This window comes from Peromyscus leucopus, chromosome 2, assembly GCF_004664715.2.
Source record: "Peromyscus leucopus breed LL Stock chromosome 2, UCI_PerLeu_2.1, whole genome shotgun sequence".
Taxonomy (NCBI): domain Eukaryota; kingdom Metazoa; phylum Chordata; class Mammalia; order Rodentia; family Cricetidae; genus Peromyscus; species Peromyscus leucopus.
In genome coordinates this window covers 6,127,171-6,415,528 of record NC_051064.1, presented here as the reverse complement: position 1 = coordinate 6,415,528, position 288,358 = coordinate 6,127,171, and the positions used below count along the sequence as shown (strand labels likewise).

The following is a 288,358-nucleotide window of genomic DNA, read 5'->3' as shown; positions in this document are numbered from 1 at the left end:
ATGTACTAAATCCTCACCAGTGTTAGAGCTACTGTCCGGGGACTATCCTCCAGGTAGCAAGGTTGTAAAAGATGCCTGGATCCATACACAGGACCTTACTACAAAGGGGCAGCTGCCACTTCAGTCTGTTAAATATTTTTATTATACTCCTTTAAAACGGTTTCTGAGCCGGGCGGTGGTGGCGCACGCCTTTAATCCCAGCACTCGAGAGGCAGAGCCAGGCGGATCTCTGTGAGTTAGAGGCCAGCGTGGACTACCAAGTGAGTTCCAGGAAAGGCGCAAAGCTACACAGAGAAACCCTGTCTCGAAAAACAACAACAACAACAACAAAAAAGGTTTCTGATTATAACCTTATGTGAAAATGTGATCAGCTTTCTCCATCTGTGCATTCCACATACATACATTTGACTGATTGTAGACAAAAATTATTTGAAGAAAATGAGTGTCTATCCAACTTATAGAGTTTTTGTTCTTGTCATTATTCCATAAACAATACAATATTATTCTTATTTTTATATTTAAATATCACACTTTATCTTAGGTATAACAACATGGTTTACATGTTAAATAATACTATAATAGAACAATTTGGTGTATTTTAAATAGAATTTTAAAATTTTTTAAATTTTAAAAATCACCTTTTCTAAGCAGGTCAATAGGACACATGTATTCATGACTAGTTAGTTACAACTCATTCCTACTGTACTCATGATCGATGGAACTGAAAAGTCCAACCCCAACAACAAATGTTGGGTTCTTTTGGAATGTAACAATGGTTCTTGCTACTTCCATACCCAGGAACTTGAATTTAAGTATCCACCACAATTAAAGAAAAAAACTATGGTGGGATTGAAACCAGAAAAATAAATTAGCTTTATATTTTCTTGGTGACTCATGTGTCCCTGTGCCTGGGTTCTGCCCTTCTTCATCAGCTAATACGAGTTTCTCTTTATCTCCTTTCTAGTTTTTATACTATTACTCACACTTACGTTCCCACACATTCATGTATACATTATAGGCAAGGATCTGCATATGAGAAAGAAATGTGGAGTTTTTTATTTCTGAGTTTGGATCATCTTCATTAATGTTATACTTTCCCGATGCATCCATTTTCCAGCAAATTTCATGATAATACTGTGCATAACTCTTCATATTGCATTGACATTGTATCATCACTTAACAAGAGACAGAGGATATGAGAGGTCACACATGGGACATAGTCAAATACTACCTCATGTGTGAGGACTGAATATCAGCTGACTTGGGGTGTGTGTGTGTGTGTGTGTGTGTGTGTGTGTGAGAGAGAGAGAGAGAGAGAGAGAGAGAGAGAGAGAGAGAGAGAGAGAGAGAGAGAGAGCACATGTGTGTAACTCATCCTCTGAAAACTCCAGGAGACAAATGAGAAATGGATCAAACTCACTAAAAACATTATCTCACTCAATCTTTGGACTTTTTGTGATCAGCCCGCGGCAGCTGTTCTTGTGTCTGCTTTCCAGAAAGCAGGATCAAAGGCTTCAAGTGGAGTGTGAGGTGAGAAGGCGGGAGCCTGTGTCTGTGTAAGCTGAATGCCTCCCTTGAGTTTTCTAGCAAGCCTGTGAACGGTCCTGAGTCTGACCTGACCTCCTGTAGACATGTTTTGTTTACCCAGCTTCTAGCCAGAGGGTCCCTAAGAAAGAAACCACTGGAGCTGCTTCTGAAGGAAAATCCTGGAAGCAGATACATGAGAGATCTGGATCTTGTCAGTTGTCTTTAGCAGCAAAAGTCCCCAGCTGAGACCAGGGTTAGGAACTCAGACAGCCTCAGACACACCCGGAACATAAAACTCCACATATTTCAATGCATCAGGTCCAAGAATTCTGGCTAGCCACCATTCACCAAGAGAAAGCACTTGCTTTGATTGTTTTAAGGTTGTTCCTATTTAAGGAACTGTTAAAAATGGTCTTAAGAACTTCTCACTTTTTACTTAAAGCAGCTCTGTTCCTATACCATGTGACTATCATAGCTTGCCATTAAAACTTAGCAGTTGCTTAAATAATAGATCACAAACAAATGGTTGCTAAATGAACTGGACTAGGGGATGGATAGAAGGGAAGGGAGGCGTTGCAAAAGTCACAATAATAAAGGGTGAGTGGCTTCAAAATAACGTCGAGGCCACCAAGATTAGAACAGAAGCTCCCAGCATAGGATGACTGATTTCCCTGACTCGCGTACAGGCCCGTGCTATCCAGATATATGTACGACTGGATATTACATTTGTAACTAGCTCATGGCCACAGATTGCAAAAATACAGTCTGGGCTAATCCTTCCATGTCGCTTTGAGGCAGTATTCAAAGGTTTAAAGACACAGTGCTACCAGGCGAGGTAACTTCATCTCAAATGCTCCTACACCTCCCTTAGTCCCACTTGCAAGTAAATCAATACTCCAAAACCTTGGTATAGACAAAATTCGAGTCAGGCCCCATGGAGGACACCTTTGGCCTTTAAAAACTGCAAAACACGCCAGGCAGTGGTGGCACACGCCTTTAATCCCAGCACTCAGGAGGCAGAGGCAGGCGGATCTCTGTGAGTTCGAGGCCAGCCTAGACTACCAAGTGAGTCCCAGGAAAGGCGCAAAGCTACACAGAGAAACCCTGTCTTGAAAAACCAAAAAAAAAAAAAAAAAAAATTGCAAAACACACACACACACACACACACACACACACACACACACACACACACACGCACAGAGAGAGAGAGAGAGAGAGAGAGAACTCCTCAGTATTTCTTTATCGGATAAGGCCAAGCCTTTGCTTGCTAAACCCTTCCTCATATTTAAATCCCACTGCCTGATATCCTATGAGCTGCTTTTCCTCAGCTACACCATTTGACCATTTCTTTGATACCACTCTATACTTGTTAATGATTTCTCAAATCAGATCCACTGCACCCAGGGATCTCTTGCTCAGGGGTATTAATCCTGATGGATCAGGCTCACTGCCCCCTTTTCGTTTGATTAACTAAGGAGAACCATGAATACTTCATAACTTACCTGAATCCTATCTCTAATCCTTTTAAATTGGCAGTGGGACGCCTACCCCATAAGCTTTTAGAGGCACACACAGAGCTACCTAACCAATGCGCAGATGATTCTGCGTGCTCCTCTGAACCAGCCAGGAGGTTGGAAAATAGCTTTTTCTTTATTCTTCATGGACATCACAGGACACTTCTCACTCTCCTGTTCACTTGTGCCAAACTTACAGGCACAAATTCACCAGCACATGGGAGAGGGCATGCTTGGCTCTCCTATGCATTGCCTGCACCAGCTCACCTCTTCCATTCCTGCACATACTTGTAATTTTATCACTCTTGAGACTGAGACAGGAAGCTTGCTTAAAGTTCAGTATCATCCTGGGCTATGTCGTCAGTACCAAGTGCAGCCAGGGAAGGACAGGAAGATCGTGTCTCAATATTACGACAGATGCGTGACAATGCTTGCATTTTGAAACACAGATATTTGTATTCTACCTTCTAAAACGGACTTAAATTAAGACCATGACTCCTCAATGGTAGCAACCACTCTGCCTGAGACATGAAATTATAGTAATCCGTCTACTTAGAAAATGGAACATGATTCATTGGAAACTCTAGTTTCTTGGGATTCACAGGGAGTCACTTATTTGAGAAACCATTATTGCACAAAGCAGGCAATGTGTGCGGCCAGACCTGGCTCAATGGATTCAATTTTTGTTTGTCTAGTTCTTGGGATCAAACCTAGGGCCTTGAGCATGTTAGCAAGAGTTCTGTACTCTTAACTGTGGTGGTATTGTGTTCCCCAAAATATTGTGCACACTAATAAACTTATCTGGGGTCAGAGAAGAGAACAGCCACAATATTAAACATAGAGGACAGGCAGTGGTAGCACACGCCTTTAATCCTAGCATTCTATAGGCAGAAATCCCTCTGGCTCTCTGTGAGTTCAAGGCCACATTGGAAACAGCCAGGCATGATGACACTGTGCCTTTAATCTCAGAAAGTGAGCCTTTAATCCCAGTGTGTGATGGCAGAAAGCAGAAAGATATATAAGGCGTGAGGACCAGAAACTAGAAGCATTTGGCTGGTTAAGCTTTCAGGCTTTCGAGCAGCACAGTTCAGCTGAGATTCATTCTGGATGAGGACTCAGAGGCCTCCAGCCTGAGGAGTCAGGCCCGCCATCAAGGGAGAGGTGGTGTCATTATTCCGATCGTTCTTGTGATCCAGAGAGCCCAAGAGAATGGCAGCTAGGGGCTCGCCTTTAGAAAAGGTGACGAGGCCTGGGCAAACGATCTAATCACACGAATATCTCGACAATTGCCATGCGGTCTTCACCCTCAACTGTTTCCCTGTCCAGAATCTCACACGCTGCGTCACAGTGACAATGCTAACTCTAAGACACCCGAGGCAAAGACACCCGAGGCAAAGGCACCCGAGGCAAAGACACCTGAGGCAAAGGCAGGATTCCCAAGGGCCCCCGTGCCCTGAGTGGTTCCCAAACTAAGCATATTACTATTTTCAGTTTTGGCATAGTGAAGGATGTAACAAGTATCCTCTGCCTTGTCTGAGGCAGACCTCAGTTATTTTTATAATTGTGAACAGTGGAAGTATGAGCAGTGCCCATTTCCAGTCCATGAAAAATGATTGACAATAGGTAAATAATTGTTCAGTTTAATTCTTATCTATCAGACAGTTCCAAAGCCCAAATTCCTTTTTTAAATTTATTTATTTATTTATTTTACATCCCAGCTGCAGTTTCCTCTCCCTCCTTTCCTCCCAGTCCCTCCCTCCATCCCCCCTCTGTTCCCATCCCCCATTCTACTCCTCCGTTTCTGTTTAGGAAAGGCCAGTTCGCCCCTCAGTATCAACAAAACATGGCATATCAGTTGCAGTAAGAGTAAGCACCTCAGGTGGACAAGGTGACCCAGTATGAGGAGTCGGGTCCCCAAAAGCCAGTAAAAGAGTCACGGACAGCCCCTGTTCCCACTGCTGGGGCCCCACAAGAGGACCAAGCTACACAGCTGTAACATACATGTAGAGGGCCCAGGTCAGTCCCATGCAGGCTCCCTGGCTGTTGATTCAGACTCTGTGAGCCCCTGTGAACCCAGGTTAGTCGATTCTGTGGGTTTTCTTGTGGTGTCCTTGACCCCTCTGGCTCCTACAATCCTTTCTCCGTCTCTTCTGCAGGATTCCCCTAACGCCGCCTAATGTTTGGCTGTGGGTCTGCATCTGTTTCCATCAGGGGCTAGATGATAAACCTCTCTGATGACAATTGGGCTGGGCTCCAATCTGGACACAGGAGATGGCCAATTTAGAGCCTAAATTTCTAATGAGATATTAAACTGTTGTCCGTGGTTGGGGTTTGGGCCGGGAATTTCTGAAGTCTTGTACACTTATTCCGAAGGACTGAAATTACAGATGGCACAGATGTGCAAAAGCAGCAAGGAAACTTGATCCAAAGCAAAGACATAACACAGATGAGAAACCCACTGTGAAGACTGAGAGCAGGCACACGGTGAGGATGCTCAAGGCCCCCGGGCATCACCTAGGGCTTTCTTTTACGGGGCTCAGGAAAAGCAGGAGTTTGACAGCTTAGCCAGGGAATATGGTTCGGGTGATTCTCTAATTTGATTGACAGATTAAACTATATAACTATTTCTTTACTGAGTGTGTTTCTTCCACAATGTATCTAAATTTAATCATGTCCATGCCCAATTTTGGAAAGGCATGGCACGGAAAATAAGAGCTTCTCTCTGAAAATTCACTTGAGCACAGTTTTGCCTTATTGAACATGTATCCCAAACCGGTCCAGACTGGATCAGCCTTCGTTCCCTCTTACTCAAATATGTTTGAATAGAAACAGTCCAGGTTTGGTGGTCACTAGGGAAGGAAAAGCTTAGTCCATTGTTCTGAGTGTCGTATGTGTAAAGCTGGAGGCATGTGGGAGTCCTAGGTTGCAAACCAGTGCGAGGCATATTTTTCAGAGAGGGGTATATGTGTATTCCAAATTAAGTGGATTAATTAATTGCTAAACTATTCTCAATGCTATATGCCTCCACACTATACACCAATATCATGCCATAAAGATTACAAATGTTGCATTATAGGAAAAAGAACGGTCTTGTTCACTCATGTTTTCTTTGTTATACAGCATGTATAGACTTCTCTGTGCATCCATATATAAAGGACCAGCAGAGATGTTCCTTAAGTTGAAGCCAGTCTATGTTTTTAGGTCATCAAATAATCACATGGATTAGAATTTGTCCTTGTTCTCAAAGAGTTTGGTATCAAGGTTATAGGAGGTATAAAAAAAAAACCCTGAATTTTAAAAATCTATAATTTTTAAATTTTTTTATTTGAAATTCAAGTCTTTAATAACAGCAGCTGAACTGGGTAGGGGTGATGCTCACATTTAATACAAGCACTCGGGAGGCAGAGGTGGGCAGATCTCTGTGAGTGCAAGACCAGCCTGGTAGGTTTACCGCCATTTTTCCCCCTTAACACAGTTCATCATTTTGTAGCTGAGAAGATGGCTCAGTCTGTAAAGTGCTGGCCTCACAAGCATGAGAACCTGAGTTCGATCCCCCAGAACCCACTTTTTAAAAGCGGGGTGCAGCGATACACTTGTAAATCCAGTGCTAGGATGCAGAGGCGGGAGGGTGCTTGAGGTGAATGGACTAGCCCATCTAGTTGAACCAGCAAACTTGAGGTTCAATGCAAAACCCTGTCTCAAAACACAAGAGAATGAGGAAGCCTAGAATTGACATCTGTCCTCCACACACACCCACACGCAGGCACATCATTTTTATTTGGGAGATTTTTAAATCACCATTTGTTATTTTAAAATCCTCATTTCTTGTGTTTTTTTTTTATTTTTACAATATTTGCTTTTTAATTTATTATTTGCATTTTACAATTTCACAAGTCAATTACTTTTGCACAGCACCTAAAGTGAGATAATAGCAAGAACAAATCTCAAAGGGATTACACTTGACTGGTGAGGTCCACTAACCACTTTGTATTAGAATGAGTTCTAATTTAGATTAGAATGTCATTATTACAGTCCAGTTACTCAACATTAGAGCCCAGTTACTCAACATAGAAGCAACCTTGTGTAGATATGAACTCCAATGTAATTTTGAGGCATGCATTTCTACAAGACTCTCAGAAAAAATAGTTTGACTAATCAGAAAGGAATTCAAAGAGATACAAGATCAGTAACAGCTAGGAAGGGTTGTTTCTACAGGCAAGAACATCTCAAAGGCTCATAAAACATAAAACCAAAACCTATACAACATTTGTGAAGGAAATGGAACATGATATCAACAAATGGAAAGAGAGCCTATATTCATAGACTGGAAGCATTGATGTAGTTAAAATATCGATGATAGCCAAAGAAGTCCATAGTTTCAATGAAATTCTTAGAAAAATTCCAGTATTGTTTATAGCAGAAAAAGAAAAGCCACCCTAGCTTTAATAGGGAATTGGAAAAGACCTTGAAAATTTAAAGCAATCTTGAGCAAAAAGAATCAACCTAGAAACACTGAATGTCTTTATTTCAAAGTAAACTACAAAACCTTAGTAATCAAATGGCACAGTATAAATACAAACCACAAAAGATGTAGCTCAGCTGATAAAATACTTGCCTACTATACATGGAGCCAGGGCCTTAATCCCCAGTATTGCATAACCTGGGCAGAGTGACACATGCACCGAACTCCAGCGCTCGAGAGGTAAAGGTAGGTGGATCAGAAGTTCAAGATCATCCTGTATTCCTCCCAGACACACTGAGTTGGGGGCCAGCTTGGGTTAAATGAGACAATATGTCAAACACACACACACACACACACACACACACACACACACACACACACACACACCTGGAAAGGTGTATGAACATTAGTAACATTTTTCTTTAAAAAAATTATTATAAAAAATCAAAACAAATCACACACTGAAATTAACCAGACTCAAACACTATACAACTCAATGAACTTTCCATACAGCAGCCATTCAGAATGGAAGTTCTGGAGCTTCACACTGGATTTGTATTTTCACTATTGAATATATTTTATGCACTTATCCACCATCAAAACCAAAAAGCTCCATGACACAGTTAGAATTGAAGAACAGTTAGTTTTGTATCTTCTTTCATAACTTGTATCCATTACCTGAATTCTGTCCTTCCTCATCTCTTAATATTGAGCCTTTCTTGTCCTCTTTTCTACATGTTATGTATGCTGTGTCCACATATACTTTTATTTAGGTACATGAACTGTTGAATAGATTTAGCATATGATAGAGAACATATGGTTTAAAAACATTTTGAGTAGCAGTGAACAGAATCTAGAAACTACAGGGAGAGGGCTTGATAGCACTAGTCTGGGAAAGCAATTTAACCTCGTGGTATTATTTGAGGTCTCCAGCTCCTTAGAGATATCACAGAAGCATTAAAAAACATACATGGTCATGTTGTTTCTGTTTAAGGTTCAAGGAGGTATGCAGATGTTCATGAATGCAGATGTTCATGAAAACCCTAATGGGCAAGACCATCATCCTGGTGTCTTCTGAATCCAGTGACACCACAGAGAATGTAGAGATGGAAGACAAGGAAGGCTTCCTGCCCAACCAGCAGTGACTGATACTCGTAGGCAAACAGATGGAGTGTGGTGGCACTCCATCCAACAACGACATCCAGAAACAGTCCCCTTTGCGCCTGGTGCCATGCTTGTGAACTAGCATTGTGGAGCGGCCCTGTGTCAGTCTGAACACAAACCTAAGAGAGACAAGATGATCTACTGTCAACGATAACAGACCTGCACCCTGCACTGCCAGCCACACCCACACCAATAACCTCTACTCCAATGAGGTCAAAGACAGCCTAGGGCTGCTTATCTGGGCACAGCTCTGGGGCCCCAATACAGCTCCCCTTAGTTGACTCCAGCAGAAAATTCAAAAGGTCATTCATGAAATGAAGTGAAATGGGTTTGCTAAATGGACATGTGAAGTCGTTTTTACTCAGATGAGAAAGATCTTGTCTGAGAAGTACTGGGTCATGGAGAAACCAGGTCACCACCTACATCTCCTGTGTTTCGGCTCCAGTGTATCAACATGACCCTGGGAATGAACCAACTCTCCCTAAGGCTCACATGTACAACCTGGGTGGTAAAATATGTCTGCTTACAAGTCGAAACTGGATTTCTCTACCACCCCACAAGCTTACTGAGCAAGGACCAGAAAACACTGCTATGCTTCCTTTCTGATGCCATTGGAGCCCTCTTTCAAGGGAAAAATATCGCAAATAAAACAGTTATTTCTACCAAACATTCTTCCATTTCTCTGTCTCTCTGTCTCTCTGTCTCTCTGTCTCTGTCTCTCTCTCTCTGTCTCTCTCTCTGTCTGTCTCTCTCTCTTCTTTCTTTATTCTTTCTTTTCCCGTGGGCACCTGTTCTTACTACTTAAGTCTACCCTGAGTACATATCACAGTCCTGGTAATTAGTAGGGACTTCCTAAGCCTTTGTGGAATGAATGTGTGACATGCCATGCAAAAATAAATGGATACATGTGTGGATCTTATCCATTCTTATTTTCTCTATGAGTCTCTCTCCTCTCTCATTTCTTTTCTATCACCCCACCTTCAGCCTATGATCCACATGACCCACAGTGGCAGTATAGCCTAGTGGTGACCAACATAAGTTCTCTCTGGGATGTGCCAATTTATGTTCTGTGGGCTTGCAGGAGTAAATGGTTAAATAGTCAGGGTTTTTTTTCCTCTCAGGATGTTTTTAAACTTTTGGTAACTTGAAATGGGTGACAGTAAGAGTATTTACACCAGAGAAATTAGCGTTACACTTCCAGGGTGTGTGGATTGGTTCAGTCACCTATGAGTTGGGAGTTCTTTGGCAATCTGATTGATATCTTTAAAATTAGGCTTCATTATTTATATAATGGAGATGACAATTGTGACTGTGCAGGGTTACTATCAGAACAAATCTCCTCATCTATGTTTTTGAAAGTGATTAGCATATCTTTGCATAAACTATTCATCAAGCTAATTATTATTTCTAGCAGTGATAGTATCATTTCTTGAATTTCAACTAATAAATTCTTTGATCTACTTACATTTTTTCCCAAAGAACTTTTGACAACTGAGAATAACAAATAAAAAAGTCTACGAAAACAAGTACATAAATTAAAAACCAACAAAAAAAGGAAAATTAAAATTATGAAACAAAAATCAAAATCACAATGCTCTTCAGATTGGTTGGGACCTAGAAAATCAAGTGTGACAGAGGTGCTAGTTAGATATTTCTTTTGTTGTTTTAGGAGTGTTTGTTTGTTTGTTTGTTTGTTTACATTTTTAATTAAAGTATAATCACATCACTTCTCTCATTCCCTGTCCTCTCTCCAAATGCTCCCAAGTCTCTGCCTCTCAAACTGATAATCCCCTTTCCCCCTTTTCTTGGATTATTGTTGGTTTTTTTTTTTTTTTTTGTGTGTGTGTGTGTGTGTAAATATATAAATACAAACATCTGAGTCCATTTTTGTTGTTTGTGTGTATATTGTATATGATTTCAGGGCTGGATAACCGACTGGGGACTCATCCCTGGGACAGGCTACTTTTCCCTCTCTCGGCTCTCACTGGTTGCCTGTAGTTCTTTATCTAGCAGTTGGATCCCCATGAGAGTTTCCCCTTATTTTTCAACCAAAGTTCTGGGGCGAGAAGTTTTGTGTTAGGTTTCACAATATAAAATGATGTCATTTCTGCATCTATGTTATCAGTACATCATACAAAGGAGTAAAAACTCCAGTCAGTTAAGACAGATGGGCAGAAACATCACAACGAACCCTCAGAGATGTCAAAGACCTAAGCCAGTTTTGCAACAAACTCTGAAACTAAATTCTAGTTTCTTTTCTACTACTTACATTATTCTAGAATGAGACAGCTTCTAGAACCATAAAATAATGTCATTTACCAATATCACCTTGAACATTTTTACCAATATCGAAGTTATTTCATGTTACTTACAGTATTTTTCAAAAGCTCTGTTTTTCCCAAATTGAATATCTTTCCACTGTGTTGTAGTGGAAAGTTTATCATTTTGCTTGACATGATCATTTCTGAGATGTTTCACAGAAGTAAGATATACTCCACGATAGAATGGGAAAATCACACCTACCTAATAGATCACTTACACACAGGGAACGACACAAATCATAATCAGAGATAATGAACATGATGTTAAAATTCAGCAAACATGGACCTGGGGAGATGGTTCAGTGAAGAAAGTTCCTGCCTCACAGGCATGAGGACCCAAGTCCAGATGCCCAGCACCTATATAAAAAGCAGGGCATGGCAGGAACCCAAGTTAAGGGCACAGAGATGAGAGTGTCCTTGAGGCTCCTTGACCAGTCATGTAGCTGAATTGGTAAGCACAAGATTCAGAGACGGTTTCAAAAATAGAAAGTATAGACAGACCTTTGAAGATGTCTATCATTGACCTCTAGGCCCAACATGCATGTGCACATATGTAAAACAGCATACATATGTTTACACACATAAACACAAAGCAAATTCAGCAAATACATCATTTATTATTTTCCAACTAAGATGAGTGGTGGTACTAAGCCCTGACAACAGTGTGCCAGGTTCCCTGGTGCTCCATGTTTTTCTGAACTGGTGTGGCAGCCTCTGGCTTTGTAGGGCAAGCCTCTGCTCTGTCACACACCCATCTTTCGAAACTCAAAGCCTCAGGGACTCATGAGTCTCAGAGAAGCTACGAAGTTCAGGCCTCTTGTCCAACAGAGGAGTAGAGCTTGCTCTGTGATGCCCACTCCCACACTCAAGAGAAGCCGTTCTTCCTTATACATCTTGGCAGTCATTCTTGGTTAGACCTGATCCCACTATGATTATCTGTCATTGATCAGATGTATTATTTCTAAGCCCTTTAGAGTTTCACTTCTGAGGAGGGATTAGTGACTTGGATTTAGAAGAAGAGGAGAACCTTCTGGAAATCCTTGAATTTGGAGAAATGGAAAAAAAAAAAAAACATAAATTCAGCTGAATCCTACTAACAATTTCCACAGTAAAGTTTTTCCTGAAAAGCAAAAAGTATGACATCAAATTAAAGGGGTACCAAGAATTTTTTATACATCCTATTATTATTTAAGAACCCAAATACTCTTTTGGGAAGTACTACTGACAACCTTCACCCTTTTCTGTACAAGAATCTATCACCAACACTTTACCTTGCTGGAGTGGGGAATCACAAGTCACCAAATTCAAGAAATGGGCACACGTTCATGGAAGACTTTACACAGGAAATTGCATTCCCTGATAAAGGTGTTTGTATCATTAATTGTTATTGGATGTGAGGGTAATCTGACTGCAACATCTGTTACCTCATTGGTCACCAGGGTTAATTTGGCTGGTGTGGCTGGCTAGGCGGGTGGGTGGCTCCTTCCTCTCTCATCTCTTCTTGTGAATCTCTCCGGAAGCTGCTCCCTCTGTCAAAGACGATGACACCTGATTTACAGTAGGATACTTGACTCACCACACACAAAGATCAAACAATTGGTGAAAATCCTTAGGCCAAGTGGTCAGGATGTATGGTGCTGAGTGAAATATCATACTTAGGATGAAACAGGAAGAACAGCTCATGTATCTCCTCTTTGTCCCTTCCTTTCAGTACCAACCCCCCCTAAGTACCCTGGTGTCCACAGAAACCAACAAGACTAACCCACTCCTTCTAAGGATTAAGTGACTCTAACTATACTTGACCTTCTGGGACATGCATGCATTTTATTTTTTATTACTTCTGTATGTTCGGTGGTTGTGTGTGTGTGTGTGTGTGTGTGTGTGTGTGTGTGTGTGTGTGTGACTTTACCTGGGGAGAAGTAAACAAACATCCATTCCCCTCAGATAGGAAACCAAAGACAGACCACGGCGACGGTGTGACCTAAATCCAGTTTGTTGAACCAGTGAGTTTTCCGGGGTGACTTGGTAAGGGTGGGTGAGGGGTGACTGGCAGCAGGAGGGACGACACAGAAACAGCTGCCTTGTGCAAAAGCCCACCCCAGCACAAGTGACAGTGCATGAGAGCTGCATCCCCGGAGCTCTCTGCAAAGTTGGCAGGCAGCTTGACAGGTCCAAGGACCTCCTCTTGGCAGCTCTGCTCTGCCTGGGATGCTCAGACCCCTCCCCCCTCCCACCCCCCACCCTCCACCCCCGAGCAGTTGTTTGCTGTTTCTATAACACTGGAAAGAGACTCTCTGGAATCTTGTGAGATGCAGCTTTCCCAGGCATGTGACTGTTTACTCCTGAGTCTCATGAGGCGTCCGCTCCCTCCTGCAGGGGATGTTTCAATTCAGAGGAAATGGCTATACCGCAGTGTGTGTGTGTGTGTGTGTGTGTGTGTGTGTGTGTGTGTGTGTGTGTGTGAAAGTCAAGGATACCATTCTCTTTCGTTCACAGCCTTTCCACACTCTCACTGTTTGCAGGGTTGTCACTCATTTTATAAACACTTCCAGAACAGGTCCTGATACCCAGAATTCCCCAACACATAGCATCATCGCTCAGTTCCTCTTCACTGAGTACAATGCAGGTATAGTTTCTACAAAGTTCAGAAATGGGAATGTCTGCTGGCAGAGTGAATGCTAGAGGCACACACGTTTAATCCCAACCCTCAGGAGACAGAGGCAGGGGCATCTCTGTAAATTGGAGGACAGCTTTGTCTACGCATCAAGTTCCAGGCCAGCCAGGGTTGCATAGTGAAATGCTGCTTCAAAAACAAAAACCAAACAAATAAAATAAAACAAAGAAAGAAAAGGACCTTTTGACCTACTTAAAGGAAATGAGTCAGGCGTTCGTCGTTAGTACCTTCTAGAACCACACCATAGAAGTTCTGGTACCTCTGGACCTTCCATACAGATGCTATGACAGGATGTCAAAGGGAAGATCCCAGTGGTCACGTTCACGGAGGTCACAGCGCAGCACCCAACATTCGAAATGGCTTGTGGTGACACTGCTCCTCGAATGTGGCCGTCCATTCTAAACTGATTTCTGAGGTGGTCGTCCCAGCATGTGCCCTGACTTACTTCATTAAACTTCTGCCAGTCACAGCATGACCCAAAGAACACGTCTAGTGAGGGTGTAACACTTACTGCTCCACGTAGCTCCTGATGACAAGCACGCCAGGAGACAGCTGAGTCACCCCGATTAAAACGTCTGACATCTCCATGCTGAGCTGGTTAGACATGCGGCTTCCTTCCAGCTTGTAGCATAGCCTAACAAAACCAGGACAAAGAAGTAGAAAGGAATCCTCATTTGCGGCTGGTTCATCTTATAAACTGAAAAGCTGTTTGGTATTATCCACTAAGGTAAAACATTTATACCAAGAGATGTGCATAGATATGCACATGACAGTCTATCACAAGTGTAAGTAGAGCTTTGAAATTTTTCCTTGAAAAAAAAAATTTTTAAAGGAAATTTGTGCTGGGTGTGGAGGCTCATCCTTGTAAAGTCTTCACACAAGAGTTGAGGCAGGAGGTTGCTATGGGTATCAGGCCATCATGGGCTACACAGTAAGTTCTAGGTATAGTAAGGCCACATAAACAGACTTTATCCTGCAAAAATAAAAAATAAAAATAAAAGAGAAAGAATAAAAGAAGAATGGAGGAAGGGAAGATGGAAGGATATTGCCATTAAAAAAACTCTTTGGAAAAATTGCTTCACTTCGAAGCTATTTATGAAGAGTAAAGAGCTATGGACTCACACAGACCCTTTTCCCTCCTAAAGGGCACTCAAGATTATGCCACATGTCCTTGGATTCTAGGTAGATCAGGTCTTATTTCAGCAACATATTTTCCAGGTGAGAGAGACATTAAAAGCCACATGCAGTCTGGTACCAGGAAAGTCAGGAATGATCACCCATCTTACCCATCCCCAAAACTTCCTCCATTTTTTTTTTTTAGCTGAAAGTATTGGCGCTGACATAATTTAATTAAGCATGTGTGAAATTGTTGTGTTCCAAAATCTGAAACTGATGTAATTAAAGTGAAATGCAGAGCATGCACTTCTGATTCCATTTTTTAATGTCACACTCTACCACTCTTGCTTAATACCGAGTCACAAGAGACATTTCTCATCTTTTAATTGCATTTTACATGCCCTTCATCCCTGGCCCCAAGGCAATTAGATTTCAGGAAAAAAAATTACTGAAGCAAGAATTAAGATCCAAAATAATAAAGTTACTTTGGCTCAGTGATGTCTCTAGCAGATAAAAATCACCATTCATAATTGTCTCCTCCTGGAGCTGCTTCATGCTCTAAAAACACTTAGATTAAAAACTGAAGGACCTGAAGACATATTTTCATGGTTTTTGTGAGAAATTAAACAGCTGTTCAGTTGTGATACTTTATTATAGAAGACATTATGCTTTTGATACAGGACACCTTCTGAGGAAATATTGAAAGTTGAGTTAATACTTTATCGGTTTTTCCTATCGTCCCTCCATGTGACTCTGGAGGCATACAGCTTCCTGATGGTGCTAAGCACCAAGTTTTCACTAGGGCCTTAGAGCTGATGGTTCACAGAGGGTCTGAGAATTGGCAAGAAGTTTGATCCATGAAATTTTTAAACATTCTTGAAAGTCTAATTTATTCTTGGGGGAGTTGGTATTCCAGGGATCCATTTCAGGCTGTCAGCCTGCACTGTAGGGTGGCAAGTGTCTGTACCTAATAAGACATCACAGCAGCCCCCTCCATGGTGTTTTAAAATATCAAATTGAATCATATAGAGTGAATATTTTTGTAGATTAAAAAGCACTTTCTTGTGGTTCAACCAAATATCTAATGAGTATGTCTGTGGGATCCCACAGAGGTTTCCTAGTGAAATCTGAGCTTGCTTTACCCAGCAGGGCTGCCTAAGGGGATGGACTGACCACATATGTGATTACCAGGTGTTTGGAAGGGTCTGCACTTGGCTGTGCTAGGGGGGAGGTCTTTTGCCCCACCCCTTGGCATTTCTATAAAAGGCCCTTTAGAAAAGACAGAAGGGGCTTGTGGATTAGGATCCAGGCCCTCCCGAGGCTATCCTGTTTCTATTTGTCTCTCTCTCCCCTCTATATTTCTATCTAAATCTCTTATCCCTCACTCCTCAAGAGTGCCCAGGGGGAAAAGGTGGGGGCGAGTCCCCCACACGTGTCTGGAAATGACATGGGGTCCCCCCCGTTAAATTGATGTAAATATATATCTTGAAGTGCCTTGTGCCCCCAGGCTTATCTGTTAGATGTTCTATTTTCCTTATTCACTTACTTCTTTATCCTAGTGAATAGCTCTAGTTCTCTGACACAATTGAAACTCCTATTCCCAAATACGGATCAAAATCCAAATATTAGACTTGATCACGCTGTCCTGAAAATTGTCCCTTCTTGGTGGCCATGCTGCTGCACTGCTTACGTCTTGGCTTTATTGCCCTGAACCCTGCTCCTCCTCTGTTCATCACCTGAGATGAAGGCTCCTTCCTTCAAGGTTCGTCAGCCTCCTTGCTCAGGAGACTTGGTGCTTGGCCTCTGCATGCCTGCCTGGTCCCTGACCACCCACGGGCATGAACAAACGCACTCTTCAGTGATTCTGCATTTTCTCTCTCCTGACTCAGAGAAGGGCAGTCCCTCTTCCTCTATAACGAACCCCTAACCCTTCCTTGATTTGTTGCTTGTCTTCTACCTGTCCAAGGACATTGTTCCATCAGCTCATCACCTGCTCTTTACCCTCAACTCCTTCCTGTGGCTATTTCCCTTTTATAAACTTTTTTGACTTTCTCTTACAATACACACACACACACACACACACACACACACACACACACACACACACGATATATACATATATATAACTCTATACCATCTTCCAACTACCAAAAAAATCAAGCTATCACCTTATCACTCATAAGCAAGTTTAAATATCCTGTTTTCCATCTACATCTCTGTCACATTGTGTCACTTAATGTGTAAGACTGAGCATCCCCAGACAGACTCTGAGAAGAAGCAGATATGACTAGTCTTTCTGCAAGGTCACCCCTCCTAAGAGAAAGTGGTGAGTCAGCTGCAGGAAGGGCTGGGAGAGAGCCTGGGAAGTGAGTCTCCTCAGCACCTTGGGGAAGCTGTCTACGACAAGTCTTACAGTTCTTCTCAAGGTTGGGAGAAGAGGAGACTTAACAATCAGCAGTCCTCCTAAATCATGGACCGCTGATCCTGGGGCCTCTAATTCCCTTCGTGTCTAGCCCACCCCTCCTGATGACAAAGCCCTCAGGAAAAGGAGCAGGTGCTTATGTTGGGAAGGCAGTAGCAGGTCCCAGACAGTCATTGCCAGAGGGAGGGACATCATGGCCATGGGCTCATGGTAATTATCAACTTGCTTTGACCACTCGACTCAATTTGTCATGAGACAGCGTGTTCACCGCCAGACCTAATAAATTACCTCCTGTTCTCATCCCCTGTAACTTTTGTACTGTCAGGACTGGGATCTTTATAGTTAATGCTCATTCTCTTAGCTTTATTTTTTAACCCCCTCTCTGTTCTGAGGGTTGAACCTATGAATGCTAGGTAAGTGCCGAGCCATGGAAAACACCCCAGTCCTTCTCCTTTACCCATTTTTGTGGCTTCTTCTACTTCTGTATCTTTTTCGTCTCCTTCTCAGCCTCCTTGTCTCCAAGTGCTGAGATTTCCAGGGCTCCTATCTGGGTTTCCTGTCAATATTCCAGTCACTAACCTTTCTAGTCATAAGACTTTTACAATATCTACCATCATAAGGACTTCTGAATCTCCGTGTCCAGCCTAAGTCTCAGGTCCTCTTCTGAGATCACAACCATACATATGCCCCCCACCACCACCACTACAATGCCCTTAGGCAGAATCCTATGGGAGCACCCAAACCCACCACTCCTCAAACTAAGAATGATTTTCCTGGCCGCTGCTCAGTCTCTCCATCACCACCAGCAATACCACCACCCTTCTAACTGGTCAGGGCAAAAGCTTCTAATTTCTTCTTTCTATCATGACCACAATCCACCCATAAGTCTATTCTATTTCTCCAAATATACCCATAAGAGCACCCAGGACCCAGCTTCTGCCTTCACCCCCAGAGCACAGCCACAATCCCACGACATAGCACCCTCCACACAGCCACTGCTATTAACCTGGTCTCAGACACCGTTTCTTCCCCACACATGACTCATGGCTTCATCTGCTCTTGCTCTTTTATTTTTGTGCAGTGAAAGCCAGCATGGGCAAAAACCTTAGGCTACATGAGATCGTAGCACCCTTCTGGAATCTCTACGCAGTTCCTCATCTCACCCTTAGTAAAAGCCCAAATAATTTCAGCCTCCTAAGAGTTCTACAGAGGAGGCAAGTCCTGGCTAGTTCTACAGCTAGCCTTGGTTGCCTCCCTAACCTCGGCTCATCCCACTCCACCCCTCCCTTGGAAGCCCTGGCCTCACCAACCCTCTAATGCTCAGGCACACCCTACCTACCACAAGGCTTTTGAATTTAGTGTTCCTGTTGTTGCCTGTTGCTCTGCCTCGAAAATATGGTGGCTGGACCACTCTTCCCCTTTACCTAAAGCAGTCTTCATTCAAATCGTTACTTTCACAGCGCTTTACCTACAATGAAGGTATAATGCCACACATGCATGAAACATACATTAACGGAGCTCGCTCCCCTGCAGGCTAACTAGTAAAAACAGTTTCAAAATGGAAGTCCCTGAGGCCGTGGCTCTGTCCCTCTCTAAGCTACTCAGCAGCTTGGTTTCTTCTTACATCATCCTCGTTAGAAAACCTTCATCACTGCGACCAAAACACGCGTGTCCAGCTCATGGTTTCAGAACCGCCAGTGCACCTGCCAGAGCATCGTACATCACGGCAGCCAGGAAGCAGAGAGAAGAGGCAGAGGAGAGTAGCGCCAGGGACCACCTCCTTCCTTTCTCTGCACCCCAATATACCACCACAACATGAATTCATAAGAAGATTAAGCTGCTCACGCTTCCAGAGCCCTGAGAAGCCCCCTCAGAGTTTCCCCCCTAGAGAAGGCCTCACAGACACTCCCGGAGGTGTGCTCTACCAGTCTCCTAGGCGTTTCTTCAGTTTATCGTTGGTAAGATTTTTACTTTGAAAAAAAAAAAGAGCTAGATCAATGGCTTCGTGTTAAACTGCATGTACTGCTCCTGCCGAGGACCTGAGCTCGGTTCTCAGCACCCATATCAGGCAGCTCGAAACTGTGCATGACTCCAGCTCCAGGGCATCTGTCACCTTCCTCTGGTCTCTGCAGGCACTGCACATAGGCCAAACCTGCATGAACACACACACACACACACACACACACACACACACACACACACACACACACACGCACACACGCACGCACGTGTGCACGCGTGAAAATGTATTAGATTAACATACAAAGTAGTGAGCTACATCATGGCATTTTCAGACATATTTTGTTTTCGTCAATCTGCCTTTCTCCTGGCTTCCTGTGTCTCCCTGACACCTCCTGCTAATGCCCTCACTGACCCAGAAGCCTTCATTCTGCTTCAATGTCACATGTGTTCTACTACCCTCTGCCACAGCCCTCCACAAACCTTCTTCCCCCCTTTCTGGTTTCAAGACCTAGGCCCACAAAATGCCACACACATATAAACACACTTACATAAAATTAAAAATTTTAGGTGGTTTTAAAAGTCCAGTCACACTGACTGTCAAGAGTAACCATCATGCCATTTAACTTGATACATTTGTATGTATTAACTTTATCTTCGGTCTCCTGCCACTAGAATCTGTTTTATCTATTTTTTCTGATCCATTCTCAGTATCAAAGTCTTCAAGAGTCTCACTATTATCATCATCCACCCGGAGCGAGTGCCTGGTCCAAGGAGGTCCTTAGTTAACACTGATGGAGCAGATTAATCTGTAACCAAGCAAGTTTTCTTTAATCTTTTATGGAACCTATCCTGAGATCTCTGTAAAGATAACGTCAATATCTATTTCTATTCCAAGCTCTAACGTGCAAGTGTATCTCCACCTACATGCTGGTCTAACACCAGCTCAGTTTAAGTTCAGCTCCTGTCTTGGCGCTCATCCCTCCCAAGCTCAAGAAGTTTTCTAATTCTTTTACTATTTCCCAAGAAAACATCATCTCTTTGCCACTATTAATTTTTGCCTCCACTGATTTCTATATCCCTGTATGCCAGTAATTATCCCACCTAGATAGGTCACTGATTAATATTTCTCTACTTTCATTTCCATAGACACTACCCTACTTGGGCCTCAGCTACATCTTTATTCTTCCAGTTCTAGCCTCTGTATCTTCCCTTATCAGTAAGCTGAGCCCTTGGTACAGCACATAATTTACCCTGTGTCGCACAGAAAGTTTCATAAAATGTTTTCTTTTATCCAAAGAGGTGTCCTTTGGAGAGCCAAGCTGACACAGTGTGCTTTGTTTCTCAGTATCTTAACTGGGCTAGCAGCATTAGCTTGTAATATAAGCAAAGGCAAACCTTGAGTCCACACAAATCAAAACCGTTTCCATCTTCCTAGGGCTAAAGGCAGGGGGGCGCTGGTTCTTCACCCTGGGAATGTTGCGCCTTGAATTTCATCAACACTGTACCACCTGCTGACAAATCGGACCATTATGTCACTTCTTCTGATGTCCCTGGTAGGGGACCTCATCTGCACAGCATCGCGGGGCTCAGTTCCTTCCATAATATCACATCCCAGGAACCCAAATGTCACTTCCAGGAAACTCCCTTAAGACCTTGCCTGATGGGCTCAGTAGCTCTCTGGTCCTGGTAAGGGATTTCCATATTATACAATCGAGTTACATGAGCTGTTCAAATGTCCAATAAAAACCGATTTTGTGTTTCACTGATTGCTGGCATCTTTGTCATTGTTTGAAGATATAGGGGCCTGAATGGATACTGACAGCAATTATGCCAAGGTTATATTCACTTTGAGCATACAGTACAGCTGGATAAGCAAAGGCGAGTATTTAATCCACGCAAATCAAATTATTTGAATATCCCAAGGGCTAAAGATGGAAGTCTTTTTATATAAACCGGACAGGAGGAATTAGAAGTCCAAAACTACAATTTTATGAGTCCATTTCTTCCTTGATTCTGCTAGTAAAAATCCCCAAAGCGATCTTTAAGGTTGTTGGAATAATAGCAGCTCCCCCTGTTGGCCATTTCAGAAATTACATGGCCTTCAAGGCTGTTCTGAGCCGCTACAAAATAAGATTCTCCTTCCAAAAGAGAATGAATATTAGTTATACCAAATTACAGCATCGAAGGAACATTTGAAATCGCACATCTTTGAGGCCAGCTTACTATATAGGAGTAAGGAGTATGGGTTTTCAGCCAACTCCAGGATAGTCCCTTGCTGTCCCCGCTTACTATGATGATCAAGGGACACACACCTTGCTGAGGAGAATCCGCAATGGACTCTTCCGTGAACATGTAATTCTTGCCTCTCTGAAGACAGCAGCTCTCAAGATTTGGCTTGCATTAGAACTACTGGACGTCACCACAAAAGGCACAGGTTGTCTCTGATCCATTAAGTGTATGTTGGGTCTGAAAATGTCTATTCCTCATCCACTGAGAAGCACCATGCTAGACAATCAACACAAACATGACCCCTAAGACGAAGGCGGCAGCTTCTTCTCCTGGGAGGCCGTGAATGCTCCGGCCCATGGCAGAGCCGATGGATATGAAATCATGACTCCTAGGGATCTGCGTGAACGTGCAAGGCTGGGAGCAGTGGCTTGGACCAGAGGTAGCAGGTGTTTTGGGAATATGACCAAATGACCAATACTTTAAGCTTCACAGGCGATCCAACTCAGTCATAACTGCTGAATTCTGGTTTGGTGGCCCAACAGGACCAGAGAAAAGATGTGGCTTTGCCCAAATAAAATTCCATTTACAAAACCAGGTCACGGACTGGAGTTGGCCCACGGTCACGAAGTAAACCTTGGCCCACAAAAATGTACTGACCTTTGGCGTAGGATGTGTGTGTGTGTGTCTGTGTGTATCTTTTAGTCTTGCTTCACCTCCCACCACGGCTCTTTCAATAAGTCCAGGATTGAACCTGTGTATTTATAGCTTCAGCAAACATTCGGGAACATCCAGAGCCTGTCTGGGAAACACTCCCAGGCACGCCCGACCTCCTTAACATTGCAACACGACATTGTCATCTAAAAGTTCACACTGGATAATGGGGCAATCTGGGCTTTGTTTTTCATCATAATGTTTTAAATACCTTTACAAGTTTGTGTTGCGCTGCATTCACACATGCTGCAGGCTGCACGCAGGTGCCAGCTGTGCAGCTGAGGTTGGACACGTTTGAAGCATTGTCCTCTTTGGCAACAGCTAATTGTTTTACTAGCTACTAATATTTTTCCTGTTAGATAGTCAATAGAAAAAAAAGCTTCAAATCTCTAGACTACTGTTTGTTTGTTTTCTCAGTAATGCTTCTCCTCACCTTCCAGACACCATCCTTTCACGGCTAGGGCACTCCAAAGGACACGCGGTCTTCATCGACGGACAAAACTGAACACCCCCGGAAATGTGGCTAAGAGTGGCTGCCACTGGCTGCATTATCCGTACAGGACCAGGACAGGCTGCGCACATATAAGACAGAAACATCACTGAAGAAAATGAGAAACACAAGGAAGTATGGTCTTTGTCTTTTATTGCCTTGCTATTCCCCGTCGCCCAGCCCCCAGAACTGAATTCTACTCCAGCTACCCTCTAGAGGGACGGGAAAGGGTACTGTGCATTTGCTACTTACTCTCAAGTCTGTATTATACAGAGAAAGGGATGGAGAAGGCAGCTGGGCAGAGGATTTTCTTCTGTAGCGGTGACTTGTTTCTCCTCTCAGCAGTTCCAGGTCTCTTTCACCAGCCAGCCTCTCCCTCCCAGGCCGTGGCTCCAATGAGTCCATGAATCTTGCCCTCAGCACCCTTTAGATTTTGCTTCAGAGTCCTGGAAAACAGCACAAAGTGAGATGTGTAATGGTGATCGGAGACAAATTTTTATTCACAAGCATTATCTGTTTGGGATTCAGCCCTTTCAACGTATTAAAAGGATATCTAGGTTTCTTTTTTCTTTTCTCCTCCTTTTTTTCTTTTCCTCCTTCCTTGTCTCCTCTTCTTTCTTTTTCCCCACCCCCTAGTAACAGGATGGTCCCAGGGCCTTAGAGACCCTCCACACGCAGCCTCTGCCCCCAGCAGACCCCTGGCCTTGATCTTTTTCTTAAGCATTTTTTTTCCAGTGTCCCTAAAATCTAGTTTAAAGTGTGAGCCTCTTGTGAGGTTGTTTATAATTCTTTCCTCATAATTAGGGTGGCAGTGCTCATTAGAACTTAGGAAAAGCAGGTCAACAACAGAAGAAACCACACACAACTCCATCACACACAAAACTCCACTAACTTTCTTCCTTTTTTTTTTTTTTTTGGTTTTTGTTTTTGTTTTTTCGAGACAGGGTTTCTCTGTGTAGTTTTTTGCCTTCCCTGGAACTCACTTTGTAGACCAGGCTGGCCTCCCAAGTGCTGGGATTAAAGGCATGTGCCACCACCGCCGGGCTCCACTAACTTTCAAAAGATCATTTTTTTGAAACATAAAGTTACCCGGCGAACAACCCAGTGGGGTTTGCATAACCAGAGTGCTCACGACCTCTGTCTAATATTAAAACACTTCCATAATTCAGAGGAAAATCTCCTACCCATTAAACAGTCTCTCATCATTTTCTTTGCCCACGGCTCCTAACAACTACCAATCATATAAACTAAAGAATCAAGTTTTTAATTTTGATAAAAAAAAATCACCATTGATATTTTGTTTAAAATGGTATTGAATGTACAGATTTCTCAACTATTATGGAAATTAGTATTAGATTTTTTTAATCAATGGATACAGAACTTATTTATTTTTATTTAGGTTTTCTTTTCATTTGGAGGAATGTTTTGTTATATTCACTGTCACTATTTGCATAAAATTAATTTCTAGAGATAAAATATATTGGACCAAAAGGTACAAAACTTCACTATATAACTGAAAGTTTCCTTCAGTTTGCCAAGGGTCTGGGGAGATGGTTAAGTGAGTAAAGACACTCGTTTCCAAGTCTGACAACTCGAGTCTGGTCCCTTGGATCTACATGGTGGAAAAAGAGAGAAAGTTTCCGTAAGTCATCTGTGATGGCTGCACACTCTGTGACATGCATGTGCATACCCATGTGCACACCCATATGTGCGCACGCGCGCACACACACATGCAGTAAATAAATGAATTGTTTAAAGATGCCACGTTACACTTCCACTCAATTTTTATGAGCTAAAAATTATTTTTCTTCCCTTTAATTTTCACCTCCTTTATTCTTGATGACATGACTACTTTTTCATAGCTTATTGGTGATTTATAGTTCTAAGTCGGGAACATTTATTTGTAAACAACACTCAGCAAGAGTGGAGTTTCTAAATCAGATTTACAGAGTTCATCATATCTGGTGACTGTATACCAGTATCAACACAAGTGCTGATATTCTTGGGGTCACTTTAGTGACAGGACAGTAAGAAGCTCTTATATAATATTCTTACATATGATAAAGCATATGGTTTCAAAGATCTTTCCTTTGTGCATAATTAGTAATTGGGAAGGTGGAATTGCTTGAGTTCCTTTTTACTGTTCATTCTTCCTAGAGCAATGACTTCCCGGTTAGTACTTCAGCATCCAAAGGTGAGGCAATGCCTTGGGTTCTAAGCAGACCTCATGTTGCAACTTAAGCTGGCACCACAGCTGAACTGAGGTCAGAGAACCTCAGAGACCACTGAACGTAGCCGTGACGTTACACATGAGAAACACACCACTCGGGGTCATGCAGTTCACCAGAGCTTACACAGTTGCTCAGTCAGGGACTCAATCCAAGTCACCAGAGTATTTTTAATCTAAACGTGTAGCCAGCAGAACATTGTGAGTGCTTAAAGCCTATGTCTCCCTCTGCTGGTCTCTGGCAGAATCCACTGGAGCGGCAAGTTTGGCAGGGGTGGGTCCCTTCTGCTCTGCTGTAGGCATTTTTCTTGCTACACATACCCACAGGTGAAGGCCATGCCAATATTTCAAGTACTCCAAGCCAAGTATTTCTGCCTTTCAAATCCTCTCTCAATACAGCATGTAATGAGAGCGGTCTTTTGTGGAAATTAAGACCCCAACCATTCGGTTCAGAGTCACTGGGCCTCAACCGGTTCTAGCGATATGCACAGTTAACACTCTTTTTCTCCCCTGTAAAATAAAAGGAGCGAGAGTCTTTCCTTCCACAACTTCTGTGTGTAAGAGCTATGCACATCGCCCGGTGTAGAGCTGACGAGGGGCACTGCCAGCCGCAAGCACTCTTTGAAGCACTGATAACTGAGTGAGTGTGCGCCGAGCGCAGCCGCTGGGAAAGGAAGCGGCTCCCCTAGGTGATCCCCAAAACCGCTGACTATTTTAAATATCATGGAACTTTGAGTCTACTTGTCCTTTTAGTAGATAAGCATTTTCAAGATACGTGAGTAGGATTTTCTCTTCCAGGGTTTCTTTAATGACTCAGCATGTGGGACAATGTGTTCTTCATGAAGCTGACTGAGGTGAGAGACGTGGAGCAACAGCCATCACAGATAAAAGGTATATTTCGAACGAATTAAAAGAAAAACTCCAAGAAACAGCAACAAAGCTTAGAATGCCACTTCAGCCGACGTGTGGGCTGATGTTTCATAAAGTAGGAAATGCACAGATGCCACTGAAATTAGATGAATATGAAGAATAGTTTCCTTTATTAGATTAGCATTGGATGATTAAGAAATGTAGAGAAATGTCATATAACAATTAATGGGATATAAAACAGGGCAGTAAGAATGAGATATTATTCTGATATCTAGAAGCCAACATTTTTAAAAGTTGAAATAACTCCAAGAGCCATAATTATTTAAAAGAAAGTGGTATATTTTGAAAAGAAATAACAAATGCGTTTCAAGTTGTTTGATAAGTTAGTGTAAAGGAATAAACTATGTAAGCACGTAAAGATTAAAAAAAAATTCCTCCTGGCTGGATAGACAGTGCCAGTACCAATTCAGATAACATGAAATTCACAGTATGATCCTGTGAAAGGGGTCTTGATAGCAGTGTGAGCAATGAGTACCATTAAAATTGGGCAATGTTTACAATACTAGTCTAACTCCTTATCCAAAAATTGTAGGACAGTGTCACAGCATTGAGCCAAACAAGTGATTCATTTATTTAATTGATTTATATCATTTTTGCATTTGTGATCTTTGAAATATATGTCTTAGACAATTTACAATTCATTGGTTTTTAATAGTCTAAACAAATACTTATTTTTGTAGATGACACTGTAAAAATTTTTTATAATTTTTATTGTTTTTCATAGGGAAGAACTTTTGAATTGTGTATCAAGTTCTTAAGATCTGGATCTGGCCCTGGGTAGGGTGAACAGGTCAAAAGAAGAGAATCACGCAGAAAGGGTGTTCCCAGGGAAGAGCACACCAGTTGGTTATCCAACACCAAATGGTCAGCCCTGGGAACATGCATGCGGTAACATCGTAAGAACTGAGCAGGTTGTATATGTATATACACATATGCATGTAACGGCAACTAACGAAAAAGAGGCCGTGGATTTTAAAGAGAGCAAGGGGGGATCTGTAGGAGGGTTTGGAGGGAGGAAAAAGAAGGGGGAAATGGTGTAATCATAATCCAGAAAAAAACAGACGAAGCAGTGAAAAGGAAGAAGAAAATCAACAATCTGCAGCGCTGAGGAGACTCAAGTGCCAGCTGACCCAGTCCCACCTGCCCCCTGAGTCTGCATGTGTGGGAGAGTGTGCAGCTCTGACTCTTTCTTAGTTCTCCGTTTTTCCTTTTGTGTCTGCTCTTCCTGTGGTGGCGACTGGTTCCCCCCCCCCCAGCACTGAACCATACATGGGAGGGAGTACTGTTGGCTGTGAGTTCAGGGCTAGCACACGGCTAAAGGCCCAAGAGATAGTCTCATTTGAACAGGACGGAATGGCACAGTGCTCGGGCTTGGGAAATATGTGACAGTGTCTCTGAAACGAAAATGACCACTGGGTTTCTGTGTGAATTCGGCTCGCATAGACAGACTAGCTTTTGTTCACACGACACGTTATTTGAGGTGGTTTGCCACAACAGAAATGATAGCAGAGACCGTGAGGTAAAGAAGGAGGCGTTCCAACCCATTGAGGCTTTTCTGTAAAGAATTATGTGCATGTTGGATACACTGCTGAATACTTTCTCTCTCTCTTTTTTCCGTTAATTGTTCAAAGGGGGCCACCGGATATTTAAGAACCTTAAACTGTACATAAACACAAAAGATTTTGGCCCACAAAACTAAAAGGGAATCATTTGATATCAAATATAGGCTCCAAATCTGTTTTCGGTGCTATCACTGGAGGTGGCTTTGATTTATGAAAAGTTCCGGTTTCTTCTGTAGTAAATCATGTACCTTACATCACTGAACCCAGACTGGCTCATCCTACAGGCTGTGTGAGCACCATGCCTGCAGCTGGGCACACAAAGAATGGGGCATCCATGACTAAGCTTTTTACCTGCTCTTGCTAGGCACGACCCAAATGCTCACGTGTAATAGAGCAGTCTATGAAAAATGTTTTGGGAGCGACCAGGCTAACAGGAAGGGGACACGTTACTTCTAGTCTGAAAAGGCAGAAAGGGACAGGAGCTCACTTTAAAAACTGGTGATAGGATCCATCAGTACCCAAGAAAGGGACGAGAAGATGGCACCACATCATGGCAAGAATGAAAATTAATTGCTTATTTCTTCCTCTGGGATGCATTGTAATGCATGTTAATATTTTATCTTCAGGGGCCTGACATTTTTTAATTAGTTTATAGTAAGATGCTAGTGAGTTGGTGTGGGTTTTTTTTCATGGGGGGAGGGGACTGAAACAATCTGAACTGCCTTAGACCCATAGTGGGAACGAAAGCGGGCGGGCAGAAGAACTGCTATTAGCCCAGCTACAGACACTCATCTCAGTTCATGGTTTTGCTAAAAATCAGCTGAGACATATTCTTTCCCTCCTGGCCCTTAAAAACAAATCTATGAATCATGAATATCTTTAAACAAGCAGTCTGTACTTGCCTTTCTTTAGTCAAAAGCTTCAAAAAAAATTACTTTCCAAAACTGATTGAGACGTCACTTAAGCCCCCGCTCTGGAGAAGTGCTCTGCTCTGGGTGTCAAGGAAAGCTTGGAAATCGTCTTGACATTTGTAAATCCCCCTGAGACGGTCACAGTGGGAGCCCAGCTCCACCTTGGAACTTTGCAAGTCATTTTCTAGGCTACTAATAAGCTTTCACAGTTAAGAACTAACCACCTCCGAGGGTCTGTGCCTGCTGTTATAGGCCCGACAGAGGTAAAGGCAGCTTAGAGTTCCAGAGGAAAGAAAATGTGATCTTATAGATCCCTTTGTAGAGACTAGATCCATTGTGTGAAAGGACCACAGAAGTAATTTCTTAATTCTCCTGTGCCACAGATATCAGAGGGTAACGTGGTGATGGAGTCATTGTTTCCGTCTAAAGGCTCTCTTCATAAAATCCAAGTCAATGGCTCTCCACGTAAACAGATAAGGAAGCTCTAATTGCATCCAGGCTTGATCCATAGAGCTGGAAATACAGCAAAGAAGAGAACACACAGAAGAAAATAGTTTGGCTTTTCCAGAGTGTGGGCCCCTTTCCATATGGCCCGCGTGGAGCAGCAGATGGCCTGAGCAGCATGCCGTGTGAGCTGACGGCCAACAGGCAGTCCGGGCGTGTGCCCATTGAAGCCCGCCATGAGGCAAGGCTTCCAATCAATTAGACCAAAGGGAAGTGATGCCTTCTGTGTTGATAATTCTTTGGTTTGCGTGCTTCAAAGAGCGAAAATTAAAAAGAGGGAGACAGATGCGGGGAAAGGTAGAGTAAGCTCTTGAGAAGTCTCCTGGTGCCAGAAGCCTAAGCCAAAAGCTCCGCTGGCTGAGCCCAGGAAGGCAGCTCACGTTTGTGCAGAGCTTTCTATATGCATGGGTTTCAAATGTCACAGCTTATGGGGCAGACTCTCATTTCATTCCAGCGTGTGTGTGTGTGTGTGTGTGTGTGTGTGTGTGTGTGTGTGTGTGTACACATGTGGAGGTAAGTACTCGTGTATGTGGGTGTACATACACATGTGTGCAGCATGTCTTTTATCAGTAGGTGTCTATCTTCATTTTTTGAGACAAAGGCCTTCATTGGCCTGGGGCCTGCCAGTTACGTAGAAGGGCTGGTCAATGAGCCCCAAGAAACCCAAGACTCTCCGTCCCTGAGTCCACAAATGTGAAGCCTTCTGAGGAGTATTGCTCACCGGGCCCTCTTGCTCACACGGGAAGCACTTTACCAACTGAACCACCTCCTCAGCCTGAGCACTCTGCTTTATAAAGAAACAGGGTCCAAAGAGAGAAGCCTGGTAATGCCTCCTATGTACACCCATGGAGCGTTTCTGACTCCAGCGTTTACACAGCCATTTCTATATCTCCCTGATGGGCGCAAGCTTGCTTACAAGTCTGCCTCCTCTTCATCAAACATACAGAGCCAGACAAGCTAGTCATTCTTCATGCAGTGTTTCCTGAATATCAGCTGCAGGCAAGCACTCGCCGTCAAGGCTGCGCGGATATTTAAGATGCGAGGCTCCAGAAGGGCCTAGGAAACTTCACTTGTGCGGCAGGGTCGCCCCGTGTCACCCTGGCTACCCTGGCCTTGCTGTGTTATTAACCCAGGCTGATCTCGGGCTTTTGGCAGTCCCGTCTCCCACACACGGAGATTTCCAAGCATGAGCCACTGCATCCCAGAAACCCAGTGATTTTCAGCAGAGCTTAACTTTCTAAGTAAATAAACGAGCTTTGCAAGCTGAAGAGTTACCTTTCAAGCTCCTTGTGGGTGGTCAGCAGAGGCATCCGCCCTGCTCCATGGCTGGGAGGCTCCTCAGTGGTGCACTCAACCCCGCCACTTCCTCATGGAAGCAGCAGCCCCCTCCCTCGCCCGATCCCTCTTGTCCAGACGGAAGGCAGGCTTCCACCGTGCACACATCTCCCTCCTTTACCCACGTGCCGTGAAAAGCCCTCCTTCCTACTCTAGACTGCCAGGAAGTTCGTCTTTATTTCTCAAGACACTCCGTGTGTCTTGTCAGGGTTATAATCACTTCGTTCTGATCTTACTGACTTCTCCTGATTCAAAGGATTTCATGAGGACGTGTTTAGTCTTTCTGCTTCCCAAAAGAAGGCAACGTGTTGGGTTCTGGCTGGACCTCTGCACTGGCAACAAACTCTTCACATTAAAGGAAATCTTGCTGCCGAAGGCTAAACTGTGTCAAATTTTAAGAAAGAAGGTCATTACCCAGGACCAAGCAGAGACTGGACACTTCCCTGTGGAGCATTATGGCAGATAGCCCTTAATAGGGAGAGTATCCGTCTACTTAGTGAAATTTACCCATTTTGTTTAGAATTTCAGTGATTTTTTTTTCTGTCTGTCCACACGCTGTGACTAGAGCCGATATTCTTCTTCCTCTCACCTTCTGCTCCCTCCCCCTACCTCTGCTTGTCCCTGTCTTGGGCGTGAGCCTCTCAAGCTGGCTCTCGGGCTTGTGCCGTGTGCTCTACTGTGGACGATAGCCCTGATTCTAATCATTCTAAAATACTACTCCAAAGGAGCAACTGCATTGAGGGGCTGGCTTTCTCCCTATTCCTTTCTATCCAGGCCCCCAGCTTATGGGATGATACCGGCCACATGCAAGCCTTCTTTCCTCAGTTAAAAATCTCTGGAAATGTCCTCACAAACACCCAGGATGTGTGTCTCCTAGGTGACTCTAAAGCACACAAAATTGTCAGGTAAGCTCAACTGTGTCAGAAGCCTAATTACATTCCTTCTGTGTGGCAACTGACTAACCTTGGACAAGCTACCAAACCAGAAGCCTCATTTTCCTCTTTGTCTGTAAGGAAGCAAGTCTACTGTCTCATTGTGATGTTGAAATTTCCTAGGTAAATGCTCAAGTAACATGTCTGGATGCTCACATGTCTCAGTTACTGAATGCTATTGGCTCAGTGTCATTCTTTAGGAAGTAAAGAAAAAGATAAATCTAATACCCTAAACAGCTCTTAATGGGTTTCTATATGAAATACGAGTGTCTCGGCTGGGCCTATGAAACTATTAGGGCCCTCGAAGTCTCACCTGTTTCTGTCTCTCTTCCTTTCATGAAGGACCTTCCTCAGCCACAGAGGTTTTCAGTTTCCCCATGTCCCACTGAATCCCTTCACACCCGTGGATGTGTGGGCCATCTTCTGATGTTCATCTGCTAAGATTCCATTATAAGCTGCTCTGGGAAGCCTGCCTGGCTATCTTACAGAATGAACTTTCTCTTTTCCCCAAACAGTGCACATCTTACATCTGAGAAAGAACATTTCCTACAGCATTGTTAGTGTTCACATACCCTGTTCTCATTAAGTTATAAAATCATTTTAAGAATGGGTTCTACAGTCAGTTGTGATACACATCTGTAATCCTGGCACTCAGAGGCTGAGGTGGGTGGGTCATTGTGATTCCCAGGCCACCCTAGGCTATAAGTGGAACCTTCTCTCAAAAAGTGGGGAAAAAGGTGTTTTATTATTCTCAGAGTAAATGACCATCAACATATGTAAGATTAAAAAAAATTAATGTGTAAGTGAATAAATTCAAGGACCATAGAATTATTGTTTGTGAAGAAAGATATAAAGTGAGATAGAATGTACTGAATGTGAGTATTCAATTTTAAAATGAAATAATCACACATATACAGGTGTATACAAGTAAAGATGGAGGAAAGAAACAATCTCAAAACCTGATTCAGTGCAGGTGGCACAGACGTCATCCTCATCTTCCAGGCCTTTCTTCATATCTATTGTACCTTCTGGGCCACATCCGAAAAGGTCACCTAGAGCTTGTGACCTTTCAGATGGCATTTATTCTAACATTCCTGTTCTAGTCGTTCTAGTAAGAAAGGCCAGAGAGGTTGTACTCTGAGTTTCAAAATCAGACGTTTCCAGCTGGAAGAAAAGATTCGTGACCAAAGACGTACTCTGCAGAGGAACCGTCATGGCACCCGCACTCAGTGAGACGCTGGGTCTTTAGAACCACACTCTATGTGCTCTACAAGGGGGAAAGTGTAGCAATACTTTAAATTTAGAAGGTCTGGGTCTAAAACTCAGTTAGGGAACACCTGAGATCCAAAACAACAAACAACAACTATCAGAGGACATAATTGCACAAAAGCAATTATTATAACTCCGCAATATCAGCAAAGCATTAAAAACGTATCAAATGTTATTAACACTTGAATAGGAAAAACACAGCTTTTTCTTTAATGTACTGAATGTGAGTATTTTTTTAGTGGAATCTATTACTATTATTTAAAAAATGTTACTTGGATGGATCAAATCTGCCGATTCAGTCTACTGGGCCAATTTTGTCCAGTGCTCTGTGAGAAGCCATGCAGCCTTCCTAAAATGACACCCTGTGCGAAGAGAGTTGCAAACTCAAGGCCAGGTTGAGCTACACAATGAGTCCCTATCTCAAAAATCAATTTTTCTCTCTCAGCTTTGACGGGGCGTCCGTGGTGTGAGGTCTTTGTGTCAGGCATTGCGGTGGAGGAGAGAACACACGAGGGTAGCGCTCAGTGTCTCGTGACAGGCATTTCACACTGGAGTCCTGTGGCCGCCTCCACTGCACCCATTCCTCACTTACAGCCTGTTTGTGTCAAATGCTCTATCTAATACACATCAGAGCAACGGACTAAGCAGGATTAACCTCTGCTTGACAGCATTGGAGAAATGTATATAGGAAGCAGACACCAAGTTGGGCGTAAAGACTGTGAGATCCTTTTAATGGGAGAGAGAAGCCATGGAAAGAAGACAAGCATTAACATGCACATAATGAGTTGTCTGCTGGGATGAAGGCACTCTCTGTGAGGTGGGGAAAGGCTTGGAACGAGGCAAGTGTAATCGAGATAATGCACTGGTTGGCAGTGTGCACAGAGAGCCTAAATAGACTTGATCTTCGTCCAAGCTTTCAATATTACAGACTTAATTTATTCAGAAATACTCATCTTTTCATAACTCGATTTCTCATGCTCTAGCCTATTTTATAAGCTCTGGGCTTGCATATTGAGAATAAAAATTATAAATAGAAACACATCACTGTCAGGAACTCTATTAAGTGTTTTCCACGTCACAGGAGCCTTGTGACGAGCGTAGAGGCAGCTTCTTCTCCCCATTCTACAGGTCAGTTAACTGAGATGAAGAAAGAGCCGATCACTTCTCCGAAGTCACACAGGTGCTAGGTGAAACAAAAGGATGTGAAGGCAGAAACTAATCCCATGACATTAAATACAGAATTAATTCTCACCGGTTGGACAGACCATGCCAGGTAGCACCCCACCTAGTGTAGTTCCCCAACCATGCCACTAGATGGCACACCCAGTCCAGTTTGGAGGGAGCTTTGCCTGGGTGTGGCCTTATCGCCGAAGCCATGGCTCTTAGCAATGACTACAAATAGTTTAGTAGACTGAGTCTGAAATAATACCCTTTCTTAAGTAATTAAGCTTTGAATAGAAATATTTTTATTCTTTGAAGTTGAGGATCACACACACATTCAAAACAATCGTCCATGACAGAAAATTGAAGGGATGCCTATCAGGACCCCATTTGGCCTTCACAGAGACGGCTGTAATTCTAGCTTAGTCAACAAAAGATATCTCTGGTCTCTAGTGGCCACACCTCTCTCTCTTCCATCTGTTATAGTAAACCCAGGATGGTCCGTGTTGTTGAGAGAATAGACAGCCACCATGGCTGAGAGAGAAACTGACCTCAGCTAAGGTCTGTCTTATCTCCACCGCCCCCACCATGCCCTTATCATCTGGGTTTTCAGATACTATACTTAAATTAGGTTGAATTGGTACAAATATTTTACAGGAAGAAACACTCCTATGTAGAGACTGATTTTTCTCTGTCACCTGAGTTTCAGCTTTTCAGGTGAGTCAGAGGCAACCACCCACCCCCTGATACCTAAGGCTTATCTATTCTCAGCACCGATTCTAACAATTTCTCCGGTGGAATGATCTTCTGCCTCTCTAGCTGGCTTTATATCAACTTGACACAAGCTAGTGTCCTTTTGGTAAAGGAACCTCGGTTGAGAAAATGTCCCCCACCAGACTGGCCTGTGGGCAAGCCTGTGGTACATTTTCTTGATTGAGGGTTGATGTGAGAGGGCCCAGCTGACTTTGGGTAGTGCCACCCCTGGGCTGCCAGTCGGCCATGTTCACCATGCCCTGTGTACCAGCTCTGGCCTCCAAGTGCCTGCCCTGACTTCCCTCAGCAATGGACTGTGACGTGAGAGTTATCCAATGAAATAAGTCCTTTCCTTCCCAATTTATTTACAGCCATGATGTTTTATCACAGCAATAGAAACCCTAAAACACCCACCCTACCGAACGTCACAGAAAGTCTGGAGGGCTACTCCTAGAACCCTTGGCTAAGACCTAGGCTCTAACCAGATCACCACACAGTGCGGCCTTTGTGAAAGGGGGAGTTCATGAGAGGGGCATAGTGGCTATGTACAACGTGCATCAGGCTGAGTCACAAGTTCGGGTCACAACATACCCACACCAACCATGCGAATCCTTGGCTCCGCACTTCGGTCCCTCAGAAAGAGCGTCACCCTGTGCCCTCACTCCTGCCCCAGGCCACTCCCCCCAGCCCTGGTTAGCAGAACAATAACAACAAAAATCCCAAGAAGAAAATATGCTGTCAATGAATACAAAGAAGAATTTGTAATTGCAAAGAAAAAAAAATGTGAAATGAGAAGAAGCATTCAGAGTCATGTTGAATGAAAAGGAGAATGTGTCACTCATTGCCACCATTAGAGCATGCCCATAGGCTGTCTATTAAACAGGCAGAAAAATTCACTTTCCTCCTCCTCGTTATGCTTCAAGAGGAAGAAATGCTACTATTCTTGCCTCAGATTCCAATGTTTATGGGTCTGAAATAATATCCTTCCCTAAATAATTAAGTAGAATGTAGCTGTGCATCTGTAAACACATATACATGGACACACATAAACAGGCTGCCTTGCTGAGACATTATTAACAGAAAATAAAATCCTGCCGGGCGGTGGTGGTGCACACCTTTAATCCCAGCACTCAGGAGGCAGAGGCAGGTGGATCTTTGTGAGTTCCAGGCTTGGACTACAGAGCAAGTTTCAGGACAGCCAGTGCTACACAAAGAAACCCTGTCTCAAAAAACAAAACAAAAAATCCATCCGGATTTGTGGTATACATGTCCTCAGGTGTGTCTAGAGGTGCATGGGCACTTCTCTGTACCTGTGTGTGGAGGTCAGAGGTCAGCTTTGAGTGTCTTTCTCCATCACGGTTCACCTTATTCACTAGGCAACGTCTCTCCTCACCCCAGAGGGCAGAGCTTCAGCTAATCTAACTGGCCACCTCACCCCGGCCCCGCTGCCCAACTGCTGGGGTTACAGGCAGGTCACTGCACCCTCGTGACTTCAACAGCGATCAGAACTCCGCTCCCAGGCTTGCACTACAAACATTTCAGCCACTAAGCCATCTCCTCAGCCCCTGTGTCACCAGGCTCAAAGGGGACATATTGATGCATGTTGACAAATGTGTACCATGCTATGTCCACCTTACATACATGTGATACTTTGCATGGCCCCCAACCTTGCACTGTACCTCATGCAAGCAATCTCCTTACTCCTTCTATCCCTCCCAGAACACACGTATTATGCTTTCTCTCCCTATACATCTCCATTTTCTAGAATGTCATAGAAGTGAAATCACACAGCCTATAGTAGTCTTTGTGCTTAGATTTAAAAAAACTGAGTGTGATGCGTATAAAACTCACCTATGATATTTTGTATGTTAGAGTTGTTTAATTGCTGAGCAATATGCCTGTTTATGGATGCATGGCAATTCATTCATCATCGCCAATACTGCTTTCTTGTTTTCAGTTTTTAGGTATTGTGACCAAAGTTGCAATAAGCATTCAGGTAGAAAGCTTTGTGAAAGCCTGTAATTTGGGTTTTCTCTGTTAAATTCTTTGTTCTGCTAATCAGCACGTGTGCATTTCCTGTTCTAGGACTCTATCCTGCAGTTCACCTAGGGACATTTCCACTCCTGTGAAACTTCTCTCCAAATCCACGTACCATGGGTAGCAACCGACCAAAGGGTTTCTCCCGTGGAGAAACTGAGGCCTGGGTCGCCTCTTTTCACTTCCCGGGCATTCACGGCACTTGTTTCCCACTATTGGCTGAAGGACAAAGGACAGTAGGATTTAAACACCTGAGCCCGAAAGAATTGGATCTGTCACCTGGTGCCACAGTCCCGGGCCAGGAGTCTCTTGCTCCAGTGCGTCTCAGCAGCAACTCTGGGAATCCAAGGGTCATCCCTCCAGGTTATAACGATGGCCTGGGCTTCTCTGTCAGCCCTCTTCTCTGGGCGCTTCTCCCTTGGGAATGCTGACGTGGAAGGAATATAGCAGCATGACAGCATGTGCATTCCTGAGTCCCTGTGGCACAGGCTGCACCATCACATTGCTCAGCAGCTTTGCAGGCCAGCACCTGTGTGTAGCAGTATCCCAGAGCGCACTTCATGTGCTAATGCTGGGGTGCCATTCTATGGTTCCAGGAGTGAGAATTTAGACTATCGAGGACTGAGGAGAGAAATTTTCAATTAAGTAAGTGCATGGGAGCATCTGCCTTAACTATATTTAATATATATTTATGGAACATCTGCTGGGTATTAAGGTGTCAGCTGGGGTGTCATTTTTGAAGAACTTAGCTTTTAGTTAGCCATGAAAATGTCTGGGTCATGACTGATTGGACAAACACATAGACTGCATTGTTTAGCTTTTGTTATCTTTACAAAAGCTAAAAGTTACCAGGGAAGAGAAACTAAAGAGTGCCTCCATCAGATGTAGGCAAGTCTGCAGGGGGCATCTTCTTGATTGATTGGCATGGGAGGACCCAATCCACTAGGAGCAGTGCCAACCCTGGGCAGGTGGTCCTGGGGTGTATAAGAAAGCGATTTGAGCAAGCCAGAAAGCAGAGCTCCTCCATGGCTTCTGCTTCGGTTCCTGTCCCCAGGTTCCTGCCGTGGGTTCCTGACCTGACTTCTTTCAATGATGGGCTGTGATGTGCAAGTGTAAGCAAATAAACCATTTCCTCCCACGTTGATTTTGGTCAGATCACAGCAACACAAACGTAACCAAGACAGACACATACACAACATTAATACTGGACAATGAATCCAACCAGGCTGAGTTATGAGCAGGGATTTAAGGAGGCCGCTCTGAAGAAGCCAGCCACATAACTGGGAACATGTTTTGCCAGGCCTGGGAATCAGCTACAAAGGTTCTGGGTTGAACTAAATAACCCTAAGGAACAGGACACAAGCTGCTGGGCAGCTAACACTCAAGATTTCCTGAGCCAAGGCAAAGGCTTCAGATGTCTGTCCCAGTGCAATCTATTTTCTTTCCAAACCCAGGGATTACATTAACTTACCATTGACAAATGGGGGAGCTAAAAAGAAAATTAACATTAAAGAAGGGATTTCTGAAATTCTGAGAAATATTTTTATTGTTGCACAAAATGATAAAACTGACCAAGAACACCCATCTCATCTTCCAGCATTGAGTTTGTATCTCACTCCTTGGCCAACACTACACAGGGTTACTATCCAACCCCTTCCCGATACCCTCAGAGATCTTCCCTCAGGTTTATTTATTTATCTGCAGCGGTGATGTAGAGACTTGAGACTTTTTTGTCTGTACTCTGATGTTATGCTAATGTATGTAAATGAATAATTATGTTTTTGAAATGTTGCATCCTTGAGTGGCATGCAGTATCAATATGTGATATTTAAGCACTAAGTCACAACATAAACAGCAGGGAGATGATTTATTTTCATGAAATAGCAGAATCGTGACATACTGCAGTGAACATAGCAAGTCTTGAGGGCAGAGAAGTAGGAAATGGTGCCCACCCTCGCCCTTAAGCATGACGTCTGGGCTTCTCAGAGTGAACTCCCATTGTCTGCCCGGCCGTTTGCTCATATCCAACAAACTATTGCTCTGCATTACGTGTGTCATGCAGAAGTATTTCTGCAAATGTCACAGCGCAGTCAGGTATTTTGTGGTTAGCAAAGGCTTACTCGATTGAAATTCTCAGCAAAGAAATGTTATGATAGATGAATGCTATTTTAGATTGAAAGATAATTGTGTCTTTAAGATGTCTCCTATTAATCCTAAGTGATTATCATTATTATTTGAGTAACTCATCAGCTTATATAGCCAAGCACTGAACGGTGGGTGAATATTTACCCAGATCATCTCCACCTCAGAATGGGTGGATTTAATTGTTTTCCTTCACAAGGGTGTTAATTATGATTGTATAGAAACTATACTTCAGCTTTTTTCCCTGGGCTTATGACATGTATGGTGGTGTTCTGACGAAGCCAGGAACAGTGAACTACAGTTCCTGTCAGCCACGTGATCAAAAGGGGAACAAGAACCCCCTGGGGGGACATGATTCAGTTGATAAAGTGCTTGCCTTACATGCCTGATGATCTGAATTTGATAACCAGAACCCCGACATTTTTTTCAAAAGCCGGGTGTGGAGGCACATGCTTGTAATCCCAGAGTCCTAGGCTCGCTCGTCCACCAGCCTCGTGGAATTAGCAATTCCCTAATCAAGTGAGACCCTTGTCAGCAAACAAAGATGGATGGTATCCAGAGGTTGTCCTTTGGTCTCCACATGCTTGCGCGTGCATGCACACGCATGCATGCACACTCGCGCGCGCGCGCACACACGTACACACACACCAAGGCTCCACTGCATTGTGTTGCTAGGCTGGAACATCTAGCAGGTGAGAGGGCATAAACATAATTTTGACGTAAAGTACTTAGAGCCTAGCAGTTTATCAGGACATATTCCCATCATACCCTGGGCAGTGTGGTGGCCCACAGAGGCAATCTAGTGAGAAATTACTCAGGGTCTGAGAATCTGAGCTCGCTTTACCCAGCAGGGCTGCATAAGGAGGTAATTTCACCACAGGCATGGTTACCAGGTGTTTGGAAGGTCTACACTTGACCGTGTGGTGTGCTTTGATCTAGCAAGGGGGAGGTCTTTTGCCCCGCTCTTGGCATTGTTATAAAAAGCCCTTTTGAGTAAATGAAGAGGCCGTTGGGTAGTGACCCAGGCCCTCCCGAACCTATCCTGTGTTTCTGTCTTTCTTCTCGTCGGCTACTTCTCTCTTTCTATCTGATATTCTCTTATCCCTCTCTCATAAGAACCCTTCAAAAGGTGTGAGCAGGCCTCCCACAGGGATATATATATATATATATATATATATATATATATATATATAATCTCACACACTTCTTCCCCAAGCTTATGCAGACATGGTTTGTTTTACAAATATCGAAGCTGAGGCATAAGTGGTATATATTGATTATCACATTTGTCAATGACTCCACCGAGAAAGTTTTATCGCAGAGTTCAGCTCTCATGAACTGATACCCTGTCTCAGAATGAGGACGGACCAGAAGACACTGTCTTTTGGGACAGATCATTTTACAATGTCTATCAAAGCTGCTCCCAAAGGCAAATGTGTCTTCCGAGGAAGCCGAAGGTGTGTCTGTCTGTTTCTCCTCGTCCATTTAACCAGTATTGGACAGGCAGTGTTCTCGGCATTGCAAATACAATAACAGAACAAAGCTTCTACACTCCCTCCCCAGCTCCCTCCCCCATCCCCGCTCCCCCACCCCCCCACCTGAAGAGCTTAGATAACAGGAAGCAAGGTCATCCAAGGACAGATGGGGAGTAGGTAAGGATGGTGGGGAAGATGTGTGCTTCACCTTGGGCTGATGTTGTAAATCGTCACAAACCAAGTGGCTTAGAACAGAAGTATAGAATTGTAGGTGGACCTGGTATACACACTTGTGTTCCCAGCGCAAGAGAAATTGACAGGAGGCTGGGGAAGCCAGCTTGGGCTGTACAACAGGATCCGATGCTGTCTCTGTCTCTCTGTCTCTGTCTGTCTCTCTTTCTCGCTCACTCACTCTCTTGCTCTCTCTCCAGAAGTCCCAAGATCAAGGTGTCAGTAAGGCCACATCCCTGCAGGCCCTGGTGAGGAATCCTCCTTTCCTCTTCCTGCTTCTGATGGCTCCAGGAATTCTTGGATGTGGCTGTGTAACTCCAAGTTCTGCCCACTCCCACTGGCAACCTGTGCTTTCTTCTATTCCCAGAACACTTGTTGGGATTAGGACCCAGTACGGCCATCCAGCAATGATCTCTTTCATAATCCTTAATCACATGTGCAAACATCCTAATAACACCACGTTTTCAGGTGCTGGGATAAGTGCTTGGACATCTGTTATAGAAGCTGCATGTCAAACCACTACGGGAGATAAGCAATGTTTTAAAGTAGAGGGGAAAAGCTGGGTGTGGTGGCGCACCCCTTTAATCCCAGCACTCGGGAGGCAAAGGCGGGCAGATCTCTGAGTTTGAGGCCAGCCTGGGCTACATTTATGTTCCAGCTGCTTTACCACTTGATTCTGTCTGGTGACTGAGCTCAAGTTGGTGGACGTGAGTGACACTTATGGCTACCATGTTCTTCCCCCGTGCCCCTTCATACATCTAGCTCAGTGTGGGGGTGCCCCTCCTCGAAACCTCCGAGCAAAGTGGCAGCGCTTCCTTTAGCCTAGGGTCCAGAGTGACAACGTGGAAGATGGACTCCTCATGGAGCTGGTTCCTGTCTGACACTCTATATGAGAGAGAACTATTCCCTGCCTTGGAAACATCACAGAATTTTGGGTCTACCCATTTTAACAGGAACACACAGGATGGGGACATTAAAGCCACAGTACCCAAAAGCCTTCTTGGTGTGTGTGAAAAGCAGTAGAAATGACAGCCAGTGTGGCTGGAACGGAACAAGCAGTGAGGAAAATGCTAGAAGATGAAGTCAGAGGGCTCCACTAGAGAGAACCTATAGTGTACTGTAACAGAGAACTCAAGACTACTGCACTGTGGGAAGCCATGGCCGGATTTTACTGAGAAATGGTGCAATCTGAGAGGTCCCTTCTGGCTTCTCTAGGAAAAACAGAATGCACAACAGTAAGTTACCTGGAAGCAAGCACAATTAGAAGGTACCACAGACGTCAGAGCAAAGGCTAATGGCAACCCAGAAAAGGCTTGCTGGGTCCAGGCAGGAGAAGTGAAGGCAAGTGAGAGATGTCTTAATGGTGAAGACATCAGGATTTAGGAGAGTCTGGATAAGGGCCTGGGAGAAGGATGACTCCAGGCTTTGGAACCTGATCAACCGGAAGAAGGGAGTTGCCATTTCCCTCTCATCAATAGCCCATGGACACCTTACTGCAACCTCAACATGGGTTTCACAGAGCCAAACAAAACTTGAGGTTCAGAATCCTTGAAGAGAAGCAGAACTTAATAAAGTGCATATCTTCTCTTCTCACTCTCAGTGGATGAGTCCATCCCCCGCCCCCACAAAAAAGCATACTTACTGCCTGTCTTGCCATCTACTGTTTAATAGCAGCTTGGTTTGCACGTGGTTTTTTGTCCATATTTGTGGTTTTAGTGTTTCTAATGAGCAGGCCTCCAAAAAGCAGGGACCATCCCCATTGTAGTATCTATGTACATTTGTAATTACAATTGATTAGTAATGCCTTAATCATCCTTAATTTTTCTTCCATCCTACTCATTGAGGCAAACCAAGGTCTTTGACAAAAACCCAGATCTCATAGATACGATGAGTCTTACCAGCCAGCTTGCTCAGGGGATTCCCTGCTTCTGCCTTTCAAGGTTGGGACTACTAGTAGACCACCAAGTTGAACTGCCACTGCTGGGTTTGAGGATCCAGATTGCAGTCCTCACACTTGCAAGGCAAGTGTTTTAATAACTAAATCCAGCACTGTGTTAGTGCAGGAACAAATTGTCTTCCAACATGGTACCCTCAGGAGGGAGCCCAGCTAGCCCAAAAAGAGGTCTTCAGAAAAGTGGGAGAATTCAGCATGCTGCCATGATAGCTTTAGCATGACGAGAAGACTCTAGTGGGAACATTGAAGAAAATGCTCTTCTGGTCCTAGAAAATTCAAACTTCTTGTACATGAAAACGAAGCCCAGCCAGGCATAGGGACTTATGTCTGTAATTCCATCACATGGGAGGCTAAAGCAAGATTACTATATGAGGCTGGGCAGTGGTGGCGCACGCTTTTAATCCCAGGCGGATCTCTGTGAGTTCAAGGCCAGCCTGGGCTACCAAGTGAGTTCCAGGAAAGGCGCAAAAAAAAAAAAAAAAAAAAAAGATTACTATATGATCTAGACCAGCCTGGGCTACAGAGTGGGACCCTGTCTCCAAAATAAGCAACCAAACCCCAATAACCAATATACGTGTTAAGATATAAAAGATCCCCCTTTTCCCACATGTTGGCCAATAAACAGACATGTTCCCATAGCAATTCATGGCTATAGGTGGAATATTTTTCACCTTCTAAATTCATGTTAAAGTTTATTTGTCCTTGTAACACTAGGAGCTAAGTTATAAGGACCCACCCCCCCCCCACCCCGCCCCGGGTAGAACTGCTGCCGTTTCGGAAGAAGAATTCATGGCTCTTGCTGTCTCTCTCCTCCGTCACTCATCTGCCACCTGAGGAACAGGGCTCTTCCCTGTCCTCTGCTGGACAAAGCATCTAAGATACCATCTTGGAAGCTCAGACAGTGCCCTTACCAGAAGCCAAATCCTCAAACACCTTGACTTTGGATTTTGCAGTCTTCCAAAACTATAAGAGGTAATGTTCTCTTATAAAACGGTCTAGCCTCCAGGATTCTGGTATAGCAGCTCACAACAGACTAAGACAGAGACATCAGCTGCCTTCTTATCGATAAAGGTTTTTTGCATATTATAATGTAATAAAGTTATTCAAAAATATTGGCAGATCAACTCATTTGCTCATAATTTATATCATTCCTTAAAAGTAGGTATCAACAAAGCAGTTGTATAAATTAAAAACATAATTGAACAGCTCCAGATGTTTCTAGACACAGGTGTGAGTGGGGTGTAGCACTCAGACTACTATCATTTGGGCCAGTGGCTCAGGACAAGGAGCAGATATAGACAGTAACAGCAGACTCATCTCTTATCCACAAAGTGAATTTACAGAGCAGCTAATAAAGTAAGGCATTCTATCGAGCATTCAAACAAGAAAACTTGGTCCCACCACTCAGAAGAGAGGGTGGAGAGCAAACCAAAGCTGAGAGTTCCATTTCCACCTGGATTACTTAGCATGGGTATTATGTGGACTCTTCCTAGGGAGATGTAAACAAACATGTCCTAACCTTCCCCCCTCCAAAATAGGGCACGAGTGACAGATCAAAGTAATAATTTCACTTAAGTCATCCATGAGTTTATTAGACTCAACTACAGAGCATGGGTAAGGGGTTCCATACAGGACGGTGGGTGATCCCAAATCAGCTACGTCACTGAAAATACTCCCCCTAGCAGGAATGACAACTAGCTGAATAGATGGAGTCCCCGATTCAGTTAACCGTCCACACTATATACACTCTAATCTCCTGAGACCGTGTGCAGCCTGGGCACAACTACACAGAGCTGGGCGGGAGGCATAGGCAGGAGTGGCTGTCATCTCAGGGGAGGAGCCAGGTCATCTTGGGCCCAGGATCCTCGAATCCTGTGGCTCCTCCCTTCTCTTTGTCCTATCTCCTCTCCATTCAGTCACAGTGCGGAGGAGGAGGCAGAGTGTACATGGAACTGGAGGTATTCTTTATGATCCAGTCTTAGAGAAGGGACACATCTCACTCCATATTGAATTAGCTGCTGCTCAGTCATGTGGCCACAGCTGGTAGTGATGGAAGGCGGAAACATACTCCAGTCACGTGCCTGGAAGGAAAGGAAATGGGTTGTAGACAATACATAGCAGAGTGAGCGCTAACTTATTGCAAAACACGAAAATGTTCTCTGTTGGGGGCAAAATGGTGGTGATAAGCAGGCTTTGTTGATTTAATATTTATAAGGAAATATCACTCAGCCAAAGATAATAAATAGAAACAGTATGTCTTCAAGAATTCATAAGAATCTTTGAGCTTTTGTCAGTTCCTCATCATTTATTATGCTAAGGCAAAGAATTTTCCCTTATTTCCTGCATTCAAACTATTAAACTGGGGCCAGGATGATAGTTTATCAGTAGAGTGCTTGCATGCAAGTATGAGGACCTGAGTTCAATCCTCAGAACCTACGTAAAAAAGCAGATGCTTGCAATCCAAATGGCAAGGGGGCAGAAACAGACAACCCCAGGTCTCACTGGACCCCAGACTTGCTACTTTGGCAAATACTTGATCAAGTAAGAGATTTTTGTCTCAAAAAACAAGATGGAGCTGGGAAGTAGTGGCACCTACCTTTAATCCCAGCAGTCAAGAGGCAGAGGCAGGCAGATCTCTGTGAGTTCGAGGCCAACCTGGGCTACAGCATGAGTTCCAGGAAAGGCACAAAGCTACACAGAGAAACCCTGTCTCGAACCCCCCTCCCCCCAAAAAAACAAGATGGATGCATCCTGAGGAACCTTAGGAAATCTGCAGTTGACCAATGGCCTCCACATAAATATGTGCAAATGTTCACCTGCACATGTGTGAACACACACACACACACACACACACACACACATATATATATATATATATATATACACACACACACACAAAGCTCATCTTAATTAAGTGGTTCCTAACAACAGCTGCAGAGGAACTATCAGCCTAAAGTCAAGTGAATACAATGATTCTCCTACTGCTTTTTGTCTTTAGCCTTTGTAGATAATCTGAAGATTACAGTCAAATTATTTACAAATGTTTTGATTATGAATTTCCAGTTGACTAATAAAATTCTTCGATTTCTTTTTATATTACAAAGGAAGTCTTCACATTCAATAAGATTGGAAATGAATGCCTTTAGTTTATGTTCTAAATAACAGGAAAATAAGAGGCCTGTTGGAGTCCAGCGCCACCCAGTAACACTGGAAATGCAGGCACGAGCATGAGTGCATGTGCATGCACACACACACACACACACTCATCTCCAAATACAGCAGCATCTGTCACAGCCCCCACCTTCTTTCACCCCCTGCCAGGAAGTCATCTTCTTTGACTATGGGCATATATGTCATACAATCCAATTTAATTAAGTGAGTTTGTTAATTAGGACACACATGCTCCATCTTGGATTAAACCTCTTGATTTCTTTAGTGAATCCTACTAGATTTCTGAAGGATGAAGACTGCCTTCATAGAATAGAATGGCAGAGTTTTTTATCCTGAGTCTCTTCAAAATCCACTTATGCTACATACATAAAATTCTGTCATTTTAAGAAAAAGATAAAAAAAATTACATGTGCTAAATATTTTTAAATCTTTTACAATTTGATAGTTATACTCAGCAATATGAAATTGCATCTCATTGCTAAATTTTCATATGCAGTTACTGAAGTCATGGAGGCAAAACTATAAATAATGACAGCATGCACATTGGTTTATGGGACTGGGAAAATCTTACAGTGTGAACAGTACATAACATTTCAGAAAGGATTTACTAGAAACTCACTAGCTAGAAATGCATGCAAGACACCTTATGAATGTCGAGAAATATCAAAATATACATCCAATGTATTTTATAGTGGACATTACACAAAGATCATTCAGATAGGGTACTTTAATTGGCAAAGGGTACAATGACACTATTATCCTTGATAGCTCTTTTATACCTCTAGAAACACAAGCCTAAGGCAATCCTATCATTAGCCTGAGTGGACACTGCTCTTTATAAAGTGTGAGTCTAATTATTCTCATGACTGATGAAATTCCAGATGACCTCAAGTACTCCACAGTATATCAAGGACTTTGTGGTTCTTTTTTTTTTTTTTTTTTTTTTTTTTTTTTTTTTGAGGATGGTGCCAAGAACTTACCCAAGAATGTCTTGTGAACAAGAGGATTTTCCCACAGAGAACTGAGGAAATGCATGTCAAAAGGCAAGTTCCACTATGCAACATGAAGCATGTGGCCTGCTTCATCACGGGCCCTTGGGACATGCAATGTATTTGCAAAGCAATGAAGGGCAGAAAGGTCATCTTTGAGGAGTGCAAATCAGATGTCAGGGGGAGGATGATGGAATCTGGGTGGCAGAGGCCTCTTAATGAGATGGAACATCCTGTCACATCTCCACAGTTTATAGCTATTGACTGTGATCCCAAGCCCCAAAGGAAGAGACAGCATGCTTATTAAAATAGCGACAAGCAGGCTGCATCTTTGATATAGTGCAATTGAATGGTATTAGTAAATAATTGGGCTGGGCTTTTGTCCCCCCTGCACAGATATAAAATTTCTAAGGAAAATAAAACTCTGTTTTCTAAAATTAAAAAAAAAAAAGTTGACCTCCCTATTCCAATCCCCAAACCCCTTTGCAGAATAATAGGCAAAAATGGTAATTTCTAAATTCTTTCCCCAAAAGAGCTGTTCACAAACTAATATCTTGAAAATCTCCAACAAGTAAATAATTCATAGGGACTCACTGAGGAGACACTTTGATTCAGAAGCCATGGGGCCAAGAGCGCTTGTCTGAACTCACTCCCGCGATGCCCTCGGATGGCATTAAGCAATTTGGGCAAAACAGTTGCCTTTTCACAAGTTTGTTATCCATATCTCTGAAAGGACACTCCCCCAAATGAGTGCGTGCTTTTAATGGGTTCCAAATGCACACATCAAAGATGCAGTTTGCACAGGCAGCCCCAGTAGTTATAAATGGAACCCGTATAATGACTGTCAACGCAGGCCCCGAGCTCATGAAATAATAACACCCTTCCGGCACTTAGCATTTCTCTCTGAGGAACTTAGAGCACTCTGCAAGCATGAAAATGTTTCTCTTTTTAGTAAAAAAGTCCTTTAAAAGTCATTCTTGAACACTGAGCAAGATAAATTACACTCATCTCAGCACACCCTTGTGTAATTCTCAACATAACTGTTCGCAGCTCAGCCAGCTGTTTACAGGAGCTCGATTTTTTCATGAAGATGATGGGAGAACATTTCCTCCTCCTCTTCCAGCCACTTTAATTCTTCTCTTGGTCCTTAGATTTAAGTAAAATGTGCTTTTTAAAGTTTTACACTGATTTAATAGATCACATTAGGAAATGCATACGCTAGTGAATGAACAGCCGTTGAATGGCTTCGCACACACAAAGCTTCTCATTTAAGTTAGGTTCTCTCTCTGTGTGTGTGGGGGGGATATAGAGGGAGAGAGAAAGTGTGTGGTGTATATGAAAGTGTGTGGTGTGTCTGAGAAAGAGTTTGTGTGTGTGGTGTGTGTGTATGTGAGAGAGAGTGTGTGTGGTATGTGTGTGAAAGTGTGTGTGTTGTGTGTGAGAGAGTTGGGAGATGTGGTGTGTATGTGAAGTATGTGTGTGGAAGAGTGTGCCTGTGTAGTGTGTATGTGAGAGAGAGTGTCTGTGTGTGGTGTATGTGAGAAACTGTGTGTGTGTGGTGTGTGTATGTGAGGAATGTGGATGAGAAAGAGTGTGTATGGTATATGTGTGTGAAAGAGTATGTGGTATGTGTGTGAGGAATATGTATGAGTGTGAGGGAGTATGGGGGATATGTGAGAAAGAGTGTGTGGTGTGTGTGTAAGAAATATATGTGAGTGTGAGAGAGTGTTTGAGGTGTGTTTGTGTGAGAAAGAGTATATGTGTGTAGTATATGTGTGAGAGAGTGTGGGGTGTATGTGTGAAAGAGTGTGTATATGAGAGAAAAAGTGTGTATGTAAAAGAATATGTGTGGGGTGTGTGTGAGAAAGAGTGTGGTGTGTGTGTGTGTGGGGGGGTGTACACTAGGGATCAGACCAAGGGACTCAATGCGTGCTAGGCAAGCATTCTATTGAGCTTCAGAGCCAGCCTTTTTTAGACGCATCTTCTTGAAATTACATTTGAGAAGTTGGTAAGTCTCTTGTTTAAACCACGAACAATTACTTATTTTCTTGAGAAAGAGTTTAAATCAAGCCTTCTGTGGTATAATTTATATACGATTACTTTTCTCTTTTGAGCACAGTTCAGTGATCTGTTTTGGAACCACCACAAATACCCTGTCATATTTTTGCACCTAATGAGACCCCTCAGTCCCTTAGGTAATCACTCCCTACCCACCCCCAACAGCCACCTTTGAAAAATTTGATGTGTTTCACTTTCTCTTTCAGTTTAAAGGAAGCATGTGATAACAGTGGACAGCATAAAATTATCTCTCCATCTTAAAGTCAGATGGTTGGCAAGTTTATTCCATTCCCACCTTAGTTTCCCCTCAACACTCAAATAGTATGGTCGTGGGTTCCAGAGGTTGGGACTTCTTCAGAGACTATTATACTGACTACATCAGGCAACATGGGAACTCACAGAGAACCCAGCTGTCTAGCTAGCCTGACCACTGGCCCATCTTTCATGGTCCTTGAAAGACATACTAACCTGCACTGATCCATTTGGTTGTCTGCCCAAACTCTGCCGTTGTGGATACTTTGGGGGATGGGGCTCCAATGACATCTCCATGTTCCTTTCAGCAATAGAGTTGCCATATGAAAGGAAGTCAAGCGTGCTGCCTTGGTGGATGAATGGGTGACCATGGGATTCAGGAAAGAGCATCTTCTGATGCTCCTGATTGTCCTGCTTCCCTGCTTTCCTGCTTTCCTCTCCAGCTGTGCTGGATGGATTCAACCTTAGATTTATGGCTCATTTGCTTCAGGACCCTGAGCTTCTACATTAGTTTGCTATTGATGCCATAACAAATTAACCACCAAGTTAGCAACTAGGAAGAACATCTACTTACTATTTCACAGTCTAGAATTCAGAAGTCTGTAGTGGCTCAATTCATTCTCTGCTTAGAGCCTCGTAAGTCCAAAATTCAAGTATTGGCCAAGCTTAATTCTTAGGTAAAGAATTTAGAGAGAGGAATCCGTAAGCTAAGTGTGGTGGTGCTTGCCTATAATCTCAACATCAAGAGGCTGAGGCAGGAACATTGGGAATGTGAGACCGTTGTGAGACCAGCCTAGACTATATACTGGAAGTTCCAGGCTAGCCTGAGCCACATAGTGAAACCCTACCTCAGAAAACTGAAGCAACAAAAACAAAAGTTCATTCATTATGGCTGTAGTGCTGAGATCATCGCCTTCCTGCTGGCCATCAGCTGAGATTGGCTCCTGAAGACATCACACTCATGACCCCTGAATCTTCAAAGCAGTATGAGCAAGCCCTGTTCTTCTCTTGCATCTACTCTCTTGATTTCTGCATTCATCTTTTAAAGGGCTCTGTATGACTAGATCAGACCTATTTGGCAATTAGCCATGTCTGAAGGCTAACTGATATGGGACTTTCAATTGTAGCTGCAAGATTCCCTCACAGCATGACCTAGATAGATGATTAAACCAACAGGAGACTGCAATGGGGAGGGCATCGGGCATCTGTAGACTTCTGCCCACCATCATCTCCAGCTGAAGCTGGCTAATACCTTCCTGTAAGAAAAGGTGGAAGTGTAAATTATCTGCCTTATAAATACCCAACTGTCATAATCTTTGTAACATTCCTAGCATATCCTAGACCCTAGACTTTTCAGTGAATTAAAAACATGGCCATTTTCTTACATATGTATATTCATTTTCATAAAAGTCTATGTTGTTTTTCTAATATTTCCAGCTTCAGTTTACCATTTGTGGGCAAAATTAAATTGCTCCTTTCTTTAAACAAAGTTGAATTTATTGTTTGAAGAATCACTATTTTGTACGAAAAATAAAGCATATTTTAATATAAATCTGTATGTGGCATTCTTAATAATTTTTGCAACCTTTCAAATTTAGAACTAAGTGTCCCGAATAGAATGTCAAACCTTAAATGTGTGCTTCACCAATAGTGAAAGGTTTTCTATGCATCTTGCCTCTTCCAAGTAAGTTTTCACACACTTCCTCCTTTCATTTTAGGGAAACTGGTGCTGTAAGATGTATATTCTTTACGTGAAGAACTGAAATCTCCTTAACACATGTCTAATGTATTCAGAAGTTCCCCCAGGTCTTTTGATGTGGAAAGACAAATGAGGAACATCTGTTCTCTCTAACCAGCAGCGGCCCTCTGTCATGGGCCAGGCAAGTTAATCTATAAAACAGTTGACCTTCTGATGACTAGGTTGGTGGTTTATTAGATAAAACACATATAAAACAATGAACTAAAGAGTTTCATCTCCAGAATTATTTCATTTTCTCATCAGGCCTTTGATTCACTACTTGCTCTAGCTTTCATATAAAACAAGACAATTTCTAACAAGAAAACCATGATTTTCAGTCATTCCAACTCTTCCTCATACATTTGATTTTATGAAATAAACTTGTAAGTCATATAAAAATAATCGAGTTAATTAATGACTTTCACTTGGATTTTTTTTTTCTTTTTAGAAAGAACATTTAGCACATTTAACTTGTTCAATTATTTTTATTGTTGTTGTTTTGGTTTGGTTTTTTGTTTGTTCTTTTGTTTGTTTTGGGTTATTGTTTTGGGGTTTGGGGGGTTGTTTATTTGCTTTTGTTTTTGTTTGTCAACACAAGGTTTGTGGTGGTAATCTAATTGTACTGAAATGTGATTTCGATTGTATGTTAATAAATAAAGTTGCCCGGGGGTCAGAGCTATTAGAGCCATAGACAGAGTGTGGCAGTGGTGGCACACGCCTTTAATCCCATAGATCTCTGTGTGTTCAGGGATACAGCCAGCATTGGAGACATATGCCTTTAAGACCTAGGGGGCTGTACATTCAGACAGTGACGAGGCAGTCACGTGTTTGGGTTTACAACCAATGAGAAGGCAGAATGACTAGAAAAAAACGACTTACACACAGGAAATAGCTCTCTTTCGAGAAGCTGGGACACAGCAGGAGGAAGGGTGAGGTTTTAGCTCTGAGTTCTGACCTCTTGGCTTTCTCTTTTACATTGTTTCTGTGTTTCTTATTTAATAAGACAGTTGGATACATCTACAAAGGTTTCTCTGTGTAACAGCCCTGGTTATCCTGGAACTCGCTTTGTAGACCAGGCTGGCCTTGAACTCACAGAGATCCACCTGCCTCTGCCTCCTGAGTGCTGGGATTAAAGGCATGCGCCACCATGTCCCACTTAATTGTACAGTTAGGTCTTAAAAGGATTTTTTATTATCCTATTTGTTCCTTACCACATGAGAGGTCGGAGATATGTTAGTATCTCTTTCCACCAGTGGTGACATGCTCCAAGAGGATAACTAATTGACTTATTTTCTTGTTATCTGCTAAGAAACTGAGGCAGGCCCTCTAATGTTTGTCCTTCGTTCTTTCCACCACGAGATGCAGGAATCACATTTGAGAACATCTCAAAGTAGACAAACTCTCCTTTAAGTATAAGTCATTTAGCCACAGGAAGATTCTATCATTTGTTTGAAGCTATTATAGTCTAAACAACACAAAAGGCAGAGTCCACAGTACCAAAACCCAAGGCTTTGGGTATATTCTAAATTTAAAGTTTTCTATTTGTGGTCCAAGTTGTAAACTTAAAATCCATTCATTTTTATCATCTTAAAACAAATGACAATAGTTAATCTTTAAATCATTTGCTACATTTTAATTCTGATTTTGACCCTCTTCTTTCTACCAAAGTCCAGGAATAGAGGTCTCTCATACCTGCACTACAGTAACCTGCTTGTGCTCTGTGGTACAGACTAAGGAACATTAGCTATAATTTATCATGTAAACAAGGAGATGAGAGTCAGAGAGATACTATTAATTAATTATGACAGAAGAGCAGATCCACCCAGGAGAAGCCTAAAGGAACCAGGCTGGTTTTGCTCTGATAACCCACCCAGCTCTGGACCTTGAATCTCCTTTCGGGTTCCTAAGAACAAACAACTTTTATCTTCATTGTTATTACTGCACTGTACCACCTAATCTGCCTATTTACCACTGTGGCTTGAGCTGTATCTTCAGTCAAAGGTGCTTCGATTTCCACAACACAGAGCTCCTGAGTGTTCCTTTCCTTCTTGACCCCCCATCTTCTCCCTCCTCCTGGCTCCTCCTGTGTCCTCAGGCTCTGGACAGTGTCTCTCCCACAGCTCAGGCAGCAGACAGAGGCTGCTGGTCTCTGGCAGGCTCTTTCCTGTGGCAGCTGTTTCTGGAAAACCCTCTGATAAGCCTTTCCCTCCACTGTATCTTTTCCTTCTAATGGACCCAGCTCTTCAGATCTTCATCCGGCATCACTGGAGAGGGACACAAACCCTTTTAAAATTTCTTTTTCCAGATTCGCTCTGCTGTCAGCAACTGGATCCTCCTGGTTAGCAATGCTTTTTGCTCACTATGAATTAATGTGCTTTCTTCCACGGTGTCCAGAAATAAATCAGATATTGTGTCTGCCTTCAGGGAGAATACAAATGTGCAGATAGACATGGGTACAAAATGCAATTAAGATTGCAGCTATAAAGTTAATAGTATGTTGGGACACACTAAAGTCATAAATAAATCCAAACAATGGGGTCACCCCAGAAGAAAAAAAAAACAGCCAAGAAAGATTCCATAGTAGATTCTTTTTGGAGCTAAGACCTGAAGACTAAGTGGACAGTCTCAAGTGGCTAGGGATGGGGTGAGATAACATGGAAGATGGGAGGCACAACACAATGAGAAACATGGCAAGACTGCCTTAAGGTCAAAAGGACATCAGCATTTCTGAATAGCTAGTGTGGTGGTTTGAAAGGAAATGGCCCCTATAGGGAAGGGCACTATAAGGAGGTGAGGCTTTGCTGGAGTGGGCGTGGCCTTGTTATAGGAAGTGTGTCACTGTGGGGGCGGGCTTTGAGGTTTCCTATACTCAATGGAAAAAATGGTCACAGACCATTTTTTGCTGCCTTCTGATTAAGATGTAGTCAGCGTCATGTCTGCTTGCTCCCTGCATGATGATAATGGCCTGAACCTCTGAACTATAAGGCGCCAACTCAATGAAATGGTTTCCTTTATAAGAGCTGCCATGGTCATGGTGTCTCTTCACAGTAACAGAAACCCTAGCTAAGCCAGTTAGGTTGTAGGCTTTATACAAGACTGGAGAAATTCTTTGCCACAGTTGTGATTTGTCATGTGTAGTGATTACTAGACCTGGAAGGCTTGAGAGGAGCAAGGATAGAGACACTAACTCAGAAACAAGTAATAAGTTCCAGAATTTTATAGCTCAGTTCACAAGAAGCCAGTGCATATTTGTTAATAACTGGAAGAGCTCCAAGTGTCCAAATTGAAAGGAATGGTAATGTGATGGAAATTGTCCTTATCCTAGTCTGATTAGCATCACACTATCTTACCATCCACCACCCCCACCACCACCCCACCACCACCCCACCCCACCCCCACCCACCCCCACCCCCACCCCGCTGTGGGATGTCTTGCTGTGTGCTGTGACTATGTGTTGCTCCGGTTGGTTGGTAAATAAAGCTGCATTGGCCTATGGCAAGGCAGCTTAAAGGCAGGCCAGAAATCCAAGCAAATATACGGAGAGAGGAAAGGATAGGAGTGAGAGATGCCAGCCCGCTGGCCAGGGAGCACCATGCCAGCAGACTGGTAATGCCACAGCCACATGGCAATACATATATTAATAAAAATGGGTTAATTTAAGATGAAAGAGCTAGCTAGCAAGAATCCTGCCATAGGCCATACAATTGGTAATTAATATTAAGCCTCTAAATGATTATTTTTTAAGTGGCTGAGGGACCTAGGAGGGAGGGACCCGAGGAAGACCCGAGGAACACAGGACCGAGGAGCCGGGCAGGACCTGAAAAAATTTACAGCTACACACCCCCCCATACATGTGCACACTCAAAATAATCATTACAATAATAACCAAAGATGTCAAGTGACTATTGTGGATGTTGGTATAGGAGCCAATGGATCTGCATGAGATCTCCATGACAGGTCAGAAGAGGAGGGGGGGAAAGTGAGAAAAATACAGAAGGGGTTACTTGGACATTGGATTAGTTGCTAGTAAGAACTGAATGAGACCCAGAGACCCCACAGCCTCTGTCTCTTGGGCCTGGCATGAACAGGAGAGCAAGATAGCAAATGGAAGTATATAAGAGAAGTAATGTATTTTGGAAAAGTTAATAGAGAGTTATGATGAGGTTAGGTACTTACAGCCAACCTTACTCAAGCCAAGTCCCCTTATAACAGCAACTGTATCCACTGCAGATCAATGTGAGGATATAAAGGCTGGACCTCCACCTTCCAACTAGGAATGATACTGAGGAGCCACCAAATACTCCTCAAAGGGTGCTTGAGGCCTTCTGAACACTGCAGCTCTGTGCTCTACCCCAAATCCTACCTCCCTTGCTGTTCCACAGATGTTGCCTCCTAGAGCAACTCCTCAGACTTTCCTGTTCTTCGTGTGTTTCCAGGAAACTCAAGATAACAGTGGGTTTTAGTGTGATTAAGATGCACATGTCCTAGAGCCAATGGGCCAGAACAGACAGCAAAGTTAGATGAAGACATTAGCTGAGCCCTTTAGATTAAATTAGCCCCTGGGGAGGAGCAGAGAGAGTAACTAGGAGCATCAGAACCTTGCGGCACACTGACATTTGAGTAAGTTTGAAGTGAAAATTGACCAAGGTTAAAGGACAAAGGGGTAAGAACGTTGAGAGCGTGTGCTATGCAGGAAGGTTATGGGAGAAAATGATCAACGCTGTTGAAAGAGAGCGAGAATCTGTTGCTGAGGGCCTGAGCCACTCCATAGAGCAGACTTGCTAACACTGACCACGAGAGAGTCATGATTAAACACAGTCTGTTTGGTCGTGAGGAGGAGAGCATAAGGGCAGAAACTGAAAACCCCATTTGCCGTGCAGTGATTAGTGTATGTGTCTACCTTATATGAGTGCATGGTTTGCTTTTAGTACAACAGTCACTTGACACTTGACCTTGATGTTTTCCAGGAAATTGTCCTTGATCCTTTCGAAGAATCCACCCATAGATCTTCTGATCGCTAAGATTTCACTTGCCCTTTCTGGTGCCCTTGTCTTTTTTCTCGCTTGTATACTACTTATATATAGGCTTTTTTTAAAAATGTACATATTAGTCTTGAACTTTCCTAAGGAAAAAAATTATGTAAAAAAATCTTTATATTAAAGCCCAAACTACCTTTCATTTCCTTGGACAGTAGTATCCACATGGTAGGTACCCCACTGATATTAGTAAGAAAAGGTAATGAGTCACTTAAACAAGGGAAGAACATGGGTGTATTGAGACATCAAGGTACCATCACTCACTAAGACCTTATTTGGGGGGAAGTTGGAGAATTGGAAAAAGGAATTGTCATCTGCGAACAATAAATAAGCTTAAAAGTCAGTGATATTCAGGCAGCAGACCTAAGAAGAAAGCTCCTAAAATAAACTACCCTTTTGGTAAAATAAATAAGTAAATAAATCAATTGTCAATATATTCCCCTTCAGACAGTGAATATTTCATAGCTCAGTGCTCATCAGAGTTCAGGGTGCTGAGGCCGTCTGCAGAATTAGTAAATTTAGCTCCCAATAAGTTAACACCCAAGAATTTAATGGATTTGGCACATTTATTATAATTGTCCTAAACCATTTTAATACTCAAGCATAGTTTTTGGCTAAAATATGTGTAGAATGGAACTCAGAAAAGAATTGTAACTTCAGCATCAGCTCTAAATATTTCTTCTGAAAAGGAAATAATAAGCAAGGAGCAGAGAGAGAAAAGCCATTCTACTTTTGAGGATCTATAAGTGAAATTGTGGTTGGATCATCAGAAGCTGTTGTTTGAAGTATCTTTCAATAATTGATCCTAAAAAAAAACCACCCACACAACTAAACAACAATAAAAATACCCATAATCCTTGGGGAAATTAAATATTTCTAAAACTCAGTTTTCTTATTCATCTTCCTGCTAATGAGAATAAACTTAAGATGATCTTGCAAATTTTGAAGTACTTCACACTGAGTTATGCTATTAGTGGGCAAGTTCCCTACTAAGACTCAATCCTTCTGAGAGACCCCAAAACTTGTGGACCTAATTAAGTATACATATCTCCTAGTATAATTCTCCTGTCTCCTTCCCTAAAGGGGTAGTTAGCTTTGGACTCGAAGCAAGAATTTCTAGCTGGTAAACAAAAGAGAGGCATGAAATACAGCCATTGCTTGCTATCAGCAACTAGCCAGCGCCCCCCACCTCCCAATGCTCATGGATACCCAAATCTGGGGGTACTCAAGTCTTCTATAAAATAGTATAGTATTTTTATATAACTGATACTATTCTCCTATATACTTCCTTTTTAAAGTGTGTGTGTGTGTGTGTGTGTGTGTGTGTGTGTGTGTGTGTGTGAATGCTAATATCATGTCACACATGTGGAGGTCAGAGGACAACTTGTAGGAATTGGTGCTCTCCTTCCAGCATGTGGGACCTGGGGACCAAACTCTGGTCTAGCAGCAAGCACCTTTAATTGCTGACGTGTCTCACTGGCTTTCTTGTAAACTGTCAATCATTTCTAGATTACTTTAAATACAGTGTAAGTGCTAAGCTGGTCATTGCTATACTATATTGCTTGAGAAAGAGCAGCAAAAATGAAAAGCTACAGCTGTTCAACGCAGAGACTACTGCAGGTCTAACTGTACTCTTGATCTGTGGAGGCTGAATCTGTGGGAGAAAACACGTGCATGTGAATACCCAATTGACAACAGTTGTGACAAGCCACAGATGATAAATTAGATAGGATATGAAAAATATGTAAAAGGGATAAAGTAATTATAGATATACAACTGAAGATGTAATTTTCAGATAAAATGAACAATTTCCCCAAATATTTTCTGAAAATTTTGAGAAGTTCTCAAAAACGAATTTTTAAAAATAACCCAGGTCAAGATTTATATTTTTAATTTTGTTTATGATATTTAGAATATGCTAATAAAATCAGAAATGATTAACAATGGCTCCATTTCCAGTCTTGGGAGGAAAATGTAACCCTTGAAATGTACTTTATTTGAATTAAAATATTTATGAAGAATATAAAGCTTAGGGTGCATAAAGTTTGACTGTAAGACATGGTTGCATATCACCAGGCATAAAATATGTAAGAGCATTTTGTAAATTCCAGAGAGAAGATAAAGTTGGGAGCCATTACTTCACTTGTAAGAAGATTTCACCGCAATAATTTAGAGAGCCACCATGATAATGAAGACACAGTCCCCACCAGCTCTATACCAAGCCATTTGTTTATATGGGTGAGGTTAAAATCCAGACTGAGGAAAGGTACTAATCAGCCTGTTTTCTCCACACACATGGTCATCTGACACCAGAACCTTGTGCTATTGTTGACCAGTGATAACTGCATCAGCAGACCTCATCTGAGACTCAACACCCAGCTTGTTTAGGAAAATGCATCCATCTCTCTATTCAATTGCAGTATTGAATCATTTGAGCTACAAACACAAATATACAATATGTTCAAAGCTCGAAGGATTAGACCATACAGTCAATGGAAAGGCACAGGCTGCTTTTTATGCAGTTATGTGTGGGCACGAGATTCTTCCAAGGGTGAATTTTCATGGTGAACTTCTAAACCCAAAAACTTCTATGCCCTCATAAGGAACGGGAGTCAAGAAAGAGATATTTCCCCAAGGGAAATCACAGCAACTGATCCAGACTGCCAGAAATGAGATAAATTTCTACTTCTATCCAAATGGAGGATGCTGTTTTTACTCTAACTCACACCCACACTAGACATGACATGATACCACTACCACTGCAATGAGACCTCAGATGCAGTTCATTTTCTGTTGTAACAAATACTTGAAGCTGGAAAATGAACAAAGAAAAAAAATGTGTATTTGTTCAAAGTCGAAAGGTTTAAGAGGGTGGCACTGGCCCCTGGCTTCATCACATCACGATATCTTAGTATTTTAGCATGTGAGAGGTCACACAGAAAGCTAGAAAATGAGAGATTCAGAAGCAGGGTTCAGCTTGTTCTTTTTATAACAATTTGTTCTTGAAGGAAAAGGCTGGAATATCTCAAGAACTTTATTAATCCCTTCCAAATGAGGCAACCACCCACTTTCCACCAGGTTTCACCTTGTTTGTTCGGGAGGTATTTTTGAGTAGGATCTTCATGTGTAGCCTAGGCTGACCTCATATTCATAATCTCCCCAACTTAGCCTTGGGGGTGCTGGGATGGCAGGTATGAACCACTGTGCCTAGAAGGCTTCGCCTCTTACAGATTATACCCTCAACACCACCACACTGGGAGCCAGGACTCCAGCACACGCACCCAGCTGGGAGGGACACATTCAACTCATATCCGAACCACTGCATCTCCTAAAATGTAAAAATAAGCAGAGGTTTAAACACAGAGGGCTGTGGAATTCTGGGTAGAGGACCAAAACCACTGTACTGTGAACAGCAGTTAAGTAATAATTTGTTTCCACGAGGCCTTTGGAGACTATTTCCTTCTCCTAAGTACTCTGCCTTCTCTCTCCCTTCTGTCAGCTGAGATAATCCACGATCTGTAGAAGTCCAACCAGCAGATAAACTGTTACTAGTTTTTTTTTTTTTTTTTTTTTTGTGTGTGTGTGTGTGTGTGTGTGTGTGAGAGAGAGAGAGAGAGAGAGAGAGAGAGAGAGAGAGAGAGAGAGAGAGAGAGAGAGAGAGAGAGAGACTTAGCAGGGAAGGGACTTTTACTGGATATTCACAAATCCCAGCAAAACACCTTTCTCTTCACAAAGTACAGATACTATACACAACACACACATTAAAAATCAATTAGTTAAAACCACTCAGAGTTGCTATAGTATTTTTTATATTTATTTATGTTTCTGAGTTCCTAACAACTAAATATAAGGTATTAAGGAGAAAAGGCAGAAAAATCTTCACATTTCCTCCTGTGTTTCTATTGGCGATTTTAATACCATATGTTTAAGGGAAAGCAATTTATGAATATTGTGCCTTTATTACTTTTGGCTCCACCCTTCCATTCTCCTTGCCTGGTTTTGTCTTTAATGGGAGCATCTGAGGAAGTCAGTTGTCGGGAGTAAGGAGATGGAATTTGGTAGGGAAAGGGAATGGAGATATATAGAGATATATGATCAAAATACATTCTGGAAATTTTCATAGAACTAATCGTCTTTGAGCAGCCTTATCTGTTTGGTTCATCACTGTGTCCTCAGCATCTCAGAGTAACTGATTCAGTGTACACCCTCATATCTGTTGGGATCACTCAGTCCATTATGTCATGTATCCAATGTAGGGGTGCCGGCAACTCTGCTCATAAGTAGCTGCCACTGTCTCCCTCAGCTCACACTTTGTTCTTAGAGTGGCTAGGTTTTCATGCACTTGCCAGCTTCACCTATAACTACGGACTCTGTCTGAACACCCCTTTTAATTGCATCACTTAATCTTTACATCCATTATCACAATCGATAGGTTTCATGATTTTTTTTTTATCTAATTCCATGTTGTGCCATTAGTTGCTTTAAATCTTTTAAGAGCATATTAACCTTGCTGGGGGATACAGCTTGGAGGCAGAATGCTTGACCAGCCAGCATGCATGAGGTTCTAGGTTCAATCTCTGGTAACCAGAGGAGGAGAGAAAAGGATGCATTAGCCACATATTCCTCATTATTAATCCTAAGAGAAGCTCATTATTATCCGCATACATTACTCCCCACCATGCTCTGCTTCCGGTTAGTTGAAGCTATCTGTGATTCTAAGGCAGTTCCTTCTCATCTTCTGTTATTCATCTTCTGCTTTCAGAGCTGCTGGTTTTGTACTTGGGCACTCTTTTTCCCTTGCTTGGGTAAAAAAAAAAGAAAAAAGGGCATTTCATAGTAAATTGTTCCCAAGAAAATGGACAATCAGTAGTAAAGAAGCCAGGGTACACTTGTGAGGGTTTAGGGGATCAGGGACTGTGTGGGTTTGACTGAAAGACGTTCACCCGGTTTGCAGACTTACTGAAATCAGGGAAGGGGAGAGCCTGGAATACGAGTGCTGTGCTCAGTAAAGTGTAAGGACTGGCATGAAACTGTCACGTGGCCTTACCCCTAAGGGAGGAAGTGTGGGCAATGAGTGGCCTTCCCATCTGTCCCCACTAAAGTCTTATCAGCAGCTATTCGTGCTAAGGACATCAAGACTGCGCCTGCACACGCCAGCCGGCTAGGGGCATGAACTGCATTGCTCCTCATATTTCAGGAGCAAAGTGACATGCTGCCCAGTCATCCGGGAAAGCCGCTCACTTTCCCTGTTTCGGGTCACACAAGGTTCAGTAGTAACTGGTGCAGACTCAGATAACCGTCCGTCAGCACCAGACCCTTCCAAAGGAAGGACCCAATACCCCTCCTCCAGCCCACACTTATTTCCCTTAGGCCAAAGGCCTTTGCTATATCCAGGAAGTTTCTCCATAAAATGAAACTTTCTGTGCTGGGAGTGTATCTCAGGACAGAGACCCACTTTCCAGGGCTTTGGAGAATATCATTACATGGTAGAAAGATATTTGGAAGTAAAGTTTTTTTTTCTAGACAACAGGAATTGCTTAGAAACATGATGCTAGATAATTTATTACCTACCAATACCCAAAATTAATATACCTTTTCTGATGTTGGAGGTTGAACTGGAGGTTTGTGCATGCTAAGACTATCTACTGAGAGATATCCCCCCCTTGGTTTTCTAAGAACACTTCTGCTCACCATATTAAACCTACGTCATGTCCTCACAATGACAAGTGATGATGGCTAACGAGCCCAGCTCAGACTCAGCAAACAGAAAGCACCCGTTCCGGGGTCTTAGTGACTGGTTCTCTAGACTCTTTTACCGATTTCTCTTCTTTCTAAAGAACAAACTGTTAAGTAGTTGATACTAAACTCACATTTTGTAGTCCCAAAGTTGCTGGTTTTGCTCCACAGGTCTATGGGGACCCAACAGACTCCATTAGAAGATTGTACCAGATCAGGTTATTATATTCAAACAGAGGCCTGATGCAGCATCTCCAGGTCCCCAGCCACCCTTCTGACGTCATGTCAATGTAAACCTTCCTATATTCTCTCCTTAACTCAGTTAGGCTCCGTGCTGACTTTAGAATAATTGACCAGTTACAGATAATAGCAGCAAAAGAAGGCTTAGCAGACTGAACAGTGATAGTCAGTCTTTTCCTATCATGTCCTTTTTATAAATAATATTTCACTCTGTTTATTGTATTTACACCCACCGTCAAGCACTGAGGTATGTGAGACAGCCATGAAACATTTGCCTTCCTAAAAACAGGCCTTCTTAAAAATGTCATCACTCCTTACACAATCTTACAGGTCAGCTTCACTGTGAGTTAATACCAAGACATAATTCCCAAGAGGGAAACGGGCAACTCTTGCTAAGTGTTGGTCCCAAGACAAATCATTTACCCAGCTGGGGTCAGGACTCCTGCACTCTGGGCTACCTGTTCGTTCAACTGGAAAGTGGGGCACTGCATTAGCTCCAATTGCTTCCAGGACTATTCAGAAAGTAAAACCCGATACTGTGGCAACAGCCTGCATCTTGACATTAACCAGGCAGCATGCTACCACGCCTACGTGACCTATCACTGGGCAGTAGCTTTCAACTTAGTTCCAGAGCAAGCTTTCTCTCAGGAAAGAGTCCAGGCAGGGCACTACAAGGAATGACAATAATTAGAGGGTTTTCATTTGGAAGCCTTCACCATCAGCACTGATTTGGGAAACTCATAAAGTATTTGTTTTCTTTGCACCAGGGGAACAGAACAGTGTATAGTTAATGGGCATGGAGGCTGTCCCACTCACATGTGAGCACTTTGGCCATAGTCCCACCAATTCTTAAAGTCTATCCAAAGTTGAGTTTTGTCAACACTAGCATGGAAATCCCACGGAAAAAACCCCAGGTGTGGCAAGAAGTAGGTTGGTGATTTGCTGTCTGGCATCCTCCCTTCAGAGTGAATAATTAACCCAGCATGCCATCGTTGACATTCTGCCCATTCCGAAGGCTTCTGCAATTTGTATGGCTTCAAAAGAGGACTCATTCTAAACTGTTGATCATAAACACAGTGAAGACAACACAAGGAACTTGGAACTTGACTGTAACTACAATTCAGAATTAATTGGCTACATAATTTCTGTGGTACTCTTCCAGATTTTATACAGAGAGAACCTTTTGCTTGTTTCCCTTCAGAATTATGATTTCCCAGAGAAAGTTAGTGAGAACATTATAACTATGAAGTCATATGTTGACGAGTTATAGAAACAGCTTTTTCATATGAGAGAATTCTTTGAATTTCCCCCAGAACCAGATTCAAGTGTGAATTGTTGGCAGTCTCTCTGTGGCTTGAAGATGAAGATGTTTCTGTGCCAGGAACGACATAGTTCTGAGGAACATCACTTGCAGAGAGATGTGAGAGTGTTTTCCTCAAACCTCTTGGCTTATGTTCTGAATATTCTACATTTATGCCTTCCCTTTATGGAAGCATGGATTCTGAGGTGTAGAACAATGATTGTTCTTACTGTCTATCTGTACAAAGGTTGTAAGGGAGCAGCCATGTTGGTCAAGCACTGTGAATGCAGCCTGGATGCTTCCGGATTCATTGTGGAAAAGACACAGTCTCCACTATGGTAATGTGTTCACAGAGATCATTTTCAAGCAGCTGAAGAAAGACGTTTTCAGTATTTTTCTTTTTTTTAATGAGGAAAGGGCTAGAGAATGCAAGTGATCCACACAGTTTGGTCCTAATAAGCGATGCCACCTGATAGAAGGCCAGTTGGTTTGACAAAGCGGGGAAACTGTCTGTTGTCACTTGGAAACCATAATAGTACGTACGTAGATATTCCCAAAACCCTTATTTGCACAACACTTTTTAAAGAAAAGCAGTTCCAGACCTGGATGAGGCCCTCCACATTACTAATTCTCAACTGAACTTGAAAGTAGGAAAGCCAAGGTTTGGACTGCTCTTCCTGAGAGAGGTTACCCAGGGAACCACGAAGAGGAGATAGGGAGGGCTCATTCCTCACCACTCAGAGGAAAGTGGCACAACAGTCAGAGTGCTCACTGGGCACCAGCAGGGGACCACGATGTCTAGGTAGCCCAGAACCAGCCTTAACTTTATCACAATCTTAAAGTCCCTTTTGCTTTTTAACATAAAATATACACTGAGCCTGAGACTGTCTGTAGATGGCTTTGGATGGCCCTTTTCAGGCTGGAATGTGAAATTAGAAGCTATTTATTCACATACCTGCTCCATAAATGATGGATCTTAAGTCACTTAAGTTGTCTGTGCCTCAGTTTCCAAATCTTTGAAGTAGGTGGCTTAAAAATACTTTCTTAGGCCAGATTTCTGTTTCCCTGGTTAGCATGAATAACATATTTGAAAACAATTTCAAAGTGGATTTTTTTTTTCTTGAAGAATATTCTAATAATTTTAGCCACTGGGTGTTGCAGTTTCATGCAAGCATTCACCTGTTCCCTCTCTTTGACGCGAGCAGTGCTCTGCTCCCACTATGTGTAATCGTTTTGTCCTTTTTTAAAGGCATTGTTCCTCATCCACATTCAACACTTCCAATGCTTCTCCTTCCTCTTTTCCACTTGTACTGCCCACCTCCTAATCTGAGAGATAGAGAGAATGAGGAAGGGAGGGAGGAAGGGAGGGAAGGAGGGAGGGAGGGAGGGAGAGAGGGAGGGAAAGAAAGAGAGAGAAAGAATTGTGCCAGGTAAAGGGAATTTTCTTTAAATACATACCCCAGAGGTTCTTCCATTCAGTTTTCAGATGGCCACTGGGCGCAGGTAGCCGCTGGGCGCAGGTAGCTTCTCTCCTGAGCCAAACTTCAGTTCCCTCACCTTAACTGTGGGACATTACTAATGTATTCCCTGCTTTTCAGACTTGATTCAGGGGATGCAAGAGACAATAGAAAAGCAAAAGCTGCCTTTGTATGTAAGATTCAGAAAATTAGTTCCCAGCTTCTGCAATAGTCTTCTGAATTTCAAGCTCTAAACATCACAGCACCTGGAGAAACCAAGTGATGGAAATCAGTGGCAATCACACACAGGAAAGACGGGCTTATTTCGAGTGTTTTTTTTTTTTTTTAATTTAGATTAACTTGGGGTTGGTACTGATTTGATTTTTGTGTCAACTTGACACAAGCTAGGTCATGTGAGAAGAAGAACTGAGGAGCTAAGAAAATGCCTCTATATGCTTGGCTTGTAGACAGTTCTGTGGGGCATTGTCTCGATTAATGAACTTTCTGGAGGGGAGCCACCCCTGGACAGATGGTCCTAGATTGTGTAACAAGCCAGTAAAGGGCGCGCGCGGGGGTGGGCAGGCATGACACTCCATAGTCTCTGCTTCATTTCCTGCCTCAGCAACCGAGTGTGATCAAGATTATGAGATACAATGAACCGCTTTGGTCGGTGTTTCATCGAAGCAATAGAAAGCAAGCTAGAACAGGGCCGGATCAACGGCTGTGTGGTTAAGAGCATGCACCCCTCTTACAGAGGACCCAAGTTCAGTTCCCAGCACCCACATTGGAAAGCTCACAAACACCTGCTAACTGCAGTTCCAGGGCATCTGACCACACATCTGGCCTCCACAGCACCCGTGTTCACATGAACATAGCTATCCATGTAATTCTAAGAAATAATAAAATAAGTCTTAACTATCAAACAAAGTATAATTCACTCTTGGTGCTCCAATGCTAGCTGTACTGGCTGGCTCTGTGTGTCAACTTGACACAAGCTAGAGTCATCAGAGAGGAAGGAGCCTCAGTTGAGGAAATGCCCCCATGAGATCCCGCTGTAAGGCATTTTCTCCTTTAGAAATGGGGGAGGGCCCAGTCCATGGTGGGTGGTGCCATCCCGGGGCAGGTCGTCCTGGGTTCTTGTAAGAAAGCAGGCTGAGCAAGCTATGGAAGTGAGTCCGTAAGCAGCACCCCTCCATGGCCTCTGCTATCAGCTCCTGCCTCCAGGATCCTGCCCTGTTTGAGTTCCTGTCCTGACTTCCTTCACTGATGAACAGCAATGCTGAAGTGTAAGCCAAATAAACCCTTTCCTCCCCAACTTGCTTTGGGTCGTGGTGGTGTTTTGTCGCAGCAATAAAAACCCTAACTAAGACACTACTACATATCACTCTTGTCAACAGAAACCGTGTGACTATTTCAAACTCAGCATGCTCACAGATAGGCCAGCTTCTTTAGGCCTTCCCTAGTAGATATTTTCTGTGCTTCCATTATCCTGCATGTGGATGTGACTGAAAATACATTCTAATTAATGCCCAACATGCTGCAGCTTATGATGTGGTTATAGACTCCTGGGGGAACAGAATTAAACCATCGAACCCATTTTCTGTGTCCAGGGTGAAAGGTTAATGGATTTACTAAAATGCTAAACAAATTACAAAGCCATATCCCTCGGAGGAAGAGACGAGGAAAAATATCAAATGCTTATTTGACATTTTTTCCTCTGTTCTGCAGATGTTGTAAATAGCAGTAAAATAATTGCAGAGAAGCCATCAAGACTGAATAGTTATATAATGAAGAGTCCTCTGTTCCTGCTGAGCGCTTCCCTGCTAATTCAAGTTTTTGCCTTGTTTCATGGAAGAGAAAATGGTGGGTCACCTGAAAATGTTATTTACATTTAGCAAATGGCTGAGAGGAGACTGCAGAAAAATGCTCAGTTTCTCACACCAAAGAGAAAACAGACAGGAATATGCAGAGCCTAGGAATACAACCACAGTACACATGATCGAGACCAGTCTTTCTTTAGTATCACTAAAGCCCATGCATTGCAGTTAAAGACAGTTACGTTCTTTGAGAATACATTCAGCTGTATCTGGTCTGGTGTGGTGGGTTAACTTATTGTTTACCTTTGTACCTCACTAGTAGAGCTGTAGGGTAATCTGTCACTTTGGACCCACCCTTCAAACTTATTTTCATTGATGGCCTATTCACAGAGATGGCTTCAGCCATAGTTTGAGATGTCCTTGCTGGGTGCTTCAGTCATAGCCCTGAAAAACAACCAAGCGTACATCCCTCTGAACTACGACCTGTGCCCTTCTAAATTTGCAGTGAAGTGTGGTCCCCAAGCTAACACCATCGAGATGTGATAAGGACTTTGAGAGGTGTTCCAGCAGTGCCCACAGAAGGAATTGGTGCCATATCCACAAATGTGAGTTAGAGCCCAGGAGAGGCTGCAAGATCCCGTGGAATTAGGCGAGAGTTGGTTGTTACAAACTGAGTTTTCCTCTGTTCTTCGTCCCCTCAAATGCACCCACTTGCTCTTCTACTTTCCATCGTGGTATAGAATGGCACCAAGTCCCTGTTGGCTCCATGCCTCCAGATTGTGGGGCAAAATAAGCTTCTTTCCTTTATTAACTAATAACCCAGTCATGATGATCCAAGACGCCTTTAATACTTGTCTGCCCCAGAATAGATAACATAGACAAATCTTCAGCTCAAAGCAGAGCCACCCAGCGCTTCAATGTAACCAGCCTGCTCTTGCAGCCAACCCACCCAGGAAAAATAAGCACTCCCAGCATGGCACCTAGGAATTATGGTTCACACTAACAAAGGACTAAATAGATGAGAATTACATAGTCTCCTGTCTAGTCTAGTCGAGTATGAAGGAAGATGGTTGGTTTCCTTTGAGCTTGTTTTTCTGGGATGGAGTTATAAAATGCCACCCAAAATATGATGCTTGGACTTCAAACTGAAGGCTCTGAGGGAGCAGTACATGCTTTCCCTCACTTTCTCCCCTCTGGCTACAAGTCCTATTCAAGGAAGCCAGTGGTCACAGCTCCTCCCCAGCAAACCCAATCAGCCAAGGAAAAATAAACTCGTATCACAGAGAGGAAGATGGAGGTCAACACCACACCCATACGGACTGTGACAGATATCAGGGCTCCCAGTCACTTTCCCCAAGTCATTTGCTCTCTCTTGGGGTATTTCTACTCACTCCCCGTCTTCCTTATGGAGAGGAAGAAGTGCACTAAGTAAGTTTACTCACTAATGTAACAGAGTGCCTTACGAAAGCAGTGGCTGACAGACTGTATGATGGTCCAGCCCATCACAGTTGGCACAGACGGCAGCAGGACCTTGAGGGAGCTGGTCACATGATGTCCATAGCTGGAAGCAGAGAAAGATGAACGCTACTGTTCAGCTCCTTTTCACCTTTCAATCAGCCCTGCACCTCAGACCCTGGGATGGTGCCACCTCCCCTCAAGGTGGGTCTCCCTTCTTCTGTAAACCTCTCTAGAAATGCCTCACAAACACACCAAAAAGTGTGTGTCCATGGCTAGTCGAAATCTAGTTGACAATGAAAGTTAATCAGTCATCACAATGAATTTCCAGATGCCCTAGGTTGGGGACTATAGTTTTCTTCATGTGATACTGCACATATGTAATACATTCTGTGTCTTTCCCCTGATTAGTCCACTGACTGTCAGTTTATTTCATAGACTCAGTTATTGAAAATAGAAGAGTGGAAGTCTTCCCTCTCCCATGCTGCTCTGGGCCAATCTGTGGGATGCCCATGAATGGGAATGAGATTAAGCAATTCATGCATCTGGGGGCCACGTGCTTTCCTTTTCTCCTATACTGGAAGGAAGACAACTCTAACTTCAATTTTTTGCAAAGTTAAGTTGTGTCTTTGGAAAATCTTACTTCCATATCACATTCAGAAGTAACTCCATTCTATCTTATAGGATCTGAATAACGCTGAACAATTGAGGCTGATAAAATGTAAAAATTACAGCCAGGTGGTAGTGGCACATGCCTTTACTTCCAGCACTTGGGAGACAGAGCCAGGCAGATCTCTGTGAGTTCGAGGCCAGCCTGGTCTACAGAGTGAGATCCAGGACAGGCACCAAAACTACATGGAGAAATCCTGTCTCGAAAAACAAAAACAAACAAACAAACAAAACAATTACTTTATTACAATGGAAGTCCACTCACAGAGATATCTTATGATAAAACATATGTAGGGACATATACATGACCTCAACTTTTAAATAGAGTTTTTAAGTTTTTTTTTAGAGCTAAGACTGACATTTGGGACCAGATTTTTTGTTGTGGTGGCTCTCTTGTGTGTTGTAGGATGTTTAGAAGCATCCATGTCCTTACTCAGTAGATACCAGTGTGGTAAGTTGAGACAACTAAAAATATCTCTAGATGTTTCCAAATGTCCTTGTGTGAACCAGTCTGGCTGAAGCCACTGAGTTGGAGCCTGAGCAGCTGATGATTCTAGCTCAGGAACAGCTCCGTTCTTCCATTTCTTCCACCAATTTCGCACATCTGCCCAGTTTCCGTGTCCTTTCTCTTTGAAGGTTTGCCATTCTTTACTCAGACTTCTCACATAAAATAAAAAATAAAGACAATAATAACAAAAACACCTCCCCATAGTATTGAAGTTACAAAATAATAATAGTGATCAAAGTAGCACCCAGGACATAAACACTAAAATCCATCCGGACAGGTAAAGAAAGCACAAGCTGTACTAATTGTGTGTGCATGTGTGTGCGTGTGCGTGGGGGGGGGGCATTATTGCCCACTGAAGCCAAAATAGTACAAACTGAAACGAGTCTGGATCTGCTCATGTGGATCTGCGCATGGTGCTGTTGCACAGATACAGACCATCAGACTGATATTCACTGAAGACATGTTTCCCCTGTATCTCTACATGGAGTCAAGGCTAGCACATTTCATTTGACTGTCCTATCAATGTGAAGGCCTGTATTCTAAAACAGCTACCACTAGCCTTATTGAAAAGTATAAAAGTCCTTGCATGAAAACAACAGAATCATATTTTGTTCCCAACAAAGAACCATCTGCTTTCTAAGAGATATGCTCCCGAGCATGCAATATTTCACTTAGACATTATGGTGTTGCTCTTTTCCTTGCTATATGAGCTGTAGTCCTCATGAGTGGGAAGCCCTGCAAGCCACATCCTGCAGTCTTCTAGTACTAATTTTGAGGTAGGGCGTCAGTGTTTTATGCATACAGTGACCCAGATGTTATGGTCATAATTAAAACAGTTCATCATAGAGCCAGGAACACTTAGCAGATGGCGAGCACCCCTTCCTGAGTGTGTCCAAACCACAACTATGAAGTCAAGGGTGCTTGCTTGGAGTGAGCAGTTGGCCAATCTAATTTATGCATTCTTCTGAGTCTAATACCCTGTCATTCTTGTAGCTCTAATTTCAGTTAACATTTGAAATAATTTAGGAAAGTTCTGGTAGAAGTGAAACATTTATCACTCGTGTCACTTTCCTCATTACTGTGACCAAATGTCTGATCTAAAGCCACTTACATGACAAAGGGTTTATTTGGCTCGTGGAGGGAAAGGCATGGCGGAGTTCATGGTATGAGAGAATATGGCTGGGATTTCCCACATCGCAGCAGACCAGGAAGCAGAGAGAGTTCTCAACAGCTGGGTACCAGTGTTCTCCTTTTCCCTGTTCATTTAGACCAGGGGGCACAGCCTATGTTAGTGCTATCTATATTCAGGTGTGTCTTCCTTCCTTGGTTAAACCTCTCTGAAAATGTCCTCAAAGACATATCCAGAGGTGTGTCTCCTAGGTGACTCCTAACCCAGTGAGGTTGCTAATTACTGTTTATCATCATACATATACTATCTCATTTCTTCTCCACAAAATTCTACTAAATGAGTGTCCTCTCAGGTTCACAGATGGAACGCAATCAGGCTAAGGAAGATAAAGTGCCTCTTCAAATCATTATCAAAGCAGAGATTTAAGGCCAGATGCAGTTGGCTACACAGCCACTGCCCTAAAGGGGAAAACTGAAGTCAGAGCATATGGTGATTCTTAGTCAAGTAAAAATATGCAAGCCACAGATTTTCCCCCATGCACTGCACAGCAACCATCTTTCTTTTTTTTTTTTTTTTTTTTTTTTTTTGTGATATATATTTTTTATTTTACAATACCATTCAATTCTACATATCAGCCATGGGTTCCCCTATTCTCCCCCCTCCCACGCCCTCCCCTTACCCCCAGCCCACCCTCCATTCCCACCTCCTCCAGGACAAGTCCTCCCCCGAGGACTGTGATCAACTTGGTAGACTCAGTCCAGGGAGGTCCAGTCCCTTCCTCCCAGACTAAGCCAAGTGTCCCTGCATAAGTTCCTGGTTTCAAACAGCCAATTCATGCATTGAGCACAGGACTTGGTCCCACTGCCTAGATGCCTCCCAAACTGATCAAGCCAATCAACTGTCTCACCTATTCAGAGGGCCTGATCCAGCTGGGAGCCCTCAGCCTTTGGTTCATAGTTCATGTGTTTCTATTCATTTGGCTATTTTTTTTCAATAATTGAGTAAAACTGAAATTTATTATAAGCCACAGTCGTCCTAGGGACCTCCATGCTATATATATATATAGCCTTTATGGTTCTATGGGTTGTGGTCTGATTGTTCATTTTATATCTAGAATCCACCAATGAGTGAGTACATACCATAACTGTCTTTCTGGGTTTGGGTTACCTCACTCAGGATGATTTTTTCTAGTTCCATCCATTTGCCTGCAAATTTCATGCTTTCATTGTTTTTCTCTGCTGAGTAGTACTCCATTGTGTATATGTACCACATTTTTTTCATCCATTCTTCCGTTGATGGGCATCTAGGCTGTTTCCAGGTTCTGGCTATTACAAATAGTGCTGCTATGAACATAGATGAGCATGTATCTTTATGGTATGTATCAGCATTCTTTGGGTATATGCCCAAGAGTGGTATGGCTGGGTCTTGAGGTAGTTCGATTCCTAATTTTCTGAGAAACCGCCATACTGATTTCCACAGTGGTTGTACAAGTTTACATTCCCACCAACAGTGGAGGAGTGTTCCCTTTGCTCCACATCCTCTCCAACATTGGTTGTCATTGGTGTTTTTGATCTTAGCCATTCTAACAGGTGTAAGGTGGTATCTCAGAGTCGTTTTGATTTGCATTTCTCTGATGATTAAGGATGTTGAGCATTTCTTTAAATGTCTTTCAGCCATTTGTAGTTCTTGTTTTGTGAATTCTCTGTTTAGCTCTTTAGCCCATTTTTTAATTGGACTGTTCAGTGCTTTGATGTCTAGTTTCTTGAGTTCTTTATATATTGTGGAGATCAATCCTCTGTCAGATGTGGGATTGGTGAAGATCTTTTCCCAATCTGTTGGCTGTCTTTTTGTCTTATTGACTGTGTCTTTTGCCCTGCAAAAGCTTCTCAGTTTTGAGAGGTCCCATTTATTAATGGTTGTGCTCAGGGTCTGTGCTGTCGGTGTTTTATTTAGGAAATGGTCTCCAGTGCCAATGCGTTCAAGAGTGCTTCCTATTTTCTTTTCTATTAAGTTTAGTGTAACTGGATTTATGTTTAGGTCTTTGATCCACTTGGACTTGAGTTTTGTGCATGGTGACAGATATGGATCTATTTGTAATCTTTTACATATTGACATCCAGTTATGCCAGCACCATTTGTTGAAGATACTTTCTTTGTTCCATTGTATAGTTTTGGCTCCTTTGTCAAAAACCAGGTGTTCATATGTGCATGGATTAATGTCAGGGTCTTCAATTCGATTCCATTGGTCCGTATGTCTGTTTTTATACCAGTACCAAGCTGTTTTTATTACTATGGCTCTATAGTAGAGTTTGAGGTCCGGGATGGTGATGCCTCCAAGGGTTGCTTTATCATATAGGATTCTTTTAGCTATCCTGGGTCTTTTGTTTTTCCATATAAAGTTGAGTATTTTTCTTTCCAAGTCTGTGAAGAATTGTGTTGGGATTTTGATGGGGATTGCATTGAATCTGTAGATTGCTTTTGGTAAGATTGCCATTTTTACTATGTTAATCCTACCTACCCATGAGCATGGGAGATCCTTCCATTTTCTAATATCTTCTTCAATTTCTTTCTTTAGAGATTTAAAGTTCTTATCAAAAAGGTCTTTCACTTGTTTAGTTAGTGTTATCCCAAGGTATTTTATATTATTTGTGGCTATTGTAAAGGGTGATGTTTCTCTGACTTCTTTCTCAGCCCTTTTATCATTTGTGTATAGGAGGGCTACTGATTTTTTTGAGTTGATCTTGTATCCTGCCACTTTACTGAAGGACTTTATCAGCTGTAGAAGTTCCCTGGTAGAGTTTTTGGGTCACTTATGTATACTATCATATCATCTGCAAATAGTGAAAGTTTGACTTCTTCCTTGCCAATTTGTATCCCTTTGATCTCCTTTTGTTGTCTTATTGCTCTAGCTAGAACTTCTAGTACTATATTGAATAAATATGGGGAGAGTGGACAGCCTTGTCTTGTTCCTGAATTTAGTGGTATCGCTTTGAGTTTCTCTCCATTTAATTTGATGTTTGCTGTTGGCTTGCTATAAATTGCTTTTATTATGTTTAGGAATGTTCCTTGTATTCCTATTCTTTCTAAGACCTTTATCATGAAGGGGTGTTGGATTTTGTCAAAGGCTTTTTCAGCATCTAGGGAGATGATCATGTGGTTTTTTTCTTTCAGTTTGTTTATATGGTGTATTACATTGACTGATTTCCGTATGTTGAACCATCCTTGCATCCCTGGGATGAATCCTACTTGGTCGTGATGGATGATTGTTTTGATGTATTCTTGGATTCGGTTTGCCAATATTTTGTTGAGTATTTTTGCATCAATGTTCATGAGGGAGATTGGTCTGTAGTTCTCTTTCTTTGTTGCATCTTTGTGTGGTTTGGGTATCAGGGTAATTGTAGCCTCATAAAAAGAGTTTGGTAGTGTTCCTTCTGTTTCTATTGTGTGGAACACTTTGAAGAGGATTGGTATTAGTTCTTCTTTGAAAGTCTGGTAGAATTCTGCACTGAAACCATCTGGTCCTGGGCTTTTTTTAGTTGGGAGACTTTTGATGACTGTTTCTATTTCTTTAGGGGTTATTGGTCTATTTAAATGGTTTATCTGGTCTTGATTTAATTTTGGTATTTGGTATTTATCCAGAAAATTGTCCATTTCTTCCTGGTTTTCCATTTTTGTGGAGTACAGGTTTTTGAAGTATGATCTGATGATTCTCTGGATTTCCTCATTGTCTGTTGTTATGTCTCCCTTTTCATTTCTGATTTTGTGAATTTGGGTGCTCTCTCTTTGCCTTTTGGTTAATTTGGCTAGTGGTTTGTCTATCTTGTTGATTTTTTCAAAGAACCAACTCTTTGTTTCATTGATTTTTTGTATTGTTCTCTTGTTTTCTATTTCGTTGATTTCAGCCCTCAATTTGATTATTTCCTGGCGTCTATTTCTCCTGGGTGAGTTTGTTTCTTTTTGTTCTAGAGCTTTCAGTTGTGCTGTTAATTCCTTGGTATGGGATTGCTCCATCTTCTTTATGTGTGCATTTAGAGCTATGAATTTTCCTCTTAGCACTGCTTTCATAGTGTCCCATAAGTTTGGGTATGTTGTACTTTCATTTTCATTGAATTCTAGGAACTCTTTAATTTCTGTCTTTATTTCTTCCTTGACCCATTGATGTTTCAGGTGGGCATTATTCAGTTTCCATGAGTTTGTGGGTTTTCTATAATTTTTGTTGTTATTGAGTTCTAATTTTAAGGCATGGTGGTCTGATAAGATACAGGAGGTTATTCCAATTTTTTTGTATCTGTTGAGATTTGTTTTGTGTCCAAGCATGTGGTCAATTTTTGAGAAGGTTCCATGGGGTGCTGAGAAGAAGGTATATTCTTTTGTGTTAGGATGGAATATTCTGTAGATATCTATTAGGTCCATTTGAGTCATAACATCTGTTAGGTCCTTTATTTCTTTGTTAAGTTTCAGTCTGGTAGATCTATCTTTTGGTGAGAGTGGTGTGTTAAAATCTCCCACTACTAATGTGTGGGTTTGATGTGCGTTTTAAACTTTAGTAGTGTTTCTTTTATGAATGTGGGTGCTTTTGTATTTGGAGCATAAATGTTTAGAATCGAGACTTCATCTTGGTGGATTTTTCCCGTGATGAATATGTAATGTCCATCCTGGTCTCTTTTGATTGATTTTAGTTTGAAGTCTATTTTATTAGATATTAGGATAGCTACACCAGCTTGTTTCTTAGGTCCATTTGCTTGGAAAACCTTTTCCCAGCCCTTTACTCGGAGGTAGTGTCTGTCTTTGGAGTTAAGGTGTGTTTCTTGTATGCAGCATATGGATGGGTCCTGTTTTCTTATCCATTCTGTTAGCCTGTGTCTTTTTATAGGTGAGTTGAGACCATTGATATTGATGGATATTAATGACCAGTGATTGTTAATTCCTGTTATTTTTTTGGTTGTGTTGTGTTGTCCTTCTGTGGTGTATGTTGGTGTAGGATTATCTATTGCTTGATTTTTCATGGATGTGTTTAGCTTCTTTGGGTTGAATTTTCCCTTCTAGTGCTTTCTGTAGGGCTGGGTTTGTGGACAGGTATTGATTAAATCTGGTTTTATCCTGGAATATTTTGTTTACTCCGCCTATGGTGATTGAGAGTTTTGCTGGGTATAATAGTCTGGGTTGGCATCCGTGGTCTCTTAGTGTCTGCATGAGGTTTGTCCATGATCTTCTAGCTTTCATAGTCTCTATTGAGTAGTCTGGTGTTATTCTGATGGGTTTGCCTTTATATGTTACTTGGTCCTTTTCCTTTGCAGCTCTTAATATTTTTTCTTTATTCTGTGTGCTTAGTGTTTTGATTATTATGTGGCGAGGGGACTTTTTTTTTGGATCCAGTCTATTCGGTGTTCTGTAAGCTTCTTGTATCTTCATAGGTATTTCTTTCTTTAGGTTAGGAAAGTTTTCTTCTATGATTTTGTTGAATATATTTTCTGTGCCTTTGAGTTGGTATTCTTCTCCTTCTTCTATCCCTATTATTCTTAGGTTTGGTCTTTTCATGGTGTCCCAAATTTCCTGGATGTTTTGTGTTAGGACTTTTTTGTCTTTATTGTTTTCTTTGACTGACGAATCTATTTTCTCTATCATGTCTTCAGCGTCAGAGATTCTCTGTTCCATTTCTTGCAATCGGTTGGTTATGCTTGTTTCTGTAGTTCCTGTTCGTTTTGTCAGGGTTTCTATTTCCAGCATTCCCTCAGCATGTGTTTTCTTTATTGTCTCAAATTCATTTTTCAGATCTTGGAATGTTTCTTTCATCTGTTTAATTGCTTTTTCTTGGCTTGATTTGATTTCTTCCCATTTTTTGTTCGTTTTTTCTTCCATTTCTTTAAGGGAGTTTTTTATTTCCTCTTTAATGGAGTTTTTCATTTCCTCTTTAAGGGAAGTTTTTATTTCCTCTTTAAGGGAGTTTTTTATTTCCTCTTTAAGGAAAGTTTTTATTTCCTCTTTAAGGTAGTTTTTCAATTCCTCTTTAAGGAAAGTTTTTATTTCCTCATTGAGGGAATGTTTTATTTCTTCTTTAAGGGCCTCTATCATCTTCTTAATGTCATTTTTAGGGTTGATTTCTTCTGTTTCTTCTGTCATGGTATGTTTAGGTCTTGCAGGTGTAGAATCACTAGGTTCTGATGTTGCCATATAGGTCTTTATGTTGTTGCCTGTATTTTTGCACTGGCGTCTACTCATCTCTTCCTCTGTGAGGTACAGGTGGTGTCTGTGTCTGAGAGTGCCTCTCTTGTTCTAATTTTTAGTCTTGGTTTAGTAGTGGTTCTTGGTTAAATTGGTGCTATTGGGCTATTTCTTCAGGGGCAGCTGATTTCGATCGGTGAATTATATACTTATGATTCTGGTGATCTGGTTTGGTGTCTGGGTAGCGCCTTCTTCTGTGTTCCCAGGTCACGTTTTGTTCATTTGTCAACTCCTCAGCTGATCTTGATTCCTCAGACTTTAAACTGTAGGCATCTGAATCCTCTCCCAGATGGGTTTCAGCTGAGCAGGGTAGTCTCACCAACACCTCCAAATTGTTGGGTTTCACAGGATCAGCAGCTGGGCCCTGGGTTGTTCTCAGACGGAGTGTTCAGATTCGTTCTGGTTCTGACCCACCGAGATAGCTTCTTCCCCAGATGTTGGGGTTAGGGGCGTCCCTGTTCCAAGCTGCGTCTGCTTGTCTCCGTCCCTGGGCCTGTTTACCTCTGAAGTCCGCCACCGGGCCTGTATGTCCCTGTCAGCTGCCGCTGGGCCTGTCTGCCTCTGGAGGCCGCCACCGGGCCTGAATGTCTCTGCAGGCTGCAGCCGGGACTGAATGTCCCTGTCGGCTGCTGCCGCCGGGCCTGAATGTCCCTGTCGGCCGCTGCCGCCGGGTCCGTTTACCTCAGCAGGCCGCCGCTGGGCCCGTCTACCTCTGTGGGCTGCCGCTGGGCCTGAATGTCTCTGCCGGCTGCCACCGGGTCTGAGTATCCCTGTCGGCTGCCACCGCTGGGCCCGTCTACCTCCACGGGCCCCCGCCGCAGGCCTACCTGCGTCTGCTTGTCTCTGCCGCCGGGCCTGTGTACCTCTGTGGGCCGCCGCTGGGCCTGAATGTCTCTGCCGGCTGCCGCCGGGCCTGAATATCCCTGTCGGCCGCTGCCGCCGGGCCCGTTTACCTCAGAGGGCTGCTGCTGGGCCCGTCTACCTCCACAGGCCGCCGCAGGCCTACCTGCGTCTGCTTGTCTCTGCCGCCGGGCCTGTGTACCTCTGTGGGCCGCCGCTGGGCCTGAATGTCTCTGCCGGCTGCCGCCGGGCCTGAATGTCCCTGTCGGCTGCTGCCACCGGGTCCGTTTACCTCAGCAGGCCGCCGCTGGGCCCGTCTACCTCTGTGGGCTGCCGCTGGGCCTGAATGTCTCTGCCGGCTGCCACCGGGTCTGAGTATCCCTGTCGGCTGCCACCGCTGGGCCCGTCTACCTCCACGGGCCCCCGCCGCAGGCCTACCTGCGTCTGCTTGTCTCTGCCGCCGGGCCTGTCTACCTCTGTGGGCTGCCGCTGGGCCTGAATGTCTCTGCCGGCTGCCGCTGGGCCTGAATGTCCCTGTCGGCCGCTGCCGCCGGGCTCGTTTACCTCAGAGGGCTGCTGCTGGGCCCGTCTACCTCCACAGGCCGCCGCAGGCCTACCTGCGTCTGCTTGTCTCTGCCGCCGGGCCTGTCTAGCAACCATCTTTCTTAAAATCCTGTGTTTTGTATCACTTTGGGAAAATTCTGTATTTTTTTTAAGCTTGAAGCAATGAAAAGAAGTAGGTTAATGAAAACGCTCAGCTACAAGTGAAGCTCTGTTCTCTAGTTCATAGTATGTTGTTTCAAAAATACAATTAAATTTTAGGCATACAAAGAAAAAACTCAATTAAAGAGATGAAGTCATATACTTCTGATTCTGTTATCAATGTTTTAACTGTGACTACTGATTTAGCAAAATGGCATGTTCATTTACATGTGTATAGTTTGTAGGAAATAAATTTGAAGTCTGATTTCCTATTTTATATGCTGTAGTAGTTTGAATGTAATTGGCCCTCCTAATCTCATGGGGAGTAACACTATTATGAGATGTGGCTTTGCTGCAGTGAGTGTGGCTTTGTTGGAGGACATGTGTCGCTGTGGGGGTGGGCTTTGAGGTTTCCTATGCTCAGGATACTGTCCAGTGTATCCATCAATTTCCTGTTGCCTGCGAGATTTAGGACTCCCCGCTACTCCAGCCCCTCATCTACCTGCCTGCTGCCATGCTCCCCTATCATGATGATAATGGACTGACCCTCTGAACTGTAAGTGAGCCACCCCAATTAAATGTTTCATTTATAAGAGCAGAGGCTGGCTGATCTTTGAGTTTGAGTCCAGCCTGGTCTAGAGATCCAGTTTCTGGACAGTCAAACTTAGTCAGTAAAGGACAGAAACTTGGTGAAGATGTAATTGAACAAGGGAGCCATGTTCCAGCTCCAGTGAACTTAGAGTAAGGATAGAAGAAATGGGTTATAGACTCCACACCTAAGGACAGACACTAAGATCAGGCATGTGTCCCTTAATGGAGGCCTAGTAGGGAAGCCATTTTGTGAAGCTGTGAAGTTGAAGCCTGGATGGCCTTGGAGAACCCAAGATGTTAGAGATGCTGGAGTCCTGGGGTACCTGCCAAGGAGAACTGCTAATAGGGAGTGGAACCAGCCCAAGAGAAAGAAGTGTGTTGCAGTCAACAGAGCTGAATGAAGTTGGAGATCTGAAGAACATTTTGACAATAGGCTTGGAAATGCAGAGTTTGGAGTGTGACCTGTATTTTTATTTTTATTTTATAGGGGATTGCAGTTAAAAGATTTCATGAGTCTCAGAAGAGACTTTGAACTTTGGACTTCTAAGCATTGTTAAGACTGTTTTAGACTATGGGGACTTTTGAATCTAGACTAAATGCATTTTGCATTGTGATGTTGTTATTACAAGATTTGGGGGGGCAGGTAGTGAAATGTAGGTTTAAAGTAATTGGCCTTCATAATCTCATAGGGAGTGGCACTATTAGGAAGTGTGGCTTTGTTGGAGTAGGTATGGCCTTGTTGGAAAAAGTGTGTCACTGTGGGGGTGGGCTTTGAGGTTTCCTGTGCTCAGGATACTACCCAGTATATCAGTCAACTTCCTGTAGCCTGCAAGATGTAGGACTCTCAGCTACTCCAGAACCACATCTGCATGCATGTTACTATCTTGATGATAATGGACTGAACCTTTGAATTGTAAGTGAACCACCCCAATTAAAAGTTTCATTTATTAGAGTTGCCACTGTCATGGTGTCTCTTCACAGCAATAAAAACCCTAAGACATATTCCATCCTTCTCCATATCCTCAGAAAGACTCATAGAGAATCACAAATGAAAGTAGATCAGGAATCCTGTTTATGGTGCAATTGCCTACCCAGTAGAAATCAGCAGAGTAGCAACAAAGAGGCTGATTGTGGTAGAGATACTATTTCAGAGCAAGATGAGGAAACACAATGTTAAAAGTTTGTACCAGAAATGCCCTTCTGGGTAAAAAAAAATAAAATAATGAGATGTCAGGATCAAAGGGAATCCCATAAATCACTACCATTCACTTCCATTATACTTTATTACATGAAACACAAACAGCTATGGATTTGAGACTTTCCTTCCTATTAAATCTACAATTGACTAAATTGGCACAATTCCACTCTCTCATAAAAAAAAAAATCCTATCTAAATTACATGATTTAGCTTCATCCATCATTTGACCTTTTCTTGACTCTTATTTCTTATTTGCAATTTCAAGCTTTTGAAAGCTGACTTAATTTACCAAAGTGTTTCCTTGTGGCCAAAAAAATAAAGCAAAATGATCCCCTCTGGGAACTTTATTGTATCTATGCCCCATCTCGTCCTAACAGATATTTAAGAGAAATAGTGATGTATAGAAACGTGGCTGTGTTTAGAAGAGAAAAAGTAAGAGACAGAGAGTAACAACAAAGAAGCCTCAGTAAGAGTTGTATGAAAAGTCATTGATTGACCACTTAGCTTCCATTACTCAAGGCTAGAAACAGAATGACGGCATCCAAACACACTCTCCTGGCTTTACTTCATTGACTACCTGTCTCCTATTTGCTTTGTTCCGAGTCTTTCTGGAAGAACACCAGGTTAGTGGGAGCAGTGAAGGAACAGTCGCACCCTTGCTTGGGCATCTTGCCTGCGGAACCCCAAACACATTCCAAGCTAACTTCAGCTTAGCTGGCAGACCTCATCCTACCTCACATGCCCGTTTCTTGTATAGAAAAAGAATGTAAGGACTCTTGAGGGCAAGGACAAGGTGTCTACTTTCTTTGTGTTGCTCACCAGGTCACTTCCACCACCTTCATCACTCCTGCACACCCGAAATGCTTTATCACCAAGCAGTGTGCGTGTGTGTGTGTGTGTGTGTGTGTGTGTGCGCGCGCACACATTCACACACACATGCATGTTTACATATGTTCTATTCTAAACCTGTTTATTAGGGATCTTCAATCCCAACCCCAAAACACAAGTATAAAAATTTACAAGGATAATTAAGAGTGTTTTATGTGTTGAAATGTGTCCCTCCCAAGATGTGTATGTCCTTCAGTGGCCATTCAGAGGCCGCAGCTAGATAGTTCCAAAAGTAATGAAGTCAAAATGTGGTCACCAGATACACCTTTGTCTAGTAAAACTTAGACTGTGCGAGGAGAGATTAGGACATAGCAGACTCAGAAAGGATGCTGGATGCACAGGGAAGATGACCAGCTCAGAGGCAAGAAGAAGCTAAAGCAGACTTTCCCCAAGACGAACCTGCTGGCACACCGATTTCAGACTTGTAGACTCCAAAATTGTGACATTGATTTCTGTTGTATAAAGAACACAGCCTGAGAGTTCTTTGTCACAGCAATCCCAGGACACCAACACATGCATGTGGAAGCCAGGTTGACATGGGATGGCCTCCTCCATCACTCTCCACTTTATGTATTGAGGTGGAATCTTTCACTTCAACACAGAGCTCATTGATTCAGTGAGTCTAGCTAGGACTCTTGCTCCGAGGATCTCATCTCGGCCTCTTCTGTGTTGAGATCTTGACACCCACGAAGCATTTGCGTGCGTGCTATGGGTTCAAGCTGCAGTCCTAAGGCTTTTGTGGCAAGTACTCTCCCCAGCTCCTTTGTTTGTGGTTTTAAAACTTGAAACAGCTAGGCATTCTTTGAGCACATTTAGGCTTTACTGAAATAAGAAACGTTTACATTTCACCTTTGTATTTATGTACAGCGACTGCTAAAGCTATATACACAGTGTGGGCTGATAGCAATACTTAGTTCTTACTCACTAGTTGGTGGGTAGAATCCTTCCAGGGAAATGATGTGTGGTTCAGTCTGAGTAAGCATCCTAATTAACCACAGCATTGTTGTAGAGCTGTGGTCCCCGCTTGTTCTCACCCTCAGCTATTCATCCAAAGCAAGGTTTCTACCCTCTGCTATTACATAAGGATGCAAATGCACCTCATGGCATCCCGTGTCTTCTTCAGAGCTTCAGGCTAATGTAGAAAGTTCTCATCTAATCTTAATGCATTTTCCTAAGAAAACACTCTTTCAGGAATTAATGTTGGAGAGATCCTCTTGTCAGAAGTCTTTCATGCTGTAGGTTGAGTCTGCAAATCGATGGATATTGACATGATAAGTTAGTGAATGTTGCGCATATTTTATGCATCATGCTGTGGACTATTTTAAGATCAGACCAACCACTTACTTAAATTTTTGGCTGTAAGGCCTTACTTCAGACCTAATGAATTTTTTTCTGTGAATGGGTACTAAAAACAGTATTTTGTTTTTTGTTGAAAAAAATATTTTTAGTACAATATGCTCTGATTATGGTTTTCCCTCCTCCAATTCCTCCCAGATCCTCCCCACTCAGCCAAATCCCCCACCACAACTCTCTCTCTCATTAGGATACAAACAAACATCTAAAACAATAATACTAACAAAATAAAATTAGATAAAATAAAAACAAGCCAGGATAAGACAAAACAAACCACCTGAAGAAAAAGAGCCAAAGAACAGCCCAGGAAATGCCCATGGATGCAGAGACACCCATACTTGCACTCTGGGTTAGGAATGGTGGTTTGTGTCCATGTCCTCTCTCAGCACTCCCTGGTTCCTCAGAACCAGGCCTGTGCAGGCTCTGGGATGCTGCCACAGTTTCTGTGAGTTCATATGTGCCCCAGCCCTGCTGTATTGAGAAGACCTTGTTTTCTTGGTATTCTCCGTTCCCTCTGGCTCTTACGGTCTTTCTGCCTCCTCTTCTTCAGGGTTCCCTGAGCCCCGGGGGAAGGCAGAGACATCTCACTTAGGCTTGAGTGTCCCAAGGTCTCTTACTCTCTGTCCAGCTGTGGGTCTCTGTTTATCCCCATCTCCCACAGAAGGTGGCTTCCCTGATGATGGCTGAGCAAGACACTGTGAATGAGAATAGGAGAATGTTGTCAGGACTTACTTTATTTATTGCTGCATTCCTGTAGCAGAACAGTAGATTTGGGTTTCCCCTAGATTCCTGACCTATCTCGTCTCAGGTTCTTGGTCACCCAAGCATTGTTCTGGGTGGGTTCCAATCAGACATTGGTTGTTTATCACCATAAAGCTTGTAGCACTATTGCACTAGCACATCTTGTAGGCAGGTCACCATTGTAGACTGAAGGGTTCATAGCTGGGTTTGGGTTTATCTTTCTTCTTTGGTGGTGTGCAGAGTACCTTCCAGTACCCTGTAGGGGGGTGAAGGCTCCGGGCACTCATCAGCTTGATTTCTCTGTGTTCAACGAATTGTGTAGGTGTTGTCTTCAGCAATAGAGCCTTACAGTCAGTTTGTGGAGGGCAACCGATAACCTTGGCAAGAGCCTGGGTTGTTTGGAGGTTCCCATGCGGGCCCTTTGTCCAACCACTCAATTAGATGTAACCCATTCCCAATACTGGAAGCTTCATTTGATAATGTGATTTATACAGTTGGGGCTCCACCTCTCTTGTTACTACGAGATTCCAAGTACATCACTTTCATATATGTATATATTTTAGGAAGATTTGTTTTAGGTTTTCAAACTACCCCTCAGATGGCCCTTCTCAGGTGATTTTTCTACATGAGAAAAATTAAATTCATGACCTCTTCTAAAAATACGACTTTTTTTTCACTAAATATTGGCTTCATAACTCATTGCTGGTAATGTTGCCCCTTTATTATACTGGAAGGACTTTTAAAATGAACAAAGGATAAACAAAGTGCAATAAAATATATTTTAATCACTGTAGCCATACAACAGCTTGTAATTATACTGTTAGAAGGGGAAAAAAATCTCAATGTTCAACAAACAAGGCTGAGAACACCCCCAATCCATCTGCTTTACAGTAGTGTTGCATCAGGAGGGACAGTGTTGGCATATGATTATTGACCCTGTAGATTTTGCCAATTATCTCATAATACTGCCAACCAAGTTCCAGAGCATGCATTGACAATGAAACCTAATGGAGTAGAAAGAAGAACAGAATTCATTATGAAAGATGTATTATCCTCATTATTTCATGAAAATTTCATCAGCTTGATTTCTTCAAAGTCAGTAGTTTTGTAGGAAAGCCTGGATGTTTCCAAGTGCCTCTCGGTAACAGTTGTGTTGAGGTAGCCAACCACCAAGACATGCCAACTGATCCTTCTCTCCTAGATTTCATACTCTGCGGGATTTCACTCTGTGTTAAACAGAACTTAGGTGTCTAACCAGTCAGATGCTGCCAAAATGATAGAATGGAGCTATGGAAGTGAGATCATAGAAGGTGTGGTATTTATGTTGTTTTCTCATCTTGTTTAATATGGGGTTGGCCCACTGCCATGCCACTTGGAAACCTAAATAGCCTAGAGGAGACCCTGGGAGAAAAAAGCTATGGCCTTCCACCAACATCCAGTACCACCTTTCTGATGATGTGAACCAGCTCCCTTGGAAGCCAACCCTCCAGCCCTGCACACCTTTAAAATAACTGCAGACTCAGCCGCAATCTTGATCACAGCATCATGTAATCCCTTAAACCAGAACTGCACAACTACACACTCCTAATTTCTAACCCAGGAAGCTGTATAATAGAGCTAATGCTGCCTCAGTACTTCAACATTGTTGTGAAACATCAGACACAAATTATTATAGATACAGAACATGCTTGCCATGCAAGAGGGCATGGGTTTGATCACAAACACCTCAAAATCAACACAAAGTAGGTTTGTATAGATACAAATACAACAACCCCAAAGATGTTTGGAAATGCCAGAATAAAACTAGATCCTATTAACCCATGCCTCCTCATTTAGTCCTCCAAATTTCAGTTTGCAGCACTTGTAATAAAGCATTCTGGGCAACTGCTTGCTTGGAAACTGTGATTGGAGAATGAAGAAGAAGGATAGGAGAAAGAATAAGACAGGAAGAGAGTCAATTCTAAGACATAGTGTCATGTTACACATTGTGTAGGTGTCCCCATTCCCCATTGAACCAACATTATGTGATGAAACTGTTACCATCAACTGACTGATTTAACAGACATTTTCTTGTATGTCAAGTCACCTTTATGGTTAACCTATTTCTGGATTTTTTTTTATTCATTCATTCATTCATTTTACATACCAACAAGTTTCCCCTCCCTCCTCTCCTCTCCCTCCCTTTCCCCCACCTACTTTCTACCCCCTTTCCCTACCTACTCCCATGGAAGTCAACAAAACACGGCATATCAAGTTGAGGCAGGACCAAGCTCCCCCCCCCCCACAACAATGCTAAGTGAGGCAGGCATCCCACATAGGAAATAGGTTCCAAAAGGTCAGCTCATGTGCCAGGGATACATCTTGGTCTCACTGCTAGGGCCCCCACAAACAGACCAAGCTACAGAATTGTCACCCACATGCAGAGAGCCTACGTCAGTCCTATGCAGGCTGTTTCTGAGTCTGGGTTACCTCACTCAGGATGATATTTTCTATTTTTATCCATTTGCCTAAAAATTTTCATGATGTCATTGTTTTTACATCTGATTAATACTTCATTGTGTAAATGTACCATATTTTCTTTATCCATTCTTTGGTGGAGGGGCATCTAGGTTGTTTCCAGGTTCTGGCAATTATGAATAATGCTGTTATGAACATAGTTGAGCAAGTGTCTTTGTGGTATGATTGAGCATGCCTTCAGCATATATCCAAGAGTGTTATCATTGGGTCTTAAAGTAGATTCATTCCCAATTTTCTGAGAAGTCGCCATACTGATTTCCAAAGTGGCTGTACAAGGTTGCACTCCCACCAATGGTGGAGGAATATTCCCCTTGCTCCACATCCTCTCCAAAATAAGCTGTAATCAGTGGGGTTTTTTTGTTTTGTTTTTTAATCTTAGCCATTCTGACAGGTGCAAGATGGTATTTCAGAATCATTTTGATTTGCATTTCTCTGATGACTAAGGATGTTGAGCAATCCCTTGAATATCTTTCAGCCATTGAGATTCTTCTGTTGAGAATTCTATTTAGAACTGTAGCCCATTTTCTAATTGGATTTTTGGTATTTGGATGTCTAGTTTCTTGAGTTCTTTACATATTCTGGATATCAGCCCTCTGTCACATGTGGGGATGGTGAAGATCTTTTCCCATTCTGTAGGCTGTTTACCATGTCCTTTGCCTTACAGAAGCTTCTCAGTTTCAGGAGATCCCATCTATTAATTGTTGCTCTCAGTGTCTGTGCTACTGGTGTTATATTTAGGAAGTGGTCTCCTGTGCCAGCATGTTCAAGGCTACTTCCTACTTTTCCATTTAGAGCTGTGTGTTCCCAGGTCTCTCTTTCTGTGTAATGTCTGGCCCTGGGTCTCTGTATTTGTTCCCATCTGCTGCAGGAGGGAGCTTCTCTGATGATGGCTGAATAAGGCACTGATGTGGGAGTACAGTAGAAAATCATTAGGAGTCATTGTATCACTACTTTTTTATTTTTTAGACCAGTAGTATTTGACCATAGGGTTTTTATAAACAATAGATACCCCACTGTGCTGTATAGCAACTGCACCTTCCTCTTAGTCTTCTGATGCTCTCCTCTAATTTCTTTCCCTCTGCTTCCTTCAAGCCTCCCAGTCTCCAAGGGCTGCCATTCAGTGCTGTTCTATAATAGAAAGTCTTTAGTGTTTGAAAACTCCATGTAGACAAAAACCATAAGATGATATGAAGACATAAACATTATTTCAGATTATCATTGGGTTGAGAAGATAAATTTTTCACTAATTTAACAAAAATAGTTCAATTCTATTCTCAAGATGTGCCTTTAAGAGAATGGGCAAGTTACTAGTGACTCAAAGCCTTCTAACTAAGAGTAGTATTTGCTTCCATCGTGACTGCTACAACTCAAGGGTCGGGGAGATGCCTGGGCCAGAAAAATTCTTGTAGTGAAGTGTGAAGAACTGAGTTCAGCTCTCTAGCACTCACTCACCCACCCACACAGCCAAGTGAGGGCATGCACAACTATAATCCCAGTGCTGTAAAGGTGAAGATAGGCAAGTCACTGGCTCTCAGAACAGCTGGCTGATCCAAATGAGGAAGCTCCTGGTTTAGTAAGAGACCCTGTCTCAGAAAATAAGGTAGAGAGCAACTGAGGCAGACATTCATCAACCTCTGGCCTACACACACCTATATATTCCCACTCACATGAACACGTGAACACATCCACATGAAGATGTACACAACACATGTAACACACACAAAATGTAAATTTTTTAAAAGAATTCTGTAACATTCCGCCATTTCCATTAATTAAGAAAACGTTATCCTCTCCTGTCTGCTGAGACTTCACAGCAAAAACCAGCCCTTATCTATGATTAGTATTGGCTTCACACGTATCTTCCCTTTTGAGAGTGGAAGAACTTGACCAAGTTTTTATTTAAATTCACATAACCCATGAATTCTCTATTGTACTGTGGTTGAAAGTGGGTAAAATCAGAGTCTGTGGAGAAAGCAAGAGATTTCAATGTGAAGGGATTCTCTGCCATTTTTTGGTGGGTGATACAAAGAAAATATCTGAGATGACTTCTGCCCAAAAGGCCTTTAGAACTTAGCTGGTGGAGATTATACCCGAAACATCCAACAATAAAAGACTATATTCTGTCACTTCAGAGTGAAATGGCAGCTTGAAGAAAAGAAAATACATAAAAGCAATGCCCTTGATGCTTCCCGGGGGAATGGTGCTGGGATTTGTGGCAGAGTCATTCTTCAGCTGCACAGGACAGCCTGTGTTGAAAGAACACGGACATCCCTAGCCCTGGTCCTTTATAGGCCAGTTATCTCCAGTCACAGTGTCAAAAAAATTCATTACAAAATGCCCTGCTCACATTCATTCACAAAATGAAACTCATTAAGGCGAGAACTGTTAAATCTTGCTGTGTTCAGTACAACTTATCGACATGGAAAACCATAGTAAACAGTAATAATAACATGCCTATACAATGCTCTCTCCTGTCTTTCGTTCATTTTTTTTCTCCCATCCTCTATATCAGATTACTCAACCGAGCTAATCTACTCTACTTTTAAAAATACTTTCACAAACAGCTTGTATCCTCTACGATACCTTGTTCTCAGTCATCTCTCATCTGAGAGGTTGCAGTGACCTTCTGTTGTGGACTGAAAATTTGTATCTCTCCCAAATTCATATGCTGAATCAGTGTGGTAGCCTTTGAAGTTTGGTGGATGTCTTAGTCACTTTTCTATTGCTGTGAAAAAATACCATGACAAAGGCAAATCATAGAAGAAACAGTTTATTTGGGGCTTACAGTTTCAGAGAGTGAGTCCATGGCCACCACGTTCCAGGGAGCTTGACAACAGGCAGGCACGGTGCTGGAGTAGTAGCTGAGAGCTTACATCCTGATCCACAGCATGGGATGCAGAGAGCTAACCAGGAATGGTATGGGCTTTTTAGAACCTCAAAGCCCACCCCCAGTGACACAAATCCTCCAACAAGGCTACATCTCCCATCCTTCCCAAACAGTCCCACCAACTTCAGACTAAATGCTCAAATATGTGAGCCCACTGACTACAAAGTGGGTTCCTAATCTCTGTTTAAAACGTTATTTAACCAGCTTTCTCAGTATTATATAACCAAAATGAAATGCAGGTAGAAATTGCACATCCATCTATACACCTTTCAAATTTTCAAATTTTATATTAATTGAAATACATTTGCCGGGCGTGGTGGTGCACGCCTTTAATCCCAGCACTCGGGAGGCAGAGGCAGGCGGATCTCTGTGAGTTTGAGGCCAGCCTGGACTACCAAGTGAGTTCCAGGAAAGGTGCAAAGCTACACAGAGAAACCCTGTCTCGGAAAAAAAAAAAAATTGAAATACATTCATTAGGATAAACATTCAATTCTACAAAATCAAATTGATGCTGTCTACAACATTTTGGTATCTATAAGATAACCATTCAACTTAAAAGTTTGAAATCACTGCGTTTGACTTCCTACTTTCAGATGCAAGAAGGGCTGTGGTTTTTTTCCCTCATTATAGCTCCATTGCTTTTTTGAATAGCACTTTCAAATTCAAGGGCAGCTCGGCAACTAAGTGAAACCCTGTGTCAAATAAAAATTTAAAAAGGGCCTAGGAGTAACTCAGGAGCAGAGTGCTCAGTTCATACAAGGCCCTGAGTTCAATCGCTAGTATCCAACCCCCACCCCAAAAGGCTGCCAGTTAGAAATTGGTGGAGGAAGTAGTATTTGCCTAGGGACTAAAAGTGCATGCTGAATTTGCATAGGGGAATTGCTTCTCAGCTGAGTGGTTACCAGGAAGAAACAGCGTCAGCTGGACTGATGTATAAAAAGTAATCCAGATCCTTAAAAACAGGTTTTAGGAATTGTAGACGAATCTTAAAAGGTCTTATTAATAAAAACAAACCCAGAGCCAGGTACTGGGGTGAACACTGAAAGATCAGAGAAGCAGAACAAGGCACAGCTAACCTTACCTCGCCAACTTCTCAGCCGATCCTGTTCCCTCAAACTGGAAGCCTCTGAGTCCTCATCCAAAGGGATCTCAGCTGAATTGCTGCTAAAAGCCTAAAAGCTTAAAAGGCTCTAGTTCCTGGTCCTCGTGCCTTAATATACCTTTCTGCCTCCTGCCATCACTTCCGGGGATTAAAGGCATGTGTCTTTCCCAAGCAAGACATGAGATCTCAAGGGATCAAAGGCTTTGAACTCACAGAAATCCGGATGGATCTCTACCTCCAGAAAGCTAGGAATAAAGGTGTATGTGCCACACCATTTTCTGGCCTCTATGTCTATCTAGTGGCTGTTCTGTTCTCTGACCCCAGATAAGTTTATTAGGGTGCACAATATATTGGGGGACACAATATCACCACAAGGAATTCTGACTGAAAGTTGAAGGCAAAGAAACCATTGTGGGACTCTCTATTGAAGAACTCAGAAGCCACACTCACTGGGAATCAGCTTAGTGTCTTGCTCAGCCAGCGTCAGAGAAGCTTCTTTCTGCAGAACATAGAAACTAACACAGACAGCCACAACTGAACCGTGTGCAAAAAGAGATATTGAAACACTAGTCCAAAATGGAATGTTTTCATCAAACCCCTCCCCTCAGGTCTCAGGGAACTGTGTGGAAGAGGAGGCAGAAATATTGTAAGAGCCAGAGGGGATAGAAGACACCAAGGAAACAAGGTCTTTTAAACACAGCAGGACTGCTGCACATAAGAAGCCAAGAGACTGTGGCAGCATGTACAGGGCCTGCAAAGGTCCAAGCCAAATGGGGTCCCATCACTGAGAGGGGAAGTGGACACAAGCTCCCACTCCTAACCCAACAGCTATTGACAACGTCTCACAAAGGAGAAGTTGGTTTTCTCCAATGGATTCTCACTGGGCATACAGACCACACTTAAGGGCAGGCCCCATGCCCAGCAGTGATGGCCAACACAAAATAAACTCAATGATATATTATTTTTACCTTAACTCTCTTTTGCCTGTCTACTATGCTTTCTGTGTTTTCATGAGAATGTGTATGTGTGTGTCTCTGTGTGCATATGTTTCTTGTAGTGTTTGTTTTTTCCTTTGTCTTTTCTCTGTTTGCTTGCCTTGTTTTATTCGGATTGCTTATTTTTTATTGGCCTATTTGTTTTCTAGAGAAAGAGAGAAAGAAGGTGTGGTGTTGGATAGGTGGGGAGATACAGAAAGTCTCAGAGGAGACAAGGGAGGAGAAACCCAGATTAGAACATTCTGTACAAAAAAAAAATATTTTTTAAAAAGGCAATCTAATGTACAGATCATTGAGTATGTCAAAGTTCTTTTTAAAAAGCTGTAAGTCTCTCAGTTGTAGCTCTTTAGTTAAGCGATGCTGGACCAACTCTACTGGAGGAATCTATTTTATGTGTTAATAGAGCAGCTCAGTTTCAGTCGTCATGGATATGTATCGTTGTGATGGCTATTCTTAGTTGTCAACTTAACTCATCCTGAATTAATTAAACCCAAGATAGTGGGTACACCATGAGGAATTTTTCATGATTGAGTCATTTGAAGTGGGAAGAGCCTCCCCTAAATCTGGATCTCTTGAGGCAGGAAGATCCACCTTAAATCTGGGTCACACCTTCTGGTAGCAGCCTATATAAAGGACAGGGAGAAAGGAAGGCCTTGCTCTTTGCCTGCTTGCCCTCGCTCTGACTGGCAAGTGCATTCCTTTGCTGGCATTAGAGCCTACTTCTTTGGGATTCTGGCATTCAAGAATTCTGAAACATCCAGCCTCGTGGACTGAACAACTACTGGATTCTTGAACTTTCCATTGAGAGACAGCCATTGTTGGAATAGGTGGATCATAAGCTATAAGCCACTCTAATAAATCTTATTTTCATATAAAAAGAAAGAAAGAGAAACCATCACAGGCATGGCTGGAATATGAGAGTTGGAAAGAGAGAGCTAGATGACATCCACCTAGAGGACAGGGGTTTAGCTGAACAAGTGAGGAGAGAGAAAGGACAGAGGAGTCACCTCATTCTTAGACTGGGTGGAGGAGAAAAGAAATGTGGGAAAATGGTGAGAAATGGATGGTTGGAAAGAACACTGAAAAGACTGCTTTCCAGACAGGCCATGGCCACTGCGCCCACGAACTCAGAGCAACAATGGCCACCTTCACAAGAGGAGGCCTGGCAATAGTCAGTCATGGATGGGGGAGGGCTTGCAAGGCCTCACCCCTCCCAGATGAGCTACTGCAGGAAAGATCCCTCAGGACTGGGAGTCGTGGTCCTCAGTGCTGTAACCACTAGTACAATATCCTTTCTCAAGAATAACTTCCCACCCATGCTCGTGCAGGAAACTCTGATCAAAGCAGTGGGGTTTATGCACACACATACACATTCATACACCTATGCATGTACAGACAGGGAAGTAAGAGGAACTTGGGAAGAAAAGATGCAATAGGCCGGGGAAGGGGTAAAAGAGGTTGATGAGGGGCCTTTGATCCATACATACATGAACACACACACACACACACACAAACACACACACAAACACAAAGAATGACATGACCATTGGAGACACATTACAGATCTGCAGAAAGATACAACTGAAAGAGAACTGAGAGTCTCGGGGAAGCCGTGCTCAGTGGCTGGCCATGCAAACAGAGCAAAGACCACTCAGGGCCACAGGCCGCTGATGGTCCTGTACTCACCATCTGATTCTGTGTGATTGTATTTACAGTATGATGTGAAGATTCACTGTCTCTATCACAGTTTGGGGTCCTTTGAAAGTGAGGTACAGGGACTGTATTTAGGTCACTTTGGAGGGAGAGTGAGATGGAGGATTAGGGCAAAAAAGTAGTGAGTCAGTACTGATAAAGAGCCCTTACTGACTGCAGCCCCACAGAGCAGCAGCCTCCACCTGGAACCCCGGAGGTACCACCAGCCCTGGGGCAAACCTCAAGTAGAGGAGGAGGTGGAAGATTCCCAGGTGAACTAAGTGGTGACCATTGAGAGCAGCTGAGCCTCCAGAGACAGTTTCTACGGCATTCCCTCACAGTTGCCCTGTAGGACGGAGAGTCTGAACACCAGCTGAGAGTCACTTCCATAGGTGAAAACTGTGTGCACAGGCCAGGCTGCCGCTCCACGTGTATTCTGGGGCAGCAGGGGAAATGAAGAACAGACCCACGTGTACAGAAAAACTGGGATCCGGTGGACTGTGCTCACTCCAGTGGAGTGTTCCAACTCCTGCAACATCCTGAACCTCAACAAGTTTGTTATGTCCGGCACAGGGGGAGGAGTTAGCGAGTGTGCGTCTTGTAGGTGAGGAGTCTGAGGATATAAAGAACCAGAAGGAGGAAGCCACAACTGCTCATTTTTGCACACACCGGTCAATTGCTCTTAAATATTCATACCTCCACACACTGTCAACATTCACACTCAAACCAGAGAAGGCTTTGCCAATTCTGGACCTGACCAGTATGGGGAAGGCTTTGCCATTCTGAGGCATTGGGTCTTGGTCATAGTTGTGCCCATGTCAAACAATACGCATTCACTCATGGCTTCCTTAGTTCCCCTCAAGTGTTCCAAAGCCCCCAAAGAGGGAAGCCAAGCCACACTCCCACAGGTGCTGGGAGAGAGGTGTAGTCGCACAGCCCTCACCACAGCTGTCTACCACAGCTGTTCTGAAAGCAGCAGCCCGCAGAGCTGTGACGGGAGCATTGGACACAGCTGCAGTACCGCAGTTCTCAGCCACAGTACGGTGGTCATGCTGGGGGGGGGTCATCTTCTCTTGTGGGGGGTTGTTCTTTGCCTCGGAGGGTGTTCAGCAGCTTCCTTGGCTTTTCCTCACTGTTTAAGTTGGCCCCTGCTTGGTTGTGACAGTGAAAAATGTCTCCAGACATAGCCAAATGTCCCCAGTCAGACAAAACTAACCCCATGGGAACCACTGTGAAATACTGTAACCTTGGGCCAAGTTGCTGCACTTCTCAAATTCTGTTTCTAATCTGTGAAATGAGGATAATAATAGACTGACCTCATAAGCTTTGGAGGTGATTAATATATGGCCATTTAGTAGAGGAGACAGACATCCCAGAATATAGTTTCATAAGAGTGGCAGTGCCGAGGAAAAGGTGTGTGGTGTATGTTCATGGTGAGAATGTAAAGTTTAATTTTTCCTTCTTAGACTAACAACAATATTCTAATATCTGTTTCACCAACTGGATAGAGGCTGAATCTCAGTGTGGATAAACCAAAAGGAAAGATTCAGCCCCAGCCACTTCCCTTCTCCCTTCATTACTAAACACCAGTTAATGCTCTCACGTTAAATATGAGCATGTGTCATTCTGTTTTGGTTAACTGAGTGTGGTTGTGAAGGAGATGAAGGACCTCCACTTTAAAAGTGGATAGAAAAGCAGAATGGCATATTCCAGAATGGTCTTGAGGAGTTTACACTTGCGCATTTTACAAAACGTAGATCTGCAATGTGCATTTACTAAAACAAATTTTTAACATCTGCAATCTCAGACTGAAAATCATGAATATTTTAGGTTTATTAGCATAAAATGAATACCAGCATGCAAACACGGAAACGAATTTAAGGAAATTGTTAATGATTCATTATACAGAGTAATTAGATTTTTGTATGATCAGAGCAAATGCATTAGCAGAGACAATTATGCACTGATACAATGAAAAGCCACTTTCAGGAAAGAAGGCATTAGTGTAATAAAAAGGACGTTCTGCAGGGCTCCTCCTGTACTTTCTTAGACGCAATTGCAGCAGCTGCTGCCATCTGCCAGTGAGAACCCTTGGCAGAGAAACACGATGAACCTTTGCCAAAGCCTGGGCTGTTGAAAATGCCTACTCTGGAACTACGGAGCCCGAAGACTCAAGAGACACAGGACAGTCCAACTATCCGTAAGGATTTGAGGGGAAACATCAAAGAAGATGAGCAGGAAAGACTAGTTAGGTGAAAAATTGTTTCTTGTTACTTCTGCTTCTGCTTCTGGAAGTCTCTCTGAAACTTTTAGATGCTATCGATTTTTGCCTACAGCATCACGTCGCACAGAACTACCTTCTAACGCATCTTTGAATTCTTCAAGACATTGACATTCTTATCTCCCCAGGACCTAGCACAAAGCAAGCCATAGCTAAATGATGAGTGAGTAGGTGACTGAATGGAGGATTGAAGATTCAGTTGGTTCAGATGGAGGACTGGTGGGTCAGGCCCAAAGATCAGTTAAGATCTTCACAGATGTTGTAAAAGCTCGGCATCAAACCTACTGAAACTTGTTATCACATCTTCATCTTCCTGGAAGAGATACAGTCTCAGGAGGCAGGAAATGAGGCGATGAGAAAGCCATGTCACATGAGGCAGTTCTGTACCCAAAAGAAAAAAGCTTAGACAATCTTCCGCATCACTGAAACAGAAAAAGACATTCGCCGAGAACTTCCTGATAAAATTTGCCAAGTGTCTTGGGTTTTTTGTGTGTTTGTTTTCCTTTCTGCACGAATCAGTAGCAAAATTGACTCAGTTTTTCATTTGTACATTCACATGCAATCATAGTTGAGATGCAATTGTTTGAGTCAGAATATTCCAGGGGCTAAAAGAGAAGGATCCCAGTGACAAAGGAGGAACCTTCAAAATTAGCTCAAGGGTGTTACAAAACAACCTAAGGGATCCAGGTGACAGAACAGAGACAAACAGAAACTGGACCCACAGAAAGTATTAGGAGACAGTTATCTGAATTTTACAAATAAGAATGCTAGCTATTCCCACCATGAGAAGCATGCGACTTCCCTCCATTTGCAGCATTGTAAAAGTAAAGTCTACGTTGATCAATTTGGCTTTTCATTTCTGTGGATATTGACTGCAAAGAGATTTTTTTTTCCCTATGAAAATTCCTGATGAAAAAGCTTGAAGGCAACAGGGGTGAAAATGAAATGATTTTAAAAGCAGAACTCAAATAATAAGGTCTCCAAGGACATAGTTTTGAATCATAAAAAAATTGAGCCAAGTACAAAGCCTCCTCCACTAATGCTGTCCCTGAAGTACTAGCCCCAGGATGCCGAGAAAGAGGGAGCCGAGTGTGAGGGACCATCTTCTGCGCTTCAATTATTGGGCTCCGGTATTTTTTATCCGAGATAAAGTCAGCCACTGTCGACGGAGTTCTGTGTCAGCGACACCCTCAAGCTTCAGCTGATGATGGATCTGAACAGAGTTCTCAAATTGGACAGAAAAGTAAGCAGGCACCATGGAAATGAAAATGAAATTGCTTGTGAGAAAGCTTTGTAAACCGGAGCAACACCGTGGAAATCTGACTTACCATGCCACACGGGCTCGCTGAAACCTCCCTCCTCCCTTTTAATAAAAATGACATGGCTAATTGCAAGGATAGAAACTCATTAAGTCTTTTAACCAGAACTTTTTTTTTAATCATTGCACGCTGATTTGTTTTCCGAGGGCGGATTTTTGAAGCTCAGTCATTTTCATCTCCCTGTGTGGATGAAAACACTGTGGCACATCGTTTCCGGAACTGTCGGATTCTACAGAATACGGGATTTGTCTACCTGTGCTCCAGGAATTCAGCATGAAAACAACAGAACTAAACAAAAAACAAGTCAACGGCAAAGCAAGGCGACATTGCTGTGAATCCTTAACACGGGTGATTAGCACCGCCTGTATTCTGCCTTCCTGGAGCTCTGCTGAGCCTTGCAAGGAGCCTGCATGGATTTTTTTTTTTTTATTGTTGTTGAACCAGATTTAGAGCATATAATGCAAGACTTTTTTGTAACTGGTCTTTCTTTGGACCACCAGCTCCCAAACAATGGCACAGAGACTTCTTAATAAGTGTGAAACTTAGCTTTAGCTTAGGCTTGTTGCCAACTAGCTCTTATAACTTAAATTTACCTGTTTATATTTAATCTACATTCTGCCATGTGCCTAATTACCTTTCCTCAATATAGTGCACATCCAATTTCCTCCGAGTCTCACTGGTGAATTTCCCACCTCTCGGATTCTTCCCAGACTTCCTCTCTCTCTGGAAGTCCTACCAATCCTTTTCTGCCTAGCAATTGGCTGTTCAGCTTTTTATTAAACCAATCAGAAGGTACCTAGCAGAGACACACCTTCACAATGTACAAAAAGATTATCTCACAACACTTTCATATTTTGAGTTTACTGACTTGAAAAATAATTTATTTCTTTGCACATTCAATTTCTTCCAGGCTTAACAATTTAAAAACAACTAGGCTGGGCGGTGGTGGCGCACGCCTTTAATCCCAGCACTTGGGAGGCAGAGGCAGGCGGATCTTTGTGAGTTCGAGGCCAGCCTGGGCTACCAAGTGAGTTCCAAGAAAGGCGCAAAGCTACACAGAGAAACCCTGTCTCGAAAAAAAAAGAAAAAAAACCAATTAGTAATGATAAAATAAAAGTTTTAGACAACATAGGTAAATGTTCAATGTGTTTGAAAAGAAAAATAGGCTCCAGAGGCCTGAATTTGTCACATAGTAGTATAGTGCTTACGGAGCATGCCCAAGGCTCTGGACCCCATCACTGGGACTGAAATAAAAAAGATCCAAGAGTCATCAATAGATGTTATTACTGCCATGTGGGAGCCCACAGAGGCTTCCTAGTGACAAGTTACTCAGAGAATCTGAGCTTGCTTTACCCAGCAGAGCTGCATAGGAGATGATTTGGCCATGGACATGGTTACCAGGTGTTTGGAAGAGTCTACACTTGGCTGTGTAATGTGCTTTGATCTTGCAGGGGGAGGTCTTTTGCCCCTCCCCTTGGCATATTATAAAAACCCCTTTTGAATAAACAGAGAGGCTGTTGGGTAGTGATCCAGGCCCTCCCAAAGCTGTCCTGTGTTTCTGTCTTTCTTCTCGTCCGCAAGGTCTCTCTTTCTATCTGATATTTCCTCATTCCTCTCTCCTCCACTTAAGAACCCTTCAAAAGCTGGGAGAAGGTCAGAGCTGGGCTCCCCATGGACCCCACACTGCCATAGTAAATCAAATTGTCAATGACAATCTCTGCTTAAAACTTGTCATTCTTTGTAGCCTTACCACAGCCAGGGTCTGTGTTGATGTCCCTGGCTCCTATTACCACCAAAGGTCATGAAAATACCTGGGGTCTGGGCCATCACATGAGGTCATGTTACTGTATAAGGGTCATACTGCCAAAGAGGCCATGCTAATCTGAGTGACCTGCACTGCCACCTGGGGCCATGGTGACATCTGAGCATTAGAAGAGCTGGCTCCATACCTCACCTGAGGGGCTCAGTCCCAGTGGTCCAGACTGACCAATTCAGCTACCACCCAGACCCACATCCTGGGACTTGGGTTGGCCCATCCTAACATCTACTCCATCTATCACCTGCTGGAGCTTGTGAAGGGACTGGTCCTTCGGAACCATAGCCACAGGATCTCCATGACTCGGGCAACAGCAGGACCAAGAGGAGTTTCGGTGAGGGTCCAGTATTGATGGTGTGCCAGAGGCCTTGAACTAGACCAATGATTCATTGCAATGGACATTACAGGTGGGGTTGATTGGACAAAAGGGTAGACAGTCTGACACACTGCAGCTCCCAGTGCCACTAGGAGGAATGAAGAGGTGTTGAGAGACAGGAAAGACAGAGGAGAGGGGTGGAATTTTTTTTGTTTGTTTGTTTGGTTGCTTTGTTTTGTTTTTAATTACTTTGTGGGAGGTTCCTTTTGGAGGAGGGATGCTGCAGTGGTGAGGAGCAGACATGGAGGGACTGGAAGGTGAGGGGGATTGGGGTGAATGATGTGAAATTCCCAAGGAATCAATAAGGAATTATGTTTTTTTTAAAAAATGTCATTCTTAAAAAAATATTTTAAAGTTACATTTTATTTATTTACTTTGTGTGGTATGGGGTGTACATGAATGTGGACATCCAAGGACAGCTTTTGGGATTCATTTGGTTCTCTCCTTCCACCCTATGGGTCCATGAGATCAAACTCGGGTCATGGAAAGTGCCTTTACCAGCTTAGCTATCTCCCCAGCTCCATTCTTTCTTCCATTTTTTCTTTATCTTGGAGATTTTCATACTTGTTTACATTGAAATATGATCATATCTGCCACCCACTTTTCCTCTCCAACTCCCTCATACTTGACCAACATTCCTTCTCTCAGCTCCTTGCCTTTTTTTTTATGACACAGTAAGTCCAGTTTGTTCTGCCCATGCATGTGAGGTCCACTGCAGCACAGAGAAACTGGTGAGAATGAAAATAGATGTTACCCAAAACACATTATGAGTCAACTTCATGCATTGAAATGTGCATAATAACACGCCACCTATTTTATAAAATATTTATTTCTGCAAAACACTAGTCAAGAACTTTGATTGGCCAATTAAATTTTATTTGAACTGAGTTTTACCAAGTCTTATTTGGAAAAAAAAACAGGTGTCTACTGAGTGAAATTGCTGCAAAGTGCATCATAATGTGTCCAAAGCATGAGAACCTGGGGGGGGGGGGAACCTGACAGTGGCCATGTGGGCATCTGGAAGCCATTTAAGGAATAATAAAAGTCCAAGGGCACAATGAAGGGGAAACACACAAACAGTGAAGCCATGGCTGCAGAATGTGTGTTGTTGTTAGTTCATCAAGGTAACATGAGAATTATTCTAGACCCAGGGTTTATCATCCCTTCTTAAAATGAAATGATTTTATCATAGCATCTTTTCAAAGTCCATTTGTTAAAACAGTAAAGCATGGATTGATCGTGACATTCTTATTATATTTTCCTAACTTGTGGGAAAGGCTGGGCATGGTGGTATGTGTCTGTAATCCTAACTACTGGGGAGGTTGAAGCAATAGAATCATGTGTTCAAAAACAGGCTAGACTATAGGCAATACTGAGACACTCTTCCTCAAAACAAACCAACAAATAAGCAAACCTGTAAACTGATGGGAGTCAATTAAATTTTGAGACCATGTTAATAGAATTAAAGTTCTTTAATCTCATGAAACATTTAAAAGTGTATCTTTTCTTGTCCAAAGCAGCAATCTTTGAAGAAGAAATGTTATATAGGATGGGACTTCAAGGAATTTCAGAGCTGGAGAGTGGGGAGCAGTTCTGTGAAATGCTGTCTTCTGGTGAACTCATGGCAGCTGTGGTTACCAGAATAACACCTGCACAAGATCAAGCCAGGCTGAAATCCCAGCATGGGTGGGAGAGAGACTCAGGAGTGCTATCTGGGGAGCTGGAGCCAAGTGGTGGCTGCTGGAAGGGGGAGAATTGATTACTTCAGGGATGCAAGTCCTGGGAAGCTACCCGAGCTCCAATAGAGGACCCACACCTATGAACTAATGAACTAAATGGACACAGTGAGTATTAAAAAAAAAAAAAAAGAGCACCTGTAGCCAAGAGGGGGAAATGGTAGAGTGTAAGGTAGTATATGAATTGGAGTGCAAGAAATAGAGGGTGATTCAAACACATTGTGTGCTTGTATGAACATCAAACAAAGTATTCAAAAGGTTATTAAGGAAGACTAGAGAGCTCTTATTTAAAATACTGAATGAAAAGCAACTCTATGTTATTATGATAGAATAGTATGGAAAGTTACATTTCTAAATCTAAACACACACACACACACACACACACACACACACCAACTTTTTCAGTGCCTTGAAAAGAGCTAGATTGGTGATCCTAAAATGAGGAATTATCTTAATGAGTCTACGAAATTAGAACGAGATCCTCCAGTTATGTCTGACTTAACTAGACAGTTAAGTGGTCCAAAAATATATCTTTGAATTCCTGCTGTGAAAATGTACATAGTGCAGTTTAAATTAAAGTGACTTTTAGAATTAAACACATACTATGTATCCTCTGTGTCACATTTCTCTTTCCTTTTTATATATCACCAACAGTCAGAAGAGTATTGATAATTTCAACCATATTTCTTATTAAATCAAGTTGTCTATATTAGAGGATAATTTAATTAATTCTTTTAAATGTCTTATTCCTTTATGTATTCCTTTATGAATTATATAGTAATAGCTGAATGACATGGTTTAGATTACTCTGGTAATGAGGGAAATAAAATATATTTCTTCGAATATTAAAAAAAGTGTTCCTACTCTTGCATTTTATTCTAATTTAGCAACATTGAAAATTAATCTTCTCTGATCCATAAAAAGTGAAATTTTTAGACAAGTGATTAGAGAAAAGATTGGCATATTTATTTAATGACTTGCATCTGTTTCTGCCACTCGAGCTGTGGATCAGAGAGGGTGGGGTGGGGTCCTTGTATTGGTGATGGGGTATTTGTACATCTGTAATGGGTTTCTGTAAGGCACAGAACTTACACAACTTCTCCATCACAAGCAACCTCCTAGGGCAAAGGGAAGCCATCTTCTAGAGTGAGTGCTGTTGCATAAGCCTTTGGCTGCATCCAGTTTCATAATTTATTGCACCAGTTCGTTCCAAAGCTTTCAGATAGTCCCCTCCCCCATTGCTAACTGGTTTTAAAAACAATCGCTGGGGGAAGCTATCACCCTTTTTAAATTTAGTATGGTACTCACCCCAGTTTACTCCCGTATTGAGAACTTGCTGACCCAGCAGCCGGCGTGAGAGCCGCTCTCAAAGCACCACCCATATCAGAGCCCATATTCCGAAATTACACACCAGAGGTGGCCTACCCAGCTTCAGAAAACACCCTCCCTGAGGCTGGGGTGTAGCTAAGGGGCCGAGGGCCTCCCTATCATGGGTGAGGTCCTTTTATCCCGAGCACCACCAAAAACATCAGTAGCAGTAATAAGAGCCAAAGTCCCTCATATGTCAGTGGCCAAAGGTTAGATCCCAGAATGATCGGTGGTGGTAGCATTTTCTCCCCAAAGCTTTCTGGGTTTTAAGTCGATTTCCTCAGAGACAAATGAAGAAATCCAGATTGGGGCTCACAGGCAGACGTGGCAACCTTGGATGAGGAAGGTGTGGTTGCAGAGCTGGAGAACTTGAGTAAATACTGACAGCAAAGGTCATCCGTAGACGGGTCACTCCTAACCCTTGGTAGCTAGCTCAGCACGGTACAATTCTTCTCCCTCTCCCTTCCTCCCCGTTCCCATCCAAAAGTGAAAATACAGAAAAGACGATGACCTGGGAACGGAAGCTGGGGGCTCGAGCTTTCATCCCTGTAGTCCGTTTCTGTGTTCTGTTTTCTCCCCAAACACGTCCCTGTTTACACTGTAAACCTGGATGAACTGGAACATTCCCCGGAGGGTTTTACCTGTCTCACAGGCTCTTTACCACTAAAAACCACTTCCTCACCATAAATGTAAGAAGCAAGAAGATGACAGAACATGTGTTCTTGAGTTAATATTTGCCACCTTAAAGGACTCTGCCGAGCCCTCCTCTCCTTGCCTTCCCTGATGTCAGAGCGGTTCACCATTCTAACCATACAAAGAAGGTTAGAACAGCCCCATAGTCACTGCTCAGCGAGAGATGAATTGAGCAGTCTATTTCTAGCCCTAAATTGCTGCTGTGTAGAAGAATGGGGAGGAGAGGTCATTTTTGCCAAAGCCCTGAATCCAAGCAAGAGATGATGGTATACCTTTGTTACAAAAAGAACTAGGAGATAGGCTGTGGTTGGCTGCTAGACTTCCTGTCCTGTTAACAGGATACATTGCTGCTAATTCTGTCAGGAGTTTCTGCCGGAAAACCGACACATCAAAGACAAGACTGCCTGCATTAATACTGGTTCCCCTAAGCCTAAAGTACAACAGAGCAGTCAATCCGATGGGGGAACGGGATCACAAGGGTGACGTCACCGCGGTGCGATCACAGTTTGAGATCACTGCTGCTATTTTCCTAGCTCTGTATCCAATAGCTCTCCGTGCTGAGCACTGTACATAGAGAAAAGCCGAAGAGTTCCGAATGCCTAAAGCCTTTCTGATATACTTAAAAACAATTTACTTCCTCTTTATTCTTTTCTGATTTATTTCCCAACTTCAAAAGGTCAAGTTATTCACTTATTTAAGAAAAAATTACATAATTTATTAGGAAAGGTGATTGATGGACTGAGCAGGTAAAAAAAAATGAATTAGAAATAAATTTCTTCCTAATAGGGGCCCAATTGAAACACTCTCATTTAAGAGTTTTGATATGGCATGTGGGGTATTTCTGGAGATCTGCCTCCTCAGACATCTAGAAGGTCCGGAGGGTAGTGATTATGGAAACAAGACAACATGTGATATTAACGCCACACTCTTTATGTATTGGAAACCTCAGTGTCTTCTGACAGGAGATGGCAGGTGTGATATGTTTCCAGACAATGTGTCCCACTGGCTGCCACAACATCTCCATGATGCTCCTGCCTTATAGCCATCCATGAGACTGGGGGATGAGAAATGTAGGATTTTTGTGGGGTTTTTTCCTAATTTTTGAGATTATAATATAATATCAACAGTTCTCCCTTTCTTTTCTTCTCTCGAAACCCTCTCAAATACTTCCTCACTCTCCTTCAAATCCTGCCTCTTTATTCATTGTTACTGGGTGCATAAATGTATCTATATATTCCTAAATATAATGTACGAAATCTGTATAATGTTACCTATATGTATGTTTTCAGGGCTAAACATTTGACCCTGAAGGACCAGTTGGTGTGCTCTTTCCTGGGGCAGAACACCTCTCCTGGGCCCAGCTTTCCTCAATTTCCCATTGGTCTTTGTGTGGGGTTGAGGCCTAGTGAGATTTTCCCTGTCCTCTTGGTGTGTCCATTGGTGTTGAACTTGTTCAGCTCATGTTGGTAAGACTTCATGGGTGTAACTTCTGACATTACTAAGAGACACAGTCCCACAGCAAACTCCCTGCTCCTCAGGCTCTTACAATCTTTACACTCCCTCTTCCGAAATATCCCCTGGGTGTTTTATAGACGTAACCATCAGGACTGGGTTCCACAATTTTGCATTTTGATTGGTTTTGGGTTTTTTTTGTTTGTTTGTTTGGTTTTTTGTTTGTTTGTTTGTTTGTTTTTGGAGACAGAGTTTCTCTGTGTAGCTTTGTGCCTTTCCTGGATCTTGCTCTGTAGATCAGGCTGGCCTCGAACTCACAGAGATCTGCCTGCCTCTCCCTCCTAAGTGCTGGGAATAAAGGCATGCACCACAACTGCCAAGCTGGTTTTGGTTTTCTGTAGTGGTCTCCTTCTGTTGAAAAGAAGTTTTCTTGGTGAAGGAAACTTATCTGTGGGTATAAGGATGAAAGTTTATAGATTTTTGCTAGGGATTATGCTGATTTAGTAAATCAGAAGTGCTAGATTCTCCTCCAATAACCATGACTTTACTAACATCGAGAAGTTAGCTGGGTTTCCAGTACCAGGCATGGTTTCCCTCTTGTTGATCAAATCTTAAGTTCAATTAAGACATGTAGGTTTTTGAGGTGGGAGTTTTTCCTGGATAACACAATCTGAGTATGCTCATATTCTTTATATAAAATGATGATGCATTTGTACACAACCATCAATATCCTCCCACACAACATACTTCAATCATCTCTAGATATCCTTTTAATAAAATTTAGTTTTATGACATATGTATATATACACATGTGTACATGTGCATGCACATGAATACAGACTCAGAAGCCAACATCAGGTATCTTCCTCAATCTTTTTCCATTTCATTTTTTGAAATAGGGTCTGTCACTGACTCATCTACTAGCTAGCTGGTCATCAAGCCAAGGAACCTTTCCGTCTCCTCCTTCCAGCCCTGGGATTACAGGTGCACACCACCATTCCCGGCTTCTTACATGGGTGCTGGGGATCTGAACTCAGGTCCTCATACTTCCATGACAAGCATTTTACTGACTGAGCCATCTCCCCAGCCCCATCAAAACATGGAATACAATGTCAGTGTTGTGTAAATACCTACTATACTGTTTTCTCCAAGCAACTGGAAGGACAAAAGTCTGCACATGTGTCATGCAGCTGCAATTTTAAAATGTTTTCCATCTTGGTTCATTGAATCTGCAGATTGAGAAGAGCAGGTACAAATACATTTTAGGGATCAGGAGACTGTGAAGTTGCCAGGCCAAGCTCACAGAGCTGGCATAGAGAAGGCAAACAACCATACTCTTGCATGTCCACCAGGCTACTCCCCCCCATTCCCCGTGCCTGCTGTCAGGTGCTGGGAAGGCAACTGAAACCTCAGGAGACGACCTCAGGGTACATGGTCAGAAGATTACTCTGACACCCTCATTTTGTCTAATAAGTCGCCAGTGTGTCAACCTGTCCCTTCACCTCTGGCTGAAAACAACAACAAACCTATCTCAAAAGATCACCGTACGATTCATCTGTTTCCCTAGCCAATTACTTGGCCTATAACTGGTGCTTAGTTCATTTTTGTGGCATTCAGTGATGGACGACCACCTTCTATAATGAAGATATATGTACACCTTTCACTGTTTCTATGTTAAATAATACTTTGGTAGCACTCAGTGCACCTTAAATGACAACATGATAAGATATGGGCTGCATCTGAGAACCAAATTCTCCACTTCACTCTTATCTTTCCTGCGTTTGATTGCAATTTTAGAGCTCCCGTTTCCAGCCAGAGTGCGCATGCACGCTGGGGCTGATGGGAGCACCTGGGCCAGAGGCCTCCAGGCCCCACAGCCGGAAACTGGCAGCAGGTTGCTGAACCGTATCTTTCACTTGGCAGTGAACTGGACTACACCCATTTCCTGATCTGACCTCCTTGTGCATGCAGGCTTCCTGCTCTTGGCTCTTTGGGTTTCCTCCTTTACAACAGCTCTTCACGGTGGGTACACACCTCGGGAGGTGGAGGAGGAGGGGAAAGAGGAGAGGGCCACATAGCTGAATTGAGAAGATAACTTCTTCCGGGAGACAGAAAGAAGGGCAGGCAGACAGAGAGAAGCAGAGGGAGGAGGTGAAGGGCAAACCAGGAATGACCTCATCTTCCTGGAGGAAGTGGGGGTCTCTGGTCATGATAGGGTCTGGTGTGATTATGTGTTATGGGACAGAGCGATCGTGAGACTAGTCTGAGCCTTCTGGGGTCTGGGAAAAGCTGCACAGACAAGCAGATCCCAGGGCCTTTGCACACACAATGCATGGAATGCACCTGCTCCGTGTTACCAGGCCGGCTTCTCCTTGAAAGCCTTCTCTGATTTCCTCACTGCAGTCATCACAGTCATTGTATGACCAAAAGCTCAATTGTTTATCACGTTCTTATGACTTCCTGCATCCCTCCTTTTAAAGGCATACTACCTTTGCCACAAAGCCCCGACGTCCATCCCCAGAGACAATTCACCCTCGGGAGGTTGTTAATTACCCCCTCATTCTAGATCTTCGCTCAGATGCCCCATGTCCCACTCTTGTTGTTTATTTGTTGGTTTTCGATCGAGCATCTCACAATGTAGCCCAGACTGGCCTTGAACTCATGATCATCCTGCCTCCAATCCTAGGTGCTGGGAGAACAGTGTACCCGCACTTTCAGCTTAGGAGTCTCACTTTTATTCAAAGCCAAGCCTCAAAACTGCTCTACAAATCCTCCTTTCAGTTCCCCAAAGAGCACTGTATTTCCTGTCTCACAGCTTTTCATGCCATTTGCCTGGCTGAAGCATCAGCCCTTTGTGACCTCCTTCAGTGCTCTGCCCTAGCTGATTCTCATCCGGATTCAGTGGCAGTCCATAGGAAGGGTCTCTCCGGCTACCTTCATCAACTGGTCTCTTCTTCAAGATGTGCCATGAGTGCATGCTGGCTTTCTTCTGTGCCTTTTCAATTCAGTTACCTACTTATTTGTTGTACATCCTCCTCGCTAGATTATACACTTCCTGGGGGTAGGATTTCATGTGCTTTATTTCTCACCCTGTCCTTAAGTTTTAGCATATTGCATCACCCCAAAAGGAGAGAAAATAAAGCTGATCAACAACAACAAAACTTATCAAACCCCTGTAAATTCTTCTTCACTTCTATTATAGTGCACGGCTTTTTCATCTACCCCATAGTAGTCGATCAACTCGGTGAGGCTGAGTTTCTCATCATCCTCAGACATAACTGACTGCAGCTCATAGAGCAGCTGCTGGCTGCACTTCCTCCACTTCTTTATTAACATCTCCAACTCAGACAGGTTATTCTTACATGCCCAGGGCCTCAAATGTGCTCTTTTCCTGAGCTGTACTCTTGGCCCCTCTATGGAATATCTTTGAGAATGACAATGTGAAAAGATAAGTGTTTTAAAGGGAAGAAATATGTAAGCTGCTGTTGTAGTTTAGAGAACAGTATCTTGAACAGTTTAGGTTATTCTGGTACATACACAAAATTATTAAGTGAAGCTTAGTATCTTGGATATGTTTGCTAAAGAAAATATTTAAGTATTAAAAAATTAAATGATGTTTAAAAGGAATTTGGATAATTCTGGAAACCAGGTTTAATACATTGATTTTGTGGCAAAAGGTTTTATATTCAGTGTTAAAAAGTAGTCTATTGAATGTCTAAACCTCACTTGGCCTAATTGTAACCTGCCCCTCCTGAGCTTATGAACCTTGTCTTCATCTGCTTACTATATTTTTCCATCTGCTAATCTAGCAAGTAATTAAACATGTATGTCCACAAAAAAAAAAAAAGAAAAGTTTTAGCATATTGCTCTGCACAGTAGAGCCCAAGTGCATTGCTGGAGAAATAAACGGACCAATGACATTCAGTCGCCTGTCAACATTTGGAGTCCGAGGAAATCTTGCATATTTATTAGTAGCTGCAACCCACCCACATCATCTGACTTGTACCTCTCGCTGTTAAAGGTACGCTGATGTTCTACTCGACCCAAAAGGTTTCTCCTAATACACAGCCACAACCACTTTCTCCTTCACCAGACACTTCGTCATTTCATTTGAAAAGGTCCTCTGAGCACTTACTGGAGCTAAGTGCAAATCAGAAGATGCATTGACTGTGGTCCTTGACCTCAGGGAAGTTGCAGACCTGTGGGAAACTTTTAGACTTGACTACAGTTCCAGTGTGTCCAATGTAAATGAATGAGCTTAATTACAGCTTTTTTTTTTTTTTTTTTTGGACATCTCAACACTTGCTTATTTCTCAAGCTATTAATCACAGACACATAGCTTCTTATTATAATCTTCCTGGGACAATCTCAAAAAGGGTCACCCTTCTAGAAGCTTCTGAGGATAATCTATTTCCAGCACAGATTTGATTCTGACAAATGTTACAGCTTCCCAGAATCTGAGTTCAATTTGAGCTTTGCTGATTCATTCTATTTAAATGAACTTCCTGAAGACCTCACCTTGTGGGCTTCAAATGCAAACATGCAAACATGTTCTAAGCCAAAGCCTAAACACTTTTAGCCAGCTATCTTAAGAAAGGGACTTTCTTTCCCTGTTTCAAATAACCACACCTGCCTCATTTCCTCCCCAGGTACTTGTGATAATATTTGTAGTTGTGTAAATTTTCAATCAAACTTAGATTCTTTATTTTTCCCTTTGCTTCATCTAATATATCTAATCCTGCGGGTAGAACATCACATATAAATATGAAAACAGGCAGCTAAGATACGGAAATGTGGTCTGTTGTCTACACACTGTTTCTCCCTGCATCTGCAGGTCTTTCTGCTGTATCTGCTAAGGGAAGCCAAGGCATTGCTTTGGCTACCAATTTCCCTAACATCTCGAAGCTCTATTCTCTGCAAAGCTCTCCCTTATCACCCTCCACCATAGGTTAATAGCACTGCTTTTCCATTTCTGGTCTCTGCTTCCATGGTGAAATTCCAGTTCCTTGTAAGTATGTAACATCTAGGTCAATCCTGCTCACTTGATTTTTGTTTTGTTTTGTTTTGTTTTTCAAGACAGGGTTTCTTTGTGTAATTTTGGTGCCTATTCCTGGATCTCACTCTGTAGACCAGGCTGGCCTCGAACTCACAAAGATGCACCTGCCTCTGCCTCCCAAGTGCTGGGATTAAAGGCGTGCGCCACCACCGCCCGGCTGATTTTTGACTTGAGTTTCCAGAGAATGTATTCACCACCTCCCCTCACCTAACGTGTCCAGATTCTGTCACTTCCATCCGTGACTCCCTGATTCATCCTTTCTGGGTCTATCTTCAAGTCTTCCCTCCTCCTCTGAAATGCATCTGGATTCCAGGTGCTTCTCACCAGCCTCATGCTATAGCGTCACCTCAGGCTGTGGTCTTGATCATCTCACACCTTTGTCATAGACCCCATCCAAGAGGACATTGCTGACCTTGCTCTGCAGACCGCCTTTCAAAAGGTAACTGCAGAAGACACAGTGACTGTGCACAAGAGTTGTCTCAGAGGAATCAGATCATGGCCCTCCTGTGTTTAGAAAGTGCTAGTGGCTTCCTGTTGGAACCACAACAAAAGGTAACCCCCTACCCCCACCTGTCACACCCTTTTACAGGGCACCTGTCTCAGTCTACAAACCTAGTCTAGGCACACAGGCCTCTGGAGCCCAGAAGTAACACCCTCCACCTGAGCTTTAGTTCACTGTGACTGTGAGAGTGATCCAGAATGGAGATTTATGCTTCACAGTTCTGGGGTCTGGGAAGTTCAAGATCAGAGTGACTCCAGATTTGTTTGTCTACTGCAGATTGTTCTCTGTCTCCAAGACTATGCCTTTTGTTCTCCCCAGAAAGGAAGAATGCCGTCATCATTTGCAGAAGGTAGAAGGGCAGAAGCCTCTCCTTAAAGGGCTTCAGCTCTATTCACAAAGAGAGTATCCTTTATGAATCCATTACCCCTTAAAGGCCCCAATCACATTTACCCTTAGGTTTCAATATCTCAGTCTAAGAGGGGCACGTTGTAGCCACGGCCTGTGACTTGCTCGTATGTCATCTCCTCTCACTTGACTTCCTCATTCTCATGGTCCAGATTGTATTTCAATGTCATCTCAGAGAAGCGGGCCCTGGCCTTCTTCCTTGAACAACATCTGCTTTCACTCTCTCTGACATTTCCGCCATGGCTTTGTCCACGGTTGTCATCAGCGTGAGAAACTGTCATACTAGTGTGTAGATTGTAGGATGACACATCCCTTTAGAGTGTAAGCTGCACATAGTTAGGTTCACCTGTTGCTTTTCTAGCGTCTAATACAGAATCTGGCACATGGGTGGCATCCTTTCACTCATTCCACAAACACTGTTTTATCAACTTCTACCTGTCACCCACTGCCCTGGCACTCAGATTTCTGCTACAAATAGAGTCAGAGTTTCTGTTCTAAATCTATGTTCTATTTGGAGGAAGGGAGGTTGGCAGTGTTTAAGAATTTGCTAATCAATGAGTAAATATATACAATGTCTAATTATAATAAATGATCTAAGAAATAAAACATAAAAAGAGATAGAGGCTGTCCAAGTTTCCATAGCACTTAGATGTGTTTCTTGATCCCACTTTCAACATTTATCATAGCTCTATATTCACTTGACTTTCTCTACACTAATTTAGTTGACTCTGAGCTCCAAGTCTCTTATTGTGTTACACGGATCATTGTTTGTATCAGGAATACAATGATTCAGAAACACCAGTGAATGAGACTCTGCTGCCAAAAGAAGAAGGTACCAAGAGTCTGAAGGAAGAGGCTCTTGGAGCCAAGACTGCACAAGGGTGATCTGTTAGAGACTGTTGTGGTTTGACTTTGAATTGTCCTCCATGAGCGCATGGGTTTGAACACTTTGTCCTGGCTGTTGTTGATGTTTATGGAAGGCTCTGGGATCTTTGGAAGGTGGAGCCTTTGCAGAGAAAGTGAGTCACCATGGGTGGGCCTTACAGTTGCATAGAGCAGCTCCACATCATGCCCCCTCTCTGCTTCCTGACTGTGGGTGTAATAGGACCAGCTGCCTCACACTGCACCCCTTCTGAGACTGTGAGCCAAATAATCTTTTCTACCTTTAAACTGCTGCTTGTCAGGTATTTTGTCACAGCAACAAGAAAAGTAACTCACATGGGAACCTAGGCAAAGGTGTGTGTTGAGCGGCAGGGAGACAAGAGAACCCTACGTAGACATACACAACCCATGGCCTGCTGGGATATGCATGGCTTTCTAAAACACTAGAACATGCCAAACATCAATTAAGACACAGTTCAGGCATCCATCAGTGGTCAGCATGAGATGTTCAGACAACTATATCAATGACTTTGTTTTTCCTATAGGACTTGGAATGAGTGCTAGGCCACCAGGATAAGATGAGTGTTAAGACAGACATGCTGTAGTCATGTCAAACTTAATCCCAACATGTAAGAGGACTCCTTAATGCGATCAAATAAAATAGCCAAGAAATTAGGGAATATTTATATTTCTATTGTATTCAGGGACTTCTATGTAAAAGTTCAGGAGAAATTTCTAGTTCTTTCTTTTAATGGAAAATCAAGGCTGTAGTCGGTGTCTCTGAGAATCGGCAAAGAGAATGAGCCCTCAGAGATGCTGCGTATTTCTAACTTGTTAAGTCATTCTCTGAGCCTGGCTGCTGGCTCTCTTTGCACAGTCCCAGCATTTGGGGTGATGCTCAGCCATATTCCATGAGCCTTGTTCTATGTTTATACAAGTAAAAAGATGTATAATGCACACCATTTAAGCTCCTTTGTTACAGAGAACACTGTCACAGAGAAAATACTGTGCATTTTATACAGCTAATCTGAGTTCTTGCCACCCATCTACACAAGAGACCACATCCAATTTTCCTTCTGAAACTTGTGGTTCATTGAAGGTTTTTTTCTCCTTAATGATACCACATTTCTTTCCTAGATGGTCAAAAGCAAGCAGCATTTTCCTCTCACTACCTCTAATATATTTCAGTATTAGAAACAATGAAAAGCTATCAGCCCATTTTTGTTTTAAAAAGAATTGGTTACTAAGTTGCATCTCTGCTTCGTAGGGAAATTGCAGATTAAAAAAAATAATAATGAAACCTGATACTATGCCCAGAAGAGAGATATTAAAAGGGAAATTAAATTTTTCTTAGAGAAATTTGAATAGGGAAAGTACTTCAGGAGAGTAAATACTTCATTAGCATCTAGGCTTTCCATTTTCTTTCAAAAACTATCTCCTAAGCCCCTAGGAACAAGCAAGGACATTTCTCTGCTAAAGAATATCATGACTATTGCCAAAGAATGGAGAAGGGAAGAGATGATTATATTACACATTGTATAAGATATGCAAGATTTATTTTTTTTATGAATTTATTTATTTTGCCTATATATGTTTGTATGGAGTGCTGGGTAGGGGGTGGGGTGGGGGTGTCCCTGTGTGTGGAGGCCCATGGCTGACATCTCTTTCTCCACCTTACACACTGAGACAGGGTCACTCATGGTTTCTGCTAGGATAGAGAGCCAACTTACTCCAGGGATTCCGTGTCTCAATTTACCCCACCCTAGGATGACAGGCAGCTGCCACCTGGCTTTTACATGGATTCTGAGGCTGGAACTCTGGTTCTCACAATTTTCTGGCAAGTGTTTTGCCCGCTGAACCATCTCCCCAGTCCGTGATTTCTTTCCACATATAATTTATATTGAGATGTACTGTTTGTACCTTCTGCAAAGTTAACTTCTAATCTTGCCTCGAGGATGGCTTAAACTGGCTTCCTGGTATCCATCTCTGGATTTCTGTATATAAAAATAGGAAGGAAAAAAAAAGTTGTCAGCTAAAATATATCATTTGTGTTTTAAGTGTCAGATAACAGAGACATCGATACCACTCATTATATCTCTATTGTGTGAAAATTTGAGCCCACATATCTGTCCTGGTGTTATCTCTCCAACACCTCTGGTGTGGGGTGCTGGGGACCCTTTGATTGGGGACTGATTTTACAGGTGTGATCTGTCACCTGGAAAAGATTTATCTGTTGGTAAAACAAAAGAAGATCAATGTGAGTGTGTCATCAAAGTAGGAAGTAGTATGGGATTGCCTTTGTTTTAGACAACAAAGGGGTTTCTTTATTGTCTTTATGAGGGCTGCCACTGCCATGAATCACCAATGGATCCAATGAGTCACATCTGAGCTGGCTCAAAATGAGATCTTCTGGAATGCTTGGCAAATAAAAAGTTCCCTTTGCCCACACGTTTTTGAGAAGCCACTGTATACAATCCACATCTGGTTTGTTGTGCCTCTGAAAAGAAGGTCTTCATGATGAACACGATTGTCAAGAATTGTCCATGTATTGGAGGCTTTAATGAGTACAGGTGTTTGGAGAGAAAGCCACTCAGATGTAGTCAATTATTTTTGCTATTCTGTAGGCTAGGCGGGTGCACACATGTAGAATGAAATTGCATCAAACCTTATTGGAATGTTTTGACAGTGAGATGTAGCAAAAGGTTAGGCTGGTATTAAAAAGCAGGAGCACATAACAAGTGATTTATGAATGGCAGCTTCCAAGCAACCTTGAATTACAATGAACAGAGAGCTGGCTATTAAAATCGTACAGTGCTTAATAAAACTATATCTGATTAAAATGAAGATTTGGGGGATTATGCCTAATGGATCAGTGATAATAGTTCTAATACAGGAAGTGGATTTTTTATTTTGATTTATAATACCCACCCTTTGAAGGACCCTCCAGGCATATGTATAGCAGCCCATCAGAATTCAAATGGGTAAATTGTCAAGAGAGTCCACTTCCATTTATATCAGAAAATCCTGATTTAACACAGGAGCGTTCTGCCATGTCCTGAGGGAAAACACATTTAGAATTTTCTAAAACAAAAGAAAGCAAAATTCCAAGGCTTTGTATTTCCTTATAAAACTGTCCTACTCCAAGTTTCCTGAAAGACACAGAGAAGACGTGTGATTTTCACTACTCTGTGTGTGTTTGTCTGTGCAAGCGTCTGTGGAAGCCAGAGGACATCCTCGGGTGTTGCTCCTCAGGGGCCGCCCACCTGGTTTCTTTGAGACAGTCTTTCCCTGGCCTGGGGCTTGCTGATCTGGTCAAACTGGCTGGCCAGTGAACCCTCTGCTGGTGTGTGACCCCGGTTCTGCCTCCCCGGCACCGGGGTCACAAGCCCCAGCACCAGACACAGCCTTGTCACAGGTCTGGGGACAAAGCTCAACTTCTGCCTGTGTCACCAGCTGGCTCTGTGTTACCAACAGAGCCAGCTCCGGAGCTCCATTTTTGCCATTCTTCTTCTGTTTTTAATTTTCAATATTCTTAAAATGGAGTGTGTTTATAAAGCTACAAAGTGTGTGGGCACACTTGAAATGGGTTATAGTGGGCTGGAAGATGATAGAATGGGAAAATAGAAGTAACTATGTACTAATGATGTCGTCAACCTTTCTTAACATTCAACATGTCGTTTTAAAAATAGGAAAATTTAGCTCCACTTTACAAACTCATTCTGTCTAACCCTTCACCCTGCCGTATCCACTCTTTCCTGACGTTCTCCATGCCTCCTCCCCATATTGCTTGTCATACACATGCACAGAACTACAAATAACACACCAAAAACACTGCAGAAGTTAAGAAAATAAATAGTTAAGAAGTGCATTTGAGTTAATGTCAGTAAATATATGAAAAAGTTCATCTTTAATAATAACTCAAAATATGTAAAACAGATGAGCTGCCATTTCAGAATCACTGATTTTAAAACTTTATAACTAGTTTGTGCAAAACATAAGCAGAGTCTTGTGTGATACACAGGTAAAGTCATGAATTGACATAAACTCTGACTGGCAATATAGACTAAGTTTTATTTGTGTATATGCACATATTTATATTTTCATATATTATGTATATATGTGTATGACATTTCACAGCATTTTTCTCAGAAAAAAAAATGTGTTTATATGATTATCTACATGAAAAAGGAATATAGGCACTGAATAAGGAACTAACATAAATTGGTAATAGCAGTTTCTTTAGAAGCTGGAATTGTCTGAAGCATTATATTATGTTATTTTTACATAAGATTAGAGTTAATTTTAGCTTCTGCATATGTGTGTTTACATTTTTTGGATCAAATATATAAACACATAAACCTTTGGATATATATGAACTTTTCCCATATGTGTGTGTGTGTGTGTGTGTGTGTGTGTGTCCATTTATATTTATAGATTTGGGGATTGGATAGACATTTTGTTCCTGGATCCACCACTTGCCATCTTAGATTTCCTATACCTTTGTTTTCTGAGCCATAAAATGGAATGAGCATGGTTGTTACTCATAAATATCTATTACTGTTGTTATTGCATTTCAGAGTCTTGATTTGCATAAACTATCCAGTAGGTTCCTAAAGCAGCAGGGTCCATGGCTCCCTTGTGCTCCTAGAAGTTTAATTTGCTCCTTCATTGCACCTTCTCCAGGCAATGGCAGCAAGGCTCTACTCTTCCTTTGCTTTGTGTCTTCCCTGGAAAACTCCTGCCTGGATCTCCACTCCTGCGTTTACCCAGCTACAATCAAGTTGCATTCAGGCCAGAACTCAGAGCTATTCCACCCTAATCTGCCCTTCACCTCCTGACCAAATTCCCAGTTTTATTTATTCCTGGAAGCGGACCCAGTCACCCCAGTATAACCTGGAGAAACTCATTACTCTTACGATATCTATAAAATGGAAAAATATCACCTTCAAAATTATATAGAAAGCATCAGTGTGACCACAGAAATGCTGTGCTCTAGTATCAAGACCCCCTCAGCTATTTGTGGAGGGCAGGGGGAAGTTCTGGTTTCCCAGTTTTCCCTAAATTCATTGCTGAGACAGTGTTACTGTGAACTGGAGAAGCTAACTAAGGTCTCCCCTGCCTCTTTGATGCCGTGTACTCACGGAAATTGCCACACTTCCTTGACTCTGTATGAAGACACTCTGTGCCAGTCAGAGAAGGACCCAGCGGGGGTATGGGAATAGGCAGTCTTTCAAATATGCAGAATTCAAATTATTTGTTTTTTTCTGGCAAAGAATATACTGTAGGACTGATTGCTCAACCAAGATTTATATCAGAAGAAATGTGTTAGCTTCTTTTTCTAAGAGTTAGTAATGGAAGTGAATAGACATACATATCAACTCCTGAGTGCACTGAGTATAATCCCCGGGAATAACTGAACAGCTTTTCCTATGACAACTGGATCACCAAGACAATGCTGTTCATAGTTTATGCCCTCGATGTCCTTTGAAGGTTTCTGCTCTACCTTCTATTTAGGAGCATCTGAGATTTTGCAAACCACTATCAAATATATCACCTCATTCAAGGAAAAGAAATACATATTCTATAAGGGTCATTCCTGAGAGAAAATAAAACGTCAAATAAATGAAAACTATTCCTAGATTGAATAACTCAGGGAATTGCTCTATCGAAATAGCGAACTAGTTCATGAAAAAAAAAGCCAAAAAAAAGATGAATAAATGAAATAAAATCATCAAACTGGCGCAAAAACGAAATATATGGGGCTGACTGACTTTTTTTCATTATGTTCATGACTCACAGATTGTAATTTGTTCTGTTTTGTCATGGCTGGAAATAAGATGATAAATAGCTTTCCTGGCTCTCGGGTTCCACATAGAATTTCAATGTTTCATGCCCCAAGGCAATAAATATGTACAAATGTATACATGCAACATATATATCATTTACTATGTGTATACACACTAAACATGCACATGCACTACTTAGTGATGGGATGACTTTCTTTTACCCTCTGACCCTGTAGACATCCCACTGCCTGACATGACATCCTTCTGTGTGCCTCTTGCTCCAGTCGGGCCAGGGTCCCCTCTTGGCCAAATGCAAATGCGAGCATACTGTTCCCTGTACGTTCTTGGCCCTCACCAGTTCTTTGTAGCTAAAAACTATCTTTCTTCCATCAAGAACTTTCCACAAATACTCTGAATTTCAATGTTCTCTCTTTGTTTCTAATAGTAGTTTTAATCTATTTATTTAATAATTCCTGAATAAGAACCAATGATATGCAGGGCATCATTTCAGGCGATGTGAATAGGGCCCTGAAGAAGTCTCAAGACTTCTCCTCTCCAGACGTGTGTTCAGGTGGTAAGAGTGGGTAGGGGTGAAGTATACAGATGTTGCTAAGCACCATGAAGATCTTTAACAGGGTGACAAATGTGTGCCCTGAGTACTAATAGCTCAGAATACTAGGAGGGCTTCGCTGAGGGGGTCTGAATTAAAAGCAGGTGGCAGGGATGTGGGGGAAAGGCAATTCACATACATTCCCATTCTCCTTATGGAGAACAATATGATGGTTCCTCAAAAGAACTAAAAGCCGGGCTGTATATGCTCAAGCTATCCCACTTCTGGGCATAGATCCAAAGGAAACAAAATCACATGCTGAAGAGATCTCTTCATGCCTATTTTTATTGCAACACTTTTCACAATAGCTAAGATAAGAAGTCATCCCCAGTGCCCATTAACAGATGAATAAAAAAACACGGTATACATACACAATGGAATTCAATGATATTCACCCTCAAAGAAAAAAGAAAAGCCATTTGCAGCAAAGTGGATAGAACTGGTGGACTTTATGTTAAGTGAAAAGGGACAGACGCAGAGAGATAAGCACCATGTGTTCTGTCTCTCATATGTGAAAGTTAAAAAAAAAAGCCAGTCTAAATGTAGAATAGTGATTTACTACAGTTTGGGGAGGGTGGGTAAGAAGGAAGGATGAAAAAAAAGCTAGATGGATTTGATTCACGGACACTATATGCCTACACTGAAATATGGCACTGAACCCACTAATACCTAAAATTAACTTGTTCATCAAAAAGAAAAGACAGCATATTTAAAAGGAAAACGGCAGCCCCACAAAGATGGGGAACTAAGTGTCTGAGGCAGAAAAAGGAAACAGATGCTGTAAGCTCTAAAGGAGGCCTGCCATGTCCGGGAGCAGAAAGGCGCTTGTGTGGCTAGAACACTGTGGGCTGGCAGCAAGGCTGGGGTTGCGCGGGGTGCCTCTCAGTGCCAGGGCCAGACCACGTAGGATCCTTCCTTTTCCTGTGTGCACTCCACAACCGTGGGGGACCGACAATGTCTCTTCTTCCGAAATCTAGAAAGAGGAGCTGCAGTGTGCCAGGACCCTGGCAGGCCCAGCAGGCATTAGGGGTGATATGATAGGAACTTTGTGAAAATACACTCATCCAAAGGCAGCAATGAACACCACTGATCATTTTTGAAAAGTCTCTTTGGCTTAGCCACAGCCCAGAGGGTGGTGGCGTGTGCCATGGTGACATAAAACTAGAAGAACGGAAACAGAGTCATCTCCAAAGGACACAAGCAAGATCTTCACTAAGGCTGTGTGGTAGAGACAGGTTTGGGATATGGTTTGCATGTTAATCCACTATGACCCATGGGTAAATTAAATGTAGAAAGAGAAGGAATCTCAATTATCATTATCAGTGTCATGTAGAAGTAGAGCATGTGTTGGGTTTTCGTGTCTTTTCCACTGGACTAGAATTGCACAGAAGCAGAAACCAGCTACACACTTGAAAGTGTGGCCTGTGTAAAAATGAGCACACAGTGGACTTAGCAATTGCTCTTTCTACTTCTATTGTGGGGCTGACAATCGTCCAGGCCAATCCAGCTGGCCTTGCAGTCCACAGTGTCTCCCTCCGGCTCCATTCCGGCCTCTTTGCCCCCTACTGTGTTTTCCTCACCCTGATTCACCCTGTGATTTCCTGGCAATCACTCTGTGGCGATCAGATGTCTGCTTTGGTAAGAATGCCCACTTCCTCCCTCTCCGCATAGCGCAGCACCCGTGATTGCTGCTTTGCACCCATACCCAGCCCAACCCTCTTCTGGTGGATGGAGATCCAAAGATAACACAGGCAGGCATGAGAAACCTCACAGCTCAGCCTGCATGTGAGAACTAGGCAGGAGAATCTCGCACCACTGGGATGCATAGAGGAAAGCAAGGGAAGACGGACACTCCAAAACCCACCCCGATTTGTGTCTCCCCTTTACAGTTGAGCTCTCAAGGGCTGACTGGGGGAGAGCCACCTGTTTTCCTTTCCCTCCAAAACTATGGCCAATGTATTTCAAGTTCTGGAGAAGAAATCTGTAGTGTTTCCTAAGAAGTAGCAAATTAATTGAGTCCCTGTGCAGAAATGTCTTTGGGAACCATGAAATGACAGTTACATCTTTCTTCTCCCACCCTCTCCTCACAGACTCTTGGCTTTTTCCTTTTCAGTAAACATGCGTCAGATGTGTGTACATGTGTTGCCTGATATGGTCATAGTGATCCAGCTCCTGCCTGGCCGATCTTTGAAGAAAAGATCCAAAGTAAACTGAAACCACACCAGCTAGACGCCTGCACACTACGGCAGTTTGTGATCAAAAGAGAGGCGTTCATCCTGACTAGAGGAAAGAGGCTCAGTGAAGAAGCAGTTCTCTGGACGTAGAAAAGCAAGGAGGATTTGGATGGGCTGAGAGGCGGGAGGGGAAGGTGAGGAACAGCTTGAGCAAATGTCGGTCAGAGGCATTGGGTGGCAATGGAACGCCATGGCCCAGTGAGAAGTTGTTCTTGGCTGAAGAGTGTGATCAGGGAGAGAAGTTCTAACAGTAGATGGTGTGTCTGAACCCAAGTCCTTGTTACAGAAGCCTTCAGGGCGTGCTGGAGCTAACTAGCCAGGAGCTTACAGATAAGGAGCAGCATGACACTCTAGAGGGCCGGTGAGGGAGAAAACAGCTAGTGTGGCGACCACAGAAATGCCTTGCTCAGGAGGTAGGCATGGAGTGAAAAGCAGGTTGAAAGTCCAATGTTCGTAGCTTTGGATCGCAACAGTCCACTCCAAAACTGCCTCTCTGGATCGACAGGACACTTCTCCAGGGAAATTTCAGTGTCTGAGGGACTTCCCATGAGCTTGGCTCAGCCTTCTCAAAGCATTGTTACCACATAAGACCCACACACCACACTCCAGCACCCCACCCCTACACCTCCACCACCACCCTGCTCACCACAGGTCTGCAGGAGAATGAGAAGGCTCACCTATCCATGCTTGCTCTCTCTTCTTTTACCTTGCATTCTCTATAAAGAGCTCCCAGATCCCCTCTCACGTACTGGATTCCCCATAGAACCCGGAGAAACAGAGCTTGGAAACTCAGAGCTTGAGCACCCCTGACCTATCTTGGGGTGACATCCGAGGTAACAAAAACTGAAAACCAGACAGCTCCGAGTCAATAAGGCAGAAGAAGAGTGAAAGGGAATGGAGGAGAGGAGGGGGGGGTTCTTTAATAAAAAAATGTTTTATTTGATCACCTCCAACTTTCTTCTATGGAAGGAGTTTTACTTACTATTTTGAAATCACCTAGCAATGCATGTTCACGTCTGCTTGGGAGGGGCTGTGAATAAATGTTGGTATTGTTACCACACTGAAGCTAGGCTTCACTTCTTCCGTTTGGGCCCCCATTAGGCATGCTTACATGGACAGCAACTCATGTCAGGGAAAGGTCTCTACTGGAAGGCTGAAAACATTGGTGCTCTTCCTTTGATAAAAATAATAACTTGCAACAGCATTTATTTTGATAAAAATTTAATTAATATGTAATAAAACCATTTATTCATATTCTATGGGGTTTTATACCTGGAGTATATATTGAAAGTACTAAGACTTTAAATCTTTCTCCTAATATTTCCACATAAGAAATCACAGTTTCATAATAGTGGTTGGTTTTTGTTCAAAGCAACATTAATTCATTTTTTAAAATGCTCTTTTCTTAACTCAAAATATTTTAATATTTAAAAAGGGTTTAGTAAATACGATGCATAGGCCAATTTATAATTTCCAAATAGCCTAAGTTTTTTAAAAGGCTCCCTTTAATTCTTAACTTAAATATAACCGATAGTAAAATTCCTATTCTGATGCTCTGTTCCTATTTATCCTCTGTTAAGCACAAATATATCATCATCATATCAACAGAAAATATGATTTTATAGATAAATGTAGAACATTTAGCACTAGTTTTGAGTTTACTTAAGGAGGGAATATTTTATATTAAGAAAATACTTGTTACCAAGAAGACAACGACTGGATCTTTGATCACCAAACTGGAGATGCTTTGAAGTCCATAATAATGTGATAGCGTTTGTGTTTGTGTGTGTAGATGTGGGATTATCTTAACCAGGGCTTATTTGCTCATCCCTTGAGAATCCTCTGACACTGTGGCATGTAAACTGGAGCATCACTTGTTTTTCCCTCCACATCCTGTGGAACGCTTTTGTTTATAATAAGCCTTTTGAAGTCAGGAGAAGCTGTGCAGATCAAGGAGGCACCACTGTCTTGTCCGCTCATACTGTGCAGTAAACAGGAGAGCTGTTCATTTCATCAGTGGCTGTCACTCTGAAATCAGTTTTCCTAAGTCCAGAATCTCGGGGGGGGGGGGGGCAGAGGGAGACAGCCATTTCTCACAAACTTTATAAACATCTGGGAAATACAAGGGCTGCTTTTGGCCTTCCAAAATGAAAATCACTTTCATCAGTAGATTCTGTATATGACCTTCAAAATCCAAACAATGAGAAAATGGTTTTGTTTATCCACTAATATCAATGTCTCTCCTCCTCTGAGAACCGTGGTTTTGCTTGAAAATTTGAGTACACATTTACCAACGATGGTCATACTGATCTAAAGGACTGTGGCATTCCATTCTCTATACTTTCAGCTTCTCTCGGAGTGGGAGCCAGTAAAGCTGCTACAGAAGTCTGTCACGAGGGCTTTTGGAAAGGCGAACATTTTCTTGATGCAGGATTACTCTTCCTCCTTCCTCTTGGCTTAACCACAGGTGGGAGACCAGAAGCTTAGGTGACCATGTTGCCACCTTGAGCAGGGTCAAGAGAACTTCAGGGATGACAGGACACAGGCCCTGACACCAGCTAGCCCATGAGCCAGCTCCCAGCCTCCTGGAGGTAGACTTTCTATTTAAGAAAAAAGCAGCCCTCAGATTTTAACAATCCACTGTTATTCACTTCCTGTCGTGTGGAATAGAAAGTATTCTTAACTGAAAAAGACTGATGCCGCAGGCTGTCTGGACCTGTGTCTTGTCCCACAAGCTGTCCAGACTGAGTAACCAACAGGGCTGTTCAATGATCAACACAAAAGCTGTGTCACCGCAAGCCTACTCACCCGAAGGAATGTCAGAAACCTTCCTTAACCAGTCCTGTCTGCCCCTGGAGCCTGGCGTTTGCCAGCCAGAGTGAGGAATCCCCAGGGAAAGTACCCAATGTGTCACCTCTCAAGAACTCCCTCCCTCCCCAGACTACCTGAAGGCCACCTCCGGCTGTGTTGGGCTCTCCTCTGAGAGTGTTTCCTTTGGTTCCAAGTGAAGTTGAACTCTCCCTCCCCTCGGAATTCTCAAACAGGTGAAAGATGTAGACTGCAGGTACTTATCCTCTAATGGACGCGTTCACAACGACAATTAGAAGGTTAATGGGAGCTCACTGACTCTGGACTGACAACTGGGGAACCTGCATGGCACCGAACTAGGCCCTCTGAATGTGGGTGACAGTTGTGTGACTTGAACAACTTATGGGGCCACTGACAGTGGCACCAGGATTTATCCTGCGTGCATGACCTGGCTTTTTGGAGCCCATTCCCCATGGAGGGACGCCTTGCTCAGCCTTGATGCAGCAGGGAGGGGCTTGCTCCTGCCTCGCCTTGATATGACGGACTTCCTGACTCCCCCTGGGAGGCCTTACCCTCTCTGAGGACTGGATAGGAGGTTGGGTGGAAGAAAGATGGAGGGTGGGTGGGAGCAGGAGGCGGGGGAGAGGAAACTGTGGTTGGTATCTAATGTGAAAAAAGAACTCTTAAATAAAAGAAATAAAAAAATTTAAAAAAAAAAAAAGGTTACATGTGTATAGTTTTTGATCCAGCCATTCCCATTCAAGAAAGTTATCTCAAAGACCTATGATACAGATGATCAAAGATATTTGCACCCGTACCCATGTCAGACACAGAACTGGAAGGATCTGAGCTGGAGCTGACCTGGAGCTTCTTCCCTGGGCACTAGTCCTCACAGTACCAGAAGGTGCTGAGCAAGCTGCCGAGGGAGAAAAGCAATCAGTTCCTACCTCCCTGCGATGCCTATGAGCTACAGGGATGACCAGAATGAAAACAGCCTGAAAGGGGCAGTGAAATTGCAGATGGCTCAGGGCAGGGTCTAACCCAGAACAGATGGAGCCTGGTTGGGTAGAGATCTGCTCAAAGACAATTTTCTGCTCCACTAGAAAGAAGGAAGTAGTCCACTGACGTCACTAAGTGCACTAGAAAGTTCAAAAGACGATTTAAAAAATGTCGAAGAATGATTTCATGGACAATAAGTAGTCCGACCATATCATTTTCTTTTCTCCCCCCCCACCCCTCCACCCCTGAGACAGGGTCTCACTGTGTAACCCTGGCTGTCCTGGAACTCCCTTTGTAGACCAGGAACTCAGAGAGTGCTGGGATTAAAGGCGTGGGCCACCACCACCTTATCATTTGGAAAGAGAAATGACTCTTATTCTTCCGGTAAGTACTGTTTTTAAAAAGAAACAGGAGTGGGATTAATAAATCAAATTAATTAAATGGTACCAACATCTTCCTTGTAGCTTTAATTTTTCCTGTTACATTAATGCATAGTTAAGCAGAAAATACACGAAAGTAGAAAATAAACTACTCATAAACCTCATTCCACCGCCAAGAACCAAGCATTTGGAGGTCTCATCCCTCCATTTTTCCTTTCTACTTTCCTGGTTTAGTCTATTTTTTCCTATCTGACATATATTAATTTATGAGAACATCTCACATTGATGAACAACCAGTGTTAAGTTTGGAGCATGGAGTAGTGAGGGGTCATGGAGGTGGTGGTGGTGGTGGTGGTGGTGGTGGTGGTGGTGGTGGTGGTGGTGGTGGTGGTGGTTCAAAATGGGGTTCACTTGGATGCTGGTCAGTCTGCCTGCCAAGGACTGAGCTGTCTTTTTGTGAAGGTCACCTTTCCTCTATAAATGTACCTACCATCTCTCATCAGAGAAGCTGCCCTCACAGCAGATGGAGACCACAAAAAAACCCACAACTGCACATGCTGCAGAGACCAGCAGACAGTGGGGAGGCCAGACCCAACAGATACATCTCCATCACACAGCTCCTGCATCTACGGCTTCTGGAGCACTGTGGACGAGAGGACAGAAAGATTCAAGGGCCAGAACACCAGGAAGTCCGCTGTGACACAGTCTCTCCTAGAAATGGCTGCATACATGACACCTGAGTGATGGCCGTGTCGATTGGCATGTGAAGGTAGGGGGAATTTTGAATGGCCCCATTTCTAGAAAGAGAACTATAGGCTACTAATGACTTCTGGGAAAAGGAGAATTAGCCTCTGGCAGACCTGAGACCCCCTTACTGGTTGTCCAGTGCAGCACGGTTAGCCCTGAAACCATATCCACACAAAAAAAAAGTGCGCTCAAAGGTTGTGTTTATTGTACAGTTGTACATACATGTACATATATATGTGTGTAGCAATCATACTTTTCACTTTGTTTTTTATTCCTTTTACATCAATCATAATTTTTAAAGAAAAGGCTACCAACTTGAGGGGGGGCATGGAAAGGGTTCAAGGGAGGGTACCCAGGAGGAGGTGGAGGGAGAGCCGTGTTCTAATTCTATTTCAATTGAGACTTTTACAAATTTAAAAATTAAAGGGAAGATGCATAGTGAGAATTAGAAAGATAACCCAATCAATAAAGTACTTGGTATAGAAACATGAGGACTCATGTTCAATCCCCAGAGCCCATGTATATATTAAACAGACAGACAGAAAGCAGGAGATCCCGGCATGGTAGCATGTGCTTGTTAGCCCAGCACTGGGAAAACAAAGACTGGAGGGCCCTGGGGCTTGCTGGCCAGCCAGGCTAGCCTAATCAAGGAGCTCCAAGCCGAACAGAGACCCTGTGCCAACAAACAATGCAGATGATACCTGAGGAATGACATGCAAAGTTGACCTCTGACCTCCCATGCATGTGCACACACACTCAAAAATGTAGCCATAGAAATCACCGTGCAGAGCCTTAAATAAAGGTGTTCTGGACTTTAGAAAATATTTCCCTGTTAACAATTATAATTTAATAAGCAATTGCAATTGGATTCTTTTCCAGCACTCCTCGGGGGAGTATGATTCATACTTACCTGGTTCATTACTCTTTTGCGCAGAGCATGGAATGCAACATAAAGAATATTGAGTTAAATATAAATAACTGCTGCACTGAACTGAATAGACATTATTCTAGGAGCCCAGAGTTGAAAGGGGACCACTCTGTAAGCGATGGCATTAAGATGCTTAGAAACCTAGAACAGCCACAAATCCACCAACCACGCCCAGCTTGGCTAGAGTGGACAGTGTGTCTCTGAATGTAGACAATGTAGACTGTGTTTTTTATCCCTGAATTTACAAATTAGCAAACTGGCATGTTTCTCGTGTTGCATGGATATGTATCATCTTAGTATATACGTGTGTGTGTGTGTGTGTGTGTGTGTGTGTGTGTGTGTGTGTGTGTATGCATGTCCTTATTAGGTATCAGATAATAGTACAAGCTCTTTTAGTATTAAAGTAATATACTGAAATAATACATTTTAATTAAGAGGATGTTGGTCATTCTCATTTTTCTACAGTGTATTTCCAATGTACAAGGCCCAATTAAGTTCTTCCCAAGTATTGACACAGTTTAACAGTCTTAGACGCTATGTGGAAAATATTTCTATTAGTCCAAGTCATCCACCACCATCAAATATACAGCACCATCAAAGAGACAAGAAAAAACACCATACAGATGAGCAGGGAAAACAGAGACCCTCTGGGCTAGAGTCAACAACTTCTTGGATGCAGGAAATCAAGGGTGATTATCAATTAATACCTTCTGTCCTCAGTTCCAAGTAACTTAAGTCACCAGAGAAAAAATTTAGATAAATGGGGGTGATAATATAACATTTTTAACCAACAAATATATTATAGGAGGAGGCAACAAGGCATCCCACGTACTCCGAAGGCACAGACGGGCAGTGAGGCAGCCTCCATCTTTGCTGCTGGCCTACTGGGCAGCATGCATCTCCCTCTCCAGGCGCATCCTCAAATCTGTAACCACCATGAAAGAAAGCGAGCCAGCCAAACAGAGACAGGGAGGGAGCAAACTGCCTGTGTTCTGCTTCACCCCCAACACCAGGTGGGGATGAGGGAGGAGGAGGAGAGAGTGTGGGTGTTTTATGTAGATGAGACTCATTTACATAGAAGAGCACCAGACCAGGGTGGAGAAGAGAGGCTGTCTCTCTGCTCACTGGGGATAACATTTTATCCATTTCTATTACTTGTATACAAGCTGTTGTTTTGGTAGGAACAGGGGTCTTGAGATAGAAGATAGCCGGTACACACCCGAGCTACCTTCATAGAAAACAGCACATAGAGCCGGGCGTTGGTGGCGCACGCCTTTAATCCCAGCACTCGGGAGGCAGAGCCAGGCGGATCTCTGTGAGTTCGAGGCCAGCCTGGGCTACCAAGTGAGCTCCAGGAAAGGCGCAAAGCTACACAGAGAAACCCTGTCTCGAAAAACCAAAAAAAAAAAAAAAAAAGAAAACAGCACATAGTCCTCACAAGGTCACACCCCATCTCTGCCAAAGCCCTTGGTACAGCATCTCTAGAGACCAAAGGTACACAGGCTCCCAATTGTAAAATTTTGTCTGGTGCCTAGACTTTATTAACTTGATTTAAATCAAGAGCATTTACAGTGCATTTGGAATATCATCTCTTTCTTGGGTTATGTTGAACGCAAATAACACGTCTCTTCAAAGCACTTGTCGAAAGCTTTAAACAACACTTATGAAAGCCAGCAATGATCCCACCCTGGTGAGGAAAATGTTATCAAAGCCCATTTTACAAAAGAGAAAATTAAAGTTCAGAGAGATAATTTTAAAGGCAATATACAGGTAGGAAATGGAAAACAGTGTTTGAACCCAGTCACCCCAATTCATACAGCCTTCCTATCATGATGGTTTTAACAGTTGTCTATTATTCAGGATAAGAATGCCTTGTGGGTGAGACCATGGCTTCTATTTACTCATTTTTTTCTGTCCTTGGCAAAGAGCACAATGCTCTATGCCAAGAGGGTATTCAGTAACTGTTAAATAAATAGACTGTTGTGAAATTCTAGATATGGGGAACGCATGGGAATGATCCAGGTCTAACCTGTCATTCCATAATATAAGAAATTAAGACACAGAGGTCTTCAAAGGTACTAGTTGAGTTTCCAGATCCCAACAAAACACATAACACCCTGTGAATAATTTCAGCCCCCTACGCCACCCCCATTACCCTTTCTTCTTCATCAGGGGCGCCCTGCAAATAGTGAGTGGCTTTGGCATAAATCACTTTGGTTTAGCTGTGGGAGGAGGAATCAGCGGCTGCTCCTCCTGGGACCTGAAGGAGCAGGAATCATGGCTGGCTCACAGAGCTGGGAAGATTTACAGGAAGGAAAACCACAATAAATAAAATACCACATTGATTTATTAGTCATGTGTCAGAGAGCCGTGGCTCTGTGCGTGGACTTCGTAGTCATGTGGTCCAACTTTAAATGCACAGAGGTCAGTCAGCTGCCTGCTAGCTATGTGGACTCAGACACGCTCGCTAGCCCATGTGTATGTCTCCACTTCCTTACCTGTAAACCAGGAGTGTGGTAGTCCACTCTCTTTACAAAAAATTAGTGAATTATGGACAAGGCTGCCCACAGCACCTCACATAGGAGCATTGATTCGAATACTTTCTAAGCTCCAAAGACTGTTCTCAGTTTTTTAAAATCATCAGCTTTAATATTAGCATCCTTTGTTGACACATTACCAAATATTAGACTAGATATACCATTGTCTCATTTTACAAAGGACTCTTGAGCAAGGATAAACAGCTAGGGGGAGGTTGTAATACCTACCAGAAGAGGCATACAAACCTCAGTGACCTTCCCCAGAGACTACACTGCTCACCACCGTGCTGGGGGCTGAGTCCAATCATTAGCTGGTTCTTTAAAAACCAGAAACACAGCTTTGGGATCAAGCAAGTTCAGAACTCTACGACTAGGGCCATTTTCCCCTCTGATCAACTCTCTTTTCGTTCTCCTGTGCCTCGGAAAAGTGGTTCTACAGCGGGCCACATCACCCCAGACCGAAAAGAGTCCTGTCTAGCCAGCTAATTGCTCTGGAATTGGGTGTTGAAATGGGTGACTTCAGAAGATAATTGATTTCGACTCCATTGAAATGGACTGAAATAAAGTCAGGGTATTGTTACTCTTCTCTTCTCTGCTAACAAATATCCACTAGGAAGCGACACAGGGAGTGAGAATTTATTTTATCTCATGGTGTGAGGACACAGTCCATTGCTAAGGGCAAGGGGGCATCATGGCAGAAACAACTGTGGCTGTGGCCACAGAAAAGTAAGGCTGCTTATTCACATCTGGGCAGATAAAGAGGCCCAATGTGTCTAGAAGTGGGCTGGACTATAACCCTGAAGACCCCTTCCAAGTGACTCCTTTTCTCCAGCTAGACCCTGCTTCTTCTTGATTCAATAATGTCCCCAAACAGCATCAACCGCTGGGGACCAAGTATTCAAACACAGGAACCTGTGGGGGAGCATTTCACATCGGCTACTGCTAAATAAAGAGCCTACAAGTAGGAGAGCTGTTTGGAACAACTACATTAGCATCTGTTCCTGCGTGAAGCCACACGCACAGGTAGAGCAAGAAGGTCCTGAAGCTTTCCCTTGATGGAAGAGAGTCCCCTGGCATCACCTTCTTTGTCTCAGAGACCATGTCAGGACAAGGTCTAAACCCAAAACTCCAGGAAACAATCATTCCTGTCAGTGCCTTTTAGATAAAGCTCGGAGGGAAATATGTTGAGAACCAGTCTACCAACACATGCTTTTTATTGAGACGGTTATGTCCCCCACAGTGGGTTTAACAAACCTGGGAGTTTTCTACCACATGTGTAAGGGAAATTTAAAGCTCTAAATGGGCACGATTGCATGCTGGCAAGTGGAATGCTGCTGTAACTATTACCGACTATTACTGAACCCCAGTTACTGTGTTTTGAAAGATTTCGTTAGCCACCAAATTAAGCTTTACGTGTTAGAAAAGTCATTACTTCTGAAGAGCGAGATAAATCAGATAAGATAAAATGAGATTTTGCACTGCTCTCCCAGCTGAAATCAATCTCTGGCCTGTATCCCCCCATAATGACTAAAAATTCTTCAACCTGCAAAACTTAGTTTCTACTCTGTTTATAACACGCAAGCTTAAAGGGTGAGGCCAGGTGCAACTTAGTAAGACAAATTGCATTTTAACTTGGAAGATAAATGAGACAGTCATTTTCATATTCCGGAGTTTTCTTGTCTTAATGATTCTTGTTTCTGCCAATACTTGAACTCTATTTCTTTTCCTCAGCATAACTTAGATGGACATCCCTAACCTTTCTTACCTGTATAACTGAGAATTAATTTGACAAAAAGACACTGGACTAGGGCTCCCAGAGTAAAGAGAAAGCGAAAGAACCAGCTCTAACCTAAACGGCAAAGTGCCTCCTTGTGTGCTGTGACTAATAGAACCTGATTCTGAACTTCTGGACGATTTCCCTGTCATCATCCCCCGGTATAGACTGAACTAAATTGACTGACCAGTACTTGAGGACCGCTTGATAAGTTACACAATAGGCTTGGAAAGGCATAAAAAAAATTGGTTTTCAACTGCAGATCTAGTCATGACTTGCTTCTAGATCATAGATAAGGCACTTACGTGTGGACTTAGAGTTTCCTAGTTGTGAAATATGGGAAGGAAATGACACTACAGTGGTATCCAGAGTGACAAGACTGTTTAGTAAGCATGGAATGCAAGATATCTAATAAAAAAAGTATTTATCTGTATATCATCACATCAACTATGCAGTGTTTCAGTAGCACTTCGGAATTTTTTTTAAAAGGCTTATTTATTTATTTATTTATTTACTTACTTATTTATATGCCCAGGTGAGCTCATGTATACCATCTGCATGCACGAGCTTATGAAGGTCAGAAGAGGGTGTCCCATCTGGAACTGGAGCTGCAGGCAGTTTGTGAGGTAGTATGTCAGTTCTGGGAACCCAACTCCAGGCCTCTGCAGGAGCAGTACGCACTCTTAACCACTGAGTCATCTCCAGCCTCGGGACTCAGGATTTTTAAGACAATTCACTCAACACGGTTTGATACATACAAGTGTAGAATGAACAAGCTTGCTTCCCAGAATCTAAGACTCCAGCTGGATAAATGGGATGTGTAGATTAAAATCTTTCGCTTGCTCCCTTGAGCATCAGTCAGCATGCAGACAGGTTGTTAGGGACACTAGCTGCCCAGCGCAACTGCTTTCTCCTTTATCTGGAGCTAGCAGAAACATTGCTGCTGTCATCCAAACTGTAAACAGACCTCACAGATGTGGTATCCTTTAGTACTTGAAGAATGAAATATTGGCTTCTGCTGCCAACTCTCTCACACTGGGTGTTGCACGTTTTCAGTGCACAAGTGAGTTACTTGCAGGGTGCATCAGATCCCTCAAGTTAGACAGTTTTCGCATCAGACACCAGATGCCAGCCGGGTCCCTAGGCTACCCAAAGTTTTGTCTGACTTGGCTACAATTTGGAGGTTTCCACGAGCCTACTTCATGTTACTCTACAGGGCACTCAAGGTCAAGAACAATGCTGAAAGCAAGTGCCTCAGTCCTGTCACTCTTGGGTACATGCATTTGTTCACAAACCAAGAAGCTCTTCCAAGACACACTGTCCTGAGATTTCATTGTACTGTCACTATGTGCCTGCATCGTAAGTCGCTGAAAATGTGACTGAACTTAATCTCCAGAGGCAGTCTTCCTCCCCAGAGGTTGGAGGTGAGGCTGAAAGTTCAGCCTCCTAATCACACTTCATGTCTCATTAGTACCCCCAAAGGATTAATTATGAATAGCACAAGCTATTCCTGTGCCTCAGGAAATCCTAAAGGTTTTGAACCAGAGCCCTCTGCAAGAAACCAGAGACAAAGTCTAGAAATATGCTTTATTACATCACATGTATATAAATCCTGTCTTCTGCATGCTTCATAATATTCACAATTCCTTTCCAGTCATTCGTTTTATAAACATTAATTGTGCAGCATATTAGTATTGTGTTGTTTTTTTTTTTTCTTGCAAGGATTGGGCAATGGAAAGAGAATTTTATTTCAAGAATCCAACAGTCCAGAAAACTACTGCATTGACTGGGATCCTCGTCTATTTTCTGTTTTGACATTGCCTGTCTGTTCCCTTTACCTCCATCTACTGCCCACCTCATTCCTTATTCTTCAGCCTGCACTTGAGTGGAGGCTAGTCTCATTAGCTCAACCAATTACCCCTGCTGCACAATTACCCCTTGTGTCAAGCTATGGCATCGGTCACAGAATTGGTCCTGTCAGTGGTACATCCTATCACAGTACAGCCTAGGGTCACCTACCTGAACAGGGAACAAACTATGAGCAGGATGGAAAGACAGTAGCATAGGGAAAGACAGACAGAGTACTCTACATTCAGCTCAGGAAGCTTGCTCAGAAAGGTACTGCAGTGAGAAGAACAGAGTCTGCTTGACTTCCTCCTGTGCTCTTTTCTGTTCCCATAGATCACGTTTCCTGCAGTCCGAGACCTAACCCTTCCTTCCCAATGCTCTGCATTTAATCTTGTCCATTGTCACTCAGTGGGGTAAATACTGATTATTCTTTGCTTGGAGTTCAATATAAAATAAATCTTAATGTCAATCTGGCCCATACCTTCTATCCTGCTTCTAGTAATTAGATTCCAGTTTTTTTCCTCTGGAAGCCAATGCCTCACCCTATAACTCAAATGCAGTAAGCACTGGGTGATCTGCCTAGTTCTGCACCCCAAATAGGATTCGATGATGAATTGGCTTTAACATTCTTCCTGTTTCCCTTCCCACGGTCCCATAATTTGATTTACACCAAACATGATCACAATCAGCACCATCATAAAGATTGTAATGGATGAAGTAACTAGATAGTTAAGGAGTAGAGACAAAGAAGCGTGAGATATAACACCTGCTTTCACACACATTCTGTTTACTGAGCTGCTTTCACACACACACTGACACAATACAGAGCAGTGTAGGGAAGCACTACATAATTAGATAAACAGTCGATGGCACAGACATAAATAAGAGGAGAGGCTCTGCTAGCTAGGATGACCAAGGTCAACTTCATGTACACGGGGAAGTATGGATTACGCATTAGGGTATGGTTAGCTTTTGAAGAACATAAATTAGAGAGGAGAGCTTGGATTAAAATGCCAGTAAAACCTCAGAGCAAGAAAGGACAATGGATATGGAAGCAAGGATGAGAAAACCAGTTTACCTAAAGAAGATCTGAGACTAGGATATGATGAAGTATCCATCCATCACTCCTGCTATCAGTGTGGCAGTAGTGATACTTTTACCACTTTGATATGATACCTGATAGACCAACCCAAAAGGAAGGGAGGTCTGTTTTGTTTCACGGTTCAGAAGTTTTGGTCCATGGTCCTTGGTTTCCTTGACTCTGGCACTCATGGTAAGAAAGAACATCATGGTGGTGGGAGCCTGTGGCAGTGGCCACTTGCTTTATGGTGGACAGGAAGAAGAGAGAGAAGGAACCAGAGACCTGGTGTGGTAGTTCGAATAAAAATGGCCCCATAGGCCCATAGGGAGCAGCACTATTAGGAAGTGTGGCCTCGCTGGAGTAGGTGTGGTGTTGTTGGAAGAAGTGTGGCACAGGGGATGAGCTTTGAGGTCTAAGATGCTCAAGCCTGGCCAGTGTCTCACCATCTCTCCCTGCTGCTTGCAGATTGAGATGTAGATCCACCCTCAGTGACCTCTCCAGCATCTGCCTGCATGCCGCCATGCTTCCCACCATGACGATAATGGACGAAACCTCTGAAACGGTAAGCTAGCCCAATTAATTGTTTTCCTTGATAAGAGTTGCCATGGTCACAGTGTCTCTTCACAGCAACAGAAACTCTAAGACACCATGTATAACCTTCAAAGACATTCCATACCCACTCTACAATGCCCTGCTTCCTCAGCTAAGCCCTGCTCCTGAATTGTCTATCATCTCCCCAAATAGTACCACAGCTGGGGACCAAGAAGTCAACAGAGGACCTATAGGGGCATCTCACATTCAAACTGCAGCATCCATAAGCCCCAAAGTTACTTTAATTGAGAAGGTCAATTGTGTATTTTCAGAGGGAAAGAAAGCTGATTATTAATACAGACACAGCAAACTATTACGAGATTGTTTAAAACTAGCTTCAAAATGGAATAGTACAGTATTTTCTTAAGTTACTGAATTTTGTTGGATACTGAATATTTCTTGAATAAATGACTGGGAATGTGTTACTGAATTTTGTTAGATACTGAATATTTCTTGAATAAGAGACTGGGAATGTGTCAAAAGAAGAAAAAAAAAAACATTTTAAATTGCTGTTGTGCTGGCTCTACAAACGAAAATAACATCTATTGGACTCAGCTGTCTCCTTGTACGTACAAACAAAACAGTCCCCATGCTCTGTTTCTTTTCTCTCCAAAAGAAATTGGGTTCCCAGAGCTGTCGACAGCTGGCCAGCATCTTTCTGCCTACACCACATGCGTGCTGGGCTCTGCAGATTATTACCCACGCCAACATCTGGCTCTGCTTGCTTTAAACAGAGCTTCATTTTCCTCTGTTTCCAGAGACAGGAAATACCATGTGCTTTTCCATGGAATTCAGGATTAAATATTTCTAAAAGCAACTGCTGGTTTTACAAGACATCTTGGAGTGATGGTTTATTTTACAGCTTTTTGCCCGTGGGAATTCTCTCTCTGTGAATTGCTGTGAAATATCCAGGGCCCCTTGTTCTTCTATAAGGCTAGACTTGTACTCTTATTTTCCCCTAGAGGGACGTGGGTAAGACTCCACTGAAGGTCTGACCACCAACTACCAAGTAACACTTCAAATGCCAGTTTTGATACCTACTCAGAATAGTAGAGTGGGTTTTGTCATTGTTCGGTGCCAGGAGACTCACACCCAGAGGCCTTCTGCATGTTCAGCCAGCACCACTAAGCTATATCCCTCTACCCAGATGGAGGATACACTGCTAAGTGTATGGCACTAGCTCAGGACCTCACTCAAGCAGAAGAGAACTATACTCACAATATACATCCTTCTCTTTCTAAAACATGATCCTAGCTGCATTCTACTTTTTCTCCCTGCCATCTTTGGTTCCATGTTATGGGAGCCGACCTGCATTGCAGAGATGGTACAGGACGGAGGGTAGGAGAAACTATTTGCTGGGAAAGATTTAAAAAAAAAAAGTGGGGCTTGAGGAAGATGCATAGCAGGGTAAGAAATGGCAGAAATGAATTATTCGCTAAAAACTGGTCATAGTTTTAGGTGATGGAGACTGCCTGAGTGCTTCCCTTGGTCCTGAAGTTCTCATTTACTGCATAAATCAGACATGGATGAACAAAGCTGTACTTTCAGTACTTGGGAGGTGGAGGCAGGCTGATTCAAAGTTCAAGGTCACCCTTGAGAAGATAGTTTGAGGCCAGCCAACACCTGCTGTGGATGATTGATTGATAAATAAAACACTGATTGGCCAGTAGCCAGGCAGGAAGTATAGGCAGGACTAGCAGAGAGGAGAATTGAGAGAACAGGAAGGCAGAGAGGAGGAGACGCCAGCCTGCTGTCCAGGAAACAGCATGTAAAGGCAGCAGGTAAAGCCAAAGAACACGTGGTGACATATAGATTAACAGAATTGGGCTGGGTATAAGAGTAAGAGCTAGACAATGGTAGGCCTGAGCTAATGGCCGAGCAGTTTAAATAATATAAGCGTCTGTATGTTTATTTTATAAGTGGGCTACGGGACTGCTGGGACTTGGCGGAACCTGGAGAGAAAAACTCTAGCTACAAACACCTCCCTTCTGATCCTTGGTTTAGAATATTATACTGAAGTGATAGATGCATAACAGAGTGTGAGCCTAGGCCTGCTCTGTGCGCTAGCTTTACAGCTAAAGATCTTGGATGTTTGACGTAAGAGAAACATAAGGAATCTCTGAGGTCAAGGTAAGTCAGAGAAATGGGAGTACCTATAACATAAAGACAATTCTGAAAACACTCTCTGTTTTCACCTTTGTAAAAACTGTCCCTTGCTGTCATAAGTTTTCTTCCAACAGAAATTGTCAAATCCTTAAGCCTTGCCCTTAAAAACAAACAAACAAAAACAAACAAACAAACAAAAAAACAACTCTGCAGTACAGCATATGACCATAAATTCCTTTAGCAGGCTTTCCCCCCATCTCTCCTGAACATTTCTTTCAACATAGCCTCCTGCTCTCATCTGCCCACATTCAAAATAAACCACTTTAGATCTGAACACTTGCCATACTGGAATGCCATAGGTTTCTGATGTTACGGCAAGAACAATGAGCTTTTCAAAAGGTCACAAAAGTTTCTCAGGACACAAGATGGACTACTCACTTGAGTCCAACCGGGGATTCAGCTATAGTTTCCAGCAACACTGTTTGCCACTGCATGTGTTCAAACCCTGCAAACTGGACAATCAGCTATGTCCAAAAGTCAAGTGTAGAGTCTTCTAGTGAGCTTTTCACCAAGTGGCATCTAAGTTCTTGGCTTCCAACTCGGTCTCAGCCTCACCAGTCACCCTGAGTTCCCCCAGTTCTCTCTTCTGGATTGCCTCTGTGGGGTAGGCAGAATTGGAGATTTTCATGTCCAAGAATCCCTTTGAGTGAAAAGGATCAAGAAATGTAATTAAGAAAGGTAAAGAGTCTTTCAGCCAGGATTCCTTAGCTCGGTGATCATCCTGTGATTCTTAGCAGAAATGGTTTAATTTAAAAGAAAGAAGGAAATCTATTCTGGGTACAGCTTCTTGAAGGAGCAAAGAATAGATTCGTGCAGTTGCTAGTGTCTGGAGTTGAAAACTTCATGAGTGGTACTTTTAGGGTCATTGGATAAAGAAATTCTTAAAGTGCAGGCTCTGCTGGCCATAATGAATACAAATCTCAGAGTGAGAGAGTGTGGGTATCTGTTATTCTTACCATACAACAATAGCAGATAATAAGAAATAAATTTGAAATGCAGACGTGGTAAATATTAAGATTCAATCAATACTAAGATAGTATTACGTTTCATGTTTTAAATGTCAATAACAGCGGCTCAAAACACAATGACAGTAGGACATACTAATTACTTTTTTATTTAAAATTGAACCATGGATTGATTGAAGTCAATAAATATTATCCAGGCAAATACTTCAGATGGGTTGCTGGGGCCTTAGAAAGCTAGCATAACTGTGGGTTTGCGATGGTTAACTTCTTTGCCAACTCACAGGATTTAGAATCGCCTAAGAGGAACATCTCTGTCTGTATCTGTAGCAGGTGTCTGCAGAGCTTTAACAAAGCAAGAAAGAACTACCCTGGGTGTGGGTGGTACCATGCCATGGGCTAGAGTCCCGAGTAAATAAATGGAAAAAGAAGGAAGAGAAGAGGAGGACCAGTGCCAGCACTCATCTCTCCCGTTTTCTCAGTGACTGCGGTGTGACCAGCTGTCCCGTGCTTCCCCCACCATGAGGGATGGTGCTCCCCTCAAACAATGACCCCAGGTAACTCTTCCTTCTTTGAGTTGTTTTTGTCTGTTCTTTGTCACAGCGACAAGAAAAGTAACAAACACGGGGTTCTTCACCTACAAGTCCCAGCATGATTTATTCTACTAACTTCTGTTTTAATCAAAATAGTCTTGTTGGAAAAAGTGGATGAGGGGCCAGAGAGATGGCTCCATGGTTAAGAGTATACACTGCTTTACAGAGGACCCAGGTTCAATTCCTAGTTGACAACTGCCTGTAACTCCAGTTCCAGGGGATGTAATGCCTTCTTCGGGGCGTCTTAGGCATCTCCACACACAGTGCACATAAAGTCACGTAGCACACCCACATACTAATGGATAACAATAAATTAAACATAAGAAAAAAACCATAATTTTACAATCTATGGTGTAGGGGATCCCTCATTTTTAAAGGAATTCTCCTTTTTATGAACTCATTTTTTTTATTTTATAATCAAAAGGGTGCAGTTACAGTAGTGACAAGCAGACCTCTGAAGTAGAATATATAAATATCATACACTTTATAGGTGGACTTCTCTGTCCCACCAGCCGGCTCCCAAATAACCACATGGAGACTTCTTATTAATTATAAAAGCTCAGCAGATAGCTTAGGCTTATTTTTAACTAGCTCTTATAACTAAAATGAACCCATTTCTATTTTTTTCTTTATTAAGAAATTTTCTACTCACTCTACATACCACCCACAGATCCCACCTCCTCACTCCTCCCATCTCCCAGCCCTCCCTCCCAAGCCACCCCATGTCCCCACATCCCCCAAATCAAGGTCTCCCATGGGGAGTCAGCAGAGTCTGGCACACTGAGCCTAGGCAGGTCCAAGCCCCTTCCCACTGCACCAAGGCTGCGCAAGGCGCCATACCACAGGTTCTAGATCCCCAAAAGCCTGCCCATGCACCAGGGACGGATCCCGATCTCCCTGCCTGGGTGTTGCCCAAACAGTTCGAGCCAAACAACCATCTTCCGTATCCAGAGAGCCTAGTCCAGTCCCATGGGGGCTCCACGGCCACCAGACCACAGTTCATGGGCTTCCACTAGTGTGGCCAGTCATCTCCGCACTTCTTCCTGTCATGATCTCAATGTTCCCCACCTGCAGCATCCCTCCTCTCTCTCATTGATTAGATTCCCAGAGCTCAGCCTGGTGCCTGACCATGGATCTCTGCATCTGCCTCCATCAGTCACTGGACAAAGGCTCTATGATGATGGTTAGGGTACTCACTAGACCAGTCACCAGAGTGGACCAGTCCAGGCACCCTCTGGACCACTGCCAGCAGTCCAAGGTGGGGTCATCCTTGTGGGTTCCTGGGAGCCTCCCCAGCACCCTGCCTCTTCCTATTCCCACGAAGTCCTCATCTATCATGGTATCTCTCTCCCTACCCTCCCACTGTGTCCCTGTTCCAGCTCAACCCTCCCATTTCCCTATGTTCTCATTCCCCACTCCTTGCCCTCTGACACGCCCCCAAACCCAGTCTGCTCGTGTAGATCTCATCCACTTCTTCGCTGGGTCATCCATGTGTCCCTCCTAGGGTCTTTCTCTGTTAGCTAGCCTCTCTGGAGCTGTGAACCCATTTCTGTTCATTTACTTTCTGCTTCATGGATTTACTACCTTTATCTCATTTTGTGTGTCTGACCCGTTCAGTGTCTGCCTGGCTTCTCCCTGCATCTCCTGGCAACTCTGCCCTTCATCTCCATGCTCTCTTCCTGTCCACAAGTCGGGCCTAGCCTCTTCCTGCCTAGCTATCGGCCATTTAGCTCTTTATTAAACCAGGGAGAGCAACACATATTCACAGTGAACAAAAAGATTATTCCACAACAACACTTGCTTCCAAAACTTTTCAGACTGAGAGTGCTGTCTACTTATTAACTACAACAAGACTTGTCTTTGAATCACATTGGACTCTGGATGGTTGCAGGTCCCGATATGAACAATTTGGAAGTGAAAACTTATCTCCAGTGGGTCATTTGGTAAAAAGATCAGGAGAAAGAGACTGAGACTAGAGACTGGCCCCTGCCAGGATTAGTGCTTCCTTCTCAATCGCTCTTCCTGGGTAAAAGGAGGATGGTGATTACTCTTGTGCCTGGAAAGCACGAGTGTTGCCCTTCTAAATCCATGGCAAAACTTGTGCTATGTGACCACAGGACTATAATGCTCTGGAAACCACATTTTGCAACCCCAATACATGAAGCTGCAAAACTGGATGGAGACAAAAGACACACTTCCTCCTTAGAAAAGGAAAGCCTTTCTAACTAAAACACTCTGTTTTGGCAAAGTCTTTTAAAACATGTGAAGAGTAAATGCAGAAAGCACTTCCTTTCTAAGATTCAAATCATTTCCCATCTGACATGTGAAGCATGCTTCCACTGGAACAGTCAGCTAATGTTTGGAGTGGACCTTTTCCTCTTGTTGCTTATACTTTAGCTCTACTTTGTTAGTTGTGTGTGATACGTGTGCATATACACGTTCATGTGTGTGCATGAGCACACATGTAGAGTCCAGAGGTTGATACTGGGTGTCTTCCTCAATTGCTCTCCACCTCATTTTTGAGTCAGGATCCTTCACTGAACCTGGAGGCCACCGATTCGATTAGACTACCTGGCCACCAAGCCCCAGGGATCATCCATCCCCACATCCCCAGATCTAAAATTACAGATGTGTGCTTTCTACATCTGGCTTTCAAGTGAGTTCTAGGCAGATCCTCACGTATGTGCAGCAAGCACTTCACCAACTAAGCCCTCCAGAATGTATTTTTGAAGTGTGTAAAATAGATACAATAATTTTGCAAATCTAATTTAGATCATTGTGGGATTCAATGAGGTAATTGCGATAATCTTGTCAGCTTTCCAGGATTTTGAGTCTCTCAGGAGACAAACCTCTGGGTGTGCCTGTAAAGGTGTTTCCAGGGAGCTTTAACTGAGGGGGGAAGAAGCCCTGTAGGCAGTGCCATACCACGGACTGGGATATTGGAATAACGAGGCGTAGCACCTCAGAATTCATCCTGACTGCAGACGCAATGTGACCGGCTGCTTCACACCCCTGCCTTCTGCACCTTCGTAGACTGGACCCTCAAACCATGACTCAAAAGAAAGGCTTCCTTCCCTGAGTTGCTGTCGCTAAGCATTTTGTTAAAGCAGTAAGAAAAGTAACTAACACAGCTTGGTAGTGAAACCCACAGCTTTATAAGCTCTTGAACCAGTGAGCTGCCTTCCACTGAGACTGGAAGCGGAGCCAGATCCTGCCTTCTTAGCCCCAAAGTACCTTTCCAAGCTGAAGGTTGAGTCAAAAATCTCCTACACACTCTCTTCTGCAACAGATTAACATTCCCTTCTCAATCACTGCTTCCCAATCCCACCCTTTCCCTCATAATGAGCCCTTTTTATCCAGCCAACTTCACACTCTCTTTAAAAGCGAAACATATGTATCCAATAAAATGGATGTGTGTATGTTCAATATCACTTGTGCCATTTTTCCTGTTAAAGAACTCTTAAATACGTGCATAAAAATTGGGCTACTTAGATAAAGGACTGGTTGGTTTAGGAGTCCTGAGTTGCACATCTGGTCTGGTTATGTGTTACTATAATATCTATCCTCAATTCCAGGTTGCGGTTGCAGGTGTAATGACCTAAAATTCGAAGCCAACAAAAAACTCCCTGCCCAATTTATCTACAGATTGTTAACAGGCAAGATTCCAGGGGCCCCTCCTCCACCCGCTGTGCCTAGTGGCTGAACCAGACCCACCGTGGATACGCCTTGGGAATTTGTTCTCGAGTTAAAAGCTCTTCCCGCGGATTCTGGGGCAGACCAACACTTAAGAAGCTGCTCCTGGATCTCCACCCTCTACTTGGCAAGGATGCCGGGCGGGGGAGGCTTGCCGCACTGGTGTCTTCTTGGACTCTATTGGAATGGGGATTCTCCCATCCTCCGGTCAGACCCACTGAGTCTGCATGGGGCAGTTCTGTATTAGCAAACAATCAGTAGATTCTGTAGCACTAGATGCTTGAGGAGCTTTGGGCAAGGTTATTTACAACCTGCATACCTGGGCCCAACCCCTCGAGTCTCCTGTGCTTATTTTGGGGGTGCGGCCTGGGCAAAGGTCTCTTACAAGCTTCTCAAGTTCTCACTGTACATGCGGTCAAGGTGAAAGAAGATGTCCCTAAATGGAAGCCCTTGGGGGTTAAGCAATCACCCGAGTTAAACTTGGCCTTTGTGGGCTGTCCCGGGACCTTAAGACAATTTCGATACACTGCCTTTTAAGGGACAATGGGCTCAGGAGGCAAACTCAGCCACAGAGCTTGAGGTTATCAGACCCAGTTGCGAGTCTCCAGCACCTGGCCTTGCAGCAGGCGGCTACATTAGCTTCGCGTCCGGGACCCCGCCCCACCCTGCTCGCCCCGCCCTACCCCGCCCGTTAGCCCCGCCCCCGTGACGTGCCGCAGCAGTCGCGAACATGCGCACTGGGTCCCGCGCGCCGCTCCTCGGCGCTGTCATTCTCCGCGGCGCGGCGGCCAGTGCGGACTGCGGTTCCTGCCCGGCGCGCGGGCGCTGTGACTGCTCCTCCGGGGCGGACTGGCGGCTCTGCAGCGCGCCGGCGCCTCTCGTGCGGGGACTCCGTGGCGTCGCATTCCCTCGGAGCGGGAGACACGCGCCTGGAGCTCGGAGCGCAGCTCTCAAGGGCTGGCGGCCACTGCGGCGCTTGCTCCGGTCCCCGGCGCAGTCCGGATCGCCGCGGCCGCCCGGTGCGCCCGGGAGAGTGCGCCGCCCCGGGCGCGGTAGAGCCGAGGCGACAAGGACCAGGCGGATCCTGCGCCCGCTGCCACCGACCACCGAGGGCCAGCCGGGCTGCGCGTGGCGGAGTTGCAGCGCTTCTTAGCGCGCCGAAGCCCCAGAAGACCCCTGCCTCCTGCAAGCCAGTAAGTTGACTGTAGTTTCTGAAGTTGCAGGCAGCGTGGGAAGGTTTGTTTTATTCCTGTCGTGCCAGGCCGAGGTGGCACCTCCTGTTAGCCGGGCTGCAGCTGGAGGAGGGAGTACTGCAAAGGAGGGGGCATGGCACTCGAGGACTGACGGCTGGAGTCCAGGGCTGGCTCCTGCCTCTGCTGAATGCGCCAGTTGGAAATGTGCGAGGAGAGACAGGTGCTCCGAGGGCATTTGGCCCGCCGCTAATTGTACATTTTGAGCTCCTTGATTCTACGCGGCGTGGGGTCAGGGGCATCCGCCACCTCCATCCTAGGAGGCTCTGCTGACATCCCCCTGAGGACTGGCACAGAGATGAGACATTGCTACTCAGGCCTGCAGGCTTTCTGTGCATCCCACTTCACTCTTCCCCTAGGCAGAAGTTGGCAACCTCCCATAATTGGAGCCTAGTCCTTTAGGGAAAAACAACTTCTATGTCAACTGAGTGTTTTGTGCTCTAAGGCAGAGAAAATGAGAAAAACGATCTGTGCGCTTTAATTCATATGCTTTAAGAATGTGGGCAAGTATCAAAGAAAGAGGATTCAGATGATGGCTGAGTTGTCCTGCATCTCTTATGTAAGCCTCCTGGCTGGGTAACTTTGCATCTGCAGGGGCTGCAGCTGTGCCTCCAACTCCATTTGTTTCAAGTCCAGCTTGAACCGTATTTAATGAAAATGTTGACATGATATAGCGGTTTGCAGTCACAAACAGGGCAGTCTTTAAATTGGAGTGTCTTCTTCTAATGGGGAGCACGGGGGAAGAACTCGGTGTATTTTTCAAGGCAGTTCAAGGAATTAGATACATAAATCATTCTTTAAAATGCCATACATTGTACAGAGAGCATGCACAGGACCCCTTTAGAACACATCCCCTTTTGTCTTAGGAAAAGTAGAGATTGTTCATGCCAGACAATTGTTGAGTCTGAAAGTTAAGTGCACTGATGGGCTTAATTATCTTAATAAACAAAGAGCATGATTTATAGGTAGCTGCAGTGGCCTACTTTGAAGGGTAGAAATCTTTAACCTTTCTTTCTCAGCTGCCCCCTAGAGATTCTTTTAAAGCAGAGCAATGGATTAATGCCATTGATGTTAATACTTGAGTTGATTAAATTTGTAAAAGGAATTCTTTGAAATACCATACAGCCCTGCTGTGTGGCTGATAGGCAGTGAATATTATAAAGAAAGATATTTAGAGCACTGATCATAGAAGGCTTTATATGAACCAAATAGCTCACGTTGCAGCTGCCCTGTGATATGTTGTATCCACAGACAGAAAGAAATGCGTACAGAGAAAACACATACATGGATTTGGATTTGAAATAAAAACTCAGGGATGTGAGTTTTTTTTATTTAGATGACCTTTAGAAGGAGGTGTGTATATATTAAGGTGTTTCAGTGAATAAAACAAATGACTAACTAGTTACAGGCACCTGATTTAAACATAGTTTTTATTTTAAGAATTCTAAGGGGGGGGAAAGGGGGGTGCTGTTTTCTAAGTTAAAAAGCCAGTCAATGCTGAGTTTATAAGAGCACTGGGGGCTGACCTCTAGAAGAAATTTTGGCCTGTTGTGTCAAGAGGCCAGGCTGCTGGCTCTGTTGCTGGCGTTGAATCTGGGCAAGTTACCACAGTTCTGTGCCTCAGTATCTCCATCTGTAAAATTGGTGGGTGTGACAGTTGTACCTCCCTCGTTGGGTTGTGTGAGGATTAAGTGGAATCCTGCATGTGAAGGAATTGAGCCCGTGTAGAGTACGTTAGGCTGACTTTGGGAAAAAATGTTCATTGCTGTGAGAGGAAATTTGTCTTGGGATAAGCTGTAGACATTAAACAGCTGTTGCTGGAAGTCTGTAGAACAGTTCACAAGTGTAATAGGAGAGAGGATGTGAACATACTAGCCACATTGCTAATATCGGACTTACTGTCTCCAGCGGCACCTCCCTGAAGGCCTTCGAGGGACTTGGCTTTGTCTCGGTGTTGGGGAGGAGGAAGCTGGGGCTGAGATCAAATAAATTAGAGTGAGCATCTTAAGCATGCCTGTCGGAAACGGTGTCCTTTGACCCTGCTGCCTCCACTTACAAGCACAGGAGATGGGTTATTATCCTCTTTGTCCTTAGGAAGTTTATGTTTCAAGTTTGAAGTACGCGAACTGCTAACAGTACCCACAGCCCAGTTCCCCACGAGGGGAAACTGCTGCATCATCCTCAGTGGTTGCAGGCCCCCTTAGTGCTAGTGTGGGAGAGGTAACGGCGTTTTTGTCTTCCGTTGGAACTAGATTTAGATTCTGTTATTTCTTTCTTCCCTGTCTATATATTCATAGAGTTAAAAGAAAACTTGCTGTAACTTGATGCTTCTGATACTGGAGGCTGATGCAATCAATCGATTCTGCCTCCTGCCTGCCTGTGTAGTTGCTGTGGTCCATACAGAGTCAAGTAAGTTACCACAAGCCGCAATAATCAGTCCGCATTGTCTCTGAGCCTAGGTTAGTGTCCGCGGGAGAACTCCACTCTGGCAGACAGTGGGCCTTGTACTTCGGCTGGACTCAGTGTTCTGAAATGGGAATCATTTCTCCATCATAGCTATGGGCACACTTCCTTCTGTCTTGGGTTCAAATCCGTGGGAAGAAGTTGTGAGGACTCTCTCTGTGCCATCTTGGTTTGAAATGGCCGTGGCCTGTTGAGCTTCCTCCCTGAGTTCTATCTAGTTCTACAGTGATTGGGTGGCCATGGTACTTCTGTGGCTTTCTTAAGTTCACCTACCATCATCATGTTCTGGCCTTTGATCTTTATCTTCCAGATGCTAAAATCTAATGGCTAGAGAAAGCTCCCAGGCAGCAGACTACCCCAGGTGGTTTAATGTTTAATGACACCTCCCAGCTAATATAGCTACCACTGAAAGGTACTTCAGGCCAGATGTTTAACAGTCACAGGTTTCCCCCCTCCTCCCCATCCCTCCTTGGTCTCAAGTCAAGCTTCCCAAGAGTGAGTTCCAGTAGGCAGCGTCTGAGTGCCTGGAGACGCAGTACCACAGCTGCAGTGTGCCGGAAAGGAGTCTTGCTGCCAACTGAGGCATCTCTCTGCTACCTTCTGCTGCTGTTTCAGCCCTCCGGTTCAGAGGATCCACACACCCTTTCCTCAGTCACTAGCTGTCTCAACCGTTCCCTGTTCTGGGTTTTCTGGTCAAGTATCTCCCAGGAACATGTCTATAACTTGAACTAAGTCTTTGAAAATAATTTGCATATGGTTGTTTTATTTCCTGTCTGTGTGATTTTAGTGGATTTTCTGTTGCCACTTTTAAATCTACAAACTTCCCCCTGACACCCAGTTTTCTTGTGCTGTCAGAAGGCCCGTGTACAGCACGCAGCCGTACCACCCTTCATTCTCCCAATCAGTTTCTGAAGTTAAACAAGCTTGGACCTGGTGAGAGAAGGCCCGTGTGCAAAATGCGCAAAACAATTTTAATATGGATCTAAGTGACTTGAGACTCGGCTGCAACTCCATTGCTCCTTTGGCTTTTCACTTTGTATTGAGGAGCTGGGAGTTGATCCTGATCTTACCTCATGCCCCGTATCCTGGTGTCTTGGGAGTGAGGCACATTTCTGGTTTACAGGCAAGCTCTTCATCTGCTGTGTGGCAGAGATTGCACCTCAAGGCCAGGTCTTTGCATAGTTCCAGGCCAAGGGGTGGGCTTGAAAGAAGACAGCCCTGAGCACGATTTACCTGACCGCTTTCTAATCCCCGCTGGTCATCCTTTCTGTTAAGAGTTGGAGTGAAGAGCCAGCTGGGAGCACTTACTCAGTGTTGGCTGTGATGGCAACATTACGTACAGTCTTTCCCTTAACCCTTCCACTAACCCTCTGGGTAGTTCCTGTATTTTAGTCATTCCCAGAAGCAGAAATGGGCCTAGAAAGGTCATGGGTCCAAGATTACATGGGTGAGTTCTGTAAGAAAAAGTGGAGCTCTGAACTTTTTGGTATTCCTTGCAGAATATCCTCCTGCCTCTGGGTTTTGAGCCGTTGTGATGAATTATATAGTAGAAATGTTCTTATGCTTTGGAGAACCTTCTTGCCCACAGCTGGGATTGGCTGAATAAGAAGTCTGTCTCTGTACGTTTGTTGAGGAAGAGCTTGAGCTTAGTTTATGATAGATCTCAAAAACCACATTTCACTTTGCAAAAAAGAAAGCGTGAAAGCCATGTGTTACTTCATAAGAAGCAGGGAAGCTTCCGGTGACAAGGCAAACTTGCTTCATCTGGGTTTGGAGTCAGATGTTTACATCATTGTCCTTAGAGAAAGGAGAAGTGGAAAGGCCGAAGACTTTTCTCAAGTGATTTTTTTAAAAAGTTTATTTAAATCTAAAAATGCCTGGGGTACCACAACAGCATCCCAACTATGGTTTTTAAAGGGAACGTACCCACATGTCTAATAAGTAGGGTTCAAGTGTGTCCTCTCAGAATAAGAGCACTGCATCCCGTCTCCCATGTCTGTGCTGTAGCCTTCCTGACTCCAGTCCAGATGGACAGCAGAAACTCTGAGTCCATCCTGGTAGAGTCTAAAACCCTTCCCTGAGAAATGCCTCTGCAGAGGTGGGGATGGTGGTTGTGGGAGAATGGGACACATGGACAGACTGACTGACTGACTGACTGCCTAGAAGTCAAACCCAGCACGTGCTAGGCAAGCCCTCTGCCAGGGCACTACATCCTCAGCCCTGTTTCCCCTCCTTGATTTCACATTGGAACCAGCGTCTTTTCAGTCTGAATTTAAAAGTTAGTATCTCTGGACCAGGCATAGTATTTGATGGCGTCTCTATCCCTCTGCTAGACTATTAGACTGAATGATTTTCAAACCAGCAAGTGATTAAAAACTTACTTTAAAACCCTTTTCTAAATATAGACTTGCCAGGGACAGGAAATTTGAACTATGTATGGCCTTTATTCGGATAAAGAGTGCGTGAGCCCCTGTGAACTTTGCTGAGTGGACTTGAAAGGTGCTGGCAGCTTTACTCCACCCTCTCCAGTTTCACAGGGCTCCAGGCGGCCCAACCCAACATAGCATGTCGGCCCAACCCAACATAGCATGTCGGCCCTTATCTGCAAGTGATGAGCCTCACCTGACTTCCTCAGCGTACCGAAAGATGTGACTGCACAGCACAGTAGTCACCTGTCTCTTGCCTAGCCAGCCCCAGGACTGTAGATAAGCTTCTCTGTGAATGTGTTCCCTGAGGGATGACACCTCATGCATCTGATCTCATCCACTTATGACTCCATCCATTATTGGTAAGGTTGCTTCGCGCACTCCAGCCCTTTACCTCCACCGTGGACCCTTCCTTCAACACCCCAGTAGTACTGAACGTGGGAAAGTGATCCTGAAGCAACCCACATTGTAAGTCAGAGGCAATAAAGCCACAAAGCACAGTGACCAAAACACGGTGACTTCTTTTTGTTTGTTGTTTGGTTTTTGGAGACAGGGGTTCCCTGTGTAGCCCTGGCTGTCCCGGAACTCACTCTGTAGACCAGGCTGGTCTTGAACTCAGATCCTCCTGCCTCTGCTGCCCAAGTGTTGGGATTAAAAGCATGTGGCACCACTCCTGGCTCTGAATGGCTTCCTACTGTTTAAAAGAGGGGCAGTTGCTAACATGGCAATACACATTTCCCCACACCTCTGCATTCAGCACTTGGGAACTGTACCCAGAGTGGCCTTACTATTTTATATGTCACATCTGAAAAGAGCTGTGAGCCTCTAATTCATGCTTAACCAGTCACCAGCAGCTTGGCTGCATTTGCATCAACTTTATAAGAGTGATGCATACTCATTTGGACATTTATCAGATATATATTTCAGGAGATGAGATGTCAGGCACAGGGATATCCTGCTCCATAAAATTGTCAAAGAACTAACTTAATGAAAATAAATGAAAAATAGAGGAGTTCAAAAAAGAGAGTAAGCATATGGCTTTCATTCAGGAAGAAGTACTTGGTCTGAGTCTGAAGGAGTAGGGTTTGGGGTTGGAGTGAGTCTGATGATGTCACTGAGCCGGTAGTGGATTATAGAACAGCAGCTCAGTCCGTGTGTTGAGAACAATTGACGTGGCAGATGTGGGTATGGAACTGGAGAGTAGCGGTTGCAGCCAGTTAGTAAAGGGACTTGGCCATACTTGGTCCTGCAGGTGAATTTGAGCATGTCAAGTTCTTGGTTTTTGGACACCCTGAGGGTTGAATTCAGGTCTTCCTACACATGAGGCAATCACTCTGTCACTGAGCAATATCCCCAACACTTTTTTTTTTTTTTTTTTTTGAGACAGGGCTCACTAAGTTGCTCCATTCACAATACAGCCCATAATCCTGAATTCACAATACAGCCCGTAATCCTCCTGCCCCAACCTCACAAGTAGCTGGGATGACCAACCAGTACTACCAGGCCTGACCTAGGCTGTTCTTTTAGAATACTCACTCAACCTGGTGTATTGTATCAACAAAACAGATGAGCTAGGGGACAGAAAAAGGAAGCCAGATCTAACGTCTGAATTTAGACTGGTAAGGACATAGACACTGGAGGAGGCAGAGGAGCAAGGAGGGGACAGTGACTTTAAAGAGGATCCCCAGATGGCTTAGCTCCGGTCATTGAAGAGATAGAAAGAAGGACCATTGGTGATGGCGGTGAATGCAGAGGCTGGAGCATTTCACGGGGGAAGATGCTCAGCTGTGGATTCGTGCAGTGTGAGGCAGCAGAGGGACATCGGAGCCTAGACAGACTACGCAGACTGCGGGTTTGAAATTCAAGGCAACTGCCCAGCCGCAAAGGAAGGTTTTTAATCCATTTGCATTTTATTAATATATCTAGTCCATTGTATGAGGACTAGATAATCTATAGTTATGTGAGGTATCCTGCATATAATAAGACTTTCAGTTGTCTTGTTTTTATAAAAATAGGCCTCATTATGTTATAGATAATTGAGTATTTGAAATGGTTGTTGAAGTTGCTCTCTGCCTGAGAGAATGCATGGGATAAAAAATAAAGAAGGGGCCAAGATGGTACACAGAAGGAGATGGGATGGGAAGTGTGAGTGAGAAAAATTTCTGACCAAAGAGGGACAGAAGCCAGAGGCAGAGCCGGATGAGGCGCTTGGTTGAATGGGAGCCTGGAGACGCAGAAGAGAAACAGGAAAATGCCACAGAGGGCAGTGTGCCCTTCCTTTCCTGGTGTCTGCACGGGAGATGGGGACTCTTCTCTGGTGGCTTTCGGTTCCTCTCGGTCCATGTGAAGACCGGCTGGTAGGTGGGGATGTCCAGGAGTGGTGTAAACTCACTGGCAGCCGGATCCTGGATCGCCTTCTGCTTATGGAGTGCACTTCTCACGTTCTCTCGTTTTCGGCATGTTTCTCCACTAATTTCCCCCTTGGTGGACAGAGGAACACAGAGCAGAGTGGAAGAAAGAAAAGGAAGAAAAGCTTCCTCAGTGCAGAGCGTGCTTGGTTCTTCCGGAAAGCACATCTCCTTGTGTATCCGTGAAGGAGTGCACTGGAAAGGGAGGGATAAACAATCCGGCGTTGATCACGGCATGGTGTCCCTAGAAAGCTGACACCTCTGTCCCAGTCCTTTCATAGTTTAGTAGTGTGTCAGCCCCATTGGATCACCTGAAGTATTCTGTATACAAAAGTGCATGATTTTCACTTGTTTTATGAAAATGGACTTCATTATGTTGTAGACAACGTGGAGTATTTATTAACCATGAAAATAGTTACCGTGTTTTCATTGCTATCACACATATCTGTCCTCAAATGCTTTGTCCTTTGGTTTTTACCCTCTCCCTGTCACAGTCACTTTTCTTTTCTTTTTTTTTTTTTTTTCTTTTTTTTCTTTTTGAGATAGGGTTTCTCTGTGTAGCTCTGGTTGTCCTGGAACTCGCTCTGTAGACCAGGCTGGCCTGGAACTCGCTCTGTAGACCAGGCTGGCCTAGAACTCACAGAGATCTGCCTGCCTCTGCCTCCTGAGTGCTGGGACTAAAGGCATGTGCCACCACCGCCTGGCTGCAGTAACTTTTCTTAATGTTGTGGCCAAACAACAATGTAAGAAGATTTTTTTCCTTGCAGTTTAAGAAGTGGTGCACTCTGTTTCGGTAGCGACGCCATGGTGGCAGGAGGTGGCTGCTCATGTTGCATCCATCTGCAGTCAAAAAGCCCAAGGAGGGCAGGAAATGGAGCTAAGCTATAAAACCACAAGGCCCTCCCCCAGTGACACGCTTCCGCCTCCAGCAAGGCTCCGCCTCCAGCAAGGTTCCACACCTTCTAAATAGCGCCCCCAGCTGGGCACCGGGTATTCAAATGTGTGAGCCTACAGAAGGAGCATTTTACATTCAAACCACTACACTACGTTATAGAAACTGAAAACTTGAGAGAGTCCTAAGGACTGAGGGGGAGACCCAGCTGCTAAATGGTAGAGCTTGTTAGACCCAAAGTGAGGTGTTCTGACTTCAAATTCCAAGTTCTAATGATTCTGCCGCATTTCTCTGCCATTTGTTACTGAAGGACAACTTGGAGCAGGGATGGGATACTTAAGATCTGTTTTCAAGTTAATCTGCTTAAAGCATCAACGATAGGGACTGTTGTTGGCTAAATGCTCTGTTTGATGGACCAAAGGTTACTTATACAAATATGTCTAATTAACCTGGAGAGAGTATGGGTTCACTTTTAGAAAACAGGCATTTTTTTTAATTTATCTATTATTGGTGCTGACTTTTAAAAAGCATATGTCTATAAAGCACAGAGACCTACTAATTTAAACTATAAAGATTACTATAGTTAAGAGGTTACTATAGTTAAGTTTGCTCTTGTGTTATACTGTAAGTTTATTTCTTAATAATTACAGTGCCTACTGTGTGTGAGAAACGTTCTTTCTGTGTGTACAAGTGTATCGGACAAAATCCAGCCAAGTTACGTTTAAGTCGTTGGTTTCCTTGAGTGCTCTGGTCATAGGAACCAACATAACTTACTTTTCCCGCTGAAGCAGTTATTGTGTTACCTGTGTAAGGCTGAAGTCTTACACTGGCTTTGTCTCTTTCCCCTAAGTGCTACAAGACAATGCAGTATAAATCTAAAGATGCCAGTTTCACAACTTGTATTTTGGCTCCGAATAGTCTAACATTTTAATTTCCTTAATTTTGTTATTAAGTCATAGATAGCTACACGTGTACAGTAATGTTGGAGTCATGAAATGGACATGGACTCTCACAACCATTGGGAAAATTTATGATGTTGCATTTCTTATTTCACACACACAAAATGTACCAGAGGAGTCGGCTAAGTGGCAATTTCCAGATGAAAGCAATTCCTGGCAAGTAGAAAATGCTGTTGCCAATGCTATCCCCAAATCTCAATTTCAAGCTTCATAGTGCCAATTTTACATTTTAGCTTCAGTAGGAAAAGTTAAATCGCAAAGGACTGATGTTCCTCTGACAGTCATCGGATTGCTGTTGTGTTGGTGGTGCCAATTTAAAAAGAAAAATAATGAGACATTCGTAAATTCTAAAATGTTGATAAAGTGTTAGGCAACCATCTTAGTTCTGGTGATTACTTTTCTACAAAGTAATGTCTTAGCCTTAATCTATTGCACTGAGAAATTACAGTACAGGCACATGAAAATTTAAATAACAATAGAAAGTATTGTGGTATTTTAAATATGATTTTATTGCATTTTATAGTAATACGTTAAGATATTCAAATGAAGATTAATTTGTCCATTTCATGCCTCATGTGTTCCAATTTCATCCAAATGCAAATATTGTAATCCAGAGCATAGAGTTAGATTTCTGTCCAGGTGCCCTGACGCTACTGTATTTTTTACTCACTTACCAACATGAACAGTTAAGCTGGATTTCTTACTAATATTTCTATCAGTGTATTATAGCATGGGCTATGAATTTTCATTTCCTAAAAAAAGAGTAGCTACATTTTCCCCCTTTTTTTCTTATTCTTGTTGGATTTCATTTTTCAGTCATACATTTTTATATTCGTTATACTTGACATGATAGAACATGTCTAAATTAGTGATCTAATTTGAATACTATAATTATGTGCACAGTTGAGTTTGAGTACAGTGTTTTGGCATAATGTGAATGGTCTGTCTCTTAGCGGATTTAAGAAATCCATGCTTCCAATTTCAGAGTCTTAAATCTATATGTGCTTACCAAGAGGCTCACAGGAGGGAATGCAAATATTTTAAGCCTATTTGAGTGTTAGGAATTAACACATAAACTGCCTACAATAGCTTTTTCTTTTATGTCTAAGGAAGTAACAAGAAATACAGAATTAGTTGAAAAACAGAATGGTGTCCCTATAGTGACTGAGTCCTTGGCATCAGTGTTAAAAGCATACTTCTTTGTTTTGCTAAGTGATGAATACAGGTGTATTTAAGCAGAGTAGTGTCATGAATTCTTATAAATAATTGTACATATTTGTATAGTGTTAATATTCTTTGACTTTACTATATTGGTCATGTTGGCCAAAATGTACATCTTGAGTTTAAACATTAGCTTTGTATCATGTTCAATGTCGGCTGGGTGTGTTGGCACACACCTGTAATCCTAGCACTCTGGAGACAGATGATGGAGGATCCATGCAAGTTCAAGGCCATCCTGCTCTACATAGTGAGTTCCAGGACATCCAGTGCCATATAATGAGACCTTGTCATAAAACAAAACAACACAACACACACACACACACACACACACCAACAAAGTAAAAGACTTTACAAAGTATTTACAAAGTATAATTGGAACTAAAATGCTTATAGAGTCTTGTTAAAACAGATCAATATGAATAACAGCATTTGGGGCTGTGCTCTGAGATAATAGGAACAGAGCCGCTAAGCACTGCAGTCATTGAAGAAAGAAACAGTGATGCACAATGTATTAACCTTACTCTTAAATTACTTTACTCTTAAATTTAATAGTTTCTCCCTCCACAGTTCATAACCTTTCCAGCAGTGAGTTATTAGCTAATAGTAGCATGTCAAAACCTGAATTATTATAGATCTTTCCTTTTAATAAATATTCAATAGCATTTTCAAAATTGTTCTCTTAGATGCAATTCATAATAAACAGTCCAGTGCTGGCATGAGCATGCTTCTTTCAAACTGTCACAGCCATGGGGCATTTGGCATTTAGAACCTTTTGTATGTATTTTCACAGCTCCACATATCCTGAAAACTGGCAGCCTTGGACTGGAATAATCCTTTTACATCTCCACAGTTACATGGAGAATAAAGAGAATTGAATTTCTCACCTTTTCTTTTCATAATACTCCAATGTCTGTGTTCAGAGAATCACCATTTACAAGTTGTATGCTTTCTGTATTGTGCAGTACACAAGACAGCCCTCTATGGTGAGGAATTTTTTAATGACTTCTTTAAATTTTTTTTCTTATTAAGTGATGTGTATGTGTGTGTGTGTGTATGCATGTTTGTTTGTGTGGTGGTGTTGGTTGTTTTTTGTTCTTTTGGAAGACCTACCACCCAGCTCCCAAATAAATCACACACGGAGGCTTATTCTTAATTACAAATGCCCAGCCTTAGCTTGTATTTTGCCAGCTTTTCTTAACTTCAATTATCCTATCTACCGTTTGCCCCTGGGCCTTTTCTTTCTCTTGCTCTGTATATCTTACTTTCACTCTTGCTGGGTGGCAGAGTGGATGACCCTTAGCATCCTCCTACCCTTGTTCTCTTGCTCTTTTTTCTCTCTTCCCATTCATTACTTATTTATTTTCCTTCCATTTATGCTCTCTTCCTGCCAGTCCCACCTGTCCTTTCTCCTGCCTCACTATTGGCTGTTCAGCTCTTTATTAGAGCATCAGGTGTTTCAGACAGGCACAGTAATACAGCTTCACAGTGTAGATGTAACCAACCGTCTTATTAAATAAGAAACACAGAAACAATGTAAAAGAGAAAGCCAAGAGGTCAGAGCTCAGAGCTAAAATCTCACCCTTCCTCCTCCTGTCCCAGCTTCCCGAAAGAGAGCTATATCCTGTCTGTTCGGTTTTTTTTTTATAGTATTTTGTTCTGCCTTCTCATTGGTTGTAAACCCAAACACGTGACTGCCTCATCACTGTCAGTATGTACAGCCCTTCAGGTCTTAAAGGCATATGTCTCCAATGCTGGCTGTATCCCTGAACACACAGAGATCTATGGGATTAAAGGCGTGTGCCATCGCCGCCACGCTCTGTCTATGGCTCTAATAGCTCTGACCCCTGAGCAACTTTATTAACATATAATCAAAATCACATTTCAGTACAATTAGAATACCACCACATCACAGAGTTAAACAAATGCAACATAAAAGCAACACTTCTACAACAGTGGTGTGTGTGTGTGTGTGTGTGTGTGTGTGTGTGTGTGTGTGTGTGTAATCACATCCTCAACACGCTTGTGGAGGTCAGAGGACAACTTTCAGGAGTTGGTTGTCTCCCTCCATTGTGAGTTTGGGGACAGAGCTCAGGTCATTAGACTTTGGACAGCAAACTTTTTTTTTTTTTTAACCCACTGAGCCATCTCCCCTACCCCGTGGTGAAGAATTTTATGGTCCAAAATGTCTATAGTGCTGAAGTTGGAAAGCTGTCTCAAAGATGGAAGCTGCCTGTCTAACTTTGCTTGCCATTTTTCTTGCTGATGGAGTGGGGTAGATGGTTCTGGTGAAGAGATTATTGTATTCAGTGTGATTACATACCGCCCACCTGTTGGGGTGCCAGAACACTCGGGCATAGTTTGCACCTCGGAAGTCTGCACCCTCCTTGTAAGAATGACCGTTAAAGAAAATTTAAATTTAAATTAAGTAAACTTTAAATTTTCTGTGGTTCATGCTGTACTTTGAGGAAATAAGTACAGTTTAGGATTGTAGACCTCATGGCTAATTATAATGTAATATCTGGAAGTCATGTTCTGTATCTACAGTGAATACCAGTCACTTACAGGTAACAGTCTTCCTTCTCCCTAGGTATTGAGGAATAGGTAGCACTTACTGTCTTCCATCTGCATTTCAGGGCTGTTAATCTGAAGTGCTAAGAAAGAAAGGTGGTGTTGACATAAAGTGTTACCTTATGAGTTGGAGATACCGGTGTTTGGCGTCTTTCTGGAGAGAATCTCTGCTGTAAGACTCTGTTGTAACCGAACCGTGTTCTGATGATTAGGAGACTTACAGAACTGGGGAACTGTTGCCACAGTGCGGCTCTTCAGTTCCTGTCACTCCCTCTACTGGCTCCGGCAGCTATGAACCTGTTGGTTTTTATCTCACTTTTTCTGTGCTTCACCTTAAAAAACAACAACAACAACAACAACAATGAAAAGCAAAACAAAACTCTGAACATCTTATTTAGAATGTTAACATCTACCACTAAAAATGCAATTCATCGCCGCTGGGTGGTGGTGGCGCACACCTTTAATCCCAGCACTCAGGAGGCAGAGGCAGGTGGATCTCTGTGAGTTAGAGGCCAGCCTGGGCTACCAAGTGAGTTCCAGGAAAGGCGCAAAGCTACACAGAGAAACTCTGACTCAAAAAAAAAAAAAAAAAATGCAATTCGTCATCTTTTTTCATTGGTTATATTTCCTGTACCCTTTGCATACTGTAACCAGATGTGGAGATGCTCATTAACGTGGAGGGATGCAGCCAAGAAGATAAGCCCATGTTCAGTGCGTGTGTCATATCTGAAAGTGGACCATGTGCCTGCTGTTCAGCTTCTCCCTGCTTCGTTCCCAGGGCCACTGAGAGCACCCCCTCTCCTACACTTGTTACCCTTTGAACCTGTCTAATACAATCATGTAGAAACTACTAAGCTGAGGTCAGGTAAATGGCCCACTTGATTGGGGGAACTACAAAAGAATCAGCTCTGGAAAGCTTGCCTGTCTGGAAGCTGTGCAAAGAACAACTATCCCTGTGCCAAATGTCTTTTAAAATTCAGTTTTCACACTGGGCGTGACAGTGCAGGCCTGTATGCTCAGCACCCAGGAAGTGGGGGCGAGGAGAAGATTGTAAGTTTGAGGTCAGTTTGGGCCCCATAAAGACCCAGTCTTAAAAACACAAATAAGAGCTGGGCTTGGTGGCGCACGCCTTTAATCCCAGAATTCAGAAGGCAGAGGCAGGTGGATCTCTGTGAATTTGAGGCCAACCTGGCCTACATTGCAATTTTCAGGCCAGCCAGGGCTACATACTGTGACAAACAGTGAAACAAACAAAAGCCAGCTTTTAGAAGCTCACACTTCAAATAGAAAGAAAGAAAGAAAGGAAGGAAGGAAGGAAGGAAGGAAGGAAGGAAGGAAGGAAGAAAGGAAGAAAGAAAGAAGGAAAGACACAAAGACACAAAGAAAGGAAGAAAGGAAGAAAGACACAAAGAAAAAGAGAAAAGAAAGGTAATACAATTCATGTACTGTTAATATCTAGAAAACACAGTCATTTCTGTAGCAAAGTGAATGAATAAATATTTATATTTAGCTGCACAGAGAAAAAGCCCAAACCAGTTCAAATAAGGTTTTGGAGCAAATTCATGTGGCAGAAAACAATAAATCCGGTTTTCAGAAATGTCTCCATTTCAGCCGTGTTTTGCATCTCAGCCTTCTGAAGTGCTGTGAGAACACCAGGGTGTCCCAGGCTATCACAGTTCGTTTGTCAGCTCCCCTGCTCTCCTCCGCTCTGCCTTCTGCACGTTTTGTACGCCTTAGCCCCAATGTTAGCGTCCCGTCAGACTTGATGCTGCGCCAAGTCAGCTATTAGCTTAGTGAGCGAAGGCCAGGTGTGGCTGCGCTATGGTCAGCCAGCCTGTGGTTTGTGGTTTCACCTCCTTGTGATAAGCCTGGCTTGTAGCCATGCTTACCTACTTCAGCACTGGGGCCTGGGAAGACTGAGCGGGTTTATTAGCTAAAAACGGATATCCATGGATAAGGCCGGGGAGAGGGCTCAGTTGATAAAGGGCTTGCCGCACAAGCAAAGGGACCTGGGTTCTGAGTTCAAGTGCCCATGTAAGAAGCCAAATTAGGGCTACCTGCCAGTGAGCCTAGGCGAACTGCTGAGCTCCAGGTCCAGTGAGAGATTCTTCCTCAAAGCTAAAGTGGAAGCAATAGAGGAGGGTACCTCATGAGGACTGCAGGGCACACACGTACACATGTATCCAAATGATCATGGACACACACACACACACACACACACACACACACACACACGCTAAATGAATAGTTACTAATTCGTGAAGAAAAATCCGTAGGTAACAATCCCAACAACTGGGAATGACAATCCCAGAATCCCAGCTGTCCTTCCAGGTAGCTTGGCAACCCTCATGCCTATCACAACATTTCAGGATGAGGAAATAGTCAGTATAAAAAGACATGGGAACTGCGGAAGGGCATCTACTAGGAAATTATTTCTTGAGGTAAATGAAGGGACTTAGAGCTCAAGAAAGTCAGGGCATGATGAAAACTGTGTGGATCTCTACTGCACTCACAGCTCAGAAGGAGGGCATGGCTCAGAACAAAACTCCAAGGCGAGTTCTAAATCGCTATGTTCTTCACTACCCTGTAAAATGATGGTACCAAATAAGTCTCGATTGTCGTTTACTCATAAATTTCCTGTCTGTGTTCATTTCCAGACTCTAGTGGTTTTACTCAGGAAGGTCTGAACTGTTTCATTTTGCTTGGGCGCTCCTACCCTGCTCGGAAGTCATTGTGAATGTGAATGTAGATTTTGACCAGCGAGTAAAGTTTGCTTTTTTCACAGGTAAATGTGCAAAATTGTCATAGCAAAAAAAAAAAAAAATGTCGTAGCAAAAGTACTTGACTAAAAACCTACTACACATTGTGGGACTCATGTATGAAAGAGCCAAGTGTGCCATCCCATCAACGATAGAGGAAGAGATGGCTGCCTTCTGCTAAATCAGACCACCATCCAGGCCGGTCATAAGACCTCGAAAGGCAACTCATAGCTGCAGCTGCCTGTACAAGATGAAGCCAGTCAGCGTTCTCGCAAGGAGAGGGCAAGGGCTTCCAGGCTTCCATCCCTGGCTGAGGAGCTACGGACATGTGAGAGCTTCTAGGGGAGGGGAAGTCATTCTCTTTAATGGCGTGCCCTGGTAGATCACCCACAGTCCAGTGAGGGCTCCACATGCAGGAGTGTGCAAACAGCACAAATAAATTTATTTTTAAAGACATGAAGTTGGGGCCGTAAGGAGATGAGGATGGACTTGCGGGTAGTGGGGTTAATGTAACCAAAATGCATTATGTGAAACATTGAAAGAATTAATTACAACTTTTAATTAAACATGGCAGGGCAATGCTGAAGGTCACCAGAGGGAGCGAGGTGAGGTGGCATTTTGTGTGCTTCCTTCCATGGCTCACAGGTATGTGTGCTGGGGACTGGATTGCAATAACTTTGTTTTTTGTTTCCAAGACAGGGTTTCTCTGTGTAGTTTTGGCTTCTGTCCTGGATCTCACTCTAGCCCAGGCTGGCCTCCAACTCACAGAGATCCGCCTGCCTCTGCCTCCCGAGTGCTGGGATCAAAGACAGGCGCCACCACCACCCAGCTGGATTTCAATAACTTATTGCAATTGTTTTATTATTTTTATTCCGTAATTGCTTCTGTTTAAGTTCTTAGTTGTTCACCCACACACTGAAGATGAGCCATGAGTATAGAGAGATTGCATATCAGCATTTGGGTGCAGAAGCATGAACCTCACTTTTCCTATTTGGGGAGACCTGCCCTAGGGCATCTCTGTATACAGCCGCTGGCCACTCCAGCACCGGCCGCTCCAGCACCGGCCGGGCGTTTTCACAGTCTGATCACCTCTTTGCAAGTGTTATCTTCCTGCGTCCTCTTAACTCTAGCAGGAGCTGCTCTTATCTCACCCTGGTGTTTTCTCTTGCTGTGTGTCCTCCAGAGTCCGCACACATTTCTTCATTTGACCACATTTCCCGTTGTTACCGCGCTGACAGTCCACAGAACCTTCACCCTCTCTGTTACACGCTCACTCCTCATTTAAACACATCCTCCCCAACCCCTGTCTGTGTTAGCCGAGCTCTCGTATGTGATAGTGTTCCAGGCTAGGTACTCGTTAGCATCCCTGGTGAAGGCTACAACATACTAGTTCCCACCCAGTCTTTCCAATTAAAGGCCCCTGCTGTGGGGTCTCAACCTGGATGGGTTTTGATAAGTGGAGGACACAGCGGATGTTAATAAGTAGCAGTACTCAAAATCCCTGAATACTGTCCATGTCAAGAGCCATTGTGAGCGCTGGAGAGATGGTTGAATAGTTAAGACCACTGCTGCTCTCCCAGGGGTCCTGTTTTTGGTTTCCAAAACCCAAGTCTGGGCAGCTCACAACGGTCTGCAACTCTAGCTCCAGGGCCCTCTTCTCTGGCCTCCATGGACGCCTGCACTCATGTTCACATAGCCACACAGACACATAATTTAAAAATAAAACAAATCTTTAAAAAGAATCATCGTCATCACCATCGTGGAAGGAATGGGACTTTTGGAAAATGATGGAGAGGAGTTAAAAGGGAAGCTATTCATTCCCCATTCCTCTGCTTGCTTTTAGTTTTAGCTGAGGTATGGGAAGTGGCATCCATGCCCACTTGCCTGGTATGGCTTTCCCCCCACTGCTTATCCTTAGACTCTCACCAGTAGGTCCAGGCTGTCATGTGACCTCAGCAAGCAAGAAAGCATTCTGGGTGAGTCCTGTGCTTACCTCTTCCTGAGGCTGGCCGTGAGGGTTTCCGTCCTTAGGCTTGCTCATATACAGCCCAGGGTTTCCATTTCTTCTAATGTGACACCCTGTAAACTAACAGGCATGCTCCTGCTTCCTCCCGCCTGCACATGCAGTTAGCTCACTATCCAGTGTGGCACCCACAGAGGACCCATTCCCTGTGCTCAAATGGAGAGCTCTTCACGTTTGACCACAGGGAAAGATGGATGGCAGGGTCTCTGCTCGGAAACTATGACATGAGATATCATGTTCTAAATTAACAAGTGAGAAGAGCCCACACCAAAGCTGCCATTTCTTCATGATTTTTTCTCTTTATTTTCCTTTTTCAAAAATAGAAAATAGATTTTTTTCTCCCATACCACATATTCTGATTCTGATTTCACATCCTCCATCTTCTCCCAGATCCTTCCCACCTCACCAAATTTACCCCTCTTTTTCTCTTCCCTTAGAAAACAAATATACCAATAGTCTCCAATATTCTTCCTCAGACATTAGCAGTTTTAGGAGTTGGGCAGAGATTGGTTGGGAGATGGCCTGCATTATACAGCCTGTCTCAAGTCTCTTCCCAGACTTTCTGTGGCCAGAAAATGTGTGTTTTCTAGAAGGCACAAAGTAGGACCTTTGAGTGTGTCCAGCTGTCCCCTACTCTCCAAGTGAGCCGAGAACACTTAAAACACAGGTGACCCTGTTGCTTTATGATGAAGGGACAACTTTTTTCAAGGACACTAGTTTTATTTTTATTCATAGGTGAGGTGATTTTGATACTAATAACAAGTATGCAGAGCTGTCATAAGAAATCTGATGTGAAAATGATGTGACAGTCCATTCCTAAAGAGATGGTTCACGGGGTAAACTTCTTTTCACGGCAAATGACTCAAAGCCGGCCTTCTTCAATGGAGATGGATTTACCAAGTTCTTTTTATTTGTCGCTTTCCTCTGGGCACAGATACCGCATAAGCACACTGTGCCCTGCACTTGTCCTTTCGTGAAGTGAGAAAGGCAGCTTTTCTCCCCATCAGCCCTCAGTCATCAGTGCGAGGATGCTACCTAGGCTGGCCCCATTGCAGGCTAATAATAGATTAGCATCCTCCTCCACTCAGCCTTTGTTTACAGAGGACCTACGGAGTGGCAGGCACAATGGTAGGCAGCAGACACAGCAAACCTTGATTTTCAAGTGACTATCAGCAGATTTAAGGTCCTTGTTAGAGAGTCAACTATATCCCTGTCATTGAGAATGACTAGACAGCTGGGGGAAGGACCTTCCAATAAGACATTTAAGCTGAAATATAAGAAGAGACAATCGGGCCTGGAAAGACTTGTACCCTGACTGGACAAAGAAGATCCAGGCAGAAGAGAGAATTGAGGATGGGCGCCTGCACTCTAAGCAGGGAGTCTATGCTCTGGTCTATGTCCAGCTTTGTGTTTTAGGAAGATCACTGTCTTAGTTAGGGTTTTTATTGTTGTGAAGAGGCACCATAACCACGGAAACTCCTATAAAGGAAAACATTTAATTGGGGCTGGTTTACAGTTTCAGAGGTTTTGTCCATTATCATCATAGCTGGAGCCATGGCAGCAGGCAGACAGGGTACTGGAGAAGGAGCTGAGAGTTCTACATCTTGACCTGCAGGTAACAGAAATAAAGACTGTCACACTGGGCATGACTTGAGCATATATGAGACTTCAAAGCCGGATTCCACAGTGACACATTTCCTCCAACAAGGCCATACCTACTCCAACAAGATCATACCTCCAAATAGTGCCACTCCCCATGGGCCAAGCACTCAAATACATGAAGCTATGGGGGCCATACCTATATCAAACCACCACAACCACTTAGGGTAGCATCTAATTCATACAAGGTGAAATAGACCTAGAAATAGGAACTCAGAATCAGTGCTAAGTAGGAAACATAGTCTTGCCAACCCAATGCTGAAATACTGTTGTTGGGTACCTACCTCTTCTGTACTCACAGCCTGGTGAGACAGAAGGCCAAATTCACTGGTTAAAATGCTTGTTAGAATGATGACTTCCGGGGCTAGGGGTGTGGCTCACGTGGTAGAGTGCTCGCCTCCCGTGTATGAGTCCCTGAGTTCAATTACCAGCATCACATAAACTGGGTATGGTGGCACATTCCTATAATCACAGCACCCTCAAGATAGGAGGAGGAGAGAAGGTCTGCTATGTGGTGAGTTTGAGGCTGGCCCGGATACATGACCTCCTATCTCAAAATAGAACCGGGGGGGGGGGGGGGCAGGGAGACTTCCCGATCTGGTGTTTATCTAATAATATAGAGTGGTACCCAGACTTCAGTGGGACCTAGCCTCCAGGTAGCTCATCTCAGCACGGATACATGGGCCAATCTTCAAGAAAAATTATGTCTGAGAACTGTACTCTTCTTTTAATATCCCATTTAATTCTCACAAAAACCCTGTGAGAGCAGCCTATTATTTCTGAGGTTACAGATTAAGAAGCAGGCTCAATACAGTTAAACATGTGGCCAAAGGTCACAATTTGCCCTGTTTCATAAATAGACCCTCGTGTGTGTGTGTGTGTGTGTGTGTGTGTGTGTGTGTGTGTGTGTGTGTGTGTGTGTAAATGGAAAGAGCATATCTACACAATCCGGAAAACTGCCACGGGCAAGCATGTCTCACAGATGAGCATGGTCTGTCTCAAACCTGAGGCTCTGTACAGCCCATCTTGTGGAATAACCAGAAATGTACATTTTTTGTAAGCTTTTTCTTCTAAGAGTTTAATTTTATTCCTCAAAGCTAGAATTGTAGATGCACGCAGAAAAACTATTTGTCTTGCAAAGGAGGTATTTGATCTGTATGGCCTTTGTCTCTTTTTGCCCTTTTCCCCCAAAAGGGCTGAAGAGGGCTAAGGGGTAGCAAGTTTTTACCACCCACAGGCTTCAAAACCAACCATTATGCATTACAGAGAATCGTGCTGCTTCCAACTGCCATGAATCATTTATTTCTTAAGTGGCTCTTGAACCAGGAGTTGTGCAGATGATGGTAAGGGGTGGAGAGAGGGTTGCTGACTGGAAAGCACACTGATAATCACAAATCACATTTAAAAGCTGGCTTGCAAACACATTCGCTTCAGTAAATTACCTGTCTGTCTCCATCTGAATGTGTGAGGCTGGTTCTGCCTCCATTTTCTTCTGTGGATAGGATACTGAACATGTTTATCTGGAAGATTTAATTAGATTTCATGATGATGTGGGGGTCGACCTCCTGGGAAATACGTGGACAGAAGAATCTGAAAGGGACAGGAGAAGGGTCTTCCAAGACAGCCTCTCTCTGGCCATTTACAGCTGACCAGGGACAGACTGCAGGGCACTGCACTGAGGGACACTGGCCACATGGCTCACCCTAGACTCCAGGCTGGGACCTACCTGTCTCTGGTCAGAAACCAGCTTCAGTGATTGACGGAGTAACGGAGTAGAGATTCCGCCCATTTGATTCATGATCCACTCCAGGCTTTGTCACACCAGAGACTGCTACAGGTTTCCTTCAGAACACGAGGCGAGCACTCTTTTCTGTGATTATTTTCATCAACAACAATCAAATTCATTTGCCACTGTGTGAAGCTGGTTGTCCAGAGAGGCTGATGTCTTGTGTCCAGGTTTTCCCAGAGGGGCATTGGGCTGCCTGGGGTGTGTGATCATTCTCACTCCCATTGCTCATGGTGGCTCAGGGCCATGTCTGGAAGGACTTGCATAAAGACAAGACAAACCATACATGGATGCCACATGATCACCCATCTGTGCCCACAGTTGTAGGCAAGGGAGAGAAGAATTTCAGTGACACCCTTGAAAGGAGAAAAACTGTGTGCAATTCATTGCAGTTTGAGGAACAGTAGATTTGAACAGGGGGAAACTAGCTTTGAGATTATAGTGAGAGCATTCTATGAGTTGATTATATGCATGGTCCATAAAGTCTGGAAACATTTTCTAGAGCTATATGTGCGTTGTAAAGTAATATTGGCATATCATTTATTATGGGTGTTCACCTATTTTTATTCTTTATTACCACCATGAAGCCTTTAATTTTTTTTAAAAAAAAACTTAATTGTGCTAGATAGTGTTCTCAGTGAGTGTCAGCATCTGGGATAGCTGGCTTGCTCTCCAAAGGCAAGATGTCTTACTGGGTCAGATTTGGGTCAGGCACACAGTTCTGGTTTTCCCGCCAGTTTGAGGGCACCAAAAGGCTATATACATTCAGCATGCTATTTTCAGAACAGTCATCCCTTGATATTCATGGGAGATGTGTTACAGGATGTCCTGCAGATGTTAAAATCGGAAGGTACTCAGGCCTGTGTATAAAATGGCATAATATTTGCATATAACCTGTACATGTGTTCTCACTTATTTTAAATCATATCTAAATTATATATAATGCTAACTATAATGGAAATGCCGTGTGTAGTAGTTCGGATGAAAATGGCCCCAAGGGCTCATACATTTGAGTACTTGGGCCCCAGTTGGTGGAACTGTTTGGGAAAGATTAGGAAGTGTGGCCTTGTTGGAGGAGGTGTGTCACTGGGGGCAGGCTTTTGGGGGTTTCAAAAGCCCAGGATATCCCTTGTTAGCTTCCTCTGTCTGCCTTGTGGTTATGGGTTAAGATGTGAGCTCTTGGCTACTGCCCCGTGATCTTCATGGCCTCTAATGGTCTGAAACTGGAAGCCCCAAATAAACCCTTTCTTCTGTAAGTTGCCTTGGTCACGGTGTCTTATCACAGCAATAGAAAAGTAACTAAGACACCATGCAAGCAGGTGGTATGTTGTAGTTGTTTGGGGGATAATAAAGAGAAAGAAGTTGTGCATGTTCACAACTGCTACTTTTATACTTACTAATATATTTGTCCTGAGGCTGGTTATTTCTATAGAGAGAAACCCTCAGGGATTCGGGGGCAACATCATTGTATACCTTTAGGCCCTCACCCCCTAAGTTTTTGTTAAAAGTCAAGTGTTCTTTAAAAAAAAATTTAATTTTATGTGTATGAATGTTTTGCCTGAATGTACACCTGTGTGCCATGTGCATGTAATGCCCAAAGAGGTCAAAAGAAGGGGTCGGATCCCGTGGACCTGGAGTTACAGATGATTGTGAGTCACGTTTGGGGGCTGGGAACAGAGCAATAAGTGCTCTTAACTACTGAGCCATTTCTTTATCTTCAAGACAAGTGCTCTTCAAACATGCTAATGTGTATCATTAAGGCCTCACTATTGCCACCTTGTCGGAGACGGAAATGAGAAGTGGTGGTGTGACTTGTCTAACTCATGCACACTGGAAGTGTTTGGGTTGGCCTCAAAGAAAGAGACAGCAGAAGTCATGATCTAGCCTGCACTCCCTGGATTTTGCTGTGATATTTTTTCCTCTGGAATTCATCATTACAAGAAATAAGTGCCAGATTTTATATCAAGTTAAAATTTAAAGAATGTATTATTAAATGTGATCCCATGCCATCTGACCAGTAAAGTGGGATATTCTAATGACTTTACTTGGGAAACCATTTTCAGTGTTTTGTTTTTCTGTACACAGTAGAAAAACCTTAATTTCAAAGTTATAATATTGTTTAATTTGTCACATCAGATCTGTGATGAGCAATTAAATTTTGGACAAAGATAATACATCAGCTGTACAGGAGGACATCAGCATTTGATGGCTAGTTGATGGGCATTTATGAACCCCTTCTCTCAGATTCAAAATCTATAGATCTGTCATACTTAATATATCTAAGATGAAATCACATTTAAAATGAATATTTTTTTCTTTTAAATAGTGTTACAAAAAGTGAAATTGTCACTTTAATATACACAATTTATTTTTAAAATTCGAGCAGGTGCCTAAAACACTATTGTGAAGGTACCTGTTTTATTCTGTAGCCTGGGATATAACTGTTAGAAATATGATTGGTGAAGCATGCCACTGATGGATGGACAAAGGTTTCATGGACTTTGCCATATACTAAGGTCAGCCATGAGTTACCTATTTATGTATTTGAATTCTCAAGTAGATGTAAAGGAAACGAACTGTTCTTAGTGCCTCTTTGTGAGTTCTCTTTGGTGCCTGACATAAAGCGGATCTTTGCATTATGATCTTCCAACCTAAGATGGACAATATCCAGCTCACTGTTCTGTTCCATGTGCATCCTCCTGTTACATCTCCCCTTCCTGTAGTCTTTGTCTTACTGCCACTCATCACTAGCTGCAGAGGAAAGACAGATCAGTCTGATGTAGCTCCATCCTTTGAGGTCTTCTTACACTGTGTCTGTTAAGCACTGCATCTGCCTTTTAATTTTAAATCCCTCTGCCAGCGTCTGGATAGCATATGGTCCCATATTATTTTTGAAGTCTCCTAGCTAGTCTGCATTCTGCCTGATCTGGCCAGAACTGTGTTCTCCCTTGATGCTGGGGAGAATTTTCTAGTATATTTATTTGCTCACATCATTCTTTAAAATATTACGTTGTCTTTTCTGAACATGATCTCCAGAAAGTTCTGCCTCCTTAGCATAGCATACAAAGTCTTTAGAGGCTCCTGATGGTCAATTGGCCTGGCCCCCTACACTTTCCTGTGTTCTAGCTGAGCAATCATGGTGCTTAGATGTGGCCTGAGGCTTTGCATAAACTATTCCTGAGTCTGCCTACTAACTCTTTCTTTACTCTACAGGGCCTCCTTTCTCTGAGAAGCTGATCCCAAATGTCCAATCCCCCAACCCAGTTTGTTTTAAAGGCCCTTCATTTCCACTTTCATAATGTTATCACATCCCTTTCAAGAGCTTTTCATACTGTTCTGTAGATGGCTACTTGTCTGTCTTCTGTTGGATATGATGACAAACATTGTCTCAATATCTACTTCCCCAGTGTCCAGCATTACATCTACTCTGTAGTAACCAAATATTTGTGACCTTGAGCCTTTCAATATCCTGTCTGTCTTCATCCAGATAGTAAATCTTTTCTCAGAGTTTTAGAAAATGAAAGAACTACTACATACAAAGCATCAATTTAATGTCCAGCACACAAGCAGAACTCCATAATTGCCTTTTAGGTTTATAGTTCACCCACAGAATATGCTCAGGACATTCATCGGATATATATGGAATGCTGTTTTTTTTTAAGGTGTTTGACAAGTTCTCTAAGAGAAAGTTTAGAAAAATTTTAGGATATATGATCATTGTAATCACTGTATTCTGTACCCTGGGAGAATTAGATAATTGTTTAAACATTTAAATATAGAAAATGATACCTATATTAACAATAGAAACTATAAAATTAGATCTTGTCTTTGTGAAGAAAATTATAGGATTATTAAAATATATGCTAGGTAAGTAGAAAGATGTACTGTGTTCATGGATTGAGAGACTCAGTGTGGGAGAGATTCAGTTCCTCTCTAAATTAATGAGTAACTACAGCACACCTTACATCATAGTCTTCAAGGGTTGTTTTACTGCAAAACTGGAAATGTTGAGAGTATTCTCCATGTTTTCTTCACATTTCACCATGTCTTGTGGGCAGAGACACTTATAATCTTTTTTGTGCTATCTTTTCAAGATCACTGTGATATGAACATCTATGAAGGAAAGAGATAGTGTTTCCCTCCAAACAAAGAGTTTGTTTATTGTCCAGCAAGATAGGGATATTGTCTTCTGGCAGAGGAAGGCTCCATTATGGACAACACAAGATCCCTACACTCTATTGGTGTGATGCAAACCTATAGCAATCAGAGTATCCACCCAGGCCCCTCTCTAGCACTGCTGGAATTTGAGTATCAAGACAGAGACTGAGCATAAAACCTGGGCTGATTGTCCCATAGCTATGTTTTCCTCTAGCACCATAAAGATGTACAGGTCAATATGCTAACTTGTGGGGTTGGAGAGATGCCTCAGTGGTTTTGGAATACTGGTTGTTCTTCCAGAGGACCTGGTTTCATTCCCAGAGCCCACAAGACAGCTAAGAACTATCTTACTCCAGTTCCAGGGGATCTGATGCCCTCTTCTGGCCTCTGAGATCACCAGGCAGGTAGACAGGCAGATGTACATGCAGGCAAACACCCACACTCATAACATAATATTTAAAAATATTTAACAGTGTGTTAGCTTATAAGTTGGATGAAACCTGAGATCTTTCAGATCTTCACAGAATTCAAGAAATCCCCACTTGTAAAAGTCATTTAACATACTGAATTATAAGGGTGAATAGTAAGAACTTAGCACAATGCTTATTATAAAAGATAAAAACAAATAGGCCAGCTCTTATTGCCAAGAAAGACAATGTTCTTTGCTGATTCAACTTTTCTTCCCCCTTTAAGATGGCAAATGTATCTCTTCAATTTGTCTAATGCTTTTCATCCCAACATTTTCTGCAACTTTACCCTTGTTAGAGTTTAGCATTTCTGGTTTTTTCTATTGATGTGTTAAGCTGGGTTGGTTTTTTTTTGTTTTGTTTTTTTTGGTTGTTGTTGTTTTTGTTTTTGTTTTTTCTCGGTGTTTATGTGTAGAGTGTGGTTGTTTAAATATTTGCATTAAATAACCAGGACAGTTTCATTCAGGCTATTTCCCTCAAGAAAACTCTTTCCAGCTGTATTTCCATGTCGCCATATCCTGCTCCCTCTTATTACGCCTAAATATATCATAGTCATTTTGCTGTTTACTCGTTGCAAAGATAACCACATTGTAGGGTTAAATGCATTAGAGGAAAAGATAGAGGGCCATTAATAATGATTATGGAATGCTGTTTTAGTGCCAGGGGCTCCTGTTTGGGAGGTAATGGACATTGGGGAAATTAAGGATCATAAAAATAGTATTAATGTCCAGTTGTAATTTTAGCTAACTACTATCACTGCATAGAGTTCCATTTTTCACAAAGTTCTAAATCCTTTCGGGAAGGAATTGCTATATAAATAACACATAGTCAAAGAAGCACACTCATACCCAAAGCTCTTTGGGGCTAATAGATATTGAGTGGTTTTTGAAAAAAAACATATGACTGGACAACGTAAAGATCTTTTAAAAGTAAGAGTAATGTTTTATTTGTACGGATCTTGAGCTTTGAATCTGTGCTTTCCCCCACTAGTTTTTAATGTATCTACACATAATCGAGAGGGTCCTAGTGACAATCAAAATGTCACCCCTATCTTGTAATTTTCAACCCCTAAGATCATGCTGAGCAGCTGATAGACTTGCCCTTTGCGATCTTCACAGCCATTTTGGGTCTGTATAACCGCGACTGAGTTATAGCTAATCCATGACTGACTGCCGTGTGCCTCCCCAGTTGAGCGTGTATGTGCCTCACAGTGCCTGGCCCCTGGGGTACTAACTGACTTCATCACCCACGCATGTATCCCCAGTGCTGTCTGGCTGGTTATGGTATTTTAGGCAAGTAGAGTCATGCTCTGTGTATCTTGTGAGTTGTTTCTTTTACTCAGTTACTCTGAATCTAGTTGTAGTTTGTTTTTGTTGCCAAATAAACTTGTATTGTGTGACTATCCCTCAGTTGATCTATCTGGTCACTGTTGATGTTTGCTTAGGTTTTATTGTCCTCATTGCTTGTGAATACAGAGCTAAGAACACACACACACACACACACACACACACACACACACACACACACACCCTCTTTAAGATGGGGGCCAGCAAACTTTTTCTATAAATGAATATTTAGTTCATAATATAGACTTTGCAGAGTACATTGGTCTCTGTTACTTGCTCTTTAAAAAAAAAAAAAAAAAAAAAACTATAAAAGCACTCTTAGCTGTAGGCCATAGTTTCTTGGAACTCTTCTCAGATACAACTAAGAGAGGACACGTTTATCATCAGTTATGGACACAGCCATTCTGACAGGAAATGGGAGCTGTTTTCAGTGAGGGCATGCCAACTTATCCTCCCTCCCACAGTGTGAGAGATCCTGTCATGCCTCTCCACACCGCAACTGGACATTACGATGGTTTTCATTTGCTTTTGTAGTACATACCAAGTGGCATCTTATTTTGCACCTAAGTGTTTATTTCCCCAGTTGTGAGGCAAAGCATCCCTTCCTATGGTCATGAGCAGTCTGTGCTTATTTGTTTCTCTTGTCTAATTTTTGTTTGGTGTGTGTGTGTGTGTGTGTGTGTGTGTGTGTGTGTGTGTGTGTAAAAGAAACTCTTGCACCATTGTGGGTCTTAAAACAACAAAATATTTTCTCTTGCTTTTCTGGGCTGTTTTTACATTCTTTGTCGGGGACAGCGATCCCCCACAAAATACTAGTAGAGTTTTTCTTGTCCCAAATGCCTAGGACTAGAATAGTTTTAGAGTTGAGTTCTGTTAATGCTGGAATATTTGCATATACTTTACTAGCTGAGCATTCATAATCTGAAATATGAAAGGCTCCAGAATACAGAACATTTTTAGCATCACATTAGTGCTCACTCACCAAGTTTCAGGTTTGGGGACATTTCGGACTTTGGACTTTTGTGTTGGAGTTGTCCAGCCTCTAGTAATTTTGTGGGGTACAGAGCATGTATTCTGAAGCTTTCCCTTTCAAGAGTAAAATCTGATGCTTTCTAAAGTTACCACACACAGCATCTAAGCTTTGGTTGAATTGAGTATATTCTGTAGTGCGTGACAATCCTTCCCACTCAGGACTGAATATTACTATGGTGTATGACGGTCCTTCCCACTCAGGAAGAAAGATTGCTGTAATGTGTGACCGTCCTTCCCACTCAGGACTGAGGATTGTGAACTTGACCTTGAACTTCTAAGAGACTTTTTACCTTGTTTGTTCAAAGTTTTGTGGGTTTTGTCTTTCATGTGTAAGCGTTTATAACTTATCTTACACCTGGTGTTTGTGTATGATATGAAGAATGATTGAATAATTACATTTCACTAGCCAGTTGCCTGAGTAGTTTTAATCATGCTCAAGCTTTGTAAGGGACATTGATGTTTTGTTCCCAGACTAGGAGACTTGACCACTTGAGAATAGGCTTAAGGAAGTGCATATAGGTTATAGGTTAAGTGAAGTTGAATAAGTAAATGAACATGTGGATGAAATGAACATTTAAAGAGAAGTGCACGTTCTTCTTTTTTCTACAGTGGGAGCAAGAGCTACTAACACTGGGCCTGAACTCCTGAATCATAGTCCCATCTTAAAGAAGCAACTAAGTGACCTTTCTTTTACATTACTCCTGCCTCTACATTTTGATTTAAAGTATGCTTTCAGTATTAAATAAGGCAAAATTCTGTTACTAAATAGTCACTGTTTGCTAGCCAGATTAAAAATATGATACACTTGCTAAAGCAATTAGCAATATATATGGAAAAAAATCACACATCCCTACCACCACCACCCACAAAAAAAAAAAAACCTGAATGCTATAATGTAAACTATAGCATTCAACAACTTCAAATATTGACTGTGGAGTACATTTCCTTGACTGTATCAACAATTCAGTTTTGTATATAGAATACTCACTGTGACCACACAGGCCTTAAGTTTACTTAGCATTATTGTCTTAGATCTGAAGCAGCTGGATATAGGAGCCCCGGGCAGACCTCAGCTCTGTCAGGATGTTTCACACATCCTTTTGACAGAAAGGACACACATTCTCCTGTTTAGTCAACCGCTCCCTCCATGGAGACAGGACCTGAATGGGCTGCTGTTTCCATAAGTGGCTTTCCTGGAGCAGGTGTGCGGTATGGAACTCTCCTGTTGGCTGTGGAATGGCCCCCCTAGGAACCAGCTCTCCCTCACAGAACACAATGCAACTTTTCAGCATAGTGATGCAGCTGTGAGTCATTTAATTTTCTGTACTACTTGTCATATCACTGTTACGTGTTCTTTCTCGGATACTTTCGGATTGGCCGTGAGTCAAGCTGGTTGATGAAGCTTAATTCTGCTAAATCTTCAGAATGGCCTGTTAATACTTACTTTACATTTCACTGGGAACTGTACCATGCAGTTCCCTTCTGCTCACCCCAGAAAGAAACTAGCTGCCTTAAGCAATAATGTAATGAATTTAGGGTCTGGCCCAAGGAGCCGCCGCTCGCTTCTAATCGCCATGTGGAGCACAAAACCAGTCTTGATTTCCTCACCACTAATCCGAGTGAAGACCCCGTAGCACCCAGCCACCTCAGAGAGCTTACAGTATCTCCTAAGGTGCCTCTCTCTATGGAAGTTATTGCCATCCTTGCCATTTACATATCTTATTTGACTCCAGTACTTTTAACCAAATTTCTTAAGAGTAATCCATTTGTATTAACTGGCAAAAAACAGAATTCATATCAGTGTATGTTAGGCTTCCTTTTATCATTCTCTTGTGCTTTTCCACGCTGTACAGCCCTAGGTAGCTGCTTGTTATTAAACAGAAAAGAAGGATCCCCTCAAATAATTAAAGATAGGAGAAGCGCTGAAGCATATGTGTTAGGTAATAATTATGAAATATTATACAGAAAAGGCCCATTTCCTCTTTCTAAACAAAAAGCGAACATCACTAAGTATTTTCTTTGGGAAATATTTAAAATATATTACTTTAAAAACCCTCAGGTTCTTTGATAACCATTCCAAATTGATTTCATGTGATCTGCTACCACTTGATAGAACTTTTTCAGTAAAGAAAATGCAATTTCCCTGCTTAATGACAATTCTAATTTTAGCCTCAATATGAAGGGCAGTATTTGCTCTGCCTCCTGAAAGATGGTATAGACATGCTTTTCTCTGTTCCTCTAAGTCCAGCTAAAACTCAATGTTGTGTACATGAATCAAGCCTAAGAGGACTCTAAAGATGATGGGGGAAGAAGTCAGAGCACCTGTGGACCCCAGAAACAGTCCAGTGATGTGTTACTTGGGTTTTCCTTCTGCCACACAGACTCCAGATTTGGAATAGAAAAGGTCACTGAAGAAAAAACAGCACAGACTAATTAGCAAGCAGCACACAACAACATCAATAAAAAATAAAATCTGCTTTCTCTAGCCAGAGTGCCAGAAATGGGATGGTGTAGAAGGAAGATTTTTAAGCAACACTCCTATACTCTAACAAACTATTCTAGAGGAGTATATGACTCCACCCCGACAGCACTCAATGATGGGGAGTGGTAGACTTCCACTCCTGCCAGTCCGCCGTTCCCCAGACTTCCTCATTGGATGGTATCGCAGGAAAGAGAATTCTTTTCAAGTGGGTGGTAATGAAAACCTACAAGCTCTAGACAAGTAAATACCATAGAGAGGCCTGGATTTCCCACTTCCAAAACTGTGGGCCTTTTTCTTCTCCCATTGGAGTGATGTCAGAAGACATCACATGAGAAACAATGGGTGACTCCTTCCAGCCCCGAAAGCATCAGTGGACCCCTAATGGGAACCCAAAGTCTCACTCCTGCTGGGCCTTCAGAAGCCCTCCCCTCAGACACCAGTGGGGTTGTACTTGGGAATCTGATGCTGCCCTTAGCACTAGTGACACCTTCCCTGTCCCCTCCCCCCACCAGCTTCCCTTGCTGGAGCTGATATCAGAAGAAGGCAAGTTAAAACAGTGATCCAGTGATTTCAAACCTATTTACCAAATGTCCACATTTCGATGAAAGCAAAGTCAACCCCTGATACCAGGAACAAGGCAGCTGTCAACCTCTGTGTGGGGAGAAGGGTCATCATTCAGTAGAGGCCAACACTAGATTATAGTCTGCGACCAGCTAGACTTTAGAGCAGCCATCCTTGGAAATGCTTCAGTGAAGAGTCATGAACCAGTAGCTACAACTGGTAATGTTGGAACCCTAGTGAGTGAGTAGGAAATGCAATGAAGAACCTAGTGCCATCCTGGAATGAAAAAGTGTAGTAGCCAGAGTGAAAATCTTAGTGGATAAACTGCAGAGCAAAGACTCAGTGAACTGGAAGTTAGAACCAGAGAAATTATCCAGTCTGAATAGTGGAGAGCAAGTAAACTGAAGAGAAAATGCCAGAGCCCCCAGAACCTTAAGGGTGGACTAAAAATCATTGTGTCTTTGGAGCCCCTAAGAAGAATAAGAAAAGGCAAGGAGCTGAAACATCTGAGTAAGTAACTGAAACCTACAAAATTTGACTAAAACATTTATAAAAGCTACAGACATAATAAGAAGTACAATGTAGTTGTCTGAGAAATTCTCCCTGCCACAGATGCCATACCTTGATCCCTACAACTGTGAGCACATCATATTATACATAACCAAAGGACTTTGCAGACATGACTGAGGATTTTTGAGATAAGAAAATACCTTGTCTTATCTCACTGGGTCCCAATATAATAGCAAGAGTTCTCATAAAAGACACAGAAAGGACACTGGGATACAAGGTCACAGGTCAAGATCTGCAAGGAGCGTCCAGAAGCTGGAGAAGTCAGAAGATGGATTTTCCTTTGTGCTTCAGGATGGAGTACATAACTTCTCACCTCCAGATCTGTAGGATAATAAATTTGAGGTATTTTAAGCTACTAAATTTGTGACAATTTGTTACAGTAGCAGTATAAAACTGATCCACTGAGTTAACCACAAACAAATAAGCCCAAGGTAATCCATTAGATGCCTCATGCTTCCAAATGCTAACGGCCAGACTTTAGAGAAGTCAGAAGCACTTTCGGGCGCTGCAATTTGAACGGCAGTGGTTGCTCATCAGCAGCTACAAGATCAAAAAGAACTGACACTTCACAGTTCAAGTGCCGCGAGAACTACCTCTTCAGAGTCCTGGATCCCATGACAGTACCCTCTGGAAGCAAGGGAAATCAAGATAGTCTCTGGTGAAATAAAACAAAGAAATCAATCACCAGTGCATCTCCATAAGGAATTGCTAGAGGAAATACCATTAAAAAAAAAAAAGAGGTAACAATCTTATAAGATCAAGAAATAAAAAAATTCAGTGAACATAAATATGGCTGAAGACTATAGATTTTCCTAAAGTCTTGTTGTTGCTGTTTTTTTGTTTTAGTTTTTTTTGTTCGTTTGTTGCTTGGGGTCTTTCTTTTGTTTTTTGAGACAAGATTTCTCTCTGTAGTCCTGCCATCTGCCTCTGCCTCCTGGGGACTTTCCTAAGTTTTATATGGGAGTTGGCGCGCGCGCGCGCGCACGCGCACACACACACACACACACACACACACACACACACACACACACACACACCAGGACAAAGGATGAAGTTGTCTTAATTCAAAGTTCTAGAGATGAAAGCAGTAGACCATAATGCATATTGTACATATGATGAAATATGCACAGCACTCACTAAAACTATACAAGATCATATACTTAAAACCACTGCAGATACATCAAAATGGAATGCTAGTTGTTCAGAAGGTATAAGAAAGCAGAACTGACAGAAAATAAAACTTGAAAGAATATCTTCAAAAAAGCATACTTTCTAGTAAAAGATTGAATGCTTTCCTCCTAAGACTGGGAAGAAGTGTATAATCTCATCACTTCTACCCAGTGTAATGCTGGAAGTCCCGTCCAGTGCAATAAGACAAGAGGAAGACAAAGTATTAGCATACAGAAAGATAAAGATAAAGCCATTCACTTCTACATGCAATGATCTCAGCAGAAAATCATAATGAATCTACAGAATTACTACTGGAACTGGTGAGCAAGGTCAGGAGCTCATAAGACCCAAGATAAACACATAGAGATCAGTAGTACTCTCTAATTATTAGAAGTGAATACATAAATACAAAATTAACATAATACTCCAAAAGTGAACCCTAACACAAACTATGATTTGGGCAATAATTATATGTCAGTGTGCATTTATTTATCATGAATCCCTGTAATGTAGGATTTTTATAAGATGGACACTGTATTAGAAGGAAGCCATGAATATATAGAAATTCTTTACGTTCTGTTGAAGTTGCTGCAAACCTACAACTGTGCTTAAAAGTTAATTCTATGTGAGGGGGAAATATTAAAATTACAAAAATGAAAGAAATACTTGGGTGTAATCTCTGAAGAGCTTGTGTTTTGAAAACCCAGATGCTGATGAAGCAGGGTGCCTTCATGGCTGAGAAGACGCCACATAGAGGAGATGCTGATGCTCCCAAAGTTGCTGTGCCCGTTTAACATGGTTTCTCTAAAAAATCTCAGCAAGATTTTTTGTAGACCTAGGCAAAATTATTCTAAATTTTATATAGAAAGACAGGGACTAGAATAGCTTCTACAGTTTTGAAAAAACAGAACAAATGGCATTGAGAGAAGGATAAACATCAGTGGAACATGGTAGAAAATGCAGAGATGATTTTCTCAACTGTGCTCACCTGATGTTTAGACAGACACAAAAGCACTTTCCCGAAAGAACATATGAGAGGGAGGAAACACTGATAAGTAGAATGCTATTAAAAACTTTGCGTCACAGAAGATTTTGTTAGCGGTTTTAAAAGGCAAGCTACAGAGCCAGAGAGAATAATTATAAACCCTGTTTGCAAAACAGAGAACTGGAGAAACTCAGTCCCAGCAACAACAACAAAACGTTGCTGTTTGATCCTGCTCAAGTGCATGCGGCCTGGAAGCATAACGCAGCACTTGCCTTGCCTGTCTAAGGGTCCTGTTCCTTGTACCACACACAAGAGGGCAGGGGGAGAGAGAAGAATTGGACCAAAGGTGTGAACATTTTATTGAAGAGTATACAGTTCCTCAAGCATATTTTGTTGACCCAAAATGTTAGTAAAGTATTGCTCTTTTGACTTGTATTAGTAGCGTATACTTAAACATTGTGAAATATAATAGAAACTCGGGTTTCTAGCTTCTCTTAGGAAGAATTAGAAAATTCACCCTCCTAAAATGCTTCCCCAAATCCCAGGTATCTAAGGGTTGCTCCTCCATGAGGAAGCCTTGCTGCCCTCCTCATTGCCCTCTACTGTGGTGTGGGCACTGTCCCCTCAGCTACCTTGAAACATCAGGAGACACTTCTTAAAGCAGGGAAGTGGTTTTATTCTCCTCACCATAGCTAGAGCTGTGAAGACAGCCCTGGCTCACTTCTTCACACACACACATGGTATGTGCTTGGCCGTATCAGCATCTGACGTGGTCACTCTTGCCGTTCATGACTGAGAGCTGTCACTCCCCGGGCACTATGCTCTGTCTCCCTGCCCACCTGCTCAAATAGGATTCCATCTTCAAGGTTTTCAAGCCTATCTGATCTCCTTAGTAAAAACTCCATTGCTGTCAGTTTAGTCTTAGCATGTTTCCACACTTCTTTCTAACAGCTTGTAAGTCCTTCCCATCGTTTATATCCCTGCAGTTTGTATGGTTATACTCTTTCTGGTCCCACATTACTCAAAGATTTTTGCCTGTTATTGTTAGCAGATTTACAGTTGTTGAACTCAGGACCCCATAGCCTCAGAAAGGCTGAAATCACTAGTCTGTCTGTTGAAACTGCTCAATAGAAGGAAATAGGACCCGGCAACCCGATCTTCTCCTTCCACATCTGGGAGGCTATCTTCTTCATTGTTACAATTGCTGTAACATTGCTTGCTAAAGATCTTCTCGTGGTTTCGCCGGAGTTTCAACAGAAGGCTTATGGGTTGATTTGGGTTCATGCTTTACATGATTTGGTTTGTAAAAGCGGAAATTTTTCCTCAGTGTCTGGTTTTCTAATGAGCCATTTTCAGTTTTAAAACTCAAAGCTTCCCACCCCACTCTTACTGGTCTCTTCTTAGGGGAGCCAAATGTGAAAGTCCTTTATGAGTTTCATTACCTCCCTCTAAAGGAGTTAACACCAGAGGAAATGGAAGTGAAGATCTTTGCAGAAGGAATTTACCATGCTGGGAGGATTAGTAAACTATTCATATTGACAGACTTGGCAACAGCACACACATTTTGTTGCAAAGTAGACATCCGAAGTAAAGCTGTTATGTTGGATAGTGAACTCCTAAGTAATCCAGTACTATCTAAGCACAGTGGTGTTGCAAACTGCGTACCATTCGAAGGGCTGTTTGTCTGATCGAGGAGCACATGACGGGGCTATCAGGACACTGGATAAGCAGTGCTAGGATTGAAGGATGACAGAAGATTCTGTCTGTGACTATCCTTCCAGGCTACCGGGCGGTTCCTAGAGATATGGCTGCCTCCGTGGATTCTGTGTCTGGCTTCCAGATTCTCTTTGGCTTTTATGTTAACGTTTGCACTGATTGACAGGAAGAGAGGAGGGCTGGGGGTGGTTCAGTGGTAGAACACGTGTCTAGCATGGTGAGGATCTTAGGTCGCATTCCTAGCCCCATCACAACGAAGGGTGAGGTGGCAGCTGGAGGAACAGCCCAGAGGTTAAGAGTGCCTGCTGCTCCTGCAGAGGACTGGAGTTAGTCCCCAGCACCCACACCAAGTGACACAAAACTGCCTGTAACGGCAGCTCCAGAGGATCCAACACTCTCCTCTGGACTCTGGGCACCTGCAGTACTCAGATGCCAGGGAGGGAAGGGAGGGAGGGAGGAAGGGAGGGAGGGAGGGAGGGAGGGAGGGAGGGAGGGAGGAAGGAAGGAAGGAGGGAGGGAGGGAGGGAGGGAGGGAGGGAGGGAGGGAGGGAGGACAGGAGGGAGTTAACAGTCAGAAAGGTGGTTTTCTAAGGTGAGGCTTGTCTTAGCACTCTGGATATGCCGACCCCTGCAATCCCCAAATGTGGGAACATCCGCTGCGTAATTTATGGTAGTGGGGGACAGCATTTGTGCTCTCTCCTATAATTAAGAAAACAAAGAAACAAAATTTCACAAAGAAATGAACCTACATAAGGAAAAACACAAAACCAAAGGAAGAAATGGAGGAATGCAAGGGCTCCTTGAGATCAAAGCTGGCCGTCTCTGGCTGCTAATCTGTGTGATTGCTACTGGGAAGAGAGGTCAGCCTGGCTTTCCCAGACCAGTGACTGCTTAGCCTTAGTGTTGCTGAGGGCAGAACTCCAGCATCTTCAAGAGAGAAGATAACGAAATGGGTGAGCGGTTATAAAGTAGAGGAAAGGGTGAGGGTCTGAGTTTGTAATCCAGAACCAAAGAATTTGTATTGTTTTCTGTTCCTCCTCCTACCTCTGTGCCCAGGAGCACACAGTTCCGCTCTTCGGTATTCTCCTCTATAAACGGGAATCACGTGGTATCAGTGGGAGCAGGGTCGCCGTCAGATGTCACTGTCAGGCCCTAGTGCTTGCTGCTGCAGACAGAAGGCACGTGCCACAAGGACAGGAGGGGCTTGCTCTCAACGAAGAAGTGTGAAGTTGACAGAGCCGGCCCTGGGCTTGGGACCTCGTCATACATGAGTTCTTCCTGCTGTCTCGTTAGAGGACCCGTCTCTAGATGTTTGTTCTGACTTAGCCGTGTGCTAAGCCAAGCTAGCTCTCCATTTTCAAGATTCATCCGCTTGTGGCCTAGAATACTTTCGGAAGTCCTTGGCCATGAAAGAGACAGATGGTTTTATCTCCTCATTCCTGGGGCCCAGAGAAAAGTCTTCCATGTGTAGGGGAATTGACCACCCTCAGCTTGTTTGGTTTTGGGAGTATGGCTATTTTGGGGGGTTTGGGTTTCGTGGGGTGGTTTGCTTTGTTTGTTTTGTTGTTGTTTTGAGATACTCTCCCTTCAGCAGCTTTAAACTCACTACGTCCCAGATGAGTTAGTCTCACATAGTCGTCTTCCATCAGTCTCTTGAGTACTTGGATTACACACCATCCCTAGCTGAACCTCAGGTCTTCTTAGATATTGGATTTTAAAGTATTAATAAATTTTAAAATCGTTATTAATAGATTTTAAAGTTTTGAAGTTGATTTTAAGCAGACTAAATGTTTAAGCCACCTTGACTGAATAAGCAAGTGTATTAGAAGAAAGTATACAATTAAATGATGTCTGCCAAAAAAATACAACTAAATAATATATACAAAAATATACAACTACGTTATGTGTACCAAAAAAAATACACAACTAAAGATGTATATTAAAACCTCAAAGAAAATAAATTCCATGTTCTTAATTCTGTGTGTTGAGAGCCAGTTAATCCATGTATGCCAGTGGGCCTGTGAGGAACTTGGGGTCTTCACTGATCGATTCCTTTTCCATGGGCTCGATTGTTGTGGAAGAAGAGGCAGCAGGACCAGTGATTTCCAAGGCCAAGAAGCTGGGGTCCTGTCTCCAGGGAGCTGCTCTTCCATCCCTCCTCCCGAGCTCCGAGTGGGTTTCAGGATGTGGGGAAGGAACCAGCATGCATTGCGGGAAGGGTTCAATGGAGCAGAGGGCGCAAGACGGTGATGAAGGGAGCCTGAGGGCTTTGGAGAGAGCAGGAGGTGTGGGGCTTCACTCTTCTCGCTTCTTCAGCAGCTGCTGACCCCAGGAAAGGTGAAGAATAGATCAGAAGTCTTGAGCAGCATAGTGAGGTGTTTTTCTTCCCGCCTCTTATCACCCCCTCCCCACCCCTGGTCCCACCTTATCGCACACACTGGGCTCCCTGGGAGGCGCTGGATCAGGGTCTTTTGCACTATCGTGACAACGCTGCTGGACACACTCGAGGAGGGTATGTTTGGGCTCGCAGCTCCAGCGTGTTGCAGGCCGTCAGGGCAGAGCAGCTCCGGTCACGGCGTCAGGAGCCTATCTACAGCAGAGACTGCTCACATCACAGCAGACCAGGAAGCCGAGGCGGAGGAGGAGCCCGAGGAAGGTAGAGCTGTCAAAGGCTTGCCCTCGAGGCCTGTTCTGCCCTGTCTCTGAGAGGCTCTGTGCCTGTCAAAACTGCACCATCCCTGGACCCAGTGTCCCAAACACTCGGGGGCTGTGAGAGAATCTCAGATTCCAGACCTAACAATTGCAGAGTGGAAGCTGAGGAGGAGCGTTTCAGAAGTACTGCAGGGGTGTAAAATAACTTCCTTCCTTCCCTGTTCTGCCCTCCTTCCACTTCTCTATTTCTTCACGGGCCTGTGAGGGTAGGAAACCCATGCAAAGAAGGCAAAGGTCCCTTTCTTCTGTTATCTTCCCTCTTCCTCTCAGGTTGGAGATGTGGGGAGGGGGTATATGCTTGAGAATCTGTGCATGCGTGTGCATGTGTACGTGTGTGTACACGCGCGTGTGCACACATGTATGTTTATATATATGTATGTGTCTTGTGTGGACATGTAGGGTATGTGTGTGTACATGCAAGTTCTTGTAAGCAGTGGTAGTTCAGGCTCTTGTAGAGAGGTTGAGAAGTTAAAAATGGATGTTGTAAATATCAGAACCTGTCAGGTGATGAAGAGGAAGATCAAAGATCTCACCATTAATCTAAAACAGTCTGTAGTCTAGAGACCTAGTTTTTATTTTTTGCACACACAAAAATTAGGCCTTAGATTCTGACTGAAGGGATCAGAACTGGGTAGGTGGGGAATAATGGAGATCAAGTCTAGGGGGAGGTGGCAGGTTGGTAGCATCCAGAGCAAGAGCTCCAATTCACAGTGAGCCAGGAGCCCTACAGCCTTTTCAGGAGAGCAACAGTTTGATCTCGTGGTTTATTTAGGAATCTGTAGAACATGGATCAATTCATCGTCCTCTCCCGTGATTCATGGTGTTTTGCTTTCAGCAACATTTTAATATTCTTCCCACATCTTGAGTTATTGATTTAGCTACTCTCTTGTGTTTCTGAAGCCATGTTTTCTTCAGTGCAGTGCTCTTATATCCAGCATGGCCTTCTCTGATTCCTAATTGGTAGACAAAGTGTTGGTATGGACAAACATACAGTCTCTTCACACATAAGAAATTAATGTTTTCCTAGAAAAGTTACCATATGCTGGGAGGAGACCAGTTGCTGATCACATGTGAGTGAAGACAGATGCCTGCCAGACAGACAGATTAAAGAGCCTGCCTGTCCTTTTCAGCCTCTTAAAATATTAATGGCACAACATTGATGTAATCTGAATATTATTGAATATCCTTTACATTCTGGCTGCTTTCACAGCTGAAATCTAGGGGGAAATCACCATAATCAAATTCTCCTACTTAGAAACTAATGTTTCCAAGCCTGTTTGGGAACATACGTGATATCCAGACTAGAAGGTATGGAAGGAGCTGCTTTAGAGGATGGCTTAGAAAACCAACGTATCAGCAGCAACTCAAGTAGGTTTCTGAGGCTGTGGCTCTAATCTTGTTTGGAATGCACATCCTGGAGGGTTTGACAAGTTTGGTTGGGCAGAGCCATGTGTAAGCTGTGACTTTAAAGCATGTAATAAAGTAAAGAGTAGGGTCAGAAGAGAACTGTGGTCAGAGCTGCATCACTGGACCAGAGAAGTGTAGAAATATGGGGATTTCCAGCTCATCCCCAAAAGCAGGGTGTCCAGTTCCACACGTCATCAGTCACCCCAGGCAGCATGTGGTGAGCAAGCCTACTCCTGAGAAATGCTCTTCTCCATTTCCATCCATAGCATCTTGTAAATGTATTAAGGGCATTGGAAGAATACAGGTGGTGGGTAGGGAGGTGGTTCAGTTGTTAAGAGCAGGTACTGTTCTTTCAGAGGACCTGAGTTCAATTCCCAGCATCCGTGGCAGGCAGTTTACAACTGCCTGTAACTCTTGCTCCAGGAGGGAATGCCCTCATCTAAATTCCACAGGCACCTTCACTCACATGAACACAAACCCACATGCAGACACATACACACATAATTACATCTTTAAAGAATAGACCCTGTGACAAGCAAACACAATCAGTCTGTATGGTTCCCTGTGCCACAGTGTTGCTCATTCACATTTTAAATCCCAACACCCCACAGTAGGGTCACGTGAGGAAGAGCATGAGTGAGCCAGAAGCTGTACAACTCTGGAATCTGGATGCTGGAGTCCCAAGAAGGACAGGTTACACCCTGCTGGTCAGTCCCTTGGCCTATTTAAGACTAAAACCTCCTCACTTGTAAAATGAAGCAGTTGAACTGGCTGGGCCTTGAGTCTATGCTTGCTAGACGTTAATGAGCATAGAATTAACGTGGGTGTCTTGTAAAATTGCAGATCCTGGCTCAGTAGTGCGGGCTGTGGCCTGGGGTTTGTTTTTCTGACAGGGTGTCCCAAGCAGTGTTGATACAGCTGGTCCACAACCACTCAACATTTAGTTAGTTCTGCTGACTCCTGTGCACAAGTGTCCATTAACTAGATGGTTCTATGACATTGTGGGAGAGACAGGGGCCTTCCACCATGTGTCTCCCATGGAATCAACAGTCCTCATTCTTCATGATTATCTCTATCAGACACCCTTTAATGTCTAATTTTACGTAACAGTTTGACATGCATTCCAGAAAGCACTGACTAGATTTGGTCCCAGCTTATCAGACTGGACAACTTAAGGCAGGGAAATATGTATACAGATAGTAATAAATACAGAGTTATGATATATGCCCATCTGACATTGGGTGCATTAAAATAAAACAGGCATGTATTTAGATAGGCCTTAGAATATCTCTATTCATACATCTTTTGTTTCTTTTAATCTCTGGGAACCTAAAAAGGTTGCCCTATATTTTTGACATCAAAACCAGACCTCTGTTTCTCTTCCCAGTGAGAGCTGGTAGAGGGGAAAGGTCAGTTTCTGGACTGCTTTTGTTGTTGACTGACTGATTCTGGCCTCACTGACTTCAAAAGAAATATTTCATCAGCCCCAAATCCTAACCCCGTGAGTGTGCAGGTGCCTTGGCTTGGCTTGGTGTTACAACCCTGAGTGTGTCCTCACAGGTCCATTAAACCACTCTCCGTGCTTCCTGCCCAGAGCTCTGGCCCACCAGTCACCGGCACACTACCCTCGTGAAGTAGTATGAAAGGAACTGGACATTGCTATCTCTGAGTCACAGGGTAGTGAACAATACAGAGGAGGAAACCAGTGAGCCCAGAGCATCATGGTCAGTAACTCACAGAGGGAGACTGGACTTGATTCTTTTTCTTCCGTGCACACATGTCTGCTGACCTAGCCTAAGGACTTAGTCTCCTTGGTGGAGGAAGGGATCAAAGGAGCAGCAGTTACCAGCATTGTCTCCCGACAGCAGAGCTCGAGGGCCAGCCAAGCAAGCTGCTGGAGACATCGTTCTGGTACCCATGGTGATAAGCCAATTTATTATAACCGTATCACTGGTTAGCAGAGTGATGCTAGGATGACTCCACTCCATTGACCTTTCCTAACTCAGCAAGAACTGAATTATCATGTATCTAAAAGATGCTCATATCCACCTGAGGGTTTCTCAACCAAATATTGACTAATAGTGAAATTAGAGACCCTTTGTTTAAACCTCCCTGAGTCATGTGAACACATATGATATTTAGTTATGATCATGTGCACAGAGGAATACAGCCATGCAGAGAAAACTTACATGCTATGCCCTCAGCACACAGGCATGCATCTGTGGGAGGAGTCGCTGTGAAATCTGATACACTGGTTTGGAACTTGGCTCCTCCACTGATAGGCTACATCAATTCACCTTTCCAACAGGAGTTGTCCTACCTGCAGAGTAATGATAGTATGGCGCCCGTACAGTACTTGTGCACAGTCTGGGGTGCAGATGGGAGAAACTGTGTAGCATGGTGTCTGAAACTGCAAGGCCCCAGAGCTGATCATTGTCAGCAGCCATAAGAAGCCTGATGTATGTGACAGCCCCTGAAATCATGTCCCGGAAAAAAAGAACGAGAGACTCCACATTTGTGATTTTCTACTGCTTTGTATGCAAGTCTTTGTGCAGGAGGTTGTGTCTGGGTTAATAAAATGTCACACTGTTTATTAGGAATAAAACTGCTGTGAAGACAAAGCCTCCATTAATTAGGCTCAGTCTCATCTTTCATTCTGTAATGTCACATGCAGCTGTTGTTTTCATATATATATATATATATATATATATATATATATATATATATATAACAATAAAGTGTGAAGACAGCCTACTCATATTAAAGAAGGTACAGAACCATGAAGGATTATTGAATTGGAAAGCTAAACTTTTAAAAAGCCATAAAGGGCAGTTCTATACACTTTGCACTAATGTCTCTTACTAGATCTCTGAACACAGCGTGGTGCAGGCAGGATTGAGGCCACTGCACACTCGGCTCCCCCTTACCAATAAAGAATTGAGGAGCATATCTGGATTATGGTCTCAGGAAATAAAAGATGCTCTCCACCTACAGCCAGGGAGGAAAGGCAAGGAGAGAAAGACAGCTGAAGCCTACCAGCCACATTTAAGGGTATAAGGCCTGCAGACCAAGGGCCTGAGACAGACTGATGGAAGTTCAAGAAATGCAAATGGACTGTAGGAGCTAACTCTGAGAAAGAGGCTTCGGGAGGCCATCACCTCAGAAACCTGCTCATGCACCGTCTGACAGGGCGCTACTGCTTCTATGCAAATAGAGATTTATCCGCCTTGGTGTGGATGTAACAGTGAATAAGACAGTTAGTTCTTCCCCAGACTTACTGTGCACTTGAATCACCTGGAACAGTATTAAAATGCAGATTCTATGGGTCTGAGACCTGCATGTCCTAAAAAAAGCCCCTAGGTATTGCTGAAGCTGCCGGTTCAAAGACTGTATCTTGAGTAGGAAGTGTCTGAACCGCTTTCTCTGCAAGCATCCCTTTCTCCGTTACCTCCCCCATCCTTCTGTGCCCTCGACTTACCCACCACACTCACTGCCTGTTGGCCCTTCACTCTGTTAGTCCCCTAGTGCTTTCCTGCTTACTGGGTTAGATCGCACGGTGTCTCACTGTAATCACGCTTTGGTGTCCAGCCTCGAGTCTGTGCTGCTTCTCACTTTCTACTTTAAAGTAAAGCTCCAACCCTGCAAAACTCGCCCTCTTCCCATTCCATCGCCTCCCCTCTGCTGGTTGTAGGGCAGAGAGCGTCTACACCGCCAAGCTCACAGGTCTCAAGTTCATGGCAGTAGCCACTCTGCTTGATTCACTCCTCCCTGCTTCCGTGTTACTGCCAGACCGTGAATTGCCATGTTCCCCATCGACTCCCATTTGGGAAGCCTGTTCACCACTTCAGGTACTGCTCTGGGAGGTTGTGGAGTGTTTAAGATAGAGCCTGGCCAGTAGGAACAAGACACTGGGGATAGGCCTTTAAGGGTTTTAGCCAGGCTCTGGCCCTAGATTTCTGCCTTCTCCTGATCCCCCAATGTGAACAGCAGCTCTCCCTCATATTCTTCCATAAACAGAGCAGCTGTCCCACCGTCCCCACTATGATGAACTAAAGTCCCCCTAAAACCATGGTCCCTTGTGTGGTTTCCGCTAGGCAACCCATACAGTCTCCAAACCTCAAATCCTTCCTTCTCCTTACTCTTGTGAGCTGATATTCTGGCTTCTGATTCCCCCACTGTGTCATGGCCTCCCAGCAAGCATTCTGTCAGTGAAGTCTTTCCCAACTCCTGGACTTCATGTCATATCCACCCCCGGGTGCCCCTAACCCTTTGATTTCTTCAGTGAGCATCACAGCTGCTCTGCCCGGTGGATAAACTCAGCTTCTTCTCTACCACTAACTTCCATGAGAATAGGAAAATTAGTCTGTTTTGATAAGTATCAAAACCCCAGGTATCGTAGCGACAGGTACATGGAGATGCTTAAAATATTTGAATAGTTATTGAGGTGGGATTAGATTAAAACAGAATTAGGAAAAACCAATTAGGAAAAAGCGTGTGTCAACATGTGTATTTTAAAGGCCTCTTGTCCTTAGTGAAGAGACAAGGCTAAGGAAGACCCCTGCTTTGGGACTTGTTTGAACTTAAAAATGCTGTATTTAGTAAACAAAACAAAACAAAACAAAACAAAACAAAAACAAAAAACAAAAAAAAACTGTTGAGCCTACCAGGCCCTTTAAAGATAAGGAGGAAAAAAGTACCCAACATTAAATTCCATCAAAACTTTCTGTCCCTTATCTTATTAAAGGATCTCAGGAAGGTTCTAGTTGGAATGTTAGGGTTTCAGTTGCTATGAGGAGATACCAAGACCACAGCAACTCTTATAAAGGAAGCATTTAATTAGGTGGCTTACAGTTTCAGAGACTTAGTCCATTATCATCATGGCAGGGCGTGTGGCGTGCAGGCAGACATGGTACTGGAGAAGGAGCTGGGAGTCCTCCATCTTGCAGGCAAGAGGAAGTGATCTGTCTCACTGGGTGTGACATGAACATTTATATGAGACCTTAAGCCTTCCTCCAACAGGACCACACCTACTCCAACAAGGCCCCACCTCCTAATAGTGACACTCCCTTTGGGGGGGCGGTTCTTTCAAACCACCACAGAAGCATTGCTCTTCTCTCTTGGGACACTAATACAGAGATGCAACCAGTTAGCATTTAATGATTCCTGTGACTCCTGTGGTCCTCCCATCATCCAAACAACTGTCTGGGTTCAGGTGGTGATGACCTAAGTCACAAAAAGCAAGACCTTGCATTAAGAATCAATCCATCCAGCTGTTCTTAAGGACAAGAAGTTAGGCATTTAGTCCACTAAAGGTGAAGGAGAGGGATACTGATATATATATATATATAGAAGTTGTAGCCACATTTATTTTTAGTGCACTCCAAAGAGTTTTACATTTCATTACATCCTTACCATGCACTAACACATTACCTCTCAACGTATTAAGCAAGCAGGAAACACAGGATGTTGCAGGTACTAAATAAGACCACTGACCTCGCAGCTGACCAAGAATATATCAGGGCTCAGTGCATACAACGTATCTCTCTCTTCCTTGTCTGCACCCTCTCTGAGGCTTGCGTTCATGCTGCCATCTTTCTCTGTAAGACAGACATTAGGGTAGAAGTCGAGTTGTATTTTAATAAGTATGTACTCATTTTAGGCTAACAATTCTCAACTTGGGCTGATTTTGCCTCATGTGGGACATTTGTCAAAGTGTAAAAACATTTTGATTGTCACATATTGGGTAAAAGCCCCTAGCCCCCTCAACAAAACTATCCAGCTGTAATGCCAGCAGGGCATAAATTGAAAAGTCCTATTTGAGCATAAATTTTACACTGGTGTGTGCAGGTTATCTCTTCACTGAATTCCAAACAAAGGAGGAGTGTATTGAGAATTTGGTTGAGTTCCTTACATATTCCAGATACTGATCCTCTATCAGATCTATAGCTGGAAAAATTATCCTTTCTGTGAGTTGCCTCTTCATTCAATTATTCATTTTCTCTGCTATACACAAGCTTTTCAGTTTCATGAGATCCCACTTGTCAAAAGTTGGTCTTACTTCCTAAGTCCTAACATATGCCTCAGTGTTGACAAGCATCCTTACACTTTCCTCCAGCAGTTTCAGGGTACCATGTCTTCCACTGAGGTCTTTGATCCATTTGGAATTGAATTTTGTGTAAGATGACATATAGGGATCTAGTTTCATTCTTTTTACACCATGTTGATGTCCAGGTTTCCCAACAACATTTGTTAACGATACTGACTTTTCTCGGGTGCATAGTTTGGGCATCATTGTCAAGAAATAGGAGACTGTAATTGTGTGAACTTACATGTGGCTCCTCTATTCTTTTCCATGATCTATGTGTCTGCTTCTGTGCCAGGATCATTCTATTTTTATGACTGTGGCTCTGTAGTATTACTTGAAATCAGATGTGATATCTCCTGCGGTATTCCTTTTGTTCAGGATTGCTTTAGCTATCATTGGACTTTTGTGTTTCCATATAAATTAATTTTTTATATATCCATGAAGAATGTTCCTGAGATTTTTATTGTGATTTCATTGAAATTGGTAGTTTGATTTTGATAGGGTGGCTCTTTTCTAGTATTTTTTCTTACGATCCATGAGTGTGTGAGGTCTTTCCATCTTCTAGTGTCTTTCTCAGTGTCAAAATTGACATCACAGAGGTCTTTGCTTCCTTGGTTATATTGATTTCAATATTTTTTATTTATTTTCTTGGTAGCTATTGTGAATGGTGTGGTTTTCTTAATTTCTTTTTCAGTATTTTTGCCATTGGCATATAAAGAGGCTACTGGTTGTTATCATTGATTTTTTTTGTTTTGTACATTGATTTGTACATTGATTGTTGGTACATTGCCAATTTGCTGGGAATGTTTGTCAACTTTAAGAGGTTGGGTTTTTTGTTTGTTTGGTTGGTTGGTTGGTTTTGATGGAGTCTTCATAGTCTCTTATGTGTGGGATCATATCATCTGTAAGTAAGGATATTTTGACTTCTTTTCCTATTTACATACCATTATTTCCTTCTCTTGTCTTATTGCTCTAGCCAAGATTTCAAGAACTATATTGACTAGACATGGAGAAAACAGGCAACTTCTGTCTTGTTAGTGGTCTTAGTGGCAATGCTTTAGGGTTTCTCCATTCAGCATGAGACTGGATAGGTTTTTGATAGATTGCCTTTTTGTGCTGTGGCAGGCTTTCTCCATTCTTAGTGTCTCTGGGACTTCTATCATGAAGGGATTTTGGATTTTGTTGAAGCCTCCTTCTGCATCTAATGAAATGATTGTGTGATTTCTATCTGTGGGGCCACTTAACTGATGAATTACATTTGATGGTATATGTATGTCAAACCATCTCTGCATTCCAGTAATGAAGCCCATTTGATCATGATGAATGATCTTTTGGGTATTTGTCAATATTTTATTGGAAATTTTTACATCCATGTTCATCAGTGAGAACTGTCTGGAATTTTCTTTTTTGTTGTGTCTTTATCTGGGTTTGAATATCGGGGTAATACTAACTTCCTAAAAAGAGTTTGGAAGCATTCTTTCTTTTCATGTTATGGAGAATGAGTTAATTCTGTGAAGTTCTGATAGAATTCTTCTGTGACTCCATATAGTCTTGGGCTATTTTTTAGCTAGGAGACTTCATATCACTGCTTCAATCTTATTGTTGGCTATAGGTCTGTTTAAATTATTCATCTTGGTTTAATTTCGGTAAATGATATATCTCTAAAAAATGAATTATTTTAAATTTTCCAATTTAGTATAATATAGATTTTTATAGTATATCCTTATGGTTTCTGAATTTCATTGATGTCTGTAGTGATGTCTCCCTTTCATCTCCAATTTTATTGCTTTTGGATATTCTCACTTAGTTAATTTGACTGTTTGCCCATCTTATTATCTTTTCAAAGAATTAACTTTCATCTCATTGATTCTTTGTTTTTATTTCATTAATTTCTACTCTGATCTTATTTATTTCATCTACTGCTTTGGGTTTGGGTTATTCTTGTTTTTCCAAGGCCTTACGGTGCCTCATTCAGTTGTTTGAGAGCTCTCAAAATTTTTGATGTAGGCATTTAGTGTGTAAACTTACTTAGAACTACCTCCATTGTGTCCCATAGATTTTGGTATTCAAATTCCAGAGTTTTGTTTTTTGGTTTTTTTTTTTTTTTTAATTTCTTTCGTGACTTCTTCCGTGACCCATTCATTATCCAAGAGTGTGCTGTTTGGTGCCCATGAGTCTGTATGTTTCCTGTAATTTCTCTTGCTGTTGATATCTGGCTTTATTCCGTGGTGGTGAGGTAGAATACAGGTGTCATTTCAATTTTCCTGTAATTGTTAAGGACTGAAGCCAGAGGTGATGGTACATGCCTCCAATCCCAGCACTCGGTACACAGATCTGAGTTCAAAGCCAGCCTGGTCTACACACGAGTTCCAGGACAGCCAGGGCTCTTACACAGAGAAGTCCTGTCTTGAAAAACAAAACAAACAAAGGGATTGCTTTGTGTCCTAGAATGTGGCCTGTTTTGAAGAAATTTGCGTGTGCTGCTGAGAACATAGTGAATTCTTTAGTGTTTGAGGGGAATGTCTTGTATATGTCTTCTTAGGACCATCTGACTTACCCTTCCATTCAACTCCAATGTTTCTTTTTTTCTCTGGATGACCTTTCTTAGTGAGAGTAGGGCATTGAATTCCCTCACAATTATTGGATTGGGGTTAATCTGTGACTTTACATGAAGTCATGTTTGTTACATGAAATTGGGTGTTCCTGTTTGGGTGTTTATCTCTAATGAGACCTGGATGTCTGGAATTAGGTTATTGGTTGTCTCTTCTTCTACAATATGTTTTCAGCCCCCGGGCTGGAACCTGTGAAGAGAACAGTGGACTAGATGGCTTGCGGGAGACTGGAGTGAGGAGGCGGCAGGTTGGAGTGGGAGGATCTGTTCCGTGCCAGTGTGGCGAGTCAGCTGGCGAAGCTCCCTGGGCCATCTCCACTCTGCACGAGCAGCCTTCCCAAGTTTTTATCTCCGATGCTGTCCTCGGAGCTTGAGGTTCCCCATCCTTTAAAAAGGATGGTTTTTCTGGCTAGTGTGGAGACCTTCCAGAACCCACAGTACGGCTGAGCTGTGGCCCTGAGCAGTTCTGGGCTGAGAGGCATTGCCGCCGCGGCCTCGCATTGCTGGCAGCAGATGTGAAGGTGGCTGCTATCTGCTCTTGCCTGCCTCTCCTGCTGAGTGACTCTCTCACCTTCAACTGCCCTTTCATCTTGGTGCACACATCCAAGGGCTCCAGACCACTTGGCCGGGGATCTTTGAAGTAGGATAGGGTGGCAAGCTCTGACCTTACTGATCCCCACAGAGTCTCACCTGGGCATATAATCGTCTCCTATAGGACCATCACCTCCCTGGCTCCCTGGTTTCTCTTGACCGTCTTGATGTTCCCCCTGGAGTCTCACCTGGGCAGCTCTTTGCCCTCTCTAACATTGGTTTCCTTATCAATTCTTCCTAAGGAATAGTCCCTTCTTTCCTCTTTTAAGCTTCACCAAAGCAGGGACAAATGAAAAGTGTAGAAGAGACACTGTTTTACCTCAGTGGTCATCTTCCAAGCATTCTCCACCAGCTCTTACATCTCTTCCCCACTCTCCATGCAGTTCACCTCCACGCAGCATGGCTTGAGAAGTCTGCTAAGAACCATCCTACAAAAGCAGAGTTTTAGATTTGAGATTAAGTTTCTCAGGTTTGGATCACCCCTCCTCCTGCAGAAAGGGTTCTTTATAAGTGATAAAAATCTTACTTTTAAACATAAGGCACTATTTAAAATAAAGTGTGTTTCAAGTTGAAGGAATAACATAGCATGGCTAGATCCATGCTAGCAACTAGCCCATGGTTTTCTACCCTTTCATTTCCCATTCTCTCTCTCTCTCTCTCTGACTCTCTCTCGAATATCTTGAATCACATAGCTGTTTTTGTTTGAGTCTCTGATACCTTTGCCCATCACACACGTCTGTGGTTATGACAATGATCACTCATGCTTGCTGTAGGAATCTGTGAGGAAGAGGAGAAAGGAGACAATGAATCAAAAAAAAGCATAGACATAATTAAATACCACATGTGTTTGAGGCTTCATTTCTATTTGCTTACATATATAGTGATATATACAGTACAGGTATCTTATATATAGGGTACTGTAGAGGAGTGAGTTTTAAACCATTTAGATGGTTTTATTTTATGTGTATGAGTGTTCTGCCTGCATGTGTATACAGGTACCACACGCGTGTCTGGTACCCATGAAGGTCATAGGAGAGTATCTGAGTCTCTGGAACTGAAGTTACGGACAGCTGTGAGTCACTGGCACAGTGTGTCAGTGCTCAAAACTGAACAAAGGTCTTCTGCAAGAGGAATAAGCACCCTTTGCCACGGATCTGTCCATCACCTCTGCCCCAGACTGTGGCTATTTTAGGAGCACACTTTAACTTCTGCCTTTAGGACTCCTTTCTACGTAGTATTAAAATGCTACTCTTTAAAGGGTTATTGATCGATTCCTTTGCTGCATAATACTTAATAAGTCCAAGAGAAGGTAATAATTTTATTAATTTTACAGTTCCAGTCCAATGAGAAATATTTTCCTCCTGTTCCTTTCTAGAACAACCTGAGCCTTTCCTTCTCTGAGTTCAACAGTGGAACACGACTTGGAGCTGGGAAGAGGTGAGTTTGGGGTATTTATTCACCTACATTATCATCTCTATTATTGATCATTTGAGCTTCTAGCATAACCCCGTATCAGCTCTTCATTTGGGAGCCCTGGGTTATACATATGCCGGCTCTCAGCTCCAGCCAGAGTGTCATCTTAAGTGTTCCCATCTTACATGTCACAGCACTCACGAGTTCTCGGCCACAGAGACTGCTGCCATTAGTCTGTTTTATGTTGCGCTAACACAACCCTGGGAGAAACGGGAAGAAAGGACCATTGTGTGTGGTGGTATTGTGTTCCCCAAAATATTGTGTACCCTAATAAACTTACCTGGGGTCAGAGAACAGAACAGCCACTGGATACAAAGGCTAGAAAATGGTGGCACTCACACCTTTAATCCTAGCATTCCAGAGACTGAAATCCCTCTCGATCTCTGTGAGTTCAAGGCCACATGGGAAATGGCCAGGCATGGTGACTCACGCCTTTAATCCCAGGGAGTGGTGGTAGAAAGCAGAAAGGTTTATAAGGCGTGAGGACCAGAAACTAGAAGCATTTGACCTGGTTAAGCATTTGGCTGGTTAAGCTTTTAGGTTTTGAACAGCACAGTTCAGCTGAGACCCATTCTGGATGAGGACTCAGAAGCCTCCAGTCTGAGGAAACAAGACCAGCTGAGGATCCGGCGAGGCGAGGTAGCTGTGGCTTGTTCTGGTTCTCTGATCTTCCAGTTCACCCCAATACCTGACTCAGGTTTGATTTTGTTAATAAGAACTTCTAAGAGTTCTGCTACAATTGTGGGTCACAGTTGAGTCAGAAGCTTCATCATTTGGGTCCCATGATGAGGCCACCTGAAGGGTGTGGTGGGCCAAAGCTGCTCCCTCCTAGCAGTCAGGAAGCAGCGAGCCAGAGAGGAGGTGTAAGGACAGGATCCACCCTTCAGAGGCATCCCCTATTTCCTCTCTACTCCGTCTCCTGTAGGGCCCATTCAGCCTGTGTGAATCCATCAGGATTGATAGAATTCAACCCCATAATCCATTCACCTCTCCACCAGCTGTTGACCAAGTCATCAACACGTGGGATGTTTCCTATCCAAAGGAAAAAAAACCAAGACACCAGCAACACAGTTCCTACACCATGATGCCTCCCCGTGATCAGGCTCGCTCCTGACTCTGCTCTTGGAGGCCTCCAGGGACATGGCCATGCCACCCCATCTCAGTCTCTTCTTTCATCGTGAGACTGAAATACTAACTCTTGAGCTTGGTGGGAAGCTCCCACAGCTCCCACCACCACCACCATCAGAACCATGAGGCCCTGATGACTGACACCAGCTATCCCTGAGTGCACTGGGCTTGGGCCAGCCTCTTAACAGACTCTAACCCAGAGTTAAATACTTGAGCCTGAGCAAATGGCAAGTCAACCCAAAGATATAGTCTATATTTGATTTTAGCAATTAGATTACTACAAGATTATCACTTTTTAAAATGAATCCTGGACTTTGAAGTGTCATGTCCACCCCATTTGAAAGATTTAGAAATCTCCAGTGTCCTGGCCTCCCTGACCCGATCCCATTACACACCATTATCCAGTTCCTCTGTGCTCACAGAGGAAAGCGTCCATCCGGTCTGGGTTTTCCCAGTCTCACACAGAATGAACTTGGTAAAAATAACCCACTTTTAATTAAATCTTTTCTTACACTTGTTGAGACACTCAGAGTCAAGTCTCTGCTGTCTGGAGAGCTGGGTCATTCTCAGTATAGCTACAGATCTAGAAACAGTGGCTTTTTGTTAGTTAACTGAGGCTGAAGAACCCATGCAGTAAGAGCTTTGATTATCTGTACTCTGCACATGCCTTCTTCTGATCTCCCAACACTTGACAAGAATCTGGATTCAGGGATTAAACCCTTCTTCTAAGGCACTCTGCTTCCACTAGGGCAACTTGCCTGGCACATTTAGTGGTGACCTGAAGTGCAGAACATTTTCCAGCCAGGGAAGCATTAAGATTCAACAGGGGAAACCATGCATTTTGGAATAGGCATCCGATGCATCTGTGGTACACTCACAGCCAACACCTCCTTCCCCTCCCCCCACCCCTGGATCTGCAGAGCACTGTCTGCTCCTTTTGTGTCCCTGGGCCAACTCTTAAGCTGTTACAGCAAAGATATGTTCTGTCTTTGGTTTTCTTTCTAAATTGTGAATTTGCAGCTTGCTCTCTGTTGTACCAAATTCCTGTTCCTAGTCCTCGATAATCCCTATTTATGTGTCCCAAGCAGCTCTCCAAATGCCTGGCTGTACCGCGCAACTGCCTCCCCGCCTTACCCCCTCCTCTTCTGCTTGTAGCTGACTGCTTCTCCTGGAATCAATATTCCGTTAATGGCATCCCTGTTGACCCAGTTACTCAAGCCAGAAATCTCTGCCCTGGCATGGCTTCCTCCCCATTCAGTCCACACCAGATTCTGGATTTACGATAATAATGCCAAAGTTTCAGGAGCAGGGACTGGTGTTTAGTGGGCCACGTATTCACTGTCACTAATAGCCAGTGCAAGTGATTTCTGACCTCCATCTCCTCTGGCTTTGCTTCTGGCCCTCACACGTGCACAGAGCAGGTCTGATTAACTTCCATGGCTCCTTTCCAACAAGACCCTCCCTCACCAAGGACCCTGTTCATGATTCCCCCACAGTGACTTCTGTGCCTTTGTAACCTGAAGAACCCATCCAGATACCTGACCGTGGAGCCCTGTGACCCAGTCCTGGGCACCCTTCCAGCATGCCTTACCCTGCTCCCGGGGGGGCTGGATTTCTTAAAGCGTTCTAGATGTCATGCCTCTTAAGACAAGCATGCCATTCTCTGAGCACACTGCCCTCATTTCTGAGAATGCTCTGGCCCCTCTTTCTTCGTTAATTCTAGAGCATCATTCAAGACTCACCTCAATTTCCATCTCCTCTGAGAAGCTCTCTTTGGTCTTCTAGGTACCACAGGGTCCATACAGTTCGTTGGCTGTATCTCTAAAACACTCTGTTGTAGCTATTCGCATGTATATGACCTTCCTGTGGATCCTGAGCTTGAAGACAAGGTCTAATCCTATCTTGGTACCTACAACATCTAATAACTGTCTAGAATATTCAAATTTCTCTGGATGAAAACATCTTGAAGACTAATAAAGAAAACATACTCATGAGAAGAAACTGACCTCAAGCTGTTCTTTTTCTGACTTCACATAAACATCTTTTTTGCTCAACAACATAGCTTTGTTTTCTCTTTCTGCTTTTCATATCTGTGTTTTAAGGAAGTACCACCAGACCCTATCCCTGGTCTCTTTCTCTCTTTTGCCGATATCAGTGCTAACATATTGGCTGAACTTTCCTGAACTTGCAATCGGGTACCATTTCCACCTAGGAAGTAGGTTCAGCCAGTGTCTTCACCACCTCTGTTGATGATGGTGACCACTTCCATGGTGTTTAATTTGGGTGTAAACATTTAAATCGCCCCAACCCATTTTTAGGTTTTTGTCATACCTATGTTTTGGACCTGTGCATCACATGTTCAGGTGCGTTTCCTTTTCCCTTACCTCTGAGAAGACAGAATCAGTACTTGCCAGGGAGGGGTGGGCCCTCAATCCAAAGCAACACTGCATTCCTGAGAAGCCACAGTTAACACAGTGATGAACCGAATATTTGAGGAGCCGGAGAGAAATAATGGGATTCATTTTTAATTCATTCTAATTGGAGGCAAGAGCCTAGACCTTCTGAAGTGGCTCTGTAGCCAAAGGTTACCGCAGGGCACCACAGAACTCCCAACAGCCGCTTCCACTGTTTTGCTTGTGACGCGCCGGCAGAGCTGAGGGAATGATGGCTGCTGCCAGCCTCTTCTGAAGTTTGGCCTTTTGGCTCAGAAACATGAGGTTAATTTTGGCATACGCCATTAGCTTCACTTTTGAGAGCAGTTCATTTTAAGAGCAACCTGCCTGTATCTTGAAAAGCATCCAAAACCAGCAAGAAAGGTTTGGCTAGGAATCAGTAAATTAGCTATCACTGGGCTAGCAGTCAGCCTCATTAATCTTTTATCTCTGCCTCTTCCCTCATATTTATTGTATTCTAAATCACAAGAAAATATGACTACTCCTGCAGATGATTGAGGAAAAAATTAAGTTCTTGGTTTGCACATCGCCCCCAGAATACCACTCTTACCAAGCTGGTTAGCAGTCAGCTTACAGTCTCCCCTAAGCAAGCACTATAAACACTCTGTGGGGAAAACCATTCACAGACCCAGGGAACTACACAGCGACTCCTCGGGTACTCACGAGGTGGATTCACAGTCATCCAGGGTTTGCCACCCCGCTCTCATCCACCCTTTTTGCTCTTCCTCCTCCTCTTTTCCTTTTTGAAACATCAGCTATGTTTAAAGAGAAAAGAGGAGCTGCAGGGCTTGAGGACGGTGGGAAGCTCCTGCCTGCTGCAGGTCCATGCACTCTCACGGTTAGTGGGGCCCAAGCGCGGCCTGGCACACAGGGTACATTGTACTCGAAGATACACGTAGAGCTGGGTCAGGACGGGTGTTCGTTTTTCTTCTTACATCAATGCTTCCCCAGAGAATAGGTTTATTTATTCATAAAGCTGACATGATGTCAGACAGGAGTTACAGTGGTGTAAAACCCTGGTGCAGGCTCCTTGAGGAGAGTGTTAGTAACACGTTAGAACCATCAATGTGCTCATGCCAGAGGAGACCACATGACTCCGGGGAAGCATGCCACCGCACTTCCGTGTGTGGAAAGGGAAAGTGCAGCAGAGCACTAAATTCCTCTTTTCCAAGCGACTTTGCATACAGACCTTAATGGAATACCATGAAAATCGGACCCTGCGTTTGCCAACTATATAGCTTAGAACCAGGAGCTGGCCAGAAGCAACACCAGTTGCTTTGTTGACAGTTGATCCTTTATTGACGCTAAGTCTGTTACTCACTCACAAAGGCCCTGCTACCAGCCTCATTCATATAAGTCAGCCTCACCGGGCAGGGAGCTTCAGGGGCTTTGTCGGGCAGGAGGTAGTCAGCATGAATGTGTTCGTTCTTTTAAGTATTGGTTTTAAGTATTGGTTGGTTTGTTAAAATGTATCAATGGTTCTCTGTGTGGCTAGACCATATACATCTTATGTCATTGTGGTGGTTTGAAGGAGATGTCCCTCATATCCTCAGGCATTTGAATGCTTGGCCTCCAGTTGGTGGCACTGTTTGGGGAGGCTTAGCAGGTGTGGCCTTGTACCATTTTGAGTTTGCTCTCTCTCTCTGCCGCTTCCTGTTTGTGGTTTGACATGTGAACCCCCAGCTCCTGCTCCAGCTGGACAAACCCACTGTTTGTAGCACACCTCCCAGAGGTGATGGTGATTGACTCCTACCCCTCTGGAACCCTTCCTTCTGCAAGCCCAAATAAACCCTTCCTTCTATAATATAAGTTGCCTTGGTCATGGTGTTTTGTCACAGCAACAGAAAAGTAACTAATACAGTACTCCTAAAAGTTTTTACCTTTTGTTAATAGAAGTATTTATCAAATGAAAAGTTGCTATTTGGCTTTCAAATTTATTTTTAAAAACTACATGTTAAATTTTCCTTGTGTCCTGAACTGATTGTTTTTCCAGTGGCTGAAAAATGCATCTAGTGGTTAGAACGTCATTACGTAGAATTCCTGACTTTAGTTCTCTATGAACTATTTGATCTTTACATAGTAGAGCTGGGTGGGGAGTCAGATGATGTAAACACTGGCCTTATCTGCTTCTGACCCTGTGTGACCTAAGGCAAGGTCCTGGATTCTCTGGGACTACGGTTCTTGTTCTTACTATAGCTTTGGTTGCTGGTTTAAAGAACAGTGAGTAGGCAGGGCGGTGGTGGCGCATGCCTTTAATCCCAGCACTTGGGAGGCAGAGCCAGGCGGATCTCTGTGAGTTTGAGGCCAGCCTGGTCTACAGAGCGAGGTCCAGGATGGACACCAAAACTACATAGAGAAACCCTGTCTTGAAAAACCAAAAAAAAAAAAAAAAGGAACAGTGAGTAACAGCATGTGAAACTGGCAAGCTCTGGCATCTTGATTTCCATGGTCTTCCGTGCGTCCATCTCTTCTTTCTACTTTAAAGTAGCCAGTCAGTTTCTTAAAGAGGAAATGAATGAGATAAAAGGAGTAGACAGACAAGAATTATTCCCTTGCCAAGAATAATGTTTATTCCAACTTTAAAAGTCTGTGGGTTTCCATTAAAAGAAAAACTTTCATATGGTAACTCAGCTGCCAGCAACCCCAACTCCCTTAGAAACTGCTCCAGGAAGATACATCTGGGTATGGAGACCAGGAGGAACCTTACACCCTGTCCTGAGAGCAGCCCTCTGCCCTGCCGGGCTGGGCCTAGGGCTTTAGCACATTGCCGGTGGTTTGGCTGGAGTCTGAGTTACTGTTCCATGCATCTCAGTTCCTGACAGCAGCTGTTCTCTGCATATCACAGTGACTTTCTTGCTTTGTACACTGAGATAACCGGGTAGCTCGTGACTGTCCTAGAGTTGGCCGCATTGCAACTCCAGAGCACAGGAATGGACATCTTACATCTGTGAACAAGAGCAGAATCTCAGAGCTGGCTTTGGAGGTCTGTGGCTGCTGTGTCCACTTTAGTGGGACGGCCAGTAGCAGTGGAAGCACTCCAGGGGTGACCTGGGTAAAGACAAAAGGGAAAGCTGCTAGGAATCTCACCATCGTGTTGAGGACCGTTTCTGTTTCCTACACAGCTTTTGCTAAGGTCTTTGAAACATATGTCAGCACAATCTGCTTTCTACAATTCACTTCTGGTCATTTGCCCTCCTTTAAAATTATTCTAAACTTCTCTAGGGAGTAGCTAGGGGGTCATTCTCCTCGGCCATACGCTTGGCTCCCTTTGAGGGCTCCTTCACTCCATAGATCAGCCCAGGAGACAGTGGAGTGACATGTGTCCCATCAAACCAGCCATCACGCCCAAATTTCTGACTTACTATGATGTTGAACTCTATAGTGCTGGGGGAAGCATGGTGTCTGATACTCTTGGCATGTCCATTGCAGAAGAGCCCTCCTTCTCCGCGTGTGCCTCAGTCACCTCGGCAGGCAGCAAAGAGTTATTCTAATGGTCTCTTGTACCCAACAGCCAATACAGGAGTGGGATGAGCAACGTCTACCCAATTCCATATGCATGGAGGCCTCATAAACGATGGTGTGTCCTGTAAGACCCTCTCTCCTCTGAGCATTCTCAGCCTCCATCTGACTAAACTTAGAGGAAGAGTTAGCTCTCAGGAGAGTGGATGGAGAGTGGGAGAGCACCAGCCAGATGGTGGACAGCCCGAGGGAAGACCTGTCCAGATCTGGAAATTTGTCCCGTCCTGTCCCGTCCCATCCCGTCCTGTCCCCCCACCCCCACCCCCCCCCGGGTTGGCCTTATCTTCCAAGTCCCGTCTCTCCCTTGTGACCAGGCAGCCTTCTCTTCAGACTGATGTTCCAGTTCACCTATGTAAAATTAACTCCCACTAGTGAAGAAGGCGTTTCCGTGTTTGTTCTCGGTGTCTTGGGGTCCCCCAGAGGGGCTCATGGAAGCTTCTGCTGTGAACCTAGAGCTCAGTGAGCAGGCCTGTCTGGCTGCCCCCACCACCGGCAGCTGATGCTGCTTCCCATGTTCCTTTGCTCACGGCACAGATCTTCTCTGGCCAGCCTACCCTTTTTTTAGTAAAGCTGTGCTGGAAGCCCTTATCAATTGACAGAAAGGGAGGCCATGGGCTCTTCTGGGCCCATCTGAGTCTACTAGAGTAGAAGAAACCCAGCGATGAAAAGGCGCAGTCAGAGATCTCCGGGAGAGACGACCCAGCTCCCCGTGGGATGTTTGTTCTAGATTTTGAAATTTCATTTCTTCCTCTGTATTAATTTCTTTCCTCCTTGCTATAATGAAACACTTGACAAAAACCACTTAAGGAAGAGGGGGTGGGGAGCTGTTCTGTCTCTCGGTTTCAGGGCACAGTTCATCTGGCATGGAAGGCAGGGCAGCAGGAAGATGAGGCAACTGCTGACCCTGCGTCCACAGTCAGCAAGCAAAGGAAAATGAATCCTGGTGCTCAACACACACATTTTCTCCTTTGTGTGCGGTCCAGGTCCCTAATGGGTACCACTGACAGTTAGAGATCTTCCTACCTGAGTTAGCCTAGTCTAGACACACACACACACACACACACACACACACACACACACACACACACACACCCCTGTTCCCACAGTGATTACAAATCCTGTCAATTTGACAATCAAGCTTAGAACTCAGGACAGTTCCAGATCATTTCCTCTACTGAAGTATCTGTTTCTTTTCTCTTTCTTATCATCTTCCTCTTCTCCCTTTACTTTATTTCAAAGAAATGCCTACAATGCTCTGTGGCATATCGAATTGTCCCAGCACGGTGCTTCAGTACCCCTCGGATATTGTCTAAAATAGATTTCACTACAGTCATGATGTCAGCCATGGTGAATCTTGACCAATGTCAACATGTTCCTGATAAAGACAAGGTTAGGCCTGTCTGTGATGGCTTGAGCCACAACAAATCAGCCAGCAGTGAAAAAAGTAAAACTTCCAACAATTCCTGCAGGAGGGAAATGAATCTATGAGTGATTAAAAAGAAGCCATAGCCAGACAGCCAAGAAACTTACAGACAAGTGGGTCCCCCGCTTCATGGACCAGTCCTTTGCCCTCCTCACCTGAGGTCCAGAAGTAGAGGCTTCCATGCACTTGTTTTCAGCTGAATGGAAAGAATGCAAACAGTGTTTATGGACTTAAAGGGATTGCCAGAAAAATCTTTGAACAAAACAGGTTATTTTTTACTGAGGACAAGCAAATGCAAGAGATGGTGTGTGTTTCTGAGCCTCTGCTAATAAGCATGGTGACCATGAGGAGGAGTATGGACACTTTGACATCTATGCTCCTGTTAGCTAAAGGTAGTGACTGGATTCTAGTTACTGTGTTCTCATTTTGAATTGTTTTGTTTTATGACCCTTTCACATAATCTGATAAATCATGTAATACTCGAAATATGCCTGAAACACACACACACAGCTAAAACTAATGAGAACAACTAAATAATAACAAGACTAGACCATGCCCCTCTAGGCTACCACCTGTGGCCCCTCTTCCCATCAAAGATGGTTTTCTTAGGTTGAAAACCTTGGATGGTACCCTTGATTCTGCTTTTGTTCTTGAGATTTGATTTTATTTACATATGGATGGTGCACGCTCCTAACTGCTGAGCCATCTTTCCAGAAGCCCCAGATGGTTCCTTCTTGCCATTCAAATCTCAGCTTTATTGTTTCCTTAGAGAGCCCTCCCTAATACTCATATCTTAGGAACTCCAGCAATGACTAACAACAACCATACTCTCTCCCTTTTCTTCTCCTTTTTAACTTTCTTTAACCTCCTGGTAACTGGGTGTTAGTCAGTCTTCTGTCAGTGTTCCCTTACAAAGAGGAGAGCAGAGACCACAGCTGTCTTATCACCTGAAATCCCCAGTGCACAGGGCAGTGCCTGGCCTGAGGAAGCCTTTGTCAAACATTCCTCCCAGCCACACACTTTCTTCTCCCCATCTTCTGGGCCTTCCCCGAGGCCATTTCAGCAGAGATATTGTTCCTGGGTCCACCAAAAGGAATGATTACCAGACAGCTAATGCAGGAAGGAGATTTCCCCTAGCTTCCCCTGGCTGTGGACTCCGTGGTACTGGACACCATGCATTCTTTCACTGAGCAGCCGCTGCTTTCTGGTTGTGGAATCTGACTGGATCACCAACATCCACCCACTGGTTGTTAATGTGGGAGCCACTGGAGATCAGGGAGTGCTGGACAGCTTTCCAGCCCCAAGATAAAGGAAGGCTCTGGACAAGAACCACACACCCACCTTGAATTGCTGCAGAGGGGCTGGCTCTGCAGGCCAGCTGGAGAGCATGCTCTGCTCCGCGGACAGACGGAAGACAGGCCTGACAGAGACTCTTTCCCAGTGCTGTTGATTTACACCCACTGCCCCACTTCCCCCATGAGCAACTGTACTCTTTTCTCACTGCCCAGCTCCAACACAGTGGCCTGAGTCTGTTCTTGTTCTGTCTGGGAATATAATTACTACATTTTCTGCTAATGGCTTATTTTACATGATAATGAGTCCAAGTTTTTCTGCAGAGTAGACTTCATTTATGCAAAATAGATATAATTTGGAACGTGTCTGAATCATGCTATTCTTTTGGGGAGCAGAGAAGCTGTTAGGGAGCCTGTAAAATACAATTTTATGGGCTCTTGTCAGGTTAACAAAAGGAAATGTTGGTTCTGTGTTCACCAGAGATAATGTTTATTAGAAAGCTTCAGGTAAAATAGAAAGGAGCCTTTGAAGCTCACGGTCCTTGTGACTTCCTGTTTTAGGAAGGGAAATGGTCTTTGCCCATCTTCTGCACAGTAGTGACCTTGGTACATCAGCAGTCTGAAAGCATTAAGGAGACTTGCTCACTGATTTCCAATAGTATAGAACAGCTATTCCAAATCGAACCTGGCTATTCACAAGGAAAAGGAAGAAAATGAAATTAGCAGGGAGATGCAGCAAAAGCCTTTGAAAGTGCCATGACATCTCTTTCTATGTGATCCCCATGAGAATCTAATTTTATCCTGGAAAGAAAACATTTGTCTCCCGAAAGATGACAAAATACCTTCGCTCTATTAAAGACAATGGGTTATTGCTCATAAATGGAGAATTGGGAGTTCTCCTTTATTTAATTTTGTTCTCAACCTGTGGTAGGTTGTCTCCAAAAACAGTAACCTGCAAGAATATCATTCTTGTCTGGTATGCAGTTTGGTTTTCAAGTAGAGTTAATTTTCCATATTAATTTAAAATTTGGGCTTATGAATTAATAATTAAGAATTTTAGAAGTTCTTAGCTCTTGGGGCATTTATTGATCTTTGTCTTTTATGTGAACTTGAAAAACAGATGCCTCAGTCCTTGGAATCACATTCAGATCTAAAAAGTCTAAGTTCAGGGTAAGTTCTTAGAAAACAGCAGAAAGGAACTTTTCACTCATGCACAAAATCTTCTTTTTAATTCAAAGTAGATTTTTTCATATAATATATTCTGATTACAGTTTCCCCTCTCCCATATCTCCCCACATCTCCACAAACCCACATCCACACCCTTCTTTCTCGCCCTCATTAGAATACAAACACTCACCTGAGAAAATACTACAATAATACTACAATAAATACTACAACAAAACAAACAAATCAGAATCAGACGAAAGAACCAGACAGGAAAAAGTGTCCAAGAAAAGGCTCAAGAAGCACGTACAGATGCTGGAAACACACTCACATACGCAGAAGACCCATCGGAAACAAAACCGGAAACCACAATATGTAAGGAAAAACAAAAACAGACATAGCATTGTGAAACACAAAGCCTCCAAAAACACCATTGAGTTCTTTTTGTGTTGGCCGTCTCCTGATGAGCATGGGGCCTGCCCTTAAGTGTGGCTGGTATACCTTGTTGAGACTCCATTGGAGAAAGCTAATTTTTCCTTTCTAAGTGGTTATTGATTCGAGATCCTTCCGGGTTATGGATGGGAGCTTTTTTCTACTTCCTCTCTCAGCCAACAGGACCTCATGTGACTCAGACCTGTGCAGGCCTTGTGCATGCTGCCACAGTCTCTGGGAGTTTATATGTCATGCACAAAAATTAAGCTTGGACCTGATGCCAATGATCTGGCACAGAAACGTATATATTAGGCCAGAGGTTGTAAAAGATCTTCCTCAAATGCTTTCTGCCTTAGTTTTTGAGACAGGGTCTCTCACTGAACCTGGGGCTCACAAATTGGGCTAGACTGGCGAGCCAGCAAACTCCAGGGCCCCAACAGTCTGACACCCCAGGGTTGAGTTGCAGGTGGGAGCTGCCACATGCAGCTTTTTGCATGGATGCTGAGGATCCAAACTTAGGTTGTCATACTTAGGCTTTCCTGACTGAGCCCCCTCCCAGCCTCCCACTTTGGCTTTTAAGGCAACACAAATGTGTTCAGAAAGGCCTGACTGCCCAAGGTTGACTTTGATCTGGGGAGGTGATAGACTAGGTTTGAGGACAGCTTCAGACTGTCTTCGGAAGAAAGGCATGCCCCAAGAAAGCTTTACATATAACCGCAGGTACTTTCCGCGTCTCCCTGGGCCTGGCCCACCATCTTACTTAGGACCCTGGCTCGCATCTTCTGACCAGTGGCTGAACTTAATTTTTGTGCTGAAAAAGATCTTGATGTTGTGACCTCTGACAAGAGTATGGCACTTGGTAGAGATTTGGATTTTATTTTACACTGTGGTACTTTCAGGCAAACAGAAACATTTAGTGAGCCCTTTCGTCATGACGGGTATTTAAGAGGCTGACAGTCATTAAGGAAGGAGCTACAGAGTTTTGTGAAGTACCTGTGCATAGAAGCTGATTTTTAAGCAGGCTGTTTGCCCTTAACAAAGAACAATCTCTGTAGTTTCTTGAGCTGTGATGTCCTTGGTGTCTTAAGATACAAATACTTAGTCCATTTTCTGAGTAGAGTTAATTCATGTCAGCATTTGGATTCTTCTAGAAAAATCAAAACCTGGCTTTAATTCCATTTAGCAATAATTGATGGATTTAAATAATAGGCACACTCCATGTGATGGTTAAACTTTTCAAAGGTGTTTGGGAAATGAATAACACTGGTGAAATCATTGCTTTTACTTACAACTCAAATCCTTTATTGTTTTGTAGTTAATGGTTGTCTTGTGTGTAAAGCTTTTTACTGGACCTTCTTCTACACGGAAAGTTAAAAAGTAAAAATGGCTCCGGTCCCACCAATCAGGTGACCCCTTCTCTCACAGAAGGAGGAGTCGACATGAATATTAATAGCGAGTGCAGAGAGAATATGTAAGAAATGGGGCTGGGGAAGCCAGGAAGGCCTTGGCAAGCTCTGCAGAGGAGGGTGGCTCAAACTGGACCTTAGTGGATAAACAGTAGTTGCTTGAACAAAAAATGCCTTTGCAGAACCGCTCTCCTGTTCTTTTGATTTTCCTGAATGCTATTCCTAATTCTACCTAAATGCTTGTGATAACATACCTTACCACAGTCCCCAAGCTCGACTAGAATATGTAGTAGAAAGAAGCCAGAAGCAGGCAAGCATGTGGAGAGACACTGTTCTCTCCTTTCCTTGTTCCTTCAGGGAAAAGCAGCCAGCAGAGTTGATCTGGGCCCTTTTCAAGCTCTGCTATAAATCTGGTGGGGAGAATGTCTTGGACCTACCTTGGCTCAGTCCTCATCCCAGCCCATCATTCCAGATGTAGTGACAGTGGCCGCACAAGGCTCTTTCTGCCCACAGCACTGAAAGCCTCCTTTCTGCCATTTGGTACTCACACGACATGTGAGGGGTGAGTGTGGTCCCTGGCGAGGGGTTTCAGGACCAACTGACCAGGCCGTGAGACTTCTCCCCACCTACAGGCTCTGTGGTCTGACTGTGCTTCTTAGCACCCTCTCTGCCTCTGCACCCTCACTCATAAGAGCACCTAGTCCTGAGACTGCTGTTCATGTCGTCTCTGGCCTCCTCCCAGCCATAATCACCACCATTGCCATTTGAAGGCAAAGCAATCGGGCTCAGAGGTTAATTAACTTGGCCCATTTCACACACAGTATGACCTAGAGCCTGGGGCTTCCCGGGAGCCTCACTGCACTCTCTGCACACAGGATACATCTGCATTAGACTGAATAGAGTTTCAGAATTGCATTTTCAGATTTCATCAAGACAAACCTGTTTTTCGTGTGTTCTCCGTAGGTGACCCTATCTTTTCCTAGGTTTTCATTAGTCATGTGACTCAAGGTTGACAGCAATACATTTTGGGACCTGTTATCTGTAAATTAAGTTTTACTGGAACGGCTGTGCCTTCGTCCTTCAGCTGTGTTTCCACTGCCTTTGTGCTGCTGTGACAGAGTTGGAGTTATGAGGGAATGGGTGGCCTCCAAAGCCTGAAATATTTATGCCCTGGCCATTTACAGAAAATTGATGAGTTTCCTAATCTCACTTAGTATTTTCATCTTTCCCCCGAGATCAAGATCCTTAAATTTTAGATACCCATCAAATTCCTCTACCTCCATACCCCATGTCCTTCTTAAAATCAGCATCTACCAAATGATTCGAATTCATTTTCCACAGGAAACAAATTCCTCCTGGGCTTCCTTCCTATCTGGGTTAACAACACTGCCATAAGTCAGCATGCCATCTTTCTTTCCACTGCTTGTGACCAATCTGCAGTGAATGCCTGTTGATTATCCTAAATGTATAATCTGCTTGAGAACATTGGCCTCAATGAGAATGTTCTCCATTCCAGTGTGCTCAGACCAGAGCCCAGAAATTCCTCTCCAGAAGGTCTATCAGATAACAGCTGTTGGTACATCTCTGTCATGGGAGAGAGGTCCATTGCTGAGTTGTAGACATGGCTTTTCAAGTGAAAATTTGGAAATGGTAGATGGCCAGAATATTCTTAAGCCTATGGTTTCTTTACGTGAACATATGGAGGGAGGGGTGATTATCCAATTAATGGAGTTGGCACTTCAAAACCATTTATTTATTGCTTTGAAAGGGAATCTCCCATATTTGATGCAAGGCCATGTTGATTGAGGGTAAAGAGTTAAAACCCTTAACATGACATTATCATTTTTCTTGTTCATCCAAAGAGCACAGACAGATAAATGCATTTTGATCCTCATCAGTATTACTTGAATATTATTGTAAAGCTCATGATACTATTAGCTCTGCTTACTCTTTTATGAATTTAAATTATTCTCTGATAACTAGTAAAGAGCACAGAGGAATATCGCACAAATAAGCTTGAAACACAAAGGGATTAGTGGGTAATTAATATCCACTCACTGCCTTAGTAGCTTTGATCTTGGCATTTGTTTTATCCAGCAAATATTTTCATAGTGCCTTAATTTCACTCTCTATTTGAAACTTAGACAGGAGTTTTCTTTGTTTTTCAAGAACAGAAGAGACATTGACAACACTTACATGTAGAGCTGAGGCCATAAATTAATTCTGATTCTCCCAGCAAAGATATTAGTCTTTGTGGAACACAAAATAGACTCAAGAATAACAGGTCCACATGCCAAACAGTGATCTTAAAGATTCATAGTTTCCTCTGGTTAGGGATAATATAATACATCTATAAGCTTCCCCAAATCCTCCCTGGAGTGTTAATTATCTATAGACTTTCAAAGATATATTTTGATCAGACATATAAAGAAAAAGTATAGCTCAATTACTGTCAAATTAAGAATGATTTTACATTCTGGTTCAGAGAAAGATACCGCCCACCATCAGACTTCAGAATTGCTGAAATGCTTAAAGAGCAAGTGTTTGTGGATGTTAAGCTAACACATCGATTCCATGCCCTTTTCTCAGCTGCCTCCTGTAGTGGTAGCAGCTGCTACTGGCACTGTGTCCCTGTTTGTAAGCTGGTGACCCCGTAGGGCCTCCCATCTAACCTGGCAGGTGGCACTCCAAGACTAGATCACACTACTAGATCACACAAGTAGGTTCGTGTCTTTTAGGGAATAGAAGCTTGCAGGTCCACAGTACCATCCAGTGGTCATCTAGAAAGTTTGTGTTTGTTTATTTTATTTATTTTTACAGTACTGAGGGTTGAACCTAAGGGCCTCCCACATGCTAGGCAAGTACTTTACCACTGAGCTACACCCTAGGCATTTTTATTTTTTTATTTTTGGGTGTCATCATTTTGGTTGGGAGGGGGGTTGTTGTTTGTTTGTTTGTTTGTTTGTTTTTGAGATAGGGTCTAACTATGTAGTCCTAGCTATTTTAGAACTTACTGTGTGGACCAGGCTGGCCTGAAACTCACAGACATCCTCCTGCCTCTGCCTCTCAAGTACTGGAATTAAAGGCATGTACCACCATTCCCAGCTATTTTTTATTTTGAGATAATGTCTTACTAAGTATTCAGGTTGTGCACATTCTGAATCCCAGATGACCTTGAACTTGTGTTCCTCCTGCCTCAGCCTCCTGAGTAGCTGGGATCATAGTTGTGCATTATCAGGCCCTGCTCCCAATGATCTTTTTGTCAGAGCTAGACAGTTTGGTCCAATGGATAGAGCATGGCCCTGAGATTAGTCAAGTAACCTATTTGTGCTTAAAGTGAGAAGTAATGCCTAGTTCACGAAAGGTGTGACATGAAGCATGGGAAGAATCCTGTAAGACATCTGGCACATAGTAGGTTCTGGGATCGTTATAGTGATGGTGACTGTTGATGCTGTCCTCATCATCAACCTCGTGTTTGAGGCTTACCCTAATCATAAAACACCTCTGTTCAGTGTTCCAAAAGTTTCCCTGTCACCTAGAGATGATCTAGTTAGTGAGAAGTGGAAGAATCCTCTCACTCTCAATAGGAAAGTAGTACTTCTCTAGAATGCTAACTGTTCTACACGTGAGATCATGATTTGATGTTATGGAGGAAAATGTATGAAAGTCATTCACAACAGTTGGCCCACCCTAACATCTACCCCATCTATGACCTGCTGGACTTGGGAATGGACTGGTCCTGTGGAGCCATAGCCATAGGTCAGAATGTTTTGTCACATCAACAGAAGACAAATTAGGACAGCATCCTAACTGAAAATAAAGGTGACAATATGGCCGGGCAGTGGTGGCGCACGCCTTTAATCCCAGCACTCAGGAGGCAGAGCCAGGCGGATCTTGGTGAGTTCGAGGCCAGCCTGGGCTACCAAGTGAGCTCCAGGAAAGGCGCAAAGCTACACAGAGAAACCCTGTCTCGGAAAAAAAAAAAAAAAAAAAAAAAAAAAAAAAGAGGTGACAATATGGACTGGCTGGCAGAAGCTGGACCAACGATTCTAAAGAAGGTCAAAAGCAATGTTAGATGTCAGAAGAGTTTGTCGTCTGCTACTTTCTGTTTCCTGTAAAGTTGTGTAACTTTATAGACTGTTAGGATTTGTCCCTTTGTTTTCTCAGCTTTCTAATGAGAAGTGAGTCTGTCGCTTCTAATGGCAGACTTGAAAACTTCTGAAGTAAAATGCTCCCCTTATGCCCTCTTCTCACTTGGTTTTTTAAGAGTTTTTTTCTATATGTTGCTAAAATCTTATATGTGCAAATAAGGTAACAACTGTGGGAGACTTGAGCAGAAGATTTTGAGTTCTAATTAACATATATATACATATATGAGTGTGTGTATATATATATATATATATATATATATATATATATATATATATATCCAACCCACAGTAGATGCATCCTCTGTAGTAATTTATGTGTTCATTTGGGACTCAGTGGCTTCAGAAAGCTTAAGTGCTTTGCAAAGGACACCAGACAGTGTGATTTATATAACCTAGACTTCTCTGATGTCTCATTTTCCTGTTTCCTCTTACTGCATCTAACAACAGGTACTGCACCTTGGTAAGCTCATTTCTCCTATGCACGTGAACTATAAAGTCCCCCCAGCATAGCAGCAGGGGTGGGAGGGACATGACTTTGGAATCAGCCATGGCTGACTGACTCAGACACCTATTCTTGTCTTTTCATTGGTTTATGGGTTTCTCAATATGATGCCTCTTTTTCTGTTGTTGGAATTCCCACCTGGAGGGGAAATCTGCCTTACATTCAATGTATTTACTATTTTGTAAATAATCTGTAGACAAAGATAGAATAAAAAGCAGTGTGGGCAACAAATCATATTATTATCCACTGCAACCTCAGGAGGCTGATGCAGAAGAAGAATGAGTTTGGTGCCAGCCTGGACTACATGAGAAAGCCCCATCTGAGAAGAAAACGCACTGTGGCTTCATGACTAAGTATCGGTCCTCTCTCTCCCATGGTTTGGCACTTTGTGATGGCTGTACTTGTGAAAAGGTGACCTCAAATTACAGTTCTGACTTGAGAATGCAAAGAGGCCTCGAGGCTTCGATTCCTGTCACCTTCGATACGGAAAGCTTACCGCTTAATGTCAAAGAGCATCTCCCGGCAAATTCCGTAGTTCTCTCTATGGATGTTTAAACTGAACTTGGTTTCATTCGATAAATTGTGACTTTTGGGCACACGAAGTAGACTCATTTCTGTGATTAAATTCTCATCCATTTGCTAGAAGATTAAATGCTATATTGTAAAATGCAAAAGGACACATTTAATTTGGAATCTCCATTTTAATTGAAACACCATCATTCTATTTTGAGCATTGAGGAGGAACATTAAACCATGTGCTTAAGTTAATGATTAAGCTTAACTTTAAGGCAGCTTTCCTTTGGGTTTTGGGGAGGGGGATGGGAAGTATTTATAGGTGTGTTGTTTATACACAAATAAAACTAAATGTGTATATGGACTGCCATGTGTGCGTTGATGATTTGGCCCCATGTTAAATAGGGTCAGTGGCATCAAAACAGGAGAGTAATGACCTGTGTCCCGAGTCCCAACATGGGATTGTTACTTAGTAGGTGCTCAGGAGTAACACACCAATCTCCAGGGAAGTAATCAGCTGCAGAAACTTGGCTCTCTGGCTAGAGTGCCAGTCCTCAGAGTATTGTTGAAGCCCTGAGCCTCAGTTTCCCTATGTACAGAAGTGTATGACAATGTTTGCTTTGTCATTTTAAAGGATTGGAAGTTAGAATCAAGGGAATGTTTGTCCCGTTTCCGAGTGTTGGACGATGCTGATGCTGGAGTCCTCTCCAGTGTTGTTCCTGTGTGGTATTTACCGCACGCCAGTCCTAATACCCCGTGCCGTTCAACAGATGCATACGTAAGCCTTAGGAGCTAGTAATGTGATACTAAAATTGGGGCAAAATGTAATTTCTTCTCAATTATTTGACTTACAAACACTAATTAGACATAATTATCATTCCTTTTTGTTTTTCATGTGGAATTATTCAAATTCATACAGACTTATGATTGAGTCATTTCTCTCTGTACATTAAAAGCTTTTATGCATAGATGAATGCATATAAAAATTATTATGAAGATCTAAGATATAGATAAATGAAAACTTGGCATTTAATGGATTACTATCACTCCATAGGACATTAGATCAGGACATGTGTCACATAAAATTCACTCTTAGATATGCTGTCTATTTAATGATGGGGTTTTTTTGAAATGAAGTCTTGCAGGTTTTGATGAAGAAAATCAATCAGTGTGTGCCTTATCTTTTATTCTCTCTTCTGGCTCAGTGTGCAATTAGATTTACTGCACAGGATCACAGTGTGTGTCGTATATTAATTTTATACTCACCCTGCCCATATTAATTTTCCAGTCACCCTGCTGAAAAGTGATACCGGAAATGTACTAATAAAGTCATAACCATTAGCCAGAATCACAAGTGTTACAGTTCCATTTTATTTTATTTTCGGTCTTTTCTATATATCCTTAGCTGCTATGTTAATGATTGAACCCATTTGAGTTCACTTTCGTTATGTACTGTCATGGAGTGCTGAAGGCAGAGACTCTCAACATGTGATCCGACACATTTTCCAGGCAGGAGAATCAGATACAATCTCACACCACTTTTTGCAGCTGTCTGGTCACTGTGTGCATTCATATAGAGAAGAATAGTGGAGTCTTGGTTAACACTACGCTAAAGACTCCTCGGGCTTTTCCCAAAGCTCTGAGAAACATTAAGAGATGGAATAAAATCACGGACAGGTGAGGCTCAAACACTACCCATTGCTAGCAGAGGCCAGGCTGAAGGCCGGGTTTTATTTGTTCTAATATGGAACCCCAGCTTGAAGCACAGGCCACGGTGGCTTGTACAAGCCTCCCCCTAATCCCAGCAGAGCGACTCAGATTATGGCCCAGAGAATAGAAAAGAGCTTGTGTTCCCAGAGGGCAGCCCCACTCCCGAGAGAAGCACATGTCCCCCAGGTAATTCCTTGGAGCAGTCCCTTTACCTCCCCATAGATGGAGCTAATGAAGAGATGGGGTTATGTGCTTGAAATATGGGCATGGGGGCGGAATAGTTCACTCCCTTTGCAGAACAGGCAATAGAGCGTTTCAGGTCATGTGAAACTGCATAGAACTTAAAGACAGAGGACAAGAGTGAGCTTTACCAAGAATGATAGGGACATGTTTGAAGAGAAACATTCCAGGCCTGGTTCTATCAGCAGAGATACATGCAGGGGAGTGACTCTGTGTTAGGAAAAAGCCAAGGCTGACGGAGCATGTGAGAGCTGGGGAGCCGCCTCCTCACCCAGAACTGGCAGCAGCAGCCCAAGTGGGCATTTCTTTGGGAAGGTTTTGTTGCTGTTGTGTTACTGTGTGCTAGCATGCTGATCTCTGAGAATATCATTGTATATTTGCATCGTTCTCTCTGTAATTTATCTTGACTAATGACATGTAGCTAGAAGCTTTCCAATTATACATTGAACTCAGTGACTAATCATCAGATTTCACTAGCAAAGAGCCCATAATTTTTGGAGTGTATGATCATTATAAGGACATGTTGCAGAAAGAGATTGTTTCCTCCTTTTCCCTGATAAAAAGGATGTTTGTGGTTATGTTAGACGAGAGAGTTAGCTATGAGATAGACATTAAAATTGCAGTTTGTAAGTATATATCAGTCCAGGCAGGCTGAGTGGCATGTTTGGGTAACTCGGGGTAAAGTCCAGATATATTCCCAAGGCAAGTACCTACTAATGTTAAGGTTGCCGCCTCTGTGTAAGTGAGGGTTATGTTGAATTTGCTCAAGATTGAGTCCTTTGACAAGGAACTTCAAAGAGAGATAATGGCCAGTCATAACCTATAGATTTTGTCATTCCTTCCAGTGAATCATGCCCAAAGATATCACTAAAAGAAACAAAATTAGTCTTTAATATTATGAGACTGTAAGGGAGGTCCATCTGGCATAAAGCCATAGTTAACTCTTCGCTGAATGCTTCAATATGGACTACTGTATCTGTTAGTGATGCTTGGGCAAGGGTGATAGAAAGTTGTGGGGCCTGGAGTAAACAGAGCATATCAGCCACCAGATCCTTCCCTGAAAGTCTCGCTAGGAAGATGTGGCAGTCACATGCTATATGGTAAATACAAGACACCATATGGATAAGGGCCAGGCTGTCTATCCTAGACCTACCTGATTTGTTTTTTTTGTTGTTGTTTCATATATATATATATATATATATATATATATATATATATATATAATATATATAGTGTTCTGGCTGTGTGTTTGCCTGCAAGCCAGAAGAGGATATCAGATCTCATTACGGATGGTTGTGAGCCACCATGTGGTTGCTGGGAATTGAACTCAGGACCTCTGGAAGAACAGCCAGTGCTCTTAACTGCTGAGCCATCTCTCCAGCCCCACTGATTTGTTAAAAGGGGCTTCTTACAGAGTCCTGTTTCGTGGGATCCTGACTACTGTGACTGTCTTGGCTTAGCTAAGAGATCAACAGACTTGCTGTGTATAGAACCGGGCATGGCTTCCACGGTCTGGATTGTGGGGTTCCCTTCTTGGCTCTCTTTGACCAAATGGGTATCTTAGTTCTTCACTAGATCACAGCTTGCCGAATCCAGGGTCTCTGTAATGCCAGAGAAAGAAGAGAGAACAGGATGTTGTAATCAAAGGCAACATATGTCATCTAGTTTCTCTGTTCCACCTGGGCAAGAGACAGGGCGAGAGGGCCAGTCGTGTCAGCTTTTCCTGAGGAGACTACAGGATTTGTTTTCTCTTACTGCAAGAGGCCTACTTTATTTGCTTATGTGCATATGTGCTTATGAAAAACATTAACTTGTTTTAATGGCAGTTTTGTAAACTTATGAATTTAATAAGCCATTTGTGCTGGGTAGTTTTATGTCAGCTTGACACAAGCTAAAGTCATCTGAGAGGAGGGAGCCTCGGTTAAGAAAATGCCTCCATAACGTCAGGCTGTAGGCAGACCTTTGGGGAGTTTTCTTAGTGATTGATAGGGAGGGGTCCAGCCCATTATGGGTGGTGCCATCCCTGGGCTGCTGGTCCTGGCTTCTATCAGAAAGTAAGCTGAGCAAGCCATGGGGAGCAAGCCAGTAAGCAGCACTCCTCCATGGCCTCTGCATCAGCTCCTGCCTCCAGGTTGCTGCCCTGTTTTCCAGTCCTGACTTCCTTTGATGATGAACAGTGATATAGACGTGTAAGCCAAGTAAACTTCCCTTTCTTCCCTAACTTGCTTTTGATCCTGGGATTTCATCACAGCAACAGAAACCCTATGTAAGACATCATTCTTTTTTTTTTTTTTTTTTGAAAATAGATTATTTTCTCATACAATATATCTTGTTTATAGTTTCACCTCCCTCCACTCCTCCCAACTTCTCCCTACCCCTCCTCTGGTCCAGATCCACTCCCTTTCTGTCTCTCATTAGAAAGAAACAGGCTTCTAAGAGATAACAAAACAAGACAAAATAAAATATAGTAAGATGAAGCAAAAACTTTCATATTGAAGTTGGACATGACATCCCAGCAGGAGCAAAAGAGTCCCGAGAGCAGGAGTCCCATAAAAATACTAAGCTAATAGCTATACTATATATACAAACATATATATAGGTAAGATATATATATGCAGATGACCTGGTATAGACGCATGTCGGCCCTGTGCTTGCTGCTTCAGTCTCCGTGAGCTCCTACATGTTGTTTAGTTGATTCAGAGGGCTGTGTTCTCCTGGTGTCCTCTATCCCCTCTGAGGTTCCATTACTTCTTTAAAAAGCAAATTATAGAAATAGCATTCTCATGTCATACAGTGCATTCATTTCAAGTACCCAGCACAGTGGCTGTCTGTGCACCCAGAGGCATGCAACCATCGCAGTCGGCTTTAGAACATTCACCTAAACCCCAAAGCAGCTTTCACTGCCCCTGCTATCCTCCCCACCCTACCCATAAGTAAGTATCCCCTCCCCCCACCTACCTTAAGCACCCTCTGGTTCCCTTCTGTCTCCATGGAACAGGCCAGGCAGCCCCTTCGAAACACTTACCTGGGATGGTTGTAGCTGTGAGAGTTTGCTGAATCTAATGGAAAAGTCTACAGTTTCTGCATGTGACTGATGAAAAGATTATGTATCACTGGGAATGATAACAATCTGAAAATAGCCACGAATTCAGAATGGAGGAAAGTACTTTACAGGCACCGCCAGTTGTAGACTTCAGTCATTTGTTCTACCCCTTCGCATGAAGTGCTTTTAACAGACAAAATCTGCAATAAATAGCTTATCGATTTCATATTTTTAGGCCTCTGGTGTACTGTGTAGCAAAAGCCCCTGGGGACTTTCTGTGTGTCGAATTTGAAGGGTTGACTCCTCCCCTCTGAGAGGGTCCGGCTCAGTAGGGAGGGATGAATTTGCAAAAACAAGTGAGTACAAACTAAAGTCAGAGCCTCTGAACAGCACTTAACAGTGCATACGGAAGGGACAGTCACTTCAGCGGGAGCCTTGTGAGGCAGAGCTCTCAGAAACAGCCCCCACAGAGGGTAGCACTAGAGACCACGGAAGCATTAGGAAGGCTTGAACACGGGGAGAAGGAAGTGGAGGTGAAGGACCAGAGAGCTCAAACACGTGAAGGTAGGACACATCGTAGGGCCGTGGGATGTGAGCAGATGAGATAGCCGAGGGGTGATGGGAAAGGAAGGTACCGAGGAGAATCCTTTGAACTATGAATCAGTATCTGGAAAGCCCTGTGTGAAGTACCAAGAGCCCAGCCTTCGCCTACCACATTCATTTCCTGTGACGGCTATGGCAAAGAGCCACAAACCGGTGGTTCAGAGTAATACTTCCCTTCCCAGAGTTCTAGAGTCCACAAGTCTGCAGTCAAGGTGCCTCAGAGAGAGCCATGTTTTTCCTTTAACTCTAGGGGAGGAATCTTTCTTTGCCTTTCCAGCTGTGGTAGCCTCAGGTGCTTCCCCTATCTGCCCCTAGCATCATATAATGGTCTCCCCACACCTCTCAAGTCACCTTCCCTCTATACAGCTGGTCTCTTGACCTTTTTTCCTCCTGCCTGTCCATCATCCCTCTTCCTTTTTATACACACATCCAGCCATGCTTGATAAAAATCTTCCAGCCTGAAAATAGAAAGTCAAAAGGAACTCACCGGAGAAAAGGACTTCCAGGTTAGATAAACAACTCCAAATAAGGAGGAAAGAGACGTTTTGCCAAAACCATCATGTGAAAATGTTCATGCCCTGCTTATTTAGTTATCAAGAGTGTGTGAGCCAGGTAGAGTTGACAGCAAGAATCCCGAAGCACACGTGACAGCCTTGTTTCCAGCGTGAGCTGTTATATGCCTGGTACTTCACAGTTGGTAAACAGAGCACTTCCTGTGTTTGGAAATAGTGTGGATATGAAGTGAGCTGCACCCTAGAGGCTCTCAGAGCAGCAGTGTTCAGAGGTGGGACTTGGGGAGAGGTGATTGGGTCATGAGGCTGTCTGGCTTCATCAATACACTCAATCGATTCATGGATTGGATGGCATTACGAGGAGCTAGTGAAACTTAGGAGGTGGGAATGACCTGGAGAAAGTAGACTACTAGAGATGCACCCTTGAAAGATAATACTTTCTTCTTGACCCCATCCTGTCTGGCTCTTTGCTTCCTGGCCGCTGTGAGGTGAGCAGCCTCCTCTCCCATGGGCTGTCCCTGACGTGATCGATGTTCTGCCTCAGCTCTGGCCTGGAACGATGGGGCCACTAACCATGGATTTCTGAAGCCAGACACAAAATAAGCCTTTCCTCCTTTTAATTGTTCCTCTTAGGTGTTTGTCACAGCGACAAAAACTGGCAGGCACATGCTTTATTTCCATGATGGCCTCACACCAACCCCCTGGAGGAAGAATAACTCAATCTCTTTAGGAAAGGGAACAGCAAATCCCAGGTCTCGGAACCTCGCCAACACCGCAGGTACCATCTTTCACTGCCATCCTGATGCCTGCATGTCTCAGCCAAACATCCTTGGTACCACATAGATTTTTTTCTTAGCTTATACCTTTCATATTAGCTCCCCAAAATCTTCTGCCAGCTGCCAACTTTGAAGAATCACAGAGATTAGCAGTTATTCTCATCTATGTTACTTATTTATGAAGTGGACTGGTCATTTGAGTAATAAGCTTGATAAATAATGTCCTTTAAGTAGGCCACCAATAATATCTTATAAGCTTGTATTTCATTTTGATAATGGTAATAATAACTTTCTCATTCATGATACTAAATCAATGGATACTATCATAAACAATACAGAAAGTTCCACAGAAATAAAGTTTTGTTCCTAGCCAGACTTCAAGATATTTCCTGGTGCTTAATCTAAAAAGGTTAATACCTAGTCTAGAAATATTGTCCACACTTTTTCATAAGAATAGTTGTTGCAGGCTAGAGAGATGGCTGCCTGGGTAAAACATGCGGACTTGAGTTTGGATCCCCAGCACTCATATAAAGAGCTGGATGGCAGCACTGTGACCCCAGCCCTGAAGACAGGGTGTCGGAGGGAGAGAAGACAGGCAGATCCCCAGAGCTCACTGGCCAGCTGGGCTAGCCTCCTGTGAGCTCCAGTTTCAATGAAGAAAACTTGTCTCAAAAATGAGGGTGGAAAGGCATAGGAAAGGAGGCAGATAGTTAATATCAGCCTTTGGCTCTTTTGTGCTCATACACATATGGCCACATGGACTCACTTACACATACACACACACACACACACACACACACACACACACACACACACACACACACACACACATAAATAGCTGTTAATTGTTTTACTAATTCTTCCCAAAGTTCTGGAATTCATAATCTGCAGTCAAGGCGTTTCAGAGCCATGTTTCTCCTGTAACCTCTAGAGGAGGAATCCCCATGCCGTCCCCAGCTTCTTGGTCTGAAAGAAGAAGGTAGAGAAAAATAGTTACTAAATATATTGTGTACAAGACACAGAACTATAACCCCAAAGCCAGTCATCTTCTAGAAGTTTTGATGTCATAGACACAGCAGGAACTTCCCCTCCTACCATGCTATCACAGAGATGAACTGCACCATTTGTAGTAGAACTCTAGAGTGGTGCTTAAGACAAATTCAGGGACACAGCTGCCCCTGACTAACACTGTGGTCCCCCCCACATACACACAGACCCTGCTCCCAAGCTGGTGGGCTTGCAGCATCCCTTTCAAACGACATACAAGGCTTGATGAGACGGCATACCAAGTCCCTGGTTGCTCCAGATCTGAGGTTCATTTTGCTACAATGCACCTTTCTGATTTCTTTCTGTGGTGGTTTTATATAGTTTTTCTTACCTTTGCTACTTAACTATAGGACAGTTGCCATAGTAACACCTGTTGATGGCAGACCCAAAAGAAAACCAAATGCCATTTGCAGAAGGAAGCTGCTGCTGTCTGTGTTCTTGCTCCTTATTCAGACCAAGGGATGCTTTCTTTCTTTCTTTCTAATCTTGTGAGCGATACCTGTTTTCTTCATGTTGGCAGGTGGTTGAAACTGTTCTTTGCGTTTCCATTTTACATGCTAAGCTGCAGTATGTCACCCTCTGGAGTGTTTTGTTGCCTGGTGATTTTGCTGACTATAACACGAGTCATGTCTTTATTAATTTTTACATAGTTTTTGTTAGATTTTTCTTTCTGTAGATGACCTATTCCGCTCTATAATCCCCTTATTGGGCTGATTTTTCATGTTTTTTTTTTCCTGAGTCTTTTTTTTTAACTCAGAAATTTTTTTATTCATTTTACATAGCAATCACAGATCCCCCCCTCCATCCTCCTTCCCCTCATGCCTTCTTCCTCAAAACACTCCCCATTCCCTGCTCCAACAAGGCAGGCTCTCCCATGAGGAGTCCGCAGAGCCTGGTGCATTCAGTAGAAGCAGATCCAAGCCCCTCCCCCTGCATCAAGGCTGTGCAAGGTGTCCCACCATAGGTAGTGGGCTCCGAAAAGCCAGAAAGAGGAAATCAAATGTATTTAACGTTAACAGCTTTGTAGAGGTAAAAGTAACATACAGTTTAGTCCTCTTATTTGGTGTATAGCATCTACTAGTTTCTAGTATCTGTCTATCCTCCTAAAACTGTTACTGTTGTTGAACAAACACCGTCTGTTAGTGGATCTTGGGAAGCAGTTAGTGGGAAGGAAAATGATGGGAGAAGGGTACTTTATTACCATGAGCAAACTGGGCAGAGGAAGACAGATCCAAAGAGTGTTGTCCCTAAAGGGCCATTGCTCACTAGAACTTTTAATTAGTGACCCTTTCTCAGATTTGTAGAACCTAGAACATGTGTAACCTTCAAGTAAGTTGAGAGTGTGTATCAGAGAAATGAACTGATACTCTTGCATCTGCCTAAGGCCAAAATGGACTTCCTCAAATGTCCTGTAAAATATTTGGAGTGTAGCTGTCAGCAAAGATGACCCTTCAGAGGCTCAAACTCTTGCTGCAGGAAACCATGGCTCTCACTATATAGTCCTGGCAGTCCTGGAACTCACTGTATAGACCAAAGTGGCCTCAAACTCCTAGAGATCCACCTGTCTCTGCCTCCTGAGTGCTGCAGTTAGTGGTGTGTGCCACCGTGCCAAGCTACAGCCTGTTTTTAATTCTCTCCTTTTCTTCTTGATTTCCTCCCTCCCCTTTCACGCCCTCTTCCATGGTCAGTTGGGTGGATGTACATTTCATCTTTGACGGGGTAGCCAGCCAGGCAAAGGGCTGCAAATAGTAGAACATTGATTTCCTCTGTCATTTAAAATGTCACCAAACAACGAGGAAATAAAGCTAGGCTTATATGTGATGGTCATTAGCGCTATAGATGTATTAGAAGAAATATATTTTAGGTGTTAAGTAAAATGAAAAGATTCTTTAAAAAGAAATACACTAAAGAAACCACACATCATTAGTGTCGTTTTACTGAAGCGGAGATGTTTCAGAGCCATGCCCCATTTAAGTGGGCATTTGGGCCCAGCTGGTCTGGGTGCAGCATCACAGCAACCTTTGGGTGAGGGGTTTCATTTGATTGCAGAACAAGACCTTGTCACCACCAGAGTTAAAGGTCATGAAACATGGTTATAGGGATTTTGCTCCGGGCTCTGAGCCTAAAGTGCTATGTGGTCCTAGTTGAGCCTTGGTTTCCTTCTCACTACCATTCAGAGCTGAGCTATCATGGAGTTTGCTCTCAGCTCTAAAAGTATCTTAAGCTTAATCTGAAATGGGTACAAGTCCTGAGGAAGAGAACACAAACACCATTACACACCAAAGACGAAGGAAATGTCGGAAACGCAGGTCGTCTCAGAACTGTGAACACTAGATTACTTTTCTGAGAAGAGACAGCATGAACAGAGTGGAATCACAGAAAACAAATGGGTACTCGCCTACCGTGTGCAAGGTTTAGGTTCAGTCCCCAGTACCAAAATGAACTAACAGTGATCTAACATGGCAATGTTTATGCAGTATGTTCTAGTAGAGTAAAAGCAGTTCTCAGAGAATTCCAGCCAGCCCAAAGTCTTGTGGGGTCCTTTCATAACTATCTCACAATTATAATTATGGAATTTTCTCTTTCATTCTGCTGCATGTTGTTTTCATAATTAGGCCTGCAAGCTAGTCCTGAAAATGATGTTTAAAAATGCACGCTCCATCTTTGAAATGGTATAATGAATGATGTGAACCTGCCTGCTCCGTCTACGTTCCTTTGAATTTCTATAATTAAGAAACAGCAGCAGCAAGGTGGCTGTGTCAGCCTTGATGTGAGGGCTATAATGCCCTGAGCACTTCCTGCCTCGCCCTCCTCTCTCTGCCTCAAAGGTAGGATGAGATGGTAGGAAGTGTGGCTGTTTTTCCATGCATTGGTTCTGACAGTTTCCCAGGGCCGCCATAACGAAGTGGCACAGAGTGTGTGTGGCTTGTATGACAGCCATAGCTTGTGTCAGCTCTCCATGCTGGGGCTAAGATCCAGAGGTCAGCAAGGCATGCCGCTGCAGTGGCTTCAAGCAAAAGTGCCCCGCCTCTTTCTCTCTGCAGCACCTTGATTTAAGGCAAAAGTCTCAGTTTGGATCATGTTCTCCCAGTGTGTGTGCATGACTCTGGACCTAGGGGTGTGTGTGTGTGTGTGTGTGTGTGTGTGTGTGTGTGTGTGTACATTTTTGCCTAGACAATTGAACCTCTAATGGTCTCAGAAAGGTAGCAGGTAAGTGTGTATACTTGGATATACACAGTTCAGCAGTTATGAGTGTGTCACCCTGCAGAGATAAAGCTTCCTCTTCCATTCTTCTAAACACACCATGTCTTACTATTCATAACACAGCCATATGCACTGAGCTCTCGCTGTTTACTGCATGGCTCCATTGGGGTGCTTGAGCACACATTGGTTCATGCATTGTTTACCTTCAGATGAATTGCCTTGTCTTCCTCTGAGACACTAAGCATGACATCTTACTGAATGTATCAGAATTGCCAAGTTCAACTTAGGTCATCAAGTAATTGTTTCCCATCAGAGAACGGCTGGGGTGTCCTGCATGTGGTGACATCTCATAGAACAAGCCCTCTGTATACATGCTACCAATGGCAGTCTTGTATGATGTCTGCAAGCAGTGTGAAAAGAATGTGATGTGTGTGTGTGTGTGTGTGTGTGTGTGTGTGTGTGTACACAACTCTCCCTTGTATTTGAGTGGGTTGCTTAGGACACACACACTCATAAATACCCAAATCTGCTGATGCTTATTTCTTATATAAAATGGCATGGTATTTGCATAGAACTTTGTACATCCTCCAGGATCCTTTAAATCTTCTTTGGATATAACACCTAGTGGACCATGAATGCTCTGTAAGTAGTTGTTCTACTGTATTGTTTACAGACAGAAAAAAAAAACTGCTCAGTAATGATGCATTTTTGAATATTTTGATATTCTGTTTTCATTCAGCAACTGGTTGAATCCATGTATACAGAGGGTTGGAGAGAGAGAGAGAGAGAGAGTTGTTAAATAATATAATCTAAGAAGTCTTGAGTTTGGACAGATGCCTGCTGTAGACTATTATTGTTGTTTGTTTTACTCTTTTGGGGGCCGCCATCCAGCTCCCAAATAAATTACATATGGAGGCTTATTATTACTTATAAATCCCAGCCTTAGCTTGGCTTATGTCTTGGCAGCTTTCCTTAACTTAAATTATCCCATCTACCTTTTGCCTCTGGGCTTTTCCCATTCTCTTACTTGAGTAGATCTTACTCTTGCTCTGTGGCTTGCTGGGTGGCTGGCCCCTGGAGTCCTCCTCCTTCTCTGGCTACTTCTTTTTCTCCCAGATTTCCCCTTCTATGCATTCTCTCTGCCTGCCAGCCCCACCTGTTTCTCTCTCCTGCCTCCCTATTGGCTGTTCAGTTCTTTATTAGACCATCAGGTGTTTTACACAGGCACAGTAACCCAGCTTCACAGAGTTAAACAAATGTAACATGAACAAAAGTAACACACCTTAAAGTAATATTCTACTACAGACTATGGAGTTTTATGGAGGCCAGGACTATGGAGTTTCATGAGCATAACTGAACTTAAGTTGTTTATAAAAAGTGCTGTAGCCAGTTCACTGACTAGTGTGTGAATGGTGAACTAGTTAAGCTATAACCAATTGACTTGGGGCCATGCTGGAGCCTTCCCTGTATCTCACTGCTGTATAATTAGTGTCTGATTAGATTGGTGCTCGAGGTTCTCAGAACCTGCTCTGGTTCAGGAAGCTGTATTTACTGGAAATCAAGTTTTTGTTTTATCTTGCCTGAGAAACTCAATTTAATTGATCTAAGGAATTTTCCTTTTACCAATTTGTGTGTGTGTGTGTGTATGTGTGTTATACATTTATAAAAATGGTGATAGATACCTAGTCTCTGTGTGTGTATATATGGAGACAAAGAATACGGTTACTTCATGGTCCATTTCCTAAACGTCAGCCAGCCCCACTGCCCATTCACACAACCTTCTGAAACTCAGGCAACTTTACAGACCAGTCTTTGAAATGTGGAGGCCTATGAGCAGAGACTCATCACATCATTGCCTGTATCATCCTCCCCCCCAACCCCCGCCGCCGCCGCCGCCGCCGCTGCCGCCCCCCCCCCCCCCCCACGGGTAGCCTGCATAGGGTCCACGCAGCACAGCTCGTTCTGTGGCTCCGCGAGAACAGCCAACACGCCCCCGGGATGGCGTGGGATAGCACTTGGCGTGTAGATGCTCATGCGGTTGAGGGTGTCAGAGGTGTCTCTGTACTGATTTTCAGCTCCAGATCCTGCACTTACACCACTTCTAAGAAGAAAACGTCATGCTTGCCTGTCTCCCTTCTACACTCCTACAGCTCTGCTTCCTCCAGCCCTTGGGTGGTCTAGAGATTAGCCCTTGGGTGCGGCAACAGAAAACAGAAGTTATTTCTTATCAGGACACATCTGAAGGTTGACCTGGGGCTGTGATAGACAAGCCTGCATTCTTGCTGCTCTGTCAGGAAGATGCCCATCACTATGAGACAAAGTCAAACCGAAGCCAGAAGTTGATAAATGGTAGTGAATTCTCGGTGCAAAAAAAGACATTTCTGTGCCATAGGAATGGGCAGGACAGGGAAAGAGGAGATTTTATATTCATAAGAAAGGTAATAAAATTGACAGATGAATGAAGAAAGTGAATGAAAAGTGACTTTCCCATTGCTTTGTTACTGTTCCATGTGTATTTCCATTCTCTAAAAGAGTATTCTTTTAAATTGGAGTGAGGGGTCAGACCTTATTATGTAGCCCAGGCTGGCCTTGAACTCTCCATCCTCCTGCCTCAGCCTCCTGATGCTAGCATGTGCCATCTGCTTACCTTGAGAAAATTCTTAAATATTTTTTTTTGCTACCAACTTATAAAGGTCATGAGCAGAAACATTTTCTGTATTTTCTGATCTCCAAAGCAGCATGTAATTTCTGAAACTAGCATTCTCATGCTGGTGTCTGTGCCACTGGCTTTCTGTCCAGATACCTAAGAAGTATGCTGTAGACTTCCCCAAATGCTCCCATTTGCATATTCTAGCCTAGTCTATTCTTTACCAGCCAGGAAGACTGGCTTCCTGTTAAGCACTCTATCACTTTCATTATTTCTCTCCTAGTATTAAAACTGCAAGGGATCCATCGCCAAGCCACACTTGTGATACATGCTCACAGATAAGGTTTGTATTAATGTGTCATTTTACCTCTTTCCAAGTAACAGGCTTATAAATAGAAAGCTTTTGCTTATGAAATGCCAATTATTTACGACTAGACCTTGGCATTAGAATGGTACCTGTCTTCCCAAGGTCTGGAGACTGTAGATAGTATAAAAATATGTATTCAAGAATTCTTATCATCGACTCCCTAAAATTCAAGAAAGCGTATTATTCTTGGGGAGATTATTTTATTAAACTGAACCTTTGAGAGGATTTCCAGAAGGAACTATTTTCCCAGTGTCGTCTTTATAATCTTTTTGATGACTTAAACAAAACACCCTGACATTCCTAAGCCATCTCATCCTCATGGTGGCCTCCGCAGGGCCTCTGTCAACCATCCTTTCTCCCCTCTTCCATTTCTCCGTTTGCCACAAGGAAAATAAAACAGGAAAACCCCCTCCTCTTAATGGCCTGCCGCTCTGCATCCATGAGGGATTTCAGCTGTTTGAGTGCGGGAACAATGAAGCAGGAACATCAGATGATGGCGGCCGTGAAGACTGCAACTGCAAACGAACCAACGCGGAATGCAGTGACCAACAGGGAGGCTGAGCTTGTGGCCAGCAGGACGGGGGAGGGGAGAGAGAAACAGCTGGGGAACTGGTAGGAGATAGGCGGCGGAGGCGGCGGCGAACAGGAAAAGCTTCGTGAGGGTGGGCAATGCCAGCAGCCTGCAACAAGACTCCTGGAACACCCACCGGCGTCGGGCACTGGATCCTCCACTTTGCACGGCCGTTGGCAGCCTGTTACTCTGTCTGTCGCTGCCCCCGCCTTGCTGAGCCACTGAGCAGTTAACACTGCTGTCTCACAGGATTGCTGAAAAGGACTGAATATTGAAATTTGATGGACAGGAATATCTGTTCTGTCTAAGACAGAGGGAGATCTCTCTAATTTATTGTTAATTTGTTAAACCCCATCACAGAATGCCAATGGACTAATGGGAAGTAGCATGCATTAGTTTATGGATTTTTTTTTTCTTTACCAAAAATCTATCAAATTGCTGACATTCATCATCTTGACAAATTGGGGATGTGTATAATTAACTGGATTAATAGCTGATTTAGTAGGCATATCCCAGGGGAGCTGATTAATAAATTGCTACCTCCCAGGGAGGCTCTTAGAGTTTTAGACTAATCCCGTTTTAGTCATCGTTAGGCCTCATCTGGGTGAAACTCCATCTGCTGCTATAAACTGTGCCACCCAATGGCACAGTGCAGGAACCAGGAGCACCCTGGCCTTCAGCTCTGCACCCCAAAGCTGGGACACAGAACTGCCCTGGAGACTGTGTAAGCAGCCTCTCCCCAGTCCAGCTGCAGAAGCCTCAGGAAGGAGAGATGGGGCTTAGCCGCAGAAGGAAGTTCACATTTGGTTTTAGTTAAGATGCTATCTACAGCAGGATAGTGTAGCTGATAAGAAGCTGCTGGGGCCTTTGGCTTTCTGTCTAAAGAATGGGATGCAAAGCAGCACAGACCAGGGCTCTGTGCTCTGACTTGACCAGCCACATTCAGTGGAGAATTGCCTTTGAACTGCTCAAGGAGAACCAAAAAAAAAAAAAAAAAAAAAAAAACCATACACACACACACACACACAAAACCGAAATGCCCCAGGAAGTGTTCGCCCCAGGAAGTCTCTTCCTGCCTCCCCTCTCTCCTCACCTCTTTTTCTCACACACATCATCATGCCTTCCCCAAAACTGAATTGGCTGTGACTAAAACATGAAGTATTTAGGCTGTTTAATGTGTGCTGCTGGTGGAATGCGCCACGGATCACATTCACCGCGCCTCATCCACCATGGATGCTTGCTCAGTACTGGTGGAATTTATTTGTTCAGTTGTGATTTCCCATGCTGAGATGATATTGTCACTGACCACTGAGATGACTTCTGATGCCAGACCAGGCCTTTTATCAAATGCAGATCTCCTACCACAGGTCCCAGGGTCCCCCAATTAAATTATTCCCATGGCTCTGAGCGGCTTTAGGCTGAGCCAGCTTTCAGGTCTTTTGCAAGCATATCACAAACTTCTTGGAAGTGTCACTATCAATGTTCAGAACCTGTTGCCAGTCATAAGGAAGCTGTCTGTAGAATAAGTGTAGAAAAAAAATGATGCTGATCCTCACATTCTACAGGCTCTGTGGATGCAGATGCAGAGGAGCAGAAAGATGAGTGGATAACCTGGTTTGGGGCATCCTAAAATCCCACTAGACGGAAGAGCTATTAAGTTGAAAGTGTAGGCTTAGTTTGAGTCAGCCCTCTTTTGCAGTGTACACATGTACAGATAGTCACACACATGATAGGAGCCCCAAAGGACCACCATGTCAGCAAGGACTCTACTCAGGGCAGTTCACACGTGACCATTTGCCATGGAGCTAGGTGCTCTGCTTCAACTCAAGTTTGCCACAGTTCTTTGAGAGTGATCTGGAAAATATTATAATGTCTGCATCTTGTGGAATATTTTCTCAGTAAGTACTTTCCTGAGCTATAATCTACATAGCATACAATCATCATTGAAACGATGCAGTTTAATGAGTATTAGCAGAGAGTGATGCAAGCATCGTTTGTAGAACATTTCCACCACGGTGCCTTCCTCCCTTCTTCCCCAACTCTAAGCAGTCACTCTTTCTCTATGCACCCAGCTTTATTTATTTGACCATTTTTGGACATTTCTTATCAATGGCATCCCATAATATTCAGGACCACTGGCTTCTTTCCCTTAGCATGTGTTCAAAGGGCATCCATGTTGAACCTATGTCAATATGGCATTCCATTCTACATGTGACTGTGTGTGTTTACCATTTTTGTCTCTGCTCTTCAGTTGATGGACACATGGGTGGTTCTGGTTTGAGGCTGTGATGAATCGTGTTGCTCTGAATCTCTGTGTACAAGCTTTTGTGTGGATTTCTGTTCTTGCTTCTCTTTGTATGTACTTAGGAGTAGAACCATTGGATGAGATGATAGTTCACGGTTAACACTTTCAGAGAAGTTTGAGACTATTTGGAAAGTAGATGATCATCTCGCACTCCCAGCAGAGCGGCTGCACGTTCAGATTTCTCCACATCCTCCCAGCACACATTACTCTTAGCTTTTAGTTCAGACCCATGAGGCAGCATCTCATTGTAGTTTACACTTGCATTTCTTTGATGATGGCATTGACCATCTGTGAATTCATTGGTCCTTTTTTAACTTCTTTTGGAGAAATGCCTATTTAAGACTCTTGGCTCATTTGGGACTTGGATATCTTATTTCCTTTTAAGAGGTTTTATATATTCTCACTACATTTCCTTTATCATAAATAGGCTTGCACCTATTTCTCTTCTCTGGGATGTCATCTTTATTATACATAGTGTTTTCTAAAGCTTACAACTTTTTATTTTATATTTTATTGATTGTACACTTAGCATCATATCAGTACCTTTGGCCAAATCTGATCTCATGGAGATTTACCTGTGTTTTCTTTCATGGTAGTTTTGTGTGTGTGTGTGTGTGTGTGTGTGTGTGTGTGTGTGTGTGGTTTTACCTCTTACATTTATCATCTCGACTTAACTTTAATATCACGTGAACTCAGGATTCCACTTGCTTGTCTGTGGCTGCTACCTATCCCAGCACTGTTTGCTAAAGTGATTGTTCTTGGCAAGCGGGTGGTCTTGGCACTTCTGTTAAAAGGCAATTGACTGTGTAAATAAAGGACTGTAAATCTATGGGTTTGCTTGCATGGGTGGTAATTTTTTTTCCCATTTAATCTGTATGTCTGTCTGTCTTTGTGATAACACCACTATCTCCATCACCTTGTTTCCCTGGAATATTTTTAACTCGTGCTCTAGCTATTTTGACAGCGCAAAATTATGCACCACCCTAGATTGTTCAGTTTTAAAGTCTGGCTCTTCCTTCACATCTAGTAAAAGAGAATGCATTTTGATTTTATTTGTATGTGTGTGTGATATTAGGGATTAAACCTAGACCTTTGAGCATGCTACACAGTGCTCTACCACAAACTCACAAACTGCATCCCCAACCCGGAAATACTATTTCTAATGTGCATTGACAGAATTTCACATTTGAAAACAAAAACAAAACGACCCTGACCTGAAGCCACTGGACTTGGATAATTAATCTTACTCATCTTTCTGACTAATTCAAAAGAGTTTTCTGAACTTGGGCATTGACATAGAGAAGCCAAGAGGTGATTAGAATCTGCATCTAAATCCCTGTGCATGGCAGGAGCCTGGAAGGAGGTTTGACTTGAAAGCTAATGAAAGAGTAGAACAATATCGCTAGAATTCACTTAGCCCAGGAGCACTTCACCCAGCGCTGCCTTGTCCCTCCCACTTTGTGTGACTGACAGAGAGAGACCTGGAGTTGGGTTAGAGGAAGACAGTCCGTGATTGTGCCTCTCGTTCTGATCTTTTTAGATTTACTTTAGAAATAAGAAAATAATAATGTAGCTGAATGCATTGGCAAACAAAAGGCAGCCTTTCTCACTTGACAACTGGCAGGGAAAGAATAGTTATACCTTATTACAATATATACAATATAAATAATGTGTTGATTCTGCAGCAGAAGAAAGCAACACTCAGAAATGATGATCTGTCCAAAAGAACAACAGTTAATACAAATCTGCGTGGCTCATGCTCTACGATTGAATGTTAAACAATACAGAATTTGTACCTCAGTCTGCTAAAGTAATTAAGAAGCTCTAGATCTTGGTCAGCAGTTGGAATAGCCTCATGAGAATAAACTCTTCATTTCCACTCCATTCTTCTCCTCTCCTCCCTCGCCCGGCCCCCATCATGGTGTCTCATGTAAAGTAAGTGTTCAGGGGCCAGAGAGGCAGTTCATCAATTCTGCCACAAGACCCAGGTTTGGTTGCTCAGAACTTCCTGCAACTCCAGCTCAAGGGGCTCCGGCACTTCCTCCAGCCTCCACTGACACCCACACATACAGATGCACACACATGCACATAAATAAATCTTTTCAAAGATAAGACGGTATTCAGTACCGAAGAGATTTGTTCAAAGATGGGAAGTAAAGCAGAGAGGAAAGGGGGGTGGGAGAAGGGCTGGCCAAAACGCTAGAGCCAACCAGTGACAGGATGTGGGAGCTGATGAACGGGGAGACTGGGGGAGTCTCCTGGGAGTCGCCTCCCTTTCTGAGAATCTTTCTCATTTCCATGGTAGGGTGCTGATGGAATGATAAAGGATTAGATCTACATGCCCTTGGGTCTTGATGTATGCACCACACCACCACAGCTTCCTTTCCATCAGAAAATTTCAGAATTGAGTCACAGCTTACCTTGCCAAAAAGTATGAATGTTCTTTTCATATAAATACTGCGTTTTACCTCAAATGTTGGTAACAGTTACTTGATCTTAATTGTACTAAGTAACATACAGATTTATCTGTCATAAACTAGAAAGACTTTGAGAAAAAAAAAGTAAATTGCTTTTTATTGGATCAAATAATAATGTGGCTTTTGTTTCAGAGGGAAAAAATCGTATGTATTCACTGCTGTTGGTACGTTTGCCTGTTTAGAAGTTAAACCTGCAGCCTCTTTAGAGAGGACTGCAAAGCTCCATGTCTGGTAAACAGGCCAGGGTTTTTCCAGTAAGCTGGCAAGTGTCTCACAGCCTATCCATACGCCTTCCCTGCCCCCCAACATTCTCTCTCTCTTTTTGGTTACAGGCCAAGAAAGAAGAGAGGCCCTCCCGTAACAGCATTTGAACAGGACACACTACTAGAACTCAGAAATACTTTCGGACAAGCATTCCTCCAAGGTAAACATTGCCATTGAGGAAGAAGGGAGCACATGGGTAGCATTCTCAGATGGCGGCGGAGGCGGCGACCGCACACACAGAGGTTTGATTGTCTGGTGCAGACTAGGACTGTGTGAGTGAGAGAGGGGGGGAGGGAGAAGAAAGGAGGGCTGTCGCTGCTTCCTGCCGCCCCGCCAAATGTGTCACCAAGAGAACACCATCTCACCCTGGGAGATCCTGGGAAAAGAGGAGGGGAGCGGGCCTGTGTGTTTAGACTGGAAATAGTGTTCATTCCTTCATGCCGAAAGAGTCGAGTGATTCTGATTCAAGGTCAGACAAAGTGTATGTTCTGCACATGTCACACAGGGGGCCTGGACCATTATACTCGGCACCAACTAAGACAACAGACAAGGAAAGTTTTAAGAAATCTCTATTTTCTGAAAGTGTACACCAAGTAAGCCTTTCATTGATTTGTGTGCAAAATGCCTTCTCAATGTCTCATTTTGGAGGATTATGTACTTAATGCCTCTTCTGAAGAGGAGCCGGGGAGGGGGAGACATAGACCGTCCTTGGGACCGGAGCAGAGTGGGCCAGCCTTGTCTCACATCCAGGGGAGTAACTCCAGGCTCTTCCTCCATGAATCAGGAGCTTAGCAGACACCAAGGCTCCCGGGAAGCAATAGATCCCACCCACACTCACTTCCACACTTGGGCCTCAGCTCCTGGTAGCTTCCCACAAACCTCTGGGAAGTTCCTCTGCTGCTGTCTGGCTTGTAGCAAAGGGCTATTTTCGCTAAGCCCTGAGATTTTGCTTGATGAGCTCTTCCTCCTTTTTCCTCACAAAAGTGTCTGTGTACTCCTTTCCAGAGCCATGAGACAATATACGATGGGAATTAAAATCTACTTGTCCACTTCCTCTGATTAGCAGATAATACGCAGTTAGCGCTGGTCCACCCTTGGTGTTCTGGACAGCAGTTTCAGATTGGCAAGGGGAGAGCCGCGTTCTGTCCTCCCCCTCCGCCTGGCTGCTCTCCTCGGAAGGCTTGTGGGGAGTGTGGGCTGTACATTAGAGGAGAATTTTGTGATACTGTTCATTCTCGGCTCTGACAGAGAGGACATTGTTTGCTCACTGTAATAGTCTTGGCAGGCGTCTCGGCCGTGCATACAGAGTGGGAAACGGCAGAGCAGTGGGAAACCTTGGAATTCTAAGAAACACATCAGCCTGGGGATTTTTTAAAACATATTTTAACGGCTTCTCATTACCAAGATGCAAGTTATAATTTGGGAAATGGTTTTCCTTGCTTCCTTTCTCTGCCCTGCATTATGCATGTCTTACATAGAAAGGCCCTTATGAGAGCAGTGTGCCATCTCAAAACTGCAGCAAAAAGAATTTCAGTCCTAGAAACTTAGAAAGACTTCCTGCACGTTCCAGACAGCCTTTGATGTTGCTCCGTGTGCTTTAGCACGCATACCATTGCCGGTGATGTTAATCTGAAGCTCATGGAAACAGTTGTGTGCCCCCTGAATAAGAGAAAAAGCACGTTTAAAGGTAAACGCTGAGAGTAAACGCTGCGTGGCAAGGGGCATGGAGAGGGTGCCAGCCATGGTGTTTAGAACCTGGAAGGCACCGGCTGGAGAAGGAAACGGTCAAAGTCTCTATGGTCTGGACTGGATACTGCCGGGGCAGAAATTCAGACTCGAGCTGAGGACAGGCCTGAGTTTAGAGCTTGTCCCCAAGCTGGCCATGAGATTGTCCCTCATTCCCCAGTCTTGCCATATATGTAGAAGAAGAACCCCCTTGGATATTTTCCCCAACTACTGCTTTTATAAATCAGGAGAGTCTCAGTGTGCAGTTGTGATAGTGTCGGGCCCTCAGATCACTGCCAACCCTCCGGGCTTTTGAGGTCACCTACGGAAAGACTCCTCTTACACGGTCAAGGCCCGTCTCTCACGTGACCGCCGCTGACATGACTAATGAAAATGATTTCTTTTGTTGTCTTTAAACTTTCCAGTATTTGTTGATAATCTTTTTAAAGATATGCTTGTATTTCTCTTTTTTCTAAATCCTATATTTTAATTGCTTTTTTTACTTTTTCTGGTCATAATTGAAAGAGGGCAGGAGCTAAAGCTCAGTAACAGCGTAGATACCTCATATGCCTGAGGACCTACGTTCAATCCTTAGACTTACAAACCATAGTAATAAAGAAGAATGATGATAAACAAACCAAAAAAAAAAAACCAGAGGAGTGCATTAATATGACAGTGTTTGGGACTGAACAAAGAGAAATCAATAAAAATAACTAAGATCTTCAGCAACCTTCCTCCTCCCTTCCTTTCTTGTTTCCAGTTGATGCATTTTAGTTTATCAGCTTTTAATATAAATGTTGTTGTTTTTACCAATTGAGTAGAGGATTGCTGAGGGCATGGGGTAGATGCCCTTGGCATCTCTAAGATGCTGTTGTATGAAGTCACCCTAGAGAGCTGGGCCAGCCACTCCTGTCTGTCAGGAAGTCTGTGGAGGTGCTGCTTAGATGGCAAGGCTGTCTTCAGAGGACCTGGTGGCCAGCCCATCATGCCCCTGGCATCCATGGCATCCAAGAGAAACCCATTTGTTTCTCTTGAGACTGAAACCCCCCAGTACCACTATACCCGGGGCCTGAGCATTGTTACTGTTGACACCTGGCTTCCCATACTTGTGAGCATAACTCCTCAGAAGGGACACGGGTAGGAGCTCACAGGCAGGTAGATCCTTGGAGGAGCCAGTATTAACTGGTTAGCTACAGCTGTCCTTAGGGGAGGAGACCAAGGGTCTTGTGTGACCACTGGTGTAAGTCACCCTTCCTTGTCCACTGTGAAGAGAAATATGTATGAAGGGAAGGCACAGCAAAGTCTGAACGGTGTTTTCCTGTTAACAGGACACATCATGGCTCCCGGAAAGGGAGGGGCAAGCATTGAGGTATTAAACTGCAATCTGCATAGCTCCATATTGTGATTCTTAGGATACCCATCTGACTGAAGATGAAAGAGAAGTTCAGAGGGGGGAAGAACACGAGTGGCAAGAGCAGAGTCAACACTGTCATCCAACAACAGCTTGGAATCTGGGCTGAGGGTACCACGTGACCTGCCTCCACAAGCTTGCTGAGCTATCTTCTCTCTAGAGGCACACACTTGGAAGCAAACCCTTGTCTGACTGTGTGTACCTCTGTAGAAAAATAACTTGTAATCGCCTCCTGTCGAAGGTGGACAAAAGACAGTGATCATTAAAACACAAAATTCCAGACCTTTCCTTCATGACCCTCCTGGTGCACAGTATTTCTAGCAGGCCCAGTGCCTTCTCCACTGCAGGGAGATTGAGCGCCTAGGGACAGGGTGACTTGCCACCTTCAAGAGCACCCTCAGCAGAGGCTGATGTGTCAGGAGATGAACATGTGGCCATCTCTGTCCTCCACCTGATTCCTGGGATCTCGTCTTGACCCCAAACCTCTCAAGGTGTGTTCCAAGGAGCCTTAAGAAGTGTAGTTCCCAACCGTGGCCCCAAAAGAGATGTTTTTAATTCATAATCAGATATGTTTTACAAATACAAGTTAGAGAAGGTGAAGTGGATTCACTTGTTATAAGACTTCTCAGAATTTTCTTGTGACCCTCTAAAGTAAGGTGTAGCCTGGAGAGTTTCTCTGTGTCGGGGAGAAGTGTTTACCGGCATCACTTGGATGATGCCATCTTAAGAACAGGAAAGAAAAGAGTCTCGCGACATGGAGGCAACAGTATGCTAACTAAAAATCATAAACTCCTTTTAGGATCCCTGCCTTGCAGTCAGACTTTGAAACGCTAACCCCTGGGACCTGAGGTTTCTCATCTGTGAACTATGCCAGCTAGAACTGGATTCTTTCTGAGCTCTTTGTAGCTTTAGAAACCGTGGACTGGTGAGAACATGCCCTACTCCAGAAGGACCACAATGCACAACACCTGGCCAGGAAAGCATGGCGGGAGTGAAATGAGGAACGGATAGGAGGGAAGAGGCCTATTAGGATACAGAGGAATTCCACAAGACCCTCTGTGGTGGGCGTGAGAGAAACAGACTTTATTTTATTTAATGATCAGTGTGAAAGGAAACTGTGTTCGTTGCTTCATGATTAATGATGTTCTAAACCCAAACAATTAAATGTTCCCAGGAGAAGCAACTGTTCCCAGTTTTGAGACCAAAATTTCCCCATAGTCTTTTAGATATTGGTTTTGGTTCTGCTGCCAGAAGACGCGGGACCTCCGTAGATGTGAGTCACGGGGAGCCAGGCACACACTGTCCTCGTGCCTGAGCTCCTGAACCATGCAGCCCTGCTTGGCATGTGTGATGTGTGAGTCTTGACTGTCTGAGCTCTGAGGTATTCTCCAAAACCAGACGGACTGTACGACAGGAAGCCCTAGGTCCCTGGTGCAGTCAGGAAATGCTGTCAATAGCAAAACACCCTAGCCTGACACCCCACCTGCCCCATGTTTTCAGGGCTCCCATTTTCTTCCCATGTTCTCAGCACCCCATCTTCTTTCCCTTCGCCCTTATGTAATTTCTTCTAGTGTGCCTGAGCACAGAACGCAGAGTTCTTTCTAGCAGCTGCTCCACCAAAATAATTGGGATTCACCATGTCTGGGAGTTGTACACATTTCATAGTACTAAAGGAAAACATTAGGATTCAGTATGCCCAAGAGTTGTACACATTTCATAATACTAAAGGAAAATCACCGAGATTCAGAATGCCCAGGAGTTGTACACATTTCATAATACTAAAGGAAAATCACCGAGATTCAGCATGCCCAGGAGTTGTACACATTTCATGGTACTAACTATGGTACTACCATGGTTCAAATCCAATTTCTGTGTTTAAAGAAATGGTAAGTGAAATGATGACTTAAATGTTTAAGAAAATAATGTTTGAGAAAGGTGTTTTGGAATATGTCAACAGAGAAGATCAGGTGAGCAAGCACACTTCAGTGCCTAGGGTTTGTGTAAACATTCATAATTCCCATCTCAGTTTTCTGTAGTTTTCAATATTAATTAAATGAGGTTTCTTTATACATATAATGGACAGCCAGTTGTTGACAGTAAACATTAAGAAACTTCGCAGTTACCACATTACTAACTGCAGTCATGTGCTCAGAATTTGTACATACTTCTCATGATTTTGGAGAGAGAGAGTGATAAAACACAGTATGTACAAATTTCAGATAAATGCGTAACTAACTCATCGGCCATCACAGCATTTATAATTGCTTGCATTGGGCCTTGCTCAAGACCAAGTCTATCATCATTCAATCATAGATCAAGGAAGGATGCACAAGACCACAGCCCACCCTGCTGACTGTGGACTGTCAAGGAGAGATGGTCATTTTCTTCTTCCCTAGTGTCCTCCCAGGTGAGCCCTCCAGGCTCCAATGGATAGCTCAAAGTCCATGGTCACACAGATGGCCCTGATTAAACTCACCAGATCTCAAGATAAAGCACAAAAATGTGGCCCGGCAGTGGTGACACACGCCTTTAATCCAGTACTCCGGAGGAAGAGACAGGTGGATGTCTGAGTTCAAGGCCAGTCTGCTCTACAGAGTGAGTTCCAGGACAGGGCTGTTACACAGGGAAACCCTGTCTCGAAAAACCAAAACAAACATCACAAAAACATGAATGTGGAAAAGACACTTGTAAAGTGGATTAACATAGATGGAGAGACCTAGGAAAGGGTTGGGAGGTGTGTGTGTGTGTGTGTGTGTGTGTGTGTGTGTGTGTGTGTGTGTGTGTGTGTGCGCGCGCGCCAAAAACTTTTTACCAGGTTACTTTATTATTAACCACAAAAAATTTTATAAGTTCAGTATTTCTGTCCAAATTCAAGATACCATAAATGCTAGTTATTATAATAAACAATTTTTATCTATTTTAGTATCATGACATACTAAACGTAGCTTGAAAATTGCATTCTTAGTTCCCAAACCAAAAATATATAACATAATTGCCATTTCAAAACTGTTTGGTGGGGCTGGAGAGATGGCTCAGTGGTTATGAACACTTGTTGCTCTGGCAGAGGATCCAGGTACAGTTTCCAGCACCACATGGTAGCTCACGACCATCTGTATGTAACTCTAGTTCCAGGAGGTCCAAAGCCCTCTTCTGACTTCCTCAGGCACCAGACATGCATGTGGTGCACAGACATACATGCAGGTAAACCACTCATACACATCAAATAAATAAATCTCCTTTAAAAGATATTTTAAGTTATGCAATCCAGTACAAAATGGATTTAAAGTAAAATAAAAGCATGTTACTTTTTAAGTAAGAAAAAACTCAAAATGCAACAGCTAAAGTTTATATTTAAACAAATTTGACAATATTGTTAACAATAATATACCAAAAACCACAAAATTTTACATGTTGTTTCTTACATATTATAGAACATTTAAATATCTGCCATGAAGGCTTGCAAAAATTTAAAGATTTTAAGATTTATTTATTTTTCTGATTATTTTTATTTTCTGTGTATGAGCATTTTGCATGCATGTATTTCTATGCACCACATGTGTACCTGGTGCTCAGAGAGGCCAAAGGAAGTGCCAGAAGCCTGGAAGTAGACTTACAGGTGGCTCTTTTCCTCCCAACTAGGTGCTGGGAATTTTCAACCTGGGTTCTCTGAAAGAGCAGCAAGTGCTCTTAACCCCTGAGTCATCTCTCCAGCCCCAAATCACAGGGGTGTGTGTGTGTGTGTGTGTGTGTGTGTGTGTGTGTGTGTGTGTGTGTGTTTCTGCACCATCAGGGCTTGAACCCAGGGCCTCATACAGGTGGCACAAATGCTTTTCTGCTAAACTATAGCCCCCACTCAAATCTTATCATTCTTATAATCCATCAAGTACAGTTACTTTATTACTATATATGTATAATGGATAATTGATTAAAGACAGGTAGCCTCATAAAAATTGTAATTTGATATGAGGCCTAATCAGTTGCAGAGGAAATCCTAAAGTCCACTGGGGTTATCATTTTATTAGAAGAAAATATCATAAAGCTGTGCTCACAACACCACCACCCCATCCATGCCATGTCTCCTGGAGATTTCTGTCCCAGGAGTCACCTCTTCAGACGAATGATAACCTTAAATGTCATTGAAAATCCCTATACTATTTATGTTCTCTTTACTTAGTGCATGATAGAGAGATCCATACTGTTTTTGAAATGTCAATCAGAAACAAGTGACATTTCCTCATTTATTGTTCTTATCATAAAAAGATTTCCCCAGAATTTCTACATTCCATTAGAATATGTTAGTTTTCCTTCCTTTGTGCCTTTGGGCATTAGGATGTTGTTAGGATCTCCTTATTTGGCAGGCTTACCAGTTTTGAAGTTCTGTCTTTATTCATTTCTTCCATCACAGTAGATAAAATTTACATCTGCTATTACATACATCCAAACCCCACTAACAAAGTTCAGAATTATTTATCTTGGACTCAGTTCTTTTCCAAGGAGTTTGGTTGACTCTCAGTGTTAATTTAAAAACCCACCTGTCATCACAGCACTGCTTAACAAGGTTTTAATATCTAAAGTATTCATTGGACAGGACAGCAACAGACAAACCCATTCGGCGAAGTATCTTCACTGCATTAACTGAAGTAAACTACAGTTTTTCTTGGTATCATAACTAGCTGTTATTTTCAAACTTTGGCAGAACAAGTCATCAGTACTAGGAAAAAAAGATGTTGAAGTGCTGTGCTTGGCAACCTGGAGGTCTTTTTGGCCTTCAGATTTGCCCATTTATAGTACAGCACCAGTCAGAGCGAAATCCTTGGCATCTCTGTAAGGGACACAAACGCTTTACCATTCTCTGTTGTGATCTGACAATCCACTTCAAAGTAAGATGAATCAGTCTTGTTTGGGAAATGTTTTACATAAACATTGGCAGGGAAATGATCACTGAAGCACTGTGGGCTTTAAGAGCATGAACTTTCTCAAGCCAGTGATGGCAAATTACACAAGAGTATCATGGTTGTGTGTGAAATGTCTGTTATTTCCTCTCCTCTGCCTATCCCTTGCTTTTTAGGTTTTGGTGATTCATGTTAAAAATCAGAGACCACATGTCAGGTCCTTCCAAATGTCACATTCTTTTTAACTTAACCTTTCTCCTGCCCACAGTGTATTTCTCATAATTAAAACTTGAGATTACTTCATTAACATGTGCCCTTTTCTTCATAGGAGAACAGGAGAGCAGTAATTTGTAGGATTGCACCCTTTGAATCCCAGAAGAAAAATACTCATGTCAATCCATTCTCTCCCTCCCCATCACACTCCTTCAAAGAGTATGTGTGCCTGCCATTCCCTTACCCTTCTCTCCCTCCTCCTCATCTCTCAGAGAGAGAGAGAGAGAGAGAGAGAGAGAGAGAGAGAGAGAGAGAGAAAGCCAACTCAATGTAATGCACCATCCTAGACAAAAAGCCAATTATGAGAACCTTTGTGTGGTGGCTCACAACTCCCAGCACTTGAGAGATGGAAACAGGAAGATTGCTCCCAGTCCAAGGCCAACCAAGTCTACAGAATGAGACTCTTGTCTTCAAAAAAGTAGATAAATTCTAAGAAACATGAATTAAATGATAACAGTGTGCCAATATCAGTTTATAAATTATAGCATGCTAATGTAAGAAGCTAATGATGGACCAGAAAATAAAAATTTAAACTAATGTAGTAATTTGCTAAGGTTGACATCCCCCCATTTTGTAAGAAGAACTAGTGTAGAAAGTGATCATTTCTGCCCTTGCTAAAATCCTTCACTGAACATAACCATGCAGAGGTTGGCAAAACATAGGCCCTTAGCAAAGGCTGGGGTCCAGCTCCAGTACTGCACCCTGATTTTGTGCAGTAGAATACACTCCAGATGCCCCAGAGAGAGGACGTAGGCTCAGACATCCAGACATGGTTGCCCAGACATTCCAGGTAGGAGTACTGCTGATCATGATCCCTATCTCCTGAACTTGGTTTCCTGTCTATAAAGTCGGGTCTGAGCAGGTTTTTCTCTTGGGGAACCTATGTTTATTAAAGAAATGAATTATGAAATGTTGGCAGTAAAGTGATTTGTGTATATTATGTACTCTATAACAAGATTATTTATAATTTTGACACTTGAAGTCTTGTCCAAAAATAATTATAATTGTGAAAGTAACTAGTGCCATGCGAGTTACTTGCATACTAGGAAGATAAAACCACGTTCTTTGAGATCCCCGTGTTGAATCTGAACCTGAAATTAAAATCAAACTAAAATGCCACATTGTAGCTTAATTTGTGATAAAATGATTTTATTCACACAAATGATGTATATTTTCAGAGAAAGAGTTTAGATTAATGTGCTTTTAGACTATACACTTATATGATAATTAGCTTTGCTGTATTATTTAATGCAGTCTGTAGTATTGTTATGTGTTATTTAATTTAGGTCAATAAAACCCTGAATACCCATTTATGTTGGAGGCTTTTAGGATATTTTGGGTTCTGCCAAGTGCTCACATTATGCTTAGAGTTAATCATAGGGACATTTCTCATCTAGTAATTATTTTTTAGTTCCTTCAGAGCCAGTCATTGGCTGGTATAAGAAATTATTTCCTAGCTGTGGTACATTGGTGCTGAGTTTTGATTACAGGCATATTAAAAAGGTTTTGTTATAATTACCTTGATTGTTAAATCCCATAATGAGTGTGATGGAAGGGAATCAATCTGTGGAAGGTGGAAGAGCAGTTTTCAATTCTGACTGCTCGGTCAGATCACCCACAGGTTTTTAGTGTCCGCACATGCAAGCTGTACCCCCAAACTAATTAACCCAATCTCTGCGGGCATTTCTTTAAAGCTCCCAAGTGTTTCTAATGTGCAACTGAAGCTGAGGAGTACTGCCTTGGAAAGCAAGATGCCTCCAAGGTGGCCCATCACAGAATGCTCCTGCTGTTTGTGACTTGTGTGGCTTGAGCTGGGGAGTCCTGGGGACGAATGTAGTTTCAAAGAGAAAGACACTTGGCAGCATTTGAACAAACAGAGCAGCTCCTGGCTGACCCTGACTCTCCCTCCAGGAGACGCGGGGAGAGGTTGCCCTGACTTTGAAGCCATGGCATGCATGTTCTGGCCTTGCCTTGTTCTGCTTACTTCCACCTTACTTCCGGCAAAAGGTCGATGGCAGTTGACAGTTAAGCAACACCTGCTAAGTATCGGATCCCATGCTCACATGGATCTGACTTCCAGCCAGGGAACATGGATAAGAGGCCAGAGTTCTTGGCTTTGCCAGCATGAGGCGCCAAGCTCAGTCCCCAGGACCATCACTATAGAGTGAAATCCAGAGTTCTGTTTTGTGAGAAAACAACTCTTTCTGACTAGTTTGACATTCCATCATTTGTTCATTTCGTTAATAAAAGAACTCAAAATGCAATCAAAAATAAGGCTTAGAGCCGGGCGGTGGTGGCGCACGCCTTTAATCCCTGAGGCAGGTGGAGTTCGAGGCCAGCCTGGGCTTGAGTTCCAGGAAAGGTGCCCAAAGCTACACGGAGAAACCCTGTCTCGAAAAAAAGGCTTTAAATGGCCACAGAAATACAAATGATCTCTTATACCTGAAGTAAAACAGAAAAGTAACAACCCTTGTCTGTTGCCTCAGCACAACCTTAGGGTGACCATTTGTCTGGCCTTTTATCCTGTGGAGCAGTTGACTGGTTCTCTCTCTCTCTCTCTCTCTCTCTCTCTCTCTCTCTCTCTCTCTCTCTCTCTCTCTCTCTCTCTGTGTGTGTGTGTGTGTGTGTGTGTGTGTGTGTGTGTGTGTGTGTGTGTGTCTCCATGCTCTGGTTGATGTGGGTTAGTTCCTCCTAGCTAGGCTGTTCTCCCATATCTGGGCTTCAGCTGAGACACCCTGGCTGACAGAGCTCTGCTCTCTGAATCTCAGTGGGACATGGTAGGCTTGTTGGAAGGGGCATCAGGTTTCCCTTGAGAATACAAGATGTCTCAGACCTCCCAGAACTGAGACATTGATACTTACACTTGGGCTACATTCCTCGGCCAAAGCAAGTCAGTCAGTCTATGTTCAGGGGATGGAAAAGCAGATTTCATCTCTTGATAAGAAAAACTGAAATGTCACACTGTGAAAGGCACAGACAAAGAGTGAGCGGCTGTGGTTCTTTTTACCATCACCCAGAGGATAGAAAAAAGTAATTCTGGCTTCAAATATGATGAGAGATTCCCAAGAAGTGATTACATGTGAGCAGATTTCAGAAGTCGAAAACCCATTTCAGGTACTAAGAATAGCAAGAGCAAGACCACCAAGTTGCAGCTTCATTAGACAGAAATGACAAGTTCTTCCGGTACAGGAAGTACGCTGACACTGAGGGCACTGCGTATGGGCTTCTGAGTGTGGACAGTGATGTGACCTCAGGCCCAGGCCCTTATGTCAGATGTGATAACTGATAGCCTTTACCATGTACCAGCTGGTGGAGCACAGGCAAGTGACAGTCCCTTCGTTAGTACAGAGAGGTCAACAATGTGTCTATTAGCTTTTGCAGTCAAGTAAGCCACCCTACAACTCAACAGTTTGCAAACAGATACTTCTTTGGCTCCTAGTTCTAGGCCCTTCCTGTTTGTGCTGACTTACCTGGGCAGCTCTGATCTCACCGGGACTTATCAGGAGCCCACCATCAGCCTGCAGCCAGCCATGTCTCTCAGAATCCAGAGGTTTACTGGATTTGAGAAACCAGGGCAACTGGGCCCGAGTCTATGAGCACACAGTCTAGGCTTCCCAGAAAGAAAGCAGGGATCCAAGAGTAACCACGGAAGCAGGCACAGCTTGCTGGAAGATTCAGAATGGACCTACTCTTGCTCCCAGTGCTTTGCATGGGTAGAAGTGAGTCAAAAAGCCAGCCCAGAGCAGAGGAACAGCTATGGCTCACGAGAAGGAGCTACGAAGTCACATTACAAGCAGTGAGGATACTGAGAGGGAAAGACTTGTGATAGTCTGTGATCGCTCCCACCTACTTCACAAACCCACGAGGTTCCAAGTGCCAAAGTACTTGGCAGATTGTGCCTGTTCAATACCTGGAACCTGTTAGCCTTTTCTTAGGTGTGTTAACCATCAGATCCAAATTCTTCAACTGCTTTCTTTTGAAAAGTATCAGAGGAGCCTCCATGAAACACTACTCACAAAAATTGAGTGTCATTGTAGCCTTCCCGTCTAGCATGATAACAGATGTGGGGAAGATTGCCTCTGAGGGCATGTGTAGCTCCGCTCAGGGTCAGGGACTGTCACCTGATGGGGTCACCAGAGCTTGATGGCAGTGTGCATAACACATAAAGGGTCAACCCAAGGAAAGAACCAGAAACAATAAAATACAGTATTTCATCTCCCAAACTATTAAAGGTCTGTCATAATGGGTAAGAACCCATTTCAAAACCCGGGCTCTTAATAAACCTTTATTGATTTGGTTCACTATTGTAAATATTTTCATCAAACCTCTTAAGGCCCACATAGTTCCCGATTGATCCATAAACTGCACACAAATCCTGTGCAACAGACTGAGCATGGGTTATTTGTCTGGCGGCTAGAATACCTAATTAGTGACATGGGTGAAAAAATCTGCCTGTTTTGAAATGAATAAAACATCAAAGGCAATTAAGAAATACTTGGAGGGCCAGGGATGTGTCTCAGTGGGTAGAGGGTTTACTGTACAAGTGCGAGGACCTGAGTTTGGGTTCCCTGGCACTAAATACAAAGTCTGCTGTAGCTCCATGTGCACCTGTGACCTTAGTGCTGGAGGGTGGCTTGGAGACAGCTCACTGGGGTTTGCTGACTTTCCACACAGCCAAAAGAGCAAGCTCCAAGGTCAGTGAGAAACCCTGCCTCAAGAGAATGAGGCTGAGAGATAAAGAAGACCCGACGTTATCTTCTGGCCTCTTCGGGGAAGGTACACCTACATGCCACTCTTCACAGAACACATGAATGCATGCCGTAGAACTATGGCAAATTCATTAAAGGGTCTACCTCCTAGAACATGGAAATTTGAAGCCCTAAAAACAGATGTCATGTGGTGGGAATCTCTGCCACTACCTCCAGCCTGCTTCACCCAAACCATCTCTTCTAGAAGCGCCAAGGCTGCCTGGAGAGCCTGACTCTTACCAACCTCATTTAGTCCCTTTTGTGACTTTAGAAAGTCTTGAGGCAGAGTGATGAAGAGATTCAGCATGCACCTCTCCAGGCCACAGAGGGGAATCTGAAGCTGTAGGCCTTAGCTCAGTTCCTTCTGCACCAATAGTTGCCTAGTGGATGGGGGTTGGTAGAGCTACTCTAGTACATTGATGGTTAGTAGATTGTCAGCAACCACATAGATATTGAATCCCAGAAACTCCGAATGTCAGAAAGAAAAGGGACTTGGAGTTAGAAGTTCCAAGCGACCCAGGCAAGGGGTGTGCTGAAGCGTTTGCATCTGCTTTTAGAACCCACACCTACCTCTGCTCCCCTTTCTCAGTGGAACACAGGGGCATGCGGGTCAATCTTCTGGAAGGCTTCGTTGCCTTGGTGATAGAGTAGCGTTCATTCTGAACTTGCAGTGTTTGTTTTGAAAATAATGGTTTATGGACCATGCAGTGGAGCACCTAACACAGACCTCCTCCTTTGTCCGCTCTGCAGGCCTGACAGTGATTTCTGGTTTGTAAAATTCATGTTGGCAAGGGAAGTGCTTTGGTTGATACTGGTAGGCCATCTGGGCTTCATAGTCTAAACCTGGTGAGTCTATTTCTGTATCCTTAAGAGGAATTCCATAGTTTTGACATGTGTTTACAAAACTAGAAGTGGCATATAGAATGATGAGCCCAGATAAGAGAAGTTTACCCTGGTAAGCCCTGCAAATATGTTAAATTGCCACAATGATGGTCAGTTAAATGCAGGTATCTGAGACTAGTTCTCCAGGATCCCTGAGTGGCATAAAGTTTTCAGTATTAACATTTTGTATTAAATGCATACATTGAAACCTGTCTGAAACTATAGCGATGAAAGCCATCCATGAATTTAGTGAGTGCTTCATTCCTAAGTTTCAGACAGCTGGTAAAATGTAAATGCTCATTCCTGCTCACACAGCTACAGTAGTCACAGTCTCGCATTAAGTAATGAACTCCTTTTCTACTATGGAAAATCATAGAATGTTATCACCTTTAGAGATCTCCCTCCCTCTCTCCCTCTTCTGCTACTTCCTTCTCCCACCCACCCTCTCTCCCTCCCTCTCTGCCCCTCCTTCTGCTTCTTCTTTCTCCCTCCTTCCCACTTTGAGACAGGTCTCATACAGTCCAGATTGACCTCAGATATACTATGTAGCCAAAGCTGACCATAAATTCATGATCCTCCTGCGTCCCACTCCTGAGTGCTAGAATTCCAGACATGGACCACACCCAGAGTAGTACTCAGCATCTAGTATGGGTGGTGTTGAGTAACACCTTGCCTCCATCTCCTCCATCTCCGTTACTCCCCAACCGTCAAAGCCAAATCTACATCTTACTTTTCTTTTTTCTTTTCTCCTCCTCCTCCACACCATGTTTTTTAGTGTTAAAAAGAATATAAGTGGGCAGTGATGGCACAGGCCTTTAATCCCAGCACTCAGCAGGTAGAGGTAAGTGGATCTCTGTGAGTTCGAGGCCAGCCTGGTCTACAGAGTAAGTTCCAGGACAGGCTCCAAAGCCACACAGAGAAACCCTGTCTCGAAAAACAACAACAAAAATGTTTCCTAATCCAAAAACACAATGAGGAGGAAGCATAGACTTTAGAGGTTGTCCCAGCACAGGGATGGTGCTGTCCCCTGGGTGGGACTCTGCCACTTCATCTCTCTATCGTATTGACCCTTTTATAAAACACTCATGATAATTTTGAAATAAAAATTAACTAATCAGTTTTCAAGTTTTGAATCACTCAGAAAGGAAAACCTATGAAAATGTTTGATGAATCTGACATGGTCCACAAAGCTAAGGACATCTCACTGCCTTGAGTTGGAAGGTGAGGGACTCAGAGCTGGCTCTTGGTGTTTGTGAGTGAGTGAGTGAGTGAGTGAGTGAATGAGTAAGTGAGCGAGCGAGTGAGTGAGTGAATGAGTGAATGGGTGAGTGAGCGAGCGAGTGAGTGAATGAGTGAGTGAGTGAGCGATTGGGTGAGTGAGTGAGTGAGTGAATGAGTGAGTGAGCGAGTGACTGAGTGAATGAGTGAGTGAATGGGTGAGTGATTGGGTGAGTGAGTGAGTGAATGAGTGAGTGAGTGAGCAAGCGACTGAGTGAATGAGTGAGTGAATGGGTGAGTGATTGGGTGAGTGAGTGAGTGAGTGAGTGAGTGAGTGAATGAGTGAGTGTGTGACCACATGGGTGAGTGAGTGAGTGGATGCATGAGTGAGTGAACGAGTGATTGGGTGAGTGAGTGAGTGAGTGCATGAGTGAGTGAATTCATGAGTGACTGAGTGACCGCATGAGTGAGTGTGTGACCACATGAGTGTGTGCATGCGTGCGTGAGTGCGTGCGTGCATGATGGAGTGAGTGGCTCGGGACACTTGGTTGGGTCAAGATCTCATTTCCATCTGTATCCCTCTTGAGCGCTATCAAATATTGGTTTTATGGGTGATTGTCAGTTTCTCCTTATAATCTGCCATAAAAAGTGGGAAATAGGGGGCCAGAAAGACGGCTTAGTGGGTAGAGCAGTGCTGTGGAGCATGAAGACCTGAGTTCAGATCCTATCAGCCACATAAAAGGCCATTCCTGGCCGTGGGTGCTGGTAAACCCAGCACGCTAGGAGAGGAGCCAGGATTGCTGAGGATTGCTGGCCTCCAGCCTTGCTTCAGGCTCGGTGGCAGACCCTGACTTCAGGGACTCAGGCCGAGAGCCATCCAGAGCCACCAACATCCTCACACCCATGTGACATGTGACCCCCGAGTGTGGAGTCAGCCTTCTACAGTGTTAATTTGAGGAAATCCTTTGTGTTCTAATAGGTCTGTAACATTTGAACTTTAAAGTTCAGGGGATGGTTACGTACATGTCTCTTACTCAACAATCTTTTGGGGAAATAGTACAAATGGACCCTTAACTTTAAACCTAACCCCACACTTTCCAACTAATTATGAAAACAGAAACTAAAACCAAACCCAAACCAGAGGATCCAGATTCAACAAGATTAAGCATGTATGACAGCAGATGAGATGGCATCGTGTCACCAGAGAGGAGAGTGCAGTGTCTGCTGACTCCTGGTACGGGTGCCACCCAGTCTGGCTATGCCCCATCCACACGTGGACGTAAGAAAACACGGTGTTGTAAAAAAGGGAAAGACCGAAGCTCCTGGCAGTAACCTTCGGGTCGATTCTTTCCCCTGCTGTGTGTGTGGTGCAGTTCGGTCGGACCTGAACCGGGGAAAGCCGGTGTGGGCTGAGGAAGTTCCAGAGATGCAGGAAGTGGGGGTGGGGAGTGGCGGGCTGTGAGTGAGCCAAAGGAGGTAAGGGAGCATGCAAAATGCAGACCGTTCAGGAAGTAGCAGGCTGCTTATGATTTCCTTTGCTTTATCTTCTGAGCTCTGGGAAACCATTAAAGGTCCTAAGATGTGAAGTTGGTGTGATCAAGCTTTCCATTTATAGATAACTCTCTGGCTGAGGTTGGGGGCAGCAGTATGAATGTGGGACCAGTAGGCTCCTTCAATGCCGAGATGCCGGTGGCTTCCACAAAGGAATGCAGCCCTGGGTATGCAGAAACCAGGATAAGTTGAAGAAATAGACTTTAAAGTATGTAAAGATGAAGGCATTGCGGAGCTTGAAGATGGACTAGATAGGGGAACCAGCCGAGGAAGGCGGGAACTGGGGTAACCTGGGGTTCAATCTTGTGTCGCTGACGGAAGGCTGGTGGAGAGCCCAGCCTGGGAGACACCAGGCGCCGAGGCTCAGGTGAGAGCTGGATACAGCGCCCTCTGCTAGGTATCCAAACAGCATCAAGGCAACTTGATGGGAATTGAAGCCATGATCATAAATAACACACACAAGAAAATGACAGAGCAAAGTGAGGGAAAGAGCCGAGGCTGGGCCTCGAAGAGCTTCAGTGTCCCAGCGCTGGGAGAGGACTGCGAAGGTGCATGATGCGTGATGTGACTGCCATACAGATTAGCTGCTCTTCTCGTTGCTGCTACCAAAGGTCCCACAAAAGTAACTTGAGGGGGAGAGAGCTTATGTGGGCACACAGTTTGGAGAGATAAAATCCCATCGTGGCTGGTGGCTTGAGTGAGAAGAAATGCCTCTCACAGGCTCCCGTGTTTGAACACTGGTCCCCTGTTGGCGGTGCTGTTTGGGAAGGTGACCTGCTGGAGGAAGTGTGTCCCCTGGAGAAGGCTTGGGGATGTATCCCCCCACCCCATTTGCAGTTGACTGTCACCCCTCAGCTCCTTGTTCCTGCCACCACGGCTTCCCACCATCATAAGCATCTCTCCTTCTTGAAACCTAAGCCAAAAATTAACTTATCCTGAAGTGCCTTCTGGTCATGGTGTTTTATTACCGCCCCCAAGGAAGTAACTGATACAGTGGCTAAGAAGGACTGGTAGCAGGGAGCATGGGGTGGTATCTCAGTCAGGGAGCAGACAGTGGGCAGGAAGTGGGGCTGGACTTCAAAGCCTCCAGGCTGCCCCAAGATCGACTTCCTACAAGTCTCCACCTCCTAAAGGTCCCACAACTTTCAAAACCAGTGCCACCAGCTAGGAATGCAGTGTTGGAACACATCAGCCCGTGGGGACATTTTCTATATAAACCACAGAGTACAGTCTGCTGTCTTCTCTTTGCTGGGCCGCGGCCTTTGTAACTGATGCATGGAGCACATCACAGATAACTCTCCAAGATGCGCGTCTAAAAGTTGCTCTGATACTTTTCCATGGTTAGAAGCCTCTAGGACTACTCTGAAAATGTGGAAGCCCGTGAGCTGGCAGATTCCTTAACAGCCCATTAGTCATCCAGAAGTGCTCCAGTGGTAACACAAAGGGCTTTGGTTAGAGCCGGAGTTCCGATTGGTTCAGATCCCCATTGACTTTGCACATTCTAACTCGGGCCAGATAGAGCTGCTCACGTCACACAATACAGTGTCTGCTTGTGTCTGCTCTCGCCGTGCTAGGAGTAATCACTGGGTTTGGAAGGATCTACTGCCTTTAAAAAGCTCGGTGTGTAGAGAGCTGGTAAGGTTGTTCAGTGGTTAAGACATTGACCTATGCTTGACAGCCTGAGATTGACCCCTGGAACCCACAAGGTGGAAGGAGAGAACCAATAATTTGTGCAAGTTGACTTCTACACACATGCCATGGAGGTCACAAAATGAATAAGTGTAATTTTTAATTCAGCATATTTAAAGAGTCTACATGTGCAGAAATCTGATGATGTCTCATGTTCTATGTTCATTGCAAATGATAAGTTGTAAATCATAATATCAAAATCAACTGCTTTGAGTGCAATAATTGCAGATTTTTCCTTTAAGTGTGTGTTGAAGAGAAGAAGATTGTATTAAGTCGGCAAGGGAAGCAGCAGGAGGTAGTATGATTTATTGGGGCTCTGTTCTGGACAAGGACACTGAGCTATACATGCTTCATGAGGTACAAATGTAGCTGATTTTGATAACACTATTAAATGCTATTAATTTTTTTCTATGCTTGTTAGAAAAGTGAAACACTGAAGTTACTGATTAAATTCTCAGTGGCTTTCAACCTTCCTAATGCTGTGACACTTTACTACAGTTCTTCATGTTGTGACCCCAACCATAAAATTATTTTCATTGCTACTTTATAACTGGAACTTTACTATCATTATGAATTATAGTATAATTTTTTTGGAGGTAGAGATTTGTCAAGGGGGTTACGACCCACAGTTGAGAACCACCAAATTAGAGTGCCTGTACACACTCACACATGTGTGGGAAGCTGGAAAGGTGTGTTTTCAATGTGGTTGGAAGTGTGAGTCTACACCAAACAGAGGTGCTTCTAAATAGTGGCAGTGCCCGACTATCTATGCTATATATCCACGGATTTGTCCTAAGATTCTGCAGCTGACTTCCTGATCAGTACCCTCATACCCTCAATATCATGTTGGAAATAATATAAGGATACCATTGCAGACAAAAAAAAAAAAATCCTGGACTGTAATGAGTCTACTAACATTTAATAGATGGTTTTTGTCCTGAAATTTCCATTAAAAGCCAGCCATGTAAACAATAGCAACCCACCTAAGGACTTTACCTTGGCAAACTGAGGGCCCTTAGCCAAATATATATGGTGTATTTCCAACCAAGCGCTCGAGAAAAATACCAACAGAGGAGTGGGGTACAGTCTCATCTCTCTGCTTTCTGCTGGCAACTGAAAGAAATAGCCGAGATACAGAATAGCCGTTATACAGAATGGAAGCGCTCATTCTGGCAGAAGCTGAGAGCCAGCTAGAGGTCAGGGAGGCACAGGATGCAAATTGGCTTCTCTGTAAAAGGAGCTGGCTCTGTGGAGCTAATTAAAATCCCAACATGCGCATATTGCAAGAGAACTATAAGTTAAAATTGCAACTGAGCACACTCATTTGTTACCAGCCATCAGTAGCTTCTAGCTCAAAGAACTTGGAACTGTATTTGGTACTACTCTTGGTAAAACTACAGAGACAAGCATCCACTCACAGTCTCAGTAGTTACCATTGCTGGTAGTAGAGTTGGAGCTACAGAGGCCAACAGGGAGATTATATTCTCTAGGACACATGCAACAGTAAACATAAGGTTCTATAAATATGATGCTTTCATACAGGGACAGCAGGTAGAAAACAGTGAGTATCGCCGAATTGCACAGACAACAGGCTGGTCAGGGAAGGCATTTCTGAAAAACATGTTTAAGTAGGATAGAAAAATGAAAAGGAATCAGCTATATGTTACCCTGAAGGGTGATCATTCAAGAAAACATTATGAAAATTCAAACGTGAGGGCATGGCCAACATCATCAAAGTCTAGAAAGAAAAATACATGGAAGGTTATGAACAAGGAGAAGGAACCAGCTCAGAGCAGAAGGTTAAGTCCCCTGCTAATGGTAAATCTCCAATGAGAGTTTATTAAACTGAGCTGAACAAAGTAATGTGTCCACTTCAGCAATGGTGATCAATAGAAAAGCTAAAATGGCCTAAAGCATAAAGAAAAGTTATTTCTTATCAGGGTAATCTATTGATTTCTAGCACAGTCTTTACCTCTAAGGACTATAGATCAGTTTGCAAGTGAATAAATAACTAATGTGTTTTAGTCGGCTTTGACACATAGCCTAAAAAACAGCAGCATTGAGCTTCAAAGCCATAAGATTTAATACATTGCTTGTTGAAAATTTTCATCTTAGAATATACTTTATAATTTATCTACCAAATTATGCGTACCTTTATAACTTTGAGATTAAGATTTTGGAAGATGCAGAAACATGTGGAAAGAAGAAAATATGTAGACATGGCAGCAAAAAATCATGGCTCAAGGGAGCTGAGAGCTGGCTTAGGATTAAAAGCACCGGATACTCTTCTGGAAGATGCAGATTTGATTCCCAGCACCTACATGTTGTCTCACAACCATCTGTAACTCCAGTTCCAGGGGATCTGTCCTCCACCAGCACCAGGCACACACATGGTACACAGGCATACATGCAGGCAAAAACACCCATACACAAAAAAATTAAAATAAATTTGGTGGTAAATGGCTCAAAATCTCTATGTTGGGATTCTAGGTGTTTGTGCCATGAGCTTAGACACCACTTTCTGAGCCAGGCTCGATGTAGGATGTGGGCTGTAAGCACATGAACATTCTCCACTTACAACGGCTCAACTGAGGATCATTCAATTTGATGATGCCATGAAAGCTCTAAGTATTCAGCAGAATCGATGCTTCAGATACTAAATTTGGATCATTTCCCAGGCTAGTGCTATGCAGTACAATGCTCTCTCAATGCTGATGGTGGGTAGCATCAGTGAGCCTCCGCCACCAGTCAGGAGCGACGGCTCGGGAAAACAACCATCACTGTGGAGCTCTGCTTACCATACTTCTATTTCTGGTGTGTTTTACTGAGTTGTGCCCCCATTGTGAACCAGAGAACATCTGTCAGTTTATGGAATTGCCAGTAAGGACTTGTATGGTAAGAACGTACAGGTGAACTGTATGTCTTACATTGTCCCTTTCTGTTTTTGCTAGTGTTCTTGTAACGTGAAAAACAACTGAGAGGAAATAGCATTTGATAGTTAAGGGTTTAAAATACTGGCGTGGGAACATGGCTCAGCGGCTCAGAGCTCTTGCTGTTGTTGCAAAGCACCCAGGTTTGGTTCCCAGCACCCATATGGAGGCTCACAATCATCACTCCCATTTCAGGGGGTCCGATGCTCTCTTCTAGTCTCCTATGATACCAGGCACGCCAATGATTTACATGAATACACGCAGACAGAAAACTAAAACACATAAAATAAAAATAAGTCAACAAAGAAAAGTTTAGACTGTCTGGCAGTGGTGGAGCACACCTTTAATCCCAGCACTCAGGAGGCAGGGGCAGGGAGATCTTAAGTTTGAGGACAGCCTGGTCTATGGAGTGAGTTCCAGGACAGCCAGGGCTACTTAGAGAAACCCTATCTCAAAAAAAAAAAAAAAAGCTTAGTAATATAAACGAACAGTTTAGCTCTGTGATCCTCGATCCTCATGATATATTCCAGTGCCTGGGAAGATGTCTAGTGACCAGCTCTATCCCTTAGGGCATTTGGCTTGGACACTTGTATCTTACGAAGTGTCCCAAGTTATTCTAATGTGTAACCAAGGTTGAAAACCAGCAATCTAACCAAAGGAAGGAGTGTTCACCATGAGTTGCAGAGTTCCCTTCAGCCTTTAGGGGAACGCTGGTTAGGTTTTACTGTCTTGGATCTTTGAGAATCTCCCCATATAGCCCAGACTGACATTAAGCTCACTATGTAGCTCAGGATATAAACCTGCAGAGATTCTCCTGCCTCAGCCTCCAGAGTGCATCATACCTGGCTAAATCTAATTAGATATTAATCATCTTAGCATTTATGTGTCCGACAGACCTGGTCTCAAAGGCTAAAGAGAAGACTGGAACACAGCTCAGTGATAGAATGCTTGTAGCCCTGCGCTCAAATGCCAGGACTGAAGGGAATTTTTCAAAAATCTTCGGCTGAACCTGGAGACTCAGGCTGTGATTCTAGCCACATGGGAGGCTGAGGCAGGAGGATCACAGCTCAAGGCTTGCCGAGGCCGCAGAGCAATTTCAAGGCCAACCTGAACAACTAAGGAAAAGGTGGTGAAGGTCTACCTCTGGGTAGAACTCTTCCCCAGCACATGCCAGGCCCACATTCAGTCTGCAGTACCACGCACAGAAGTAAGCTTCATCTGCATTACCTGGAAGTTAAGAATCAACTCAGAAAAGTGAAGTCATAATAAAGACACATAAAAGTTTCTTCAAACGGTGTGAAATAAAACAACTTGTAATTGGAGTTGTTGCAGAGAGAGGGAAGAAAGAGCTAGGCTAAGATAATTGCTGTAATTGAAGATAATTACACACTTTGAGCTCACAGCCAGCCGTGTGAAGGAAAAAGAAAAAAGGAAATAAAGGCAATATGACTTTGTATGTACTGCCTGGTTTTTCTAAAGAGAAGCAAGCAATTCACTGGGATGCAAAACCCTTCTTCCAGCTCTAAGAGCACTAGGTATTTATTACACAGAGGCGGAAAACTTCCTGGACCCCACAAATAGAGCAGTGGCATTCATTAACAGTTTTACCAAAAACACAGATAGACAGGTCATGTCAGCTTCTCATTTAAATATGTCACACAAAGCTGCTATTTACGACATGAAATACTCATGTCATAAGCTCGTAGGTTGAGCTGCTACCTCCTGGGCCTCCCAGCCCATGACAGTAGGAACATGCTAGACACAATACTAAAGCGTTGTTGTTAGCAGGGCCAGGATGATGCCCTTCAGCTCCTGAGAGCCACCCCAAGCAGTAGTGAAGCAGGGTAAAGGGTGTCAGGTGAAGTACACACTGTTAGGAAATGTGGGGAACCAGCATTAGATCATCCACCCTACCCCTACCCTTTTAATTGGGGTAGCCAGAGCATTCTGACATGGCCTTTGAGGAGGCGTTAGTCATTTGGGAACTGTTCTGAGATCGTGTGCCTTGGCATCCTGGATGAATCCCAGCTACAGACTCAGACTTGGAACAATAGCATGCCTTGCACCATTCTCCCCCGTGTTCTCAGCAAAAGGAAGCAGAATGCATCTGTGGGTATGCAGTAGCCCTGCAATTCGCCTGCTCCTGATAGACTATGATATGCTCACTTACCAGGAAGCCAAATCAGTCGAATTTAAAGAGTTTGGAGAAGGGCCTAGGGAATGAATGTGGAAAAGCCTGACTTATTCTTGTTTATGGTAGAATACTGTGCTTAGAGTACAGTAATCATAAAATATTTTACAAACAAGAACAAGATAAAGTCACTTAGGTTAGTTAAGTTAAAATGATAACTATGAATTCCTTTCCCAGTAGGAATTACTAAGTATCAATAACTGCCTTGCCTTTTCCTAGGTGAGAATTTTGTTTTAGGAGGGAGGTTTGTGGTTTTGTTCTTGAGAGGAGTCTCACTGGTTTGTTCAGACTGGTCATGACATCCTGGAGTCGGGCAAATCCTCCCATGGTCTCAGCCTCATCAGAGCAGAAGGTCGATCGCCACACTCAGCTCCTAGGTGGCTTTCCATCTGTTCCTGAAATCGTCTCTTGTACCATTTCACAAATATACTTTGCTGGGAGTTTTCTTCTAAGAGATCCAGGAGACAAGTGAGATCCCCCTCTACTGTATTTCCCAGAGCCACCAGCATGGCCATGCATGCAATGCACACTTCTCACTTCTAGAAGACGGTACCACACGCCTTGCAGTCTATGCCCCTAACAGAACCAGACCCATGCAGAGCTTCGGTGGCAGAAAATAGTGAATTCCTAACTACATGAGCAAAATCTCTTTGCATTTTCATGTGGTTTGTTTGGTTGGTTGGATTTTGTTGTTGTTGTTGTTGTTGTTGTTGAATTTTAGGGGTCAAGGGCTTGGGAGATTCTTGGATTTTGTTGTTTTGAGACAGCATCTCACTAGATAGCCCTGGCTGTTGTGGGATTTGCTATGGAGATCAAGTTGGCCTTGAACTCCAAGAGACCTACCTGCCTCTGCTTCCTGAGTGCTGGGATCAAAGGTGTGCATCACTACGACTGACTTAAGTTCTTTTTTAAAATGTTTTAATTGTTTGTAGATGTGTGTGTGTGTGTGTGTGTGTGTGTGTGTGTGTGTGCATGCATGTGAGTGTAGATGCTCTCAAAAGCCAAAGATGTCTTATCCCCTGGAGCTGGAGTAACAGGTGAGTATGAGCCACCAGATAATGGGCACTGGGAACTGAACTTGGATCTTCTGAAAAAGCAACAAGTTCTCTTAACCTCTGAGCCATGGTGTTAGCCTCTGGCTGAAAGCGCATCATAGTAACTTGCATTCCAATAACATCCATTTCCTTTTGTTACATTAATAGAACTAACTTTGACACTCTGGGATGATGTGGTCATCATCACTTTTCTTAGCTTACTACAGCACATCTTAGAATGTGCCCTTCCCAAGCTCAGTTTTCCATTTCACCATCTGTCACTCACTTCCCTTCAATGTAATACCATTAACATTGCTCTTCCAGAAAAGAGCATGAAGACCAGAGGTATCAGAGCCATCCCTCATAGTACAAGAGCAGAGAATTTTTCTGCTCTTCCCTTCCCAAAGAAAATGGGCATTGTGGGTAAAGTGACCGTATTGACTGCCCAGGTCCAAAGTGCTTTAAACTCCGTGGAGGGAAAGGCTGTGCCTAACTCCTCAGTTCAATGCATCCATTCTAAGTTCCTTTGCAAACCAGTCCTCACACTGCGGCAGGGACATTTCAAACACGGCTCCTCCGTTGGAGAACTACTGCGACATTCATTCAAACCATGAAACTCTCCATATAACACTCTTAAGACTTTTCATAAGCACGGTTTCAACGCATCACCTCCATTTTAGTCTCCATTTACAGAGAAAATGGAAGATCTTGGGGGGAAAGATGTGATTTTCATTAGCTATGAAGATGTTCAAAATTGGATTTGCTTCAGTTCATTAGATATTATAATCGCATTAGTTACGTAGCTTTACAAGGAGCACAGTTGACCCCCAGAGTCTCCCTGAGAACTCCCTAGAGCTTCCTCTTCTCTGCCATGGGATACACAGTGGAATTATACTTTTCATTTGTCAGAAATAAACCAAGAAAAATAATACTGTATGTAGAAACCCTGCCCCCACAAACCCTCCCTCACCCTCTATAGTGAGCCCCTGCCTGATGCTGTGACAATGTTAAGTAATTCTGAAGTTTTGAAAATTTGAAGAGTGACTGCCACCTCCCTGGGGTCCCCATTAGGGAGATAAACAAATATCTAGCATATTAACCAGTGGTTTTATCCAAACTGTGGCATTCGGAATCTGTCTGAGGGTGTGCGTAGATGAGTCATATCCCTAACCTTCCCCTGCTACCTCCTGCCAAAACCCCTGGAGTGCAAGCAATCCTGTCAGCTTAACAAGAGGCTGGGAAGCTGCATGTCAGATCCACGACATGGCAAAGATGCCTGAGGAGCTGTGATGGGCAGGAGCAGGGACAGTGGGCGCTTCAGCTGCTCGGTGCAGATGGGATGAACACTGTAAGACTCACATGCTCCCTGGCCTATGTTCTTTGAAGGATTTTCATTTTGGAATCTCTTAGGATGCAGGGTAAAAATATAGACTGTGGGATCCCACTTTGAATCTATACCAGAAGATCTGAGGGTCAGGTCTAGGCATCAGGTTTCATAAATGTTTCAGGGGTTGTGAAGCAGGACTGGAAAAGGTGAAGGAAAGAGAGATTCTGGAGCGTACCTTTGCTTGGGGGAGCCAGGGTCGGGGGTGGGGTGACTAGAGCACGTGAATATCACATGCTCTGCTGCAGACCCATGCGGTTATTGGGCAAGGCCAAGTCACAGCAGGCATCGTCATAGGCCGACACAACACTCCCCTGTTCAGAAGTGACATGCTGTTCCACCCTACTGTCCTGTCTCTGTTTGAGACCCTGTCATTTCCTCCATGCAGTTTTCTATAACTAGAGACTTTTTTAGCTCTCCAAGGCTTTAGCAGCTTTTAACTGGAACAATGAACTAAAAATGTGACAGCTTCCTATTGCTGAGTTCCAGGTTCACTCAGGTTGGACCTGGTATGAGCAGGCCCTCGGCAGAAGACATGAGGGTTGGCTCTGGGCATCAGGTTTCCCAAAGGCCTCAGGTGTTCCAAAGCAGGATTGGGAAAGGGTGATGGAGGTGATTCTGGAAGGCACCTTCAGGGGCTCTCATCCTAGATCCCAGATCTTCTGTTCCACATCTGGCAAGAGAAGAGAGAGAAATCAAAGTATTAAAGTGTGTAGACACACACCTTCATACGCATGTCTGCCTTTCTTCATCGTGTTCCCCATCTGACCAGCCACAGACAGGGTGATAAAGCAGGAAAAACTGCCCTAAGAAGTCCCCTAGTTCAGTGAAGTGGTGCCTCACAGGCATAAGAACCTAGGTTGGGGTGTCCAGCACCCAGGTAAGAAGCCAGCTGTGGCAGTGTGTGTCTGTAATCCCCGTGCTCTGGAAGCAGAAACAGCAGGATCCCTGGAGCTGCCTAGCCAGCCAGCCTAGCCAAATCAGTGAGCTCCAGGTTCAGTGAGACACTCTGTTTCAAAAGATACGGTGGAAATCAGCCAAGAAAGACATCTGATGTCCACATTGGGCCTCCATACTTGTATTTACACACATACATGAGCACATTGCATACACACAGTCACACGCACATACACACACACACACACACACACACACACACACACTTCCAAGTCTGTCCTTCCATGTCTCGTCTTCCTCAATCACAGCCCTCTCGCCCTCCTTCCCTCTCTTTTCTACACCAGATGACTTGATTGACAACCGGTCATACATGCTTCTGTGAGGTTTTCAGCGCTCGTCCCACCTCCCTTAAGTCTTTGCATTCTTCACCTTTGGTCTTAACTATAAAACCAGCAGCTTTCTTCTGTCTGTGCTGGCATCTCCTGTCCTTGAAAGCTGGCCCATCTTCAGAGGCCAGCTGACGCCGCTGGGAGGCTGCGTGCACGTGGGGGGTGGGCCTTTCCACCCTGCGAGCATGCGAAGACTGCCTTTGGAATCCTCCCGACACATTGAGGACAGTTCTCAGCTTGAGACCACATCAGTCCAAGGCAGTGCAGCTGCACGAATTCCATGGAGCCTTTGCAGCCACGCTACACAGAGCCAAGCTGCAGGGATTGCGGCGGCGTGCTGTCTCAAATGTAACACAGTGGAAGGGAAAGGACTCACGGCCTTTTGTTCTCATTCTACATGCTTGAAATATAATGCTAAGTTGTTTTTTTACTTGTGGCCAAAAATAACATCCTTGATTGAGAAACTTTGCTCTTACAAAGTTGACCTATTTCTCAGCTTAAGATGTGATTGGATGTGTCCCGTTTAGCACACAGTGGGTATTTAGAGAATGAGAATAGCGAAGAGTTAGAAATGTCCAGAGGTATGAGTCAAGAAACCAGTGGGGCCAAACCAAGAAACTGCCCCTGTACTTCCTCACCAACAGAGACAGTCTCTAGAATGTCATAACTTCTGGAATCCCCTCGGGCTTACCACACGCTGAGATGGAGCCCTCTCAAACCTGCAATCTATCGGGTTTGCCAAAATGCAAGCATTTGCCTTTAAAGAGCTTCAAGCTCAGTCGACAGTGGTGGTGCAGGCCTTTAATCCTAGCACTCGGGAGGCAGAGCCAGGTGGATCTCTGTGAGTTCGAGGCCAGCCTGGGCTACAGAGCGAGTTCCAGGACAGGCTCCAAAGCTACACAAAGAAATCCTGCATTGAGAGAGAGAGAGAGGGGGGGGGAGAGGGAGAGGGAGAGAGAGAGGGAGAGAGAGAGGGAGAGGGAGAGGGAGAGGGAGAGGGAGAGGGAGAGGGAGAGGGAGAGGGAGGAAAGAAAGAAAGAAAGAAAGAAGGAAGGAAGGAAGGAAGGAAGGAAGGAAGGAAGGAAGGAAAGAAGGAAAGAAAGAAAAATTGTGTATGAACCACTGAATATCTGGGGTTTTACTCAGTTCTGGCATTTTTGTTAAAGGCTGTTGGAAATCGCAGCCAGAAATATGTGCATATGCTAAGTACATGTTCTGTTTCTTTGTTTCGTGGTTTTGGGAGGGGCAGGGTTTCACTACGTAGTCCAAGCTGATCATAATTCTCAATTTTCCTGCCTCGGTCTCCTAGGCTAGAATTACAAGCATGTGCCTGTAATGAATCATGAAATGTAATGTTCATGAAATGATAGGGGCTTGAAGTCAGCCTCGGTGTACACCGTAGATTATGGCTGATGTTTTGGAAGGACTGTGGGGTAGATTCCTGGTACTACATGCTGCCTACAAAGACGGCCTGTGATTTTTTTTTTCCCTCATGGCATCAATTTAACTGATAAGACTTCCCATGAACCTTAGGCCCATGCTTCCTGGTACATTCAAACTGTTCTTAGGAACGGCTGGGCAGCATGTATGCCTATACACCCAGCCCTACCTTGTTCTCACTTGGAGAACCACAGCCACCTTCACGAAATGATAGAAGCTAGAAGCTGGAAAGGAATCTTAAATGACCACATTTCTCAAAGGGGGAAACTGAGGGAGGCCTGGGACGATTTAGATTTAAGCCACACAGCAGCTTAGTGGAAATGCATAGAACAGAATCTGCTGCACATGTTATGGGGTGTCCACCATGCCTGTCTGTCTGTCTGTCTGTCGACTGCTGGACTGACAGAACTGCCTTGTATTTAAGCACCACTGGGAAAGAAGGTGCTTGAGACCTTATGGCCGCACACACTTCAAGGACGGTGAAGGCCAAGTTTCAGCACCAGGGAGCTAGCCACGGAGCCTCTAGCTCTCGTTGGAAGGATGACAAATGTCTTCCTGACAGGACTCAAATATCTTACTGGCATGAGTGGAGGTGAAGGCCATAGGTCACCATCTAGACAGCAGCTAAAAATGGAGAGCCTCTGGCCCCTCCAGAATGGCTGAACTAGAACTTCCAGGACATCAGTGAGTAGCTAAGATTACAGGCCTGTGCAAGCGAGCCAGGCCGGAAGGTAGTGTGCAGGACCACTGTCTCAGCCACTGTGCTGTATGAGCCATTGCTTGACCCTTCCCCTGCCGGCAGGTGACGGAGTCATCTCCTGAGCAGCGTGCCTTCACTGTCCGTGTCTGTCTAGTGTTACGGCCATTGATTGCTGTGGCACAGGGAGGGGTATTATGAGCAGAGTACCTCTGCTATTGTTTCTGTTCTATTACTTAAGCCATCGTCTGCCTTAAGTTTTACTTCTCCAGTCCTGAGGGTGACTTCCACATAATAAGCATGTTTGGACGTACAGTGCTGTTAGGGGATGTAAGAGAAAGATAAACTCATAATTTAACCTGTCCAAGTGCATCTGAGCCGTGTGTGTGCGTGTGCGTGTGCAAAAGCAAATGCACTTGTAGATGTGGAGGTCTGGGCCAATGCCAGGTGTCTTGCTTACATTCCACCTTACACTCACTGAAGTTGGAGCTCACTCTTATGCCACACCAGCCGACTAGTGAGCTCCAAGGAGCCTCTGACTCCTATCCCGCAGCACTGAGATTATAGCCGTGTGCCACCAAGCCCGGCGTTTATGTCAATGCCAGGGATCCGAACTCGGGTCCTCGAGCTTGTACTTTACTGACTAAGTCATCTCCGTAGCCACAGAGCTGAGCTTTTAAATACAGTGAGCTGCAAGAGGGGGATTTGACTGGGAGGTATTTATGTCCAAGAGTTCATTTTTTAAAAAAGAAGCAGCTGAAATCTGCTTGTGTTGTCTTGTACTATTATGAAAACAAGGACTCGGTCAGTGAGCCTGAGAAGCCAAATAAAGAGGTCTGGAAGCAATGCTTAGCTGAGTGTGACGGTAAATAGACCTGGGCCCAGGAAGCATCCTGTGAGCAGCACATCCATCACAGCCCAGCTGCTGCCCAAGGCCTGCGAAGGGCTCTGGCTGCCGCGGAAAGACAGCCGGTGATTAATGCACCATGAGACTGAGCGCTGCCCAAACTAGTCATGATGGGGAACCGAAGCGCGAGGGAGGATGGGTAGAGCTCCCTTGTCCTCACTGCCGGCCATCGTCCCTGGGAGGGATGAGAGCACAGGGAGAACCCCCTCTGGCGGGCCTCTGAGCACCTAGTGCTGGAGAGGGTAGGGAGCCCTTTCACGGACAATGGGTTAACAGGAGCGTCAGTTCCTGGTGAAAAAACAGACTCAGTGACACTCATAGCAGAGGCCCACGGGACTAAATCAACCATCATATACATGAGCTGGAAAGATGGTTCAGCGGCGAAGAGTACACAGCACTCTTCCAGGGGGGCCTGAGTATGGTTCCTAGTACCCACATCAGGTAGCCCACAATTCCTGTGATTCCATTCGAGGGTGTCTGACACCCCTGGCCTCTATGACACAAACCCACATATAGACACATTGTTAAATATGAATAGTTTTAATCATAGGGAAAGAGGCTGGTATGCAGTATAGACTCATTTAGAGTTCTGATGGGCTCTATTTCAAGACTGGGAGGTATGGCCGGTGTGGCCACCTCCTCGTCCTGGGGAGCCGTGGTAAAGGAAGGCACCCGGGGCTGTGTACCAAGGAGCACTGTGGAGGTCAGCTGGCTGTGTCCTGCATCACTCTATGACGCTGTGCCCCCACAGAAAGCCAGCCTGAAAACAGAAAGGCAACTTCTTGCCAAAAGGCTTCTGTTGTCCCAGCCTGCTCAGAAGGCTCTGCCGCCTCAGAACTCCTCCTTCTGAAGATGGATTCTAAACGCCCACTGTGTGCCACACACTGAGGCAACAGCTGACACCCAGAGAGGTCCACGGAAGGGACACTGGAGTGCTTTGCCATTTTAATTTGAGTAGTGGTAGACAGGAAAACTTCTTCTATGAGCGAGGCCTTAACTGAGCGTGGAGAGAGGGCTGTGAGCATAGGGAACCTGTTGGGAAGAATGACCCAGAAGCTGAGCACCGGCAGACAGGATGTCATCAGATTAAATCCCAGCAGAGGCTGCAGATGTGTAGAACCCTCTTTCCTCTGAAAAGGGTAGCAGCATCCAGCTCCCTCCAGGGGAGGGGAGATGCAAAATGGTCCTCTGTGAGAGTGGATGTGGGGACCCTCAGCCTGACGACAGTGGGGTTGCCAGCACCCAGAGCCCTGCTCAGGTGGTCGCATTGTGTGTAGAGCAACAGCATCCCCAGAATGATCCGCTGTGCTCACTCCCGAGGGAGGCTCTGGCCCCAGGACACACTGGGCTGCTTCAGCTGTTCCACGCGCTCACCTCTCTCTCCCTGCTTCTCTCGCCTACACATAAACCACACTTGCATTTTGAGAATCTCCGTGCTCATCTTCCCACAGAAGCAGCTAGCAGGAAAACTTCCTGTCCAGAACCGATTTTTCAGCCCGTGGAGATGCTGAGATTTCAAAGGAAAGTGAGGTGAATGCGTTTTCCGCTAGGTCAAGTAAGCAAGCAGACAGCATAAAGAAAGGCCTTGGAAGGCCCCAGCTGCGGGCTTGCTGATGTGTCCCACATGGTCCAGAGGCAGGACAACAACGCCTCTTCACCTGCTGCCCTCCTGCTCAGCCCAGGCTGGGTCACCTTGACCCAGATGCAGGCAAGTGGATCTCGGAGCTCCGTCTGGAGGCAGACAGCACAGGCTGCTAGAAATACCAAACCCTTCTCGCTCCCCTTTTCCTTCTCTCCTCCCCCAAATCCACATCAGATCATAATGAGAAAAGGCAGTCCCAGGAGTCACTCCCCTGCCCATGAAACCCCACCGTGCCTCTTCACCGTTTATGGGTACGTGAACAAAGCAGCTGGGTTCCAATAAACAAATGGCAGGCGTGCTCAGGTGCTCCCCAGCAGGGTCTGCTCCCCTGTGTCCAGGCCAGGTCAGAATCCCAGGCCGAGAGAAGTAGCCAAGCCCTGCTGACAGATGGCATAAGGAGGTTTAACTTACCCCTCTCATAGGATAGAGTAACTGGCCCTTTGTGCTGGTGGAGGTGAGACTTTCGGGGAAACGCGTTTCTCAAGAAATATCAAGACACTGCTCTGTGGTGACATCACAGGAAACAATACCAGAAAGAATCTTGGCCCAGAGTCTCTTCCCACCTTCTGACCTTTGGGTATCTTCTTTCCATGCTCCAATCTTGGTAACATCTAGATAGCCATCTATGCACACACCAAGACCAGAACCTTCACAGCACACCGCGGAGGAACAGAACACTTGTTTCCATGATTCAGGCATACGCCACAGACCTGCTCCATGCTGTTGCTTAGCAGGCTTGCCTGTGTCTGCCAGAGTCCCTGCAGCCTGAAAAGACAGCCAACCAAATGTAAACACTTGAGCTAAAACTCTCTCAGGGGATATGGTGGTTCATTTCTAACTGTCCACATAATACAACCTAGAATAGCCTGGGAAGACAGTCTCAATTGTCTAGATCAAGTTTGCCTGTGGGGGATTGTTTTGATTGTTAATTGAAGACCACTGTGGGCAGCACCATTCTCTAGTAAGGGGGCCTGAACTGTGTAAGAGGAAAAGCAAGCAAGCAGGATTACATGCATGTATTTCTCTCTGCCCTTGACCGAATAGGGCACAACTAAATGCGTCAAGTTGGCACTGTGACTTCCCTTTGGTGATGGCCTATACCCTGGACTGGCGAGCCAAACAAGCCCCTCCTCCCCTGGGGTGCTCTCGGTGGTGGGTGCTGGGAGTGGTTGTCGTCACGATGATATTTTATCACAGTGACAACCGTGACGTTAGGACAGAGGACATGAGAAGTCTGTCCTGGGATTCATTTACCCTGGGCCCCCGCACCCACCACTGCATGCAGGACTGGGATCCGCCTGAGAGAGTGGCTCCTCGTGGTTGTTAACTTGTCTGGTTCATTTGTTGCCCACACTGTGTCCTTTCCCCCATGGTTCACATACCTGGTAATGACCAGGCAGGCGCCGTTCCCATGGGGCTTGTGACTCTGCCCTCCTCCGTCCCTAGAAGGATCATCAGCAGAGATGGTTTCTCTCATCCTTAATTACAGGCCCACAGGACAGCTGTGAAACAGTAGTTACTGTCATTACTGACCCAAACCTGCTTCAAAGGAGCTGCAAGTGTCGGCCTAGATAATCTAATGCAGTGGCGTTGGCGCGGGCCATCCCGGCCCTGCAGAGGGTTATTATGTGACTGGCTGTGTGTGATCAGAGCACCTACCTGTTAAGTGTGTTTGGCTAGAGAAGTAAACAGCTGCCATATGCTCTGTACCTTTTCATTAATTGTGTCTGGTATTTACTTTTTTTCCCTTGGAATTGATTTGGGTGGCTGATAATCCAAGCTAATGAAGACAATTAAAATGCCAAGTAGACAAACACCAGAATTATTCAGCGCCTCTGTGAGGCTCCAGCCTGCTCCTTGGAGCCGAAACTAGACCTATGCTGCCACCTTGTGGCATAAAATGGCATCTGTTTTAAAGGTTTTACTAACAATTGAAATCGTAGAATCTGTGTTTGACAGGATGATAATAGATAGTGAAGTTTTCAGCGCAAAATAAGCAAGCTAGGTATGCTGATGCACACATGTAATCCCAGCGCTCTGGAGGCAGGGGAGGTAGAAACAGAAGTTCAAGGCCACCCTTGGCTACGGCGCCAGTCCAAGACCAACAAAACGTACATTAAAAAAAAACTAAATAGACCCACTTCTGAATGAATTCCCAGCAGAAGTTTTATAAGCTGAAGTACTGACCTTCCTCAGTCAAGGAGGTGAGTGCCCACAGTCCCCACAGAATTGACATAGGTCTGGGGGATGCAGGAAACCCCACGGCCCTGTCCAGTAATGCAGTGTATTTTTATTACACGGCTGTCTGCAACTTGATTGATATCTGTGTATCCAATAATGAGGTATACCACAACACAAAAGAGCTATGCACAGTTGTCCACTGCTTTTCCAACTGTAAGGTACACATGTGTCATAGTATCAGTTAAGGTGCAGTAAAGGGAGATAGGACTCCTTTGCCCTGTATCAAATAATGTTTAAAAATATTTACATGTGCACTCTAAAGTCAGCTATTCTTTTTTGGTTTTGGTTTTGGTTTGTTTTTAAGACAAGATCTCTCTACATAGCCCTGGCTGTCCTGGAATTCACTATGTTAGACCAGGCTGACCTCGAACTCTCAGAGATCCATCCACCTGCCTCTGTCTCCTGGGTGCTGAGATTAAAGCACACCACCACACCCAGCCTCCAAAATCAGCTATTCCTGATGAATCTTTTCAAGAGATGTAACACACGACGGGACAGTGCATTCACACAAGAAAAGGGACTTTCACCTCCACATAAAAGAGGAGACAGTGCATCTACGCACGTTGGCAGCGAGACAGCAGGAGACATTTATGGTTCAATTGTAGAGGAGCCTATGGGAGTTCAAGGTGTAGTATCCAGGGAAGGCATGGGGGGCAGAACTATGGGGGCAGATCCGGAAGGAGATGGAGACAAAAGAGAGAGTATAAGATCTCTAAACTAGGAATACTCTCACTCCGGAGGTCAGAGGTGTGGAGGTACCCGCCTGCCCAGGCACCATGTGCACACCCTTGATGCCAAGCCCCTCCAGGGACTTTGTAGAGGACCACTGCTGCTACCTTGTCTCTCAGGGCTCTGCCCAGACCCCTGCTGGAGCCTCAGCCTTCCAGTAGAGTGGCACCAGGAGCCACTGCCTTGGAAGCTGTCCAACAGTTGAGACTCTGAGATTTTACCCTGGCTCACTGGGAAAGTGGTACCAGACAAGCATTCTTTTCATGGTGAGATTTTTGTGCAGATGAGAACTGGGGAGAATTTCTTTCTGTGCCTTCTCATGAAGTTCTAATTGAAGGGGGTAAGCCAGGAGTTTTGACACATTTTCTGTGAATTCCATCTTTTATTCAGTAACTTGTAATGACTCCCTTTCATCTCCCTCCCTGGGCTGTCCTGCTAGGACGATACCCCACGTATTTCCCTGTATCCAATCAGCCCCTCCTGTTAAGGGAACAAGAGAGGAAGGGGAGACGCGTTCAGGAATGGAGAGAGGCACTGGAATGGAGAGGAATACTGGAGAGCCCCTGTGGGCTTCTGGTCCACCACTCTGCCTTTGGGCAATGCACACAGTCAGCTCTCTTCTAGGAATTTTGTCCTTTATAAATAGCATTGATTAATCCAGAGTGTGAATGAAAGTCCTTTGTCTGTGCTTCCTAAACTATTTCATGGTTTACACCTACACATAAAAGTTATTTTATAGGTCACCACAATTTAAATGCTTCTTTCGTGTGTATTTTAGAAACCTATTGCCATGGCAGTTTGTAGACACAGTTTAAAGAGAATTATTTTTTGCATCCTGAAATGTAGTGGTTATTTTATTCATGTAGAAGCAATTTGTCTGTGTATTACTTTGAGCCTGGCCTGTTTACAGGCATAATGTATAATCAGAGACAAATTCTGTATTACCCAAGTTCTAATGTACGCATTTATAGAGCATTCAAAGCATATTCATGTGGACTCACAGACAGAGAAACAGGATTTTCTCGGCTGCACTGGGCTTCAGCTACAGATTGTTCTTCATCCTTGAAGACTGAGATAAACATGTCATAGAGAAATCTGTGTTGGTTGAAATGGCTTGGACTTTGCCCCTTTTGTTACACTCTGGTCTGTCACTAAGACACCCTAGAGGTGCCAGCATGTGCAGCCTCAGGGATGGCCACCCTACAATGCTGTCACTAAGACAAGTGAAACGTAAACATTAGTGGTCTTCCGCAAGGAAGACATGGCTTATGACTCGTCATCCTAACACAGAAGTTAGGTTGTCTTACTGTACTGCTTACTTGAGAGTAAATTCCAGGCTGTTCCTTTTTATTAGAATGTTCTGGAACTAACCAAATGGGTGTTGTGTAAATAAGATCTCTTTTACCATGGATAGTATTGGCCTGGTGTGCTCCTCCATTTTCAATGTGCTTCTAATACGGAATATTTAACACCAGTACCTGGACATCCTCAGAAGCATTACAGTGGGAACAGGGGGCTGGTCCAAGTGAGCTAGGGTTTCCTCAGTGGTCAGGAGCACAGCCGTGTGGAGTCCAGGCAGCCGGATTCATGGTTCCGGAGCACTTGGACCAGGTTCTTTACCTGCATGAGTCCAACCCGCTCTGTAATGGGGATGAACAGCGCCTCCCGCTGAGTGGTGGTGGCAGCAAGGCATGCCAAGCATCTGGTGGTGTTCCTGGGACCTGCTGAGTGCAGGTCTTAGGCCTACTTTGTAGTTCTTCACGAATCCATCTTCTACTGAGGGGGTGTCCTCGGCACGAGCTTCCAGCCTTCCCTTTGAAAATGAATGACTGGGTACCTAGCAGCAGCTCAGTGAAGACTCCTCCTAGAAAGTAAAGTCACAAAGTCACACCCTCAGTGAACAGCTGTCTGCAGATGTGAAGACGGGCCACACTGACCATAAGCTATCTACGACCAAAATGGGCTTGACGCTGGGAGGTGGTGGCGCACGCCTTTAGTCCCAGCACTCAGGAGGCAGAGGCAGGCGGATCTCTGTGAGTTTGAGGCCAGCCTGGGCCACAGAGCGAGTTCCAGGACAGGCCCAAAGCTACACAGAGAAACCCTGTCTCCAAAAAAACAAAAACAAAAACAAAAACAAAAAAAAAGATGGCTTGAGGAGCTAGGGAGATAGACGGTGGGACAGGGGGACAGACAGTGGGACAGGGGGACAGACAGTGGGACAGGGGGACAGACAGTGGGACAGGAGGACAGACAGTGGGACGGGGGGACAGACAGCAGGAGAGGGGGACAGGAGGACAGACGGTGGGACAGGGAGACAGACGGTGGGACAGGGGGACAGGGAGACAGACAGTGGCAGTGGGACATGGGAGGAAAACAGCATTTTTGCAAACTGTGTGTCTAGGGACCAGCAGGATGGCCCAGAGGTAAAGCGCTTACCACTGAGCCTCACAACCTAGGTTCTGTCCCTAGGACCTACGGAGGAGAAGGAGAGGAAGGACTCTTGCACATTGTCTTGTGGCCTCCACATTTGTCCCATGGGGCACGCACACACACACACACACACACACACACACACACCTAGATCAATAAAAATTATTAAAATATTTAAAGACGTGTATGTATGTACATGTGCACCAAACATTTTATACTGCCCTAGATAAAGACATATTAAGTCCAAATAAACATGTTTTCTTGCTTTGGGGTGCTTGAAATCTTTATTGAAGACCTGAAGAACCTCCCTCGAAATAAGTCCATCCTCCAAATATATCAAGATGATACAGTACCCATTGCTCCGAATGCTCCGCTAGGCACTGGTCATTCCCAATCTGATTCTCACACGAGGAACACACACATCGGACCACAGACTGGGTCGGTGTCGGGTCCCCAGGCATGCCTACCTCCTGCACACCCTGGCAGTTCTGAGATCTTGCTTATGACAGGAGGCTGTGCGTTTCTTACTTGAAGTGATCGTCAACAGAAGTGCTGGAGGTTTTTCAGATTTAGAAAGAAAGCTAGCTGGTCTGGAGAAAAGACACAAGCCTGATGGTGACTTCCTGTGTATTTCCTACTCATTTCATACACAAACTGAAGGTCATTTTACAGGGCCAGTGCACATGCATCGGGCACCATGGACAGCAGTTTGTGGGGTGGCAGTGTGGCAGCACTCAAAGTTTAGATTCAGGTTTCTCTCCGGTTTTGAATTTTCAGCTCAGGAATGCTCAGCCTCTCCAGCGAAGCGACAGCAAACGTGTGGTTCTCTCTGCAGGAGGACGAGGCCTCTAGACCCATGTGAGCACCTGTGAAGAGCTGCCTCCAGCCTGCTGCTGGCCACCCCGGCTCCCGCCATGGGCCCTGCAGGAAGCACACTGAGCAGCGGGCACATGCAGATGCAGATGGTCCTGTGGGGAAGTCTGGCTGCTGTGGCCCTGTTCTTCCTCATCACCGTCCTCATCTTTCTGTGCTCAAGCTGTGACAGGTGAGGACAAACATGCCTCTTCTTGTACCTGAACCTATCCCCTGGGCCCAGAGGAGCCTGTGTATGAAAGAGCCCCCCTGGCCCGTGTTCCAGGACATTCTTCATCAGTCGACTGGAAAGCCTTACTAATTTTCCTAGAGAGCAAAGCGAAGAGCCCCTCGTAGTGTTTCAAAGGTCTCAGAGGGAGTTCTTGCTGTTCCTTGAACGCATCCTTTTTGTGTGTTGTCTTTTCCTAGCTGTGGGCATTTTGAAATCTGAGTGGGAGGCTCTACATCTTTTTTCCACAGTTGGAGTTACTGAGGGTGCTCGCTATTACGTGGCTTGGGAGAGCTCATGTATTTTTAAAAATATGTGTGGTGAACTGCCCTTTATGAAGAGACAGATTTGTTTTCCTACAAGAGAGACTCACTGAATGTGGAAACATTTTTTTCTTCATTTTAAGCATTACGCTTGTCTCCCTTTGCTCAGGGAGAAGTGGCGTTCTTTGCAAGCAAGAACAGTCAGGGAAGGTACAAAGTGGGCAGGCTTCTGGTATTGCCAGAGCCCATCGGGACCAGCTTAGCCAGCTCCCTGCTCGGTTCTCTCAGTCTGAGAAGAAACGGGATGATATTTAGAAGTCTGATATGGACCCCACCCTAAAATCTGTCAAGAAGGGAAAATCTAGACTTCATGCAGCCTCTCCTAATCCCTGCTAAGCATGGCACCAGGTCTTCAGGGCTGGGACAAGCCTGACCTCCAAGAAGATGAGAACATGGGAGACCCTAGTTCTAGCTCCCACGAGCTTGAAGATTCTGCTCTTGCAATGACTCACTTGCCCGCTAGGTGTCCCCCTCTCCTCACCATAGGTAGAAATGTCATCTTTACTACTGACAGCTTTCTTAGAGACTGTTCTGTGTAAAGCACGTTCTATTTTTACTCACGGGACTTTTCCATAGACTAGAGGTACATATGACTCACCCTGAGAGCATGTCACCTTCCTGACATGCCAATGTCATATCTCCTGTACTTTCTCTCATGTGCTTTCTCAGCATGTGACTCCACAGACTCTTCCGGAAGATGAGATCATTGTTAGGATTTGCTAGGGATAAAAAGCGCTGTCTGTCATCTGAGCACTCTAGGCACAGCCAGACCCTGCTTGCAGCCTGCCTCTGTCCTCCCATCGTGAACTCGATCCTCGGCTCACTGGGAGGGGACTGTGCGGGGAGGGGACTTGACTGTCAGTTGTGACTCTTTCCCTCTCTTAGCAAAATAAACCTCGTTCATAAAACCAGATAAACATTAGCCTAGAGAAGCATGGTGTCCGCCTCACTTTAAGGGACACGCTTGACATCAGAACGACGTCTTCTTTTCCACTGCAGAGAGAAGAAGCCAAAGCAGCCCAGTGGGGACCACGAGAACCTGATGAATGTGGTAAGCCTCGGTGTGTCTGTCTGTCTGTCCAGGGACACCTGCCCAGGCGTGTCGCTGCTGGCTTTTGACCCCCGTGAAGCTGGCATGCGGAAGCAGAGAGACATGAGCTGTGGCTGTCTCCAGTCTGCCTGTGTGGCTGGGGGCGGGGAGGGTGCGCTTCGCCGGTGCTCACAGCGGCTTCTGAAGCAAAGGCAGTCGCCGGACTGCCTGGAGGATCATACAGGGCTCCAGCCTGCTGCAGGGATGTCTTCGTGTCCCCCCTGGTCCGAAAGGGCTGTCACAAGAACAAGCTGGGTGACTCATAAGATTTATTGTCTCTCCACTCTGGAGAGCAGAGTCGGGTATCCATGGTGTTATCACACTAGGTCCTTCCTGAGTTGGATCTGTTCCCAAGCTCAGTTCCTCAGTTCACACCCAGTCCTTGTCTCCACCTTCCCGCCACCTTCTCCCATGGCCCTCAGGTCACCTTTCCCGCTCTGAGTGTCTGTCCTTAGGGCCAAGTCCCCTGCTTCCATAAAGACACCAAACATAGAGGCCGGAACCCACCCTACCTAACCTCAGCTAATGTAGCCTCGGCCTCAACTGGTGTCATCTGAAGTGGCCCTGTTTCCAGAAAAAGTTCTAGTCTGGGCCCTGGGGAATAAGATTCTGACCTACATTTCGGTGGAAATACAACCAACCGTTCACCAGGGCCTGGGGCCCACAGCAGAGGCTGGCCTTGCCGCCGACTCTGATCCTCAGCATTTGAGGGGCTCTGAGTGGGCCCAATAGTCTCAAGGATCCACCCACCTGGGCGAGAACCAGCCTGAGGGTGTCAGTCTGTCTGTCCTTTGACTCAGCTGTGCCCTTAGGAAGCGGCGCAGTCTCCGCAGCTGTATCCACGGGGCTGTGTTAAGAGTCCCTCTGAGCCCCAGGGCAGGGCTGGGAGAGAAGTCACTTTCGCTCAGAGCAAGAAGGAAGCGTGAATGCATCCAAGTCTGCGGGATCCAGGTTACTCGCACTCAGCGTGTGTGTCCAGCGCTGGTGCAGGAGGCACCAGGCTGCCCGATCTCCCACTTCCCAGGTGCCCATGGCCCAAGCAGGCAGGAAGCTGCCAGGATTCCCTTCCTGGCTCCTCCTGGACCACTAGGAAGAGCACCACCTGGGAGCTGGTAGGAGGCCAGGGTTCCGGGGGTGGGACCCAGCCTCCAGGTCACTCTGACACAGGTCAGTGTGAATGCCACCATTCTGGATCTGTCCCTGCTGTCCCGCCTGAGGTCAGCAGGTGAGCAGAAAAGAAAGCTGCCTCTTCATCCTCTTCCTCCACACACCTTCACGACATGACCGCCTGCCACAGTGCGCACTCACAGGGATGCGCGCTCATACTGATGGCGAGGCCTGCACACACGCCCTTGCCCACCCAGCTCCCACGTTTCCTAAATCTTTCAGTTTGCAGGTTTGGTTCTCACAGACGCTAAGGTGGGGAACAGCGGTCCAAACACGGCTTGTGGGAGTTTGGCCATGATAGGTTGGCTATACAGGACGCCTTCCACTGATCGCCCGTCCTGTCCCCTGAGGGCACTGTTTTCATAGTATGCGCATCTGGAACATAGAGCAGCAGATGTGAGCGGCATTGGCCCGGAAGAGCAGGCTTCCTGGACACTTGGGCGTCTCTGCACAGTCAAGGGCCATTTTCTGCCCCTTGTCGTTATTTGATTTCCCCTCAGAACCAGGAAGTTGGTGAGGCCAACTACCCAAGACTTCTGTGCAGGATACGTGAGAATTTCCTTTGTGATCTATCCTGGAGGCTGGGTTGTGTCTTGGGCAGCAGAAGCCGTGAACATGAAAAGGGTGGGGTCCATCGTACGCCCGTTTGGGGTGCTCTCTGGGACCAGTTGAGTCCTGGAAGAGATGCAGCCAGGAGCAGCTTGGTTCTGCATGCCCCTTGTGACAGCGCCACCTGTCACGTTGTTCCACGCAGTGTCTGCAGGCCACCATCACTCCAGAGGGACAAACTGTCGGTCCACTCTTCCTTCCAAGTGCCTGTGTGTGTTTGAGAATAGGAAAGATTCGCAAAGCAGTTTTTCAGGAGATGATCATTTTAGTGAAGCCTGAAGTCAGAGACTAGCTCTGAACTAGAGACTCAGAAACGTCTGCCATTAAATACTGTGCTGACCCGACGTAAGTCTCTTCCTAGCTGGAGACAGCAGGGATGCTTTCGCTGTTTGCTTGGCAACACCTGTGTTTCAAGGATGGCATTGGTCCCTGCTGGGGTCTGTTCGGACCCACACAAGAATCTGTGGTCTCCTTTTGCCTCGAGCTAAGGAAACACAGTGTACCTGGAGCCCACTTCAAACCACCATGTGAGATGCGCTGCCTGGAGCCCTGGAAGAGCCCCAGGGCCCCTGAGAGTCCAGAACCGCATCTTGGGAAATAAGCCTAGCTGTTCTCCGTTGGTGAGGATGGTCCCCACTTGACACCTGATTGTGGCTCAGGTGTCTACGGGACTCACCTAATTTAATTCACGGATTCTGGGGTTTGCTTTTGGCTGCTTTGATTTTAAGAGTGTCCTCCTCTGGTGCCCAGCAGATTCTTACCAAAAGATGTATTTGGATTTTTCAGCCTTCGGACAAGGAGATGTTCAGCCATTCAGCGACCAGCCTGACAACAGATGCTCTGGCTAGCAGTGAACAGAACGGGGTGCTCACCAATGGCGACGGTAAGCTCTGCAGAGATACCCCCGTGAAAGTACTCGCTTTCAAATAAGGTTGCTCACAGGACTGAAATGATGACTCAGTGGTTAAGAGCCCTGCTGCTCTTCCAGAGGACTTGAGTTTGATTCCCAGCACCCACATGGCAGCTCACCACCGTCCAGTACTGCAGTTCCCAGGGATCCAATGCCCTCCCTCCTCTGGCCTCCCCAGACACCAGACATGCAAGTGATGCACAGACATGCATGCAGGCAGAACTCCCAGACATGCAAAATAGAGATTTTTCTTTTAAGTACGGAAAACAGGTAGCTCAGAGACTGAGGAGTCTATCCTAGCCCAGTCATTATGATTGCTAGTTTTAGCCAGAAGTCACATTTGCATAATGACATGTGATGTCTGGTTGTTGGCAGCTGGGTGCCAGGAGCCCTGTTAGAAGTGTGTAGTGTCGTTTACTCTGGCCTTGAGAGCTTGCTACGCCTCGCTGCTCTCGTTACTCCCCCACTGACAGGAGGCACTGAGCCCCCAGTTTAAAAGTGAGAGGACGCCAGCCCACGGCGGCTGCATCCACTGACCACAGACCTGGAGTGCAGCAAACTCGTTAACTGTCAAGGTCACAAGGACGAGCAGATGTAAGGTCCAGGTGTCTGCAGGCCTGCCTACACTTCCCGCTGGGGGCTGATGGGGAGACTTCTTGCCTTCTGCAGCCTCCTGTGTCCTTCATCTGTGGCTTCTCACTGAACCTTTGAGTCTCCCACTGACCTTCCTCTCCCACTCTTTAGACCACGGTGGGTCTCTTGGGCTCGTCTGGGTAACCCAGGTTTCTCTACCCATCTCAAGGTCAGCTGATCACACACACACACACACACACACACACACACACACACACACACACGCAGTTGCTGTGTGATACAGCATGAAGTTTCCATAGACTGGGATGTGGGCATCTTTGGGAAGCCAAATCTTTGTTACACAGCCATTAATAACATGGCCAAGGTTTAATTATCACAGAGCTTGGGGATCTGTAACTTGAACCGGGTAGCATGATTGTAGGGCAGGCACTCAGCACTCGGGGTACCACCCATCCCTCTGACACTCTGTACACTGCCTGACAGTGGAGCAGCAACAATCGCTTCCTTCCTTAGCACTGGGCATTCACCCGAGGCAAGGCATCTTCTTCCCCCTTTATGATGGAGACTCAGGGTTCTCAGTCACGGCACCCAAGTCTGCAGGTGCCTGTGCCCCTGTGTGTTCTGAGACCAGGTAACTAGAGCCACAGCGGGAGCCCTCCTGCAGGATTAGAAGGGGCTGGAACTCTGGCACTGTTGAATCCAGAAGATTAAGGACACGTTATTATCCCGCACGTTTCTCTCTTTTCTTCTTCTTCCTAACAGTTTGATATTTTACATCTCCATCCATGGATATAATGTACGTTGATCACGTCCACCCTCTTTGCCCTCACACACTCCTGCTGACCCCCTTCCTCTTCCCACATGCCCCCCTTTCCTGTTCGATTTTCTTGGTTTGCTGTTGTTGGGTTTTGTGTTGTGTGGTTTGGATGCAGGGCCTCAGGAGCCCCTCCCAGCCGGTACACTGTCGCTAATTTCCCTACGGTGAGGTCCACCTGGGTAAGAACTTATTGTTTTGATGTGAGCATCCTGAGAGAAGAATTCTGTTCCCGCTCACCTGTGGGTCTCTACCTGACTGAACAGTCCCTGGCATCTAGCCAACACTCAAAAGTCACGTGATAAGGACTGCCAGGCATCAGGGTTACCGTTTTAGAGGCTGTCCAAGGACGCCCTGGTTGGACTTCCTACGTGAGGCAAGGATGCAGGCCGAGGTGCGGTGGAAAGGAGGCCTGGTGTGTCCGGGCCCTTTGTGATACTGGCCCGTCACTGCTGCTCAGCTCTGTTATGTCTGCTGAATGAACGTGGCCTGTGGAGTGGGGTGGGCATGGGAAGAGCGCCTAGTCCCTCCATACAGGCAGGAACCGATTAGACGAGGGCGGCATGTGCCCCATTTTTAGTATTTCGCAGCTCCGTGGGTTGTCAACTCTGTTTGTTTTCTGTGCTGGAGGTGGGACCCAGGGCCTTGGGTATGCCGGGCAAGCACTCTACGTCTGGGTTGCAGCCGCGGCCCTCACTTCACTTTTTCTTTTGAGATAAGTTACCCAAGCTGGTCTTGAACTCAGCCTTCCTGCCTCAGCCTCTGTAAGCGGTTGGCCCGCCTAGATTGTTACTTTAATCCTGTGTACTGGCAAGCCCTCTGCCTACGTGGGTTTCAGCAGGAGTAACAGTAAGTAATGAAAGGAACCATGAATCAAAGTATAGCCCACATCATTCATTAAATCTTGTGCTGGGAAAGATACAAGGGATAGCCTCCCTTTACACGTAATGGGATGAGAATCTGCCTTGACGTCACAGTTTGTAGCTGAGCATCGGGTGAAAATGGCCTTGACGGTCTATCATAGTGGTCTGCTGCACCGGTTAGTAAGGAGTTAGTAAGTCTTCCTCTGCTGCTCATACCCCTCCCCCTTCAGTTCTTTCAGAAGACAGCACCTTGACTTGCATGCAGCATTATGAGGAAGTTCAGACCTCGGCTTCAGATCTTCTGGACTCCCAGGACAGCACCGGGAAGCCCAGGAGTCATCAGAGCCGGGAGCTGCCCAGGATCCCCCCTGAGAACGCCGTGGACGCAATGCTCACAGCCAGGGCTGTGGACGGGGACTCGGGGCCCGGAGTGGAGGGGCCCTACGAGGTGCTCAAGGATAGCTCCTCCCAGGAGAACATGGTGGAGGACTGCCTGTATGAAACTGTGAAGGAGATCAAGGAGGTGACGGACAAAGGGCAGGCTGGCAAGTCCAAGTCCACCTCCGCCTTGAAGGAGCTTCAGGGGCCCCACACAGAGGGCAAAGCCGACTTTGCTGAATATGCCTCCGTGGACAGAAACAAAAAGTGCCGCCAGAGCGTCAACGCCGAGAGCATTCTGGGAACTTCCAGTGACCTGGAAGAGGAAGCCCCACCACCTGTCCCAGTCAAACTTCTAGATGAGAACGCAAACCTTCCCGAGAAGGGAGAGAAGGGGGCAGAAGGGCAAGCTCCAGAGGAGACCAGTGGACACCGCAAGGTGGGCTTTGTCCTGATGAGCAGGTTACCGGGTCCTGGGAAACCTATGTACTCCTAGAGGGTCCGTGAACTGGTGAGAAGGGACACAGTCTAATGTGAGCTATGCTTGGCCTTGCCACCTCTGAGTCTTAAGATGCTGAAGATGCTCAAAACCTTCCTCTCTCAGTAGCTCATGTGGATAGTTTCCAGAGTTTATATTACATGTAATTAGACCAATATTATTGTCTTCATTTTTGAAGACTAAGAACTAAAGGGGCAAGATTCATTGCCGTACATCCTCCCTCTTCTCTGTGTGGCTTCTTTGGGCAGCATGGTAACCTGGAGCCTTTCAGAATCCCACAACTCAAAGCTATACAGAGAGTCCAGATGTGCTCCTGCTTGCAACTTATTGTGTCTATTTTCCTCTAAATCGACTCACAGCTCTTATTTTTCACTAGTTTCTATGCAATATTTTGAAGTCATTTCTAAAAGTTCAGTCAGCAGAGGTCTAAAATCCACCAGCAGTCCACAGCCTGTGGTACATGTGTCTCATAGCATCTGAGGCACACCGAGCCTCACATTGGGTGTCAAAATGCCCTCACCATTAAGAAGGCCCCCTCTGCTTCAGTCAGCTAAGATAGATTCCTGTTATCTACACAGAAAAATGCCAAGTTATCTTCTGGCCATAGCTTCACCTCCAGCCCTTTGCAGGGATCAGGATCCGAACTGGTGATGCTCGTCCTTCCTATGGCTACACCGGTCATGTTATGAAGTCATTCTTAGCACTATTCTGAGTTTGTTTCAACTCTTTACATTATCTTGTGAAATTGGCTGTTACAGGCACCTTAAAAGTATTTGCAAACATGTTCATAAACTGCAGTACAGTCTTGAGTTTCCACCCTTCGTATAACCAAAGACAGGAAAGCCAGTGTAAGCTCACACTGCCTAGACTAGCTAAAGGTTCTTATTATTAAACGTGTGAACCCTAAAAGGGTTGGTTTTCTATTGTTAATAAGCAATTCTCCAGGTTTGACATAAAAAACTGGAAACCCACATCTAAGGGTCAAATTATCCCTTCATGTCATAAAAGTGAGTAATCCTCTTCCGTACAAACAATCCCAATTTTAAGTGAATTAAGAATTTAAAATGTTTGATATTCTAAAGAGATCTTATGAGCATCTACTACATGTCATATGGCCTTCTAGATGTTATACACCAGTGACCAAAATATAAATGAATGAAAATCCAGGTCATGTGGAATTTATGCTTTAATGAGGAAGAGATAGACACAATCCAGTTCAAAGGGAAAAATAAAGTAAGAAAGATTGGGAGTAAGTGGGGTGGGGGCAGAGTTGTTGGCTTCCACCTCACCATGAAGGTAACCCCAAGAAGAGTCTAGGGAGTGGCTGGGAAAGCTGTCCAGGTGGTCTTCAGGCACGGTGCAGTTTGGTCTCTGGGAAACCCCTAAGCTAGATCGGCGGCTGGTGTGTGAGGAAGGGCTGGGGTAGCGCAGGGATGGGCAAGGATGAGATCAGTTTGCCGACAGGTACCAGGGTGTGCATGTATGGCCTGGGCTCAACGTCTGAACGAAACCAGCGGCATGCAGCGGTATAATGTATGCTCTGAAAGCCTCCCCTGTGCTAATAACCAGAGCTAGAGGAGCCCCAGTTAGGACAGAGGCAGCAGAAGTGATAAGAGGGGCTAGCCAGAGCCGAGAGCTGAGGGCTGGCCCAGCCTGGGGGGACGGGGAACCACCCTGAACCAAGACAGAGTATCTCAGGCGGCAGGAGCTGGAGCAAGCTAGAGCTCAGGCCTGGCCCCAATGGTGACACACCTCAGGGCAGCTGGGAAGATGAGTGGGCCGAGAGGAAAGGCAGGGACTGGATTCACACGGTTTAGAACTAGCGGCAGAACTGTGTGTAAGCACATGGGACTGCATGAGTGAATACTAGGGCCAGAAGAGTCCCAAGAACAGGAATCTGGGGATGGGGAAACAGCGGGAGAAACCAAAATAAGAACAAAAACCAGGAAAGAGGGCAGGAGTTGCTGGAGACTGAGTAAAGAAAGTATTTGAAGAGGAAGGAGAGACCTCAGTTCACACAGGACAAGTCATCGTTCCAATGTGGCCATCATTTGGGACCAGATGGACAGTTCCTCCGACCATGGAGGTAGAAATGCAGCCGAAATGGGTTTGAAGAGGAAAGTAATCTGAGGCTTTGTTGTATGACAGTGAGGAAAAGATGGAGGTACAGTTGTTTGGTGTCTAGCATGTTTACGTGTCGGTGGAGATGACCCCACCAAGGGAGAAAATCTGGTGCTGTAGACAAAATAGGAGAGAGGTAGAATAGCACTCACATGCAGTGTGAGAGCACAGGACGCAGTGTGAAGGAGGGACAGCTGAGAGCAGGCCATGGCAAGCACGTTCACGTGTGGTAGGTAACCCGTTGGGGACAGAAGGACACCAGGGCTGCTAGGGGTGGGGTAGAGTATTTGCCCCTCTCAGTTTTCTCAGAGAATCCAGCAGTGAGGCCGTCCCGTCCGTCAGTGACTGAGGTGGTGCTGTGGTGGGCAGGTGAGGATGGGGGGGGGCATTGGAGAAAGAGGAGAAGATGCCAAGTAAATGGGCCTGCGAGGAAGAGCAGATGCGGAGTATCTTAGTGGAGTGGCCTCAGACACGGAGGCACTGTGAGGGCCCGCCCACCGGCTCGGCAGCAGGGAAGGGACCTGAGCAATACTTGGTAAAGCGGGAAAGAGATGCCACAGGGGAAATGGAAAGACAGTTGCATCACAACTAAGTGTTGATGAACTGTTGGAATCCGGAATTAAAAAGAAGCGTTGGGATGAGGAATGCAGGTCTGAAGGGATTTCTAGGAGCTGGGGTGGTGGAGGACAGAGAGGGCCCAGGTAACTAAAGGCCGGGTGCAGTGAAGAGACACTGGGAGGTGGCGGAGCATGCTGTCAGTGTTGGGGAGAGGGGTTTGGATGGATGTGGTTTTGTTGGACTCAAGAATTAGGATAAGAAGTGTATTAGAACTAGTTAATAAGCCAGAGCCTAAGTCATAGAAGAACTGGGAACAAAATCGTTGAGAAACAAGGCCAGGGGAGGTTGTGACATCTGTGGGCATTCCTCCAGGTGACCCCAGTAGGCTGGCTCTCCGATGGGACATGCCGGCATGTTGTATAAAAGGGCTAGCTTTACTATTACCGTCCCCCACCTCAATCAGCCCTCCCTTGGTGGTGATTAGGAACCAAATCCGTGGTTTTGAAAATCACTGGCTTGTTTCCACCTGCACACTGGAGTATTAGAAGACCTTGCATGGCAGTGATGTGGCTGGGCAGCCAGAGTGTGCCAACAGCTGATACAAGAGACACATAATTGCCCATAGTCTGTAGAGATCACTTGAAAGCGTTGGTATAGACATGGGCGTATATAAGCAGAAGGCAGGTTAAACTATCACCTTCAACCTGCTTTACTTTGGTTTGCATTTTTTTTTTTAACAGAGATTTAGTTCCTTGTCATACAAGTCTCGGGAAGAAGATCCAACTCTTACCGAAGAGGAGGTAAATTTCAATTCTTTTCAAATAACAACAACAAAAAATCTTTAGAAAATATAGACATCAAGGGGCTGGAGAGATGGTTCAGCAGTTAAGAGCACGGACTGTTCTTGCAGAGTTCAGTTACCACAGCCCAGGCTGGGCAGCTCACCACCACCTGTCTCACTGGCTCCAGGGGAGTCCAGTGCCTCCCAATGTCTCTGATATCCACAGGCACCTGCACTCACGGGCGCACGCGCGCACACACACACACACACACACACACACACCTGCACAGTCACAGTTATTCACAAACATAGTCTCAGCACTCAAGAGACTGGAGCTGGAGGATATTTGGTTCAATGCAAGCCTGGACTGCAAAAATAGACCCCCCACCCACCCACCCACCAAAAAGGAAAAAGAAATAGTACTTCTTCTCAAGGATAAAGGTATCCTGACCTCTGCTTCGGTGTCGGGGTCAGGGTTGAGATGTTGGCTTCCCACGGGAAGGAACATGAGAGGTGGTGAGTCAGGAGAACGGCAGCGGGAGTAGGTTAGCAGACTGAAGGATGCTAGGCAGGAGGAAGTGGTGGACGAACATGAAGAGGAGAGAGAACAAGAAGAAGAAGGTGAGGGAGTTTAGTCAACAGCTGGGGGGCTACACTAGAAGGAAATCCCAAAGTTGAGATGGGTGGGAACAGGGAATTTGATCCTGTCTAAAAGACGGGAAATGTCTCTGTGAGGAATGTTGGATGCTGGTCGCTTCTGGCAAAATGAATTAGGCTAAAGCTGACATCACTTGAAGCAACCAGTGAAAACAGATGGTGAATGTGCAAGAACCAGGGTAAAAATTGAGACTTTTAGTGGTGCCTTCGAAATGTAGAAGCCACGATTATGCGACACGTCGAGCTAGGTTCAGACAGAGCACCAGACCCCTTCCCTGCTCTTGCTGCACAAGGCTGGAGTGGCATGCCCAGTGTGGGTACCTGGTCCTGTGGAGACCCACACACAGAGCCAGGGAGTTCTGGAGTGCAGGGCTGGAAGATGAAGAGTCTCAGAGTTCAAGACATACTTTCTTCAGATGATACTGCCTCAGCTCCTACAAGTTCCTTTTTCTAAGGAAGGGAAACGTTCTTTTATCTGTCTGCACAAGGCAAAACCTAGGAGTCACGTCTGATCCCCGTTGCCTCCCCCTCCCAGGGCGGCCAATTGCCAAGGCCCTTCAGGGGTCTCCCTCCTTCAGTCTCACACTCCACCTCTGGAGTGCCCCTCACTGGCCCATGCAGTCCCCTCCTACTCTATCTTATTCCAGGGCCTCCCTCTCCTGGGTTTTCTACCAATCACAGTGGTTCCATCTGGTCCCGTGAGAAACCCACAAAACTGGGTTTATAGGGTTGATCAAGTATGAGTGATGTACAGAAGACAGTTTGATTACTCCCTAGTGACATACTTAGAATTAATATTGATGACGACGGAACCCGAGGGTGGGAGGAGTTCATGTGTGCCATATAGTAGCTCCTCACCAAGAAGGGGAGGAGGAGGTCACAGCTTTCAGGCAGCATATTCATTTCTTTATTCCACAGATCTCGGCCATGTACTCCTCAGTGAATAAACCCGGACAGTCAGCACACAAACCCGGACCAGCTCTGAAAGGGCCAGAGTTTACCTGCCACTCCCAGCAGGGGCCCCCTCAGAGGTCATCATCTTCCTGTAATGACCTCTATGCCACTGTGAAAGACTTCGAGAAATCTCCCAACAGCATCAGCACACTTCTCCCTGCAAGGAGACCCAGTGGGGAGCCAGAGCCTGACTATGAAGCCATACAGACTCTAAACAGAGAGGAAGAAAAGGTCCCTCTGGAGACCAATGGCCACCTTGTCCCCAAGGAGAATGACTACGAGAGCATTGGGGACTTGCAGCAGTGCAGAGACGTCACCAGGCTCTAGAGACCCAGAACAACGTAGTCCTGAAGAGCCAGTGATCAGCGCCCACCCGGGAGAGCGCTGCCCGAAGTGACGTCAGTCTCATGTTGCTCTGGTTAACCGAGATCAAGTACAGGTTCACAGCTGTTCCTCAGCTTCCAAAACCGTAAGGGATAGCCCCACCTGTCAGGGCAGGACCCCATGCTCACAAGAAACCCCGAGTACCTGGGGCCTCGGCATCCCACAGAGGAAGGCAGGCTGTCAGGGGAAGCTCCACCCACCGATGATGCAATTCCTTCAGCCTGGAATACCGCCCTGCGGACCAGCCAGGGTTTTCTCCCTCACTCTCCTTTCTCCGGCTGCTCCTAGTGCTAAAATACCTGGCGTTTCGGTGAAACCACCCCCCCACGTCTGTGGTTCATTCCAAGGACGGTCTCCCACAGGCTTGGCGCTGGCCTTCAGCTAGATGTTACGATGGTGAGAAGCTGGCCGCTGGTTCCCATTAGATCGCCCTCTTCCTAGACCTGCCCAGTTTGTCCCCGGGAATCTGGACTGTGCGGGCTACTAAGTCTGGGTGGGTGTCCCTGGAATCTCTGGGGTCCTTGCTCCTGGTTTTGACCCTGCAGTGTTTTCACAAGGTACTTGAGGGACTTTAGACACTTTTTCTATTTTTTTCTGTTCCAAACCTTCCCCCACAGCGTTCAGAAATTTGTCAGAGCCTTCTGGGAATTGCCAGTGACGACTACGGTACCTCTGGAGCTGTGTAAGCCCAGGGCTCTTCCTTCCAAGCAGAGGCTCAGTGCTCATGCTGGTACCAGGCCACGTGTGCGGATGGCAGCCGTGGTGTCTATCCCTAAAGGGCTGTGGGCACGAATTTATGTTTCCAGTGATCTCTGCTGCCCACACGTGTGACTTTCCTGTTATCCGATGGTAATCTAAGAGTAAAATGTAAACATTTATTTTATTATATAAATTTATAAGATGTTTTATGTTTCATGCCTAATTTCTAGAAAGTGCCAGAAAATATATATTAACTATTTTGATTTTATGTACAATGATTTATACTCTCAATTTGAAAGGACACCATAAAGCACATAAGCTAGATAATTATGAGCGGCTTTTAGTCTTTTCTCTAACAAAGTAATACAACATTGAAGACCTGTAACGACTCAGCTTTCCAAACGGTACTGGGAGCTCCAGATCCAAAACATCCAGACCACGGGTGGCGAAATGCGGTGTCAGTGGTTGTGATGGACACCACTGAAATAGTCAGTGTTAAAAACAGAACAAAATCCGACTCAGGAATTTGGAACTTCCTGAATGTATCCGACTTTCATTCAAGGCCGATGGCACCTTTAAGAACACCGGTAGTGGTGTCCACAGGGGGTGGTGTCCACAGTGCAGCACTTGACAGTGCAAATTGCCTGTTAGGCTTTTTTTTTTTTCCTTCCTTCATTTAACAAAAACCAGGGGCTGAAGTAGTTCCGATGAAAAGTTCAGCCTGCTTTGAATTTAGTCATCTCTAGATCTTCCAAGGCCAACACGGGAAACCGTGCTCACTTCTCATTTCAAAAGGAGCCTAGCCCAAGTGCAGACAGGAAGCCTTCCTGCCCTGATACAGACCAAGAGGGAGGCCCATCCCCCCACTGCCGTGACATCTGACTCCAGTGACTTATTGATCATGCTGTTTTCCCTTCTTGTGACAGCGAGTGTGACTGAGGGGGTGAAGTGACCAGCTTGTGGCCTGTGTTCCCATCCCGCATTCATAAACTTTCTGTCGCTGCTCTATACCACGCTTGCGGGACTGCAAACTCAACTCTCTTAGGTGGTGTCCGTCAGCCCAATCCACCCGTGACGATGCCACACGGATAAAAGCATAACCACTGCCGATGAGAAGGTCACGAGCAGGGGACCGCCAGCCCCAGGAGCAGCAGAGGGCAAGGATTTTCCACAAACACTGACTTCCACCGCTATGTATGAATGAGTTGATCCAAGCGTCTCTCGGGTCACAAGTGTCTCCTTAGCACGCGGTGCTACCCATGACACAGGGCTTGTGCTTGCCACAGCACCATTCTTCACAGGCACCTTATGGCTCAGAAGTTTGATTGTGTTTTATACAAAGTCTTAACTGAGCAGAGAAGCTGCTGTGGTCTGTATGTATAAAACTCTTTAGAGACAAGTTCATTATCAATAATCATGTCATCTTGAAATCTCGTCTTCAGAATGTCCCCAGAGTTTTCAAATATATATGCAAAATAGTCATAAAATATGCACTCTCCTGGTTTGAGAACCATGAATAAGTTGTGACAGATCGTATCTTAAGTGTGCTTTACAAGGAACTGGAAGGCCCTCGACACAAGTTCCGAAAGAATAAGCAATCGCTGTGAGGACTGGGGGAAGAGCGGGCAAGGGCATCAGCTAGGCTCAGCTGAGCTTCGGGTACATAATTAGTGTATATTGATTGGTGTCTCATCATTGACTTGATTATCCAGGGCTTTTTCATTTTGTTTTGTTGTAATTTTTTACTCTTTTACTTGGTTCAAAATCTGTGTTCCTTTCTGAGCTGGACAGATCCTGTGCTCTGTTTTAAAGTCTTAACCTAAATATTACAGAGTTTAAATGTGTGACGGTAATAATCAAAGCAGACTGCCCTGTATACAGAAACATTCACCGCTGGTATCCACAGTGTGTGTCTGATCATACCCAGCTTATGGGAAATTATCTACAAAGAGAAAACTAAATCATAAGATCTTTTTCTCTAAATCAGAATTATAATTCTATTTAGCAGTAGTTATTTCTTTTTCTTTAAATACTTTTAAAAGTCTGAGGAAAGCATTTTATACTGCTTCACATACTTCCCAAAAGTAAAACATAAGAAAGCATAGACTGTCTTATGTGAAATGTTTAAGAAATTCTAAAAGAAGGTCATTTTTATAAACAGGTTGGCTGCATATTTTTACTTGTCCTTATCTAAATCATATCACTAAGTCTCTAAAACTTCTAAATAATACCAAACCAATAATCTTGTGAGAAAGAGGTTCATGGTTGTTCTACAGTAAATTCAGCAGAATTGGATTCTCCCACAGTAAATTCTAATTGAGTGCTAAATAACAATAGGCCATCGACACAGAACTAAAAATCTCACCAGCATGCCAGAGTACTTCTACTTGATTTTCCCCGATATAATTAGAACATCCCCCGCCTTCACCAGTCATGAACTGTATGTACACACACACGTGTATGTATGTACATATGTATGTATTCTGTGTTGCTGGCTCTGGCACTAATTAGGCTGTGTTCTATTGTATGTTTGGTAAGTTTATCGTACCAGTGTGATGAGCTTGTGTCAGAGCAGCAGAATTCAAAGAAACTATTCTCCATCCGTTTCATCTGGTAATTATGGGACGCCTTCCTGGGCTGCTTCCACTTAGCTTTCCCAATGAATACATTCAGATTTTCATTCTCCCGGTTGGCAAACAATGCTGTCTGAAGATGCCTTTGTTATACTTGGGACTCAATGCATATTCAGTCTGAGAAAAGACTGTAAACAGGTGTACTACTCTGTGTGTGTCAAGGAAGAGAGAAAGCCAAAAGCAACAAGAGAAGCCCTGAGCCGGGCTGCAGGCAAGGTGGCCACCCAGGTGCCAAGGCCAGTGATCACATGGGGGATCTATTTTATTCCTTGTTCAAACCCAAGCACTTGCAGCAGGAGGGACAAAGCCTGACTTGTGACCGTGCAGCGCCTGATTCCAGACTGAAGCAGGATTTTGTAATAAATGGGTAAATGACACTGATCCCAATGCTCCTTGTGATAGAGAATAGGAATCCCTGTGATCTCAGGGTGCCATTCTTCAGAAAGGGTTAGTTTCTGGTACACAGACAGCTTAGAGCTGGCTGCCGGAGCCACAGTCTGTATTGAGGGTTATTTCCTGGAAACCCTAACAGGTATATTATACTGTGCCAAGGGAACATTGACCGTGTAATGCTGGGGACTGGAGAGATGGCTCAGTGGTTAAGAGCATTGGTTGCTCTTCCAGAGGACCCGGGTTCAAGTCCTAGCATCCACGTGACAGCTCACAACTGTCTCTAACTCCAGTTCCAGGGGATCTGATGCCCTCATACAGACAGACCTGCAGGCAAAACACCAATGTATATAAAGTAAAAATAAGCAAATTATTTTAAAAAATAAAAGAAAGTGTAATGTTGGATGTTAGTGAGTAACTGATGTGAAAATAGGAACATGTCTGGACAGAATCAAATGTGGATTTATTTACAGTGGCCTCTGCATCCTTCCTTGCTGGGGCCCATATCTTCCTCAGGGCATTATTCCTGACAGAGCATTAAACAAGCTGACAACACTCTATACTACAAGTATTTCACTTAAAGAACCCAGGAAAGTTATTTTTATCTGGAATTAGGAAATAAAATGTTAAAAATCATGGTCCAAAAGAGAAAGAACACCTGTATAGTTTTTGTAATCCTAGTTTTGCTCATTTTCAAGTCTTTTGTGTTTTTATTTTTTACAAATTACCTCTAAATATTTGTATTTTATTGTTTTTCAAGTTCTTTCATTTTACTGAGAAATATTCAGATTCTTAATATCAGATAAAATTGGAAGTACAATTTTGTTTAAAAGATAATATTAAAGATCATTCCATTTAATATTCATCTATCCTAATACAGACTTCTTCCTTGGATTGTCACTGGTATTCTGTAGGTTTTAAGATATAGGAGCTGGGTGTGGTAGTTCATGCCTGTAATCCTATAATTTGGGAGAGTGGGCTAGAAGGTCTTGGGTTCAAGACTAACCTGGGTTACATGGCAAGACCCTGTTTCTAAATAAACTCTTCTAGTTATCTCAAGTCACCTTATATGTAGGTTGAAGACTGTCCCTCCTCAGACTCCTCTGTTAAATGGTCACAGGAAAATGCTGTCATCTGTTAAATAATCATGCCGCATTTACATGCCTTCTGTTTTCCAGTGTAAGGATGGTTAACTGTAACATGTCTCTTGGGTTCCACACCAGTTCGAAGGTACTCCTCTTACTCAAGTACAGTACAAAATAATTCAAGACTCAGAGTACTCACCAGCTGTCTGCAGATCTTTGTAACTGTCTGATCATCCAGTTCATGGAGGAGTGAAGAGTTGGTTTTCAAAAGTAAAATACTAAAACTTTGGTTTTATATGTTCAAAACTATCCATACTGCCTCAGAATCCTACAATTCTTCCCTAACTCTGACGGTTTAGAGGCAGAAGCACTAGGGTGTGAAGTTGTATTTCTTTCCACCTCACTTTGCTTGCTCCTGCACAGATGGCCTTCTGTCCATTTGTCCATCTATCTGAGGACCCCTTCCCCACCAGTGGATTCTCCCCAGCTACCCCTCTGTGCCATCTCTGCAGGATGTCCTCTCTCTCCCAGCACCCATCACCAGCCAGTGCGAAACCACTGACTGTGGCTCTGGAATGACCACCTCTAATTTCCTGCTTCTCAGGCTCCAAGAAAAGGCTGCTGGTGACTTTGTCCATTCCTGACCCAGCTCCATGTAGAACCCATTGGTGAACCTGACGTGACATTCCCCATCGCTTAGGCCTTTTCCATTTTGTAATGTAGGCTTCTGTTGCTCTATTTCTCTTTTTTCCCCTGAAGTCAGTCTAGAATATCAATTCCTCCATGCTACTCCACAGAGGGCTGCCAGCTACCCAGGAGGATTGTGAAAGCATTCACAGTGTTTACCTAGCAGAGATGCTACATGAAAAGTTCCTGGAACGTTGAGTCTGGGGCTCCAACCATTCCATGTATTTTTAGTATTTTTTTAAGTATCAAATATACATTTAACTCTGAAGGGGGACAAAAAATAAAATTAGAACTAAGTGTTGTGAGTAGCTTTCTGATTCTGTTTGTCTCTCAAAAATATCCTATCCCCGTTCCCCATCTGCCACTTGGAATCTCTTAAGGCAGTGGTTCTCAGCCTTCCTAATGCTGGGACCCTTTAATACAGTTCTTCATGTTGTAGTGACCCCAACCATACAGTTATTTTGTTGCTACTTTGTAACTTTGCTACTGTTATGAATCGTAATATAAATATCTGACATGCAGGATATCAGATATACACCCCCAAATGGGTCATGACCCACAGGTTGAGAACCAATGTCTTAAGATGTGAACCATAAATGTGTATAAATGAGGACAATTCATTCAAACGTTAAACTTGTTCTGTAGATATTTTCTTTGTAACTCAAGAGTAAGCCAAGTGTGTGGATAATGTGTGTGGTCATTAAAGCTGCAATCTGTAACCAGGAGAAGCAGTCTTTCTTTCAAGGGTATTTTTTTAAGACTTCAGCTGTTTCCGAAGATCCACTCCTGGATAGAAGAACAAAACTCCCAGAGCCTTTCTAGCAGAACACAGCATCTGTCTGCCATCATCCCAGGTGTTGCTTCTTGCCTACCATGTTCCAACAATTTGTGGGGAACAGGGAGCACAGTTTAAAAATTTCTTGGAAAAGTGACTTAATGTGTTGAGTTAAATCCTCCAGTTTAGTCTAAAGAGAATTACTGGTTTTGAAGACAAGAGCACAGGGCTGTGGTCTCTGTTCCATCATCAACTTTACCACGTGACCTCAAGCAAACGATTGAACTTCTCTGAGCCTCGCTTTCTCCATATGACAAGATGGGGAGAATGATAATCAACCATTGCCTACCTCACAGGGGTGTTTGGAGGACAAGTAAGATACTGTAGATAAGTATGAATGCTTTGGCCTCCTTGAAAGGTGCTATACAAATTAAGGTTGCATTGTTTTTAATGATCCAGTTCATTGTATTTAGGATTAGATAATAGCAATACTTTTTGTCATGTTTCAATTTAAGCATATTTCTACTCCTCTGGCCAGATCCCGAGTTTTCATTCAGTAATGGTACCTAAGGAACTGACACGGGTGTTTGTTTTCTGTCTCTGATGGTAATATGTCAATTCTGAATAGTCATAAAGGCTGCAGTTTAACTCGTGATGTCTTCTAGTTTACATGTAACGAACCTTATTCAAGTTGTATATTAAAAGTATAATTACTTGTAAATAACAGGTACGTTGTAATTAAAGGCACTTATAAACTTGTCTTTGTTCTTTTTAAATTGTAATAAAGGTCAGTTTTATATAAAAGCTTGTTAAAATTCATTTGATATTTGGAAAGGTCAAAAATGGCTAATTCATATGCTCTTAGTACATACCATAGAAGGATGCTAGCCATCAGCTACCACCATAGCCAAAAGGAGACTGTGCCTGATGGTCAGACCAAAGACCGCTGTGGTTAAGGCCATATCTATGCAGGAAAAGCATCTATGTTTGCGTCCAGCTCCGGCTGACTCCAGGGAGTTGCTGGACAGTGTAGCTGTCGGGATTGGAGGGTGGAGCCTACCGAGAACTTTACCCTGGAGACTAAATGAGATCTTGAGCATAGCACCTGTGTTTGGCAATTGCCAATAGGCTTCACAAGAAGCCTGAGCAATTTAGGGTGGCATTGCCCACCTGTGCCGGGCAGGCCTGTAAAGATTTGCCCCAGGCCAAGAGGAAACATAGCTTGTCTGAAGAAGGAAGGCTTAGTGCCTGGGACTTCCACTCAGTGTGTAGCCTTGAATGCTTGACTGGCCTCTCCTGATCAAGACTGGCCCTCGGACTGAAATGTGAAACAGTGGGGTTTTTCCTTAACTCTGTAGGCCCAACACCATTCCACCTGTGAAAGCTCAGCACTAGGGAAAGCTTTTTGTGAATCCTTAAGTCCCTGAACCTACCTGGACCGCCTGGGGAACCGGAGTCTCAAGCTCATTGATGTTCTGTCACCTAGGGAACAGGGCAGACTGCAGGTCCACCAGAAGCAGCCTGCCAATCTCCACACAGAGTAGACATTCAGCAAAGGGAAAGAGAAGGCTGACACCTAATTAAAGCCAATGGAACACATTCCACTCATTGTCATTTAAAAAAAAAGGATCATTCACTGACGTACTTAACACGAATGATCAGCTCTTATTCTGTGCGGTTACTCAGACCTCAGTGTGCACGAGCTTATCCTCCTGATTTCTTTGTTCATCCTGGAGGATTATTAATCAGAATCTTAAGGCTGGACTTCAGGTTGTGTGGAGCCAACTGTGGACCAGGAGTCACATCTGTCCCCAAGACATCTCCATCTGTATGTCCCAATATCATCTCCAAATGTCATTCTGGAGCAGAATCATCTTTCTCAGCTGCCCCATTTGCCCTTTGGCACACATTTTAGATCGCAGTATCCCCTGTAACATACACTACACTGCTGTGGAACTCAAAAAGTGCCACATTGGTGTTTGCTCTGGCTCAGATTCTCCCGCTGTTCTCTCCTCCACAGTTCAGTGAGCTTGGCTTGGACTGGTGTCTAGCAAGCCTTGGGGTTTTGTAATTGGGATGTGCCCCTCCTAAAAACTGCTCGGTGGCTGTGAATCTCTGGAGAAATGGCAGGAGACCAAGGCAGAGATGTTCTCCAAGTTAGACCAGCCCCAAAAGTGCCAGTGAAGTCGGGAAGGAAGAGCATCTGACATGGAAAGAAACTGCCTCACCACCTGACAGAATGGGCACACAGACGCCCAACAGACAGCTTTTCCATGCCCAGGCCCAAAAGGAAAAAAATAATAAATCCTCATAATATCAAAGTAGGAAAAGAAAAGAAAAACCAAAGAAACCTCAGAAAAGTCACCTAACTGACTCATCTACACTGTGTGGTAAGTGCTGAAGCCACCAACCGAAGGCCAGCAGCTCACTGGAGCTCATAGCCTCATGGCCTTGGAGCCTACCTTTAAATGGTGCTCCAGACAGCCTTCCACAGTGTCAGCAGAATTCTCCTCCACCAAGCCAGCCTGCTTATGTCACGAGAGGTGACAGATGACTC

The 288,358-nt window shown here is 44.0% G+C and overlaps 1 protein-coding gene, 1 long non-coding RNA gene and 1 pseudogene across 4 annotated transcripts; 2 read left to right on the top strand and 1 right to left on the bottom strand.

Annotated features, from left to right (window-relative positions):
- Positions 1-11,618: 11,618 nt before the first annotated feature.
- Positions 11,619-14,221, bottom strand: LOC119087332. Its single transcript, XR_005090739.1, has 3 exons — positions 13,855-14,221; positions 12,413-12,517; positions 11,619-12,027 (listed from the first exon to the last, which is right to left on the bottom strand). It is a non-coding gene; the product is annotated as an uncharacterized LOC119087332 (long non-coding RNA).
- A 125,462-nt stretch (positions 14,222-139,683) lies between these two features.
- Positions 139,684-282,745, top strand: Pag1 (phosphoprotein membrane anchor with glycosphingolipid microdomains 1). Of its 3 annotated transcripts, none has more exons than XM_028887560.2 (9): positions 139,684-140,113; positions 190,603-190,664; positions 228,518-228,609; positions 266,585-266,794; positions 268,153-268,204; positions 270,806-270,902; positions 273,431-274,017; positions 277,497-277,556; positions 279,113-282,745. In XM_028887560.2, the coding sequence occupies exons 4-9, from the start codon at positions 266,664-266,666 to the stop codon at positions 279,473-279,475; spliced, it is 1,290 nt and encodes a 429-aa protein (XP_028743393.1). In that variant the 5' UTR covers positions 139,684-140,113; positions 190,603-190,664; positions 228,518-228,609; positions 266,585-266,663; the 3' UTR covers positions 279,476-282,745. The 3 variants fall into 3 exon arrangements, with proteins under 3 accessions (XP_028743393.1, XP_028743394.1, XP_037058245.1); XM_028887561.2 differs by having other exon boundaries at positions 266,527-266,794; XM_037202350.1 differs by lacking the exons at positions 139,684-140,113; positions 190,603-190,664 and adding an exon at positions 215,094-215,569 and having other exon boundaries at positions 266,527-266,794.
- On the top strand, positions 176,374-176,523 carry LOC114705628 (annotated as a pseudogene).
- Positions 282,746-288,358: the final 5,613 nt, after the last annotated feature.

Coding starts and splice junctions, on each gene's coding strand:
- Pag1 (XM_028887560.2), top strand. CDS start 266,664: ATGGGCCCTGCAGGAAGCACACTGAGCAGCGGGCACATGCAGATGCAG. Junction 268,205..270,805: donor ACGAGAACCTGATGAATGTG/GTAAGCCTCGGT, acceptor TGGATTTTTCAG/CCTTCGGACAAGGAGATGTT. Junction 270,903..273,430: donor GGTGCTCACCAATGGCGACG/GTAAGCTCTGCA, acceptor CTCCCCCTTCAG/TTCTTTCAGAAGACAGCACC.